Consider the following 288,358-nt stretch of genomic DNA (forward strand, 5'->3'; position numbering starts at 1 on the left):
TAGATGGGCTGATCACATTTCTGATCCTCTTGAAGGGACTTCTGATTCACGGGTGCGAAAAGTGAGTAACGAATATTCTAACCAGGATTAGAGGGGCCCTGCCTCCAGCCAGGTGGAGGAGAGGGACAACCGAGTCTACTGGACAGTGTGGATTCGATGGCCTGGCACATCAGACCCACAGGAATATAAGGCTCTAGTAGACACTGGTGCACAATGCACCCTAATGCCATCAAGTTATAAAGGGGCAGAACCCATCTGTATCTCTGGTGTGACAGGGGGATCCCAAGAGCTAACCGTATTGGAAGCTGAAATGAGTCTAACCGGGAATGACTGGCATAAACACCCCATTGCAACTGGCCCAGAGGCCCCATGCATCCTTGGTATAGATTATCTCAGGAGGGGATATTTCAAGGACCCAAAAGGGTACCGTTGGGCTTTTGGTATAGCTGCATTGGAGACGGAGGAGATTGAACAGCTGTCTACCCTGCCTGGTCTCTCTCAAGACCCTTCGGTTGTGGGGTTGCTGAAGGTTGAAGAACAACAGGTGCCAATTGCTACCACGACAGTGCACCGGCGGCAATATCGCACCAACCGAGATTCCCTGATCCCCATCCATAAGCTGATTTGCCAATTGGAGAGTCAAGGAGTGATCAGCAAGACTCACTCACCCTTTAATAGTCCCATATGGCCCGTACAGAAATCTAATGGGGAATGGAGACTAACAGTAGATTATCGTGGGCTGAATGAAGTCATGCCACCGCTGAGCGCTGCTGTGCCAGATATGTTAGAGCTTCAATATGAACTGGAATCAAAGGCAGCTAAGTGGTATGCCACAATTGACATTGCTAATGCATTTTTTTCCATCCCTTTGGCAGCGGAGTGCAGGCCACAGTTTGCCTTTACTTGGAGAGGTGTCCAGTACACCTGGAATCGACTGCCCCAGGGGTGGAAACACAGCCCCACTATTTGCCATGGACTGATCCAGGCTGCACTGGAAAAAGGTGAAGCTCCAGAGCACCTGCAATACATTGATGACATCATCGTATGGGGCAACACGGCAGAAGAAGTTTTTGAGAAAGGGAAGAAAATAATCCAAATCCTTTTGATGGCTGGTTTTGCCATAAAAGAAAGTAAGGTCAAGGGACCTGCACAGGAGATCCAGTTCTTAGGAGTAAAATGGCAAGACGGGCGTCGTCAGATCCCTATGGATGTGATCAACAAAATAGCAGCTATGTCCCCACCAACTAATAAAAAGGAAACACAAGCTTTCTTAGGTGTTGTGGGCTTTTGGAGAATGCATATTCCAAATTACAGTCAAATTGTAAGTCCTCTCTACCAAGTTACCCGAAGAAGAATGATTTTAAATGGGGGCCTGAGCAACGACAAGCTTTTGAACAAATTAAGAGGGAGATTGTTCATGCAGTAGCTCTTGGGCCAGTCCGGGCAGGACAAGATGTTATAAATGTGCTCTACACTGCAGCTGGGGAGAATGGCCCTACCTGGAGCCTCTGGCAGAAAGCACCTGGGGAGACCCGAGGTCGACCCCTGGGGTTTTGGAGTCGGGGATACAGAGGATCCGAGGCTCGCTATACTCCAACTGAAAAAGAGATATTGGCAGCATATGAAGGAGTTCGAGCCGCCTCAGAAGTGGTTGGTACTGAAACACAGCTCCTCTTAGCACCCCTACTGCCAGTGCTGGGCTGGATGTTCAAAGGGAAGGTCTCCTCTACACATCATGCAACTGATGCCACGTGGAGTAAGTGGGCCGCACTGATCACACAACGGGCTCGCATAGGAAACCCCAGTCGCCCAGGAATTGTGGAAGTGATCATGGACTGGCCAGAAGGCAAAAATTTTGGAATGTCGCCAGAGGAGGAGGTGACACGGGCTGAAGAGGCCCCGCTGTATAATAAACTGCCAGAAAATGAGAGGCAATATGCTCTGTTCACTGATGGGTCCTGTCGCATTGTGGGAAAACATCGGAGGTGGAAGGCTGCTGTATGGAGCCCTACACGACTAGTCGCAGAAACTGCTGAAGGAGAAGGTGAATCGAGTCAGTTTGCAGAGGTGAAAGCCATCCAGCTAGCGTTAGACATTGCTGAAAGAGAAAAGTGGCCAGTGCTCTATCTCTATACCGACTCATGGATGGTGGCAAATGCCCTATGGGGGTGGCTACAGCAATGGAAGAAGAGCAATTGGCAGCGCAGAGGTAAACTCATCTGGGCTGCCGCACTGTGGCAAGATATTGCTGTTCGGATAGAGAAGCTAGTGGTAAAAGTACGCCACGTAGATGCTCATGTACCCAAGAGTCGGGCCACTGAAGAACATCAAAACAACCAGCAGGCAGATCAGGCCGCCAAGATTGAAGTGTCTCAGGTGGACCTGGACTGGCAACGTAGGGGTGAGCTATTTATGGCTCAGTGGGCCCATGATACCTCGGGCCATCAGGGAAGAGATGCAACATATAGATGGGCTCGCGATCGAGGGGTGGACTTAACCATGGACACTATCGCACAGGTTATCCATGAATGTGAAACATGTGCTGCAATTAAGCAAGCCAAGCGACTGAAACCCCTGTCGTATGGAGGGCGATGGCTGAAATATAAACAGTGGGAGGCCTGGCAGATTGACTATATCACACTCCCACGAACCCGCCAAGGCAAGTGCCATGTGCTTACAATGGTGGAAGCAACCACTGGATGGCTGGAAACATATCCTGTGTCCCACGCCACTGCCCAGAACACTATCCTGGGCCTTGAAGAGAAAGTCTTATGGCAACACGGTACCCCCAGAAAGAATCGAGTCAGACAACGGGACTCACTTCCGAAACAACCTCATAGACACCTGGGCCAAAGAACATGGCATTGAGTGGGTATATCACATCCCTTATCACGCACCAGCCTCCGGAAAAATCGAACGATACAATGGACTGCTGAAAACTACATTGAGAGCAATGGGGGGTGGAACTTTCAAACATTGGGATACACATTTAACAAAAGCCACCTGGTTAGTTAATACTAGAGGATCCACCAATCGGGCGGGCCCCGCCCAACCAAGACTTCCACATACTGTAGAAGGGGATAAAGTTCCTGTAGTGCACATGAGGAGTATGTTAGGAAAGACAGTCTGGGTTAGTCCTCCCTCACGCAGAGACAAACCCATCCAAGGGGTGGTTTTTGCTCAGGGACCTGGGTACACCTGGTGGGTGATGCAGAAGGATGGGGAAGTTCGATGTGTACCTCAGGGAGATTTGATTTTGGGAGAGAATAGCCAGTGAACTAGGCTGTATGATATTTAACTGCTAAATAACCTGCCAATGTATGTCATTGTATCTATAGTGTCTATATGCCATATCAAGGGTATTACTGTAAGAATTACCCAAATGACTGAAGAATGGACTTTGAAACTGAGCCAAGAACAACAGTGATAGAACTTGAACTGGCGCCCAGCAATTTCCTCAAGATCAACCTCTTCGACCTGCAGACCAAGGGTGTGGGTTGCATCAAATGTACCAGCCAGAAGTTCCAGAGACAGCATACAACAACCCAACACCTCACACCATCTCTCTTATCCTGAAGAAGTGTTACAACAGATGGAGCCTCAAAGTCATGGACTAAATAAAATTGATGGACACATTGGAGGGATAACCCATTGACTAAGGGAATACTATTTGTATGTGTGTGTGTGTGTGGGGGGGTCCATATACATATATATCTATATATAAGACAAGGAAAGTGGTAGCGGTTGATTGGAAAATGTAAGATCTGGGCATGATGTAAATGGTATAGAATAAGGGGTGGATAATGTCCTGGGTTCAGCTGGGATAGAGTTAATTTTTACAGGAACCTGGGAGGTGGGGGGGCATAGCCGGGGCAGCTGACCTGAACTAGCCAAGGAGCTATTCCATACCATGTGACATCATGCTCAGTATATACATGGGGAGTGGGCCGGGGGGAGGGTTCTCCTGCTCTCGACTTTCGGTGGGGGAAGTGGCGGAGCGTCGGGTCCCGGGTGGTGAGCAGTTGCACTGTGCATCACTCTTTTCTGTATACTCTTTCATTAGTACCGTCGTTGTTGTTGTAACTTTTTTTGCGTTGTCCCAGTAAACTGCCCTTATCCCAACCCTCGAGGTTCCAGGTTTTTTTCTTTTCTCTCCTCCGTCTCCCCCCTATCCCACCGGAGGGGGCGGGAGGAGTGAGCGAGCGGCTGCGTGGTCCTTTGTTACCGGCTGGGCTGAAACCTCGACAGTACCTCACTGAAACATGGGGCTCATTGCAACATCCATTACACTTACAGCATGGACCTAAGGTTCTCCTGACTTGGCTCTGAGCCCCTCCTGCAATAACTCACTGCTGACCATTCAGAGCTTGTTTCCAAGGAAATATTGCAAGAACTACATGAGCCTAATATACAGAGACCACAAGTAAACCCACAGCTTGAGAAGGTTTTGCTCCATCAGTACTCTTTATGCAGTCATCCTAAAGGAAAACAGAGCCATTTTAGCAAGCTATGGTGACACACACCGACTAAGTTTTACAGCTTTACACCAAATTTATGGGGAAGTAACTTCCAGTACAACCCCAAATTGCAGCAATAATATTTCTTCAGATTTTACTTTTGTCCAGCAATTTGTTCCTCTGATGGAGAGTTGGAACTGCCTTTACAGATAGGTCTGTAACATGCCACAAAAGCTCTCCAGGCTGGCTCTCACAAGCCCAACCGCTGCTTTGCAGACAGTCATATGCGTCTCAGAAGCACAGCAGACTATTTCTGTGCTCTAGACAATTAACTGCCTGATAGGGGTGTATTTACACCAGTTTTGGTTTCAGATCCATCCCTTTTAGTACAAAGGCAAGAATCCCTAAACTGCTTTCCACTGCATGAGCAGGCCCTGAAGAGATTTGTCTTCAGGACTTTTTCCAGTTACAGACAGGAATTTAATGACAAAGCCTGAATAATTGGCAAGATGGGAGCTAGAAATGCAGATAGGCCAACACTTTTTCTGAAGAAGTTTAAAGAGGAGATTGAGACTAATGAAGCATCAGGTTGGTTATAACCAAGTAATAGCTGTCTTCACACTGTCAGTCCAGTTGCTTGCCCACATGACAAAAATGAGCTGGCAGTTCATATGACTAGACTACAATAGCATGCCCATTGCTCCAGAGCTGGGCCCCTTTCTGTGCAAGGCCCCGTGAGAGAGACAGCAGCACATACAGAGCCTCATTTGACATGGCAATAACATGCAGCAAAAGACTTGCCTGCCCAAAGCTCCTTGTGGAGGAAGAGCCTAAGAGCACCTGTCAGACCTGATAAGCCTGTTCTTTTGTCTCAGGGGGAGTTTGTATCATTATTTAACTACCAAAAGCACAATCAGATAACAAGGTGCTCTAAGACCTGTGAGGAGGACAAGAAAATCTCAAGACATTTTTCATGTTTTGCGTTAAAAAGGGCCTGGATAATTCTTAAGAAGTGAAAAAACCTGTTTCTTACCAAGATCTGATAAGCTACTTTAGCACTATTAGCCCACAAGAGAAGGAAGGTAATACAGCTCAACTATATACTCTTCCTTTGCAAGTTAGGCAACCATAAATTACCTCATATTTCCTGGTAACCAGGAGTGCATGTACAGAAAGTTGCAGCCCAGTTATAACTCATGCTGTACTCATGGAATGTTTAGTCAGAGCCCAGATGTCATCTGGTATCTTGAGGTGTTATGGACAGTGTGAGGTGCCCATGAGCAGGGCCAGTCCCACGTCACACAGGGCAGCTCCTTCATTCCTTAGAACTTGCTCCATCTCCATGCAGTTAAGTTGAAAAAATAACTTTCTGTCTTCAGGAACAGATTTTGTGGCTTGCTCAGCATTATAAGCCTTACCTAAATCCTTTGCAAACAGAATATAAAATTCTCAAGCCAGTTATGCTGATGCTATCAGTAATATTGGCCAATAAGTACATCATCACAAGCTAGCTTAAACTATAGCTGTTGCATTTGGAAACATAAGAAGGTAGATGCATTACCAAGTACTTTTTACATTTAGATTTTGCATGGAAGAGAATGTTAGTATATTTATAAATCTGGGAGGAAAAAAGAAACAGTGCCATGTTTTTTTCAGTGGTTTTGAGGAGAAAAAAAAAAAAAAAATCCTTTCTTCAACATTTTTCCTTACTTTGAGTCCTCTAAGTTTTTGTCTAGGAATTAGATTTGGTTCTAAACTACCTCTAATTTTATTTATCTAAGAGTGGAATAAGTGAGTATTTCTATCTTGTGAACACTCAAGATAAACATATTATACCAATTCATCATGTTGTAGCATGTGTTCCATAAACTCCAGGAAATACCATCATCTTAAATGCACATTTCATTCAGGATCCCAGCTCATTTCCAACATCACAAAAAAAAATCATAAGAACTAATAATCAAAGACACTTTTATGAGTCTCAGTGCTCCTGACTCTCCAAGTTCTGTAACAACAACAGAAACTCAGTTAGAGAATAATGACGTTTTCAATATTTTTTTCCTGTTACTGCCATTTACACAGTCCTAAGGGTGCTGTCTGGGAAAATAACAAGAGCTACTACAGAACAGCTTGTTGTCAGCATTGAACATCAGCCTAAGTGAAACAGAGATCAACATGAAGTGCACTTTACAAAGCCTATCTTCAGACCTCAGGTATATGCTTGATGGCAGGAATTCTTCAAACAGCTGGAGACATTGCATCCTTCCTGCTCCCAGCTGCTCCTCCCTGCTCCCACACCATCCCCTGCTCTCTGCAAATTGAATTGTGGCAGCAACCTTTTAAGCAGGTGCTGCATGTGAGCAGTTAACACTTTCTCTACCTCTTCCTTTGTGCAATATGGAAGATCCAGAAGTATTTTTAGGGATACCAGGGCTAGAATAAGTGGGTAGCATACCTATTCTCTACCAATGGGCTTCCCAAGCGAATGGCAGATGATCAATGTTATCTTACAATAGATGAGTCAGACAACTTCAAGTTGAATGAAATAACTACTGCATAGAAAGTTGTTTTGTTGAGCATGTCATGAAGCATCCACCATGTGGCACATGCCATTAGTGGCATTGGCTTGCTACTCCTCTTAAGATAAATCAGTTAAGTTTATGCAGATAGTAAAATTGCACCACTGTAAAACTGATATAGCTGGGAAGAGAAAGACTCATATGCTGCCATTGACCTGTTAACCACATATAGTTAACAGCTATTATTTCACATGGTGTGCTTTTTTCCTCCCATGTTCACCGAATGATGCATTTCCCTGTAAAGAGTATCACTCCTCAGGTTTCAGATCTATGGCTCTTTGGAGAATAGGTGAGAGAAGCTGCTTACCACCACCAGGTGTATATTTTGGAGCACAAGCTATTCTGTTATTCAGGAAGTACTGGAAAAACAAAGTCATCATTCCACTGAACCCCACCCCACAGCCATCTCTGCAAGGAGGCAATTAAGTTGTTGCAGGTGCCCTAGTCACTCTGATACTGCTTTCCCTCCTTCATTACTCTGGCACTTTCAGAAACCCTACATTAACCTTCAGGGGTCAGTTCACTTAATGAGTTGGATAAACTGTTTCATCAATTTGCTTTCAATTGATGAAATTACAGAAATAATCTTTGTGAATTCATGAGTCCGTCTGTGCTCCTCCTTATAAGCTATAAAATAGATAATTTATGCTGCACTGCAAGTTACATAATTGTTTAGGTGTTGGATTGCTGAAACCCTAAGGGAGGTAGATAAGCATAGGGGAGTGAAGGTGAGTTTATGGACATAAAAGATGCAGCATCTCCCAGGTCATCTTTCACTATCTGTTAAAGACTGCAATAAGTCAAGTACTAGCATTTTTTTCATTTGCAGCTCCACATAGAAAAGCAATCAATCCAAAGTTATGCACACCAACAATTGGCTACTGACTTCAAAACCCTTTAATTTGAAGACAAGATCACTTCTAGTCAGCATGAACTTCCAGGCTTCACCATACACCACACCCGTCAATGACATGCCTCTTGCAAAAGACTGAGTTGCCCTCCTTGCCTCTTTGCTCCATGAGATGGATTCCTTCCCTGCACAGCTGTGTATTAAACTCTGATGCAGCCATCTTGTGCCACATAGCATTTACATAGTTAGAATACAAGTAGCATGAGACTTAAAAGGTCCAGCTGGGGTTTAGGCAGCACATAATTTCTGGCAAATAGTCTTGTTAAAAGGGTCACAGTTGGACACATGACTTTCAGATAGTGCGTTTTCCTCAAAGATCGAGAGAGACTAAAAAGACATCGTCTCTGAAAGGCAATACAGCTAACTCCTACTGATTTGTCTCCAGGGGAACCAATATCTCTATTGACTGCAATATTTCCTCCTAAAATTTGAGATTTCACTTTTCATCATCCAAGTGTTAGATGTTTCCTCAGAGTTGTAAACAATTTTGTTTGCATCTCATCTCTTCAATTCTGTCTTAAACTGTTGTTCTTTCCAGTTTAATAGCACATCACTTTAAAGTGTTCTGCTGGAGTGCCAAATGTACCCACAGGCATAAGATAAACTAAAAACTTGAATATACCTAATAAAAAAAAAATCAACTTCTCTGTCATTTCCACTTGGCCAGAGCTAGTCCACATAGCCTTTCCTTCAGTACTCAATTATGACAAAATTAAGAAGTTTCCAGACAATTCTTCTCCTTCACCATTAGCAGTACAGTGTAAATTCAGATAAAACTGTTTATCTTTCCTCCAAGTCTGTTGTGCTTAACTGTCTCAAGTAGACTGAATAAATTGCAGTTGAGTACTCCCAGTATGCGCATCTCATGCTTTTCTCAAAAAATTGGAATGAAAAATGCATGTTTAAAAACACTACCCTGGACATCGCTTAAAGTATATGTGAACAGGATCTTAAGAAGAGAGTAGCATTTTAAAAATATACAACAAAGTGAACAGAATATGATCTTGGTTAACACCGGTTTAAAGTTATTGGTTCTAATGGCCCTTCAAATATCCAAGACTCAAGAGTTTTCACTAGTGCTGAGGTTTTTTTGTATGGCCTGGTTTATTTGATATCCAGACAGGTCTGCCTCCAAAATGTCAGAACTGCCATGTCTCTGAAAATCATCCCCCTAGAGGATTTTCCCATGCAGAACTTGTCACCTCCAAGCTGTTGGACCACCATCATATGTGTCCTCTCATTGAGAGGAACACAGAGCATGCAGTGGTATAATTTATTTATCTGTATAAAATAGTGTTTACTGTGATGTTACTGCCCAGCCAGTCATAAGGCTGCATTAATGCTCAGTAAAAGTGTTTTATTTATTGCCTGACCAGAAGATGGCCCTCTACAGCCACGTCCAGAGGAATATAGCATTTTTCTTCTTTCAAAATTAAGCAGGGACAATAAGAACACCTGGGGACAAAAAGTGCAAGAAACAAGAAGTTCCCTCACTTACCTCCTCCTGATGCCTTAATTAAATAGTCTTTATGAATTACAAACTCTGAAAGCTGAAGGCCTCTCCAAGGAGAAAACAGCAGATACTTCTCCCCAAACCTGGTTGATGAAAACAATATCCAAAACAATATCTGAAGTTTTGCAAGAGACATGGATCCCAGCCACAGAGCTTTTTAGACGGGTGAAACTAAAGATAACTTGCAGAATATGTTGCTATAAAGCCTGCTTTTGTCTCGCTTGTTTCTGCCTGTAGACCTAAGTTTTGTCAATTTTGCCTTACAATAAATTACATATATTCTTCTCTAGAACCATGATGTTGATCTGTTAAAATACTGTTTCAAATGGGCTGGTATTAACCACAGGATCCAGAGGTCCTTGTTCCCAGGAAGGGCAGTCCATAGACAGACAGAAGTCACCATTCACAGATGTTTCAGAGGCATCAAGGGCTCCCCATAGCTCGTTCACTCATCAGTTGCTGACAACTAAGCATTAATTTGTGCACTGAGCTGTCTAGAAACTGGTATGGGAGGATGGTATTAGCCAGGCCATTATTGGTAGCAGCAGGTTATGACTAGAGTCCTTTAAGCAACTCCATTGAATTCAGCACCCTTTGAAAATCCCAGCTTCAGAAGTGGACTCTGCAAAGTCAGGAAGCTCCAAGAGAAGCACATCTGCAATAAGATCTGGCTATTTTTTTTTCCCCTGAAAGCATGTCCCTTACCATTACACACACGCAAAGTATTTGAGTGGAGCAAATCTCAAAACTGGGGCACAAGTGCTACACACCACCTAGATGGACAAACTCACTGATTCAGTATAACCTCAAGGCAGTTTCTTCCTTTTGGCTTTCTTATGCCACCATGGCCCAAACACAAACTTTCTTCTCCCCACTGCATTGCCATTTCAGGTTGATGCATTATGTGTATGGCCTCATTTCTGACATGCTTCCTGGGAGAAGTGAATGGTAAGAAGTATTGCACTCTCATGGGTCTCAGACAGAAAGACAACCCACATATTTCACCCTGTGCAGAACATGGGGTGTGTAAATCATTTAATTAACATGTTCACCTTTTGGAAAAACACAAAACAGGTAGAGCATTGCCAGCAGCCTTTGGGCCAAGTGTCTTTAGCATCCCTGTCCAAATTCCTTTATGGACAGCAGTTTCTTAGTTCTTCCCAGCTGTGGAGGAAAGCTAGGAAAGTGGACTGTGATCCAATTTCCAACGCATACAGTTTAATCCATCTCCATTAGGTAAGGCACTGTCATGGTTTAACCCCAGCCAGCAACTAAGCCCCACCCAGCTGCTCACTCACCTCCCTCACAGTGGGATGGGGGAGAGAATCAGAAGGGTAAAAGTGAGAAAACTCATGGGCTGAGATAAAGACAGTTTAAGAGGTAAAGCCACACACGCAAGCAAAGCAAAACAAGGAATTCATTCACTCCTTGCCATGGGCAGGCAGGTGTTCAGCCATCTCCAGGAAAGTGGGGCTCCATCACACATAATGATTACTTGGGAAGACAAAATGCCATCACTCTGAATGTCCCACCTTCCTCTTCCTTCCCCCAGCTTTATATACTGAGCATGACATCATATGGTCTGGAATATCCCTTGGGTCAGTTGAGGTCAGCTGTCCCAGCTGCATACCCTCCCAACTTCTTGTGCTCCCCCAGCCTGCTCACTGGTGGAGTGGGGTGAGAAGCAGAAAAGGCCTTGACTCTGTGCAAGCACTGCTCAGCAGTAGCTAAAACATCCCTGAGTTATCAACACTGTTTCCAGTACAAATCCAAAACATAGCCCAATACTAGCTACTGTAAAGAAAATTAACTCTATCCCAGCCAAAACCAGCACAGGCACACAAGACCAGATGAAGTAACATTGGTTTCCCAGGGTAAGCCCTAGTGCTTTGTTAAATCAAAACCTAAATACCAGTTACTGCAAAGAAAACTAATTCACATTGGGGAGGTTATAAGCAGCACTACCTTTGCTCATGAGCTTTGCTGCCAAGGAGAGTGAGGGTGTAACAGAGCAGAGACTGGCAGACAGTTCTTGAAGCACAGGAGGAGCCCAGCAAGCACCAGAAGGCCCTCAGTCAAAGCACATTAGCACATCTGAATCCTTTCACCAATTCCCTAAGAGTACTAAGTTGAAATTCACTTGACAGAAAATGTGGAAGATTTGGGGAAACACAGGTTTAAACACAAGTCTATTGCCATGCCCAATTATGCTGTATTCCCTTCTGTCAGAGTGGCTTAACATTAAGGTAGCCGCTAGCAGTTTATGGGGGAGGAAAAAAAAAAAAAAAGGAGGACTTATATTGAGGAAAGAGTCGTGCCTGTGTTTTTAATAACAAAATAATACTGATGAAACTACAGTCACCAATGGGTTCCTAAAATTTACATTTGCTAAATCCACATGAACACACCATATCTAGAGGCATTCTATTTCCATCATTTTCCTATCCTTTACAAGCTGCTAGAAACAGTACTTTTCAAACTTAAAGGCAACATTGCTTATAACAGCCAGAAAGAGATAGGAGGCAGGAGAGCTTACATATATTTCTTAAAAGACTGTAACAAGGGGAATAAAAAAAATCCTTCAGCTACATTAAATACATAGCATATAAAAAATTAGCCAAGTTGGAAATGTCTGCCAATTACACAGCCAAATTAAATACATAGATAATTGGTACAAGATAATTGGTACTAAGTTAAACTCCCATCTAAGGGGTTGTGAAATCACAGATGGGAGAAATGAAATGAGGAGGAGGTGTAAAGCTAGCCCTGATTAAGTCTTGTTTGACTTGACCATTTGAACAGCTAATCCTTTGCTAACATATCTGTTTTCAGAGATACCTCATTTTTATAAGGCTGAATCAGTTTTTGCCTATTCTTATATGCAGGATGGTTTTGATCTGATCTCAGGTTTGGGGGTGGTGGCAGGTTGTTTTACTCTGCTTCAGATTAATGAATCTTTAATCACATTGATGGGGAAAGTTAATAGAAAAATTAATGAAAACACAACATCAGTGGCTGTGATGTATATTGAATAATAATGAGAACAACAGATGCAGTCTGTTTGATGGCCCAATTTAAAATACTTCATGCCCAATTACAGACACACTCATTTTCTATAAGGCAGACAGTTGGATAAGAAATAGATTATAATTTTCTGCTTTATGACTACTATATAGAACACCTAAGGTCATAACATGGATGATTTACAGAAAACAATAGTTCTCATAGGACAGATGTATGACAAGGAGCCCCAGTTCTCACCTGGCATGCAAAGGTACAAGCAGGAGGACCCCAGCTAGCCTTGTGAAGGAAAAACACCAAAGGTGAGTCTTGTTTTACAAAAAAAATTACCACAACCAGAAGAGTTTGTCCTTGAATTGCATCACCCAGATGCGGATTTCCTAGTTAAGAAAGGCGGTTGGGGTACCATTGTGTCCTGCATAGCTACATACTCCCCCTTCTCCACTCTTTCTTCCCTCCCACAGGGACTATGTCTGCACCTACTTCACCTTCACTGCTTCTCTTGCACAAGGGAAACTTCCCCCTAGAGAAGAGCCAGCAGAAGGCTCTTCATTTTGGTGACATCCTCTTTTGGATGTCCTAGACAGCTGTCCCTCTTACCTGGGCAGAAATACAGTTCTGCTTTACACAAGGAACTCCAGGATCTCCATATTGTCTCTGCTCCACAAACCCTGCCTGATTTAAATTATAAAAAAAAGAAAAGAGCCCAACACAAGTAGCAAAACCAAAAAGCCATAAAATGAAGAATGACCCCAAACCCAACCACCCCCTCATAAAAGGCCCAGACCAAACGATTCAGTTCAAAATAGCAAAGTACAACATTGCAATTTCAACTTCCTCTATTATAACCAACAATTTGAAAATTCCAGGCCTAATATATCTGAAGGCAAAATTCAAAGTGTGTTCTTTACTCCCCTGCTTTCACAGGGCTCCGTTCAGGTTGGGGGGGGGGGGGGGGGGGGGGCTGTGCACGTGTTTATTTTGGGGGGTTTATTGGTTCTGGTTTCTTCAAACTAGAACTTAGTTCAACCTCTGTGAATTGGCACTTTTGAATGAGACACCAGTGTATTGGGAAATCTCTGACTGGATATACTTCAGGCCCTCGCACAGCAGAAGTTCAATATTAGTTTAAATAACCTGATATAAACCACTTTGAGTGCTTAAAACAAGTCTGCAAAATGACAAAGTTCCCGCATATTAGTTTCATCCAGTACAAATTCGTATAAAGGTGACTCCTCAGATTGCTACTGTTATCTATCAGAAAAGTCTTTGAACCCAATGCTAACTGCATCTGCCTGTTGTCTGCACAGGGGAAAAACACCTCAGCAAAACAATTGTTTGACTTATTAAACCCACCTGAATAGCACTGAAGTGTAAGGTCACTGTTTTAACAGGATCTTGTTTAGAGACTCTCCCTCTTATTGATTTGGGTAGAACATAAGAGCTAGGAGTGACGTTGAGAAAAAGCAATATGATTTAAACTAAATTACTTTTGCTTGCTACCCAGGGCAAAAATACAATGAGGTCTGAAATAGGTCAAGTCCTGTTTTATCAGCTGCCACCTTAATCAGTCTGGATGTGTGAAGCTATTAACCATCCATATGGCTGTTTTGTCTAAACAAGATATTCTGTATTATTGGGAGAATCATTTTCAGATTCATGAACTTGTAAATAATCATTTTTGAAAGGGCCTAGTCAGAAATGGGGATTCACTTTTCACTAGGCATCCTACAGGCACAGAAGATGACATTAATAAAGTCTTGAAACTATACATTAGCAAAAAGGGGTACATATCAAGATTCATATCACGTTATCTCACCTAGAACACAGATCTTACTGCCAGTTAAACAATAACCTGGTACCTGCAGACACCAAAGGAGAAAACAGGCTGTATTGAATCAGAGCAAAGTCAATCCAGCACTTAGTTCTGTCTCTGACTGAGCCCGACAGAAAACACTTTAGGAGAGTGTAAGACTGGGAAAACAAATCCTTCCCCATGATACTCTTCCCGTCTCTCAGGATCCAAGGCTCAAGGGACTTTTCAAACCAGAGACAATGCCTTTGTCTAAATATTATCAAATTTTTCTTCCAGAATTTTGTCTATAAATTGTGGTCATCAACAGCAGCATGCAGCAAAGAATCCCACAGTCTCACTTCATACAATTTTAAAAAATCCTTCTGGACTAAAACAGAAATAAACAAGGAAGGAGCCTCCAAAAATTACTCCTAGACAGGAAACGGCATACTATCAACTTCCCACTGGAGCTACAGAATTTTCTGCTGTGTAAAGACATTACTAGCTGCAACATTAGAAAGAAAAGACAATATTAACTGAAACTTTGTCAGAACACCTCCTATTTATTGTTTCTTGATAGTTCAGGTTGCCTGTAAGTTACAGTGAAACATGCAGGACTTGCATAAAGCATAAATACATGGCAGCAGAACGTACAAACATATGCCACAACAGTACACATGCAAGAAATAAGTGAATGTAGATTTGCAGTCTCAATTCTGTAATCATTCATGCAACCTAATGCACACAGGAAGTGGCCAGTTGTCTCAAGCAACACCGCTTCTGCTGTTTCTGGGCGAGTTGTCATCTTTGAAATTAGCTTTGAGCTGCTTCAGTACAGAAGTTTTTACTCATCAGAAAAAGCTGAGATTCTCCAACAGCAAAGGCACATGAGCTAGCAAGGCATAGGTGACAGGATGGTACTTAGTACACCAAAGAGCATAATTACTGTGAGGTCTTTATCAGTGACAGAAGATGGGGCTGATGAAGATGGTCCTACTTTCCAGTGGAAGCAAAGGGTTTGGTCATGGACAACACTGAAGGTAGAAAACCAACCTACAAGGCTTACTTGACCCTGACAATCTTTCCAATGTTCTCCTATCAGACTGTCACATGCAGGTTGTACTACTTGCATACAGCCACTGTGGCACTCACAAGGCATCACAAGCACCAACACCTTCCCAGCCATCTCTAGCAACAGAGCAAAAGCACCACAGCAATACTTTCCTACACTTCAAGGAAAGTATTGCTTCTTTCCCATGCTGCTCTTAAGGGAAGCAATGCAACTTCTCAGAAATCTTACACCCACTTTTTCCTTTCTAGAAAACAAGCAAGCTGTAATATTGCCACCTTCCACCTTACCCTCCAACACCTGTCAATTAGCTCTAGTCCTCCTAAACTATGGGACTTACTACTCTTTTTTGATGGGATAATTGGCTACCCACTAGTACTTGTATGATATGGGAATAGGGTACTGCACCTTCCTAAATCCAAATAAAGGAAGCAAGTTTGGAAAATACTGCCCGAGTCTGATAACTGGGAAGATGGTTCTGCTACTAGGTGGTGGCATTTTTGAGCCCCTTTTGTTTTAGTACAGTCTGACACATCCTAATGAAGAACTAAAATCCCGCAGCTTTGACAGACCATAGTCATATCTACTGTTACGGGTTTTTAACAAAAAAAGCCATATTTAAAATTCTTTTTATATCCTTTGCTAATCTTCCCTCTGGTAGCAGGAAGTAAAAAAATCACAGGAAGAGTCAAAACTATATGTGCTTAAAAGTAAAAGCTCTGCTTCTACTTTGGCCATTCCTATAGTGAAAAGCTTAGGGTACCAAGCATTCAGAAGGCTAAAAATCAACAACAAAAAGAAGAGACACAAACAAACAAGAATCCCTGGTAGCTATGTGGGGAGCCAGCAAACAGGAAGGAACTTCAGAGCATTACTAGGAAGCAGTAAATATTGGTCATAAAAGAGATCGTACCAGTTTTTTTACTGGTCACTATTGCGAGAACATTTCTAGAAATGGCAACGTGCACGTTCATGTTAAGCATATATATTGCTGATGTAGTCGTGGGTTCTATTTAGCACCCATCCTGCAGAAATACCTGCACAGACACTTCTGTGTGGCCAAGCCACTGGTCCATCACAGCTGCAGCGTATTTACCATCTATGCAGACATCACCAACCCTTCAGCAGCTGGACTAAGGCAAAATAAATGGGATCAAGCAGGTAGGGGGTGTGTGAGGCATATAATAGCTCAAGGACTAAGGAAATGGGGTTGACTTGAGAGTCAGGCTAGGATTAGAGCAATACTCTGTATTGAGGTCTCATAAGAGCTGTAATAGGAGGACCAGGGATCTAGGAGAAAAAAGCAGGAACCCAGCTTTGGGGAAGCGTAGGGAAGAGCTCTGGAACATGCAGGAACTTTGTACCACTGCTTGCAGTCTGAACTCCCCAGCACAGACATTATCCCCTTCAAAGCATTTCACAATATTAACCAATTGATTGATGCAGTATGCCTGTTCACTACAGCAGGAAAAACTTATCTCTATTGTACCAACATGGAAACTGATCCAAACCAACCACAACTTCTCAGATACCAGAATTAGAGGGTACAGTAGCAACTAGAATTAGTACTTACCAGGACTGACTCCCAGCACCTCACTCAGGCCACCATTCCAGTGGAAGGAACATAGGCCCTCAGGAAGATCAGTTATACACAGCTGCCCCATCACCACCACCAATGGCTGTAAGCAATCCACAGCTGCTGCCTAACAAACCCAACACTTAATCAGAGAGTAGCAAGCCCAAGTCCCCTTAAAATAATAGTAAAACTCTTAAGGATGTTTGTGGAATAGAGACTTTGTCTGTGCTCATCTGTGAGGTATATCTGATCAAAGTTTTAGTTCATGAGCAAAAGCATGACAATAGAATAAGATGTTTGCCCATGTCTTTCTGATTTTGGAGCATTCCTGTAAGACTGGAGCGGCAGTGTGTAGGGACACTGGCACATTTGCTGCTCGTTAAGTCTTTGTTCCCTTCCTCAGCCCCTGTAGAAATGCTTGTGGAGCAGGAACTACCCAGGAAACAACAGGGTGCTGCATACAGGTCAATCCTCAGTTTGGGAAAGTGGTTGTGGACAAAAAAGAAAAGCATTAAATGGGTACAGGCTCCTGACATAGCTTTTCAAGCCTCAAACTGCCCAGCTCAGTTACTTAAAATGGTATCCTCAAGGTAGCTGAACACCAGCTATGAAACATAGTCAGGAAAACAGAGATTTGGATCAACCCCTGTTGCTAGAGGCCCTACTACCCATGTTTAATACCAGCTCAAATCTCTCTATGCTACAGTCACTTCAGAAAAATCTTGCCAGATGTTTGGACATCAGGAGGTCTCAAGGTAATGGATGGGCATGGCTCCAAACCATGCACACAGGGGCAGGGGGACAAAATATCTATATGGTTTTATAGTCATCCATGGATGAAAGCAACAGGGTGACACAGGGCTTTGGACAGGTTTCCTTGACACAGAAAGTCCCTTTCAGGCTATATATCCTCTGTTTTCATGCTTAGGTTAGTATTTACACAAAAAACCACTGACCTTCATGATGCTTTTATTTCTGCTTATTCCACATGCTTAAAATGTACCCACGAGGACACTGACTTTGGTCACAAGCCCCACAGAGACCCCTGCTGTACATGTCCATGTGGGAGCATCATGGAAAGGTGAGATGAATGAACTATCAAAGAGTGACATTAGTGTACAGGAAATCCCAATAAGCCCACTCTCATGCTGTTAAACTACAGCAAACTGAGGACACAATTTTCAAATACAGCCTCCCCAGGAGACTTCATGTTCTTCAAACCTTGCCTTGTTGGGGAAATTTAATTTCACAGTAGGCCTGCCAAGACAGGGGTGGGGAGGGAACCTGACGTTATTCAGCCCTTCTTCAGGAATGTACATTCATGTCACATCTTTATTGGTCCTTCCTTTCCAGAGGACCTAGGAGTGCAGTACATTTGGGCTCACAAGACACAGCCTTATTTTGCTCTGTCTTGCAAGAACACAGCCAAAATTGTCCGATTTTATGGTACACTTGTTAAAATCTCAGCATACAGGATGGCATAGGTAAAGCAGGAAGCCATGTCTCATTTTCCACCCTGTAAGTGACTGTCTGCTTTTTCTACACCACAAGTCTAGGAAACCAGGCTGCTGCTGCTGAGATGAACACTGGGGCATACAGAGAAAAAGTTATTGAGTGATGGACTTGGCTCCACCAGCCCTTCTCCTCCCGTTCCCCAGCAGCTGTACAAGGGGCAGCAAGCCCAGCTTTGGAAATCTGTCTTACCCCTTTACCTTCTCTTGTCCACACTCAACCCTCTCCTTTAGCAAGCGAACTCTGGATCTGACCTCGCTTCCATCCTACGTCTTGACTTACACTGTGAGGGAGCTTTCAGCGGAGCCTGAGCAAAGTTTAGCATTTGGGTAGATGGGACAGCTGCACTGGCTTTAAATGGTGCTGCATGCTCGCCTAGACCAGATTAGCTCCCCTGCCAGCATGAGTACCTCTCACCTCATTGCCGAGGATATCTCCTGTGCTCTAACCATACCTGTCCAAAATGCCCAGTCCTGCCGCTCAAGAAATTATCACCAGCTGACATGTAATACAGTTACATTTCCCTACAGGGACATATCTTTCTCTGGCTCTCTTCTGTCCTGTGTGAAGGAAAAGGAGAGGAAAAGAGCCCACAACATGTACCGTGCTGCATTTAAGCAGAAACATAAGCACAAACCCTCAGGAGGAGAGTCCCTTTCCAATTAAAGGCACTTCCATTCTGTTTTCTACGTGCTGTGTCTCAATTTACCTGTAAAGCCATGTGCACCTCAAAGATATTTCAGAATTGGGCATGATTTCATGGGAGTCAGGAGACCTGAAATCTGTTCCCATCCCTGCCACTGAACTGTGGCCTTAGCTGGGTCATTTCCCTTCTCTTTCGTCTCCTCTTTCCACTTTTTTGAGATTAAAATTCTTTCAGGGGATAATTTCACAAACCAGCTCTGCTGCTGAATAGAGCCATCATTCCCGCTGCCTTACCCGTGAAGTCTGCATAGCTGCAAGCAAACCATGGCATTGACCTGGTTAAAACAACGTGGGTTTTTCTTCTGTTTTGGGGACTGCTAAGGGCTTGTGCTGGTGAAAGGACAAGAAGGCAAAGGTGGAAAGCTTGTCCTGCCCCTTGTCTGGCAGCAGCTTGTGAAACGACTGCTCGCACACATGGTCTGCAGCAAGAAGCAGCCTTCTAATCTGCCTGCTCTGAGCTGCTCTCAAACCGGAGCTCACACCCAACAGGCCTGGACTCTGCCTGGTTCTGAGTTTTCTGCTTTATACTATGCGTCCATGATGCACTCTTGGAAAAAATAAGGGGTTCAGGTTCAGATAACCACATTCATGCACCCTGAAAACATAGTCAGATCCAATACTTTCTGGTGCCTTACAGAATACAGTCAGCACCTGGAGAAGGCTCACAAGCTGTTGAGGTGCAGAACCCCCTCCCCATCCTCTCTGTTCACTGAAGCACTGTTGAAGAAGGAAGAAAAGGAACAAGCACAGGGGAAACATGCTTGAAATTGGACAAACCCAAGATGTACTTCAAAAGCTTCACCGTACCAGAGAGAAACAGTACAGTTCAGATGTATTTAACGTCATGTTAATACTCAGCCTCATACCCTAATGAGCAGCAGTGTGACATTATTTATTCATTCTAAAATAATTTACTTCTGTGATGGTAAGACTGAACTATGGCTCCAGCAGAATCTTATTTTTCTTACCAGCTGTAATGAAGTTGGTTTCACAGGAGCGCTCTCCCCGTTGTAATGAGCTGCCTGTCTCCTGCCACTACAATCCAGTGAGAGAAATAAGACCAGCTGAGAAATACTTTATACTTTGATCTGTCTCAACAAATCAGTTCAAGAGCTCTAAAACAGAAACCCCAGGGAGAGGGAAGGGGAAGAGGAGAAGTTCAAGCAGGGGAGTTTTAAAGCTGTATTTGATTTGTTTCACTAGAACTGTAGTAGCTAAGAAAAAAAAAAAAATCAATCACATCTGTCCAACTTTTTTGAGATTTCTCAGCTCTCTCAGGCCCTACTACACTCCAAACTTTGGACAACTGTATTTCAGTGATAACCAAAAGAACAAGTATATATGTTTATCTCTCTCTCTCTCAAAAAACCTGACATCAGAAAAGTCAGGTTCTATAAGCTGGCTGAGTTGGATTTCTCCAATTTTTTGCCAATATATCAACAACCCTGTTATCCACCTCTTAGGAGAAAAAATGAATCAATCAAGAAAGTACAGTAAGAGAAGGCAGGGGTGGAACCAGACAGGTTTTGCTCCTTGCCTTTGAAGTTAAGCTGCTCTGAATGAGCAAGGCATGAATCCTACTTCTGGGATTCATCCTGCACCTTCCTTTGAAACACTGAGGACGAGGAATTCATTACAGCCTTGAGCATTACCATGCTAATGTCTCCTAGTTTTAACATCAGCTACATGGAGGAACTTTGTATTTCTCTTGCACTCTTGCACTCTTCTTGTTTTCTGGGTTTTTTTGTTGCCTGCTGTCCTGGGTTCAGCTGGGATAGAGTTAATTTTTACAGGAACCTGGGAGGTGGGGGGGCATAGCCGGGGCAGCTGACCTGAACTAGCCAAGGAGCTATTCCATACCATGTGACATCATGCCCAGTATATAAATGGGGAGCGGGCCGAGGGGAGGGCTCTCCTGCTCTCTCTCTCGACTTTCGGTGGGGGAAGTGGCGGAGCGTCGGGTCCCGGGTGGTGAGCAGTTGCACTGTGCATCACTCTTTTCTGTATACTCTTTCATTAGTACCGTCGTTGTTGTTGTAACTTTTTTTGCGTTGTCCCAGTAAACTGCCCTTATCCCAACCCTCGAGGTTCCAGGTTTTTTTTCTTTTCTCTCCTCCGTCTTCCCCCTATCCCACCGGAGGGGGCGGGAGGAGTGAGCGAGCGGCTGCGGGGTCCTTTGTTACCGGCTGGGCTGAAACCACGACACCTGCTAACTTGCTGCACGATCTTGGTGAAAACGCGTCACCCAAGTGGCTCCATGTGCTAAGAAATGATGAGGCTAGCCTCCTTACACAGGGAGTACACAATGAAACATCTGGGAAACATTATTATCAAGAGTTTGGTGCTATTGGAGAGGGTTTCCTATATGATCAGCAGTACCCCTGAAAGAGGGTAGAAATTTTAAGCCTTTTGGTAAAAGAGAACAGGAATTAGCAGGAAAAAAGCAGATTTCAGTCATGAAGCTCCACATCATCAACATCCAAAATGATCCTCATTTTCCTGCTGCTATTTCTAGATACCAGCACACGCTAGGAGTTTATTCTGTGCACAAAGATGGCCATAGATGTGCAAACCAGTAATGCCTTAATGCAAGTTCATGGCTCTAGCTGACGCTACTATTACATTGTATAAAACAGGGAATTGTAAGGACTTTGTAAATCTAGTCCCTGAGATGGCAGTTTTCCTGCCCATTTATCTTTTGTAATGGACAGCTCTACTGCACATATTCAACCAGCATGCTCTTTCAGAGACATGCCAATTAAAGTCACATTTAGTATCTCATGTATTTTAGCCAAAAGCATATTAGCTAGCCTGAGTGCCAACAGCATGTAAGATAAATTATGTTGGGGAAAATGTATTTTCCAGTGTATTGGCTGTTTTTATACTTTTAATACCACATTCGGTTTCCAAGAGCATTTTGTGGCTATGAAGATTGTTTTAAAGAAAAGAAAAAAAACCCATTTTAAGTTTAGGAAATTGTGAATTTAAAATCTACAAAATTCAGCAGGAAATTCAGAGATGGTGGCAGTGCTTGAAAAATAACTCTTCCCTTCTAATTGATGTTCAATGGTCAATGGCATTTTAAGAAAAATGCACAGCTGAGAAAGCACACATAAGAAGGAGGAAAAAACCCATGAGTGAATAAATAAAAAGCGTTCAAGTACAACACTAAATTAGCTAATTTTTTACACTTGTCCTTGTTGGTTTTGGTGTTTGCTACTGTCTTATGTGCACTGATAGCAGAGACGTAACAAAACTGGAACACAACACAATTTTAATTAGCTACATTTTCAGAAGGACTTAATGTCAGTGTAAAACAACTTCCAGATGTGTTCTACCTCTTTCTGTAGAATCATGATGGAAATGACAAGGGTCAAAAAAATGCTGCTACCTTATTAGCAGCCAATGCATTAATACAAGTGTGTCCCTGTACTGCTTTCACCTCCCTAGCGTGCAGTCCAACATTTCTGACAGGAGCTAAAGTTAGTGCTCTCCAAACGGTGGAGCGAGCTTATATTTAAAAGCAAAGAGAGGCGTGGCTGGAGCCCAGCAGCATGCCTGTCAAGGAGCCTCTCAAGCCTGCCTTGCCACCAACGGGAGACCACTCTGGTTTGCAGGAGAGCACACATCTTTGGGGAGAACATGTCTACTCTGACTGAGGTTGGAAAAATAACGCTGGCAAAGTTGTTCTGTCCATTCCCTAGAGGGCTCTGCTTCTTCTAAAAGCTGAGCGCGTGCAATTATTTATACTGGTCATATCAGCTTACTTCAGCGCCAGACTTTGCCTAGCAGTTATCAATGCTGGCTGGGGGGAGGCAATGCCGCCTGCCGAAGCGCAGCTCCAGATTCCAGTGCCACAGGCACGATGGGCTCTTAATGCCCGCTTCGGCTGCTGTAAGTAAGCAAGAAACAAATGCAGGATTAAGTGTCGCAGCAGATTACTGAGCGGGACGCCTGCTTTATCGTGACTCTGAGCTTCACAGATGCCAGGATGGCTCAGTCCACAGAAGTGACCAGAAGGTCACATAGCTGCATGTCTAGGGCCATCGGCATTAGGCACTATTTGCAAGCTAAGTGTGGATGTGAACCAAAGCTGAGTGACAGGAATGTGCATCTGTTGAGGCAGTTGGGCCTGCAGATGACATTCGTTGCTATCTGAAAGCCACCAGCAACATGGGTCTCTGCTGTTGGGGTCTTAACTCCTGCGTAGGCTGGCTTGGGACCCAGATTCTCTTACAAGCTGCCAGCCACCATTTCACTCTGAAATGGACCAGCTGAGAAGCCAGACACAGATAAATGACTGTTGAGAAGAAATACAGTGGGTAATAGGCTGAAAACCAGAACGGTTGTGACCCTTGTTTTTCTGGGATTCATAGATACAGTGCACTGAATTGAAAGCCCTTGCTCTCTTATCTGTCAGCGGCAAAGATCACATCCCAGCACTTCCCCTTGGTCTTCCCACAGCTCAGAATAACTGAGGATAATAGCTCCTTCTTCTAATGAAAGCAGCAGCAGCAAAGGGAAATATTCTTTGTTGGTAGCACAGGTTGAGAATCTCTAATGGTGCCTTTTCCACCTGTGTTTCTGCGTGAGCTCAGAAGATTGGTCCTCTCCCACAGCACCCCTCCCACAGTGTGGTTATTAGCATCTGTTTCACCTCCCTCCTGGATCTCAAGGGTGCCAGGGCGTTAGGCATCCTTTTTCTACTGATCATATACATATTGCTGATATTAGAAATGCCCTCCCTGGCAACTTGTGTACGGCCACAGCTGGCTTCTTCATGCTTCTGCTGTACAGAGCACTACAACACCGTCCATAATAGGCACAGAGAACAGGCAGCCAGGGTATGACTTCATTTGCAAGGCACGTTGGCATCAGGTCACACGTCTCTCACGCTGGTGCTGGCACGCCTTCACAAGCAAGCACGAGTGCAGGCTCCTCGCTTTAGCCAGCAGCTTCAGAGACTTTGCCATGCTAATCTCCAGGGGCTCAGCACACATGCCTGAAGCGTACAGCAGCATTTTAGCTGCTCTGAACCTCCTCAAGTGCTCCCCAAAACTAGCTGCCATCACACCTCTCTCACTGAATCTGCAAGCCATTAGTTTTCTGTGTATGACGTTTCAGAGCCCCTTTAACCCCCGCTCCCAGCAGTACAGGCTTTTTACCTGGAACAAAACTGGGCAGCACAAAGAGGAAGGGAGAAGGGGAAAAAAAAGAAATGCAGTAAAATTTCTCTTTTAGCCACTTGTACCTGTCTAGCAGCATCCACAGAGCTCATCCCAGCAGAGCTGAGCAAAAAGCCCTTGCCACTGCAGCTTGCTCTCAGGTATTTCTGCTGCTTTTGAATGCAGAGGAAATTTTCAGTTCTCACAAAAAAAAGGCATATTTCTTTGCATGAAAATGTTTTAAAAGAGCCACTGGTACCTTTGTAGTTAAACCTCACTCCCTGTTTTTTAAAAAAAACATGCTCTACTGATGAGAAGAATGGTCATAAATTACAGTTATACCAGAAGGGTCCTGTGTTGGACAAGTGTTTTGAAAAAAACGCAGCTTCCCTTTACATATTTTTATTTGGACAATGTTAGTTACTCTCACTAGCAGACATTTTTGCTAAACAGATCCATACATCTGTTCAGACAATTAGCCTTTCCATTAAAAAAAAAAAAAAAAAAATTTGATCTCAAACCCATTTATTTCTTAGGCAAAGAGGGGCAATACTTCTAGTTCTGTACCACAGAACATCTGCTGAGGAGCAAAGCAGCTTTCTAAAAAATACAACCCCAGTCCAGGGGACCATAGAAGCACATGAATAAATAATAGAACAACTCTCAGAAAAAAAATTTTCCTATGCTGTACGAATGCTTCCTGTCCAGAGCTTATTCCCCTGCTGTGTGACAGCTCCGATGTCTGCAACATCTTTATTCACACATCAGCAGTAACTCCTTCCACCGCATGCCAACTACATATAATCAAGTCCCAGTGGACTGGGAAGATAAAATCTGTTCAAGAAATACTTAAACCAGACCTTTTTCTCCCCCCCTCTCTATCCCCAGGACAGCAGGAGGGATCCAGATTTATCCAAGCATCCAGATTCACCCAAGTGTCTTCCATATAATTTGGACCCCTTTGTAGTTTCTGAAACACTCCCTGATAATTTCAGCCTAGTGGAAGATGGCAGTGAGCCCCACAACATGTGGTTTTCTGATATCTGTGCCAATAAAAGAAGTATCAAGCTGTGCGCAGCCCATAGTCATGGGAATATGTTGCCCAACAGGCTTATGCACCCAGTAGGAAGCAGGACAGTGGATGCCTGGAGCAGTTCTGAATTACAGCATGCTGTATGTCTCAGCGTTTCATCTGTACGGATGAAACAAAATGAAAGAGTGGCCATTAACGCACACAGGAGCTTGGTTCAAGTGGCATGCGTGAGCTTCACGCACATGCATTCCTGCTTGCTCCGCATCAGAGAAACCTCACCTCAAGTTTAAGTGTAGTCAAGACTTGAACCTCACTGAAAATTTGGGAGATTCTGAATGCTAGTTGGCCTCCATTTTGCTTACTGCTAATGTGATTAACTGAGAGTGTATGCGTGAATTGCTCTAAACTGTTATTTATAGGAAGCCTACAAATATCTAGCACTTTGCTTTAAGGTCTGATCTCCTGGCCTTTACAATGGGTGGCACAGTCTGAGGCATTGGAGGTAATTTCTTTTTTTTTCTGCTGTGGAAATATCCTCTAATGTATTTCAGAACTTGTTATCTCAAAGGCAGAATTTGTCCAGATTTGCCATTTAAGGTTTGATCTCAATGTCAATTTTTTCCCTCCTTGGTTCTTAGATAAGATAATTTGTTGTGCAAATAACTGCCTGGAATTTTGCACATCAAAGGATTGTACTGTGACCGCCCACCTCCTGACACCGTGTCCCATGACTAAGTCGTACCCTCAATGAACCAGCAACAGTTAGCTTAGAAAACAGGAGTATGGGTCACAAGAATTTTTGTAAAACTTTTGTTTTAAATTGAAAGGCTTTAGAAAAAACCCAAACAATTCTTTTTTCTCCATCATGAAAATTTTGACTCGTATACACACACATGCACAGAAGCTCTTTTCCCCAACAAGCTCCACCTGGCATAAGATTTGATCCTAGCGAGATCAAAGTTAATGGGAGGTAAGTAGAAAATGTCCAGTCTTGTCTAGTATCAATTTACTTGGTCTTCCTATCACACTCAGTGGCCCAGTGGCCACTACCTACAAAAAAATAATTACCAAAGGATTTCATGTGCATCTGTTTTCCATGCAGATAAAAGCAGTTTTTCATGCTGGTGGAGATGATCTAGCATAGATTTGCAAGCAAAACCTGGGTATGGCAAGTGCCTTGATTCACACCCATGTGATGCACCCTTAGGGTTAAAAAAAACCATGTAACCTTGGGAACTGTGAATTCTGCTTTTTATCTTAAGGTACACAGCACTCTTTGAGGGGACCCTTTTAAAGCATTCCTCTAGGGATATATTTATTAGAGTTCAATGGAGGTAACTTCTGTACTGGGGAGCATATATCTTTGCTATAACATTATCTTCTACTTACATTTTCTTTCTACAACTGTCTTTTGTAAAACTGCACCTGCAACATAAAAGGTAAAGATTTTTCTGACAGATTTTCCTAAATCTGCAGCCTCCAAAATTATTCCTTAAAAACACAAGGATGAACTGAGATGTAATGCTTCATTAAGCACGTGTAGGTTTGCAGCTGATCTCTCCAAATGAAAACCAGGAAAGAATTCAATACTGCTTTTCAACACGCCGCCCGTAAGTTTACCCAGAACACCTGTTGTTCTTCAGCTTGAAAGCTAATCTCAGGTGCTCTCTTGCAGTTTATTCCTGTAATTCCTACATCAATTAACCTCTGTTAGGTCACTGACAAAACACTGTAAAAACCACTCTTAGTAGCAATTACATCTGATGCTCAGAAAAGCCAGGACTTTGGACATGAATTAATGGATTATATACAAAATGCCACCTGAAAAAAGGCTTTTTCCCCACCAAAACACTCAAGGCATTTCTATTGCCTGCCACACAGCTTTGAGTAGCGCTTGCGGCTCACAGGATTGCTATTGAAGCACTAGTCAGAGCTTGGCTCAATGTTTGCCCTAAGCTGGCCACTGCCCAAGACTAGATGGTGATGTCCTACACCAGAAATGTGGTTTTAGACAACATGAGCTAAGCAGATGTTGAAGCTGTGCACCTTTCTAAAGCATAGTCTCTGGGCTAAGAATGAGTGGCATATTCCAGAAGACTAAGGGAGCTAGTCTACCTCTTCCTTGCCAGTCAAGGGAGAGAGCCAGCAAACCAAAGCTCGCAGCCCTGAGCAGGTATCGCCCTCCACCAGAGCCTCTCCACTGAGCGTTAAGGGAGGAAACCGGTTTCTCTGCGGTTAGCCCAAAGGGGCAACGCATGCTGCAGCTCAACAGCCTTGTGAACAGGAGGGCTGAAAGGATGCCGACCAGCGCACGTTTTGCATGACTTTTGGGAATGCCAGTGAAACAACCGCGTTGAAGTGCTCAGTGGCCGTGCCGGGGCGGGTCGCCACGCTACGGAGCAGCTAACGGGGCAGACAGCGAGGTGCTCTGGGCATGCTACAGCCTCCCTGTGCATTTCCATCCCTTGCTGCTGGGATAATTTATGCAGCCTTCCTTCAGTACAGGAAGCTGTTCACACAGAGTTAAACAGAAACATAAGGGAATACAGTTTTAGAAGGAAATCATTGACTTCTGGGGCAGCACAAAGGGCAAAACAATAGCAAATGGCATCTGGCTTCTGTTAGGATGCACAGCCTCTGCGAATTACAGCCCAGACAAATTAGACCCATCCAAAAGTCTGATCCGTGTCATCTGATGCAGTCAGCTTAATTCAGGATATGCCTCTTTGGTTTCTCAGTGCAATATAAATTAAAAAAAGCAGTGGCAAATTAAATATGTACAGGGCCTTGGGAGAACTTTCCATCAGCTTCAGAATATAAAAAAGGAGAAAGCAATATGCAACCAGCAAGCAAGGTAAAGGGAACGAAGGTTCCCCAGCACCACAGCAGGACTGCCACAGAGTAGCTGCCTGAGCCTGCCAAATTCCAAGAAAAACAAGCCCACTGTGACAGAGCAACCCCGCAGCAGAGGAGCGTGTCCTGTAAGTCATTTCACTACTATGAGATGGACTCTGAATTCAAGGTGACAAATTGCTGAGTTGCCTGAATTTAGTTTGGCCAGGTGAGTCTAATACCACTCCTCTTACAGGGAGTGCTTACAAAATATTTCAAAGACTGAGAAAAACACACTGAGCTTCACCCACCCATTTTTGTTACATGTATTTACAGGTCGCTTCTTTTTTCCTCCTCCTCCTCACCTTCTGACAATACTGAAACATCTCTGGTTTAATAGCAGAAGGCTGCTAAGCAATCCAGCTAAGAATATTTTTATTAGGAACAAAAAGTTTAGGAGAAAGACTCTAAAATATTGTATGCTTAAAAAAATAAAATTAGAGAATAATTTTTGTGCTTCACTTGATATAGAAACAGAATTACTGAATTGTTCTCAAATATAAATTCTTCCAGCATAAAGCAAATATGTGCACCACCACGTGAGATGTCTCCCCCATGTATATGGCACCTTAATAATTAGAGCATTCTCCACAGCTGAGGGAGATCAAATTCAGTTTCCTCATATGCCTAAGGAGATTCAAACTCTTGGGAGAGACAATCAGAGGGTGTAGGCCATTTTGGGGTGGGTGGCTGTGACCTCCTCCTGAAACTGCTCAATTTTACATAAAAAGTTAAAAGTTTCATTTCATTAATGTGCAGGTGGGTGCTGCTGCCACAAGGCTGAGAGAAGTCAGTCAGTGGGATCCCTGCTCCCACAGCTACGGACGTGTTTTACACAAGCTGGTTATTGAACGGGCAGAGACAGGTAAACCTTGGGAACTCCTGGTCATGCTCGCTCATGGGATGTGCTGTTTGCCAAGAGGACATCACCAAGAGTAGCATAAGCACGTGAGGAGAGATTTTCTCTTTACAGAAGCAAGATTCCTAGGCTTTTCTTTTTGACTCCCTTCCCCATCGCAACTGAGAGCATCTCCAGCCCAGCTTGCCATCGATCTCTGATGCTGAGAGCAGATGGGTTTTTTTGTTTTTTACCAGGCAATTCATTCATAGTTCTCTGACAAGAAGGAAGATCAATAAGGTAACAGTAGTGCCTCAGGGAAGAGAAGTGTCGTGGTTTAACCCCAGCCAGCAACTAAGCACCATGCAGCCGCTCCCTCCCTCCCTCCCCTCCCTCCCCCCCAGTGGGATGGGGGAGAAAATTGGGAAAAAGAAGCAAAACCCACGGGTTGAGATAAGAACGGTTTAATAGAACAGAAATGAAGAAACTAATAATGATAACATTAATAAAATGACAAAAGCAATAATGAAAGGATCGGAATGTACAAATGATGCGCAGTGCAATTGCTCACCACCCGCCGACCGGCACCCAGCTAGTCCCCGAGCGGCGATTCCCCGCCCCCACTTCCCAGTTCCTATACTGGATGGGACGTCCCATGGTATGGAACACCCCGTTGGCCAGGGGTCAGGTGCCCTGGCTGTGTCCTGTGCCAACTTCTTGTGCCCCTCCAGCTTTCTCGCTGGCTGGGCATGAGAAGCTGAAAGATCCTTGACATTAGTCTAAACACTACTTAGCAACAACAGAAAACATCAGTGTTATCAACATTCTTCACATACTGAACTCAAAACATAGCACTGTACCAGCTACTAGGAAGACAGTTAACTCTATCCCAGCTGAAACCAGGACAAGAAGAAACAGGACTTAAATATAGTGATTACCAAAGGGTGTCTTCACTCCAGACACAGCATGCACAGAGATTCACCCTCCCTCCCCTCTTGCTCAGCCTGGCTACATGCAATGTGTCCCACTCAAGGTCACCTGCGGGTCCTTCCTGCTGGACTCTGGAGCTCTGACAGATAAGGACAACCATTCATTCAGCCGTCAGTCATTCAGCAGCAGCAAACCCAATTATGTGTAATTATAGTAATGCTAGGAGAAAAACCTCCATAGTATATGAAACATTAAAAGGAAATAAGCCATAGAATGCAGGGCATCTGAAATGAGAGCTCAGGGTCACAGGCAAAATTCAAATGCAGTATCTTGACTTAAAAAAAGAAAAAAAAAAAAATCAATCATTATGGTCTCCCAAGGCATTTCACCTCTAATTGAAGAGTGAATTGTGTTTACTTACCTGATCATGTTCTTGACTGTCTCTCAGCAAATGAATCGTGATTACACTACATAAAATTCAGTGTTTGGTCCCATAGGACTGGATTCAGTAGAAATGCCACACTTTAAGACACATATGTAAAAAAAGACTGAACCCTGAAAGATATCTATATTGTATAGAAAAGAAAAATATTTGTTTTAAATATAGGTTGTAGCCCTTCCAGTTCCTGCTTCCACAGCTGAAGTGTGCAAAGGAAATGGTACCCCTCTTGAAAGGAAAATAAAAGCTGGTTCATGTTCAGATTAACAATGGTCAAGGGCATTGTAGGCTGTTGTCATCCAGAGTGTACCTAAATCATACTATGACACATGCAGATTTTACGCACAGAAGGATCTCAGGCGTTTTCATGATGCATATGCATAACATGGGGGGCTCAACTCCTACCAATTTTAATGGTGTTCAAAACTGATAAAAATGCAGCTTAAGTGAAAAACAAGAGAGGCTTTTGTCTGGTAAACACATTTGCTACTTGGATATTGTCATCACTGAAGCAGAATGAGGAAGTCCATGCAGCATTTATGAATGAAGAATAATTTATCAGAACAAGCTGGGAATTTAAGTGAACATGGATGTAATAACGAGAAACACCACAGGAATTCAAAAAAAGGTTTTAAAAATTTCTGGCAAACCACTGTGCTGCCTGTTTTAAGAACCAAAAACCCAAAGATATTGTTCATCCCCCCTACTTGAACATGATGGACGAGATTCTTGGGTTGTCATCTTTTTGCTGCAAAATAGCTTTATAGCTGAAGTAGCAATAATTGGGCAGAGTATCTCTACAGAGGAGAATAGTTGCTGGGTACTGTGGTTGCTACCTCAGTAGCAATTGATCTTCCAGCCAGTAGATGGGATATCACCGGACATCTATGTCTTCTTACATTCAACTGTCGGTTGGCCTCTTGAAGAGGTATAAGTTGGTAAGTAGATGGAGGCTTGTAGCTGTGGCAAATTGTGTTTGCGACATTACTGGTCCTAGGGATTGGAAAAGCACAAACTTAGTTTAAGATGATCTGGTACATCATTCATTGAACACTGTCTGGGTGTCTATGCTACAATTTCTAAGTGGTCTTAGCTGTTCTGGTACTGCATGCTAAGACACAGGTACGCTGCCTTGTCACCAAACTCCTATAAGCCCATCAAGGATCATTAGCTTCACCTTAGCTTCACCTAAACAAGACAATGCACAAAGGGGAGTTCACTCACTCAGAAACAGAGAGGAGACCAAGCAGGTGGTAAAAACATGACCTTTCTCCATAAGGTCAAATAACTTTATTGTGATTAAGCACTACAATACAGTATATATCCATAAAAAAACTCTATAGTGTATATAAATTATTCCTTCCATTCAGTAACTCTTTTTTTGTTTTTGTTTTTTTTAATTTCCATTACAGCTTTGGTACAATGTGATTTTATTATATTTTTAAATACTTTTAGCTTCACAAACTCAACACAAAGTACAAAACTAATCCGAATCGGGGATATTACAATCTACACAGTGGTGTTCAGTGGTAGGAAAAAATCTTACCTCAATGAATTCATGTCACTAGCTAAGCTATAAAGGCATACCTAGCAGACATGACAAAAATATGCACCATTAACCAGCAAACATTTTTTTTTTCAAAATTTATTTTATTTTTTTACAGATTTTTCCAGCAGCAAATCACTTGAGCATAGTCAGCACTTATGTCCTCAACTGATTATCCTGTTGTGTTCCTCTTCATTTGAAGGCCATGAGTTATTTTGTCAAATAATGCACCGCTATCCTCGTATATCCACACTAAGCCACAGTGTCAGTACTTGACCTGCCACCCTGCATTGTTAATGCTCGCACAGTTTGTCCTGCAGCTGGCAGAAATAACTGGAACGTTATTGGAGGGGCAGTGTGGGGCAATCAACCGTAGGTTGTTCTGTGGGGCAGGAGGTATGACATTACAGTAGACAGGCATTCCAGTGGCTGTAAGTGTTCCTTGACCTGATTGATTAGGTAGCATGATTGGTTGTTGATATGATTGTTGCGGCAATCCTTGAGAACCCTGGGTCATTGGCACCTAGGTAGGAATATGGAGAGACGTAGGAAAAAAATAGTAATTACTAGACAAATTAAAGTAGGTCCCAAGTATCCCTATCTTCCTTCTAGCTGAATTTGAGTATATAACACGTTCTGCCAAAATGTGTCATTTTGTGCTGCTCAGAACTGTTCTCGTCCCTGAGGATTTTCTTTGTTAGAGAAGGCTTAAAGAGAAAGCCCTCTGCTCCTGAGTCTAGTAAGTGGCTCTGTCATGATCGAGCTGTATATGAATTTCTGGGATCAGTGCAAACAGAAGACTCAGCCCTGGTATATCTAGGCCATCTAAAAGGTCTAAACCTTTAACTTGATCATTAACCTTTAAAAAGCATTTTCAATATAGTAATTCTGAAGATGTAAGGGGAAAATTTTACCCACAAGCAATTCCCCCATTTCCACCTGGGTTGCTGTAGTGTTTTCAGAGAAGCCAAAGGAAAAGGTGAATGGCTGCTCAATCAGTGCAATCTATTAAAATGAATTAGATGTCATTTAGTTCCTTAACTTTCCAGAGGGACCAGCAGGAAACTTAAGCACAGGCCACCTCTCACAGGCTCTTGGCATATCTCCCAGAAACCAGGTATAAAGTTGGGGAAATAAGTCTGGGTAACTTACGGACTTGGTAAAAATCAAGCCACTGCCTTCCTTCTCCCCAAAATCCAATAAACAAAACTCTGTCTGGCTACAGCTTGTTATAGAAGACATGGTGAGATCCTAGGCAGGAGTCTCCATAGATGAGTAATTTTTAACTGGATCAGGCAAAGCCCTCAACTTCATTACAGGAAACAATACTGCACTGGTGAAGAAAACCCCAAAACAACCCCAATGTTTTGTCTTTTATCTTTTTAAATTCATTTTCTTCACAGGAAGAAGTATAATTCCTTCATCCTTTGTGACATTATACCCACACTGCAGGCTGTAATAAATAGCTCATCTGAAGCATTCCCAATTCAGAATGAAAATGAGGAGTACTAAGAATACGTAAACAGGAAGCAAAGAAACCAATTTGACTCAGAAGCATATTTATCAGGAGGCCTCCTGCCACACAGTGTCCTAACAAAGTTAATAAAGACCATTCTGCGATACGAAAACTTAATTCAATTACGCAGTCTCTGACAAAAGCAGTCTTTCTTTACGGCTCCCAAGTACCTGATAAGACGACATGGCTGGATACTGCACCATCATGCCTTGCACCTGATTTCCCTGTTGATTATTCATCAGGTTCTGGCTTTGGGGCGGCTGCTGCATTCCCATGAGACCCTGGAACCCCTGCTGCTGGTTCGGCAGGACAGGCTGGTAACCTGAAAGAAGAAAGACGTCTTCAAATACTCTGTCGCTTGTAGGGGCAAAATTAAAACTGTTCTAAGGAACAGCAAATGATCCCATCATTTCCCCCTGCATTTGTGAAAAAGTTGCTCTATTTCTATAGAAGCATTACTGGAAGTGAAAACTGAAGGGGAATAAACAAATGCTGTGAATTGACAGTGCCGGCACGTTCGCATTGAGCGGGCAGCACATTTTCCTCACGCTCTTCAGCCCTGCGGCAGAGCCCACCTTGAGGGATGCCTGACTGCAGCGTGGAACGGTAAAGCCCTGAACAGACACAGGGTGCTACTAGCTTCTGGCTACTTCCTCAGAGGCAAAACTGCCACTGGCTTCAAGGACACCGGTATTTGGCCTTCAAAGTCTAATCTGGTAGTTTTCTTTCAGGTCACGTTTCTTATCTTACCCTCTTACCTTTCTTGTAATGCAGCTCCCTAGCACGATGTAAACAGAGAAGCTTTATTTAATCAAGAAGAACATCTGCATACACACGGGCTCCTACTTGCAGGGCTTTTTATATGATTAGAGCATATTAAGGGTCATATTCTACCCTACTAGTTTCGTGTTTGGCAAAAGAGGAAAATCATAAATTAGGGAGTGTCTGGTCCTCCCGGTTGCTCAGTGGGAACACGGCTGACACACGAGTGACTGCACAGGGATGAGAAGTTGATGCTTCTGTTTCCACCTGCGATTGGCTCTGTGTTCAAAGTCACCATGACGTTGCAGGTTTTCTGCTGGGACCGCTCCTCTAGGACTAATTGAGAAATGGGCAAAGTCTGGATGCTGTGGAGGGCAAAGCTGCTAATGAGGCAGAAGCGCCGATGGGAAGTGAAGCACGAGCTGTGCGCTGCTTGGCAAGGAACACGATCCAGCCTGAGAACGAGCCTACCTGGATGGAACTGGGCTGCTGGGGGATGCTACCATTTAGAGATGAAGGATTTTGCAGAAAAAGTGGGAAAGGAAAGGAAAGGAAGATGCAGAAAGATCCCATCCTTGAAAAATGCTGCCAGCCACAGTCATTATAAATCTATGAATAATTTCTACTTAAGACGTTCTGTGTCCTTTAGCACTCGTATTTTTTAACATGCGGTTATGCAGTGCCCTATTAACTCCGTAGTGATGCTCTCAGAATAAGCATATTTCAGGCAAAGAAGAATTATCAGAAGGAGCAACGCTGTGTTATTTTTATATGAAAAATGCGTGTCACGTCTGCTCAATTTATATTCATGAATACAGTACACGGTTCAATATACTTCACGAATTGGAAATCATCACCTGGGTATTTCTTCATTATGTAAGAAAAATAAAGTGACGAATGTCTCTGTTTCTGCCGGTCTATTGTCAACTGATAGCTTTCCTTCAAAATCTTTTCTGACGCCAGAGAAATGCCAAGTATCTCTGATCAATTTTTTGCCATTAAAGATGCTTTTCCACAGATATAAGATTAATGTCTCCAGTCAACCGAGCAAAATAAAAAAAATTAATTCCATGAATGGTTAACTTGGCTGGGATATAGCATCAAACATCTCCCAAATGCACCAGATTATTATACATTCAAATTTGCTCTTTTCCTATGCACAAACACAGTGTCAGCATATTTTTTAGTCACAAAAATTACCAACATCAGAAGTGCGTAACTGAGTTTACAGAAGGCTTATACAGCAATAATAAAATTGCAAGTCCTCTTCTGCTCCCTTATACCAATTATGGGGGGGAAGGGGAGAAAGGACAGAAATAAAAAAATTTAGCACTACTATTCTGATATTTGCAAGACTGGAAGTTTAAGGAGAGAGGAGTCAACTGACAGCAGAAGCAGCAACAGATAATTCATCTTATGTCACTTGCAGTTGTCAAAGTAAGTCCCAAATGTTGTAATGAATGGTAGATTGATGGTGGACCAGGGATCAAGTGACCCTATGTTGGGGAATGCAATCAAACATTTGATCTGGGCTCACAGAGTTGCACCGTGATGCACTGGCACAGGATGGTGGGCTGGTGCTCTGCAGAGACAGACGGACACCACTGGGGTCAAGTAGAGAGAAGCCCTTTTATTCTCTCTAGTAAGTATAATTGCATTACCATTACTTTAGTCAGACTACTGCTGATACTCTGCTGTATGTTGGAACATACAGCTGTCTCTTTGCCTCAGCTTTGTGTTCCATATTCTCCAAATACAACAAATTTATTACCCTATACAGACGTGACTATCAAACTGAAACAAAGGGTTACGGAAATAACTAAGTAACTACACTTATGCTGAATGTGTAGGCATCATCTCATGGGGCTATTACAATAACATGTACCTCTGCCCTGAAAATCTCCTCTGTTAGCAAACACTGCTTAGTACACGGCACAACCACTCCACGTTTCAGGTGCAGGAATACAAAAAGGGGATAGGTTAAGAGCTGAGGTCCACTAGGCTGTGGACTACTATTTTAACAATCTTATTACTCTTCAGGGACTCCAGCAATTTCTCCTGCCCATAGGGCATGTGCACCCCTCACCTCTGCCCAAACATGCAGAGTCCTGCTTACACCCCTGAGAGTCAGGAGAAGACCTCTTTCCTACTCCCTCTGCAAGCCCTTTACAACGTTCTGACCACACAGAGGGGCCTCAATCCAAGCAGAATACTTCACATGCACTCTAACCCAATTCCAATGTGATTAGATGGGAGCAAAGAGGTATTAATGTAAGAATCTGATCACATTGTCTCCTGAACCTTCTTTGCCATTAAGGGAAATGGCCCAGAAGGAGGTCCTGTAGTCTCTTGACCATTTGCTCCCTTAACTTGTGGGTGGAAATAGGGATGTTTAAGAAGGTTACTGGCCTGCTTGTATCCTTGCAAGATGCTGGCTGTCATCTCTTCCTCACTTAATATTCATGGACTTCTTTTTTATGATCAGTACCCTTTGGAATATGCAACAAAGTTATGGATGTCAGACCTTGCTGCAGAACCCCAGTACAGCATTTGGTCAAAATCCAGCATCCTCTTCAAGGCTCTGCAACTCAAGTGAATCCATTTCATTTTACCTGATAGCAAAGTCTGACCCTTTACTACGTTAAATATATGAAGAAAGATGCAAGTTCATCCATTCCATTGAACATAAAAACCTGACAAGGTACAAAAATGTACTCCAACAGTGCAGAGGGGGTAGAGAGTATTAAAAGGTGAATTAATTCCCTTATCTACAACAAGTTCTATAAGCAAGAGGAAAATGCTGCAAAAAACCAAAGCAGCCCAAGTCCGTTCTGCTAGATGGCTTCTGTTTCAGCACGAATGCAAGGGGAAGGAATTGGCACTCTATGTGGCAATCCATTTGAACAAGAAGTTGTTAATATCAGAAACCAGCTGCTCTGAATTTCCTACCTCCGCAGCCCAAATGCTGCAACTCTAACTCTGCATACTTCGTAACATTTGAAACAGATCCTTCAGTGTTTACTGTGTGTTGATGTCTTCATATGTTTTTGCGCACTGGCCAGGAAAAGAATGGAGATGGGAGAATCAAGGCTCCACATAACTGATAGTCTTAATTTATCAGCCTTTCAGCAATGTTCATGAAACTATATCTTTCTAGCAAATCTTTCTTTTTTCTTTTTTTTGAGGGCACAGCCTATCAGAGATCGCTATTCCCCCAAAACTCTTTATTTTGTACACAGAGAGCAGTTCCAATCCTCAATTTGGCTCTGCCATGCTTCTGACATGCTCTTTATTTTTCAGTGAAATGAAAATAATACAGTGTTCTCAAAAGTCTTGGGAACTGACTGCAGTGTATGAGAAGCCAAGCATTGCTGGGCAGAGAGGGATGTTTTGGAGCTACACAGGTGTCAGGAAACAAGTGAGAACAGGAAGCAGCATCATGCTTTCTGCAGCAATAAGTTTTCTTCATGCTTGCTCTTTTGCTCATTAGCTTTCATACTACATAAAGTGTAATCCTTAAAAGCCTCTTTACTGTCCCCTGAGAACATACACACGTGGGTTATTTTCTAATGGCAGTACACATCAGATGAACCATCCTATTACTGCAAGCTCCAGGGCCTCTTTACTGCAATTATATCATCCTGCTCTATGTTATCTCGGCTACAAAGGAGGATTTTTTAAATCAGGGCAAACATGAGAGACATTGTTAAACAACCAGAGGAACAAATCGTGCACAGAATTTCAATGAATGCCTCAGAGGAAAAAATGAGCCTTGGATTGCAGTCAAAATGGGAGAGGCCATCATACCATCAAGGTAATTCTCTGAACCTTTACAGCCTGCATCACCATGCTGACAGTCAGCTAACTTAAACATCCCAGGGGGAGAAAGACTGCATGAAAGACCCACAGATGTTTTAATTTCTTAATGAGGCTATAGAGCTCAAAAGACAAAACGCAGTGGTCTTACACCTCTGCCAGTAACGTCATCCAGAGCTACAATTAAAGCATGCTTGGTGCTCTGCTGGCCTCAGCATACAATCCTTCATGAACAGCACATCCATGTTTGGAGGGACTGTTTCATTGCTTATTTTAGATTTGAAGCATATATTAGCAAGATACCTTTGTAATGTGTGTATCAGCACTCCGGGTAAAGAGTAATCAGCGCTTCAGCTGACGAGCACGGTGGTCTGGCATGAGTCCCTGAACTGCAAATCTCATTGTACTCTTGCCACTTGAACAGAGTCCTTGCATCTAAGCCCATCCAATGCAAATGCATAAATTCACAGTGGTTTTGATAAGAAGTGATTTGAAAGCTCATCTGCTCCCTTCCCATTTCACTCAGTGTAGCACTGGGAGAAGCTGAGCCGCTGCCACCAGCAAACTGAAAATGCACGTACCTTGGCAACACACTGCAGCAGCCTAGGCAAGCAAAGCCAAAAAGAAATTCAAAAGGGAAACCTCAGCAGGGCTAACTGGGCTAGGTGCAATGCTACACAGATCTGGTCATGCTCCTGCCCGCTCTGCAACTACTGCAGTGCCTTTCTGGTGCCCTATGTCCTCCCTGGTACAGACCAGCTCAGCCTCTGCTGCAACTGCCACCAGAAGCACTGCAAAGAGATTGAATATAAGCTCCCATGGAAAAGTCAAGGGGAGCGAGCACCACCTCTGGATGCAGACACAAGGGAATACTCTGCAATGTACTGAAAACAGCGTAACAGCAGATTCTGCATCCAGTCCCAAGTGCTGTGCTCGCCGCACATTTGCAGAAGACTCCCCGAAACTGGTAAGGGCTGAGAAGAGAGCTACAAAAATGATCCGAGGTCAGAAAATGTACCTCTTCCTGGGAGACCTACTGAGCTCACTCTGCTCAATTTATTCAAAAGATGAAGAGGTATCTGCTGGTAGATAGCTCTCGAACAGAATAGAAAATGGTATAATAAAATTACATGGTTGGAAGACAAACCTAGAACTGTTCAGATTAGAAATAAAATTCAAAGTTTCAATAGACCCTATAATTAACAAGGGGACAATTTACCCAGAGAGGAAGCACATTTGCTATCACCCAAAACCTCTAAAATGAGGATGGACAGCTTGCTAGAAGATATTCATCAGCTTAATAAGAAGCTCTGCAAACAAAAATATGATTAGAGTGTGCTCTGTGTCCAGTATTATTCAGAGCATTAAATTACATGTTCCAGACTTGAAATACTTAGGAAAAATGTTAGCCAGTTAGCTGTTAACACTTCTCCTACCTTCCAAGGAAAAGGACTAATCTTTTGCATGCGAGACAGGATCCTCTTCCCAGTCTCTTCTCCCTGTGATTACATACTGGCAATGCCACCCAATTCACTCCACAAGCAGAGTTCACCTGTGTACGGTGGATATTCTAAGGGCTGTTCCTGGCCTATTTGAGTTTACTTTTCCCTGGCTGGAGTAGTGCTCAGTAGGTTTTGTAGGCTGAAGAGTATGATCGGTATCTATTCGCACAGTTTTGCTAGGCTACCTTTTCCTTTACTTTTTAAAATGAGCTGTGGGTAAAGTATTAAAGTGGCTGGATGCATCTTTTATTCCATAATCATAGAAACTTACAATGCCTATGATAAGTTACTAATCAGAGAAGAAAAAGTGTCATTGTAAAACTACAATTCAGTCACGCACACATCAATAAGTTTGGTAAAGTTTTTGGCAACTCACTTATTTGCCAAAAGCTCTGAAATGATCCATCCCAAAACACTTGCAAAACTGGAAGGAAGAAAAAAAGTGAAGCAAGCAGTTTGGCAAGATCAAACACTGTATCTTGACACAAAGAACCTTTTGGTTCTCAAACAGACCCTAAACATTATCTATAAAATACGAGGAAAGGAAGCCAGGTTGGGGAACCTTGCGTTTAGGACACTCGGCCAAGCTGTGGGAGGTGCATACTGAAATCCCTTCCCAGCATGACTGAGAGCAGGAATTTGAGGCAAGGGGTTTCTACCAGCCAGAACAAAGCCCTCCCTGCTACAGGGGTCTGTCAGTCCCTCCTGCCAACGATCCTCTCCTCGCGTGAGATACTCAAGTACTGGACTGCAACCAGATACGTCACCTCCTACATGAACATCGTAATTACCAGCTACAAAATCTCCCCATATACTGCTCACTCTAGAGGAGCGCTGCTCCAAGGCGTTGTGCTCAGGCTGGCTTCTCACGTCCAGGTGTTAAGATTTCAGCGGCTGCTGGGGAAGTTTTGGGTTTTTTTTTCATTATGCAGTTAGTCATTACCTGGCCAGTTGCGCCACAAATGACGGACTAAAAGTCTCATGGAAAACATAAAATTAAGCTATAAATTTAAGCTGATTTTGATTTTAGCCTCGCCCCAAAGTGCCTGCAGTTTGGAAGACTTCCACAGAAGACACACTAATTAATGTCTCCCTGCTGGTGTGTCATTTTCTGTACGAGTCTGAAGATTTAAACTGCATCTTGTGCAGCTGGAATCCAAAACACTTTGTAAAGAATTTTGTAGTTTAAGCTTGGATCTAAAATCCAAGGCATGCTGCAAACCAAATCTGCTGCAGTTGATCAGTCCAGTCCTACTGTGTCTACTTTCTCTCTGCAACACACATAAAAATGTCTTGACCTAGTAAGATATTGGGCCTTTGTGTTCCACAGATAATCACAGATAATTTATGGGTGTGAACTGGATGCTATGTGAGCTAGAAGCACAAAGACGTAATAGCTTAATGCTAAAAAATCCATCCCTTTCCCCTCAAAACATAAGACCATGCCATTATTTTATTTAGTTTTCACACACATACAAAGGAAAAAACAATAGTACCTGTGCCTGAAATAAAGGAGTCTTAAGAAGCAACAGGTAACTTGGAGGTACGAGGTGGCTTATAACACACACAAGACAGCACATGCCAAAAACCACAGCACATGCCAAAAACCACAGCAGCACATGGACTCCTTTCCCCACGGCACTCCGCAGGCGCAGACCCTCAAAACCAAAAGAACACTTTTCACCTAAGTGACTTACAGTTTGGCATCTTTCATTCCAGGTAAAAGCACTTCCCACTCCAGCAGTACAGCAGTACAGCATGCAGGGGAAAGCATGGGGTATTACGCTAATTTGGTTTTCAAAATTTAATGACGTCAAGTCTTTCAAGTTGTGGGAGATCAAAACCATTTTTAGCTAATGGCATTCCAGTTACATTCACTGAAAACACATAACACAGTAAATATATTCCTAAACTGATTACAATGACAGTGACTCTGCAGAGCTGGGCTTATAAAACTGCAGGATTTTGAACTTAGAGTCTTGACACATAATTGCTGCCAGAATCGTAGCTCCCTGGTCCCTAAATTGGCCATAGCTTTATTAAGAGCACCTTCATGCTTCCCAAACCTGGTAACAGATCAACAGCCACATTTTTTGGCAGACCCACAGAGAAAGAGCCATATTCAGCTGCATTAAGGAACTCAGCAATGTGTATATGTATCAAAGATAGGAGCCAGTAAGATTTATTATCCCAAGAGAAAGAAGAAAAATTCTGGTTAGAAGACAGCTTGTCTGTCTTCCCCACCCCTCTTTCTCTCTCTGGTTTATGAAGCTACAAATCCCACAAAATCAGTACTGCAAAAATATCTTCATCCAGCTGCAGAAGAAGAAGAAATCAAATTTGGAAATTCGCTGCAATTTTGCATTATTTCAGAGCGACCTATCTGCTGGATTTGGTAAGAACTGCTGATTAAAATACTCTGATACACGAGAAATTTTTTTTGTGGATAACAGCTCTGAAATCCCCCACCTGGCTAGTTCTGTCCAACTGCTAGAGCAGGATCTGTCTTATTCAGCTGAACTGCCCCTCCTTGTCTTCTTTTCATTTATCCTTCCTCACAAAGCTACGTGAAAGCCTGGTTTTACTTGTTTTGCAACCCCAGGGGCTGGAAGAAACCCAAAGCACAGAGCATCTGAAGTGTGGATGGTTTCATGTGCTGCTCAAGACAACACGGCCAACTGGGGCCACTTCTCGGCAGCTAACAAACTGGGGAGAAAAAAATTAGGGGAATAACACAACTCCCCTAGCAATGCAAACCCTCCCAGTTCAAAAGATGTGGAGGATCAGGGCCTCACAAATCTACTTTTTAACTCTGCTTGTCCTATATAAACCGGAAGAAGGTACACCTTTACAAAAGCGAAGAGAGTGTGCTTTGCGCACAGGCTTTTCCTCGAGAATAGTCACTGCATAAAACAAATGGCCTCATCCAGGTGGTAGAAAGCCTCCTGTTAGGGTGGTTTAGATTATGCCAATAAGAAATGATGAAAGTAACACTGCATATCCCACGTGAGATTTAGAGCTTCTTACGTGTCAAAGAAATATCTGTTACATTTTCTTCTACGCTTTTCCTATGGTGCCAGGTTCCAACTGCTGGAGACAAGGAATAGCATTATCTTTTAAAAACCATTTATATGCATGCTCGCTGTCTCGTGGGGGAAAAATGTTTTCGCAAAGAGCACTGAACTGTTACTTAGAGCCTTCTACTTCATCATCCAAGCAACTACCTTTAGGGCAAACACGCAAAATCATGGATACAATGAATTTAGGAATCACTTAAAGATGCATACCCATCCCTCAGTTACTTTTCCACACCTTAGAAGAGTTGTTTTAAAACTCAGTGACCTCACTACCAAGTAAAAAGGCCCAGACAAATAAGAGGTATGATTAAATACTTTCATTATATACCTAATGAAATCACATACTGTAACATCTTCTGAGACTAAAATTTTAATTAAGACAGGCTGGCATTTTGGCTTTTTTTTCCCCCTCTATGTTCCAGGGGAACAGCAGGTAAGGTCAAACAAAAAGCTTATGTGATAAAATTGCATGAGAGTGCTCCTGGGAGACCTGGCATTATTAACAAGAACATGAAGAAGGGCACAGTTGAGCAGTTCAAAGATAAATGATTGCATTCAGTTTACTTTTCACTATCAACTGGAGAATCTGAAAGCACTGTTATTTGACAAGAAATGTATATAAATAGGCATCAAAAAGAGCCTGAATGGATACAAATACAGGAGATTCAAGGTTGGGGAAATGTTTTTCTTCATTTTAAAATCTGGATCTATTCTTTTACTTGTCTACACAAAGGATTTCCAAATTACAGGGACAGCTTTAAGAACAACTTGCTTGATGCTGAAAATAAACCTGTTCTTGCTGAGCACCTAAACCCATGTTATTATATGACACTTTAATCACTTATTTTATACCCTTTTCAATATACTTTTATTTTATGTTTTGAGACCGTTTACCACTGTTCCTATTCTTCAAAAACTATTACAAAAATTATTTGCTCTTCTCCTTGAAGATAAATCTGAAGATAAATGGGGGGGCACCTCTTACAGACACAGTATGTAACTCAAAGCTTCTGTAATATTCAGAAAAGAAAATCCTATTTTTAAGACAAAATCCTTTTATCTCACTTCAGTAAAAATATAGAGGGAACAGCCAGCTGCAAGCCAAAATAATTGCAACACAATAATGCAGGGCTCCATTACAGCAGCATAATTCTGGTAAAGCAGCTGATCCAGGATCTTGGCACTTACCCAGACCCTGGAGCCTGACTTAAATGCATTAGCCCAGACAAAGTATGTGCAGCTGTTTTGGTAATCTGACACTTCTGCATTTTATTGGAGACCAAAAAAATAAAAAATAAAAATTAGAAAAAAGAGTCACTCAGCCAGCAAATGACACAGGTGATAGAGAAAGAGAGGAGGAAAGTATTTTATGCTTTTGAACTAAGTTAATCCATGGAGTCACGTGAACAGGTTCGACAGCTTTGGGAAGCGGTTCCCTTTGGCCAGCACGATGAGCAAGGGTTTACACTGGAGCAATGTAGATGCCCAAAGCCTCATCCCCACAGAGCTAAGCCACTGAAGGCACATATTGCAAGCTGGTGGGCGGTTCTTGTGACATCTAGGAGGTCCCTAATAGCACTAGGGCAAAAACAAGTATAATCCTTCTGCTCTCAGCCCCTGCCCGCCCATCCCGCTGGGGTTAACGAGAGTTAATGCAGAGCCATGGGCAGGCCAATAGATTGTTCTGGAGAATTTGTGGGTTGCTCTTAAGATAGCTTCACTGCTTAAAGACCAAACTAGATGCAAGTCTAGTCCTAGCCCTTACTATGGCCATAGATGGTTATATTGCTGTAGTCTGCCGCAATTCCTCTTCATAGGATTTTTGATTAGATAATATACAACTAAAACACCGATGTAAAAACTCACTAGTGTTGACAGGAAGATTCCTTTGGCATATGACATGCTGTAGGTATTGCCTCACATTGAAAACTGGCAGCTGGAGAGATGCCCTTGCCAGCAAAACATTATAGAGAGTTTTCATTTAGAATGACTACATCACATTATGTTCAGAATTCTGCTGAATTCAGAGACAAAGTGTCCATATGTTCTTGCAGAAAAACTGAATTTTCTTTAAAGCTAAGACTTACAGTGAACTGTGAAGAAATTAAGCTTATGATTAACAATTTTATTACTATTACTTTCAGAAAAAACCCCAAACCAATAGCTTTGGCTGAAGACTGCAAGAACAAACTGCTCTTTTCTCATCTCTCTACCCAGAAAACTGTACTTTGCAGAATTGCAAAATGTAACCTTTGTTACAAATGTATTCTTTTTCACATGGGAATATTTTTCATGCAAAATGGTAACTTCTTGTAGTTCAGGGCAGGAATATCAATACTATAGCTGGTACAAACTTACACTTGATATAAATTCAAACCCTTATTAAAAAAAATTGGCACTAACTTAACTCTCGGTATGCATACACATACACACAGACGCACACACACGTGTATCTGTATCAGTGGAAACAAATATCAAATAAAATGGAGAGCTAAAGAAGTTAAATAGCAGCCTGTTCATTGTAACCACTGAGCTCTAACCTAACCACCCGCTTTAATGGTGGGATGCAGGGCACATGACAGCTCCAGATTGCACGATGCAGCGGTCCAGCACAGGGCTTGCCCAGGAGAGTTCGTATAAATAATGAAAGCAGTCAAGTAACATCAACTCAAGGTAGTCCACTGGAGAGACTTTTCTTTGTGATTGCATCGGAATGATTTCTTCACCTGAGTCAGGTGGCAATAGGATCATTTTTCCCACTGAGTATAACGAGCCTGGCCTTTCCAAGGACAGCAGACTTACAGCTGTTATTTCCAGCCAAAAGTACCTGCAGACATGAGTGACAGGGCTCAAGATATAGGAAGACAGTAATAAATGTCCATGTTACTGATCATCAGCTAGGCTACGCGAATTGACTGTGCCCAACTGCTCTGTGCTGAATGTAAAGCAAAGCAGGAGGTGGACTAAGCCTTCATGCATAGAGCAGGCTGGAAGAGCATACGGTCAAGTCGATGCAGCTCACAAGATGAACAGTACCCTGTCTAATACTCCCTATATCTACCTGTGTCTGCGTTTGCATTCTGTTATATAAAATGGTTCCTGGCCATAGTATAACAATTATTTGCAATATCCACTTTGTTAGCAAATCTGTAAGAACTGTGTGCAGTGCGACAGCTAGCCACCCAAGCAAAATTAACTGTGATCCAAAACTAGAACAAATACAAAACCCACAGGATCAGATTTTCCACGCAAGCTGTGAACCCACAGATTCACTGAATTTCAGCAGGTCCATCTCTACATTACCTTAGTTTGATTTTCTGGATTGCCCCCAAATAAATAACAGCAGGTCTGAGCAAACAACTTGTTGATCCCCCATGTATTGATCTCTAACTTAGCTCTTGGTATTGCTGAAATATCTACAAGCACAAGCCCAGGGTGAACCTCCACCATGCCAGCTACCGTGCAAACTTCAAAAAATAGCTGCAGTCTGAATAGACAAGACAACTGGAGATGGAAAAATAAGCACCCAGGAGAAATAACTTGCCCAGACTAAAACAGCAGAACTGCACAAAACTTTTCTGGACAATACACCAGAATCTCTGTGGGCTGCCTCAGAGAGCACTAGTGCTTAGAGCCCCATCCTGAGCAAGGAGTGCTCAACCAGACTGCTGCTCACCAGCACAGTCACAGGGATGATGGTCCACGTGCTCTCGCTGTTTCTGCCACGCCGTTTGCTTCCATGCAGCTTCAGGTACAGGCTCCTGCCCACACCCTATGTATTGGAGGAAGGCTGCAGTGTGCGCTGGTGCTGCCTGGTTCACCGTACTGTGTTGCATTTTACTGAGGGCAGAATGGGGTAAATTACTGCTAGCAGCATAAATTCTCATTAATCATCTATGCTTTTCACCCCTGCAAGCTGGGCTTTGTTTTCTGGCTCAGCCTCAAGGTGAGTTTTCATAAGCGCGACACCAACTGTAAATAACATCTGCAACAAAGGCACGTGCCACTGCCTGATGGCACTCTTCCTCCTCACTGCTTCTGCATATACCTATAGGTTAACGTATCAAATCACTGAGCAAAAGGACTTGCGCTTGTTTATTTACCTATAACATAAGGGCACAGCAAGTTATGGGCTACATCCCCCAGCCAGATGCAAACAGACACAAGGATGATACTGAAGCCAACAGGACTATGATGGAGCATATGTCTGCCCATATGGGTCCAACTGCAAAAATCACATCTTTTCCAAGTGCGCCCATGCAGAATGTAATCCAAAGACTATTGGAGTTAGCAATCAACTTTAACCAGCTTTACACCATACTAGGAGCACTCGACTGCAACATAGTGATTACTCTGGCTCCTATACAGCAGAGCACTTAAGCATTTGCTTAACTTTTAAGCATATGAGCCAATTTCTTGATTTCAGAGCAATGATTTACAGGCTTTACTACACTTCTGGACTGAGGCCAGGAAACTCAGCCCCTTGAAGGAAGGGATCTCCAATGGGTGAGATACTGACACATTTATTCTTACCATCCTTTAAAAGGCTTCTGAGAAACTTGACCAGGCAGGTAGCCATCAACCTAAGGAAAAAGAGGCTCCATTCCAATAAAATTCAGTTCTACAATATATGACATGAAATCATTTCTCAACTTTCCTTTTCCACAGCCACCGCTTAATCCACAAGCTGGAAAGTGGGGCAAGATGGGACTGAGCCTGCATTCACATGTGGCCCAGTGCACACATGTGTACATACATGAAAGTGCCATTAGACTAAGTATTGGCTATGAGCCAAGAGATACTGGCAAATAATAAACCAAATGACAACCAGGGATGAGTCTAACCTACTTCACTTCTGTGGCACAGGCACAAAGCGCTCCCAGGCATGTTGATTTTGCAATTAAACCCTCTAGTTTACTAGTAGATCCTCGTTTACTTCTCTTGTCTTTCTTAATTAAAAAGACCTGTTAAGGAAATCGGGTTAGGCCTTTTCTGCTACTAAAGCAATCGTTATCACTAAGACCGTCCACTCCCATTACCCCTTGAAGTACCAGGCAAAAGACATGTAACATACCTACATGTACTTTGTATCAGTCTCTGTTCTAGGCATCTGCTCTATTCTATATCACTGCAGAAATGCAAACCCTGATTGCAATTCTGCCATAGGTACAAAAGCAATACATCAGATTACTGCACAAAAACTGAGCTGTATCTTCCAGCTAAACCTTTTTCTTGGAAGGAGATGAACAGCAAATTCTACAGAGGTAGTCACTCCAGTGCCTGGTTAGCTTCACCTGTGGCCAAATTCATCTTACAAAGGAGGGAACAAGTAAGTAAAAGCCAAAAATGTCTGAAAAAGTAAAAACATTCCCTTTCGACACTCCAAATAGAACACTACCAATTTCTAAGACTTCAAAGATTTTGTTCCATTTACATTTAAAAAATACTTTAAATGAAATGAAACAGTTTAATTGTCCATAGGCAATTTAAAGCTTTTATTTCATCTTCTGGGTTGCCTTGGGGGGGGAATCATCTCATTTCAAAGGAATTTGAGAATTTTTTTTGTTTTAATTGGCCAAGGAATCTGCAAAATAACTCCTTCATACAGTCTTATAAACTCTTTTGATAAATCAGGCAGCTAAATCTGCAAAGCATGCCTATCTCCATATTACAGGCAAACGTATTTTCAACTCTTGCATTGAGTCGGCAGAATAATATGAACTACATTTTTTTAAAAAAGAAAAAAGGGGAATTCATGGTGGAGGTAAACTTCCACCTTTGCCTTTTCTAAGAAGGGTTTAGTGGCACTTTTGAAAACAAGAATATTAACACCTGGACAAGAGTTCCTTGTGTATTCACAAAATAAATGAACAGATACGACACTGTTGGCAGCAAGCTTTTCTGCACAGCTGTGTCAAGACATCTTGGCCCAAAGATGGCGGGAGAAAGAGAAGAGGGAGAGGGAGGATGGACGTGGCTTCAGAAGACACTGCTTGGTTTCTACATTGATTTCCAAGTCCCTCTGCTGAGTTGGCCAACAGGCTGACAGCGGTGCTTGGGACATGGGCAGACGTCACTCTGCCAGTCCCTGCCTCGCTCACGCTAGCGGCATTTTTCCTGTGGGCTCGAGCAAGCCTGGAATCAGGCCTGTGGTCGACAGATGTCAAAGTGTTCAGCCAGAGCATGGTTTAATTCAGCTGCATGGAAATAAACCTCTTTGCCCTTGCTCATGCCCAGCTTTCACTGCAGAGCATGTTAGTCAGTTGGAAAACTCCCGCTATAGCTGGTCCAGTGTTATCGCTGCATGAGGATATTTTGGTTAACCCAACTAGTGCAACAGCCTGAGAAAGCTGATCTGTCAAGCAAAAGCGTTGTATGCAGACTTGCACTGCGAAACCCATAGGATCAGTCCTGATCCCTTTACCTCCCCTCAAGGCATCTGCAACTGTGCAACTCTAAATGATAAAAAATTTACTTTCATTAGTGAAAAAACCCAAAGCATAGCACAAATTTAAATGGAGAGTCACCTGAATATTTGTGCTTTGTCTGCTGTGGGTCTCTCCAGGGTGATGTCTGCTCTCAGAAATCACTGGGGTAGAGCTGCCACAGAGCATTTGCTGCCACACGGCACACTTTTAATAGTTTGCAACCCCAGCAAAGCTGTGTTTACGGTCTTCATGGCCAAAGGTATTTGCAGAGTCTGAACTCGTGAGCAATGCTAGCTAAGCATTCTGAGCTATGGAAAATGCACAATAAAGACCATAAACATATGGAGTCTTCAACTCAGCATAAATAGTGAAGATCAGCCTGGGTGTGTGGTCAAGGTAGATTTGAGAGCCAGCAGCAGAACTTTTTCCTTGCATACATCATAAATATTGATAGCTTTTTGCTTGCCTGGGACATAGCACACCCTGAGTGCATTACTTCTTTCTGCGTATTAGTTTTCTCATCTGTAAAATAAGGTTTTGAGAGGTGACTTCTTCATGAGACATTTTGAAATCCAGCAGTGCTGAGAAGTGCTATATACTCAATTAATAAAGTCAGTGGAAAAACAACTGATCTCCAACATAATATATAATATGAAGAGACCTTTGAGTGCTGATTTTGCTAAGAGTTACGTACAGAGCTTTGCAAAATTTTCAGTTGGATGAAGAACCCTACTTTGATCCAAAAAAGATGGGTGTTTTTCTCTGTCAGCACCTGCAAGGGTAGGGCCAAATTCCCAGAGCCCAAAGTCTGCCAACACAGGCAGGGAAGTGAGGAAGAGGGCATAGTAAGAGTCATTTGCCAGAGCACAAGTCGTAACTAGAGGTGTCTGCAAATCAGAGATTTGCCAGCAAACCAATATGAATGGACATTTCAAAATTAATATCAAAGGGTTTGCAAAGGCTTTGCAATGCTTGCTAAAAGGCAACTGCCAGCTCCCCAGGCTCAGCTGAGGTGGGAGATGTCTTCTGTGGGAAGAGCAGGTTTCTTAGTGGTTTCTCACAGAATCACAAGTATCCTCCATCCTTACCTCCTCTGAGCCTATGAAATGATCTATGCACATGGGCAGGAGTATATATGAATTCCTATACATGCAATCATTGAATTTAATGCAGCACCAGCAATCATCCAAGTCGACCTTAGGCTAAAATACTTGTTTCTTGCTTACACAGTCTGGATGAGGTAACTGATTACATATACTTCTTCTGGGGCTGCTCAAAGTCAAACCGCAAAGCAGCTGCCAGAAATGTCTCTCCATGTAAGATTTACAACATGCCTTTCTGAAGTGGTAGCTGATGTGCCTAGCCAATCCGCCAAAGATGTCTGTGTAGCTAAAATTTTTGAAAAGAGAAAATCACAGGATCTGCAAACACATCTGCAGAACGTTCTTTAGCAACTACTGCTCATTCCGAGTGCAAACCTTGAGAATAAACACTAAACTTCTGTAATTGAGAAAGGACAAATGTAAGTCATACCCTTAGACTACTCCTCATGACAAAGAACTCGGTCTACACCTATAAATTTTCCTTACAGTAGAGCCATTGTTCAATTTTAAACAATTAGCATAACTTCTTCAAACTTAAAAAACCCAGATGAATATAATCTTCACATTTTAGCAAATATATCTGCTGTGAATAAATAATTTTATAATTATAAAGCCAGACTACTTTATAGACCTTGTTCTCATATTGTGGAATGAGCTATTGCATCAATTAAAAGGAAAACACTTTTTTTTCCATCATAGGAAAAGCCATGGCAAATTGGTTCATAAATATTCACTGGTATTTTAGGCATGGCCATAAAAAGAAGGCATTTTACTGGCTGTCCTGGAAACAGCGCATTTAATGTCAGAGCATCCCCAAGAAAGGAGAGCTGAGGAGAGGCTCATGTTGCAAGGAGTAACAGTGAGGTCCTGAAGCAGCCACGGGTCACACTGATAAACGCATCTACCACTGTGTCAGGAGGAGAAAAATATGATGGATGAGCTTGTGTCTGTCCAGAGCTTACAGTGGTGTTTCCAGGAACCTGCCTGGCAGGGAGACTGAGCTGGCGGATGGGAGCAGTCCCACCCAATGGAACAGGGACAAGGACAGGGCAAGCAGACGGCATGAGCACAGTTGGTCCTTGCCCAGGAGAGTGGGTCTGGCTGCTGAAACACAACTTTCCCTCTCCCCAGCCCATGCCTGAGCCAGGGCACCACATCACAGCTCTGAGTCCTTGTGCCGCTCACGCTCCCGGCAGCTTTCTGTCATTCAGGGGAAGGACTCCCAGATGAAGGAACTAATTATGACTTAGGTACTACTCGTGAGTTCCCTGTTACGCTGTCCTGCAGGTCTCAGGTAGGAAGGCCTGCCCGCAAATGCTTTCCAGATTTGAGAAGGATTTTTTATTTTAAATCCACACAATTGATTAGTTTGGTGGATATTCTGCACAGACAGCAAATAAACTCTATGAGGTGTAGAGGTTCCTGCATCTTGCCACTGTCCTACTCACTGCAGAGACTCCATGGCCCTGGATCGCTGTGTAGCTGCTCTTCCTTCCCCCCGCGACACTGCTACACAGCAGAGGGGGAGAGGAAATGAGCTACAAAACAAAGCTACCCCAGCTGCATGAACTGCTTAAAAGAATGAAAATTAACAAGTTGAAAACAAACTGCAAGTGTTCTTAGAGTTAATTAATAATAAAAAATAATAATTACAACTACAAAATATATCCCATAAAAATGCCATCATCTTTACAGAGCAAGGCAAAGTCTCCATTTAAAAAAAAAAAAAACCAAAAAACCAGGGCTGCTCAAATTTGTTTGATAAAAGAAGTTATGATGCATTACAATTTACACAAATAACAGTCCAGAATACTATCAAGACTGTAAAGCATGAAGATAACATATTGTTCTGGCAAGTGATAAAACTGCTCACAGTGACAGCTGTGATTTATTGAAGCAATTCAAACACACTTTGAAAGTATATTAGCTTCGCCTCTGCCCACAAAGGGCGCATTTTAGCAGGGTAGGCCACGCCAGTGATAAATTACATACCAGCAAGAAGTGAAGGCAATTGGCAACATCAGATGCCCGAAGGCCCTGAATTACTGTGATAATGTGGTTTTCATGATAATACCTCACATGCAACGGCATCTGAGCACCTAAAGAAACACATCAAAGCTGTATTTTCGTTGGCTTTTTGGAAGATAACATTACGATGGTGAGAGTGGCTGGGACTTCCCAGCTAAAGTTGACACACAAAGCATTTACAAATTGGCTCTGCGACAAAGTTTGGCACAGAAAGTCACAGTTTAGACACTACCTTTTAGGCGGAAGCTGGAAAATAACTGCCGCTTGCTTCCAGGTTGTAGGCACTGAAGCAAACCACAGGCTGTCAACCCACAGTAGACCTTGCCTGCGCCTGCCTGCTGCATGGCTTTGACAGGACTCAAAGTGACCCAAGTGCTGCAGTGGTTTAGCTGTGCTAATACCCAGAATGGGATGAGGACTTGGCCGTACTGCAGTCACCATGGCCATGCCGGCACCTGCATCACCGCTTCTGTGAAGGAAGCAAGTTACTGGGCACACTTGTTAACTGGTCACACCAGTTCAAACCTGCTATAAGAGCCAGGCTCTTCCCACGGCTCAGAGTAGCGCTGGAAAAGGAGCACAGAAAAAGCATGATGCCAAAGTCTCCTCCCACGGCAAGGTTTTACTACTGTAAAAGCACTGAAAAATTATTTTAAGACATAAGGGCTAAATTCTACCCTCTGACGTACTAGCATAGGCCACGATTGACTTCACAGTCAACCTGGACTTCAGAGGATGGCCTTTGAAGAGAACGTGTCCCTGGGCAGTGCCACGGGGAGCCACACGGCAGACTCTTCTCCTTGTATTATCAGGGAAAGTTTAACAAATTGTATCTGCCTCCAATTATTACAGTCCTCCCCCCATTTTGACACACTAGGAAGCACATCTTTGAGTCTTTACTGCTCCTAAATTAAGGGCAACAAGAGAAATTAATGACTTGGCCGAAGCAGCTACATTTTGCTGTGGATCGAAAGAGGTTTATCAGCAATTATACTGTAATTGGCTCATCTCCAAAAGATAAAGCACATTTAACAAAGAGTTTGTTTCTGGTAAGGATTTTTAACTTTTATTTAATCCAAAACATTGCCTTGGGAAGTGATAATGAATATATATCTATTTCTATGCTACCCCTTACCGTATAACCTTAGGACCTCAGACATATTGCATACTTACAGAAAGAGTTCGTGTAACTTTTTAGAGGAAGTTGGCCATTTCTTGAGTTTATGCCAGTAAATGCCTGAGAGAATCGTGTTTCTGTATTTACAGTCTCCGTATGAAAAATGTGCCAGTGACACTGTAACTGAAATGGTAAAAAAACACCTTTATACAGATTGATACTTTAAAAGTAAGCTAGCTAAACACCTTCTCTACAGATGGAGACTTGGAGAAGATGCAAAAGTGACAAAAGTTAGTAGTTATTTTCCTAATTTCCCTAAAGCATATGGGAAAGAAGAGCTCAGCACCTTTTTGAACCTGACCCTTTTTTTTTTTTTTTTTTTGGTAGCTCTAATGTAATGATTAGAAGAAAGAACATTTTTTCCTTGAATTGAAATTCTAGGTAGTACAGATATTACAGCACAGTGCAGTGCATTTATTTATGGCTCTGCAGCACTATTCTTCTTTGGAAACGTTTGCAGGAATTAAAGTCATTGTGTGTTAAGTGTTATTCTTAATAGTTATTTCATTGCTACCTAATGGAAATACGGATTCACCATTATTTTAAGATTAATACAGTGTAAAAGAATTAGTTTAATACAGTGTAATTATGATTTTTTTTTAACAGCACTTAATAGAAATACAAGGCAGAAATAGATTTCTTCAAGCAAGGGAGAAGAACAGGAGCATTTTTGTTTCTTCAGTAACAACAACTAGAATATCAAAGCCGTAACAGGGAAGTGACTCCTCCCCTTTCTTTTTCTTGTCTATACCCTTCAGATTTACATTTGCCACTTAAATAAAGGAACATGTTTGCAGCATCCCCCAAATTCTACCTTACCAAAAGACTGGAAATATCCTGCTAAACTTTACCTCTGAGCAGGGGAGGGATTCTCCCCTCCCTACTGCAAATTGGGTAGGAGGCAGTAGAAATCGCCACAGCCCCTGACTTGATTTCAATGACAGAAGAAATAAGAATACCCTTCCCTGCCCCATCACCTGCCCGCACTTGTCGTCCTGAAGCGATGAAATAACCCCTCACAACATTCCAGTAACCAGGGCAGTAAAAGTGACCAGAAAATGCTTATTTCTATTCCTCCCACACTCTCTAACCCAGAAAACATACACTTTATCCCCTGTTCCTTGGAAAATTTCACTCTTAAATGGGTTCCAAATCGTTGTCCTTCCCAAACACCCAGTCTTCAAAATGTCTTTCGGGACATTTCCCCTGGAAGGCTAACTTCTCCATGTGGGCACAAATGTTACTTTGTCTCAAGAAGAGCCCAATTCACTGGAAAACTATTGCTCCGTCTCCATCTCCTCTGACAGCTTCCCAGGTTCTTCGTGCTGCACAGCCTCTCTGGCCACAGCAGCCTGCCGAGCTGCTGCTGCAGCAGCAGTTCATTTTTCTTCCAAAGGGAAAAGAAGGATGGTCTCCTGGGCCTCCGAGACCTCATTACAGAACAAAACCCAGCATCTTGTAACACAGTGAGTGTGATGGACTTAGGATTTCACGACTCTCTTTGCGAGAAGACAACTAAACAGAGAGTACCATGAAAAGGAAAGGAGGGAAGGCGGTGTTTCCTCTTGCCATCTGTTCCTTGCTGTCTCCCTTTTTTCCCCATTTTCTCCATACTGCTCAGAAACTTGCTGAGGCACATACTTCCCCCCCAACACCTTTCCTTTTTACTGGGTGTTCAATAATACCCAGGCATGGCTCTACTCAAGGGCTCTAGCAACTATAGCAACACAAACAACAAGTTAACACGAAAACTGGAAATGCTCCATGCATGTCAGGTTCCTTAGGTCTCCAAGGAAAATAGTAGTAGGATTCCCAGGCCTAAGACAGTGGCTCTGGAAAGCTGCCATAAAAGGTAAATACTGTATAGAAGCTGAGAGTATTTTACCACCTGCTTTTACAGCTTAGTAACTGTAAAGTGTCTTTTTGCAGTGTTGACCTTCAAATGAAAGGAAAATTCCCCCCTATATTATGTTCAATTTTTCAGTTTCTGTTATGTCAATATAACAATCTTTTGTAACAAGAAGACAAAAGCTTCTCCATCTTCTTGGGATCAATATTATTGCTCAAGCAAGGACAACTGGTATCTCTTTGTTAAGGGTCTATTTTAATGTACTGCCAAAATACAACTACAATTCTAACTCAGTAGATCACAAACTGCTTTTCAGACCGAAGACTGAAGTAGCGAGGATGGTAAACCTACATACACTTCAGTCATGCAGCACTGTTCTCTCCCAAGCCCTGCACACAAATAAGAAATCTGATGGCGCAGGATGGTCTGTGCAGATGCATCTCTCCCAAATGTCAGCTCACACCAGCACAAGGCTAAGGTCTGAAGTAAAGAGAAGTCCCGTAATCCCCAAGGCTCCCTTTGCGCCAGCCCTGCTCTTTCACAGTGTGATCACAGCAGTTCCGCTACTAAAGGACCCTTTAGCAGGGAGCTGCAGTTACTCCTAAAGCTAGGGATGCATGAACTGTAAGAAAAAGCTTGAGAAATAAATCTGGAGTAAGCCATACACAGACATCTGTACAGAGACAAGCAGGTCCCTGAAATGAAAGTCAAGCACTGGGAACTGTGAGAAATTTGTCATTGCTTGGCTACAGCTGTATTGCCTTAAGGGGTCACATAAAACGGGAACACAGGTCGATGCACTTGTGTCTGTACAGCCTCAGAGAGCACTGGGGTGGCATGGTTAAATATTCAGAAATCAGGAAAAGGCAATGCAAAAGTAGCCCCTACAACCTTAATTCCAGCAACTTAGGCATATATGATTGAGATGCACTATTTAATTACCTAATAATCATATATACTGCAACAGAATTTGCCCTACACATGGCTGAAGTGCCTCCCAGCAGTATTTCTAATCTTATTTCCTATGTTGCAAACCACAGCACGACTTCAAAATGGTTTTGAGCATGACAGCTTATAAAGACTTTACATCAGCCCTTACACAAGTCTAGACATTCAAGCACACAGATGAACTGGTATACATTGCTAGCAATTTTCTCCAGATGGATCCTTTGTGAGCTGTGGGAAGAAGCCCGTGAGAATTACGCTGAGTAGGCAAAGTGAATTTCAAAATATCAAGCCTCGACAAAATCTGCATCTGCTTTTGCTGGAATACCTCGAAAGGGCAGTCATCTTGTCAAATGTTAACCTCCTGCAGTGGGGAGAGTTGGCACTTGAAGCCACAAGTTTTCTTTCCTCTTTGTTTAGCCATACAAGGAAGAATGTACCTGCCTATGCACGTTCTCCTCATACTTGGAAGTCACACATGTGGGGCTTTTCTTAATTGTATAAAGGATGTTCTTCTTTGGAAAGAAACAGATTGGCACAAAGCATACTGAAAAATAAATGGGCAAAAAATCTCCACACAAACTTATGTGGTCTTGGGGTCATCCCAAAGCATGGGTATAGAAGATGTTAAGAAATCAGTTGGGATCAGAACAGAATCTGCTGTGCCTTAGGAAGCAGTATTGCTCAGTTCTGCTCATGCTCTTGCCTCAGATATGGGGAAAAAAATCCTTATACAGGAAAGCATTTAAAACATGTAAGCAAGTCCTACTGAGCAAGATGGGGCTCATATCCCTGAAATGACTACCTGAACAGGAATGGATGTAAGTATGCACTTCAGTGGCCCACAGCTCCACTGCAGGGAGAAAAAAGGACAAGTCAAAGGAGGCAACTGGTTTTCACATGAAAGCAACCGATTTGGGGGAATGATATCAATAAGCATTGCCTGTTTCACCTTTGCTTCTGTCATACAGTGACTGCTCTTAACCTCACAAAATTGCTTCCAAGAAAAAAAAAAAAATCTTAAGTACTTTTTAAACAAGACTGAGCTGCTGGTACTGGGAAGTCCCCAGCATTCATGCAACAAAGGGCAACTCTCGGGGCCAACACAATTCCTCCCAAGGACACCAGCGGCTCACAGGCTGTGTTTCTAGTATGACAGATACACTCAGTTGTAGAAATTGCAGGTGTTTAAAGAAACAAGGTTTTAAAAAGGATAGATTCAGTATCTTCTTCTTAGTTCTGTCCTTCTTTAGACACTAGGAAGCAATAGAAAATGCTTGGATAGCCACTTTTTGAGCAAAGGTAAAAATTCAGCTGGTATACTGAATCCTGAAAGAATGCTTTTAGTACCTTCACTGTGCAGGAAGACTAAGGCAGTTTCTTAAGCAACTCATGGGCATTCTCAGAAAATTACTATAAAATTATGCCTAGTTTCAAAACCACTGGAAACACACGACACATGACCTTGACCTAAGGAATTGAACAATAATTTGGAACATTACGGCTTTTGCTCATTTACAGCACAACCCAGCTATGAAATTATACACGACTCCACCTAACTGTTGGACTTCTGGGTTTCACTCCAACAAGCTAGTTTTTAGGATTTTTGAAGAGAAGTCAACTCTTGCAAACTAAGCAGGTGGTTTTCTGAGGGCTGACTCCTGTAATGCACACCCAAACATTCTTCTCTTTTCCATATCAAGGAAGTATGCCTTCCCTGCAAGTATCCTTCTCCAACCAGTAAGCTCTATGGACCTTGCACTAAACAATGGATAGCTGGGAGTACTTTGACTTTCAGGTATTAAAACATAAATCTCATTCCCAAATTGCTGAACAAGAAGATAAATGAGATATTCTTGAATCTACTAAAGCGGAGTCTGAAATCAACCACCTGCACAGCAGATCCACCAACATCCACCCCTGTTCCATCACCAGCGTAGCATGCACAGTGAAGTCCTACCTCTCAGCATGACAGGTCTGTCACCAACACAATACATATAAAAGTCAAGCTAGATCACATTTCTGCTTATCAAAACTTACTGAGATTTTCAAATTACTACAATATATTATAAAAAGTGGGTTATCACTTGTTTCATCTCCAGATTAAACATGTCCAGACCTAAAGATTTTGAAAGCACTGTAACAATGCTGCTGTAAAACAGATATTCAACACAAGTTTTTGACATTCACTTTTGTGCCTAGTGAGATCAGCATGATGAGAGTTATTACAGTAACTACCGATGTATTTGCACACCACAACGTAATGAAAAGAAGATGAGAGAAAATGTGAGACACTTCTTAAGAGGGTATCAGAGAAAGGTTTGGGTTTATCAGCCCATTTTTTAGGCCATCGCTCTTGACATGAGTAGCCACCATAAGTGTATTAAAACTTTAACAAACCTATGAGAAATGAGAAATTCAGGATTTCCTTTCAAAGCCAATGTTGCGATCACTCATCAAAGCACCCTGCTAGGACTGCTTCACAGAAATACAACCACTTTGCTCATTGGAGACTCAGGCTTTTTCCCCCTCTCATTTTCTCAGTTTTGACTTGATAGATGTGCTGAGTCTGTTCATTTACAGGAGGAAACTCAGGAAAAGAGTTCTGGCTGACTAATTATGGCCTACTCGGAAACAGCATTTTACTAGTCAATTAGAAACAACTCTCTAAAGCAAATTGTATTTCCACATGCCCACACCTGTTTCTCCAATAAATTGTATCATTCTATATTTACACAATGGGCCATATAATAGCACAAATGAGCTGCCTAATGCATTTCAAACACCACTGTAAACTCATGTAACGTATTCATCAGGACTGAGTAGAATGAGCAGACAGAAATTGAACTAACTGTGCCCTCCTCCAGGCTTCAAATTGGTCAGAAAACTCATTTATTTGAGGACTAAAAAGACTTGGTCCTACCACACACTGCTCACCTGACTACAACTCTTAATAAAAATGAATAGCTCTGCTCTTAATAAAAATGAATAGCTCTGCACTTCCACTTTCTTCCTTATAACATAACAAATACCTCAAAGGGCAGGGGGGGGAGAGGAAAAAAGGTACAAGCAACACTTCCTTAACTTCTGTCAAATTGAAGCATACCATGTCAGCCTTTGTAGCCATTTGGTTAGTCTAAAATTTGCACAGAAGAAATGAAGAGTGTGTGCACAATTACACATTACATTTATTTTTCACATTTAATAAAACTAAGAAATCTCTTCCATTTAGTTTGTAAACCCTCCATAGCTCACTATCAACACATAGGCAAAATGGATAAAAGCAAATGAGTCTTTATCACTGCGGAGTTTCCACCATGGAAATATAAATATGGTTCACTGCAGACATATGGTACCACCATGAAATTAGTGGGACCAGTGTGCAGACTCAACAATACCCTACAACGCACTGCTATTGATAGCGATGTTTCCTAGGAACAAGTTTCTTGCTCCTTATATTGCAAGGCCATATTTCTGGGAGACAGAGATGAGCAATTCAAAGAAAAGCAGAATAATATTTGGTTTATTTTACTTTGGAGTGTTTTCTTCCTTAGCATGACCCTGACATAACAAACTCATGGCTTCCCATTTTTATGGAGCTAGCCAGGGGCTTGAACGGCTCCTGCCTATTGCTCCAGTGGGCCAGTATGCTGAGGCATGGATCTGGAACAGAAAAATAGAGCTCTTTTCACTCCTGCTCCCTGCCCCCCCCATCCTTTGCCTCTCCTTATCAGAGCATCCTGTACGCTGCTCCATGATATGAACTCATGACCCATATCATATTTGCTTCACTGATCCTTTCACTGACTGGCTTCTATGGAGTTGGCTGAAAAGCCCCAAGGTGAAGTGAGGTTAGCAACACCACTTTGGGATCTGCAAGGCATGCACGGCAGCTGTAAGGAACAGCAGTGTGGCACTGAGGGGAAAGGCATCCCCTGAAGCTGCACGGGCAGGGGAGAGAGGCTTAGGCTAAAGCAGCTCTGACTTGTATCTTCAGTCTCCTCAGCAGCTCACCACAATGGAGCAGAAACTTTATATGATGTGGTACCACCAAAAATTTCGTGGAAGGCAGCACTGATGATACGGTGCCGTGAGTGAAGAGCAGGAAATTATTTGAAAGATGTTAGTACACCCACACGCCTTGGACATCACCTTCTCCCTCCATAAAACAAGTCCTATCATCAGAGGCTCTATGTGAGTTTTAGCTGAGAGAGCGCAAGAGCATTTGCCTATACCAGCACTGCAATACAAATCATTTAGTGATAGCTTGGGTATAAAAGGTGCTTGGTAAAACCCGGCTCCACATTTTTACACACAGAACACAGGCAAATTCACACTTTTCTGCAACAAAGAACATCAGGAAACCTAATTCAGATTTCTAGTTCCTGCATTAGATGATAATTCTATTCCACCAAATTGCTTTTGCTTTGCAATGTAGCTGCATTTATAATTATTTATTGCCCAGCTCAAGGTTAAGTGAAGGAACGGCCTCACTGAGATCCTGTTTAAGCCCTTATTTTTCACAATGTGCTACAAAAGATTAATTGCTTTCTATTTCTCTGATAGAGACAGAATTAAAATTGCCATTTGATACAAACTACTAATGCAGCAATCATTTTGAAGGAGCACATTCCTTCTTATAATTTAATGCATTTCCCTTCTTTTGCTTATTCTATAAAGTGGTACTTGGCAACCTTAAAATTTTAATTTCTGGAGGTTCCTTTGTAGGTCCTGTAAAAATCCAGTCTTTTGCACCCCTGCAGACTCAGCACCTGATGAAAGGTAGTTCTCAACAAAGCACAATCTGGAAATGCAGCATTGTTGAGCAGATGCTATTGAAGATGTTCTGTTTTACCAGCATGGTACTCGGAAGCCCTGAGGACAGTGCTGAAGCATATAATAAATTGTTTTGATAACACAAGCTGACAAAAAGAGCAAGGATACTTATATATCTATATAGCCTAAATATTTGCTTGCCCAGAAATGGCTGCACTTTTTTTTTTTTTTCCTTAAGTAATGCCACAAGGCTAAGGTCTTTCAAAAAGAAATGATTCATAACATGCAAAAGACTGCTGTTATTTACAGGCAAAATCCACTAGTCGCTTCTCATGATGGTTGTGGCTTCTCATTGTATAAGCAAATATAAAGAACACCAAGACTGAAGATGAAGAAAAATTCAAACACTTGCAAACACATGAATTATTCCAAACAGTAATATTTAGGAAAGCACACGTACGATCCCAAAAGCTACTTACTGTTTTCAGCACTCAGTAGGAACTTTGGGTGCCCAATGTTTTACGGGTAGTGAATGAATGAACAGCTGCCACAGTAAAAGCTTTTTCTTTCTTTTTCCGATTTACCTAAGCTGTCTAAGGAACTTTTTAGAGATGGACAACAGCCCTGAATTGGGTGGCCACCATGTTGCCTACCTTAATATTCTTTTAGGGCTGGATGCAAGCTCTATGCTGGGTCCCAGGAGTGAAAAAGAAAATCTCTTCACATTTATATATACAGTTCTTAGCACAGAGGGCTCTCAAGGCTAGCTGTAGCTCCTTGGTATGATTATGGTACAAAAATCAGTATTGCACAGATTGGCCTCTTTTCCTTTCCTTGTTCTTAAGTGCTTGTATGACAGTAGTCAAAAGACTGTGTTTATCACTAAGACATTAGGATCCTGGGAACTGCATTGAAAACAAAAATTAAATTAAATACATAAAAATACAGAAGGAAAATCTGTGTTAAAGCACTTCTAATCTCAGCTCCTTCCAGATAAACTGGGGTAAAAGCTTATCTAACTTCCCGTTATTCAGGTATGGTTGGGTTAGGGATTCAAACTTCAAAAAAAAAAAAGCATTGTGTAAAAAGGAATTTCAGTTCAACGTATTGAGTAGTGTGCTTATTTGTCTCTCCATCCTGAAAATAACATTCCTGATGAGGATATAGTCATGTCTTGCCACCAGCACATAAACAGAAGCAGAAACAGTGAGTTAATGTAAGTGAAGTTCTGGAGTGAATTAATGTAAAATGACTCCTATTTACAGCTAGGTCTTTAGACTGGCAGCGAAGGCTGAGTAAAGAATCACCTCTTTCCCTTCTCAATCTACATCCTATTAGCCATGAAGGAACCCTCACCAGAGTCTGCAGCAAGAAAACCTGCGTTTATCCTTATCGTTCATAATGATAAATGCCAGTGATACCCACTGGAAGTGAAACCTCAGCAGGGGCTATGTATCACTAGCAATAACAGAAATAATCAAGCTGTTGTTAGAACCAGACACTCACACAGCAAATTCAATTTTTTTAAATTTTCTGTTCAATACAAATGACAGCTACCAGCCATCACGCATTACAATTAGCTCATGCTGCAGGAATGCTATCTGCTCTGGTGCATAAAGAGCAAGCTGCAACAGACAGCAGGACCTGGGGAGGAGGTGAAGAACTCTTTGGAGAGGTATCAGGTATCCTTGCCTGTTGCTGAAGAAACCAGCTCTTTTCTTTGAAAAGACTCAAGGGCTGCCTCCTTCACAAACCCACACTATCAGCCTTATTTCACTTGCAAACAAACAAAAGAGAAATTAAGACAATTGCTCACTTGCTATATAAATGCATACATTCTATGTATCCAACATTGCTGAGTCAAAATAAAAATGTCCTTGCAATTGCAGAGGGATGCTGTTCTTGCAGACAGTTTAGGCAAACAGCGACTGACTGTAATAAAGTTTGAACAAAATTCAGGTAAAGGCACTGGGACCTTTTTACATATCAGGGCTGGTCAGCAGAACAGTGCTTCAGTTACTGGGACATCGTTCTTGGGTTCCTCTGCCCTAACACTGAACACACGCTGTGGCCCTTCTTCCAGGCAACTCATACTCACATGCATTTCTTCTGCCGCACCCCAATCTAAATAAGTGTCCTGTTCTATTAAGTTTTACAACTGCAAAGTGTGCTTCGATTCTTAAATCCTCAATCAATAGCAACTGTAAGGCAACCCCCTGCCCCGCCGCCCCGCTCTGCAGCGCGGATCTCTGGTGTACATTTTGAGTATTTCTTCAATTACTAGCTTAGACCCAAAAGCCCTTCTGCACTTCTCCATCCCACTGCATGCTTTCATCTGCAGGAAAGTTACAGAAAACCAAGCCCCAAAGCCTAGAGACCTACTGTGAGCAGCATGCCTGAAGCAGAGCTAGAGATGGCCTCTACCCCTCCAGAGAGGCCTTCTAGCATTTCTGTCGATGGTGGGGCTCCACCAGTTCTAGCAATGGCAGGATGGTATCAGAAATGGAAAAAAAAAAACCAAAACCAAAACCACCAAAATAAAAAAAAGAAAAGATGAAATCTGTCTTTGCTCTCAAGGACTACAATATAAACCTCTCAATTATTCACTGCTGGAAAATTCCATTGCAAGAAGTGGGAGTGCTGTGCATTGATCCAACACAGAAGTAGCAGTAGAGATGATGTATGACTCTTTTTGGCAAAGAAAAGACAGAAATACAAAGATTCTTTGTAGACATTGTTGAATACCTTGGAGCACTCCCTCCATCTTAGTGTGGCCTCTGCAATTTTTAGAGAGGCTATTTTGATGTCCTGTCCACTGCACAATGCTGTTAGAAATCTTTTCTCTCTCTGCTTGCTCCTGTACATTAACTGACATGAGATTAAACACATAATAATTCTCTAAAAAAAAAAAAAATTAAATCTGCATTTTAGTGTGAAACCCTAGGAACTCTGTCAGAAATAGCTTAGATTTTAATTAGTGCTAGAGAAGTTGAACAAAAGTTGAGAAGCCTTGAAAGAAAACCACAAATAAACGCCTGTCTTAAGACTCTTATGGCTGTCGAGCTTACCAGTGTTCTCTTCCCTCAATATTTGTTCTCTCTTGGTGTGAATGCTGAATAATTAAACAAGTCATCTGAGGAAGAACAAAGCTTTTTGACAAAAGTGATATTGCCTTTTAATTTTCAGAATCAAGTATGCTGCAGTGAGTGTTAAAGTATTAATTCTGCTATTAATTTAAATTACAGATATTCTGTAAAGCTGAACACTGGTTCAGTACTGGTGCAGCACTATTGCTTAATGTCAGAAGGACAACAGGATTTAGTATTTCTAAGACTAGAAATTTAAAAACTGTTAAGGTCTAGTCCTGGCTCTCCCAGCAAGCTTCTGAAAAGTATCAAATGCAGTATTCAGTCACAGAATCCTCCTCCAGCAGTAGGGGAATGAAATCTAGGGTGCAAAACTCTAGGTAGGAAACTCCCTATGGGTGGCTAATAGGAAACACTGAGGAGGTGGATGGGTCTTGGAGCTAATCTTAATCACACACCATATACAATAGCGAAATACTATAAAAGCAAGACGTTAAACTTGCAAAAAAAGAACATAAAATATATAATCAGAACTAAGCAAGTTTCTTGCTTTATGCCCTTCTTTTTCATGCACTTAATTCTCTGTTCCTTCACACCTTTAAAGAACGCACTGCAAGTAAGATGGAGAATGTTCCTGAACAGCAGAGATCCTGGCAAGCATTTCCCCTGCAGTGCACAACATGGGTTGAAACCCTCTCAGGCCAAGGCATCCGGGTTTCTTGTACCATGGGAATGCCTAAAGTTAGAACCAGATTATGAAATCAAATGAAAAAAAAAAACCCCAAAACCAAGAAGGCCTCCATCTTCTCCAGATGAGATTTGGGGGGGGGGGGGGGGGGGGGGGGGGTGGAGAAGAACAAGCCTGACAAGCAGTCCTCTAGGTTTGCTACAGGCACTTCCATGGCACATCCATCAGAAGTCTCTAAGGCAGCTGGCAGGAGGAGCGCTGAGCCCTGCCTTGCAGATTCTCGTGGTCTGAGACACTCAGTACTGTCCAAATGGAAGCGTTTGTAGGTAAAGCTTAAAGTTTCTGGGCAACTTAAATATAAAATACTTGGAAGGAAACTAATAATATCGATGTGGATCACTTCAAGATCAAGATTTTGAACTTAGTCCTCCTACTGCAATTGCTGCAAACTCCTTCTTGATCTGGCCCTACTATTTCTTAAAATGCTTTTAAAATTCAAAGCCTTACATCAACATTAATGAACATAGCACTACACTTAAGTATATAAAACAGTAGGGCTCTGTCCCTCCCATTCCTGTCAAGCCCCTGTAAAAATGAGACACACAACCCTTGCAGTGTTTTTCAGGAGCAGCAGTATCCGCAGAAAAAAAAATAGCATTAAACACAGATGGACACCTTCCGTACAAATCTGTTTCAATAGTGCAGTAAGCAATTACTGTTGGAGAAATAGTTTCTTCAGATAATTAGATACTTAAAAATTTAAGTTGTTTATGTTTATATAAGCACAGAAATTATAGACGGAATTATGCAAACAAATCTATCATAGACCATGAGCTCCTGTCAGGTTGCTAATGAAGGTAGAAAGTGGCAATCTTTCTTTATAAGGTTCTCTAATGACCATGATAACAAATCAATTTTTTTTTAGTGCTGCACATTTCCCTTCCCCCATTTTTTTCCTCTCAGTATCAGTTTATAGTGACAAATGCTTTCAGGGGACAAAGACAATGAAAGAGACTTGAAGATAACACTCTTCAATTATGCCAACACCCAAATGATTAAATTAAGCAAAAATTCAGTATTTCATTGTCAATTTGACTCTGAATTCTACCTAAACAAATTTATGGAGTCTGTTAAGGTACATGTTATCTTCACTTAAAATTTGTTTCAGAGATGCATTAAAGCGACAATTGCCTCTTTTTCCTTACTGGAAGCTGTAAAGGCTAATAATACAGTACTCCATCACAAATATTACCTTTCCTTCAAGATGAACATTTGCTGTTTACAGAAGATCCATGTATACTTATTAAGAAAGGATTCTAGATCCACGCAGCGTTCAGATATATACTTTCTTCACACGACGACTTCCTTTGCCTACTGTACACAACCAACTATACTGCTTTTAGGAAAGGCAGAGATTTCCTATGCAATCTGCGCCTTCTCATGCTATCTGGGCACTGAAACGGGTTTTAATGGCAACATTTGTTTATTCTCAAATGTACGAGAAATCCTAAAATCATCACAGTAATTGCAGGAATTACAGACCATCCAATTATGCCAAATACCATCTTATTTTCTCTGGAAATAGTATAGTGTAAACCGTTAGCTGGAAGATTTTTTTTAACCAAATACTATAGGTCTTAGCTGTATTCTCCTCAAAAGATGATCTTCATTAGTGATGCAAAACACATGCCACAGATTTTTACCTTACAACTGTGTGAAAAACCATGCTAACCGCCTTTTAGAACTAGGCCCAAACAAGAATCTAAATATTATTTTATCCATAAAATTTCTGTTGCGCTCTGAAATTATCTGGAACACATGAGGCAGACATACAACAATGAACCAGCAGGAAAAAATCATGCTATTTGTTGCAGCTTGTTCATTTGTGAACAGCAATAAGAACGGTTGCATATCCCAAAGTAATACTCATGTACTTATCCAGCTCTTGCTTATAAAGCACCCTAAAGACGAAAAATCCTCAAAGTGCACAGCACTTACTATAATGAAAGAAAATACAGAGACACAGATATAAAATAACACATTGTTGATTTCTTCTGTCATGATAAAATACAAATCGTTACTGATTTATCATCAATATATCTCTATTTTTCTATTCAATCACAATAATTAGGATTGAAAGCCTTCAAAACTATCAATATAGAGAGAATTACTGAAGAATGAAATACTGATGATGCTAGACGTGCAATTTATAGAGTACTGCTAGATGAGAACACAGAAATAATATTTTCTTCTGTGTGGTTACAGAACTGGGCATTTCACAGTATCTTAAGTATCATCTGTTATAGAGTGCAGAAATGAGTAATAGCAACCTACCCAAAGAGTTTGAAAAATGAGCATACTGGTTTTGAGAACAGCTGCCTGAACGCACCCTAAGAATCCACCTATGATGTCACACGCATGTCACGGTGTGACAGACACCGCCTTGACCCTGGCCCCACTCATTGGCAACACTTTGAAAAACTCTGCACTGCGCAGGACTGGACACAAGCATGGTGCAGAAGAAGCATAATGAAGAAGAGCAACGATGGTATGTATCTGAGTGAAATAAAAGTATTTCTGTTTACAGACCATGCTACCATGCCGTCACATACCACATTTTGGCTTGAACAGAAGTACACGTAATTCAAATGGCAGAGGATTTTACAAAATCTTCACGGACAACGCTCTTTGTACCAAGCTTCTGACAGAAATGGGTCACTTATGTTCCCATACAAGCCAGCACTTAAGGAAAAAAATATAAATAAAAATCTAAATAAACGCACAAAAAAGTTCTCATCCTTCTCTCCAAATGATTTATTGCTGCCAGAGCTCTAATCTAATTTTAGGTGAGCTCATCTTTTTTTCTACCCTGGAGCCATTTTAACTTAATATTGCTCTCCTTCCAGAGCCACGAGAGAGTACAGGCTCCCTTAGCCACCACAGATGTTGTGCTGACATTTTACTTTAGCTGTTTGCTGAAAAAGTCATCAATATCGCTCTGCTCCTGACGAGACCTTTTCTAAGAAAAATGAAAACAAATTGCTGGCATTAGATCAAACTTTGACCTCTGCAGCCCAAAATGGGGAATGTAAGATCTGAACTCCTTGGTGCTGCCTCAAAAGCTTCCAAAAGCTCCTCCAAGCAGACAAACTTCTTTATTTTAATAAAAGATTTTCTGAGTTGTCAGGCTGAGGCTGCCTCCCTGTTCACGCTGCCATACGAGCCAGCTGGCAGGTACAGGCAGACAGCCTGGGCTCCCATGGGCCTGCCTGCACTGCAGCCGTCCTCCCTCCGAAGCAGCAGCAAGTGTTGTGAGGTCTTTGGGAAAACCATCTCAGAAATCATCTTTTCATCTGCCTCTTTCCCATCTGCTCCCCCCCTTCCCATCCTCAATATTCCTGACCTGCGTTCTGTTTCGCCAGCGTTATTCTCCTTCACATCTTCATTTTCCTGCCCCTAGTTATTCCCAGCTCCCGCACAACCTGCTCACATGCTGATCTGAAGCTAAGACTGCATGGAAAGGGAAACCATGGTCTGAAACACTCGCTCGTTGATTGCTATTTTCCAGTCATGTACAAGTTTCTAGGAAGATTTAAAAGGTTTTTTGGTGGTTGTGTGGTTTGTTTTTTTAAAACTGGTTTCTGAAGGAAAAATGAGTGTGATTACTCTGCCAGTTTTCCTCAAATAACCCTCAGAGGAACGTTTTGAGTTCATCGTCTAATTTCTATCACGTTCGACAGAGAGATGAAAGCTGCAAAGATACGACATTTCTAAAGTTTCATAAAAATCTGTGGCTTGAAAGAGCAGAGGGACGCCCCAGCTCCCTTGCCCTCCTGTCGAAAGGCTGCAGTATGAGCAAGCAGTTATTCGCTCTGTTTAGGTGCTGCCAGTCAATCTGCTGTGGTGGCAAAACACCATCTCCTGCCCAGTGAGCAGCTATGGGGCATCAAAGAGGAGCCAAAAGCGATGAGGATTTTGCAGGTGGGCTGAAGCCACAGGGCACATGAGGAGCAAAATGTATGCGTGCGGGGAGGCTGATGGTAAGGAAAGCAGATGCAGTGACACTGGGCACAAAGCCACCCAAAACCATCATTGAATCATTTGGGGTTTTGGTGTCTCGGTGCTTAGAGTGAACCTCCTTCAAGAAATCTGTAGCATAAGTAATGTGTTTTCCTATACTTTCATTTCTCTTTTATTTTAGTAAAATTATGCAACATTTTGGAAAGCTAGTTATTTTCCAAATACCAAGGGATGCAGTAGAACGTAAATTCAAACGATCCTTACACCATCTCCAAGAAAAGACCTGTAGGGAACTGCAAGCTGCTTCCTGGCACACCTATCACACACTCAGACGACCGCTATGGGAAAGGATGTATCTGAGCCCAACGGGATGAACCAGCTTGAGGAATCTGTTCTGAGCCAAGTCTCAAGATCTGAGAACAACTAAACGCTTCAAATCATTGCCACAGCAGGGAGTCTAAACTGTAGTCACAATGTTTTCATTTTTAAACAAGAGATAAGAATAATGTTTCCAACTGAGCAGGCAGCTGAAAGAGCGAATTGTGGGAAAAGACTGACACGCTAGAGATTTTACACAAACTCCTTGACTCATGTTTTCCAAACATGTAAGGAAAACGATGCAGTAAACACAGAAACAAAATTAGCATTTGCATCTCTGCGTTGTCTGTACTTAGACATAACAGCTCCTGTGCTACAATATATCTTTAAAACCAGGATTTCCTCAAGATCAAATAGCTGGGTCTTCTCCAGAACATCACTCAAGTGCTTCAGACCATCTCTTGTGCACTTCATTTACCATAATCTCTACTATGCTATGGATGTAGCATTAAACTGGTAAATATGATTTTATAACAACACAGTAGACCCATATAATGTCATCTAAGTTGATTTGCACTTAGGTTCAAAGACCCACTATATAGAGATAATAAATATGGTACCAGACTGTCAGGCAGGAGAAGCTAGAAGAGACAGATGACCTTTGTGCAATGTTTCACTCTCCTCTCTCTCAAGAATGTATAATTATGAAGGTATGAAAGCAGACACAGTTAGCCACCACTGACAATGACCAAAATGCCACCAATTTTATTAGAACACAGAACAGCTTAAAAAAAAAAAAAAAAAGGTAACGAATTGCTTAGTTATAGCTGTGTTTGCTGTGTCTTTGTTTCCCTGAGCGCCTGAGACAGCGTGAACAAAATTGCCAGCAGTCACATTACAGAGACAGGTTGATGGGTTGGATGACCCCATAAATCTTGTTCACATCTCATATCTGGGCTCTTGACTTGCATCTTAAAAAACTTCTGTATCTATGTCTTTGCAGGCAACCTGCTTTGCTATTCAGAAGGGTTTCTGCCAAACCCAGACAGAACAATGAATGCTTTGTCCTACCTGGCATGTCTGTAATTGCAAGCCCTACTGGGAAACAACATATACCTTGGAGTTACTCTTTGAGACACCCTACGAGGGGAGATGTGCATTAAAGAAACAGACAATCAACAACTTAATAAAAAAATCTCCAAACTCAGAAGAACCGTTTATTCCCTTGAAATGCGAGGACCCCTTCACAAGCACCACACCTGCCCTCCCCTGACACGTACCAGCCCAATTCTGCCTACGTCCCTCTTACTCTGGTGTCATCAGGAGTGGCATGACACAGCAGGAAAAGAGACCGGTTCACTGTGAGACCTGCTACTCACTCTCTTACAGTGTAACGGCCCCCCTTCCAGCCGCACATCGCTGCAGGGAGCTGGTGCCGATGGGCACCAACCACACGGACCACCTCACCGCTCCTCGGGCTCAGGGAGAGCAGAAGGTAGTGGAGCACGACCAGCCCTTTCTGCGTTACTGCAAATCTATCCACCTTGTAGAGTCTTAGAAACATTTGGGGAGTTTGCATGATGAAGGACAAACTGCAACAGTTGGCCTGAACGAGCAATGTGACTGCTCACACCAGTTCTCTTCTGGATCTCTCTGTGTCCTGTCACGTGGAGCACGGACACTGAGGACATGGCACTGCATGCAGAACAGCAGTGGCGGAGAACGCAACCTCCGCTCTTCCATTGCTCGGTATCTCCAAGCAAAGTGTTTCTCGATTTGTAATTTTCACCATATTTTCAAACAGAACAGCAACCAGCTTTCTCCTTTGCTGTTCAAATTCAAAATTAAAACACAACCAATAGGTTTCACCTATTGGTGAAAGTCACTGCAAGCAGCTGAAGAAACGAGTAACAGACGTAAATACCTGCTTGCTGTGCAGTCTGTGGGATCTGTTGACTCCGCTGTGCATTGTACTGAACTGAGGCAATGGGTCTGTACTGCTGAGTTGTTGAGGTAGGGTACTGACCAGATGGGTAATAATACACTGGCATCTGCAAAGAAAGAGAACAGCAGCTAACTATGGACTCCAAAGCTCAAAGATTCACGAAATAAAACAAAACTGGAAGGGGAGCAAGAGTTCAAGTCAAGCATGTTAGTGGTAACAGTAATCAAGGGGAGAGGTTTGCATTATGTCTCTTCAAGAACTGCTGCTTGCTTTCAGCTTTGCTAGGAAAAGGGCTATCAGTGCCCACATTTCTTCTCAGATACTTTAGGAAACAGAAGAAGAATAATTTTAAATTAAAGAGACAAAAACACACAGGGTGCATAAAAAGCTACATGCATATACCAAAGAAATCACAGTAAAATATGAAATGCTGCAGAAAAATGGATGCAAACACCACCTTCCATATCAACATAATACATATAGACAGAATGTTGAACCATTAGTGAACTCTGGAGAAAATGGTCAATTCGAAGCAAAGAATGGCCTGGAGTAAAAATATATAGGAGCAAGATAGAGGGAAAGATGGAGTGCGCGTGCCCTTAACACTTTTAAGAAACTATTATTAATTTCACGCTTTTGTTTAACTGCTACAACCTTCCTTACATGAACGTTTTCATGTAAAGCCTCTCTCGCACTTGGTGTGAACACAACTACAGTTCAAAAAACAATCATAGTTGTTTTCTTGCAGGAGCTGAGGGTAGGCACTGAGTCAGCAAGTTCTGCTAGGTGGGCTTCTTTTTTCTATTATTATTGTCATTACAGAGCAACATGTACTACATCACCTTATCACGCAGGTGAACATGGAAGTTTGAGGGTGACTGGAGCTAAAGATTTTTCCCATACATGCTATACCACCATTACTGAGACATTTGAGCTAAACAGTTTTCAACTGACCCGTAGCAAGTTCAAAGCACTCAAAATTTTTCATTTTCAGCTGCAGTGGATGCTGTAGGTACCTGACAGAGTTTGGCAGTGTATGGTATCAACAAACTACAGAAGGACACCAGCTTGTGAGAATGTTGCATCTCTTGTGACTTCTGCCACATCTGTCAGCATTTCTTTATAAATCATACTTTTTTTTTTCCCTTTGTGCGTAGCATTTATCCTACTCAGACATATACACAGAGTTATACCTAATGCTTTTGGTTTTTTTCATACAAAAATAAGAACTATTTTTGCCACTTTTATTTGAATGGAGGAAATGTTCCTGGAACAGCTTATTCAACTTGATCACCCATAAAGTATTAGCAGAGCAAAGGTAACTGCATCCTTTTGTATACTGCTAGGACATCATAAGAGAGATCAGAAATTTACCTAGAGATGATGTCAGATGAGAAAGAACAGGCATAGACACAAAAGACTAGGCAAGAAGAGGGTATGGACAGCTAATTGGGCAAGTAGAAGACTACTGAATAGGTAACTGGTGGGAAAAGTATCAGGATCAACAAAGCTGGACTTGGTGGTATTGGTGAAGTGAAACCCCCAGACTGACTGACAGTCAATATCACCTGTCAATCAAGCAGCTGAATACACATTCATTCTTCAAGTCTATTCATCTTCTCGTCAATCAATGGAAATAGCAGAGAAACAAGAAGGTTTCAATTAGAAAATGTTGTAAGCTATCCTCCCTCCAGACAATACCAAGTGACACCTAATGGCTACGGTCTGCCCTCAAGTCATTTGTTTTTCAGAGACTAAAATCACAAAAGCAGAATGCCTTTGTAAAATGGACAAAACCGTGATGAATTTGTTTCTCTGCAAAGAAAAGCCACAAGGTATAGGAAAGTTGACCCAGGCATTTAAGATGCAAAATCATTCTTTAAATATCGTAGCATTCTAAGCTGTGGATCAGGCAAGTTTAGTGTGATAAACTCATCGTGTGGAAAACTGATTGTTCTCAGCAAGACTCTGCAATAGGAGACTTGAAAGGACGGAGTAGACTCAGTCTAAGTAAAGTCAATGCAAATAGTTAATCCTGCCTTGGAGCAGGGGAACAGAGTAGACATCCTCTCAAATATTCTTTATTTTCTATTACCATATTCTACAAATTAAAGAATATTAAATCCCTGGGGAAATACTCTCGGTTCTCCTGGCAGCAGCTTAATCTCACTTAAAGGATTTAAATTTATTTGATTTACCCTCAACTTCCTCATTTTCCTTGTGCAGACAAGGCCCTAGATATTTGAAAATACACGAGCATATGAGAACAATGTGAATTATCTCTTGTGGAAAGATTCTGTAGGTATTAACTTTAAAACATACCCTAAAGAATATAGGTTTTGAAGTGAGGTTTATAGTTGAACATGCTTAGCACAAAAACATATACGTACACTGAAGCATTCAGAGTAATTTGGAACCATGTATTTATTTTTACTATACAGATAACACCTCAGAGTTAGTCAAAGGGTTTTTTCTCCCTTTCTCTCATTTTCTCAGTTCATTGGAATACATTTGTTATATACCCCATTTAGAAGCTTATAAGAGTGCAATCTATCAGCCTGAAAAATGTTAGTAGTAGGAGTATTGGGGAAAAAAAAAAATCATTTCACTTAGAAAGATTAATGGATGAATTTGCCAGTAATCATGTACACATGACTGCAAAGAAGAGGTTTGGGTTTTGGTGGAGTTTTTTTGTTGGTTTGGTTTTTTTTTTTTTAAGAGATCAGACATTAAAAGAAAGGCTTGGTGTAAAATATAGACATGGATAAAATATGTCTTTCGTGGTTGAGGGGTTTGGAAGGATCTATTTTCATTTATCTTGAGTATATCTCTGCATCAGTAGTTGAAATATGTTATTTGTCCTTTCTGATATTACTTCAGTGAACAGTGGAATTAGAGGGATCAGAGATAACAAGTATCACTTACATCGTCTACCCTGACCCTCTTGAATTTTTTAGTTTCTCATTACATCAGTGTTACTAATACTTTTGCTTATGTGCTCTTCAACAAAAAACATTACATTTCTGTAGCAGCCTACCGATATGCCAAATTATACTTGAATTGCTTTCCCATGTGAATGCACAATCTAACCTTGGACCTTTTGCTTGTATGACATATTTCATTTACAAAACCAGGAAGCTTCCACTGCACTAACAAGCATGCCAACACAGCTATATGGTTATTCTAAAAAAAAAAAAACAAAAACCAAAAAACCCCCAAAACCCCCAAACCCCAAAATTTAAAAAATGCTCCTCTAAGACCATAACCTAAATAAATGCTGCCTTCTTTAGTCTAAAAGCATAGTTTCTTGATCTTAATCCTTGGCACTGCGAAAAATGCCCCCTCTTTAATAATTACCATGGAAATAGTTGACAGATGATCCTTACCCCCGTGGATATTCTTATTTTGAAGGTGAATACCTTCCTTGTTTGTAGGCTGACCATTCCAATGCATTTTTTCTCTCATGTACAGCATTTTCTTTATTTAACTTAAACTGCAAGGGGACTGGGCACGTTGCTTCAGAGACGCTCATGAAACGGCACAAACAGGCATTACTTTTTCCTCCTCCTAATGTGCTTTGTCTCTAGACGATGGGCAGAGACTCAACACAGCATTGCCTTTCAGCTTTGTTCTGTCCACAGACATTGTGAAGCCCATTACCAGGCTGGGTCTCCCTTGGACTGCTCTCTAGCAGCATCCCTTACATTCACAGGTATGGTTTTTCTTCCTCATGGTAGGAATAAGATTCCACACATCTCTCAGGCTGATTTTACTTTCCTAAACTATCTCCCTACTGACTTACAGCTTGATTCTGCCATCAGATAGGTATTCTACCTTCTCTTAACATTGCTGATATCCAGTTAGCTTTGGATTAACACCTTCATCCAGATGATAACCGATGCTGACACTACTGCTAATGGCAGCTACAGTTGCATAAATGGGAGTGAAGACAACAGAAACCAGAGTGATGCATGGACACATGAAAGTACCATTTCTTCCCAATATCTAACTGGCTGGGATCAGTCGTTCTTCAAGGAGTTTTCTCTTCCCTCTCCCAATAGTTATAATAACAGTAACAAAAAATAATGGCTTGTGTACAACAACTGTAGGATGTCCTCAAATATAATCTGAGATCATCAAGGAAAGATCCACTCCCCAACCTTCTTCATAGCAAGTTTCCTAGAGGACACATGCTATGAATAAAAATTTTGTCTTAGGGTAGCTATGGTCTCTCTAAGAGGGGGCTTCTGCAAAGAGACGTCTAAAATTAATGATGACACAAAATTAATTCAGGTGAAAAATCCCTTAACATCTGTATTACTTCTCCAAGCCTCTCCAAGAATTCATGCCATCTCATTTTTGGACATAATTTTGCCAGTATACCCTCCAGAAAGAATGAGTCAGAGGTGAAAACAACTTTTAAGGGAGGATATCCTTTCCCATTGGCATAGGACTTGCAGTTTTCCCATTTCTTCATTTGCAGAGGCAGAACAATGACAAGCACCATTGAGAGAGTGTTGCAAAAACTGAATGTGGACCCTTGTTGAAGTGCCTGGGCCCATAAGTGCTACAGAAGAACCATTGGAAAGAGAAGAAAATTGAAAATAGAAGGAAATAGAGAAAGTCAAGATGTGCGTTCGCTATTTGTGATACAGAAAGCAAACAGGCATTTGCTGCTAAAAAGTCCCTTTCAGGAAACCCAGACCAATGGTTGGGTTTTTGGTTTATTTTTTTTTTTTCCAATTGGCTGAACAAAGACGGATCATTATTTTCAGGTTATTAAATCATAACTCTGTTGTCAAGCTGGGGAATAGCTGTGATAAAAGAAGCCAGCAGAAGAAACGTAAGAGGTCCTCTCACCACTTCTTAGGCATGTCATTTCAAACTCAGTCTGCTTCTGCTTTGATACAGACTAGGAGAGAGACTCTTGGAGAGCAGCTGTAGAGCCACATTTAATTGAACTTTAATACAAAAGCTAATAATTTAAATGCAGTACCATTGGGTTTGTAGGCTTGGTGAGCATTTCTTTCTCCTCCTTGCAGCTCCCAAAGGAAATGATCATACTCACAGGACCTCCACCCATGTTTTCACTGCTATTTTCCAACAGTATACAGGGCACCGCAGCCAACCTAGTAGGAACCTATCAGCAGTGCATTTACAGGAACTAATTAGCCATTAGAGTCAAGCCTCTTTTTTACTGGTAGAAATTCAATAGCAACATTTAAGATATAAAAGTGCTTTTACATTGATTGTGTTGATTAATGCATCACATAATGTTTTGCATGCATTACTGTCTTTATTGCTCTTTTTTTTTTTTTTTAAGCCTGCCTCAGACCACCTGCTTTGGCATCTGAGAGCGGCATTACTATTGCATCTAAGTCCAAAAGAGTAAGAGGTGATTCAATTGATCTGTATTCAATTCAATAAGATTGCCAATAGCCACAGTGAAGTTTTTCCATGGGCAGAACAGGGAGTCAGGGTCTAGCTGCCCTGCACAGAAAGCTGATCTGTTAGGAACTACAGTGGAACTACTATTTCCCAAGGCTTCGCTCACCTTTTTATAAGAGGGATCCCCTATTTGCCATACATGTGCTACAAGTAGTATCCAAACCACCGTACCACGCTCTGGGGCTGAAGAGAATGAATTCAAACTTGAAATGTCAATCAGAAGTTCCCATCTGCATATGTGGATGCAGAGAGCTGCTGCCTCCTCTCCCTCCCTGCAGACCAAGGCCACTGCGCTTTCACGTGAGCAGCAGGGACTGATACCCCCGCACCCTCTTCCACACAGGTATCTGACACAGATTTTTTTGGAATAGCGACAAGCTGGAGACGAATGGTGTGCGCGGTGCAGCGGATGCAGAGGAAGCTGACAGTGCTGAATTTCTCACCTTTCTACACTCCCCAAGGACAAACCATTCCCCAACGAAATAACTGAAGTTGCTGCAAACCCGAAAGATATTGTTCTGCCCTCGGCAACTTTCCACTTTGTTACAACATAGAAAGAAAGCGCCTGTACGTCCCGTATTTGGGCTACGGACAGAGACACAGCAGCCATTAGACACACCAGTATGGTATTGGTCCCATAGCAACCTATATATGAAAAGGCACCTCCACATCACTTGTCCTCTGAAGAAGCTAATCCGCCTCTCCAGTAGCACCAGAGCAAGTATCAATGAGGGAAAACAGCTGCACAAGACAACACTGTATGCCAGACGGAGTGAAAACCCTGCACCCTGCTGCCACACAGAAGGGTGAAATCCAACGCTCCCGCCCCAGGCGATGAAGGCTCAGCCACACGTTCGCCAGAGCTGCGGGCAAACCCACAGAACCAGCCTCTACAAAGTCAACCGAGGCGGGGGTCTAGCAGAGAGCCCAGGGTGGGCTGCAATACTGGGCTCACCCGAAGTGGGGGAGAAGAGGCAGCGTGGGGTCCCCCACCACAGCAGGCAGCATGATGCTGCAGCCCCCTTAGCTTCCTCAGCAAACCCCGGACGGGAGGGCTGGGAAATGCATTGCTTCGGTGACAGCTTGTAAAATGGAGGTGCTCGCATTTATCTGGTTCACTGGAAGTGTCATGAGGTTTGATTAAATGGTGCTTGAAAACATTGAGGGCACCGGGGGGTTGTACATGAGGAGAGAAGCCTGGCCAGCCTCTACTTACTTGCTTAGGAGACAATCTAGATGGGGAGACGGACTCATCAGGGGATTCTGCTCTTCTGGTCCTTTTTTCCTCCCTTTTTTTTTTTTAAAAGCTACATTTGGCAAACAGTGAAATCTTTTTCTAGGAATATTTTCAATTTACAAAAAAAATCACATTATATTGAACTTCAGCTCCTTAAAACCTATTTTTTGCAAGCCTTTTCTCTCAGAAAAAATGGCTGCATAGTTTCTCACTACAGAAACTACGGATGTCACAGTCCTCTATGGGATGTGAGCATCCAGTAGTCTTCGGATTTCTTTTATTGTTAATTAGTGATCTAATTAACTAGATCTCTGGCCCACTTAAAACATCATAACAGTATAAATTCTTCATTACTGTGGCAATAAAGAACCCCATTAACAAACGCAACTGGAAATTTTCAGTAAGAAGTGGCAAACAAAAAAACCAGTAAGGTTTATACTACTTTTAGGTTAAAAGAAACAGTGAAGTTCTTTTATGTTATTTTGTATGTATTTTCTTCCAAAGGATAAAATGAAAACAGGAGAAGTACTATTAATACCATTTTAAAGTAGAGTTTAAATGAAGTTATCTATAATTGGATAACGAAATTCGGCTTTTTAAAGTGTATGCCTTGAAAATGGGCCAGAAAGTCATCTGTGCATTTTACTTCTTGACAGTAATCACTTTCAATATTCTGTAAAGGTACCCAGGAGACAAGTAGAGATGTTTGGTAGTGAACAGTAAAACATAATCAGTCTTCAGGAAGACAGTTAAAATTACTGATCTGTGACTTCTCACATGTTCGAGTCAATTAAATATGATTAATGACTACCTGGGCTGATGTGCATGTTGCTCTTTTGGTATATATACAGGGAAAAAGGACTACGGATATTTAGTCACCCTCCTCCTTCATAGTTATGTGCAGATGTGTCCTGGAGTATGAACATATGTTCAGAAAATGGTTTGAGGATAGGGAAGGAATTGCTGAAACCCAGGAAATGATAGAGGCCTTGCAAGTTTCCTGCTGCCTAAAAATCTGCTTAGCTTTTACTAGGGCGGGGAAAAAAAAATAAAATATCTAGAATCTGGATCATTTGTTTATATTCTCTTTCTGATGGTATAATGAGCACCATGCCAAACCGGTAACAAAGGTTTTGCCTACCTGAGCAGGTGGCGGTGGCTGTTGCACAAAGCCCTGGGGCGGTGGTGGTGGCTGCAGCACTTGCTGGGATACTGGTGGACCTGAACCTGTAAAGCCTCCTGGGGGAAGCTGCTGACTTGGGGAAGCCATAATGTAACCCGTCTGCTGGGCAGGCTGCTGCAAGATAGGCGATGGGTAGACAGGACCAGAAGGTGATTCGGGGTTGTCTCCCGATGATTGACGACTTAAGCTCATCTGGTTAAACTGTGTTGTGATGTCATCTCGCTGCGGGGCAAAAGGCAGTAGAAAATGATATAGACATGATGTCTGCGGTAGAAACACAAATTAGCAAAACAAAAAAGGTTCAAATGGAGCATGAGGGGGAAAGGAATCATTCAGCTCAAATACGTGCCAAACTTTGCACAGATATCTACAAAAATTGAGGCAATTAAAATGAAAATCACTATAAATGCTTTGACAAAGACTTCCAGACTGCAAGGTGAATGGCATCGCTTTGCAGAAAAGCCAATGATTTTGGCTTCTACCCTGCCCACCCCCCCCTTTATTCCAAAATGACAAGTGAACTTTACAGTGTTCAAAATAAGACATTTTAAATATAAAGGGCATGAAAATAATGTTATGAGTACCTCTTCCCCCCCCACCCCAGAATTCCTCGGCCAAACACAAGCTGGTAATTTCACCTGTGTTTCAAAATGATCCCAAGAGAAATTCAGTAGGATTCAGGTGCAGACCTTTTCCTTTTTGGACTGTTTTGAAAATCCAAGGTTGTAGAGAAGGCAAAAAAAGCTAAGCCTTCAGTTGCTATTTCAAGGCTTTTTATCCAGTGTTGGAAAGAAACAAGTACTTTATTTGACTGGAGGGGAAAAAAATAAATCTATGGTAGGAAGAATGTACCAAATAAAGTCAATGGACCTAAGTCTCATTACATGCTGGTAAGGATACAAGGATTCTAGACAGTATCTGTTCAGTCTTGCAAAAAGATCCATACTAATCAATGCTCTCAAGTTTATTCTGTTACGGTCGAAGATTTACAAATGTGGTTCTATGCATCTTCATTTGTGCCTGTATCATAAGACTTTTAAATACTCAACATGAAAACATACTCCATACGGCAATAAATCCAGCATAAAACTCCATCATGTGCTAATATGCAGATTATGGTCCCTTCCTTATACCCCCTCATGGATAGAGAATAAGCACTATAAAAATTCTTTTCACTTAGAACATCCATGCTATTTTTAAAAAAAAGCCTCTTCGATTTTGTTTGCATCCCTGTGGTGTTCATTCTCCAAAACCATCCTGCACAATGTATTTACTGGCAGGAAACTTCAAAATAGAAAAAAAAAAAGAAAGTTTGTTTATAGAAAGCACTGCCAGAGACTGCACAGAGACTCACCCTCCCACTCTGAGAGCAGATACCATGGGCCAACATTTTAAACACTCCTGGAAGATCTTCAGGCGGTGTAAGAAAGTAATGCTATTAACTTTACCATCATCCCACATCCACATTCAGGCACATAAGTTGTCTGTCTGAAGTTGTTTCTTTAAAAAGCTAGGATATTCATTACCTGGATGGCGAATGACTGCAAACAGATTCTACGAGAAACTTCACTGAGCCTGGAATGCCTCTGGATTTGCACAACAGAGACCAAGAGCTTCAAAACCCTATAAGTCACACATTGTGTGTATAATGTAATGTACATTGAAGACATTAATTTAGGTGAAGTTTCACTATTAAATTAGCCACTAAAAACATCAGCCTCCCTATGACTATCAGTAGAACAACCTGAGATGCCTGCAAGACACTTTTCAAGGGAATTAGCACAGAGATATGCAACTTCTGTTCAGCATGGAACATTTTTAATTGTCCTTTGAATGGTACTGCTGATCTACCAGGCATTAATAACATTATTTTAGCTGCAAGGATCCATTCAGCTTTGTTTCCATCTCTTACTATAACTACGCAACATCTCTACCTTGGGAAAAAAAATCAGTCATAAACAAGATTACCAGAGCAATAGAGAAAAATAACAGAAAAAAATCTTGTAGTGCTTCTTAAAATGTCAGCTTCATTTTACAACAATATAATCTTAGCCCTGGAAGCACCAAGCCAGACTCAGACTCTGGAAGAGCACTCTATTTATTTTTATTATAGATGTCCATCGATGCTCTGCAATGATGCATAGCGTACCACACCTTCTGCAGCTGGTTCACTGCTACTCTGTTTTCCAAGTGCTCTGGTATCATCAGGGAATAAATCCAGGCAGTGGATTTATTATACTGATAAAATAATATAAAATAAAAAATAATGATTTCTAGAGGTCTCTTCTTCAGTCTTTGTGGACATAAAAGGGGGATAACCCAAATCACAAATGCCTAAGTTAGCAATTTAAGCTCCCTTGACATAGAGTAGGGAGACAAAAGGTCCTATCACAGGCACAACAAAACATTTTTCTGGAGGCTCTGCTAACCAGGTAGAGAGCCCTGCTCCTAACATCATCCTCCAGGTTAGATAACCAGAATCAGTGGGAATGCTCTTACAAAATGCTTGTCAGTACCAAAAGCGTTAAGGCAAATGGAGATTTAGAAGGGGCTTTCACATGGGACACCCCTCGCAGTGCTCCCCAGAGGCTCTCGGGCATACTCATGCTCACACCCCCAACTTCAACTTCAAGGAAAGAAAAAAAAATAAAAATCTTTAGTACCACAGAAAACTGCTGCGTTGGAGAGACTGGCAGGAGATGCTGGGGAGGGTAAGAAACTGCTGGATATTGGACTGACTGAGAAGATGGCTGCATTGCCTGAACAGGCTGCAAAATAAACACAGTGAAAGACAATAAATACAACCTACTTAGCGAGAGATAACAACAACAACCACCACCACCTCTGTTGCTGAGAACAAAGGTCCCAAACAGAGCTCTGAAAATGCAGGTGACTCATCGCCAGCCCAAGTACAAGAGGTCAGGTACTGATTTTAGTCTTCATTTTAGCCTTAAACCAAACAATTCTTTATTACAGATTTTTCTGCCTATTTTCATATGTTTGATGGCTGTTAGATTAAATAAAGCCACAGCTACACCTTCTTATTACTGATGTGAGGCAAAGCCAAATTATGATTCTACATTTAATTTACATAGATAAAATGGAAGAACAGCACAGTATGAGTATATATTTGAATTTTACTGATAATGACTGATTTAACTCCGAGCGTGTCATAGGCAAAGGAATAATGACTGTAAAGCTGCTTTGGCAGAACACAATAGCTAAAAAAAAAAAATTGACAAAGAACAGGCTGCAAATTATCAACAAACAGGCCTGTCAGCTTGGAGGAGATGTTTATCTAAGTGAAAGAACAATTTTCTACAGCACTATTACCTTAGAATAGCTTTACTATTCCTTTCGTTTTAATCTCTCATTTAACTTGAGACTTACACGGGTTTGGTACTACCTCCATCCTCTAAAACTGCTAAGACCAAATCAAGAAATAAGAGCCACAAACACATAAGTCCAAACCCGGTAAAATCAAACCAACTTCACTGAATTTAAACACTGTATTTCTGGGTGACCTGGGATGAAACTGTGCCAAATTATAAAGCCACACAAGAATCACAGTAGATCTTGGCTGCTCTGCGAGTAAGCAGGATGTAGGATTCTTGCCTGAATACTTCCCTCAGCCTGCTCTGCTCTGGGAAAGCAGGCACACAATCCACAAAATTAAGCCTGAACCAGACCCAAACCCTGCTGCCCATGCTCGGTCATGGCTGGCCACGCGCCACAGCTGGCCCAGGGGCCAGAGAGCCAACATACCATGGCACCGTGCCCAAACTACGCTGCTCTTCCCTTCTGCTATAGCTCCACAGCTTGTAGCTCCAGAGCTTCTAGCTCAGAGCAGGGGCATGGCCAGAACATGGGACATGGGCAGAAGACCCACGGTCTGGGGCAGGGGTGCTCAGAGAACGGGCTACCCACAGCTCGGGTCTGATATAGCCAGACATGGAAGAGTTTGTAGAGCCCTGTGTTGTACTTGATTCTTTGACTCAACCCCACTGCTGTTGAAAAGGACAGGAAAAGGTCCCCGTCTCTTTGGGGAGAATTAGACTGCATTAGTTTGAGAATGAATGCTTCAGCTTTCACTTAGGGGCAATTTTTGCAAAATAAATTTATGTAGACATACATCAACTCACTTAACAGTCCTTTTAAAAATGAAACCATCCTTTAGATGGACGTGAAAAAGGAATCTTCCCTCTCCATCTGTTTCATCCACGTTGAAAATACAGATCATGGGCCCCATTTCTTTCAAAAGAAAACAAAAACATCCTGATATTTTGCCTAGCTGCATCCTTCCCTCCTACCCTTTAGGTCATCCTTCGTATCCCTGAGAGCTTCTTCTCTTTTTCCAATGGCCACCACACCTACCTGCGTAACAAGGTGACTTGCCATTTGCTGCTGTGGCTGTTGAACCTGCTGAGGCTGCTGGGATGAAGGCTGCTGCTGAGACTGTCCCACCATCTGGCTCCTCATTGTCTGCTGGCCACTGGGAGGATTGTATATTGCCGGTGTCCCATCAGGATTTACAAACGGTTGACCTGAAACAAAACACCCTGCCTTTGCTGAACACTTTTAAGAACATACTGTTTTCTTTATGAAATCATACAACCTTGCTTTAACTGATCAGTCTTTAGCTGACCTGCTACAAGTGTAAAGTGCTCATCACTCTCAATGCCTCATTAAGGCATCAGCTATGGGGGTTTTTTTGTTGTTTTTGTTGTTGTTTTTTTTTTTCCCCAGGCAAGGCAGATAGGAGATACTTGTTTTGGCAGTATGACTTTCCAAGGAATGGGTGGAAGGTTACCATGGCTATAAGATGATTCAGATGCTGTGGTTACTTGAAGTCATTCAATGATGAATCAGTTACTACTAAAATTGAACTCTGGAGCAAACACTGGAGGTAGAGAATATTCACATATATTTTATTGCCACGCAATAGCGGTCAAGCATACACAACTACTCCTGATACACTGTAGTTTGTATGGAAAGGAAAAAAACCAAACCCACTCTTGTTACTGATTTATTTACACATTCTAATAACATAGTGCTGTACTTTTGAGAGCTGTGCCCTATGTAATTAGAGGAGGCAGCACTGGAAATTATCAAGGAAGAAACACTTAAGATGTCTTTGAAGATCTCTTAAATACAGGACAAATTCTGTCCAAAGTTCTGCTAAGTTGCTGAACTATTTTTGCTACAGATATTTTAGCTGGGGGAAGTAACCTTGCAAAAGCAATGTTGGGGTTTGGGGTTTTGGGGTTTTTTTTTGTTTGTTTGTTTGTTTTGTTTTTTAAAGTTTACCCAAGTCATTGTCTTACAAACAAAAAAGAAGTTGTATTTCTCTGTAGGGAAAATGTTTTCCATGACCTCAGTTCTCTCCACTTCCATCATAAATTCATAAATCAAAGGAATTACAGATGTTTCCATGAGAAAAAAGGAATTTTAGCAATGAAGTGATAACATTTAAAGTAGGTAACTAAAGTATGAATATCTGAGATACAATGGGAGATCTGGAGGAATTCAGTGACTGAGAGCAACAGTGAAATAATGAACTTCTGATTTGTATACCACAAGCATCTCTACCTGTTCCATCTACTCCTCAGCCTTTCAGTTCCTCCCTCTTATTAATCATGGTCAGAAATGTATGAGGAGCACTGGCTAAAGAAACCTTGCCTTCTCTTTCTAAAGCATCAAGACTTTCTCGATGAAGTTGCCATATTATACTGGGCATGTCTCACACTCACAGTGAGAAAGGTCATGATTAGAGTGAGTGGAAGAGAAGCACGGGGCAGTTCTGTCCACCAGCTGATTTCCTGCTTCTTGCTGTGAACACACTGGGTGACAATGGCATGGATGCCCTAGATTTGGGAGTCTCAGGCTCCAGAAGCACTTCAGGAGACTGGGGAAGTCAGACTGGGTGAACAGGGTAACAGGGTCCCGGAGCCTGCGCCAGACACTCAAGGGAAGCAGTAAAGAGCACTTCCTGTGGCTCAGGGAAGGATGAGAGAACTGAAAGAGAAAAGGTCCAGCAATGCTTTTGAAGATGAAAAAAAACCCAAGACCTTTGATGAAGAAATCTTGAAATAAGAAATGAAAAGGAGAGATCAGATGGTAACAGGGAAGACATTTGTAAGCTACGAACTGTGGCCCTGACAGAAGGGCAAAGACTGCAATGTCATTTAAAGGAGTAAGACTGAAATGTAAATGCTCTTAAATTGTCAAAGGGGGTTAAGCCAGAGAACATGTCAAGAGAAATGCTTTAAAGGGTAAAACAGACTGGTGAAGCGGGTGAAACGGAGATTAAAACAGCATAGCCACATAAATGGTGTTTTCCCAAAGCAAGCAAGAAGCTCCTCTATCTGGGGAAGGAGAAGGGTAAAGCAGAGGAGAGGAAACAATGGAAACTGCAGATATGGAAGAGAAAGTGTGGATTGCCAGCACCTGAGAAGGAGCTGAAAGGTATAATCAGAGCAGGGAGATACTGACAGCATCTGTGGATGCCATTAGAGGCTTGCACAGTCAGTGACTATGTAGTGCAAAAGGAAGCAAAGATCTTAAAGGACATGGCGCTATGATCAAAAGAGACAAAAAGATTGGAAGTAGCCACTCTGCAAGAGGAGAAGAGCTAAAGAATGGTGTTACAAAGGGAAAGAAAATCTATTCATTACAGGAAACAAAGCTCCTTTTTCCTCTTCTTTAAACTGTCTTCTCTTCACCTATGTTTCTGACAGCATCCATCACTTTGATAGTCGATCACAGCATCCAGCAATCTAAGTCTCCTCCCTATGGAGCTTCTTTTGTAATGTTACTCTAATAAGATGCAGATATTCTGAGCCCAAAGAGTGGCAAATTTGCAGCATGTATTTTGCTGCATGTTAAAAAAACGGTAGACACTGCAGTATAGCCTGACTTCCAGCACAGGTAGCAGCGTGAATATATATGTCTGAGACAAGAATTTCAGCCTCTAAAAGAATCTGCTCCCTCCATTTTCCTTATTATGTATGTATTTACAAGTGAGCTACAGAAACAATACACAGGGTTTGAAAGAAACACAAAATTATATATACACAAAACCACTTGGTCCCTGAATGTTAAACATACTAACACACATGGAGCTCTCAGTGATGTCTCCGCAGACAATGAGGCACGGTAGGAGGGAAGACAAGGCACTCTGGTCTAGTGACAGTATTGAAAGGCATTATACCTATAGCAGAAAAAGACTCCTTAGGTACCAGGGAAAAATATGAGCTAGCTGCTGCAAATTGCTAAACTGACAAAACAGATGTAGGAGATGTTCCTCTTAAACAGCTCTTCTAGCTTGCAAGTGTGGTCAGCTCCAGCCTCCATCCTTGCCATGGCCAGTAACGAGCATAACCTCTCAGCTGCTGGTGGGCTCAAAGCAGCAGTGATTCCTTTCATTTGTTTCTCTCAGTCCTATCACGCAAATTATGGATGACTTCTGCCTACACCTGCTGAGTTCTGTATGGAAGCAGACCACATAGCACACAAAATGTCTTCTTCAGTATTGACCAAGAAATTCCAGTGTTACAGATGAACTGTCAACTACCAGAACAAGAGAAATAAGTAAATTAATAAAGATGGGTTTTGTCCTATGCCCACCTCGCATTCTGTCCTCTCCCCTAACTGAGTTTTTAAGAAATGTCCAAAATCCCCATTTACACTGACACTATTAGGCTCTCATGTCAATAATGTAATCACTTGAAAAAAGTACACATAAATAGTAAAGGGTTTAGAAAAGTACAAGTTTTTGCAAGGTACTAAGTCACCTCTCTGGAAAGAATTTAGCACATTGGAATCTAAACAAACAAGAACTCCTCCCTAACTTTATATGTGCTAATATATAATGATCAGCCCCAGGTACTACTATCTCTAAATATCTGTGGAAAGCTTGGTTTAATAGTCTGTCAAGGCTGTGTTTTCTTACATGCTGCAACTTTCAGGTTTTCTTGACTGAATTCTGACCAAAAAAAAGTACTTTTAGCCATGGACTCACAAATAAGCTTTACAGATTTGCACCAAAATATTGGAACACAGGGGTGTAATATACATAAAATACTGATTAGAAACAAAAATCCACAAATAAAAAGCTCCTGAATGCTCTATTAAGGACTCTGAAAAAATATTTTGGAGTTCAACTCTCAGCTCCCAGTATAATGGAAAATACATTTCACTGTAGGTTTTGTTATTTTAAACCCAGCATAACTCAGCAAAGGTTGACAGCACAGCTAGTCACGGTCACTGAAATAGTCCAAATCACTGAAGAAGCATCACAGGCTCAACTTCCCTGAACCTTTTTAATGCTGTCAGTACAATACTGTGGGGAGTAATAGCATAACATGATCTGGACTTTGTCTGGACCAAGGAGGTAACAAATTGCCTTAAACATTCAGCAAACACAGAAGTCCAAGCTGAGTGGTTTCTGAAGTGTCCACAGTGCTTGGGTAACTGCAAGCGCCTAGTTTGTGCACTGCAGTGCTGCTAACTACCAGGAATTGAAGAGATTACAACTTTCTCTTATCACAAAACTTCCAATTTAAATAAAATTGCTAATCACACAGCTCACATAACAAAATTAACTCTGAAGTGCTAATTCAAATGCAGCCTTTAAGCCTTTTGAAATTCTGCTGTTAAGCACAATCTCTAAGACTTTGACATCGTATTTTGGTTGCACTGTTATCTTGACATGCTTGATATGGAAGAGTATCTGTCCTTACTGAAGCTAATGGGATCTCAGAGCCAAGATCATCATAGCCAAGGAGTGCCAGGATTTTACAAGACGAATATCCTGTCTGGGACCGCAGGAGTGTGTTTTGTATCACTTCCCACCGGCTATGCCACGACAGCCTCAGAAAGCCAATCCAGCTTTGCCTGCAGATTTGAAAAAACAACCTGCCACATGTCATTTCTATGTATATTTGCTACTTGCTTCCTCATAAAATGCCTCAAGGAAAATATCTCTAGAAACAAGAAATTTGCTGATTCCCCAGGTGACATGGGAAACACTGAAGGGCAGTACCAGGTGGGAAAGCATCGTACTGACCTGTGTGCGGGTTGAGAAGGATACTGCCAGGTGGTATCCCTGCAGCTTCAAGTGGAAGAATGATATAGCTGGTGTTGCTGGGGGCCACCTGGCCACTCATCCCATTCTCAGGGTAGGAGACGCTGCCTGAAGAGCTGGCCGTCACCCCGGGGACAAGAGATGCACTTTGGAGAGGCTGATGTATTCGTGACAGTGATCCTGAGGAGCCAGCGCTGCTGGAAGACTCTGAGCCTAACAGAGAGACAACCGCAGCGGAGGGGGGTTACAAGGGACCCCAATCCCCATCAGACACAGCGCATACGCGAGGACAGCCTTCCCAGCCTGTAAAGGCAAGCACTAGTCCACGCTCAGCTGGTAGGAGTGGGATTTTCACTCCCTACTGAGCTCAGTATCCAGTGGTATTTTTACAATTCAAAAGACTGCTTTCCTCCCGCAACATCTGCTTCCTCCCAGCCAGTAAATAGCTTTATCAAACAGAACACAAAATGATCAGCATGTATTTATAATGCCAGAGTATTGGTTCATAAAGTATAAAAACTAAACGCGGGGTATGTAAACAAAAAAGAAAAAAAAAAAAAAAACACAACACAAAAACCCACCAAACTTTTTCTGTAAGGAAAAAAAAAAAAACCTAAAACCCAGCAACTGTTGTCAGTCAAGTAACAAGGTAGCTGTGCGATACATGTATTAACTTAAAGCTACCTAAGACACTACCTAAGACTTTTGCCACTTTGTTTTTTCAGCACCTAGCCTATTAAAATTGATCAGTCAAGATAAATCAAATGTGCTAAAACACATTTGTGCCTGGATGGATGGGGAGACATATTATTTTAAAAAACAAATATAATTTCCAAACTTAAGAGATTTTACTTGATTAGATTTCAGTTTGCTTCACGTAAAAATGACAAGAATCTCTGAGAGCATAAGGCTCAGATGAACGGCTTCCTTAAAGCAGGATGTTAAGACAAATACAAGGGAGGAGTGGAAGCAAATGTCTGTATGGATGCTTCCTCCCAAAAGTAAAGTATATTTTAATTGCAACTTCTTTTACTTTACTTCTGTGCACTCTCTATGCATCTTACATTAATTACTAACATCCTTAGTGCCCTCCTGCAGGTAGAGACTAAAAGAAAAGACAGAACTGAGACTTAAGTTTTAGCAAACTTCTTTCTTAGAGGGCAAATTACATCCCTTCATATTTGGGATACTACAGGAGGACCCTGCAGTAGACTGCTTGAAGCCTCAGATTCATTTTCAGCCAAACCCATATTGAAATTCATTTATTTCCTCATAATTAGAGCAAAACAGTTTTCCCCTGAAGAAATAACACCAGCATCCTGTTACTTAACAGAGGGTCTTTCCACAGATTACTGCAGATTGCTGTGTAAAACACATTTTTATCCATCTTCTCCAAACTTCATATTCATATGGCAGCTACTACAGAGACAGTCCTTTTTATGAGCTGTGCACGATTTGCCATCACCAGGACCCTAAATCTGCTTCTCCCGTATCTATTCAAGAAAGTAATAGAGATTTCAGAAGTTGTTTTTGATTTCTATAAATACATTTCAAAGTTGTATTAGTTGCTATATTTTTTCCCCTCCCTGTACACTGAGGTTGGAAATCTAGAAAGATTATTCCTGCAGGGACAGTTTTATTTATTGGATCATTTCAGAGTTTCTACAAATTGCAGGGATATTCCTGGAGGTCATCCTCATCAAGCTGCAAGCAGTATTTGGCATCTTCCTCACAAATGAAAATGCAACCGCTGGAGTTTAATTTTCCTTCTACAGCAGTTACCAGTCCCTTCCCTGCATTTCCCTTCTATATGCGCTTCATGTTGCTTCTTTGAGTTCTTGCTTTACTTTCTCCTCTTTTCCATCACCTATCGAATTCAACAGGTTGGAAAGTTACCTGAAGATGCAGGAGTGGTGATGAGATTTCATAAACCTCCCATCATTTCTAAGCATGTAAGTAGCATCAAGCCTGAGTTCAGACTTCTCTCTCCCCATTTTGTGCTATTCTGAAGAAACACTGTTAGCATAAAAAAAGATTGCAGCTCTGACATTCAATTGTTTTTTCTCTTCCCCCTTTCAGCTGTTTTTATGGCAGAATCACAGATTGATCTTTACCAGCTTCTGAATGTTAAAAGCTAAAGGACTGCAATGAATTCAGATGTACTCATCAAATGGTAGGCAGAAGCAGTGGAAAAACCTCTGCAGCTATCACCCTACATTGGCCAAGATGATAGCTTTGAAATGTCTGCCTTAAAAGATCTGAGATCTGCTCTCTTACGTCAGTAGATCAAGTTGGTGATTTTGAAAGAACATAAATAAGACGCAAAACCATTTCAGCAATTTTCTGAATATTAAAAAAAAAAATCCCAGAAATTATTACTTAACCAATTTTTCCCCCATTTATCCTGTGTAAGAATGATCTATTTTAATTTTTTTCCATCACTACAACTTATTTCCTATCATTTTAAGTCTAGACATATTAAGCCAAGTAAATTCCAACACTAATGTTTGGAAATTAACACCAATTAATCTTGTCTTTGTAGCTCTGATTAGCTGTTTTCATGGTGTCTAAATTTGGAATAAGAAATCACCACATAATGAATTCAGTACTGTAGCAAACGAAAAAAAAAATGAACTATCTGACTTTATTCAGATTCACATTTAGAGATGTCTTGCTGAAGACTTCTGAGAGGAATGTTGACTAAATGAGATTTTTGCCCCCATTACACAATTCAATCTCTTTTTTCTTCCAGTACGTAATGATGGCTACTTCTTCCAGATTCTTCTATAATCTTCTTGCTGCTTCACAGCTGGCACAATAATAACCTTCATATTCTCATCATTTTCCATTAATATATTTTTAAAGTATTCTGAGAGATACAGCAGTTCAAAGAGTGGTAAAAAAAAAAAAAAAAAAAAGAGAAAAATCACCACAAATGCCTAATAGCTTAGAGGGTTTACGGAGGGACAGCATGGAAGTACCATTAATTTTCCAATATTCTGAGCATTAGTGAGTGATGCAACATGTCTTGCTGTATTTTCTTTGGGTCAGCATTCAGTATCTGATGACTTTGAACATCTCTGCTCATCCCACCTTCCAAGCCTGAGGTAAATTTTTCCTTTCTTATCAACTGGACTCTCAGGATCTACCCACTACTTGCTCCAGATGGTCAATTTTTCAGGAACAGTAGAGCGCTGATCAACCCTGGAAGTATTTTTAGTTTGGATATAGTTTCTTGGCTCAGGAATATTTATTTGCTACTTTTGTAATATACAGAAATGCAAGTGACTTACAAAGTATTTAGGTGGTTTTTATGATAATGGTATGCGCTCACATGAACACAATTATTTCTCTGCAAGCTGCACTTTTAAAAATAAGATTGATGTTTCAGCAGTCGGTTGGCAGGAAGAATATGACTGGAAGCAGTTGGCTCATGATTTATTGCCCATACACTGACATTCCTACAGTTTCTCTGGGACTCACAAGATCCATCAGGCTAATGCCCCATTAAAGGAAATCATAAAGAAGCAGAAATCCAGTTCCAAAACTCAGAGACAAATTTACAATTTACTGGACACTTCATAAAAACTTTTAATTAAAAAAAAAAGGAAAAAAGAAAAAAAAAAAGAAAAAAAAAGGAAAAAAAGAAAAAAGGAAAAAAGAAAAAAGGAAAAAAGGAAAAAAAGAAAAAAAAAAAAGAAAAAAAAAAGGAAAAGAAAAAAGGAAAAAGAAAAAGGAAAAAAAAAAAGGAAAAAGAAAAAGGAAAAAGAAAAAAGGAAAAAAAAAAAGGAAAAAGAAAAAGGAAAAAAAAAAGGAAAAAAAAAAAAAAAAAAAAAAAAAGTAAAAAAAAAAAATTAAAAAAAAAAAAAAAAAAAAAAAACAAAAAAAAAAGAAAAAATGAAAAACATAAAAACATTTTAAAAACATTTTAAAACATTTAAAACATTAAAACATTTAAAAACAAAAACAGTAAAAACATTTAAAAACAGTAAAAACAAAAAACATTAAAAAAAAAAAAAAAGGAAAAAAAAAAGGAAAAAAAAAAAAAGGAAAAACAAAAAGGAAAAAAAAAATCATCTTTCCCCAACAGAAGTAGCAATGAACACCTAACAGGAGAGATTAGACTGTGGCTCCAATTGCAGCCCCACCAAGGAAGTTAACGATCCCTACAGATCTGTATCAACACAGCTGATATGCCAATGCAGCCACCTTTTCGTAAATGGTGGGGAAAGAAATACACTCCAACAGATGCACATTCCACTGAATGGAAAGTGCATTAAGAGAAGCTAAAGACGCAATAGTTACATCTTCTAAGTCTTCCAACAATTATTTAAATAGGTATGTAGACACACAGAGGACATTTCTTTGAAACGCATCTTGTCTTCCCTCCTAATAATGGATATTAAAACCTCTTGTAAGGTGTCAGTGAAAATAACGTGGTAGTTGATGAACTAGATTTTCTCTTCATGGGTGCGTTAGAGACTGAACAGGTACATCTTTGATGCCCGCAGGGACATCTATTTCACTTACCGCTCTATATGCTTAGTCAGTCCTGGAAAGTCCACTATATTATTGGAAATCTAAACTAACCAACGCTTTGTATGATGTCCTAAGTTGTAGGAATGCAATCTGATTGCAATTTGTTAAATTATTAACTCCCCACTCAATATTGAACTATAGCTTAATACATCTCTATATATCTACTAAGCTTCAGAAAAACAAAGAAAGGTTTTTTTGCAATATACAATCTGTGCTTTTCAGTGGAACAGGGCTTTCTAAAGAATCAACAGGTGCATGAAAATAACCATCAGAACCATGAAGATAACCATGTAATGGGTTTCTAACAGCCCGTTTTGTGAAGTTTGCAAGAATGAAGTAACAGAATTCCTTTGCTAAGCTCTAATTCCTGTACAGCTGAATGCAATTAAAGTCTAAAACTAATTGACACAACTGGACTCTACTGCGGAGAACAGCACATTCTATGATCTGTCTTTGCCTAAGGGGAGGCTAACATCTTTCTGTGCTTCAGTTTCTGTTTGTCTGCTATGTACCATTAATTACTGATTTATCAGAAGTGAAGGCTGAGGGCAGAACATTTAATTTTGGTGACAATATTAAAAATGATCCAGAAAGGCTACAATGCTAATATTGCATCACTGTATACACTCTCAAAGGCAGCTGTGCGCCATCTCTGAAAATCCTGCAAGTTTTAATATTCTTATGCTGAAGAAGGCTGTTTGACAATGCTTCTGGATGACCATCATATATGTAGAATAACTTTCACATTTAAAATCGTCACAAACATTTTGCCATCGTTTAGCCAATGAAGAACATTTTGAGCAACTAATAACTTCAGACCGATTTGATACATACTAGGTGCAAGACAAAAATGTTTCAAATTTATTACTGTGAATCATAGACCACTTCAGACAACAGACTAGTACTTCCTGCAGAGGAGAACCAGGACAGAATTGGTGCCTACCAGGCTCTGCCACGCTACCAGGGCAGCTTGCCTAACGTTTGTAACTACACCTCTGCAATCCCATTTCAATCACTGTAGTAAAGACAACAGAAAATAAACAAAATCCCCCAAAATAAAAACATGATCAAGCTTTAAATGTGTCCTGAGCTACAGAACACCCAGCGCTGCCTATGACCGGAGTACAGAGTAACAGAGACCTAATGCAAAACATGCACAATGAAGTGTCGCTTGGTACCCAATCCACCTTAGAAAACATGCAAATAGCACGTGGGGGCTCTGACAGCTGTATGAATGCCCTCAGCATTTTTTGGTGAAGGGAGAACACTTTATCAAGACATATTTCCCCATTATTTTTTGAACAGTCATTCTTTTCTGCTTTACTGCCATTCAATAACATTTTAGAGAGAAGGAAAGAAATAGCAATTCAGATATTATTTCCTATGACTTTCCTCAGGCTGACTGACAGCTTCACTCTGTGTCCTGGCTTTGAAGGTGTAAGTTTGTTTTGACATCCAGCCTTGCTCTTTTTCCCCACTTCTTCCTCTTATTTTGTTTCTTTTTTACTCTTTCTGTGCCTCAACTAGCTTTCAAATTTAAACACTTTGCTTAAAAAAAGTCAAAGCACTTACAATGTGTAATTGCTCTACAAAGAACATGGAATTTTAATATTACTAATGTTTTAAAAATGTATTGTAAGAGCTTCCATTTGAAAGCAATTTTGGGTTTGGTGCATACGGAGTGCAGATGCATTTACAACTATTGTCATGCTTCAGAGATCTCTCCTTTAATACATTTTCTAAGTGTACCCTTTAATATGCTTGATCTTAACAAAAATGGCTACTTAAAAGTATTACTCTTTTGCAATTAAGTGTCTCAACCCTCCAAACTGGATTTCCCTGACACCATTTTAAATGCTCTGCACCTCTGCAATACAATGCTGCAGAGAAATACATTTATTTACCTGCACTCTACTGAAGGTGAATGATATGAAAAAAAGTATACCAGGAACCTGTGCCTCCTCCCTATTTCACGCATATCAAATTGAATTCTGATGCAATAGAAAGATTCACAGGAGGCAAAGAAATCTGGAGGTAAAATCACAGTCTCCTGCATACTTCAGGCCCCACTGTATAGCCCCTTCAGCCTTTATACAAATAAAAAAATACAGGGAAGTGTAGTTTCAAAACTACATAGCAAAACCAGCGTGTATGCTGCATATGCTTATGCTCATGCTCAGGAAAAAGCCAGAGGTAAACAACCATACTGTACTAATTTTTCAAGTCAAATTCATGTCTTAATTCCATAGGATTTCACAGACATAAGGATGGAGTAAAACTGAATGAGAAGCTTATCTTAGGAAGGGATCCTTATAGGTCCCTTCCAACTTGAGATATTCTGTTATGCTATCTATGAATCTTAATAATAAACACAATATTTGTCTAGGGCCTCAAAAGAAACATAAAGAAAGAAGCATTAAGAAGAAGAGGCAGGATATTCCAAAAGCTCCCAGCAGCTTTATGACCAGCAGAGTTTGAAAGAGCGGCTTTCCAACCAGCTGGGTTCCTTTACAGGTACCCACCTGGCAGAAGGCCATGGCCTCTGTAAGCTCTGCACCCACCACGAGTGACGCAGCTGCCCAGAGCGAGCTCCAGTGGGAAGATGCCGCCACCCCAGTGCCGGGCTGCAGGCTGTGCCCCACTCTCACGCCGGGATGGGACGACAGCAGTGAGCACACCGTGGGAGGCGTGCCCGGGGAGAGGAACTCCTCCGCTTAGTGACAGGGCTTGGGGAGGAGCCAAGTGGGTTGAGGAGTATCAGGGAGTGCAAGAGAGAGAGAGACACTACCAGAATCGCACCCTACCTTCCCTGGGACAGGCATGACAGGCAGGCAGGACGTGCAATACGGAGGATTCCCTATCCTCTCTCTGCCTGGCTGAACGCGGTGACTCAAGGGATAGGGGACAATGGTGACAAGTTCCTGCCTGGAGCAGCAAGCACGTCTCCTCTGAGACTGCCCACCTTCCCAGCTGCCCTGGCATAATAGGTACGAGGCTCTGCAAGTGGAACCGAACAATGACGAGGATGATGGCTCATCCAGCTTGGAGGTGTCGCTGAGGTTAAGTCGGCCTACGCCCTGTGTCAAAACTGCTTCCATAAAGAAAAAAATGGGTCATTGTCATAGAAGACTCCTTCTGAAGGGACCAGAAGGCCCCATATGCAGACCAGACCCACTTTTCGGGAAGTCTGATGCCTCCCTGGGGCCCAGGTTAAAGATGTGAAGAGAAAGCTTCCTACCCTGATACAGCCCTCAGATTATTATCCATTATTGATTTTTCAGGGAGGCAGCGATGAAGTTGCAACAAGAAGTCCGAGGGCAATCAAGAGAGACTTCGGGGCTTTGGGATGACTGGTTAAGGGATCAGGAGCACAGGTAGTGTTCTCCTCTAGCTTTCCAGTTGCAGGGAATGATGAGGGAAGAAACAGGAAGAGCCAGCAGATCAATACCTGGCTCCAAGCCTGATGTCACCAGCAGAATTTGGGTTTTTTTGATCATGGGTTGGTTTACATGGCACCAGGCCTGCTGGCAACAGGCAGGGTACAAAGGGGGAAAAGGATCTTTGCACGGGAGTTAGCAGGGCTCATTGAAAGAGCTTTAGACTAGATGTGCAGGGGGAAAGGGAGAAAACCAGGCTTGCTAGAGATATGCCTGGGGTTGGCACACTGATGTTTAAGGGACGGTGTGCCAGCAAGGTCCTTTGCTCTGCCATCTCAGTGGAGGTAGGGGATGGAGATCCATGCGGCAGCAAAGACGCACGGGTTATTGATGTGTTGGAAACCACTGAAGCACCTGAGAATGGTCACATAGGAATTAGGGCTTCTCCCCCCAAAAAGGTGGCAATATCAATAGCCCAACTAAAGTGCATCTACACCAATGCACGCAGCATGGACAACAAACAGGAGGAGCTGGAAGCCATTGTGCAGCAGGAAAACTATGATATACTTGCCGTCACAGAAACATGGTGGGATGACTTGCACAACTGGAGTGCTCCAATGGATGGCTATAAACTCTTCAGAAGGGATAGGCAAGGAAGGAGAGGTGGCGGGGTAGCCCTGTATGTTAGGGAGTGCTTTGATTGTCTAGAGCTTGATGATGTTGAGAGTTTATGGGCAAGAATCAGGGGACAGGCCAACAAGGCAGATATTGTGGTGGGAGTCTGTTATAGACCACCCAACCAGGATGAAGAGGCAGACAAAATATTCTATAAGCAGCTGGGAGAAGTCTCACAATCGCTAGCCCTTGATCTTGTGGGGGACTTCAACTTACCAAATGTCTGCTGGAAATACAATACATCAGAGAGGAAACAGTCTAGGAGGTTCCTGGAGTGTGTGGAAGATAACTTCCTCACACAGCTGGTGAGGGAGCCAACTAGGGAAGGCGTCCCACTGGACCTGTTGTTTGCGAACAGGGAAGGACTTGTGGGTGATGTGATGGTTGGAGGCTGTCTTGGGCATAGCAATCACAAAATGATAGAGTTTTTGATTCTTGGAGAAGGTGGGGGGGGAGGTCAGCAGAACTGCTACCTTGGACTTCCAGAGGGCAGAATTTGGCCTGTTGAGGAACCTGGCTGACAGGGTCCCTTGGGAAGCAGTCCTGAAGGGCAAAGGAGTCCAGGAAGGCTGGGCATTCTTCAAGAAGGAAATCTTAAAGGTGCAGGAGCAGGCTGTCCCCATGTGCCGAAAGATGAGCCGGTGGGGAAGAAGTCTGGCCTGGCTGAACAGAGAGCTTTGGCTGGAACTCAGGAAAAAAAGGAGAGTTTATGACCTTTGGAAGAAGGGGCAGGCCACTCAGGAGGACTACAAGGATGTCATGAGGTTATGCAGGGAGAAAATTAGAAGGGCCAAATCCTAGCTAGAACTTAATCTGGCTACTGCTATAAAAGACAATGAAAAATGTTTCTATAAATACATTAGCAACGAAAAGAGGGCTAAGGAGAATCTCCATCCTTGACTGGATGCGGGGGGAAACATAGTGACAAAGGCTGAAGAAAAGGCTGAGGTAGTTAATGCTTTCTTTGCCTCAGTCTTTAATGGTAACACCAGTTGTTCTCAGGGTACCCAGCCCCCTGAGCTGGAAGACAGGGACAGGGAGCAGAATGAAGCCCCCATAATCCAAGGGGAAATGGTTAGCAACCTACTAGACCAATTGTATGGCCAACTGTATGAGGTTCAACAAGGCTAAGTGCCAGGTCCTGCACTTGGATCACAACAACCCCATGCAATGCTACAGGCTTGGGGAAGAGTGGCTGGAAAGCTGCCCGGCAGAAAAGGACCTGGGGTGTTTGTCGATAGCCAGCTGAATATGAGCCAGCAGTGTGACCAAGTGGCCAAGAAGGCCAGTAGCATTCTGGCTTGTATCAGAAACAGTGTGGCCAGCAGGACTAGGGCAGTGATTGTTCCCCTGTACTCGGCACTGGTGAGGCCGCACCTCGAGTACTGTGTTCAGTTTTGGGCCCCTCACTACAGGAAAGATGTTGGGGTGCTGGAGCGTGTCCAGAGAAGGGCAACAAAGCTGGTGAAGGGTCTGGAGCACAAGTCTTATGAGGAGTGGCTGAGGGAACTGGGGTTGTTTAGCCTGGAGAAAAGGAGGCTGAGGGGAGACCTTATTGCTCTCTACAACTACCTGAAGGGGGGTTGTAGCAAGGTGGGGGTCGGTCTCTTCTCCCAAGTAACAAGCAACAGGATGAGAGGAAATGGCCTCAGAAATGGCCTCAAGTTGCGCCAGGGGAGGTTTAGATTGGATATTAGGAAAAAATTCTTCACTGAAAGGCTTGTCAAGCATTGGAATGGGCTGCCCAAGGAAGTGGTTGAGTCACCATCCCTGGAGGTATTTAAAAGATGTGTAGATGTGGCACATAGGGACATGGTTTAGGGGTGGACTTGGCAGTGCTATGTTAACGGTTGGACTCGATGATCTTAAAGGTCTTTTCCAACCTAAACGATTATATAATTCTATAAAATTTTAAACTATGTTCAAGATCCAGAGGTCCAGAATGTAGTTACAAAGTCAAAGGTTTTCTTGATTTATTCTGAAAACTCCATTCCTGAGCATCCTGAATCACAGCAAATGCTACTGTACAATTTTGGGAATAGGAGTGAAATCTGACCAACCCAGATTTGATAAACTGGGTTTAAATTAAGTACTGTCCATAAAACACTCTCGAGCTGAAAGAGCACTAAGTGCTAAGTATTGATTACCACTTGTCCTGTACTATATTTATCAAATGAACCAAACTGATGGAATCATCTGATGGGCTCATTATTTATTATGCACTTTTACACAAAAATATAATAGAGAAGCTTAATGGCATGGCTTGAAATTACTTAGATCCAGACCCTGTGACTCACTCATATGTTAATGTACCCATGAAGTTAATGCAAATAAATGCAGAATTCCCACCAGGTTTGTAGTGTCCTTAAAAGGTGCTTTCACTTAATGGGAACTAAACAAGAAAATGGTGAGATTGTGGGACCTCTGTGAATCCGGTGCTTCTGCCTGCTCAGACCACAGCACGCTGCCTCATCTGCCAGCAGCAATGGAGAGGCTATACTCCCAAGACACAGATGGTCTGCATTTCAGCAACGACAACAAAATGTTCTTGGATTTCTCATCAGATATATGACATTTAATTAATCTTAATATTTTTGAATCATGAAGAATTAAAAGGTAAAAATCTGTGCTTTGTCTGAAAGGAGTACCACCTTTTCATGCTACAAGTTCAGACAGCGTTCAAATAGGACATGCACATACTCTACTCCAGGAAAAGCCCACCATACCTATGATTTGCAAACCTCAGGCACCAGGTTTTCTTCTTGATTCCTAAAAACTCAATAGCAGGTACCCAGATACTAGCATACGTAGATGGAAATATGCATCTGCTATGCACAGGAAATACAACTGTTCATGTAATTCACCATCTAGTGCAACCCATGGGGGTTGGACTAGGTGATCTCTGAAGGTCCCTTCCAGCCCAAACCATTCTGTGATTCTGTGCTATACCATACTCTGGCAAGTACCAGTACAGCCATTTATCATGGCACAACAAGAAGTACTGTGAACCCAATACAGTACTAGCTACCTGTTTTAGACAGTTTGCCGGTACTTCTGTTACTTGACGAGCTATCTCCTCTTGTCAGGACGGTTATCCCACCAAAACTGGCTGTCTTTGTTATGGCTGGCTTCAAATTTCGATTTGAGCTGTCCGAGTCTGTGCTGCTCCATGGCCTCTGGTGGTCTGTCCACTTCAATTCATTCTCCGTACTGCTCTGTCGACTGCCAGATGCTTTCCCCATGCTGTCTCTGTTACCCCTACGGATATCAGGAAACAAAGATTTATACACAAACAAAACCCTGTCAGGGCAGAGCCTATCTTTGGGTACCCTGCAGTGGGTAATAAAGAAAAAGGAAATACTTTGCATTTATGAAGGCATGCCTGAAGTAGAGGATTTGACCCCTGTATGCATTTGCCTTCAGCAAGTAATCACTGCTATACCCTTTTACATGCACGGCACTTAGCACTGCTCCACTTACACATACATCCTAAGAGCACTTCACCAGACAGGGCTGACGTAGCAATATTACACAGCACTGACGTAGCAGTTCTGTTGCCTGTAGACCAGTCTCTCCCCTCAGCAAACCCCTTGCTACCTCTCCCTTTGCTGTCCATCACCTGTAATGTTTTTCTCACTAACTTCACCCGCCCTCTACTTTTGCCTTCATATCCATCCTCCTTACTTCTATTGCACCTTGTCCCCACTCATCATCTGCTCTGTAAAGTCATCCAAAGCTCTCCCCTAAACATGTGTCCTCCCAGTGTGACCCCAAACACTTCAGTGCTAATGCTCCACTTAGATATCCACCAGTTGTTTGGTTTTTTTTTTCCCCTATGCATACAGTAATTGCAAAAATCTCTGGGTAGAGGCTGTCTGTCCTTGAACAGCTGCAGAGCACCCACAGTGTACTGTGAGTAACAACACAGTAAACTGTGAGCAGAATTTGGCTTATTTATGGTGAACTGCTTACAATGTGCTGCTAAAATGACAAAATCAACATGCCTACCACAGCTTAGTGCACCACGATCATCATCCCAAGTGATGCTAATAACACTACCTTTTGGAAGGCTTTTAGAAGATATTTTCCACCCCTCTGCCTTATTTTACAGTATAATACTTTGCAGGCTCAAAGCTCTTTCTACAAATCAAAAGGATGGGACTGTATCTTTTTTTTTTTTTTTTTTTGGTCCCCTTTCTCCTTGTGAACATGGCTCCTGCTTTTTATTTGGAGAACCTGCCGAGCTGTATCACTCGGGATGTGAAGGAGCAGCGTGTCAAAGATGGGATCAGGCTGGTGCGTTCCTTGCCTGGGATCAGAGCCTCTCACAGATGTGATCAGCAGTATTAACCTGTTGACCTTTGCTAGACCCAGACAGTGGGAAAGCATGAAGAGAAACAGCACAAAAGCAACAACATAAAAAAGGAAAAAGGTTTTAAAAAGAAATTGTCCTTAAGATTTAATTGGAAAGAAAAAAACCAAAAAAAGTATGTTATTTACAGACTCTTTTGCATTCTTGTGCTTAGAAATTAACAATTCTCTTATATTTATATTCTAGTGGAAAAGAGGGAGAGAAACAGAATGCTCTTGTATCCCAGTTATCTGTGCTTTAGCGTTACACAAAATTCCTTTTTGTTCCCCAAACCCAAACAGATATTTGTTATTAAAAGTGTCTAAGATGCCTCCTTACTCCTGCATGCCCAATCCAAGACTCTCAGATCATCAAGGCTAGCCCAAAGTGTGAAGAAAAGTTTGGTTGCCTGCTGCCTGTGGCCATGGGACACAGCTCCAGATGCTTCAGCACTGCTCCTTATCTGGTACAGTCTCGCCATCTCCTCCGTAGCTGCTGTGCTGACATGCGTAGTCAGCAACCACACGTCAAATAACCCCGCATCCTTTTCTCCTCGTAATGAAAAATTATGTAATACAGATGATATAGGTTTGAACTGACACAAACTATCACTGCCACATATGCAAACCACAATGCATACAGACATCCAGTGATCACCTTTCTTCTGCCTAACTATCCTCATGCCTTACTAGATGAAGGACATGCTTCTGAAAGCATCCATTACTTCTGCCTGCTCTGTTTAAGACTTGTGGCAGCTGATTGACTTTAAAAGCGGCGTGGCATGCTCAATTCTGGTTGATTTGAACTGAACCTGTGGGAGCTCATAGTGTGGGGAGATCGCCTTTCTGTCACCACCAGGTTGGATCTTCCACTGATCCAGTGTGTCAACTGATAAAAAAGTTCTCCATGAAAATATGGACTGACTCCTCCTGATTCCCTGTGGCTTAGGACACGATTTGGGATACATCTGAATGTTCTCTGGGCAGAAGGAATTGGAGTTTGGAAGACAAAGTTCACAGAGAAAAAGTTTCAAAACATTGTTGCTTTAGATAAGGGAACTTCAATCAGTTTCACTTTTTACTTCAGCTTTTAAGAAACCAACAAAAGGAAAAAAGGTCAGTCTGGGCACTAGTCTGTGAAACGTGTCTGTCATATACACTAGAGCAAAATGAACTTCTACCAGTCACAGTCACCCCCAAATTGTGGCAGTCCGAGCAGCTGGGCAGCTAAAAATCTCTTATGATTCCTGAGCCAATGATCCATAAAACCAAAGGAAAGGGTCCCATTGTGACCTCCCCATTCAGAGGGGGAGGGTGGGATGAGCAGGTTAAGAACTCTGTTCTCCATGCTCCTTTCCAACCAGAAAAATGACATACCCACACCCATCGAGGTCTCCCTCAGCGAGGAGACAGACAGTAACTCTCACTCAAGATTTTAGAAAATGAATATTAAATAAATTCATACAAACCTAAACAGCTGTCTTTTCTTATGAGTATCATTGCATATACTACTGTCTTCCAACAGCCTACTGAAAAATGAAAAGAAAGATTATGTAACAGACATGGTAATTCAAATTTATCTGATCTGTAAAGCTGTATTTAATTTCTAGCAACATCTTCCAACTTGCACTAGATTCATAGTTTAGAAAAAAAAAAACCAAGGCTAAAATTGCCCCCCCTCCCTCTCCCATAACTGTGCACAGTCAAGTGAATATAAGAAATGTCAGCCAGGGAGGCTGAAGGCCATTTGACATTTCCTGTTACTGAGCAAGGTAATTCTCAGAAGCCAAGGAACCACATATCTACATCCAAAAGAAAATTCATAAAAATATCACCCAATAAGAACATAAAAAATGCAAGCCAGCAAAATACTGCATATATAATTTTAAGCACTTGCTAAGTCGCTTGGAAGTCTCTGCAGCTCAGAGAAGTGCTCAGGTTCTCTGATGAAAAAGAAAGGCAAAGCACTTAAACACATACCTATCTTTCAACACAGCAAATCAACAAGATTGCTTATGTGCACAGAGCTAAGTACGAGTTTAAGTGCTTCACCTGATCAAAGGCTGTAAGGCATGCAGCAAGAAAAAGCAGCATTCTGAGGAACACAGCTGAAGTCTCCCTCCTGACAACAACAGTAGAGGCAGTAACAGAAGCCCAGTTTCCAACCTGGCCTTTTACTGGTCTCCACTTGGGTATGCACCCTCACACCAGGAAAGCTGGTCGGCCAGCTCATGGGTTCGAGCAAAGCGAACCATGTGCAAACACCAGAACTGGCCACATTCTCCTGCACGCAGGTGTGGGATTGAATGCATACACCAACAGAAGCCTGGCTATGAAGTTCGTGGTTTATCCCATCCCCACCCTACCCTCAGCAGTGCAGCATCTGAGCACTTTCCATACTGACCTGGGAACATGAATAACTAATGTCATGTTTATTGTCCCAATCTCTCCAGAGAGGAAAAAGTAGGTTTATGGGACCATCTGCTTTTTGCTTTTCGGGTTCCTCTGTTGCAATTTTGATTTATTTTGATAAAACCTATCTCTGTAGTCACGATACAGAAGCAGCAGCTGAGGAAATATCCTTGGCTCTCAGAATACAGGGTGGTTAGATGACAGTGGCCATTACCTCCTGAGAGCCTTCCCTCATTCCACTTACAGGACTGTCCATCGGAAGAGCTGGTTTGTGCCATTACTGTGGCGTCATTTTCTACAGGAACAGCCTTACCCATAAATGCATCTGACAGATGTAAGGATGGACAGAGATAGAAATACTGTGAAAGATAACATCCCTTTCTTCAGTTTTAAAACCGACACAGGACAGACTTGGGCTACCACTGCTCAAATACTCACCAGTGAAATTCCCAGTGTTTTGGTTAAAATCCTTAACTGCCAAAAAGGTGCACAATTTCTAAGATTTTCAACACAGTTAAGCTAATTTATGGCTGCTATGGAGCTAACACTTCATATTCTGTAGATCTTAAACACAGGTTCTTCTTCCCTTTGCTTTAAGTGGATTTATTACAATAAAAAGAACATCCACAAGAACTATGACACAGTAATGCAAAGTAACAGTTGGCTGAGGTATCATCATTTCATTACTACAACGCAGCAGTAAAGCAGGTCTGGTCTGGGGGACTCGGGACTGTTCACAAACACCAAGTGAAGGCAGCGCTGCCACTCAGTCCCGCAAGGGAGCAGGTTAAACAACAGAAACACAAGTGTGGGGTTTCATAAATACCATCATCCAGCCACTGCTAGAGTGCTTTTTAAAGATCAATAAGTTAAATTCTAAAAGCACTCCAGAGACAGATTGGTCATTTGAAATGAAACTTTAGGTGGGCTCCCCCCCTCCCTCCCACAATCTGCTTTTTAAACTGAAATGCAAGGTCTTGGGAAAGCAGCAGCAACATCTTGTCTGCTCAGATACAATACTGCAAGGCAATCTCTTTCCCCCCCCTTAAAGCACAAAACCACTACAGATAATATGGATTACAAATTTGCTCAACCGTCTTCGTGTTAGGATAAACAACTATAGAACTACAGATAGACAAAATAATAAGAGAAACAGCTAAGTTTAACAAAAAAAAAAAAAAAAAAAAAGCTATTTTTTACCTGTTTTCCACAAAAAGGTTTTCCTGGGAGCAAACTGACTGAAAAATAAAAAAGGCATTGTATCAGACGTTCTAGATATGCTCTGCTGTTCCAATTCCTTCCTTGATTTTAGAATTACCTCCCCTGTTCAGGCTTAAGGGGATTTCAATTCATGCATCATTTGCATTTGCAGAAGACAAGAGGGAAAAAAGGTCAAGAATAAGGTCAGGCCAGTAAAATAAATTCCATGCATTACAATACATTGCCAACGAGGGGATCTCAGTTTGGAAACAAACTGAAACTTCCCAGTCCTGAGATCAGAAAAAGGTACTATGTGCAAAATACTGGCAATTCGAAGGGGAAGAACATTTTTCCTACATAATGTAAGGTTCCACTGGTCTGCCCTACCACCTCAAAATAAGATTGCAGAATAGGACAGAGCTGCAGGTAGGAAGGACAAACAGGAGGAAAGCATGCAGAATTGACAAAGTTCTTCAAAGGGAGAGAAGATACTGCAGTACTTAGAAATACTGTGTGATTTCACATTTTACAGTTGGAGAGGAAACAGTCATACCCGCATTAAGATGTAAAATGATGATAATCATCTTAATAATAATATTAACAACAATAATAGTCTATTGCAAAAAGGTTCTCTGCTGGAGGACTTAGATCCCGAGAAAGGTGAAGGGCTTGGAAGAAATAAATCCTATGGGCAAGTGTATAGTTCTTTTAGCATTACTTAATTTTTTATGCAGAGAAATGAAGCTGTGCTCAATTTCCCATGAATAATTCTCCCTCTTTGATTTTTTTCATTTCCCTCTTATTTTATGTTCACTACACATAAGTGCCTCATAGCTGTCACTGGATTATATCTCCATGAGGTACAGAAGAAAGGATAGTCAGTACTTGCACTGAATTTAAACAAAAGGCAGGCAAAGGGAGGAGGGCACCTGAGATCATGCCCATTACTTCTGTAACAATGGGACTCAGCTCAAAGAATAATGCAATGCCATCATTAGCTATGTCAAATTTTAATGGTATGGGATATACACGGATTTGGGATGTTTCTGTTTTGAAAAGGGTCAGCTAATGACCTACTCAAAGGGCGCTGGCCAACACCAGAAGCAACACCCTGCTCATTCCCAGTGCTCCAGCAGATGCATGGGCTAAGTTTTCCCTTGGCACTGCAGCCAGTGCCATCACATCAATTTACACAAGGAAGAAATTTAGCCCTGAGAAGGCAGTGTGGTTTCTCCTTGAAGCTGCAATTCACCTGCCCAGCATCCATATCGGGGAACATCTGACAGCTCCATGGGCTTCCCAGGCAAGCTCCCACCCTGCACTCCTACTAAACACACAAGGCTCCGGGCTGCATCAGTGGCAAGTGCGTCTCTCCTTAGCACAAAGCCTCAGGATATCAGGAGCAAGTTCTCCATTGCCAGGGACCAAATTCCCACCAGCTACAGCAGACCTAGGGTTTCACCCCAGGCGGAGAGGAGACACAAACTGTTCCACCTAAAACCACTGGGATCCTTTGTACAACTATGACACTGCCTCTTCTCTCATTTTATGTACTTTACTCACAAGGTTTCATTAACAAATGTGGCTGTGCAGACTTCAGCATAGTCTAACTACCTACAGGCATAGTGAAATCACCCCGTAGGCTTGTACAACCTCAGCTATGGGGCTGTGTCTTCACTTTGAGGTTCATGATAGGCATTTGTACACTGACTCCACTGCAGTCACATTGCCAAAGCAGCATTACAGCTACTCTTCCAGAATAAGTGAGTAAAAACCTTTGCTTAGACCAGAGTACTGGTCTGTGTCCCCACAAAGTTACAAAGCAAAAGGGCATGTACCTGTCTGGATTTTTTTATTTTATTTTTTCAAGTTTTTAAAGAGACCAGGGCACAAAGCAGAACAAATATCTGGGATTTATATTTATCAAGCAAGTGGAGACTCCTGCTCCTTTTTCAGTGTCTTGATGGGAACCACTATCAACTGTATTACAGACTTGAAGACAGAGTCTGTAATAACTCCATTTGTCTTCCTGACTGATGGTGCTGGCACAGAGCCACACAATCCCTGGAAACTATTTTTCAGTACAGGTGCGAGGCTGAGAAGACAGGCACACTTTATTATGTTATTCTTACTGTTAAAAATCAGATGGCTAAGCAGCTCTGGATAGCAATTTAGCTACTACAAGGTCAGGACTCACTTTGCTGATCTATAGCATCAATAATGGTCAATTTAAAGCACCAGGAAAGCTTAAGTACACAGCACAGCTGTTGTCAAAAATATTTTTAAAACACTTGGCTCTTGTATACTCAAAGACACTGACAACAAACCTACAAAAGGAAAAAAGTTATGTAAGATTACATACAAATCCGCCTCCTTGGAGACCTCTGCATGCAAGATTTCCATTAGCGTGCTCTGTATGATTAATTGTCATTTATGAAATGAGTATTTCATTCTTCAATTTCCCAGAACCTTTTAAAGTCTCAACTGGAAAACGTGCATCAGCTCTGCCAGTGCACTAGGTATACTGGGGGTTGCTGCTCTTGTTTTTAATTACATTAGCCAACCTAGATAACTATTAACATGCAGCAATATCCTGCAGTGGATACCATCAGGTAATCATTTTCATGTCGGTTAACAAGACATGATAGATCTCAGACTTCCAACTAATGGTTACTGCTTGATCTGCAGCCACAAGCAAAGGCTCTGTACAACAGTAGGGGAGTTTTAGTACCTACAGGTTTACGGTAGCCAACACAAGGCATGTCTTTGTTTTGGTTTCATTAATTTTAAACTCTCTTCTTCCTAATCTCTTCCTACTAGAAGAATAGGAGAGGCTGAAGCCACCTTTTCAAATATTTCTTTCACAACTCCCTTTAATCAGAGAGTGATAAAGATCCTCAGTGTTTTCTTAAATAGAGGAACCATGATTTATTTTATCTAAAGGATCTGGCTCTTCAGAATACACTCTTTACTCAAAAATAGCCATTACAATTAACAACAAAAAATAAAAAGCATGGTGTATTTCCTTTAATAAGTTCCATGTGTATCATGGGCAATTCTAGCATTTGTGTAAGTAATAAAACAACTACATTTTTTCAGTGAATACACAATGATTACTAGAGAATACATTTATGAACAATGGATGGTCCTTATGTGATTCTGGCTCATGAGGTTATACATTGCATTAACCTTGAAGAATGAAATTTCTCCCACATAATTTGATTGCTAGTCTTTAGAATCAGTTTTCTGCATGCTTAAAAGCCAAACATAGTGTACCATTTATGCATGTGTTTGAGATTCTCAATTATATCTTCAATTCAAATTAACACACAGGGAAAGAACAACATATACTTTTTTTTATTCTTTTAGATTGTTCTTTGTCTTTCTTGGACAATGACTTTTCAACCTGCTAAAAGCAACTAAAGCAGTTCAGACAAGAAACTTCTTTGCAAGACCCAGATATTCCAGGTCCTCTGCTCTAGTGCACCTGGTTGTAAAATTCATAAATTGTTGTAAAACTAAGTTTCCAATAAAAGCATGTTTTAAAAAAAGAAGGTTGTAGGCTTTGCAATTAAAAAATAACCTTGAAAATAGCTTTGAGCATAACAGAGCTCATACAGCACTGTTTTACTGTTAGCAGCCTGAAAAGTTTGAGGTGCACTTTGTAGTTCTTATTTCAGTGAGGTGGAACAATCACATTTATTAACTATTTATCTCTTCACCAATACTTTTATTAAGATATCACATTAACATGCTTTTCAATCCCTGCCACTTGCTATGACTCTACATGTGACAGGAGTCATTAAAACCTCCTGCTCCCCTTGTCAAAATTTATGATAGCCAACACAGCAGATGGAAAACTTGCCAGAAAGTGTAATTTAAACTGACTAATATCAGACTAATCATCATAAGTACTATCATAATGATGGCATTATTCATGAACATATTTATTTTTTTAAAACCTTCCCACTTGGAAACGAAGATACCTCGCGCACTAGAGTGCTGCAAAATCAAAGGAAGGACAAGCAAGCTTTCTGTTGGCTGGTTGTGGGGTCCTCGTTAAGACATTTTTCACAGCACTTGAAACATGCACTGAATTTTTGCCCCTGTAATCAGACTGCCTTTTTCCTCCTAAATTTTGTTCAAAGTTCTGACTCTTGGGCTGATATGTTATCCAAAGAGTTTTGGGTGCCTCACACACGTTTAGAGAGGGGGTGCTAGATGCAACAAGTTACAGCAGTACTCTTGACCTTCACGGCTGCCCTTTGGAGACCTCTCATGCAAGCTCTCTTCATGCATACTCCAATTAGAAGTGAAGTATCTATAATCCATTTGCTAAGGTTCATAAGCAAGGCACTGATAAAGGCTTGACTACAGCAGTGTAAGCAGTACAGAGATAATAAAAATACCACATGATTAATCCCTCCCTGTGTCTCTTTCTACATCTATAATTTGCAGGATGACAAGGCTTAGGTACCTACCTCAGAGAAACCTGGGGAGAATTGGATTAATTAACGATTGCAGAGGGCTTTAAAACTATAAAGTCTTACATGCAGTAAGTGGCTACCTATAATAGGAAGCCATTGCTCTCTTTCCTAAAACTAAAAAAAATAACATTGTCTACCACCACAACCACTGACATCATCCTAAAACCACTTCATGTCTGTGAGGAGTGCTCCACTCAAAGCAGCTCAGCTAAGACATATATTCCTGTTAATATTATTAGTACAGCTTGCTGAAATTCACTGCACTACGGTGCTCACTAACACCTGCAATAGCAGAGAGAGAGAGCAAATGAGTGGATATGAGAGAGAGAGGGAGAGATATCTAACATTGCTGATCTTTAAAAATGCTCACTCCCAATCCATTTAAAATGCCTGCCACAAACCACACTGTTACTTAGGTCTTGTCACTCGGAGATGCTAACCCAATGGACCACAACAACCTCCTGCTGTGGGCAATTAAAATGCTCACTGCTTGCCTGTCTTTAAAACTCAGGTATCTAAAGATAACAGCAGCAGCACATTGTGGAGCGAGTTTCAGCACACTTTTCCAGCCACCTCCACTTCCCAGCCTGGCATTTCTAGCTGCTGCTTGTGATAGAAACTGCATTATTTTGGCAACAACTTTCCATAGGGTATTTTTAAACAACATTTTGCCTCATTTGAAGTCTGCTTCAAAACCCAAAGATTATTTGGTTTTGCATAAGCTCCTTTGTCGTAAGCCAGAAACAGCAACTTTCATGTAGCAAACAGGTTGCAAAGAGGCTTTTGCAGCCCTTGAACAACTCAGTAACTCTACCATATATACTGTGACAGTATTTACATCAGACCCACAATGCTGAAAGCAAAACATAAACCAAAGGGCCTCTGCTTTTACTGGAATTGTCTCAGTTAAGAAAGAAAAAACGAGGCTAAAAACATTTAGATGTGGCAAGCTACTTATTGAAAAGTAAAATTACTTAATTACAAGTGAGACAACACACACCTTAAAACTACACAATGTATTCTGCTAAAGAAAAATAAGGTGGATGTGTGCAACTCCAAAACCAGAGCAAAATAAAAGGATATCTAAAATAATACTATTAGCCCTGCAACACATGAACAGTTTTAATTTAAAAGGACACTGCCAAATATGATTTTTAGGAATAGTTTTAATTGGGTTTATTCCCATATTCCTCTAAGTGGCAGAGCTCCCACTGAGATGTGAGATAAAACAATAAGATGTTGACTTTTTTCTTTTTTTCCCTTTAGGACCCCATTGTTACAGTATTATAGCAAATGATGATTTTCTTCCTTTTTCAGGAACATGAGGTATTGGTCACAGATGTTTCCTATTTAAATGTTTTCCTCTAGCAATATAGCTTGTTGTGCAAGTTCTGATTTTTTGGCAAAGGCAGGAATTATAATGCTTATTTCCTTTTATTCCTGTCAGAACAAAATCATCAACACTGTGACCAACTCTTTCTGATGGCAGAAATGCAGTTCCTTAATTGGTCATTTCAAAAACCCTGTGCAACGCCATGTTTAACCTCTGGCTTTTCTTTGTTCTTAGTATCTTAGTGCTACAGCACTGGCCCAAAGAAACAAGACTACTATGAGGCTCTGCAGAAGGACGCTTACAAAATTTGATCCAGCTTGAAACAAATATGAAATAACACAACTATTTAAAATTATTGAGAGTGTCCATTTAAATCACTGCTCTTTGGTTGGCAAAAGAGAAGGAAAAAAGAAGGAAACCTAGACCACACGAATATGAACATTCAAAGAAACAGGATAAGCACTCCCCAGACAACATGCTGGGCCCGATCTCTCCTCTACCCTTCTCCCTGCAACTCTCATCACCTTGCTCTCCAGAAGCCAGCCTCCACACCTCTCCAGCTCCTCTTGGACCCTCTGCGCCAATCGCCCTTCCCTGTCGCCTCCAGCTCCACAGAGCAAGTCCAGCTGCAGTGTTCGTGTCAGAGGGGGACAAGACTGTCTGACTACCGGCAAAGGTATGGCACTAAAGAGGCAATTAAAACAACTACTCACATCTTGTGCAAATATTCTCTCCCTCACTCTCTGATACTCCTCTTCTCTCTCTTCAATTGATTTACTTCGTCTGTCATCTCTAAATGGAAGAATTCTGTTTTGCTGAGCAGAAAGAAAACCAGGAGGGTTATATAAGTTGAGCTGTTAAAAACTGCCATTAAGTAACTGTCAGCTGAGAATAATAAATGTTCACTTAAACAAATGAAGCATGAATACGATAGCTGTCGTTCCTGCATGAAGCGCCCTGCGAGGCTGGGCACCTGAGGGTTTCCAGTTAGATACTGCATGTGGGTTTGTAGAGCGGGTGGCCGAAATGAGGTTTTCTGCACGGCTTTTGTGGACGCGCCGTCCTAAAATTGGGTGTTCTCACCCCAAGCCTAAGTGCCATCGCTCTCAACTGCTAAGATTTCTCGACTCTCCTACAGGCTGCGACGAGCAGGAGGGCAGGCAGCGCTGCGCTACCTACAAAATTGAGGAAGAAAAAAGGGAAACTAGGCTGCAAGAGCTAAACTGCAAACCCTAGTAGAAACCCCCCAGCCTACATATACAAGGAGAAGTCCCAAATATTTGGCACGACAGTTTTAACCATTTCCACACCATAATGAACCCTCGGACTTCAGTTTTGCTGGGAAACAAAGGGCCTCTCGGTAAACCACAGTGCAGGAAATGGCTGTGCCGCGGGAGGGAGGAGAGGAGAAGAGGACCTCCAGCAAGAAACACTTCATTGGCAATTGAGTTTCAAGTACTGCTCCTTCTCCCCCTGCACCCCAGCACCTAGTGAGATAGGTTATGCTGCTTTCCTTTGGCTGACCCCCATGTTCACCACACCCTGAAAATGCTTGGGGTTTGTTTTCGAAACCAACTCAGATGCAGCATAACTGGCAAGGCTACTATGTACAACTGAAAGTCAAGGAAAAAAAGGAGGGGAGGCAGGGAAGGGGAAAAAAGAAAGGAAAAAATCAGTCCTTTACTGAAAACATGAGGAGAGTGGCAATGAGAGACTCACTGGCAGGTCCCTCCACAAATATAACCTAAGCAAAGAAAACATACGCTGTCTTCTTACCTGTGAGAATTTTCTCATAAAAGCAATTCACGTCAGAACCCTTTTTAATTTTTTTTGTTAATGTATTCCACATACACAGCTTGTACTGGATTGAAACAGCACAACACCCGCTTTTAAAGGCAGCACAAACACACACATTTCCCTGGCGTTCCCCTACTCATCAGGCTCACCTACAGTAAGGTAGTGTTATGGGCACAGACAACACAGTGGGGGAACGTCTGCCACAGTACATGCACAACAAGCAAGTTACACAGACAGTAAAAGGTGGTAAGGGCACAGGAGGAGGGAGGGAACTAAAAGATGAAACTGTTTTATTTCTGGTCAAAACTTAATTTAGGATGGTTTAAAAAAAAAAAAAAAATCAGCCTGGCCTCACCATCACATGTTTGTTTGGGGCATTTTTTTTTTTTAATTTTTTTTTTTTCTTCTCTCCTTTTTGGGCTACATCAGTTTATCATCAGTCCATACTGATATTCAACTCTGAATGAGTACAACAGAAGGAGGAAGCTGTAGGGAGCGGAACAACTGCCATAGTTAGGCGAGACATTGAGAAATGCGATTGACACAGCCTTCCACGCAGCCCGGAGCCGCCGGCATTCCCCCTCCCATGGACATGCAGCAAGTCCTGCGCCAAGCAAACCACCCATGCAAACCCACACACTGCCACGGCTGAAGCAGCCACGCCGGGGCTCGATGCTACCCACGGTGGTACGTACGCCAAAGGAGGCGGGAAGGGGGGCAGGAGGGCAGGGGAGGAGGAGGAGAGCAACAACAAAAGAACAACAATAACATCAGTCAGCCCACCTTCAAAAACAGAACGAATTTCAGCAACTCTCGAACCGAGAACCAACCTGATTGTCTTCTTTATCAATACTAGAGTTATCTCGCTTCAAGATAAATCGCTTCTGGGATTCTTCACCTTTTTCATCTTTTAAATGTTCAGAAAACCTTTGCTCTGGTCTGCCAGCAAAGTAAAACATAGCAATAAAAAAATCTTTCTTTTGGTTTTGCTTTGATCTTTATTTCTCAGTGCTCTTTGTTTTCACAGAGGCATTCAGTGCAAAAGCAGTTAACATTTGTGGTCATGGCGAGACGCTGCCTATAGCTGTCTGAGGCTGCTGTATCGCTGCTAACTGTTATTGCTATAAATAGCTTTTGTTGTTGTTGTGTAGCAAGGAGCGGGAATCCAAAGTCTCAGTCACTGAAATATTTAGACTCTCCTCACTGTGACTGAAAGACAGGGAAAACAAATCAACATACTGTATGTTAATTTGCTTCCTTCAGTAGCTGTAACCTCCAGCAATGCTGCCACTTAGTGAAGCCTATCCACCTTTAAAAGTAAGGAAAAACTGATAGAAATCTTAAAAAAAACCCAACCAACCAAACAAACAAAAAACCCCCAAGAGTTTCCTCGCTCCTAATAAACAAAACCGGTAACGGGAGGAACTGATGGTGTTTTGCTTAAACAAAATATTATCTCATCACCATTAAGTGGGGAAAATACTCCAGAACAATCATAAAGCGTCAATTAGTTCACCGATGTAAACCCATCCAGCCATTTATTTATTTATTTTTAAAAGCCAAACCCCACTGGTTAAAGGCTCAACATTTTCAGGTCCGTAAGCTGGTAGGATGCTGTTCCACGTTCTCACCTTGTGCAAAAAGCAGCATCTCATGTCACCTCACCTTGTGCAAAAAGCAAATTTTAAGAAACTTCTCACGTCACTGAGCTGGTCACTGCCAATAAATAACACTCCAACCTGCACCACTCCCAGAACCAAACCCGTAATGTTTTAAGCCCCACTGATGTTGATAGGGTGGCCAATGGCCTTGACAACTGAGCTGGGATTCATACGCTGCTATCACCCAGTGGAGGGGCTGCTAACGCACAAGTTGTTTTTTAAAAGCAGTAATAATGCTGTGTCACACCGTGAGGTTTCTATCAGGGAACGCAAACCTTATACTCTATGCTGAAGGAGCTGCCACCTGCAGTACTGGTAGGAGATGCTCATGTCTAGAGACCTACATAAACAAGACGTGAAGTTTCCACTAACATTAATGGACCAACTGTGAAAAAATCAAAAGGTAGAATTTACAGAAGTCAGTGACTTTGTAAATAAATGTCCTCTACAAACTTTAAAACAAAAACCTCAGCTTCACCTTTTTTCAGAATGGAAAATTAAACCAGATGCGTAAATCAGCCACCATTTTGTTGTTATAGCATTCAGATTTGCACTTAAGTAATTAGCAATGGATTTCAAATCAAAATACAGCACATCTTCCTGCCATACTTACAGTCCATTACAATTCATTGTCAGATGTGCAGGAAATACTTGTAATGAACTGTTAGAAATACAATATGAAGAAACAGCAGCTCTCCTACCTCTCTTTTCTGTGTAAATTTGAAGGACTCCTACTTCTGCTTACAATTTGCATTTTTGTGACAAAGTGACAAAACATTCCGGCCCCATTTCCACAGATTTTGAGAATTCGAGAAACCTTTGTCCATCATCCGTAGGTGCTAGCACTAACGGATATAGGGCCCAACACATGAAAGTCAGCAGACTCTCTGGATGCCCTACTAGTCTTCTTTTGGGAAAGCCCAGAGGAACATGGCTCTCCTCACAGTTTTCTTACCTAATGGCTCATTAGTGATGTTTCCTCATAAACAGAAAGGCTACAAAGCCCCATTAATGGATTGCGAGGTAGGTTGTTCTGCCTTTGCTCCCATTAATGAGCACTGTGCCTGCACAGCCGGAAACAAAGATTCGTTCCCTCAAATATTCTGCTTTGACAGGACCAGCTGAGGAATGTTATTTTTCTGGTTTTACATCCTAAAGCACGAACAAAATTTATGCAATTGTGCTATCAGTGTAAAATGTATAGTTGTAAACTATGTGCTGAACATCTAATAAACTATATACTGAGCATAATAAATAACTGGGATTTTAAAATGCAGAGGAAAAAAAGTAATCAAAAATTAGAGAGAAAAAAAGCTTGAAAAAGCAATTTGGGAAAATGTCTTGTCCACCTACTAACTTATTTAAACAACAACATGGTTTTCATACTTCACAGCCTTATTTTAATTTTTTAATCCCTTTTTCACTTCATTTACTATTTACAAAATATTTCCATTTGTCAGAAGACAATAGGAGAAGCGTGAGATCAAGCCACGAGCCTAAACTAATGATCCGGTATGTGCCTGTTAATAAAATTAATCTACAAGCCCAGTAGGTGATTAATCTCCAGTTGTGAGAAGAAGTTTGCTTGGGCAGAGAGACTCTGCAAACATGCAGAGCATTATGGACCGCCGTGGTACTACCAGCACCGTGAGAAGGTCCCTCCCTCCCAGTCATCACTGCAACTCTAGGTCACCGTTAACAGTGAGGTTGCAAACAGCACGACCAGCTCAGTTAATACGGATGCAAAGCCTGAGGGAAGAGTGTCAGGTGAGAAATAGGATACCACAGCAACAATTATCTTCATGGACACCAACTTGCACGTCTCCCTCAAACATTAAAAATCAGAAAAGGATATTTAGTTGAAAGATATGTAAACTACCTATTTTAAAGAAGATATCAGAGTCCAGTGATATTTACACGTTTCTGTTTTTTTCTTCAATACTCTTTACTGCATTTTCTTTTTTTAACATCTGTTGCAAAAATGTATTATTAGTAGGATACAGATGGCAAACAATGTTTAAAACCAGTAAGTGGAACCAAATGCTCTAATCATAATCAATTGGGTAGAGAAGAGGTTGACTCTGCAAAGATTTGGGTCTAGTCCTCTGATGGAAGTCAGTGCAAGTTCCACATACACAGCTTTAAAGTTCCCTGTAACCATATAATGCATTTGCTAAAAGGAAGCAGAGACCTTGTGGTTACTCTGGGGAAATCTGTTGCATTAGTTTATGAATTTGCAGGTAAATCAACTGCTTAAAAATGGAAGAAAATAGTATGTAATTTTGAGTAAGATGCAGGATACTGTCAATATACTAATACAGTATATAGTTACAGTAATACAGCAGATACAGTCGATTCATCTCATGCGAGTCCTAAATTAATAACAATCACATTTACTTCTCTTCTGAGCTTTTTTAGCCCTGATACTGTCAGTAGTAGAGTCTGCACAATATACCAGATGGTGGTTGTGCATGCAAGGGAGGGAATTTATCAAGCTTATTTTCAGTACTGGCATAAATTAAGATCTTACTCGAGTCAAATCATGGTCTACAATCATTATTACAAACCCATTTAAAATCAGGAACTTATGCACTATAACCACTCTGGTTACCCAATTTACACCTTCAAATCCTAACCACACCTCAGTTTAATTTTAAGTGGTAAAAATGGGATTTGCGTAGCCTTTTTGAAGAGACACTGAGTACTTCTGAAGACCTTAACACTAACTCAAGTACTCTAACTGTTTATGGATCTTCTGCAAAAAAAAACCCAAACAAAACAACCTACAATACCTATCCTATATTGGTGGGTTGACCCTGGCCACACAGTACACCCATCTACGTGCTAACAACCATGTGCAAGGAAACAGACATGTAAACGTATGCTTACAAAGCGTGCTGCCCACCTGTATGACATTCAGTATTTCATTTAGCCCCCATGTCTGGAATCAGTGGATCACTCGAGAACATCAAACCCCACTACTCCAAAAAAAGCTTACTGAGGAAATACCAATTCCCTGTTAAATCAATGTGACTTTTGCAATTTGGGGACTGTACTGAGAAAAACAGAAAGTATGACCCAATTCTACCTTAAAGGCTCAGAAACCAACACATGGGGAGGGGGAAATCGCACAGGCTAAAAAACTGTAAAGTTTGAGGGGTGTGTTTGTTTTGTTTTTAATTAATATAACCTTTTGATCATCCATATTTTTCTTGCTTGACAGTATGGGTGGAAGCAAAACATCTGTGCTCTAAAAACATACCTTCACAAAAACACAATCGCATATGAACTCATTTAATATTTCCTAGAAGTTGTCAGGTAGCTCAGTTAGTCATCTTCCTGGCAATGTGTTTCAGAACAAAACACACAACGCATTTGCTCCTGCCCGGTAAAGCTTTTGATCAGGTGCTCTGACTGTTTAAGAGAAACTGGATCTCAGAATAAGTTAGTGCTCTTCGCTGCGCATCCTCAGGCAGCTGCGCAGCCCCCTTCTCAACCTGAGATCTGCCAGAAAGCGTAGGCCCTTTCAGCAGCCAAGACGGCCTCTCTTCTCCATCCTAGCAAGCCTAGCAAGGCAGCACCATGCTACTCAGGTAAGTGCTGGCAGGATACCTACAGGGAACCAGCTTCAGTAGGTGTCCTGCAGCACCCAAACCTTTCGCCATGAAAAGCTTCCCGAAACTCTCTGTGCATCTGCAGACTTCTGCAAAGTCTGCTCCCATCGCTCAAAATCTTTGGAAACCTTTTCCTAATCCATTTTCCTTCACAGTGAAAAGAGGGAGAGGATGGATTACAAAATAACTTTTTGGTGAGTGACTAGTTCACCCAATTGCCAGAACAGTATGTAACAGGCATCATTAAGCCTCCTATCCAGTGTTTTTCCCTGGTTCAGGAGCACTTCTACATACTTCACTGCAATATCAGGTCCAGACTGATGGAGAGCATTCAGGAAATACTGCTTTCGCCTTTCTAGCAGCTGTGCTCCTTCTCATGCAGCCAATGATCATTTCAACTCTTTCAGCCTCATTTTTGTGTTGGGAGATCGTTATAACGGTCACTTCGAGATATGGGTCAAGCTTCTTATTTCTGTGCTTAGAATACTTTCACTGGGAGGGTGACCAAGCACTGGCACAGGTTGCCCAGAGAGGTGGTGGAGTCTCCATCCTCGGGTTGGTCCTGGGCAACTGGCTCTAGGTGGTCCTGCTTAAGCAGGGCGGGTTGGACAAGTTGACCTCCAAAGGTCCCTTCCAACCTCAACCATGCTGTTATTTTATAAAACACCGAGTCAGATATATAGTAACAGATCCATAGCAGAACAAACCTCCACCACTAACTCTTTTAGATATTTTTTGTGTCTGCTTTTTCTTTTGCAAGTTGGCCATTATCATCTACCTCTCTCATTTTATAGTTACTTAAAAGCCATCTGCATCCCTACTTAAGCAAGGCCACAACAAAGACACTTTTCCCGACTCATTCCTTACAATGAAGCCTATATTTTGGAAATGGTAATGCTAGAATAAGCAGCAAAACATTTGTGTCAGAAAGCGGGAAAAAAACAGAAGTTAAGATTTTGATAGCAACATCCATTATAAGATTTTTTCCTATTATCATTACGGTGATTTTAATGTGAGCTACTTCCATTCACTTTAGTAGAGTTCCTCTCAATTTATCTCTGTATGACAGAAAACAGTGTTCACCCCTCAGGCATATTTTTTACATGGACTCTTTAAGGAGAAGTCCCTATTACGTGCTTATTCAATGCTTTTGATTCCAAGTCAACTATTGTAAGTAGTAATGGAAAAAGCCCAAGTACCTTAAACAGGTATTCAATATGTAATCAAATTACAGATTTTAGAAACATATTGCAGAGTGGTAATAGCTATCAGGATACACAGACTAAGGAAGTCATGGGGCATTTCCTTGCGTCTGCCATGTTTAGAGGTAAACTAATGCAGTTACATAGATCTCCATTTGCATGGGAGATAAGAAATGAAATACCAGGCGTGGGGCGGGGGGGGGGGAAATCTGCACTCATTTAAAATAAGTTAATTAGCTCTGAAATAACTGGCTAAGAAACAGGAAACACAGATACCACACCAAAAGGACAAATGGAAAGAGACAAGCATGAGCTTTGAATGTTATGGTTCTGAAAACTTAAGTCACTGTATTAGCAGAGCACACAAACAGTCTGGTATTGTCAGGGCTGACTTATATACAGCACATAAATCTTTATTATGAGGCATATGTTTCTGACAGCACCACAGTGCACAGGCTGTTGCAAGATGCCTTTCAAAAGAAGCAACAACCTCACCATGTGTGGAAAAGATGGGTTTCCCAGTACAGCGCCTGATGTAGTTAAAAAAAACAAACCCTAGCAAAGGCTGTAGCACAGGTCATCTGCAAAAGCCTCACAGGTAATGGAGAAGCAGCTGTCTGAAGGAATGCAGTATAGGAATGCGAGTTCAAAAGTGGAGATCGCTGCAGTGTGCAAGAGTCTAAAAAAGTGAACTTTGTATTTGCAACGCAGTGTTCATTTAATGCACATAATGGGGGACAGCATGTTAATACTCCTCTCCTGAATGAGTGACAACACAAAGTGAAAGATAAGTAGGGTAATGGGGCTAGGAACAGGCAAAACACCACCCCTGGGTACCCGCAGGATCATCATCTGGCAAACAAAACGAATACCTGATAAAGTGTTCTTACACAAGGATGCCATCAGGAGAGCAACAGGATGGTGAAAGAGGGGAAGAAGCACGGCTGCCGACAAGATTCAGAGAAGTTGTGAAGATTTAGGGCACTCTTATGCAGGTGTTCTGATGGTTTAATGGTGTTTTCCTGGTTTAATGGTGTTTTCCTGTTATTTGCACTTGTCTTTAATTAAACCAACTGCTCCGTCCAATATCACGTTGGCCTCTATTTTGAAGGCACGCTGTGACACAGTATGGTGGCCTTTCTTGCTTTGCTAGTTTGTGAATATCTACTACATCTGCCTGCTGTGCTTTTTTTGGTTTTATGCTGGAGGCTCTCCTAGGGCTCTGCATTACCGCTACAGTAAAACTACATAAGCATTACTGTTTCTTTGCTTTACCTTGCGGGCCAAAACTCTATTATCTGCAGTACAAATGACTGTTTTGATCATGGAGACATGGGAATGTATTCTGAGAGTTCGAGAACTTACAGAACTTGGAAGCAAATATCATCATTGTCAAAAGGCCCCAACTTAAAGACGAAAGGCAGAATTCCAGCCCTACAGGTTATATTTGATTAAATTATCTCAGAACAATGTTTTTCAAGAATGAGGGCCTGGAATTACAGCCTTCAAATAGGTTTTCTGTATTTAGGGGCTGATGGATGCTAAAACACAGTTTCAAAAAGTCAGAGTGGGAATTTAAATACAGATAATTGTTAAAGTACAGTGCAGTTATATTATCACAACTTAATACTTAAAACCACTCAAGATGGCACTTCAAGCATTTGAAGGTAAATGCCTCATTAACAGATTGCTGCTTTTATAGTATGAGTCACTAAGAACTTCTGTTATGATGATAAAAGCACATTAAAAGCCATCAAAAAAAAAAAAAATCAACCCCATAATAGACAGTTCCTTCAAGGTGCTGCCTTCTCTGTAGTACAGGGGGAAAAAAACCCTCTCAAATACCAAATGCTACATTTTTCCTGGTATATTCTCTAACATTTTTTTCAGAACAGCATCTGGACTCTAAACACATTCTGTATTTATTACTAAACAAGGATGTGAAAAGTCACAAGTTATTTTCGCAGGCATTCTCCCCCTCTAACTGGGGTTGCAGATAAGTCTGGCAGGACTGAAAGAAAGAGCCAGTAATGCCACATGGAAGCAACGTCTCCCCGCGTTTTTCGTTCAACAAGTGTGAGGTTTATTCCGTCACTCTTGCCCACCCTTCAAGATGCTCAGTTCTAGTACCCCAGCAGCACGATTGCAGTGGGGCTGGCACCAGGAGTGTTTTCCATTATGAAAACCATGATGAAGCTGAAGGCTGCAGGATGGATAGTGTCAATGTACACCAAATCTCTTCCGTGCCAAGTTATTCTGTGTGTGGACCAAGCACAGGGCCAGATCCTGAAGGCTTTCAAAGTAGACAGTATTTAAAGAACCTGATCTAATGTTGCGGTATCCTCGTACAAGTCATGACCCTCACAAGCTTTCCTAAAGCTTAATTCCAGAAAGTCATCCTGTTTTAATGTATGGATGAAAAACCCCAGTACATCTTGACTCCCCGGGAGTCTGTCTGAGTACAGGCTTCAATAGTTGGTCCACTATTTTGGGCCCAGAACATGGGAATCTAGCTCTGAACACAGGGGAGAAGCTGGCAGGCCAAGGCCACATGGAAACACCAGCTCTTCTGCTAGACGGGGCTGAAGTGCAACATGCACTCTCAGACAGGGACCACTTTAGGAGCTTCAAAATGCTCTGCTGTCCTCCTATGATCAAACTAAGATTATTTCTGTACCTGAGGAACCTGCTTCTCCTGCTCCCACTCTCCCGGATTGCATTTAGTTCTTGATATTCAGGATCTCTATTGGGACTGAACATCTTGCAGAGCGCCAATTTATTTCCAGCTAGTAGAGGCTTGTAAGTGGTAGCATAGTTTATTATGGAATTCATTAATATTTGATTTTAAGGATGTGGCATACTCTGTAAGTGGCTGAAAATTACAGTGTTGCATAACTGCTGTGATCTATTTAAAATTACATTTTTCTATTTTAGAAGTTCAAAAATTAACAAGGAAGAGAGAGACAAAAAGGAAGCAAATTCAAGATTTGAAGACTACCAAAGAAGGCAAGATGGTTCCCCAAAAGCCAACGGGCTAATGAAGAAACTATTAATCCTCTTGAAATGCCCCATGCATACTAATTAATACCATAACAAATTCTTGTGCTTACTTCTACTTCAGGCCATGAACATTTTCCCCGTCTCCAGCAGGAAGACTTGCGGATCAGAAGTCATCCCCTGAACAATCACTGGCCTGAAGAAGAGTACCTGTTTTTAATAAACTGTCAGAGACAGCCTCACAAGGCTACCTTGGAAACAGCGAGCAGAAACAACTGAAAAGACAAAGGTTTCTCAAAACTCACAATACTTTTTTCATTTCTAGTGATCATGTCATATTTCCTACATTGAACAAGGAGCAGGCAACAGAAGCGTAAAAGGCAATTACTAAAAACAATTTGGACCAATTCTAAAATTCACTTGCTTATATATCAGCACCTCATTTCTGAAATGCCCAGATTTGTAGATGTTATTTCAGCTACTACTGACGTACAGTTACCTTTGAGGAAAGCATAGGGGCCATTTCAGATTTCCAGATCTCCATCCAGTGATTTGAATGTATAAATGACCAAACAGCATCTTGATTAACGGGCACTTTCCTGCTACAGCTTGGATAAGTACATAAAGACATGGGTTAATTACTCATGCAAGGAAGAGCTTCCCTCAACCTAATTACCTACTTGCTATTCCATAGCACTGCCTTCCTGTGTAACCTCCCATCTCCCTGCACAGAGCAGGTGACGATAACCTTCTAGGTTTATCAAAGCTTATACTATTAAGTGGTGTGATTGTAAGGATTACAAAAAAAAAAAAAAAGAAACAAGAGAAATACCATAGATGTCTTCTGATTAATGCTTAACTAGTATTTCATTACAGTATAGAACAGCTGTAAAGTACATGTCCACCTTAATTATAAACAATTTAGTTTTGATACATTAGATGAAAATTTAATATTGGAGCTATTAGAACTGGTTCATTAACCCTAACATCTCATTTACAGAGTAAGCCATTTCCATGGGTCCAGTATATGGCTTACACTGATCGAAGTAAGAATGAAGCCAGTATTTAAGGGTCAAATTCAGCTCAACTTCAAGTGTAGCAAGTTTTTTTTTTTTTTCTTTTGTATCTTTCTTATAAAACAGGCATGTGACTAAAATGAGAGAATGCTTGCTCAGAAAAAAGGTTGTCCTAATTCAGTATCATTAAAATAGAGAAAATAAACATTAAAAAAAAAAAAAAGACTACTGGGAAAAAAAAGAAGCTCAATCTCTTCCAGATGAGCATCAAGCAGCGAAATGATGAATGCGCACAACCTCAAATAATGCATTTAGCAGAACAGTGGCAACTTTGTCCGAAACAAATGCCTGTAGCATAATAGTAAGATTTTGCTAAAATCCCTAGCGGTTATTAACATATGTACGCCCTGAATTGCTTCTCCAATCACCACATGACTGGATAAAAAAAGGCAATTAGTCCATGTCAGATGGCTCTCTCCCGCAGTAAGAAGCTGAGGCATTGTAGTGCACGAGAAAGCTCAGGCCACTGCCAGAGGCAGACACTTCCTGAACCTCAGTGCAAAACGTCTAATTCCCCTTAATGCTCTTCTGTTTCTCGGGAAGTTCCCCACTCCTTCTCGGATGTGACAGCCTTCCCCTGCTTGGCATGCAGGGATGCACTGCCCAGCTCTGGGCTGCAGCTCCGACCGCAGCAGGAAAGGCCAGAAAGGAGGGAAAGGCCAAAACCGAAGCATCACAGCAATTACTACTGGGACAGTGGGCTCTTGAATCCTAAACACAATTACTATTGCATGGAAAAAAGTTTTTTTCTAGTCATGTTCCAAATTTAACCCCAGACTGAAGTAAACAGATTATTTTTTTATGAAAAAGTCAAGAAATAAAATCCATGAAAACCAACATACTTTGGTACTTAAATGCTACATATGTTACTATATAGCTACATAAGCTCATAGTTATTATTATACATTATTGTTTTATTGATGTTCTTACTAAATTCTTAGTTGCACAATGTATTAGTTCATCTTAAACTGGAACAAAATGTCTCAGCCAATTACAGTGTTATTTCTCAGTTACACGTTTTTTCCATTGTAGTTGCATACATCTACTATGCACCCTTATATTTCTCTACACATTTATAACACATGATGTTGGTATACTGATCAGGCAACAGCAATTGTAAACCAGAGGGAAAGCAGATATCCCCAGTTTCTGCTTACTTCTTAGTAGTCAAGGAGCAACTATTCTGTACTGAAGATGGGAAAGAGGTAACTACAATAGGAAATGTGAATGGAGCTGACTCCATAGTCCTTGGAAGAAAAGGAATACAAGACTCCAAGGAAAAAAAATAAACCCAGAAATAATGGTGTTCACATACGTTTTCCTGCATCATCTCCCTCGTAAAAGCAATTCTGCTCTCGTGAGATCATTACTGTGTGTACATATATGATAATCAAGGATAGCATAATGTGCTTAAATGCAGATGCAATACCATACAGCAAACCTTTGCCAGGTAACTATTCTATATTACAACATGGAGTGGGGCGGGGGGACAAAACTGTGCTTCAAAGGCTCTGGCAAACTTTGAATTGCTTTGGCTGAGATTTTACAAAGAAGATATGCATGTTCAGGTACACAGTTGTAACTACTACCACATACCTAACTAAAAAAGAGTCGTTACGAACTGTGTGTGGAAAACAGCCCATCTTTCCCATCAGCAAACAACTGCTTAAAGAAATTAAAGTCATTTACACTGAATACCTTATGCAGTCAAGGGGAAAGGCATACTTTTCCGCATGCTCCAAAGGTGGTAACGTTTGGCACTTCAAGGAATTATTCTTGGCACTTCAGCCTAGAGTAAAAAAATTTTCTAGAAACTACTCCTCATTGAAATTGCCAATGTTCAGTGAATGCCATTTTTCTGACATGTCTGTAGGATCCTGTACCAAAGTTCAGATTCTTATCTTAAGATGGTGAAACTGGCATAGTGCACCTCTACTAGCATAGATGTTATTGACAGCAAGATCACTCAGTGTACACACAATAGAAACCTAAAGGGAACTTTTCTTCTTTGCCTGCAATTCAAACCAGCCCTACACAGAGGAGACAGAATAACACAGACTGTATGTCATAACTACGAAGGTCTTGTCTGTTACTCAAAGTACATACTGTACATTGTCTCCTTCTGCTAATACAGTTCAACCCTAGATTACAAGGAACCCCTGTAATACACATAACATCTAAGTACTGCCCAAAGTTTTTGACATATCTCAAAGGCATCAAAAAACACTTCCGACTGGGCCAATATTATATTAACATTTACATATTAACAGAGTAGGAAGAAAACCAAATATCACAAGGATCATAACTCATGATGCTCTTGAAAAAAAATTAGTCATAACTGAAGATGTGAGTATTGGTATAAAGTTCATAATAGGTATGTTACACCCTCAGAATGTATGAAAATGTCTAAATACAACCATTACATATCATAAGCACTCCACCTTCTCAATTCTGGTGAGTCCTGCCACTCACACTTATATAAAATTGTACATGAATGCATGTGTGGGCTATGGTATAGACGTACTTGTCACATGGGTGATTATCTCAACCGAATGAAAACCCTTTTCATTTACCAAGCGCACCAGACACACTTCCCCTACATTTCTCCACCTATCTACAGATTATCAAATGAATGAATCTGATTGAACTGATATGTATAATAATACAAACAGTTCTGCAAAAAGCTCTGAAGTACTTCCAGTTGTTAGATAGGAATTATGAGGAATATACAGAATGGAAGGTGGCACACATTTTTTTGGCTCCGATTTGGGATGCCCTGTCTAACATATTGCCTTCATTCCAAACTTCTGTTTATATCATATTTCACTGTCTTAAGTTCCCCATACATTTCTCTATATCTTTATAGATGACAGGTGGACACAGATGACAGACAAATATACATTTGACACAATGGTGACACAAGAGCAGTTTCATACTGAACAAAACAGACTTCCCATGTTAAGTAGTATTTGAGCTCTGACTATAAAACTAAAACAACAAAAAATCCTCCCTCGTTTTCTGATCAACTTTTCTCATGTATACTGCTGAGAATAAGACTTCAAAAGTTGGACAATTTAGTTAGGCAGGACTTTGCAATATATGAGACCACGAAAAATGGTATTTATTTTTCAAAGTTGTTCTCCTTTTTTAACTTAGTCTTAATTTCAAAAATCATATGGAAAGATAATTTGTTTTTAAAATCCACTATTCTGTAATGAGAGCTAGAGTACAGAAACTTAACTTTATGAAGGTTAACAAATATTTGTGTAGTTGAGGTCATGTCTGTGTTTTAAAATTTCATTTCATAAAAAAGCATCAAAACCAGTATGACTTGTGCACAATTCCAATTAAAAAAAAAAAGGCACCTTAGATTAAGCTTCTCACCATAAATACTCTTCAGACTGCAAAATTGTCATTATGGTCTGACTGTATTTTTAAGATACTTCACTGAGAGTTCACAAAAGCTGTGGTATTGCGATCCCAGAGAGATTCAAGTCCTAATGAATGTTTACTGTCATTTTCCCCTCTCTGTAAAGCAGCATGGACGACAAGCCACAGCCCTCCTTCCAGCTACGACCTCTTCAATAAGTACTTTCTTAAACCAAACCCCCAAAAAGTAGGTACTTTATAGGCACGGGGATGTAGAAGTGGATATACGTTGCCCTAAGACGGCCAATCGATGAAAGAAATTAAATGCTCCCATCCACCCCATGGATACCCTAGTCCCCTCTTGGACAGACCCTACTCTGTACCACAGCACCCCTAAGGTAGCATTGTTACCAGATTTTCTCAAACAGCCCCTTCATCTCAAAGCCGTTAACTCTTCTGACACTTGTGCCTCCAAACACCTGTGGGCAGTGAGCACGGGAGGTCTCTGCTGAACAGAATAAATGCACCTCACTACCTGGAGCCAAGGAACAACTCATCGCCTGCAAGTGTGAGCAGAGATGTGACACAAACCCTCACTCAACCACGAGGTGCTTACTCAAGCCCATACAGCGACTCTGCAGAGTCACATGCTTTTCCTAAACAGACACACACACACACAGAAGTCACAGCCAGTGCAGAATTTATGAATTCTTGAGCACACAAGAATATTCTTCCCTATCCACAGTATGCAGCTAAAGTACTTTGGAAACCAAATGCCATAAAGAGATAATTTATTGTCAAAATGTGAGTCTTCAGAATATCTGTCTATGGGGCCCCTCCATAAATTTGCATAAAACTATCAAGGCTCAGGCTTACAGCACAGCATAACCACGTTGAACAGCATTTCAGCTGCTTTCCAGATTCTCCGGTATTCTGGATACTGTCCAAGTAGTAATTAATAGAGTCAACACATTCCCAGGATTTGGTGTTGATTCTGAACCGCACAAAATTGTCTCCTCTGAGAGTACTGAAATGCAGAACACATGAAATCACATCAGATGCTTTCAGATGTGGAACTTACACAGTATTTGCCGCAGATAATAAAAATCTCATCAGCCCTTATTCAAGCTGGATAATAACAATCTATTTTCTGTCAGAGCCAGGGATGTTTTAAAAAAACATGCCATCTCCTCCAGTCATGAAAAGAAAGAGCTACTTCCACAAAGTTTTATTTTACAGCAGTATCAAAATAATGTAAATAACACACTGGAAGCACCACGATGCAATACGAGCTTCGTATAATCCAGTTACCTACCACCAAATCGCTGCAGAAGGGAAAAAATCTGCAGTTTGTGTGGTGCTTACAAAGCAGCTGTACTCACAGTCAACAGAGGGGCAAAGCCCTGTGTTTATTTCTGGAAGATCTACACAGGAATGGTGTTGGAACCAGTTTGTCTGGCTCCGTGCCTCACCTCCAGCTTGCAAGACCATAGCTGAAAGGGTCACTCGATCCGTTACAGCCCTGTGACAGCCTGCCCGCTAAGCTTGCCCACAGGGATGCCAGTTCATGCGTGGTAAACAGCCTTGCTTGCTCATTCCCACCACGTGAGAAGCCACAGCTTCACCACAGCCCTCGGATAAAGTTTTGACTATCGAAGAAGACTTCGGTGTCCTCTCCAGAAGCACTGTGCAAGCATTTCCAACAGCGCTCCCAGTGCTACCCACCTCTGTGACACACAGCCACACAACCTAGCAAGGCATTATCAGATATTAATGTGGTATGATCACATTATCAAGTCAACCTGGAGAAGGCAATGCTGTGAGGAAAGATCTGTAGCAGTTGCACTACAGAGGTGACACAGATGTGAAGGGAAAAGGGAGAACTGTAAAGAGAAAGGAATGCCTAAAAAGCATTCAGATATGACTGATTGTGTTTTGTTTAAGAGGAGACTAATTTTTTTTTTCTCATCTGCAGCTCAAAAATGAACACTGGTTTGCTGCATACCCAGCTTTTTCTTATTTATACCCAAAACATAGCCCTTGGACAGGGGCAGGTATTACCAGACCCTGAGGCTAAGCCTTAGCAGCCTGAGCGTTAGTTTTATTGAGCTACTGTAATTCTCTTGACTTCTGAAAAATCAGAGGTTAGTGCACGCTTTACTCAAACTTTTAAAAACATTCATGTCTAAGTGTCATTTTGCAGATATCCGAGTATCTCAGGGATAGCCCATGAAAAGGATCTGAAATAAACTGCCCATGATCTTAAATCTACTTCACACACATGAAAGATTTTTAGGGTTCAGTGAAATAACAAATACTAATGTGTCTGGCTCAGGTTTCGATCTTGCAAAATCACATAGTCCCTCCAGCCTTCTACAGGAAGAGCTAATAACATTAAAAAAAAAAAAAAAAAAAAAAAAAAAAAAAAAAAAAAAGGCAACAAACTCTCTGCAACTGCATCTATGTAAATTACCTAACTACTGGGTATGTAAATGAAATAAATGTTTTTATTTCTCCTACTAATGAATACAGGAAGTACACAATTTTCAAATGGGGCTTTCCTGTTCCAAAACCAGATACCAAAACTTCATTACCCCGTTGTAATTACTTCCTCTTCATTATGTAGTTTATAGGTAAAGAGGTAGAGGAAGGCTACAGTTCTCGGACGGTTAATACACACATGGCACTTGGCAGAACAAGTGATGCTGATTAGGCAAGGACACATGACTGCATCTTTGTTGAATTAGCCAAGGAACTTCGTATCGAGCTTTTGCCAGCTTTATACAGGTTCATGGAGAAGAGCATAAAGCATGCCAGCACAAGTTTAACCTGCCAGGAATTTTGCAATGCATTTGAACTATCAGAAGGAATTTATATCCCACAAAACTCTGTGATCAAACGATGAGATTTGAAGAGAAAATAAAGTGGAACCAGGAGGGGAGAAGAGGAGGAAAAGGGAATGAATAGTGGCAGGTGGTGGAGGGGAACCAAATCCTAAATAATCAGGTTGGGCAGAAAATGACTCTTGAAGCAGGGAGAGCCAGAATAAGGGAAGAGGCAATCTTCCAAATACATTTGGGTTATGTAGGAATATAGCCGTATGGTATCAGGAGACATGTAAAGCAACGAGCTCATTTCTGTAGCAAAGTGGTGGCACTAAGGAGTCAGGGAAAGTAACATTCCAAGACACTGTGTTAAGTTTCTCGCAAGAGATAAATTGGGTTGATTTCTCCTTATGCATCTTTATATCCTTAAATAACGTCACAGTGTGAGCCCTGTCCTTCCCTCCCACCCTAGAAAGCGATAAACAGCACTTGCTCTTGCTACAAAAATAATTAAAAAAAAAAAAAAAATACACCACGCAGTCATGGTACAAAACCAGCTCTTGTGAAAGGAAACAAGGAAAAAGACAACAGTGTTGCTACTTACATTCTTGTATTGCTGGTCTTGTTGATAATTACAGATTTTCCAGTCTGATCCACATTGTGATCCATTCCAAAGTAAGCTGCCACTCTGTGCACTAACATCCTCTGATACGATGACATCTGAGGGAACTTTTTATAGTGATTACTGGAAGAAAAAGAAAACAAGTCGCATTGATAATTATATTTCCCTCTAAGCTATAATTAAATGAAAATAGCAATACGTTTGATAATTCAGTGGACAGAAATCTAAACTGAAAACTTCTCCTTTGTGCATTTACAATTAAATGCTTGCTACAAGGTAGAAAAAAGAAAATAATTATTTTTAGAGTTTCCAATAAGCACATTTCCACGCACTACATTGGGACAAAGCTCACGCTTACATGATATCTACTGCGTATTCTGTATATTGGGAAGAACCTGTCCCTTGACCCCGCACACACACTCAAGCTCCCTGCACAAACAGTCCTGCAGATTTGCTGAGACACCAGCAACAGCTTTCTGCCTTTCTCCCAAAGGTCAGGTGCAGGATGGTGCTGGAAAGATCTAGTTTGATCCTCCGTTCTTCTCTCTTACTGACAAAATGCTTATTTCCCATCAGCCTAATTTCTTCCTCTGCTGCTATTCTGACTCTCTATTTCTTAAAGCTGAAGAAACATTTTAGTGTAAAGAGCATGTGGTAGCAAGAATCCCTCCACCCAAGTTCAGTTCTATTTTCCAATGCATTACAACAACATAGCACACAGGGAAGCCCATGAGGTAGCATATTTGATCATCCTCTGCACTGAAAGCTTTCATTATATTTTTGGACCTAAATGAGTGGAGCCACTGCAATTATGACGCAATGAAAAGCAAAAGGTTTTCATTTACATCTACTGTATTTCAAGCAGTACCACCATGTGTCAGGAAATAAAAGCCTGATCTTGCAGCGTGCCAGTAACAGTGCTCAGGAGCACTGTGGTCCATATGAGCTTATCCCTAGCACAGCTCTCATTGCTACATGCACACGTGACTTAATAACCAAGGGTGGAACTTGACTTACTTGTTGTCACTAATAAAATCAATAATTTCCTGTTCCATTTTCAAGAGTATCATTCTGTCCCTGTCAAAAAGAAATGCAAGGATTTGTAGCATCAACTACCAATAGACATTTTAGATGAAAAAATGAATGTATCAATGTTTGTAAGGCAATTTTGCAAGCATTGTCAGCCATCTTGATTAAAAATCAAACATGCTTTGCCCTGGCGCATCTGGAGAAGATTGCAGCCCGTTTTGCTGCACCTTCGCTGACATACGTGACAGATTTAGCTCTTCCTTGAGATCAGCTATGGTCTGAGAGTGCTTCCAGCCACACCAGGCTGTGATCAATGCATTGCATAGAAAGCCTTTGACTGCTATGGATAGCTTTGGTCCTTTTTCACCATTTTTTTTTGATGGAAAATGAGATTTCCAGCTAGCCTAGCTCTTTCATGAGAAGAGCTGCTACCCACAGCAACTTTCAACATTTTGTCTGAGACATATCTTCCACAAAGCATTGATCTGCAGGCAAGAAGACTGGGCACGTGTAATCTAGTTAGAGAGCACAATAGAGAACAACGCCTTTGAACTCTGGCTCCCAGCAGGCAATGCCGCAGCATTTCTCAGTGCAAATGCTCTGTTTTCAACTGGATGGTCTCAGATGTTCCTCTTTCCCCGCCTCTCCTGCCAAAAAACGTTCAAAAACTTCCCCAGTGTATTTCCACGCATACATTTTTTCTAAGCTTTCCAGAGTCCATCACTCCTTAGTTCTTTTGAACTTTCTCATTTGGGGCAGATAAAACCATTCAAGGACCTTCCGTCATCTATACAAGAGGTTCTGCAAGCTGTTAGGTACCCAGTTATTCCTCGTTCTCCTATAATTGCAAAATTATGTGGTACCTATATAACAGATTCAATTGAAATGAACGTGGAAAATCACAACGTATAAAAATGTTACAGATCCTTCCTTAAGACATTTAGAGGCAAATTTGACAAATGAGATGAGCTTGTTGCTCCAAATAAAAACCATGGGAATACTGAGAGCAGAATTTGGCACCATGCACAGGGTTTTAATTGTGTATAGCATTGCCAAAAGAAAGCTACTTTATATTCATATACAAATCTCCAACTGCAATGGTTATAATGTATTACTGCTAACATCGTGCAGAGCTATATGCAAGAAGGTAAGGACAAAGACCAGATGTTGCTGAAAGTGAAAATAAGCAATGGGTGACTGGGCAGGGGAGTAGAAGTTGACTTTTTATAGCTTTTTGTTCAGTTAACAGCCTACCTCTTTTACATCTTCCCTCATAACCATCTCCAGAACTAGTAAAACGCAGTGCACAGTTACAGGAACTCAAAGACTGCCCGCCATAATTTCAGGAGTGCCAGCTCTAATGCAGAAAATACCTACCTGGGGTTATTCTTTAATGTGTTAATGAGAAACTCATGCAAATCTATGCCTGTTGAGTCTGTATACTCTTGACTGCAATCTGAAAAATAAAAACAAACACACACATACCCCCCTCATTTATTTCATTTCAACAGTTATGATTAAGCTACAGCGTAAATCAAAATCCATTTTGCAGCAACAACCTGAATGCTCTGAAAGAAAACGTTCATTTGGAGTTCAGGCAAGAATGATCTATGCTCAGAAGCATTGGGTGGACGTTCACAGTTCCTCTGTACCGTTCTACTGAGAACGCAGCACCAAAACAACCAGACACTGACAGAAACTGCTGGTCATTTGAAAATCACGGGAAACCTTCAATGCCACTCAAGACCCTGCCAAGTTCTTCCTTTAAACTACTAAATAAAATCTTAAAAAATTAAAAAAAAAAAAAAAAAAAAGTTTTACTTATCAATGTCTCTTTGCATCACTTAATAAACGCTGTACACACAGCAAATGAGGCATCGTGCCAGTGGGAATTCTATTTGCATTAACAGACTAAAATCCAGTGACACCCAAGAGTGGGCAGGTAATAGGGATGCGTGACAGTAGTCAGAATTAATTTTTCAGCATTGCTATATCGCCTGACTCAAAAGCACACACAGATCCTCAAGCTGGCGTGAACTGTGAGAGCTCCATTGAAGCCAACTGACAATTCACACCAGCTGCGGATCCACACCCAGGTAGGCAATGATTATTTTTTGAGAGATTACAACGCAACTTTATACCATGGATTAATAAAAAAAATTTTTAAAATATACCAGATTTAGATTGAGATCTTTTCTGAAGAAGTCTTAGTAGGTGATAATAGTAGATTGCAATGCAGGTTAAAGGTCATAGATGGATTTACTTACAGCATTTAAGAAAAATTCTCTGTAAGACAGGAGCAACAATGAAGAGAATTACTCTCTACTGCCTACACTGCACAAGTGACATGCCAATATATTATCATTAATGGGGAAAAAAGTGTATTAGAGTCTTACACTTATATAATCACACATATATTTACATATATATGTGTTTATACTAAGATGGTTAAGTATTTCACAGAAGGATGATTTTACATTAAAGGAAATTAATAACCTCTAATACCAAACCTCAGACTGGAAGGTTTCTTCACTTTCAAAGCCCAATGTTTGTATAAAAAAACACTCTCATGGATACACATTTCAGGTTCTGAATTTTCTCAATGTATGAAAACACTTCTACTGTGTATTTATACACAAATAAAGAACTGTATGCTTATAAAAACATACAATCCTTTTTATAACAGTAATTATAACAATTTAAATATTTTTAAGTTCACCTTTTGATAACATTCTGATCTTGTTTTTTTCACTGTTTTTATCTTTATTTTTATCCTTCTCTTTTTCTTTCTCGGAGTCATCTTTACTAGATTTATCTTCTTCTTGCAAGCTAGGAAAACTGGAAAGCTGTAGTTGGATTGATTCCTGTTAGGGAAAAAAAGAAAGATAAATTTAGGGCCAGATTCAGTAAGCTTCCCATGGCTTCCAACCTGTAGAAATTTGCATTAAAATATGTGTAGCTAGAAAACCTGAAGCCAGATACATTTCTTTCCTATTTGAAAAATGATCTTTTTTTCCAGGAGAATGACATCTTAGAGGCCAAATTCTAGTGGTAAGTGTATTTCTTCCCTAGTATTTGAATATTATAACCTTTTAATCTGCCTATATTAAAGGCACTATATTATTCTACACTTTAGTAATTCTCACTCAAGACTTTGTAGAACAGTGAAAGACATTTTATATGGGCTTTCTTAAGTAATTCTATAATTTAATTAATACTACACATTAAATAATGATCAATGGATAGATGTCTGAAAAACATAGCTTTTTTTCTCCCCCTCACTAAAAATCCTGCAGGTTCATATGAACTGGTTTGCACATGTAAGCGTGTACCAGCTAGACTGAGCTTTCAGGCTCTGACAGAAGAGTGCCAGCAAATTATAAACTCAGTTGTATGCAAGAGGGCTTACTAACTTATGAAGTACTTTAAATATAAAGACATAGGCAAACATGCCTTTAGCAAAAGGGGTGAAATGCACACTGCGATTTTCAAACAATTTGTGGTAAGTGAACTTCTCCAAGGCATTGCAAGTCTTATCCTCAAAAATTCAGTATTTCAGAGACTATGAAAGCCCTTTGAAAGCATGCTTCAGCTTTAAAAAGTTAATTAAACACGAGAATTCAAGCTGGTTTGCATTTTCTGATATGCTTTAAAGAACTTTCTATTCCCCACTTACATTACTTCATACTGGCTTTGTTTTAGCAAAACACAAATTGTTTTCTTTTGAAGTTACCATGGCATAATTTATGTATTTCAAGAAATACCAATCTGGTTGGACAAAACTGAAAAAAAGCATACTTCTGTGTTCATATTCTTTTGAAAAAAAAAAAAATTAAAAAAAAAATGGCCCAAATAATACTATATGCTTAAGTAGTGTACAAATGCACATTTGACTTAAGCTGTCACAAAACTCCCTGGCAACACAGTTTTCTTTAATAGAAGAGAGCCCTGCACGCCTGATAATTTTTTGGCATCATGTTAATGAAAACCAAATTCACCAATACCAGAGAAAAATCAGAGTTTCTTGAATGCTAGTAAATTCCCTTCCTTCACTATTTTTCAAAGAATTCTAGCATACCAAAAGGTCAATACAAAACTTTTAAGGGTGGTTTTATTAAGCAACCAGACAATTATGAATTCATAAGATGCCTTCAATAATTCTTACAAATTTTAGATTTCTGAATTTTTTAAAAAACTACAAATCAGCCACCACAACACATGTAAGACAAGATCCTAACAGAACAAGATATCAGCATAAACATGCCACAGTAAGACAGAAATTGGCAATTTCTCAGCTTAATCATTATTACTTTTTGTTAAGTTCAAATATGGCACAAAAGACTTGAGATGAAAAGCACTGTAAAAGAGAAACAAAGCCCTGGAGCCAAAATTTAACCCGACCTACCACCCTCAATCCCTACTTCTGTTAGTTTTGGCTGACAGTATTAGCCAAAAACTGAGCATACAGAAGGAAAGAGTGGGAACTCCTGGTCATTTGAGCTAAGGACACATAGAAAAATGTTTGCTAACCTGCTCAGTTGTACTCAGAGGACTAATGTTATGCCTGCTTTCTTTCACTTCAAATGGCAGTTTGATTTCTCATCCAAACAAGCAAACTTTGGATCAAACACTGCCAAAAGACCCCGAAGGGTAACTCTGATTCCCTGCGCTGCCCTTAGCAGAGTGACTGTGCCGCTAACTTTTCAAAACAGGAGAAAAATGTAACTGGCCATGCTGTTCCCAGGATATTAATCCTAGCCTTCACAGTGGTTGTTAAAATGCACTTATGGAAAGAAAAATGACAGACTTTACACATAAGCACACATATGAACATACAGTAGATACTGTCTTACGGGTAACATAATACCTAGATATCTGCACTAGAAAAAACACACAAAAGGGCTATAGAGTCGTGAAAGGAAGCTACTGTGTATTTTCTTAGATTTTTATTGATTTTTCTCAATAATAAAATACAATGTTAATAAATACATTGATACAAGGTAAGTATAGTGAACAACAAAATAAATGTTCAAATTGCAGTAATACACTTCTTAGTCAATAGTATAACATTAAAGGCAACATTCCTTTTCAGTAAGGACATAGTGAACCATCAGGTAAGCGTTCAAGATCAAGTAATACAGGTAAACAAGTTTTTTTCCTATACAGGAAAATGAAGGCAATTATTAAAATATAAATACAAACATCAAGTCTGCAGTACAATCCATACTCAGTAGTTTTGGCGATGTACCATACATTCTCTGGTAATTAATTCCCTGTGCTTTGTAAACCATTAAGGTAAAATAATAATTAAAAAAAAAAAAAAATCCAAGCTGAAAACAAGCTTTTTCTCCTCTAAAGTGAAAGCAAAGCAGTTCAGTTGGCACAAAACTTCCAGTATCCTTCAGCCAGTCCAAGGAGGAACCCGCAGGTCCAGCTTTCCATGGCAAAGCTGAGCCACATTCATTAGTAAAAGGTCAGCGAGAGCAAAAGTCCAATTCCTATCTAATGTAATTACATCAAGCCAATTGTGACCTTAGGAAATGGATGCTGGGGTCCAGGGAGGCATTTTATCTCCCATAAATGTTTCGATAGGGTCAAAGAAGTCTTTGCCGCAGCTGGTCAGAGTCAGGTAAGACCAGAGGCTGTGTGTAACAGGAAACCCTCCTCTGCCTGGCGTCGGGGTGCAATCCAGACAGGGTTTTTGCCTCAAAACCTGCCAGTCTCTCTGATGTTTAATACAGGTCCTGTGCAGTACATTAGACACTACTACATGCTGCTTAATACAATGTCTGTATTATTCTCCCTTTCATTCGCCATTAAACAATAGAAAATACAAATGAAAGCAGAACAAAGGCCACGCATCTTGAGTAACACAAGTTAAGCAGAAAGCATATACCTACAACAGAACAACTGATAAAATAACCTGCCCATCTACTGCATAAGCATCATTGTAGAGCAGTAGAACATGTAGACGTCCCCCTGCTAAACAACCTGGGTTTTGATCTTTCAAAAAAAATTAAAAAAAAAAAAAAAAAAAAAAAAACAAACCACACACACCTCTCCATACTTATGAGCTAAGAGAGCTGGATTTGTTTTGTTTCAAGTCAATAGAGGAAACAGTGAGGAAGTACACTTAAATGTGATTTTTTGTTTTTGTGCTAAGCTTACAAGAAGTCACTTGCTCAAGCTCTCTCAATGGCTGATCTCATTTGCACATAAACACCTCATAAATGATAGGCAGTGCTCATGATATTTTGGTTTGAGTTCTTTACTTTTGCTTTTCGGGGTACTTTTTGAAGTTAGTCTACAAAGACTACCACCAGTGTTATTGTCCTAGGTGAGGGGTGCAGGGGACAGAACTCTACCAGCTGCTGGGAATACAACACTACCAGTACAGATAAAGTCAAATACACGGTTTTCGATGCCCAAAAATCTACAGCAAGAGTTTAGAAAATGAATGCCACTCAGCAGGAGGCATCCTTGGCTCTACCAAGGTATTTTAGAGAGCAAAGGACCTGTGAATTTTATGTGAAGGGGGACACTGATATGAACTGGAGTCTCAGAGGAACCAGAAACCAGAGCATATTCATAACTGTATCTGGTGCAGCCTCGAAAGAGATAGCCTTAGAGAAAAGAACATATTAATATTCTTTTTGATTGTTACTATTTTTTTTTTATTTTAAAATCTGAATTCTTTTGAATTCTTTTCCATTTGCTGAAATTTTCAGGGGGTCTGGAAAAAAAAGCAAACAACACCCTGTGATACAGTATAAAACTAATATTTCAAAATAAATTTCACGCTAAACCAGATAACTTCGTAAAAATGTGTTCATTGTCGGATGTAATTTTTCCCCCAGGAAAGACATTGTTAAATGCCCAATTAAGTAACATAATCATGCAACTGAACATGGAGGTCAACCATGCAGCAGCTAACAGCAATGATTGCAAGTGTACCTGATTATCATGAAGATTTTCCGCTCCCGGGCGAGGGGATGACTCTTCACACACAGCAAGACTCCGGACAAGTTTTCCTTTAGCTCCTGACTGAATAAGAGAGAAAGAAAACAAAACAGAGAACACTACTCCTGACCCCAAGTCACATAAGCTGCACACATCAGCTGTCCCTATTTATCCCAAATAACTACTAGCCACCAGCCAGCAAAATTCTATCTGTCTTCAATGCAGATAGAAAAGGATTCTAAGCAACGAGCCACTGGCCACACATGGGGAGGTGGTAGGTTTCTTTTTGCTTTTAATCATTTCTGCTACAGTTCACTTACTTCCACCAAAAATTGTAACAGCAAAGACTAGATAATCCAATACTGAAGGTAATTTAACATAAAATTAAACTCAAAGGTTCCTTCTGTCATTTGGTTTTGGGTTTTTTTGGTTGTTTGTCGTCCCCCCACAGGAGTATTATATCCAAGGAACATGGACAATAAAATGTGCAAGTTTTACGGATATGCACATGGAAAATTAAAAGAAGGTTTGGGGTTTTTTTTTTTGTTGTTCCTAGAAGCTCCTTTTTTTTCCCCCCTTAGGGAGCTAGTCAGTCTTTGCTTCTTTATGTCAAGATTAGTCCATTAAAATAGAATTTAAACAAAACCGTTAATTACTAAAGCAAAAGGAATGAGCTTTTTTTCCTTCCCCAGTGGCGCACAGAAGCACACATGCTGTCTAACACAAGCGCAGAGCGAGCCCAGCAGCACAGAAGTACGATGGATAAATAAAGGGGAGCCTGACACATTTTATCTAGAGGAAGTCCTCTGCCTTTGTGCAACAAGATTATGGGGTAAGGGGGAAAAAACCAAACCAAAACAAAACAAAACAGAAACAAAAAAACAACCCCAACGACCATACAGGTGATGAAAGGCCATCATTTCAATTGCTGACAGACATTTGATTGAAATTCTTTATCCTGGCATGGCATGCAATTCCAAACAGAGATGGATCCTTACCTTGGATCTCTTTTTCTGCTGGTTCTGATTTGCACCTCGTTTCTGGGTATAGCAAAAAAGAGAAGCGGTTATCACTTCAGTGGAAAATGTGCATGACAAGAGCATTACCAATAACTAAAGAGGCTAAATCATTCCTAAATGATATTTTATTCAGTTGCTGACTGCAAAAACAACTTCCCCAAACCCAGTCTGGAAAGCAGGGAAAACCAAGAATCATCTCTGCACACTTTATTCATTTTAAGAATAGGTATAAACAACAAAAACACACTGTACAGTGTTCTGTAATTTGGCATACAATTAAAATGTAAGAAAAGGCATACTTAAGTAAATGCTCCCCCTCTCCAAATTCCTCTTAAATTGTAGTCTCCCCCTTTATTTTTATATTCGTTTGAGCAAAAAGGATTAAAACCCCCTCATCCGATAAAATCTTCTTATCAAATTACCTTCTTAGGCTTTGCATAACAACTTTTTGTTGGCAGTAACACCTACAAACCAAACCACACATTAAGTAATTATTCATTAGCATTACCTGTAAATTCATGAGATCAAGGTAGTTTTCTAAATCCCCAAATAGGGAAAACAGTCAAATATTTCACCAAGCTTTAACACAGATGCCTAGAAATTAACTTCTCAGAAAAATTAATAACATGGACAGCAGCCTAAAGAGCTTGAAAGGTCTAACAAATAACAGCATTTATTTTATAGGGAGATAAAAGAAACCCCCTCCCCAAAATATAAATTAAAAAAAAAAAAAAAAAAAAGAAAAGAAAAAGGCAACAGTCTCAAAATTATGAGAGAAAAAATAGGGGAAGCATAGGCAATGAAAGAGATCATAGAAACAGAAAGGCAATGGTAACACACTGTTATTCAACATGCCCATTCACTATTCCTGTCTTACCTGCAGCTCTGTCTTGGCATCGCTCAGCTTCTCCTCCTTCTCCTCTACTTCTGAGCTTTCAGATTTATTAAGGATACAGTTGTCTGGGTTCACTTCGGAGATGGCAGTCTCCTGCTCTTTTGCAGCTTCCTCTGCTGTCTCCTGGTTCAATTTACCTTGCTCAGACATTCTTCCAGACAGAAATTAAAATAACAAGATTTGGTGACCTGAAAGGTCAAGAGATCACAACACAAACACACACACAAAAAAACACTGGGGGTAAATTTCTATTTTTATTTTTTTTAATTCCCAAGTAAGTAATTTCATTTCCTTTGATAAACAAACCAAAATGTGCAGCTCAGGAGCTGAAAGCTACATATGTCCCAGCTGAAGAGATGTACTGAATTGACAATATTGGATAACAGCAGAACGTGTCAGGTTAAACAAGCGGAGATCCAATCTAAATAGTCTTGGTGGAGAGCAGGTTTAAGGTAAGGTGCTGTGACTCCCCAGCCCTGCCTCTCCCAGCCCAGCCCTGGGACTGCCAAGGCGCAGGCAGGAACGGTGATGGACTCTCTGCTACGCAGCTCAGCAGCACCAGGAAGGAAGGACCCATTCAGACTTCCAGGTCTCCGGTATCTCAGTGTTCTCCAACTCTATTTTTTTTCCTCTTTTTTTTTTTTTTCCTTTTCTTTTTAAATAAAAAAGACTAGCCAAACAAACAAAACAAAGAGAAACAAAAACCAAGCGTGAGCAATAACACTGTTTTCAGCACTCAGCCATGGTTTCTGTACCTAGCAGAAGCCCCTGGTGCTCACTACCAGTTTAAAAAAAATAAATATATATATATATATATATATATATTTGAAGAGGTAATCATTCAATATAAATACAAAATCTAAATTTGGCAATAAAGCTCTCAGGGTCAACATTTCCAGGCATCAAACTGACAGTTCCATTATTAAAATCCTAAGCCTCTTCCCAAACCCCATGTTACTCTCCAGCACTATGAAAATCCTACAGGAAGCCCTTGGCAGGTATTTCTAATGAAGATGTCTTAACTGAACCACATTTACTCTCAGCTCACAATGGGTTGTTGTACAGAAGCTTTAAAGGCTTTTCAAAGGTAAAGCCTATTATTATTTTCTCTCTCTTTCTCTCTCTCTCTCCCCCCAGCTCCCTCTTGAAGCCTCCCCCAATGATCAATTGTCAAATGAGACTCATGAATAATTTAACTTTTCTTTCCCCATCCATTCAGCTTAAGAAGTATCTTCAGGAAAAACAACTGCGGTTGAGAGAGTTATTTCAGAAAGGGTCTTTTGCAATACCTTGCCACTTCTCAACAGTGAAACAGTGGCTATTAAGAAAAACCACACTTTGCCATATTTCTTTTTACAGCTTGTAATTAATATTCAACAGATCTGATATCACTTACCTTCATTTTTTTTTAAACTATGTTTTAAGTGAAAAAATAAGACATACTGAGTTTTAAAAACTTCTTCCAATTTTTGCTTTTGTTTTGACACTGTAAGCAAATAAAATAATAAAACCTTTCCTACATGATCTTCCTGTTTGAGAAAGACTGTGCATTTCACAAGAAATGAAGCTACATGGTTCATAAACAAACCGACTGGAATACGAAGCTCACAAATTAGGTCACAGTAAGCCAAGTCAAGCTTCGAGTTGTTCTCCTCCTCCCACCACCTTCCCCAGGAAGTCCCATGGTATTGGCTATTCTGCAGTTACAACTGAAACTTGAACTGCTTTGCTAAGATTTCAAAACACGATAAATGGCAAGATCTGAAACCAGTCTGTTAAATAACCCTTAATTTGTTACAGATTTTCATCCAGAAATGCACACACATGCACAAGTTCTTCATGGGCACATTACCCCACAGCTCATCTACATGCTTACACAGTATTCACAAAAACAATTACCTTCATAATTTACCAGCTGCACCAAAGAAACCATTTACCTGAAAAACTGCTATAATTCCCACTGTCTTTCTAGTGTCTTCTGTTGCTCTTCGCTGGTTAAGTCCACACAAATGATCAATGACAACGTGAGTCCCATGTCCCCATTAACAGTTCAGAGTGCCAATCTCCATGCTGGTCCTTCAGAGAGTTTGACGGATCATAGTCAACCTGGAAAAAGATGAAAAGTAAATAACAACAATGGTAACAATCATGGTACAAGGTAAGGATGCAATAGATAGGACCAGATTTCTAACACTAATGACCAGCTTCAAGCAAATCACTTTCACAGCTTGATCCAGCTCCACCTGTCTGAAAACTGCCTGCTTCTTCTCTAATGAAGGCTCGAGCCGGCTGTTCAAGTCATAACAGCTCCTACGCAAGGAGCTAAAATTAACAATTGCATTATGCACTGAAGATTACTCACTTCAATTTTAACCTTTTTTAGTGAATTCCAGCACTTTTCATTAAAAAAAGCATATATACATATTTATATATAAGCTCATCTGTTTGCTTCAACAGAAATCAATGAGGGTATGAGGAAAAAGGACTTGCTTGCTCTTTAACTACAGCTTCTGCTCCAATTAAAATGTCAATAGTCGAACACTATGGAAAAAGAAGCTAGGTGGGTGCTTTTAGAAAGTGACCTGCTCTGCCAGGGTAGCGAATTGAGATGTTCATTTAGTAAGCCAAATAAAAGTCAAAATAATCGAGAACGGGAGGAGGAGAAGGAAGAAATCCTATTGCCTGAACAACGGCCACCAGAAAAATCTTCCTTTTGAGGCACCGTGTGAGGAGGAGAAAGGAGATCTCCAGGTTACAGTTTGGAAAATAAACCTGAAGAAAGAGTTGCTCAGTAATGCAATTTATGCTGTTTATCAGGATGGTGTTTGCCAGCTGAAGAGCTAATCTGACAGAAAAGGAGCATTTTGGAATGAGTCAGACTGATTTACAAGCCATGGTCTTGTGCCAAACTGTCTTGATACAACAGGCACTTCTTCTCAAGGCTTGCACGTGAATCATGGTTGAAGCAATTAGGGCAAACACAGAAAACCAGCAAATAGGAGGAAACATGTATCATTCTGCTTGGGGAGGAAAAAAAAAAAAAAAAAAAAAAAACCAAAAACAAAACCAACCCAAAACTGAAAATCATCTCACTCTAATGTTGGACTCCTTGTTTCTGAGGCACATTTTAAATTGTGCACAGTTGCAACTGCTGTACAGAATGTGGCAGTGCACTGGAGCTCACCGCATTAAAAGAGCTGAATTTCATGTGCCAGAAATGGAATTTAGCCTTTCACAAAAATCAAGTCCTGCTCTCTGCAGGAGCTCAGGCGCACAGAGGAGACCAGCAGGCGTTCTGTAAACTACCACTTCCACCCTGCAAATTTATATACATAAAAACATTTCTTTTCCTCAAACCACTTAATAATTTGTAGAGAGTAATACAAAGTAAGTCTTCCCACTCACTTTTTGGTACTTCTCACAGGACATTTTCAGAAATTTTCTCTCATTGACAAACATATTTATAGGATCACAATGGGAGTAGAGGAACAATATGGAAAATTAAGCCTAAGCACCCAAGCACATGCAAATGTATTTCATGGAGCCAATAGTCAGAGAGAAAAGAGTGAAAAAAACACTGACTGAAAAAACTGTTCTCATAACTATTTGCCATTAACCCTTCCCCTCACACTTCTGCAAGAGAGAAAAAAAAAAAATCAACTAAAACCAACCACAAACCAAAAAAACCAAGGAAATACAGTGCATTAGTTTCACCTGGAAAACAGCCAGCCAGGGGATAGACCGCTGCAATCAAAACCCTCCAAAACTAACTGAGAAATAGGTCTCTGTACCAAAATCAGAACACAAAAACATTATTTCAGGATTCTTCAGTGTTACCATGTGTTGTGAATTAACTATTCATAAGACAAACAAACAGAGGAAAACAAAAACCAGACCAACAAACCAACCAAACAAAGCGTATCGTATTCAGCAAGTGAAGACATCTGCCAAGACTCCAATAATCAGCATTTCTGGTCTTGAGCCACAGATGCTCAACATAATCTTATCATGCTTTACCAAAGACATACTTCTTCATAAACTGAGCTCCCCATATTGTTAAACTTAAGATCTCTGATGCCAACGTCATTTTTCATTGGCAATGTACAAGACGACCATAGAATCTTAAATTAAAACAACAAAAAACCCCAGAAATTTCCCCAAGAAAACATAAGCAAGTGGAAAATAAGCTTACAGCATGCAGCTACCATTTTTCAAACCCACAATGACAATGTTTCTTAGGATGATTTTTTAAAAAAATCCTTCATAATTATCTTCGGAGGGGGGGCGGGGGAAGGCAGATGAACTGAGACACATAGCAGTCACAATCGAGCTCTTCACCTTCCCTCAATGTAAATTTCCTCCTCCTCCTCCATTAGGCAATTTACAAGTGATGACTAATCATTTACATACTACAATACGCAAAATACACTTCTGGTTGTTTGGGTGAGTTTACAAAGGGACTCAGGTTTCTATAAAATACTTCAGGGAGAGTATAAATAGCAAAAAGGAATCAGTCAGAAAATAGCCATTAGGAGTGAGACATTTTGATTGAAAATACGTCTCTGTTTCTCGCGCATTTCCAGGATATCTGGTTATTCAGCAATGAATGCACTTTTTACTATTGTCAGTCCTGCAGTGACAGCACTGCTATGGAAAAACATACTGGATTATTCTCTTTCTTGCACATCAACAGAAATGTCAGCGATGACTTGACTGTCAAAACCTTCAGTACTGAAGTGACGCAAAAGGCTGAACAAATGCACTCGTGTTTTTGATCCTCAGGTAGAAACCGCAAAGCTTGTTGCTAGGCAAAACCCACCTCCTTTATTTGCAAGTGAGCAAAATTTCATAGGGATGTTGGGATCTTAGAAGTGGCCTACAGGAGCTTGCAGCAAAATTTCAGCCTCTAATTCCTTAAAGCAACTTGAGTATCGCACACTGCAATTCAACAGAAAATACAGGTGCCCACCAAGCCATTTGTGGAACCACTTTAATGGAAATATAATCTGTTTGTACAGAATTTATAAGCACCAGCTGATCAGCATATACTGTCAGATGGAAATGTTGGCTTTTTTTCTTAAATTGCTTGCTTTATTAACAGGATTTTCACTTTGGAAGCTGAGGGTATTACCGAGCTTGAGCAGCTACTGCCATAGCTCGAAGAGAAAGGGATGGAAGAGGGTGCATATGGTCGCATATGTTCATACAACACGTACCACACAGATTCCAAGAAAAGTCTGTGGGAAGGAACACGCTTGATTTAATGCAAGAGTTTAAAAACTATACCCAGAAGAAGAGCTGTCAAAAAAGCACAGAACAGAAAAACAAGCAAAGACATTAGAAAGCCGTCCTCAATGAACATCTGAGAGCTGACCATCAACCAAACAGAGACATCTGACAAAAACACAAAAGCCCACCCCAGGAGAGTAAGTCCTTTCTGTATGACGTATCAGGAAATGTTTTGGTGGTGTCAAAGCTATCGTATACTGAAGCAGGAATTTTGAGATCCTTATGCTCCCAGTAAGTGTCAACATGTCCTCTCTCTGAAGAGAAGATGAGCAGGCTTTAAGGCCAAACAGCATAGTCTCAACCAAGAGCAGGCAGCAGCAGCTGGCAGGATTGAACCCTGCCAGAGTGAAACCCAAGGGTTTTTTCTCCAAATAAAGCTGCTAAGCATAGAGGTAAAATCATTTGAGCCTGAACGGCTCCTGTAACTGAAAACCAGCTGATGTTGGCAGTACCTACGTCAGGATCCTTCTTATCCCATAGCGATTCTCCACTCCCATGAATGGCTTGCAGATACAAGCCCATGAGCTGGAAGAAGACACGTCAGTCATGATTCCACTATGTGATATATACCTCATCCATATGTGTCAAGATAGCTCTGACTCATTATTGCTAACTCACTCATCAGATTCCTGGAAACAGACTATGGCATTATCTTAAGGTTATCAGTACACACAGCCCCCAGTGTTGCCAAACTCTCATGGCTTAAAGAATGAACTTCCTGTTATTTGACATTTACTTAAATAGTCCAGTTCCTACCATCAAGCAAATCTATGTAAGTCTCAGGTTTCACACTTAAAACAAAAGCTTCAACTTTCTGTGGTGGCTTCAAAGAAAGTCTTCAGGATCTAAAACCTATTGTTCAAAAAAAACCCCAAAACACCAAAAAAACCAACCCCACCACCAAACCCCCAAAAGGCAAGTAAAATAAATCCTAGTTTTAGTTTGAACACACTACTACTCAGTTGTCAGTCCTAGTCTTCAGGACCTACATCATTAGACAGGTGGTATTGTGTGCTCCTTCTCACTGTTTTCCCATATTTCCCACAGAAATACAAATATGCACTTGGAAGTCAAGTTTGCTGCTGCGTATTAGCATAGCAGGATAACAATCCATGCCAGCTCTCACACCTAAATGCTTTAGTATGAAAAAAAAAAACAACCTTAAAAATGAAATAAAAATTAAGGCTGTGAAATACATGGAATCCTACAAGTTCACTGTTTGTTAAAAGACTGAAGACTAAACCTTAAAAAACAAAGGAAAAAAAATATTTTTAAAGGAAAATTTTGAAGCCTTATTTCCCACCTCCTCTTGTCTTCACTTTGTCCCCTCTCCATCATCACTACAAAAAAAGATACAGTGATTGCCTACACTTTCTGCTCCGACATGCCACAGACCTTTGCAGGTAAAATGTTATTTAGACTCATTTACTGTTGGCACTTTAACAGAGACTGTCAACAGAGGCAATTTTTTTTCCAGGAGTTACAGAAACATCTGTGTACAAGCAACAGCACAGAGGCCACTGACTCACCCTAAGCAGGCCAGCAAATAACTATCAGTGGCAACGGTGGTCAAATTTGATGAAAACGGGGCGGACCGGAATATATTGCATCAGATTTCAGATCCTATGCAAGAACCAGTTGTCTTTTAAAAGAGGCAACTAGATGATATGAGGAGCAGCATCCCAGCTGAAGCCTCTATCTGAATAGCACTGTCTTTCCTCTCAACCTGCAACTGAAATCCAGTATTTACAAATTACAGCAGGGATGAGATCAGTCCGACAACTCAAAAAAACCCCAAAAACCCAAACAGAAACAAAGCAATTTTTTGTGGTTTACACCTGATTCCTTTTTTCAAACAAATCATCTTGTTCCTAACGGATTGCCACCACTATTTTCCACTTTAATTCCCTGTCAGAAGACCTCATGGCAATGTCATCATCTTCAGCCAAGTAATAATGATGATGTTCCCTCTAGCTTGTTGTATTTCTGCAAAGCTAAAAGCTTTACCCAGGAAAATAAATATAAGTGGCCTATAGGGAAAGCCTGTTTTGGTTTAATACTTAAGAAAAGGCTCAAAAAAATGCTCTTTTATCTGTCACAATGACCATTTGAAGTCTTCCAGGATCCACACGAAAAGATATGAGGCTTTGCATGATCTGGCTAATAAATGTCAATCATGCAAGTTTACCAGGAACCGAGTAACACCCAAACTTTTAACAAGCTAATCAGATGTACAAATCGGCACCCTTGGAATGTGTTGTTTGCTTTGGCCCAGCCTTCAGCATTTCAAACACGTAAGCCAAATTGTATCTCATTCCTAGACATAAACCTGATAATTTTCCCTAAAATCAAAGTCATTAAACTAACTGGTCTCACTGTTAGGTGGTGGAAAACAGCACGGCTCCTGTGACTCCAAACAGAGACACAGTGGTTCCCAGCCATCCTTTCAAGGCACATAAGTCTCCTTGTGATACACAAAAGTCATTTTCCTCAAATCCTGTAATGAAAACAATAGCCAACAATTCAAAGGGAAAGGGGGACCAAAACTTGTCTTCCCAGATAATCAGGTCTATTTCTCAGCTATCAAAGATAATTGTATCACAATTTAGAGACCAATAGCTTTACTTTAAGATTAGAGGTGGTCTAGGGAGGAAGTTCTAATAATCTTGCTGGAAGGATGCTCGAGAACCTCACTGCCTTGCCAGGACACCTTCTCCATTACACCGTTGTATACATCAAATACTTTGTACATTTTTCTTCCTGTGCCAATAAGTGTTCTTTATTTTAAATAGCTTTCCTGATTTCTCAATAGTTCTCTCTTCCCATGGGAAGTAACTGTACATCACCTCATTATTTGCTGTTAGGTTTAAAGAAGCCAATTCCTTTTAATCAGCAGTTAAACAGGTATACACTATTTCCATTACTATCTACATCTAGCCTAACTTTTATCAATTGACAGTCTGCCTCAGCATTTCCTTACATCTGTCTCATGCTTCTCCTCCACCAGGACTCACCCTGTGGAGACAGACATTCCTCCACCCATCGATGCACAGCGGTGAATGCACTAGAGCAGCTCTATTTTCACAAACACTTAAAACCAGTTTAAAGACAGTGAATATCATAAGGCTATCCCAGAAGGAATACTATTGTTTCACTGTGAAACACTAATCAACATCATAGCATAAGTGAGCCTGGGCTCCCCACAGAGGGGTCTTGGCAGTTGCTGAGGGCAATCAGAGCTACTGCAGAGTCTGGGAGCCATCACAGACTGAAGTGGTAGGACTGTAGATATCCAGCACAGCCTAGGCGAGATAATTAATGCTGTTTGTGGTATGCCATGATATGCTGTTATACATAATGAAATCTGGAAGAATATATAGCTTACATTAATTTTAATTTGAACAAAATATACAGGTATATTTTAGTTTAATGCAGAAGTTCTTGAAACAGTTTTTGTTTCTCTAAGTCAAGCTATCCCTACTCTTTCTTCCTTTGCTGTCTTCTCTTTGACATTTCTATTCTCTCAGGTAATCACAGATTAAGTCCATTTTGCTTTACACACAGGAACTATAAGATCAACTTAACCTATTTCTTTACTCAGTTCCTCCTAAAGCTTAAGGACTTTACCAGAAAACCCAAGCACCATGCACCTGCATTTTGAGCATACGTGCCTTTGAAGAATTCAGTCTACGCAGACTGCAGGTAATAAATGAGTGACCAGCTAAGCCATTGTGCCCCATTCATTAATAACCAATTGTGCCAAACACAAACCAGTTGAGTCCAAAGAGGCGGGGGAGGGGGGAGAACAAAAACCAACCCACCTAAACAAAACAAAGAAAATAATTCTGTACACTACTAACATAGTCCTTGCACAAAACTTTCTGGGCAGCTTCCCCCAAAGCAAAATTTAAAAAACCGTAATACTCAGGACATGGATGGCCTGTAACTTATGACCAATCACTTTACACTTCTTCCAACATCACCAGTGGATGGAAGCATAACCAGAATGAAAATGCCGCAGGAACGGACCAAGTATCACTGAATCTTGCATATGATTTCCTGATTTTTTTTCTTTCCCAATTTATATAATGGCCCCTATATTTCATCCTGCCATTTCTTGACAAATTAGGTGCATTTTCACTAGCACTAGCTTAACTGGCAAACCCTGAAAGAAAATAATTGCTAACAGCAAAGCAGCATCATGCTGATGAAACAGACCTGCACTTAACAAGTAGAATTGCCTTAGCAGACAAACACCAACTGCAAAACAGCAAAAAATCTTTCACATAAGAACTGAAAGAAAAAATAAATACATTACTTCCCTCCACAAGTCTCTTTTGATTACTGGAATTAAACATAGTAGCTATTCCTGTTTGTCCTAATACCGTTTTCTGAAATAAAACTAGCCTGCAGTTAAAGAAAAATTCTTCCTTCCAGAAAAAAAAAAAAAAGCAGCTATAAGTCTGTATAAAGTTAACCCCCCCCCAAAAAAAACCCCAACACCTCCCCCATCCCCCCATCACTATGAGATATTTCCCCCCCCATTTAACTTTGCTGCTCGGAAACTGTGCAATTATACTTTCCATATTCAAAGACAATTGGTATCAAACTTGTTTTAATGCAGAGTAAGTTTCCCAAGCTCATATTCCAACCAGTTTGTATAGTTATAGTTCAAGTCTCCTCTACCAAAGACAACAAAGGCTAGACCCTTTGAGAGTTCCCACTACAAGATTATTTTATGGTTTTAAATATCATATTAATTTACCTTTATCAACATAGGAACACTCATAAAATTTCTTCTTGATTGTGTTTATCAGATAACACATTGAAATACAAATGCTTAGTTGATGGCTTCTTTCAGATACTAGTAGACTTAAGAGAAAAACATCCAGCGAGAACAGTTCACAGATAAAATCTCATCAAGTAGGTGTATTTTGCTAGATGCCATTATTCTGTCTAAAGTCTTGCAAGAGGTATAGACAAGATTTTGGCAATTTTCAATCAAATCCAGAGATGCCCCCTGTTTTTAACTTTGAATCTCCTAAGAATGACTAGTTTTTCTTGTCAGATCCATGTCCCATTGTTTGAAGCCCTTCTGAAGAAAAAGAAAATTAAGGCAGAGATGTTACCTTACTGTCCTAATACTATAGGGAAATTAGAAACACACATAATATAAATACATAGATATTTATATCTATTTAAAATGTATATTTTACATATATAATTTATAAGTCTTTACATTTTAAACACATGCATATTTGTATTTTATGTAAATGCATTAATCCCATTTTGTTGGCCCCATTTTGGCTGGTCTTAGGCAATGCATTTAAGTCCTAAATACCACACATTACAAAAAGAAGCCTTAAGCATGCTATGGATTGCATTCAATGCTTTATATTGCCATGGTTTCCAAAGAAAATGAAGAAAAAGTGCCAATTATAAGTATAAACTAGAAGTTTAAATGCCTAATGATTAAATGCACGTTACAAAAGTCAATGAAACCATTACACATTTCTGCACAATGCTCCAAGCACTTAAGTGCCAAATATCCTCAGCTTATGCTCGCTTGTAGAAATAACAAAGAAATCAACGCTTACATCTTTTGTCAATTCCCTTGTCATCTCTAAAAATATTGTTAGAGATTGTTGCCCTATGTTAAAACCCATCTTAAGGTGTGTACTGATATACATCCCATTTCCTCGTTAGCAGCATCAGTACAATACACTACACGCAATCAATTCCTGAAGAAACAAAAAAATCCAACTACAGAATACCAGTCAGGTGTTTTATACTGTCACCCTTATGGCTAGCAAGAGGAAGAAATCCTCTTCAAAAGCAGTTACAATAGGCAAGAGAGAAAAGGCAGGAACCCAGGTTTACAGAATGGGCAGTGCCAGTTCATAGATTTGCAGCTTTGGCCTCTGAAAATATCTTGCCAGAAACCCTGTGGTTTCGGCATTATGTTTGCCTTTTCCAGTGGGTAATTCCAGGCTCCATGTGATACTGTGAACAAAAGAAAAGGCAGAAAAAGTGTTTCAATGTCTGTTTGTGTTTTTCAGGGAAGAAATTATGACATATGTATAAGAGAGAGCTAAGCAGTTTTGTTAAAAATGTAATTGGCCACTCCACATATGCCTAGCCAGAAAGCTTCATGACACACGAACTAATAAAAGAGTGCAATGAATACATACCAGAAACCAAATACTCAAGCCAATGTCTCCAAGGAATATGTCCTATTAAATTTGAACTAGAAGAATATATATATTTAATCAAAAAGGACATTCAAAAAACAGTCAGAAAAACAGTGAGGGGGTTTTGGGGTTGTGGTGGGGTTTTTTGGGTGTGGGGTTTTTGTTTTTTTGGTTGGGTTTTTTGGGGGTTTTTTTTTTGGAGTACTTTAAATCTTGTTTTACAGATTGAAGTCTTCACAAGTTCAAATACGATTTTAAGAAAACTTCTGTAATATCCAAAATTGTGCTTACCTGCTGTGAAACAATCTGTCTTACTTGGCACTAGAAACCACTAACTACATCAATGATCTAAAAATACTGAGATTCAAATTACAGGAGCGAAGTGCGGGACTGAAGTTCTATAGCCTGTAGTACATTTGATTTCCATTGCAGAATCATCATATTTTTTTCATTGCTGCGCTCAGTATCAGAGAGTAAACAAAAATATGATTACAAAGCGCAACACTGAAATGGTAGAGAATATATTTTATGAAATTTGAAGAAGGAAAATGGAGGTGGTGGGACTTTACTGAGTATGACAAATTGATATATATCAGAGACAGCTCTTTAAAGTAAAGATGTATTTCCAGGCTTGGGTCCCAGCCTGGACCTTGAACAAGACTGTTAAATGGGACCGTCATTTAACATTCTTTGCAAAAACAAAGGGCTTTCATAAAAATTCAAGAAGGTACCTCTAAGATTTCAGAATTTAATAACTACTTTGGAACTTCAGTTACCCTAAATTCTTTAACTAAAATTTCATATTGGCTGATTATTATCATCTTAGTTGGTATTCAACCATGTAATCAAGTGATGGTTTTTTTTCCCCTCTAAACATTTTTTAAAGTCCACCTGTGAATGAAGTATTTTTCACCTATTTAATCATATCTTGAGTCTAGGCTGACCTTCCCCTTCCAAGAACTGAAACCATCATTTTGTGTAAAACACAAAGTCTGTTTGGTCAATACTTATTAATATGTAATGCTGTGCTGTTTGAGCCTCAGGATTTATTTTGATACCTTCAAGATTTTCAAAGGCTGATGAAACATGACACAACTACGAGAAAGGGCAAGTCAATAACCACTCCTGTCACTGTAAGTCCAGTTCTGAGGAACTGCAATCCTTCTTGCAAATCAACCTTCCTAATAAAAAAGACCTTATCCTTTGCATGTTTTATTGTAACATGTCAAAGTGCAATGGCAAGAATTTATGCCCTTGTCTTTTCTTCTGACATTAAAAATTATCTGCCTGAGAATTTTCTGCAAAAGACAATAAAAGTAGTAAAAGTAGCTAAGTTCTGCTTAATTTGTGACACACTCTATAGCAAAACACATCTTCTGATCGAATACCGATTAAAAACCTGTATCTACTGTACAATTTGAAACACTGAGAAGAGGGAAAGGGGAGAATTGCAGTTTCATACAGAAGAATAAAGCAAAGGAACTATTCCACAAATGGTATTATAAGTGCTACAATATCTCAAAATATCACAAAACAATTATGAAATTTCATTTATAAGTATTAATTAAAACAAACAACCAAACAAAAAACCCCACCACAAAATCCCTAATAAATATGCTCCATTTCAAAATGTGGTTAAAAACACCTGGGGACTTCTTTATATAGATGCTGAGTATAAGCAAGCTTACAGATATTCCAAGTTTTAGCAGATACCAGCAGGAGCAAGTGTAAATAATCACACACTAGCAACTCTGTTGGAGAATCACTGGACTTTCAATAATGCATAACTTTCAAACAAATCTGTATGATCGAATGAAATTTTTCACCCCATTATAGGAATGAAAAAATCCCAGTCTAAAATACCAAAACTTTTCTTACCATAAGAAATTTCTCTTTGTGACTAAGGGAGTTATCACCCAACAGTATAAAAGTTATGGTAATATCTTAAAACAAACTTAATTGAAAAAATAATTTTATAAGAAAATATATTTGAAATTAGCTTCAGCTGCCTTAGAGAGTTTACTTATTTTCCAAAATGCTTCAGTTAAAATAGTTATATCTCTGAGCAATGTTTTCTAAGTTCTCCTCGAAATTCAGACTTCCAGAATGTCAGCTGGATTTCTTTTTGCTGAACAGGATTAACTGGGCTCAAGTTTTTTCCTTTTGCTGTTGCCTAGCCTTCTATGTTGCATAGGTGATTTTTCACAGCTCTTACAGATGAGCGTTGGCTTTTATATGCATATACAATATACGCAGAATAACCTGACAAGTTTCATTTTCTTCCCCTAAAAGTGCAACAGAAACAAAAGTTAATAAATCTGTTGCATACTTCAAAAAATAAAGTAAGTTCAGTGCTGTAATTTACTTTTCAGTAGGTCCTAGCTGTCATGAATCAGAAAACTTGTGACCATAGTATAGGTTGTCCTCTAAATATCTAAGTAACTTAGCTGTAGGAAATTTCCATAATTTAGGAAGGACCAAGAACAGGCCCACCAGCAACTCATGTAACTGCACTATGCAGTCCAATATATTAAAGGCTCAACTAACCACCATCAGCAAAGCTAGGTTTGTTTCAAGCTGAGAATTGTGCCAGAAAAGCCCTGATCCTCAAGAACTCCTGCATGCATGGAGATCTGAACCCACCTCAAGCCTATGATCTCAGTAAGTGTTACAGCTAAGGGATACTCTTTGCATCACAGAAGAACTAAACAGACAAAACCCCAAAGAATAATAGTTCTCTCTTCTTTCTACCCCTCTTCTGAATCTTGGTTCTCCTGAAGAGCTGTTGAATTAGACAGTCAGCTCATGGAAAAACACATAAAAGTTAGGACCCCCCTGCCAGTATATGACCATAAAAATATTGGTTTTATTAACAGTCAATCTCATCTTAACCTATAAGTCAGGAATCTTGAAGTTGTGGGTGTCAGAGCTACTGTCTCGCAGTACATCTTCCAACACCAATGCAAGATTATCAGCAGCTGCAAAGATAGCACCTGTGAAACCATGAAAAGCTGTAGCTCCTTTTCAAATATTTCAGATAACGCCATGCTTTTAAAGTCTAATTTGTCTTTTTAACTAGAATTACAAAATGTAATGGATTGCATCCTGTTTGATGAGGGAAATACTTTTTAATCTGTGTTTATCCAGCATCCTCCACATTTTGACAGGAGCTACTTGGAGCTACCATAATACAGGAAAGAAGTCCACCAGCCAAAACGAGACAAGAATGTGATATGTATGTTCAGGGACAAAACCAAATCTCTATTAAAACTGTAGAAGTCCTATCAGCATTCTGTTAATCAATGTTGAATTGCAGTTGCTCAAAACGTAGAACAATAAAGACTCTTAAAGATTCATTAACCTCCAAGGGAAGTTGGACACCAAAATATCACAGACCCTTATGAAAATTCTAGCTTCTTACCATAATAAGATACAACTAAACAGGATTTCTGCACTTCAACTCCAATTATAGCAAATTAAACAAAATCATTGTAAATGCAATACCCTGCTGTTGATTACAAACTATCCTGCTGCTCCATACAAACTCCTCTTGATTTCGATGGGAGTCGTAAAAAGAGCATGATGGTAGAAAGCCTGAAGCACAACAGTAACGCTGACACTGAAAACAGAGCTATCTTCTTCAACTGAGCAGAAATAATCAGACCCTTGCATGACCAGTTTCAGGTCAATCTTCCTGGCCCTGTAAGTTACATATGTAAGTCTTCATCTGGCTGTGTCGTGATTTAACCCCAGCCAGCAATTAAGCACCATGCAGCCGCTCGCTCACTCCCTCCACTCCTAGCAGGATGGGGAGGGGAATCGGAAAAAAGAAGTAAAACTTGTGGGTTGAGATAAGAACAGTTTAATAACTAAATAAAATATAATAATAACAACAACAATAATAAATAATAATTGTAATGAAAAGGAATATACCAAAAAGAGAAAGAAATTAGACTAAAGAAAAGTGATGCACAATGCAATTGCTTACCACCTGCTAACTGATGTCCAAGCAGCAATCCGCCACTCCCACCCAACTCCCCCCAGTTTATATACTTAGCATGACGTTCTATGGCATGGAATATCCCTTTGGCTAGTTCAGGTCAGTTGTCCTGGCCATGCTCCCTCCCAGCTTCTTGTACACCTGCTTGCCAGCAAAGCATGGGAAACTGAAAAATCATTAACTTAGTATAAGCACTACTTAGGAACAACCAAAACATTAGTGTGTTATCAACATTATTCTCACACTAAATCCAAAACACAGCACTGTACCAGTTACTAAGAAAAAAATTAACTCTATCCCAGCTGAAACCAGGACAGACTGACAGCTAAAACATTCAGACAATCAGAACCAAATTGAACAGGATAAAGGAAGGATGAGACTGGAAGCAGGCTAAAAGGAGATGACGACAGCCCAGTAGCCTAGTGAACAGAGCAAGGCTTGCTATGCTGCCACAGCAGCTTGGCGATGTCAGCTTCAGCAATCGCTGTGAGTTTACTTCTGCCCAGTTCAGGGCTTTAGTAACCCTGACATATACACGGTGTAACCTTGGCACAGGAACTGTTAATTGTACGGCAATACAAGAACCAAAGGCTGGCTAGACTGCAAAATGGTACAACACTTACCAGTCAGCACAATAGAAACATAATTTAAGTATCCCTTTACATGTGTCTGTAAGCCAAGAAAGTAATATTTCAATCTCTTTTTCTAAAAACATTTATCAGACATCAGTTGGAACTTACTGAGATGTAATGTGGCTGTAATGGGAGCCCACCGTTTCACACTTTTCATTTCACTTATGTGAAATGCTATTTATTTCTTCTTGTATCAGTTTTCATTGCAAAAACATTACATGAAGGAGAAGGACTGGTTGCTATGCAGAGTTCACAGGGATACCAAGATGGCATTCATGACCTGATTTTTATCACCAGTGGGCACAGAAAAAAAATTTACATGCAATACAAAAAATACATTAATGTTACATCTCAAAAGAGATTTTAAAAACACAGAAGTCAAGATTTTCAAAGTGATGGCTCCCACAGCATGCATAATGTGTTAATAAGGAATATTCCATATTGCTATATTCTATTTTTTATGTCTTAATACATATGTGCAATTTAGCCTAGTTATGATTGTTGTGGGAACCATAAGCAGCCATCCTGACAATTTCATTCTCAACTGCAATGCTGTACTAATGGAGTTTTGGTACTTAATCTCCTTGTTTGTTTCAAAAATGAGGAAGGAAAAGAAAGGAAAAGATACAGGAAAATAGGGCAAGAAAAAGGAGGAGGAATATTCTCATTTCTATGTGTCCTAATTATTTAAGTCCATGGTGAATTTGGTATTTAAAAAGAGCTGGGAGTGCCAAGTATCAGGAAAACCAGTACTTACACTAATACACTTTTAAAACACCATGCAGGCAAATGCACTATCCCTGCTATATATTACTTGGCTATGGCAAGTTCAACGTGCATTAACACCAACACAGTTAGATCCCCTTTATCATGTCCCCAGTTATGATGCAGCCAGCCAAAACGAGACCGATGTCTCTCAGTCAACTGAAAGACCTTACAATTTCCACTAACAGGTCATAGTAAGACCTTCTCTGTCGAAGGGAAATTCTTCGGTCTACAGTATGATACCAAAAATAACATTAAGTGACAATGAGTTCTGAAGATGGACAAATTCAATCTAAATGGAAGCAATGTTCTCTCTTTCCTTATCCATAGGAGAGAGATATGAGGTCTACGGCCTAACCTATCTTCATAAGCCATATGAAAAGACATTATCTTGTAACATTTGCTGCTGTATGTTGTTTACTCAGTTTGCATGTTTATTACTTTCCCATCCCCTCTTCACGTTCTCAGTACTGACAAAGCCTGTGAGACTGCACAGTAGTTAAATCAGTGGGACCTGACCAACCATTTAAGCACTACTACAATTCTGAACACTAACTGTTATCATTTGTAGCTTTGGAGGTCATTCTCAAAAAAAAACCCCAAAACCTCAAAGCCAAAACCACAAGTAAACCCCACTCCCCAATCCCCACCATCTCTTGCTCAAAGACCTTTGTGTTTATACGCAAGTTTTGCAGATCCCACCCACCCCCAAGTTTCCCACCCACTTACAGACAGAGCAATTATTAAAAGAGCGGAAAATTCTAGCCCCTGGAAGACTCTTCCCTTGTCTGTTTTCTCCTACAAAAATATCCAAACACACTATTACTTTCTGGAACTTCAAATTTCAAAGACACAAAAGGCTAAGACCGACCTGATTTTCTTTCAGAAGTGTCTCTGAAGAACAAGGAATAGAGAGGGAGTTTACCACTCTTTTTAATTTTTTTTCTTCATCTGACTTTTCCCAATCCTTATCCGCATCATTACCATCTTAAATCCAGACAAGTTTTAGCCTGCCTCTAGTCTAACTGGAGATCCAAGAATAAAAGGTCTGAGGCTCTTTACATTTGTGTATGACTGTGGCCAAAGACAGGTGCAAAGGCTGCCAAACTTAACTGCTGGCATGCTACCTTATGCCTAATGTTGCGTTTTTTGTTACACAACCAAAGGTTAGAATTTGAAAGATTAATGGTCTCCTAAAAGATATTATCTGATAGAACTGCCCAAATTTCAACTGTGAGGTTCAACAAAGGGTCTTTCTCCTTTCTTGGAAACCTTTGTTCTGGGAAACATTTAGACCTCACAAAATCAAAATACCAAGGCACTGACAGAGTAGAAAAATACCGAGACAGACTAACCAGCCTCCAGCATCCATACCAGTTGCTTGACGACTCCAAATGAAACGACGAGGCACGACTCGGAGTGCCAACTGAATGAAACCTGTTCTAGTCATACTAGTCTACCAAAACCAACATCTCTCTCAAACATACTTGCTTTGACAATAAAACTTCTACTTTTAGAAAACCAACATGTCCCAAAATATTTACCTACCTACCCACAAACTTTTACAGAATCAAGCGTCTTTCACTGCAAGTGGCTTGTCATCAGTTTTATGAAATCAAAGAAAGGATAGCCATGGCAGAAGAAAGGCAATGATGGATCTTTTCAACGATGGTTTTAAAATCAACAGTGAAGAAGCCCAACACTTGTAAATATTCTGTCTACCATGGGTGATTCTGATCCGTGCTGCTTGAAGCTGGTGAGATCAGAGTGCCATGATGAGAAGTTTTCATACTCATCAGGATTGGCCCGATTCTTGGCTATCTTGTCTTCTACCCAAAAATCCTGGATGTCTGGAATGTTCTGGCTACAATCAGAGCACGACAAGAATATTATTGTTCCGAAGGCTCTGGACTCTGGAAGGCTCTAAGTCATTTTCATACTTGGGACAGCCCAAGAAATGAAGTATCTGACATTTCAGTACATTGCACATGCATACATGGGACATATTAGTTTGCAATTTACATGGCTGCCTAAAAATACTCTTGTCATCTTATGATATACAGAGTTAAGATTATTGACAAGAATACTGGGCAGTATTTAAAAAAACAAACCAGGAAAGAAAACACAAAGTAAAACATAAGTTTCAAAAGGTCTTCTTACTCCTGTAACTTTCCACAAATCAATTAACTAAGTTTAGGTTCATCAATATCATGATAAAGGTATCAATTTGAAGACATACATTCATTGGGAAATACTTTCTCACTCACCATTAGGAAGAATGTGACTTACCTTCATGAAAAAAACCACTGATGCTACAAATGCATCTGCCTCCCATGCTCTGTTTGGCTGCATGAACGTGGATCTCTGCCTCTGTTTTTCCATCTGCCTCCCACCTATGCCTGTTCAATGTAAAGGACCCTTTTTTCAGTGTGTGAGACTAAAAAGGGAAGAGTTTAATAAGCCTTTGATCTTGGCTTTAAACTCTAGGCACAAATGCAAAATATAACTCTTACAGATATTCAGTTAGGGAGGCTAGAATCAGTCTTCTAAAACAATTTCTAAGACTTTTTCTCAAAGGGCTTCTCAGTACAAAAACTTCTGAAGCATGAAGTCTCAGACAGAGCAGGGGTAATTAAGAGAGGCAGTTCCCATATTTTTGGTCGGTACCACCACTGGCATCGTAACAGCTAATAGGCTGCTCCCTGGAGAAGGGCAAAACACTAGGCTGTCCAAGCATCATTCATACAGCCCTGTAAGATGGCTTGCATACTGCTGTAGTACACACACTACTAGAAGACCTCCTCTAGAGGATATTCTTTCCCTTCCTTTCATTATCAGATGCCTTACTGTTATCCTCTGTACTGTAAGAAAGATCTCTCAAGTGTTTAACTTCTAGATAGCCACTTTTTGGGGGTTGCCAAGGGTTCAAATGCAATAGGAGAAACCTGTTTCAATTTCAGTGGAAATAATTTTCTCAATATGCGAACATTTAGTATCTTGTAACAATTGATTCAAATATCAGACTGCACTGACTCCTTGCCACAGCAGAATTAGCAGTATTTCAGCTGAAGTTATGATTGGCAAAGCTACTGTTCCAACCCTCCCACACCAGAGTCCTGCATGGCTGCTGGCTCCAATTCCACCTATGTATTATACAAATTATTAGGGGCCTCGAGATCAGCTTACTTTCTTCTATACTGAAAATACTCTGCCGCCTTCTACTTAAATCAAAGCACTTCTCATTTAAGTCCAAACACAAAACAGTTTGCGTGAGAGACCTGACAAAACTAACCAAAACCTGACAAAGCATTTAACTTTTTCAAATTATCTGACACTAAAAATGTCCACATAATTTTCTTTTACATCCACTTCTTCAGTTTTTATAATCTCTTATGAAAAAAGCTTGTTGACTTAATATGTTAAATATTTATATCAATCCAAGTACATGAACCAGTACTGTACAGGAATGAATATCACATACCTAGTTGGGATCTCTGGTAATTCAGACAAGGGAAAAAAAAAAGAAAAGAAAAAAAAAAAGAAGAGAGAGAAAACAAAAAAGGAAAGAATTACATAGTAATACAGAGCCTGAGGTCTGAAGGGATAATTTAAGTACATTAAATTTATTTCTGTTTCAAGAGACACAACATAAAACTTCTTTCAATGGTCTTTAGTTCCTCTGCCAAGCACTTCTCTGAGTATGTTCCAAACTCAAAATTACCTCCCAGGAGAGTATCTCAGGTTGGAGCTTTCTTTCATTGTTTCTGGGTTTGCTCCTATATTATATTAGTTCCAGATGTGAACTGGGGATGGTAAAAAGCCTTACAACTACCACATTTTCATTTTCTTGGTCCTTTAGGAGATTCTATAGGAACTGAAGGGAGTCAATTTGCTTTTCATCTATGTACTGTCTCTTGGGGAAGTCTGATCTCAGGGATGTACCATAAAACTCACAGACCTCTTTCTCTACTGAAACGCATGTTTGTGGACACTTCTTACTGCCCCAGTTTGGTGAAATTGCCAAATATTTATGTGATACTTCGGAGCCCTTGACTGAATATCTTCAGAAAATAAAGAAACAAAAGAACCTGACTAGGACCCTTCTTTTTTAAATGGAAAATGATATTACAATACTGATTTTTTGTTTTCTTTTTTTGGCAAACACCATATTACACATGTAAGTAACTGGTGTGTACATGTGATTTTTAAGAACAAGAAATGCCATTAGTTTACCTGGTTAAATTTAACCTAATAATTTTTATTCCTTCCTTCTATCTTCGCTCTATTTTACTGCTCACGACCACAGCAAATGCAAAAATTCAGTTGCAGCGAAGTACAGCTGAGCATCATATATACATACATGTGTATACATACAAGAAATCTGGGCATGAGTAAAATAAGGCAAAACAAGTCAGTGGGCAATGATGGCAGTCATATCTATTTTCACATGGTTCTGTAGAAGCTAATGTCAGCTGAGTATCATCCTACTGGGGACAAATGGGTAGTGAAGTCCCATAACCACTGACACACATGCATAATTTAACACTAAAACATTCACAACTGTTTTAGCAGATCAGACCTAAGTTTTTTTGCAGCATTAAGTCCTAAAGAAACACACATGCAGACTAAATAGTGATACATGTGGAAGACAATTTATGCTTCTCACTCACTCTATGTATAAGTTTACTGAATGCAAGTGTACTTTTAATTGCTCAGACAATGGATGTATGTTCTCATCAGACAATCAGAAAACCAACACAACAGTCCGTAACTCAATCTATACTTCACCATAGTAGGAAAACATTGTCTTTCGGCTCTACTGCCTGATATAAAAGGTTTTATCAGGCAATCATACCTTTCAAAGAGCAAATTAATACTAAATACATTAATGTTTTACTGCTGCCAAAGGCTTATTTTATTACCAAATCTGGCTTTGGACTTTATGCCTCTAGCCATCTGTTTTTTGCAAAATTTAAAAGGCATTATACATTTTCGACAACATAAGAAACTATTAAAGAAGCGAACAAAGAACTCTGTATAATAGGGAAGCTGTTCTTGCACAGACAGGGAAGACAGAACAGGCATAGGGGTGTTCCGTGGTTCACAGAGGCTTAGGAAATGGGTAATCTCATGACATCAGAAATATCAGAAAATTCAAAGGAACTCAAAGGCAGAGAAACAGAGTGTTACTAAAAACAAAAAGAGAAATACTGGCTACAGCTAGCTTCAGCAAGCAGAAAACTGCAAAATTTCCAGTAGTAAGAGAAAACTTGGAGACCAGGAAAGGCACAATGCTCCAGGGCAGCTGGAAAAGAAAAAGGATAACACCTGTTTTAAATTAAACCCTTCTTTTATGTTGAGAACAAAATTGGAAAAGCAATTAACACACTTGTCCCAGCCACTCATCCATGGCTGGTACCTCCTTGGATAACCAGGGATGCAATCTCTGGCACAAAGGAAGGTACCCGCTGCACAGCAGTCAAAACTACTCCTCCAAATGAACCTAGAGCAGCATGAAGAAAGACTGTAAAAAAGCCTAAAACTAATGGCATAGAACAGTTATATGAGGACTAGTAAATGCTTTAATGAGAAAAAAGCAAAATTATATTTTTATCCAAAAGCTACTGATTCAAGTAGCACCCACGTGTACAAGCCAGCGACACGGAGAATGGGTTATGTCAGTACACAAACTTCAGTGATGTCCAGGACACATCCAAGAGTGAAACTGTGATGCCACAGAAGTCAGTGGAAGCTTTAAAGGTAAAAGCCAGGACCTCTCACGCATACAGAGCCCAGCAAACCAGACAGTGTCTGCTTGTAAGCCCCTTCTGTATGCCAGCCTCCAGAAAAACCCTGTCAAGTGAGAAATAACAGATTCTAATGTAAAGAGTCTCAAGACAAAAGTTACTAAGTCCAGAGATGTAAAAGGTGATTAAATTCCTAAGTATACCTACACAATCATTACAATATCATACATTTTCATGAAACACTTCAAAAGCTGTTTAGAAAAATATTTATATTCTAACAATGAAACACATAAATAAAGGATTCATTTTAAATAGTAATTATTTTAGAATCAGAGCTGTATCAGGAAAACTAGTATTTTTGAAACATTGAATGGAACTTAGCATAAGGAATTATAAATAATTATTGTTTATTAAAGGGGGATGACCTTTTATAAACATTCTACACAAAGTGAAGATAAAGGCACAAGAGGGGAATTCACATGCCTATAACAAAACCGGTCATGTCTACTTTGTAACTCTTTCAAAAGCTTCCCCCTCAAACTGTTTTGTCTATTAAACTTAGACCTGCAAAATAAAAATCTACCTAATAAGTGAAAGCTGCATGCAACACTTAAATCTGGCATCTGTGGATACATTCTTTTTACTTGTACACATCAGTGTTTAAAAAAACAACACTGTTTGAACAACTATCCTGGCAAGGCCTAACCCTGAATATGTGGTATACATAAGCACATATTTCTAGATCTAGAATATAAAATAAACCAGCTGAAAGAAACTTATCAATTCTTTCAAGCTTTGCCTCAGGTACTAAAATTCTTAAACTTTAACACGGTTGTGACTTTTTCTTTTTTCTTTCTTTTTTTTTTTTTTTTTAACATATGGTTACTTTATTTTTCAAATTCTGTTTATCTTGTACCTGTTCAAATTCTCCAACATTATCACCCACTAAAACTACCAGAAACATGTTATTGCATGATTTGTCTGGAAAAGAATCACTAAATAAAGGCAGTAATACCCAACACTGACAGCAGAGTAACAGCAGCAACAGGAAAGTGAGTGGCTTCATATTTGCTGTGGATTGAAGGACTACACACAAATAATAACTGAGCTAACTTGTGAAGGTACCAAACTTGATTTTATCTGCCAATATTAGCACAACAGAGGCACAGTGTATACTCCTAGAAAGCCTCTTTATTATAAAACACTCTAGAATGCCATAATCTCTAATTAAGGAGAAAAAACACATTTGGGGAATGTACATACAAAAAGTATTTTCTTCCAGATGAGGACACTGAGGAATACAGAGGTTAAGTGAGTCATGAATTTGGTCAAAACAAGAGCCAGAAGGGTAGCCAGCATCCCCTTCCCCAGGCCATCATTCTCCAGCATCTTCCATTCTCCAGTGCTCCCTTTAACCCCAGACACTTTTGTGGCAGGTAGTGAGAACATGTGTGTATGAAAAGGAGCCACGAACGAAACTGTAAGCATATTTAAAAATATTTTTTGTCTATACATGAAGATATAGGGCATGTAACAAGAAACCTAGAAGTTCAGCATTTTTAACAATAATCAGGAAAAACCCTCCGTGCTTCTTTTGTATGACCTCCTGAAGCACTTTACAATTAAATGTAGCCTCTGGATCAAACTGGTTTAGGAATTACTACTACTACTACAAGATAGTAGGTAGGAAAGCAAAAGAGCAAGATAAATGCTTTTATTTATGCAAAATTCTGCCTACAGGATCCATTTTGTTACAAATCTAATTAGACTGAAATAGCACTTACAAGTAATTTATAATAATGGCTCAGATTATTTCCTAAGAGAAATGAACTGAGAAATAAGCAGCACGCAAGCCTCCATCATAACACTGACAATAAACACAGGGAAAAATAGGTAGTCATATCAGCATCTAAATACTCAAGTGATGGCATTTTAGTTATTTACAACAAACACAATATTGAAAGTGGACTACTATTCTTCCTATTTCTTCCACTAGCCTGATTAGGAGTGCCTACACTTCTCAAACCACCTTTTCATATTTCACTTACACAGGAGTATTTCTCTGGGGTATCTTGAGGCTGAAGTACATCAGCTGTTATACCCATTAAAGTATGCGATAGAGCATCAATGCAAACTGAACAAGGCAATCAGTAAGGACAATCAGCTCCATTTCACTTCAAGTCTGCTTTCATTACCCAAGTTACAATTCACTGCCAGCGCTTTTCAAAGCCTTGCTGGGAATATTCATTTATACCATGGGTTTTATCTTCACTGTCTACCATGTAGTACAACTGCCAACATATTGTACAGACATAGTTCGGATCACCACAGTTAGTGGTTGGACAGCTTACTTTTCATTGGGGAGCGCCAATGATGCCGAAAGTGCATTTTTCGCTTAAAAACAATTCCTTTCATTTTGTTTTCTTCCTCTATTCACTCCCCAAATGAATCTTTGTTAAAAAGTTTTGCACTGATGAGAGATGGCTGGCTGCCTATTCTCCTTCCCAAGGGCCATCCACACTTCGTACAACTGAGCGTGAGGAAGGGAAATTCAGTGCTAGAGAATGTTAAGAAGAAATAAAAATAAAAAATGGAACAATAGGGATTTCTATTGCTCTAATACCTTTCTCCGAGTTACTGTCTCATGGTAGACCATTCCCCTCTTAAAACTGTTTCATGTTACTCACTCACAACATGCCCATTTATCTGTCTTTGCTTTTTGGAAAACGCATTTTTTGGGAAAGCTGGTTTTTTGAGGATATTGGTATGGCATACAGCTCACCAACTGGTACTATCTGTAGCATTTGAATTTGTAGCTATTCCCACTGTCAGAAAGGCCCATTTTTAAGACATAAATATTTTTAAGAGCTTTCACTGAAAAAGAATAACCCCAAATTATCCAAATAACTTCAGACAAGCACTTGGAAGGACTGAAAATCTGTCTGCTTCCTGAAAAAAAACCTGTCACGGTATTCACTGTCTGTACCACAAAATAGTTTAAGAGGCGCTGTTTTTCTGCTAGTGACTCAGCAAATGCATCCTCTCTCACCGCGGATCAGTTAGCCATTTATAAAAGGGTCTCCTTTTGTTTCTTGAAGTAAACAGGCATTTTACAACTACCACAGCCATCACCTATAGCCTGTGCAGGGCAGAGAGGAACAGGTCTCCACTGGCCCATTACCACACCAGACTTTTTCCCCATACATACACTTCACAACTAGGCATCAGTGAAGGAAGCTCTCCTGCACAGCCAGGTACTCTTACTCACAGTATTAGCCCAGGGTCGTCATCCTCCTCATCTTAAGCTTGGGGGTTTTCTTCTTTGTTTGTTTTCCCCACACCTTGTCTTTACTGGAATGCCAGCAAAAAATAAGTTTTCAACAATACAGTTTCTTTTCATTTAGCTGACACTAGTGAGCACAAGAGTGGGGATCAAGACTGCATTTTGCATCTACAGTCATTCTGGTGGGCTGAAGAACACAAAGCAAGGTTACTTTTATAGCAGCTTCCCTTACCACATAACAGGATTTCACCTGTTCCAATGTCTGAATTCAGCAGAAAGCTGAAAACAAGCGTTTTGCCTGTCTATCTTCCAAATGCAATCTAGTTCTCCTATCCAGTGCATTAGAAAGGCAGTTTAGCAGCAGACCGGTAATACAGTCATTTGGGAAACATGCCAACTTAGTCTTACTCAGAAATACAAATGTTGTATCTTAAACTTCAGAGACCACAAAATATGTGGATGCATTTTGGAAGGATCCTCTAGCGATACCAACTTTCTGCTACAGAAAGAGAATCCAGTTGCATATTTATCCGAGTTGCAGCAATAGGGTTATATGGACTAACATTTTCACACCTTTATTTGCAAGGATTAAGACTAGAGAATTAAGTCAATAAAAGCAAGAGCTTTCCTTCAGTTGACTTAAACCTAGGCTACGTGAAAAAAAAAAACCAAACCCACAAACAAACCAAGCCCACCTCACTGCGTTCCAAGTCTGTGCTACTACAGACATTTACACAGATGCTTTTAAAAATCACAAATCACCTCCTTAGCAAACAACTGAACTCAAGAATTCAGTTATCACCGAGTACATTGAAGAGAGTATTGGCACCAGGATTTGTGGAATAAATGACTTGTTAGTATGGCATCCCTCTAAAACATGGAATGACTCCACACAACACAGAATTTTGCTTTAACTGGTGAGAGATTTCTTCAACTCCATGCTGCTTGACAGGTAACTGAGATGACTGTCCACCAGTCTGGATATTAACCCATTTAAAAAAAAAAAAAAAATCAGTTCATAACTACTATACATCATCTGTTCAGACTGCTGCCATCATTTCTTTATTAGGTTTCGAAATACTCAGAATGTTACTTTCATAATAAACTGACAGTACAGTGGGCAATTAGAGAACTAGGCACTAATGGCAATGAGATTACTGAAAACAAATAACTGAATTAAATCTGTAATTAGCAGCTGAATACAAGCACTTCTCCTGCTATCGCTGAGCAACAAAAACCACGCGCACACACACACACGAAACAAAATGTAGAAAAAAAATTAGATTCCAGGAAAAAATAAATTTCAACTTTCAGATGATGGCAGCAAACCATGCTCCTTCAAACACATCAGTCTTCCACTTCAGTGAGAAATTTCAGCCAACAGTTCCTTTACTTCGCAGTCTTTACAAGGAGCTTCTATATATGTATTTCATAAAAATGGATTATGTATTTAGTATAGGTCCTCAAATGTAGACAGCTAGATGTCTTAGTAACTATCTCTACAATCAGTCTCCTCCACTTTTGACCAGGATCTGTGGCTACACAATCATTATAATCAAAGCTATGACAAGAATATGTAACCTTCAGCTTTTGGTGCAGTTTCCAAGCTTATCCAACAAATGTACAGACATGAAATACGAAATAATTCTCTGTATGAGAACTCCACCTATTTTTTTCCTCTTTTCATTGTACAAGCCAGTAATACAGTAAACTGCATCCAGTGTAATGCATTAGGTGCTACGCTAGCTGTTAGGATCTCCTGCTCACACCACAGACAGCAGTCCATCTAAAAGGTCAGAGAGCCAATATGTAAAAAGTCTTTGACAACAACCACACTGTCAAAGGCATTTAATTTTGTGTCATTTCCATTACGCTTTGTTTTCTAAGCGACTGACAAATATGAAATTTATTGAAAATACTACTAATCCAAGAAAAAAAAAAAATCTATGTAAATAGACAGAGAGTTCAGGACACAACATTTTCCAGGAGCAGCAAACATACACATGATTCTATGGAGCTATTGAATTTGATCGAAGGCCCCAAAGGGACCCAGGTACACGGATATGAGCTGCATACACAAAGAAGTTCAAAAGCACAAGGTCTTCTAGATTCCACCACAACACCTTTTGTTTCAGAGATGCCATCTGAGCTGTTTTGGCATTCCCTCCTTAAGAGATACCAAAACAAAGTCCAAGAGATCTGGGAGCCCTCATATTTTGACTAATGATAGTATGCTTTATATAACATGTTTTATTATAAACTGACTGTCCAAATATCTACAGAATTAAGTTATTTTTAAAAGTGCAGTACTATATGATGAATAAATCAAAGTTTTCAGCCATTTCAAACAGGGGCAAGCAACTGATGTAGACAGAGGCAAGAAAAAAAGCTGGGAAATGTGAGCAAATGATGAAAAAACAAGAAAAGTCAAAAGGGTCAGTATAACAAAGGGAAGTTCACACAAGGGGCACAACATACAAAAGCGAAGGCCCAGTATGAAGAATGGTCAGATGGTGTAAGGAGCAGAACAGAGACAACTGATGCATGCATGGACACAGCCAGGAAAGGGGCAGAGACATTCATGCTAGAGACTGCTTGAAATACATACATAGAGAAACAAAGCAAGAAAAGAATTTATATTAGGACTGCAATGAATTCTTCTAATATTTAACTTCCTGTGCTTTCAGCAACCTTTAAGTCAGGGCTACGGACTGGTTTTAAGGAAGATCCCTTGTTTGTATGTATCACCTAAGGATGCAGTAAGTCTCCTAACGTCAGTGTGCTTTACTTCACATACCCTACTGTTGCCAGAAGAATGTTAACACTAGCTCCCCTCCATATTTTTTTATTTTCTCTGCTGAGATTGTAAGGCTACTTGAAATTATCTCCATTTTCCAATTTTACAGTGCTTAATAACAATAGCACTTCAAGTTACTAGCCCTAAAATAAACCATCAGAAGTCAAAAATGGAGCCTCTGAATTCCTTTTATTAAAATCATCTGTCTGGCAGTGAATAGCCATTGAAATTGCTTGTACATGCAGCTCATGTTCTGAGGCACGCTAGTATGTTACACCATCATCTGCCAGCGTCATTCCAACTACCGAGTATAAGTAATAAATGATACATTCCAGGGGAACGTATAACTATGCATCAGAAGTACTTGGGTCACTTATGCTCCTCCTTTGTTATGATCTTGAGTCAATGCAAACTTAGCAAACACATTCCCATGCCATGGAAGTCGCTTGTAATACACAACCGAATTGCTCAGTCTGCTGGCGTTTTTTTAGGCAAGTCAAAGACTCGGGTATCACTGCAGTTGCTCTCAAAGTACTGAAGTAATCAGAACTGATCTCATTTTTCTACATATTGTAATTGTGCTGTTTAATCAATAAAATGTTTTGTTAAGAAGTGCCGATATTTTACTGTCTTGTTTTCTGACATGCTCCTATACTGATGCAGTTTTATTACAGATGGCTTTGAAGTGCCTGACAACATTAATAGAGACATGACACCAGCATGTTATTAAACAAACACAAACAGGAATAGGTGCCAAAAGAATCTACATTTTGACTTTCATTGCCTGGATGTTGAACATTAACTGTAATGTAGAAAAGAGTTAGTTAGCAGCAATTCTTTGAACATACAGCTCTTTAAGAAATTATCTGTAGAGGAAAAACTATAATTAGCCTTTGTGAGTACAAATTGTGTTCTCTGTTCCCCTTCCTGAAAAAAAACCCTGAGGAGTAACAAACACATCAAAGAAATATGTGGGCTTTGAAAGAGGTAGGTGCTTGCCGCATCTTCCTCCTGCATTGCAGAAATGATCACAATGAATGAATGAGTGGACAAGATGTCTGCAGAAACCACAGCCCCACGACTATGGCTATATGGTTACCAGTAGCATAACCACAAGCAGCCAAAATGCTGCATCAAGATTTGTGTCTCAGTCTGCTCTTTTCTACCAGTCCTTCTCCATTAATACAAAGGCCTTTACAGAAAGGTGTGAATTTGTGTAGTCACAGGGCACATTATGCTATTTCAATAAATACCTGACTAATTTCTGAGGTTACTGGCATGCCAAGACAAGAGCTATTAAGGATAGAAACCAGTTTATTCTCATACAAGAACTGGCTACATACTACAGAGCCCACAATCTTGCATGCCTCCCCAGGACTCACCCACCAGCTTCATGCCCTGACTGTAAGCCAGGCTAAGTAGTGGTGCATGCCGCTGTGTAGCTGCCCTCAGACCTTGGCAACAATTTTGTTATTTTCCTTTCTGTTCTGCCAGGTAGGTGGCAGAGAGGAGCAATTCCGCAACAGCAAAATTCAGAAGACGTAGATCATTTACAATTCCTCAAATCTGAGGTTACAGGAGATCAAGTGTGACTGCAGAGGAGTAGTCACTTTGTCCTGATCCTCCATGCAAAGAAAGGGATCACATCGCATGCATAAGGATTTTTTTTTTTTTTTTCTAAATCACAAAACAAATGATACTGAAAAGAGACTACACATCTATATATTTTCTCTGGGCAATCCAAAACTGCAATTACTTAATCTTCGGGGAATATCTCCTGAAAGTCCTCCCTCCCTTTGCTGTCCTCCTACTTCTGATGCCCCATAACCTGATTTCACGTTACAAGCAGTCCTACGGCCGCTAACCCTCCATTACACCCCTTACCCCACCACTCCCTTATCTCAGTCTCTGATTTTGAGATGGTTACTTCACGAAGCAGGTCATTCAAGGACTTCTTTTAAACGCTGTCATTTTCATCAATACACAGATTAAACAGAAGTTACATTATCCATCAGTAATAATTCATTGTCTTCGGCATCTAAAAGGATTCTTATGCTGCTTGCCACAGTTCTTTTCAGTAGCGACCACTCCATTTTGCTGCTCAGATGCAGAACAGATTGCTATACCATAGTGGAAGAGCATATTGAGATACATAAAGCTGGCAAATACAATGCATTTTCCAATTTAGACTTGTTTTCTATGAATTAAAGCTTCCCCAAAAATCATACCCGAATCAAACATGGTCTCATTATCATTTTCCTCACAGTAGTATGCATTACGAAATACAGCACTTTAAGATGCCCTAAGTTATTTATTATGCTTTCCTTTTAGATCTATGTTCACAATTTTCCTTTTTTTTTTTTTTGGTGGTAGGAGAAAGCTCTGAATTTTTCTTAAAGGAATAAAAACCAAAAGCATGAAAGTCAGACCTCCTCACTTCAGATTTCATGGCTTATAAAGTACACAAATTATAAAGCTATCAGACGTTTCCTGGGCTTACATTAAAATCCATAGCGAGCCTTTAGAGTGGACCAATTTATTTGATGTGTTTCTCCTAAAGCTTTTATGACACCATAAACATTTCTGACTCCATGACAAATACTTCATAATACATTAAGCAAGCTCATTCAAACCATTCTAAATGTTATGCCAATGGCAATGTATTTAGAAATGAAATAGTCACTTGAAAATGGAAAAACCTTAAAGTTCAGTTTGAACCACCACAAGTTACTATTTACTTTTGTGCAACCGAAGGCAAAGCATTTCAAATTAAGTTCAATGCCACAAACACCCAAAAAGCACAAAGTAGGCGTATTCTCCAAAAGCGCATCATGCTATACCTATTTCACATGAGAGCATCAACACCAAAGTCTGCTCCCCAGTAAAACTTCCCATTGAACTCAATATTGACTAGCATGGAGCATTTAACTATATAACAGTTTAATTGTATTTATAACATGCTTCTAATCACTGCAGTTTATCTGCATTAGCGTCATTCAACTGAAAAGCCTTGCCATCCCTCTTTACTCAGGAACGAATTGTGATAGCTTTCTTCACAGTAAATAAAGCATCACACCATAAGAAGCTCTGCAAGTCGCCAAAACCAAGACGCATGCACTCCCTGCGAAGAAAAGCACCACAATCTGACTCTCATATTTAATAATGAAAATTTACAAAATGCTTTCTGTATTGAAGGCACAAGGAGACTTGAACTTGTGAGGTGATAAAAATACAAATACTGCAACAGGATTAATTAATGACAAGGTTATTAGCTGTTCAGACATGCTTTTGATGACAGAATTCTAATTCCTAGAACATAAAACTGGCTCTGATGATTTTATGAATCCAGTAAAAATCACTGCTGTGTGGCCATAAAAATTGGGATGAAACAGAAGCCTGAAAGTAGCTCATTCGTATATATTTGATTTTTATGTTTTAGCATAGATTGCAAACAGAAGACAAAAACTTTGAGAAACAAGAAGCAGAGTATTTAACAGTGGGGAAAGGGGCGGGGGCTGTTTGGGTTTTTTTGTTTAATTCCTGATTATTTTTTAACACCATCCTGCTGACCATTTAAGCTTTCCTTTGACTCAAAAGCTTGAAGGCATCCAATTTAGTAAAAAAGACAGTTTTATCAGTTGGAAGATGTTACTAAGCTTCTATAATTTTAACACAGGCACTGTATAAACAGCTCATAAATAAATCACAGTATTGCCTAAGACTAAATGAGAAATATACCAGAAAGCATTAAATTACAAGAATACTTTTCATAGGACTTTGCTTTCTCATGGTACTCTTCTTGTTAACTGTGACTCTTGGCCTGAAAAGATTGAAGAGCAGACATCCGATTTGGAGAAAGATGCATGAAAGTATCCCAGTTTTGCTGTGAACAAATTTTTTTTCACTTATAAAAATGCACTTCTCACCTGACATGCTTCAACATATGCTATATGAACATGTCTGCCCTGAGAACAGTCTTACGTGGTTACTGCCTCCATATATTGCCAGTGACTAGAAAATACTCTAAACCCCCTGCTTCAGAAAGTCATTGGATATCCAAATCATAAATTTCAAATTCCCAGCTGTCACTGCCTAACTACGCCTTCTGCATTTCAGCTAAGTCATGCTGTATGACATTATCACTCTCTCACACTTCATAGCTTCTTCAACATTAACAGAAAAACCTGTGGGCTGTCTAGGATTTTTCACCATGTTTATCACAGTAGCAATTACTTCATCTAAACAGCTCTTATGAACTCACTCCTGTAAAATATGTTGTTTTGTTTACTCCTTGTTTCTCTGTATTTCTCCCCACATTTAGTCCACTTCTTCCTCTCAGTAACAGGGAATTGGGGGGGGGGGGGGGGGAAGCAATGTAACATTTTCATATACCAGCTTATTACTTATTTAGGAATCTGGAATGATCTAACATGGTTTAAAGATCTCACCATATGATTAAAACCTGATACATCTGAATGAAAGGAGACCTTTTCTGCAACTCCTTTTTCCAAGGAACTGTAAAGAAGTGTACTGATGATGCATTACCTGAAAGCGTGGAAACCACAACAGTGAAAAAGGAAGCAGCAGTAAATATTGGCAACATTATTAACAGGTGGAAGAGGACATTGCTGTAGGACATTATGGAAGTGTTTGCTTGGGGTTTTTCCCTAAAGGAGACACAGAGCTCCAATACTCTTCCCCTGGAAATAACATAATTCATAACTTTGGATTGCATATGACACACATTAAGTAATAATATAGATTATTTGTCTATTCTTACAAATGAAGATAAGCTAAAGAAAAACATAAGAGACCTCCATATAGGGAGCACTCTTACATAGGGTCATTGGCAATGCATCATCAAGTTTACCTACTGTAAAAGCACCACATGAGATAAGGTGGAGTCTAAAACTGGAGTTACTTCAAACATCTAAGAAAATGATGAGCAGTTTAGCTCTTAAGTCCTATAACTAAGCGGTTTGGACCTTCACTGACAAATGAGGACTTACTTGGCAAGAACCCATCGTATATGTTATTTATAAAAAAATACATCTTAATTAAAACAGAAAGTATTGTAGTTTTATAGTGTAATGTCCTTTTTATTCTTTTAATAAATTGTGTGCACGCACACTGGCATACTCACACAAACCACAGTGGCTGTTATTGTGATTTAGGTTTAAGTTTCCTTCTTAAACAAGAACCCAAGGAAAACATATCCTGTCCACGAACAGTAACCAGTATGTCTATCTGAATTTATAAGCATGTTTAATATATTTAACAAAAAAACAAACCAAAAGCCAGGACCAGACATGAGTCATTCCTTGCACTTGTTCTGAAGGTATTTCCTTGCTAGAGGCTTATCATTAAATTATTATGTAAAAATATTTGTAATCGTTATAAACAAACATGTAAATTTATTTACACCTACACATTTCTGAAAGCCACCATTTCACACATGAAGTGGAAAAAATTAGAAAACAAAACAAAAACCAGCAATTAAGCAGGGAGTCTTATCATCCAGGGGCGACCCGCATTAAGGCTGGAGACTGGAATAGGTTTCATTTGATGACTGTCAAAAACTAGATGCGTGATCTCACATGGTTTGCATAATTTATACCCAGCCTTAAAGTGGGGAAAATCCTACTTACCTGGATTGCAGTTTGTCATTAAAACAGAATGCGCCCTAGAAATGCATGTTACCATACAGATACAAAAATGTTCACACACAGTACTTTTAAGTCTTCAGAATCAAGTGCTTTCCACTGGAACGTACAGAGACTTTGCCATGTATTACTTGTTTGATGAATGTTTCAATCTTCTAGAAGAAAAAGTGACCCATTTGCTTGACTTACTACTGATGCTGAGAACATTAATACAGAACTTCAAATCTAATAAATGAACGAGCAGGGGACAAACGGATTTTGCAAGTTTATTGCACGGTAGTTACATTAATTCTCAACTGGCCAATCTTTAATGGTATTTTTGAAAATAGATTACTTAACACCAATAGCATTTCCTTTAAATAATCACGTAAGTTACAAATTCTCTTTACAACCGAGCAAATGAATTGAGCTGGGAGCACTCACTGGATCAAGCCACTCATTTGTGAGTAGTCCCTATAAACAAGGATTTGCCAATCTGCCAAAATCATTTTTCTACTCTGAAATTAATGCCATCAAAATTGATAATACCACTCAGTGCAAGTTACAGATCCTGTATGTTACAAGAAGAGGGGCGTATCATCAGCTGGTGTAAATCTATACTGTTCTTAAAACCAATGGAACTACATCAATTTACAGCTGCTGAAGATTTGTCCCTGTGTCTGTCTTTAGCACTGATAAAGGCATTGAACCAAACCCTGGACACACTTCCAAATTTAAAGCTCCCATTGACTGTAGTGAGAGCGATGCCTACAGGAAGACAGACAGACTATAAGTAAGCCATCCTAGAATTAGTGCACTTTTCCCCCCCTTATTCATTCCAAGTTTAAAATTAGTTGTTAAAATCATAACCTGGGAAGAAGCCAAAAGCGCAGTGGATTTTAAAACTTATAAGGTTTCTTTTATGTACTCCCAGGAATTCTATTTAATAACAGTGATTTATCAGGCCAAGTCCAGTTTACTGTAATCATGCAAATAACCCCAGTAAAGCCCACAGGAAAAGCAGCACTATCAGGAAAACATGATTTCACCCACAGTTTTACTCCAGCAGGATAAGGTCTCAAAGTGACCGTTGCACTGTTCTTCTCTCTCTGAGATCTATCATTACACCTGTGTTAAAAATATCATTGTGTTTCCTCTATCATCTTTATGTAGTTTTTCCTTCATGGACACGATGCAGTGCAACACTCATCTGAGCAACCCTCACTTGCACACTTAGCCCTGGGGCAGTCAAAAGGACTAGCATATAGCAGAAAGAAATAATTGCCTGAAAAAGGATTTTGCAGGATGGGGTACTCAGCCATTTCTTAGACCACCGTCCTGTAAAACTGTAGATAGTAGAGAGAAAATACAGTTGTTTTACAGAAGACATCTTTAATCAAGGCAAGTTTCTCTACATGATTCTGAGTGCATGGATGGTTGCAAATAGCTAATAAATGTATTTCTGACTACAGATACATGGAACTAAAGAAGGCAGTTTTTCAAAAGTATCTACATGTATCTTGCGTAATGGCATACACTGTAGTTATCTATAGGTATTTTCCTTTACACACATATCACAAGAGGTTTACAGCTGCTTGCATTCTGTGAGCGTCACATGCAACATTGATTTTTAATATCAGCTGAATTAACTTTTAACTGCAAGGAATAAAAACTCAAAACTCCTGCTTCAGGAGGCTACCAATAAGAACATAAATAGTTAATCATTAAAACTGGTAAGCACAAGAAAAAAAGAAGTATTTTTAAGATGTTCCTTAGTACTACACCATTGTAAGACATTTCAACATTAAAAAAAAGAATTAAAATGGAATATCCTTCTTCAACTTAAGCATACCCGCATACAATCAGATTTATCAACAGCACAAAATCATTTCCTATCTACAGTTTGTTTCATACAACTTTTTAAAAGAATTTTTTTAAATCATCTTAGACACCACAAAACAGTTCAACTTAGAGCCAGCTAATTGATCACCTTTCTGCACAGCTGCATTTTCTTTCATTAATGTAATATAAATATTTGAGGGATTTCCATTTTTACCTTTGCATTTTTCCTTTTCCAGTATCCATAACCAATCATCGCTCTGCTCTTCCATTATGCTTCATATATTGCAGAGTGAGAAGCATCTTCATTAAATAGTATTAAAAATAGAACACACCCGATCTCCCCACCGGAGCATGCTCTGACAGTGCTGATACCACAGCTCTCAAGGTAACCATGCCCAGCTGGGAACTGAGAGGCAAAATCAGTGCGAGATTAGCAATTTGCAAGCCTAATTGTGCACACAAACTTGCCTCGATCCGTGATGAAGACTGCTAAAACAAAAATCAGCGTGCAGTTAAATTATGAGACTGAAAAGTTGCAGGTCAGTTTACAGTAATTTTTTTTTTCCCCCTCCCCATCACCCTCAGCTTCAATTGCTTTGTACTTGCCTAAAATTTACATATGCCATTTAGAAGAATGCATACTGGGCATGCATCTAGCTCAGCGCAATGGTAGAGAAGTCAAACAGGTGATCGACAAACACTCTTTAATGCCTTTTGTTTCCCTTCTCGGCACATTTACAGCAATGTCACACGGCAGCGGGATGAATTGAAGCAAAACCGCACACACCGGGAAGCGCAAAGACAGGAGGGAGAGCCGAACCGCAAAGACACACCTAGCACGGAAAAATGCACCCGAAATTTGAGTGTGTGTGTGGGTCCCGCTGGCTCAAACGGTAAATGAATGCCAAAAAATAACAACAATTAAACAAGACTGCGCAATGGCTGCGCTGGATGAGCACGTCTTGGTTCGATCTACAAGCGCTGCCGTTGAAACGCACATCCAAGTAGGCAGAATTACACTAAGCGGAGTAACCTTAATTATTTTTTAATGCAAACAGATTGCTAGGATACCTAACAATAGGACTGTAACTCCTGGATTCTGATCCTCCTTCACCGCATGCAAAAAAAAAAAAAAAAAAAAAAAAGAGAGATGCCAAGGAAGCATCAAGTAAATCCCTTACCCTCAAATCGCCACCCTTAAGAACAATGCCAGTCAAGCAGCCCCAGGCTTTCCCTCCAGCAAAGCACGGCTTTTTAAAGTGTATCCCTCGATCTTGTTCACAAACCAGCGAGTAAAAGTTGGGTTTGGTTTTTTTTACAGTTTGATACATTTTAGCTAAAACGACGGCTGGGCGGAGGGAGATCTCCCCCCCCGTTTCCCCCCCCCCCCCCCCCCCCAGCTCCCCTCCGCGGCCCTCGCGTCCCTAGCCTCAGCCCCCTTCCCGGACAACCGGCTCCGAGGGGAGAACACCGCCGTCACCCGAGAACCGAGCTCCGCTCACCTCACCTCCGCCTCCGCGCCCGACCCTCCGCTGCCGAGAACCGCGGGCCGCGCCGCCGCCTCTACCGCCAAAACCGCCTCTGGTAATTCCCGGCTGGCGGCGGAGGAAACTTTGCGAAGGGGCCACCGCCGCCCTCCGCGGGGGCAGCCGGCCCCACCGACCGCCGCGCAAGCCCTTCACGCCCTACCTGGCTCTCACCGCCGCTACCCTGCCGCTCCCAGATCCCGGGCGAGGCTCCGGCTTCAGCACCGCTACCATCCTGCCCAGCTAGACTATGAGCGGTATCCTTTCCCCCCCCCCCCACTTTTTTTTTTTTTTTTTTTTCCCTCCCCCTCTGGTAAATACCACATCTTAGAGTCGGAATCCTGCAGTTGCTATAAATAATTGCACATCGCGTGTAATAAAACGCAAGCCCCAGCGCCATGCACAGCTCCTATTTCCCTCTCCCTCCGCTTCACATGCTCAAGCCGCCCTGACCTCAAAAATTAAAAGATCACGGGGGGGGGGGGGGGGGGAGGATGGGGGCGAATGACTCCAACGAAATGACAGAAAACACATGCTGGAAAGAAAAAAGAAAAAAAGGAAAACGAAAGAAATCGCAACAACAAAGAACATCACGCCACACAAATGTCTACAGATTCTGCTTTTGGCTTTTTTGGTTTTTGGTTTGGCTTTTTTTTTTTTCCTTTTTTTTTTTTTACCTTGCCTGAAAACGGGATCTGCCCCCAGCGTCTTGGTGGCTTGGGTTATTTTTTTGTTTGTTTGGTATTTTTGGTTGGCTGGTTTGTTTATTTTGCTGCTGTTACAGTACAGTGCCTGCCTTCCTGAAAGACATGGTCTCTTCCTCCGCCTCCGCCTCCTCCGCGGGAGGAGATCCGCCGCGGCGCGGTGGTGGCCGGGGCGCGGTGGCCGCGCCGGCGCCGCCCGGCCCGCCGGCCGCCTGCCGCCTCGGGCCGGCTCGCCTCGCCTCCTCGCCTCTCCCCGCTCCGCTCGCGTCGCCCTGGTCCACCGCCGGGCTGCCGTCGCCTGCCCTGCCTCTGCCGCTGCCTGGGTCTCTCTCGGTGCCTGACTGGATCCCCGCTCGCTCCTCTCTCTCTCGCTCTCTGCCTGTCCTCTGTCCTTTATCTGCCGCACTCCCCGGCTGTACTGTCTGTCTGCGAGTCTCTCCCTCTCCCTTTCTCTCTCTCTCCCCGCCCACGCAGCGTGGTGCGCCTCGGACCGGAGACAGCGGCGCGTTTCGTGTCGCTCCTCGCCGGCTCCGCGCTCGCTGCGCTCAGCGCCGCCGCTCCGGCTCGTGCTGACTCGGCCGCGCCAACGGCCGCCTCACAGGAGCCGTTGGCTCCGCCGCCATTGCCCGCGCCCAATGTCCCCCCCCCCGCGCCCGTCCTTACCCCACCCCACACAGACACACGCCGCCCGCTGACTGCGCGGCCGGGCCGGGCCGGGCCGGGGCGAGGAGCTGCCCGGCCGGGCTCTGTGTCCTGTCTGTGTGTGGGGTGGGTATGTCTGTCTGTCCGTCCGTGTGTGTGTGTGTGGCTTCCCGCACGCCGGCCACTCCAGTCACACTGCTCACCCCACCCCACCTCCCTCCCAAGCCCTCCCCGTCAGCCCACCCCCGGCCAGGAGCAGAGACAAAGCACCCGAGCAGGGCTGGTAAGGAGAAAGCTCGTTAATCTCCTCCGATTCCTTGTTATTTGCTCCCACCCACTCCCCGTCGCCCCCACCCCCCCCCAAAAAAAGGGAAGAAAATAGGCCCTTGACTCCAGAGAACAGCTTTAGTGAAGGTCTGGGGGAGGGTGGTTTTAATTATTATTTTTGCTGGTGAAACCCGACAGCATCCACGCTGCTCAGCCGAGCTGCTGAAAGGGGTAAAAAAAAAAAAAAAAAAAGACTGCAGCGGATTTTGGGTGGTAGCAGATGAGCCACTTAAAATGGGGCACATGACCCCCTTCCCCCTCCTCTCCCCCTTCCCAGCATGTCTCCATCTAGGATCTGGCTTGATGATATTTCTCCAGGAGCCTCGCTGCACACCATCAAGGCAGAGGGGAACAGACATTTCACCAACACATGCATTTCCCATACATAAAACCCCTGCTATCCATTTAAAAACCGAGCCTCGTTTTACCCAATTGAATACAGCCAGGCATTCATTCTGCACCCAGCCGAGAAAAGGGCATTTAGCTCTTTGCTAGGTGGCTATTAATATGCAGTAAAATTATAGCCGTACAACACCAAATGTAATTGCCATAGATCATTTAGAGCAGATCCAGCAATTCAGCTGCTGGAAATGCATGCTCTGTGAATAACCATGCATCTGGTACAATGCCCTCTACTACAATAACCTGAAGAGAGACAGAAGCGTCTGGTACTAGCTGCAATTAGTAATCCTATAGATGAAAAATAAACAGTCAATAAGTACAAAGCAGCAAGGTCCTATGAAATGTAGTGATCATTTCTGTCTACAGCGATACAAATAACCCAACTCCCGCAGAGAGACAATTCTTATTTAAAATACACAGTTAAAAATGCACTCCTTTCATTACGTACTTTCAGAAAGTCCTTGTTAAAAAAGACAGTTTGCCACAATTAACAAATGTAGAAGAACTGGTGTACCAGTCAAACAGACAAATATACAGAAGGTTGGGGGGGAAACATTTGCTTTAGTAGGTATTATCCTGGCACCCCTGGAATCCCTCTTTCCTCTCAGAAGCAAACACCCACTTTTAGCAGGGACTGCTGACTGGAATCAGACTGGAAGAATACAGCGAAAAATGAACCACAACAGGGTGTGCATTAGCAGGCTCCTGGTGCATGCCTCGAGTGATAAGAGGCATTCAGCCAGGCACACCAAAACCTGTTCTGCTAACGCAGCTCCTGATGTGGCTTACTCTTAGGATGGTCGTGCGTGGCTCCATCTAGTTTTAATTTCATTATTTAACGTATCCCCACACTGTGTGCTACAAGTTGCATCTGAAAGCAAAAAGACTGGCAGAAAGGCACTATGCTGAAGCATGCTACAGCTGGCGACTGGGGAAGGACCAGTTCTTTGCTTTTGAAGTGTGTTTCCTTCAGCCATCTCCACTGTGGACCAAAGTTCATTTTCCAAAATGGCTATCAAAACTCTTTTGAACAGGCACTGAAATGCAGAGGACCTCAGCTGGCTGCTGCACATCATCATCCCTTCCCTCCTACACAGGGTACCCAGCTAAGGGAGAGAACACAGGCTGCATCACAACACTAAAGCAGCACGCACTCACGCCTTTGCTAGCCGACTCGCAACTCACCTGCCTGCGTAGGAAAGGGGGTGAGGGGAGCGAATGTTTCATAAACCTTACTCCAGTCACTAGACACAATGAATGTGTGAAACAGCCACGTGTCCACGGCTTGTCTCCCACCGTTGGGATACTGGAGTGTCTTCAGAGTGGGAAGCACCGAAGCTATACATCAGATCTGTAAATAGATAAAAATTCATCCAAGCTGTAGTCCTGGCAGTTCACTCCACTCTCTCCTGTGTGGCAGGATGTGCCTTGGTGCAAGTTACCAAATGCTAAAAGATGCCAGCTACAGCAACACCAAAGGGAATACTCAGGAAAAAAACCTAGTTATCACCCCAGTATCATGCAAGCTAGAATTTCAACTCAGAATGGTGAGCAGCATCAACACCAGCATGTGCAAAGAGGTGAAATTGCCTCCCTTTGTTGAGAGGTCACCTCAGACCTTCTCGGAGTCGGATACGAATCTAACAGAATATGCATCCTACATGCCCTCTTCAGGACTTTTCTTAGCAGAAAGAAAAATCACAATCATTCCACAATCGTAATATCTAAGAGGCGGGGAACCATGGCAATGGTTTGCTGCTGCCTGTGCCAATTTGTAAACATGCACAGGGATAACTGTCCATGTAAACCTCATGGAAGTCAGCAGAAGCTGTGTGTTTAAGCACAGGTGGAATTTGATAACCTTTTCAGACCTCTGACACCTCTTCCTGTGTGTTTCATAGCCAGACTTTGGGGGTAAGCAGAAAAAAAGAAAAAAGACACAAGACCTACCTCTCCAAATACTTTTTTTAATAAAGCATTTAATTAACCCCCAAGCGCATGCTTTCCAGGTCTCTGGTCTTGGAAAGTGCCCTTGCGCAACAGGACCACCCTACAGCAGTGAAGCATACATCTGCTACACGTACACAAATTCCAACGCTTCAGCTCAAGATATTTTCGAAGCATGACAACAGATTATATTACTTGTTCACTGCGAGCACACTTTCTAACTATGTTCTCTCAATTTCACTTAGAAATCAAGCAAACCTTAGTGGGCTCTCAAAAACCGACATCAGATTCGACGGATGTGATGTCAGACAAACGTACAGAGCTTCATGCAGTTCTGCAATCACGGGGGATTACTGTAAAAGAAGGCATGCAATTTAATACATTAATAAAAGCTTGCATGACTGGTTGCACATTTCTTCTGCCTCTAGTCATTTTTCAGTGAAACAAAGCTAACATGTAAAGTCTATTGTGTTTTGGAGTTGTGGAATGATTCAGATTGAGGCACAACAGCATGATAAGCTACCTGTTGATGTATTTTATCATAATCTTCTGTACAAGAGATCAGTCTTTAGGGGTTTTTTTATTTTTAAACTTTTTTCCATTTTTATGTCTTACATGTTACAAACAATTTAATCATGCATAATTTGCAGATGGACTTAAAAATACTGCACTTCTATTTAAAATGGCACTTAACAATACATAAGTATAGCCAAATTGCTCTAGTTTCAAACACTTCTCCGGAAGACCTGAAATATTTATTCCAGCTACATCACAAGTAAAGGAAAATTAACCAAGTGATTTGTGTACAGCTTGTAGTGGTGGCTCAGATTTGATAAAAAAATGAAGCTTTATGCTATTCCCACTGAAGTCAGGGAGAATTTTGCAATGGACTTCATTAGGATTAAGATCAGGTACCTAAATCTAAGACTCCCTCTTTGGAGGAAGATCAATGAACAACCCTTTAAAAATATAATCTGTTGCTAGAGGGGCTGAGGAAGGTATTTTTTTCCCACTAAAAGCAAAGCATCATTTCTTTGTGTTTGACATTTCAAATCCCCTCTTAGTTTCTTTTAGAAATCCCAAAGTGTTTGATGTGCCATATCTGTGTATCTTGAAAAGGATATTCCAGTGTGGAGTTCCTCACCCCACAGAAAAAAAGTTGTCTGATCCCCCCTAAGACCAGAAACTGTAGCTCCTGCTCAGCTGGGACTCTCAAAAGAAGATGAGCAGGAACTTGAACTCTAGCTTTGATAGCTAGCATTGGTGCAAAAGGTCTCTCCTGTTCTAGCCTTTTCCTTAATTTATGTTTATAGGCAGGAGGACTGGGGGACTTTCAGGTCACAGTGTTGGAGGGACAGTGGACTGTTTCATGGGCTAAAAGGGTGGCTGGCAGCTCAAAAAAGGATGTTCCAAAGTAAGCCAGAAGCCACACAGAGGGCTCAGCCTGGTATCCTTCTGACTCGGTCATATTGCAGACAACATTCAAAGAGCTATGACAGGTTGAGAAATTCAGGCAGCAGTTGCTCTGGACAGAAGCTCATCTCTGATGTAGGTACTTAGCATCGCGGTATTTTTTGTAATAGATATGTGCAGCATGCATGTTAGGGCGAAGAGACAAAACAAGCAGTGGTGAGTAAGAGAAAGAGCAGTAGGAAGAGAGAGTCAGCAAGAATGTTGTGAGCTGTAGTGTTAGGATGGGCCAGGGAGAAAATGGTGAGAAAACGAGGAGGAGGGAGAGTCCCAGGCAGGGAATGCAGTGAGTTAGTTATCTTGGGATCTGTGATTCATTGTGGGTAATGTGCACTACCTACACATATTAGAGTCCTGTAGGGAAGAAATCAAGCTGAGGAAATTCCAAAATCTTTCAATAGGATTTATGAGCTTTAATAATCCAACAGCTCAGGGTCACCTAAGAGCCTAGGAACTGCTTGGCTCACAAGTACGAGTGGCTCTAAGGAGACATATGACAAACATAGCATCTGCAGGAGGGTAGTTACAGTCCTCGGCATAGGAGCCGTAAGAATCACAAACAACTTCACTAGCACAAAGCAGTTTCCCATCAAGATCTTACCAAGAAAAGTCTTTATTGCAGCCCTTTAGCTAAAGCAAAGTATAAAAGCATAGCTTTCCTCCCAGCACACCTAGAGAGCAGACAAGCTTTGGTGACAATTTTCAGCTACCACAATAAGAAGTGCGTAATACAGGCTTTCAAAAGTGCCTCTCTCACTGCTAAACCATCACTAGACCTATATCTGCCCTTAAGGTGTCCTGGCAGAAGAGAAGCCAGGGGACTAGAGAACTTCATGGGTGAGCAAGTGGATCCAGGAAATGAAAGAGAGGGGAAAAAAGAAAAAAGCAATCTCGAGAGGAATCCCCATTTACCTTCCAGAAATCCTGCCAGAGCAATATTAAGAATAGCAGTAAGACATGATTATGGAGTTCTGGCCTTGGTTTAACACTCAAAAGCAACACCAGTATATTTTAGAGAAGACCATCACCCCAGCTGTAAGTAGACAGAGAACAATCATACAGACTGTGAGGTATATTTCAGTTCAGCTATTTATTTCATGTAGTGAGGAGCCTGGGTCTCAGTAATGTTCAGCACACCTCTGTTCTGTGTTTCGGTCAGGGCACACAGATGTAACCCAATGCAGCGTCTGTTCAATAAGCAGTGCCGCTATGTAGATCGGATACCATATGAGAACCCAGAGAATGAAGTTAGCAAATGATTTGGAGGTGAAGAAAAGAAGACTTGCTGTGCCAATCGGCACCTGTAACCCAGAACACTCACCAACTACCAACTTCTCCCTTTGAAATTCCCCTGAACATGTTGCCGTCTTAATTTTCGCTTCTAGAACATCTAGTCTTCTCTGAACTGCACATTTTGAATCTAACAGTTTAAGAGAAGGCTCCCATTGACATCAGGCCCAGACCTACCTTGCAGGTCTTTTTCACAAATAAATTGATACTACACTAGTACGTAGATACTCTTCAACCAGATACCATTTTTCAGTTTTCCTTTAAAACATTTTAAGAATAATGTTTAACTTCTCGCATCGGAATCTCTGGAAAGGTTCCTGACCACAGCATCTGTGTAAGCTGGATGTGTTACTTTCCTGCTGCCCACCCAACCTCACAGCAGTATGCTCTGAGGCTCAACTGGCCAGGAAGCCACACCACTAACCTCCAGTGAGCAGAATACAGACATATATTAACCCTGGGATTTCAAGCTTTCCTGCTGCCCACAATGCCTACATGTTGACTCACATTTGAACTGTAATATAGAGGAAGCCAACTGGGGACCTCCCAGAGAGAGTGGCACTGGCCTTGGCTTCTATACAGCTGCTCCCACCTCAGACCTCCTGTAGATGCAACTGCAAGGCTGGGTTGCTAACTCAGGACCATAAACATGAAGTGATGGAGTTCAGTACATCACTATAAAGATGCTCAGAAATTATTGCTCTTTTCGGATCCCCAATCCAAAGTCTACTTGTAGGAGAAGGTTGGGCTTTATCTTTGCTCAGGTCACTCCCACTCAAGTTAATAGAGATACTGTCTGAGTCTAAAGAGGGTAAAACCAGTATAATGGCTTCAAGATGTGGCCACCAGTACTGTGGATAGTCACACCTTAAACACTGTTGTACCAGGAATAATTAAAAGAGAAGTCTGCAAAAAATATGTGTTACCTGAACAAGGATGAACCTGCCAGATCACAGACTAATTCTCAAAATCTGTAATCTATACACAAATTGATATAAAGGTTGGAATTCCACTAAAGGTAAATAAAAGAAAGGCTAGTTCTTATTCTGTAAAATGGTGACTATCTGTGCTTACCCCCCTTCCCCCAGCTTTATTAACCTGTTCAGTTAGAGAAGCAGCAAACAACAAACATCAGTCATGAACGCTGCTTGAGAGGAGATAAGGAGACCTTCCACTATAGAGGGAGTTAAGAGCATAACATCATTGGCTGGCAGATCAGTTCCCCTCACAATCCACATGAGATGAAGTAGTTGCCCCCTTTACAGCCACATTGTGCTGTATGTGCAAAACAGTGTGCACATGTGCCAAAGAACAGGAGCAACCTGGAAAAAACCAAACCAAACCAAACCAAACCAAAACAAAGACCCCAACCTGTGCTAAATCATGCTTTCCAAAACCAGCCCTTTACAAACTACTGGAGGCAATGTATCCGACAGCTTCTTTTTACAGCTTATGTACTGTCATGTTAGTTTTGTTTGCTCAGTAAAAATGACCAGAAAAGGCACAGATGTAACCATAATTTAGCACAGTTAGCGTGACTCTACTTTGGACCATCCTACCCACAGATCCCAACAGTAGCAGCAGCCCTACAGTAATCAGAGAATAAATAATTCCTGCTATCTGTCATTTGAAAACCCTTTCAAGTTTTGTCAGTGCTGATAAAACTAGCAAAAATGTGTCCTTTGTCATGTGATTGGGGAGTCTTAGAGGTTTTTCAAGGAGCTATGGGTTAAAATCCTACTGAGGTAATAATTTGATAAGGTGTGGGGATTGCTACATTGCACTGGCTCATTGGGCTCTTTATTCCCCCATCTGACTGCCATTACAGCCTTAGCATGTGCCCCTTACCTGTGAGCAGAGCATACTGCACAGCACACCCTCACCTCTCCACTTTCACACCTTTGGGACCACTGTTCATTTCCCAAGACTCTTAGCAGAATATGAGTCTGATAAGCATCAACTTAGCAATTTGCAGTGTTTCTCTTGAACACTTTGGAATCAACTTTTGTGTTGGCTAGTGGGCTGCAGAAAAGAGACAGTAAAGAATAGATGGATGACTGCTCATGTAAAAATTAGGTCCATTCAACACAAAGTGGTGGGGGCTGTATAAAATCCCACAATGCTGTACTTCATGGACAGAACGCAAAGACAGATACTTAAGCTTCCAGCACTTTGAGGTCTTGGAGTCTTAAGCATAGTTATTTCTCAGTCACTGCCCTTAAAATAATACAGTTCCCCCAAATTTTCTCCAGCTGTCTTCTTTTTGTTTCGCCTTGCCTTATCCACTAGACATATTTAAATTTTCCTTTGTTTGGAATCTACATTTTTTCACGCCCTAAAATTATAGCCTTTGCAATGCGCAATACTGTAGAAAGTCCCTTCATTGAAAGAGCAGAACATGGTACAATTTTAGCATCATATAATTTCCCACATAATTGTTAAATCATTTTCTTCCCTTTCTCTCTCCCCCTTTCTTCTTCTTCTTTTTTTTTTTAAAGGAAAGAAAGATTCAAAGTGCATATCCAGAGAGAGAGAGACAAACAGAAAACTTAGCAGCCTCGTAATACCGTGCTACACTGCACCTCACCTTTATTGCAAAAACAATCTCGCATCAGTGACAAGACTTTCCCTATCTACTGCTTTGGTCACTCAGCATTGGACTCTGTGCTCTGCAAGGCACTACTGGTTCACAAATGCAAACCTCCTTGTGTGTTTGTGACATTGTATTCCCAAATATCACATCACAGAAATATTAAAATAAAACTGTTCATAACATTTTCCTGTGCACCATCTGGGCCTTGCAAGAAAGCTGACATTATCTGTCAAACTAAAGATAACCACATTTTCTCTCTTTTGTATCGTTAATGTTTGTCATCGCAAATTTCACTTTAATGCTCCAATTACATTATGACATTCTTACAAACTGAATGGCACTAATGACTTTCATTATTATTTACACACTTCCTTAATTATAAGGCTCTCCCTCTCATTCACAACATGTTCTCCCTCATAACACTCACTCTGATATAAAGCTAATGAATTTTAAACTTTCTATTACATAAAAGCTCATGATTAATTACCCAGCTTCCCAATCTCTTTATGATGCACAATACAGGGTTCTCCTGCAGTGATGCACCAAAGGGGGAGAAGTATGGAACTTTTATTCCCTCCTCAGTGAAACCAAATAGAGAGATAAATAAGAGTCTCTTTCTCTTTAAAGCGACATATGCAAATTTAATTGAAAACAAATATACATCAAACCGTTCCTCAGGAGAAATCTAAATCTCTCTATATTAGCAGCATGTAGTAAACAGGATAATAATGCCTATTATTATCACCTTTAATTTTTCATGACAACAATTTTTTTAATCTAGTTCAAGCAAAAGACAGTAGAAGTAAAAATACAGGGCTTTTACATAAGACTTCTTAGTGTTGTATGCTGTATCACCAAGACTAACTATTTATGTGGTTTTAATTATTCAAAATACTGGACTCCTCCACTGATAAAAAAGACAAGTTAAAAAACCCCAAGGTTGCACCACACCAGATGAAGGGCAGTCGTGACAAATATAAATTACTGCACTTCAGACTGACAAAGGTAACACAATAAAACAGAGCCTAGAAGACTTTGAAAGACATTGTGGGGGCACTGAACAGCCTAGCAATGAAATTCAGAGCTCAGTATTTAAGTACGGATACAGGCTGCAATCTGCACAAGCTGTACATGTCTCAGTGCCTGTGCTGCCAACAGAAATTGGATTCCCACAGCCAAATGCAAATTTACTGACAGCCACGGGGAAAAAAAAATGGGTTAATTAAAAAGTGTGGCTACTTTTACCCCATTTGCTGGCTAGAAAACTTGACCTTAAGATTACGAGGAACTTGTGCATATAAAAAATTTATTTCCTGCCATTCCAAGGGAAGTTCCCTTTTATGCCTCTCCCCTGTTAGTTAAGCAGGAGCCAATATCTATGCAAATATATACATAATCCAAATAGGGATATAGTCCCAAATAGGACAAAAGCACATCCTGCCATGACTGAATCGATGGATAGCCAGCTATGAATGACATATTTGCTTAAATCAAGCACGGGACACCTAGAAAGATGAAGATTCATTTGCCAGAGCCATTTACCTATGTGTTGCCTTTATATTAACTCGTACTGCTGATCTACTGCTGGACCAGATAAGAAAATTGGCTCTGTTGTGAGAAAAGCCTGTGTTCTTTCAAATGCAGTTTGTTTTCTTTTTAATACTATATGCTTTAAGTTTCTAATCAGTTTCCAGTCTCACGGAAAACCCTGGAGGCATATTAAATTAAATAAATTCCCTGGAAGTTCAGTACAACATAACGATACAGTGTAGCTTCAGCCTTGTGAAAATTCTGAGAGATGATAACCATACTTTGGTCTGCTTTTGAACACTTCTTCATGAGTATGGCAACTATGTGGTCCTACAGACCAAACAACTTAAAAAAACAATTTTCTCAGGGCGTGATCCAAGGCCCACAGACTAAATGATATGATCATCCTACTACTTTCAGTTAGGATCTCATTCCAAGGCTGCTACTCATCAGCATTTCAGTTATCTAAATTATGAAACTCCCCAACATCAGAGAATGTTCTGTAGTTTAAAAAAAAAAACCTTGAAGGAATCAAAAAAATCGGTCCTTCCAATCTCTTTAATGTTGTCTTGCATGCTGTGCGTCTTACAAAAAGTTATTAGGAATACATTATGAAGCAAGAAGTATAAACCACTTCTATTATTTCTTCAAATCCGTAGCTAGAAGCCAGGCTTTAGAGGGCAGGCAGGCTCTTGGCAGAAATTTAACAAATAGCAGAGATGGAAGAAAGAGAGACAGATGCAAAAAGAGAGTAGGTCTCAGAATAACATTACTTTTCTGATTCTAATAAAGTTCCTTTGCTCAGCATTCAAAAAACCTGGCAACTTATGTGTTATTCCAGCTTTAATCAACATGTGATTCAGGGATTCATCATTTGCCCTTAGATATTGTATAAATGCTCCGTGTAAATAGACAGAGTGCTCCTGAAATCCATTTTTCTCAAGATTCATCTGCTTTCTGTGGCTATTGCAGTTGTTCATCTTTTCTTGCTGACTCTAGAGTCGAGAGCACCAGACTAACATATCTATATAGGGTATGTAAATTTACATTCAAAACCTTGTTACATTTTGGGCAGAGAGTGTCAGGCTTTCACAAGGGGCCAGATTATGCTCCTCAGTCACATTTACATGCCCATCAAGAAATTTCAGAACAATCCTGTTGAGAGTCAATTGAATGCATGCACACAAAAAGTCCTTTGAGCAGTGTAAGAGGCATCCTATACACTCTTGAAAGATTTGACCATGACTCTAACTATCTAACAATAGTTTATGTTGCAGATAATCTTCCTTAAAATACAGTGAATAATGAACCACAGTAGCCATTAATCTTGATGATTGTTTCCATGTAAAACAGTTTCTATGTTTAGACACATTCATTATTTTCCAATGTTATTCAGGAGTAATTGTACTCTAAAGAAAACGGTGTAGTCCTTGGACTTCTTCATGTACTTGACTATTAGTAATAGCACTTACACAAAAGAAATGAGACATCACAGAGTAAGACACAAACATAATAAAAACAGTCGAGCTAATCTTTATACAAAGATATTAAAACAACTGGAGAAGGTTGATAATAATGTCAGAATAGGTAAAATTAGTCACAGTTTAGTAAATGGCATGTTTGCAGTTACAATTTTATGGCCCATTCCTAAAGCAGACCAAAATCGTGATAAGTTTACAACCCACAGGATCAAGTGATTAATGACAATTAAAAGATAAATGTGTTTTAATGACATATGGTGTTACCCTTATGCTATGTAGCTTTCAACAATATTTTTGTTTATTGTGATATTTATGTCATGAAATTCTAGTTGTTTAAGATAAGTAAATGTGTTACATCACCACATTCCCTGAAAGAGGAGTGAGACACAGGCCCTCCAAGATTACTTATGAAGAAGAAAAGATGTATTAAACAACTTGAAAGTGAGCTAGGCATGGCGAACAGGAGCCTTGTTTCAAATCTGTAACTCCATTACATGGCCCTGTGATCCACTGCTTATATGAGCACATGAAGCATGAAGCCTTCTCCCTACCTTGCCTTTCCTGTCAATGTCAGGAGAGCTTCATGGCTCGCAGAAGTAAATGAGGGCGATGGGAAGTGCTTCATAAGCCTGGGGATAGGGCAGAGAGAAAGGCAAGATGCCACTATGAAAAGTAATTAGTGGCAGTGGGGAGTAATCTGCTGAAGCTTGTTCTACAATTGATTTTGTTGTTACACGCTATATGAGATCTCCACAGCCCAAGAAAGATGAGCCATGCATCACCTGAGAAAGCTGCATGTGAAGCAGTATCATTAAGCGGGAGCCCGGTCTTGACTTCACATATCAGGGCTCTGATCCTGATTCTACCTTTTATTTAATGGATAATTTTAAGCAATTCAACCCATCTCCTGGTGCCTTTGTTTATTCTTCACACCTGTTTCTTCTGATCTTTCTTATGGCTATTGTAATTTTGAAGAAAGGACTATCCATCATTATGAGTTTACATAATGGCAGCCCGCAAAAATGTAACATCCTACATGGCAGTCTGAAAATAATCTCATTGAAGACGATGGGAATTTTACACTGATCTCAGCAGCAATCTTGTTTGCCAATAATATCATCTGCATGTAGTCTTTTGAAATGTTTGGTATTGATTAACACAGTTTTTAAAAGCACAAAAAATAAATTATTCATTTTGATTTATAGTTATAGTAAGTGTTTATCACAGGCAGAGTATTTTCATACAAATCAGAATACTTAGAAAATAAGCCAAAAAACCCCCAACAGATCAGCTTTTCCCTGTATTATAACTGTAATCACTTTCCTATAAACATAAACAAGACTGGGAACCTCTTTCCTGAAATGCCTCAGAAAAGAGATGAGCCTTGCAAACCAAGAAAGCCAGTTAACCCCATAAAAGACAGTGCCTTCATGGAGAACATCCTACTAATAGCTCCCCTGCTCTAAAAGCACAAGCACCCCTGACTATTTATAATACAAGTATATCGGACAAATGGTACTAAATCTCCAGGAGTAAAATGACAAAGCTCACCAATTTTTGATAGAACTGTACATGACTTGAGGACCTAGATGAATTTGATTCAGGACAAATCAAGATAGACCCAGCCATTTGGAAATACTGCAAATAAGGTCCTTAAGTCATCACACCCTGCTATGGAGAAAAACACACGTTAGGGAGACGAATTTTGAAAAAAATAGGTGCTGCAGTAAAATCTTGGCTGTACAAGTGATTTCTTCTTGTGCCTATCATTCTTACTGTTTGTACAATACTTGTACTTTCTGAGTCCTGCCTTCCTCCTACCAGGAGCTGGCAGCTTTTAAGATTGACCGCAGGGATGGGGCAGGCACCCAGCCTTGCATACCTGAGCATCACAGCCAAAAGTGGTGTGCTTATTTCCAAAACAGCAGCAGGGGATTCATAGCACGGCCACCAGTAAAAGCATCACAAACCCCTAAATAGCAGAGCTCTTTCCTTTTAATTGCAGTGCCCAGCATTTTTTCCAAGGGTGAGCATTTCTCCCGTGTCCCCTGTAGGCCTTTTGTCAGCTTTTGTGCACTCTTGGTTGTTTTGCTGATACTCCTCAGCAAACATGGTGATAGCTGGTAAAGCCATACATATCCGCACATCTATTTGAGAAAATGGGCAGAATTAAAAACAGATAGTGTTTCAATGCCAGTCTTCGCCACGACTTTTATTGGACACTGGTAAGGAAGGTGGCCGACAGCTGCCTCACATCTAGAGCAAGATGCCATGCTAAGAGTGCAAGAAAAATTAGATTTTTCCAGTGATGTTGGACTCCACTCACAAAGCGTGAGGGTAGCACACCTTGTAGATCCTCAAGCTTTGTGATTTATGCTGTCTGCCTCTTCTCCATTACCTCGATTACTGTTCATCTCAAAAACAAGCTCTTTCAGACTTTCTTTGCCCTTCTACTCTTCCATGTTCCTGTCCCCTGTCCCATGCACTCTCTCCTTTCTCCTTTTCCTTTTCCCTCTCTCCATATTCATGCCGGAGGGTATATCATGATTAAGTTCTCTAATCAATTGTCTGACTCATTGCCTTATGGCAGAATATTGCCATGGCTAATGACTAATATGACTGCAGGATTTCCAAATGTCATCTTATAAGATCTTACAGACTGCCTATTAACTATTTTTTAGCCTTACCAGGATTAGCTGGGTAGCAAAATAAAACAGTATGGTTTAGCCCAGTAAACTCATTTCTTAGCAGCTGATTTCTATTTATAGGTATCGCCTAAATAAAACCGTATAGGACAACGTATTTCCAAACTGAGAAATGCTCTGTTCGTGAACAGCTTTTCCTATGATACTGAAAGTGTTCATTTGCACAGTGAATGACAAAAAATAGTGTTTGAAACTTTCTAATTCTTGAAAGACGGCAGCTGATACTTACATTCATATTACGATTCATTATAAAAGAAGAAATGTGTGAAACTGCCAAGACAAATAGCTAGATGCATTGGATTTGTTGATTTTTATTTATGCACACCGCTTTTCCCTCCACATTACAATTTTGTGATGAGCAAAGGAGTAGCACAGCACATTTTCACTCTGCAACTCCTGTGTTCCTGCAACTGAAGCTAATATTTGCCCTTTCAGTTGAATGCAGTTATTCTCTGATAGCAACTTAGTTTTATTTTAGATTGACATGAAAGCAACATCCTTACTTTCAGTAATAAGAATTTTTTGCACTGATAAGGAATTATCACAAAAAGCAGTAAGAATAATCACAGGGACAATTGTAGATGATTTAAAATCTGACAATATACAGAGGATGCTTGCTGCAATCCTAACGATGCCTAAACATGTCCAGTATTATTTACAGACACGTGCATTAGTTCTGTTATTCTTTTCTTGCCATGCTCCTGTATATAGCATGGAACTGCAGATGTTCTCACCCTTTTGCCTTTTTCAAATTCCTGTGCTGGCATGAACAAAGAACTTGCTAATCATAGGATTTTGATGCTTCCTCTGGGCAATCAACTGTTACACTCCTGCAGTTTGACCATTCCTGAAAATACAGTAATATTTGACCAGTTCTCTTGCACAAAACTGATTTCAGCATTGACAAATTTCCAAGATATCCATTTATAAATACTTACTGATGCCTTCTTGATCAACTCACCTGGTCACCTTGCCACTGACAGTAAAATGACATCAACGTGAAACGAACACCCTCAGAGATATTGTGAGAAGGGTGAAGTGCCAGGGAGTGCTATTTTTTGCTGCTGATTGTCAATGAATTAACAAAAGCATTATCCTGGGTATAAAAGAACAGAGCCTATAGCTAGATGAGGAGATACAACATCAAATTGGGAAGTGTACTGTAAAGATCAGTGTGTTAGAAAGCTAATGAATAATGTCACAAGACCTTAAACTAGCTAATCTCATTGAGACAGCTTGTTAGATGATCAGACTGCCTAGCTGAGAAACCTGCTTCCATTACTGCTGTGTTTGTGGTGTCAAGCCCAATTAGTGTTTCTCCAGATGAATTTTCATTCATTAGAGTTGGAAAGCCAAGTAGAAAAAAATGCAGTGGAATTGAATTTGTTTCCCTTTCACTAGCAGAGTTTTCTCTGTACTTAGGTATCACAAATACAAGAAACACACACCAAGACTGGCTCTAGTAACTGTCACAGTTCTGCTCCTTCCCCACAGCCCTGCAGGCTTCAGCTTCTCTAGCCCCTAGCCTCTAGCACAGGAGCTCCACCATATTAACTTGAAAAATCCAACACAGCAGGAAAATTTCTACCTCTTTACTCAACCTGCACGAATTTGCTGTCAGCCCTCATCTCAGCCAAAATAGGGTATGCCCTTCTTCCATCTGCCAGTATTTCTAGTTTGTTCTGTGTATGTGTTTTTTTTTTCTTTTCCCCAAAGCTGCATACGCAAAGGTAACCACTGCTGACTCCATCCTGTGGTTCCACTTTAGCATGCTCACATCAGGTTACCCTATCTTACCATACAATAAGACACTTCACTACCAATATCTCCTCTAAAGCCAGCATCTGGTAGGAGAAAGTAGAATTTTGGCAGCTGGGGTGAAATCAAAGCCCTGCTGAATTCATGCCACTGATTTCACCTGAACCTAATTTTTACCACCCATCTTTACAGGAGTGTTATACAATATTGGATAAGTTTTAAAAATTGCTTATTTCCTGTTATGTAATGAAAAACTTCGATCTTAACCTCATGCAGTGCACCTAATAATCTGCCATAGAAAACTGCTGAAATATTAAGGCTATTAGGTTGTTTCAGTTTTTAAGACTAAATACTGCAGGCATTTTTATTTTTTTAATTCAAATGCAAAACTTTCCAGGTGTTGAGTTTGTAGTGACATTTTCAATGCTCCTGAAGAATTAGGAGGGGAACCTGTGAATTTTAAGTAGTGACAATCAATAAGGTTTGAGAAATATTATATTAATACTTAAATCTCAAGCCCATGATCCTGACAGAGCTGACACTTAGTACGTACTCAGTCATCATCATTTTTATCATTTTTCCTACTCTGTGAAAACACTGCTGATCTTGTTTTGGCTGCCAACTATCCAAGCATACTATTAAACTCCGCATTTAATAAGATAAGCAGTTTCTAATGGGATTTAAAACTCTAGGTGCAATGCAGTCAATATCAAATACTGGCATAAATCTCTTGCACTAAAATTCATATCTGTCATCAGAAGCAGGGGGAGGAAGGGGTTTTTGTTTTTTAAAGCATCTGTAGCTCATGATAGCAAAGGTTCTATATTCAGGAACATGCTTTAAATTAACTTGGGGTGCTGGTAAAGAAGCCTACTCCCTCCAGCTGAACTGAAATTAGGCTGATTTCTTCCATTTTTTTTAACAGCCAGATAATCTGAATGTTCGGTTTTGCATCTGTTATACAATTGCTTCTTTATTCTGAGTCGTTTGGTAACCTCTAAAAATAGTTCACTCTTCTTGAATTAGCAGCACAGTGTTATAGATCATGTAGACAGAAAAGCCTATCTCCTTGCTTCTGCATAGCCATATGCTACAGGGCTCCGGTATCAGAAAAGTCACTGCAGTGTATCTTAACTCTAACAGATGTTACTGCTGGCCTCTTCGAGAGCCGGAAGGAAAAATAAAAGAAAGAAAAGCAATGGATTACAGGCCAAAACAATTGCTTGATTCCGACAGTAAAACACTATGTCCATGGAGGTGGACAGCGACGTAAAAATGTTTGTTTTGAGCAGCTTGCTTTAGAGGCACAATAACTAATTTTTTCAGGTCAGTACTCAACTGCTTTTATTGCACCTGGAATAGAAGGTGATACTATTTTTGCAATAGAGGAACTACCTGTTTTGCAAACAAACCCCAGTTTCTGATGGAATCAGAAACTTGAAGTTCCAGCTCTCCCAGTGATGTCCTGCACACAGAAGTCCCAGAAACAGGGGAATACATTCATTTGCTGTTCTGGAGTACTACTAACCTATTATCTGATACTCAGCAGTAGGTGTTCTTCTAGGATTACTCCCTGAGGTAAATTAGATTCTCTTTTGTTTGGCTTTTTAGCTATGTGATATCTCTGGAGAGAATTATTTTCCAGTAAAAACATGTGAAATAGCCTCAGCAAGCTGGTGAGATGAGAAATGGCAGCTGGAAAAATTACTAAAGTCCAAGTGAAAGTATGTTTTAAAATATAATTTAATCAAAGGCAGACAAGATCAGTCATGAAGTTAGAAAGGACTTTCAGATGAATGACAAGGCACTGTTAACAAGCCAAGTTTTGCTCAGAAAACAAACCAATCTGAGAACAAAAAAGAACAATGTGCTGGAATGTCATGCATACAATATAAATACAGTCCATGCAATAAATGCAGGAAAGAAAAAAAAAAAGATATTTTTTGTTGTTGCAGCTTGTGGGAAATCCTAGCATTTTCCATGTAATTCCACAGAAAAAGAAACATTTAGTTACGTATGTGTCACCTTCCCCTTTCTCATATTCTAAGAGGGTCATAATATTCATGGGATAAAATACAGACTATAAATTTTCATTGAGAAGGCAAACGGATTCATTTCCCCTGTGCATCTCAGGCCTTTCTGAAAGTGTTTGTTGTTGTTATTTGATATCAGTTGCCATAAGAAATGTTTCCCCCCCATCCGTTCATTTTTCCAAAGGGCCTGCTAGGAACTTATATCTCCTTTTTTTTCTCTCTATTGTTCTGTCCAAAGGGACTGTGAAATAGAAGGAAACATACTCCATTTCTACCACTAAAACCAGAACAGCCTTCTCTGCTGGGCTGGAAGAATGGATGGCTTTATCCTGAGGTGAATTAACTGCTTCCCTCCAGGACAAAACCCAGCTATGGGTTCCCTTCAGGGGATCCATGTCAGAGCCTGTGCCTGCTCCAGACAGAGAACGTGAACCTATGCTGCACTGAATTTGTGTGGTGAAAAGCTCCAAAACTATCTCAGCTGTTTGCACTTGTGCTCCACAGATTCATCGTACTGTCATGCCACACACCAGGGCACACTGTGCACACACAGCATCAAGCCATAAAATCACCTCTCTGGTTAGCTGTAACTTTGCCTTCTTGTTATTGAAGTCATTTCAGGTGATCCATTCTACCTCAAAAAAAAAAAAAAAAAAAAAAAGAGAGAAAGACAAGGAAAAGGAGAAGAAAGAAAAAGAAGAAGAAAAGAAAAAGAAAAGAAAAAGAAAAATAAGAGAAAAAGAAAAAAAAGAAAAAAGACAAAGAAAAAGAAAAAGAAGAAGAAGAAGAAGAAGAAGAAGAAGAAGAAGAAGAAAAAGAAGAAGAAAAAGAAAAAAGATAAAAAAAAGAAAAAGAAAAAAGGAAAAAGAAAGAAAAAGAAGAATGTGCATCTCTGCCACAGAGGTGCCGTAGGAGGTCTGTGAAGATTCAAACCAAGTTCTGTGTGTTATGAAGATGCAATCAGTCACACTCCCAAGGTCTACCAACTCGGGAGGATTAAAGGATTTCATAAGTGAAGTAAGTTACACTGGTCTTCTTGTCCAGCCTCTTCTACAGCCAACAAACAACTTCAGTCCCTATAGCATGCTATATCCTAGCTTCAGGAACAATTTCAACGCAGGAATTTCTTCTCCCTCTAGGTAAAAGCCTACAAAAATAGGGTGTTTCCTGGGGTCTACTGTGCTAGGGTTAAGGGGGGGGAAATTGTTTTGTTTTTACTGCACTTGTATTTTCTGTAAAGGAAGGGGCATTTGTGAGATGTGCACAAATACACATGCACATAGAAATCACATAGTGGATCTGATCCTACCAGAATCCTACCTCTGATCCTGAAGTGAACTAAAAGAAACACTTAAATAACTCTTCCCAAGCTCTTTCCTAGCACTAAACTTAAGATATTTTTCTTTATCCATACAAATGACCAAGATTCAAGTGTATGAATTTTGCTAACAATACCCCATAGAACTTCAATGTCACGGCAAAGAGTATTTCTTTTCTAATGTTAAACATCCCCACTTATAAATTCCACCAGCATTGCAGTACAGAGGCTCATCTACCTGTTTGCAACCATTCACTGCTTTAGGTACTTTTATGTCACCTCTAAGTCTTCTTATTTCTAAGGGAATCTAGTTTTTCACTTCATATGAGAACTTTCCTATGCCTTTATTCATTGTTGCCATTCTTTTCTGAAATACCCTCTAACCCCACAGAATGCTCTCTAAGATAAAGTGACCTGTTCTATATGGGTTACTCCAGGTGAAAATGTATTTATGAGTCACGTAACAACATGTCAACGTTTATTTTACTGTTCCCAACCACATACCTAATGACTCCTAATTCATCACATTCCTAATTAATATTTTTAGCCACAAATGCACATTGATTCCTAACTAAATATTTTTAGCCACAAATGCACATTGCCAAGAAGCCTGCATTTTGATGTCCATTTTCCCATCTTACTACTGTTATAATGCAAAAATCCAGTAAGGGCTGGCTGGTAAACAAGAGGCATTTTTTGAAAGACTGCCAAGATTTCAACATTCCACTTCAAAACAAGGCTCTCAAATATTTCAAGGAATAAACATGAGAGAAAGCGTGCACAAACCACACACAAAAGCTTGCTCTCCCTAGGCTCTTCATGGTCTCCCAGTGATGGTGAAGCCACCAGTAGCTCCGCTGTAGAGGATCATAGCCTGAATCAAGCAAAGCCATTGAGATGAAATTTTCTTTTTCAAGAACAGTTGTTTAGATCCTTTTGCAGACATCTTACTATTTTATTATGTGGCATATATTGTAATTTCAACCCAAATATTTGGAACAAATGTTTTCTTTGTCTATATACTTATGTATATACATTAATATTGAATACAGGGAAGTTGATAATGCAGTAAGAGTTGAGTTTAACCTTCACACAAAACACAATTTTAAGTGAAATAATCGAAGTAGCCTTTTCTTAAAACATTTTGGGTAATTAGAAATCAGTGATGTTCTTAACATAAAGCCAATACCCCTTCATCTAATCTGACTGTATGATGAGCGTTCTTCACTTCGTAACTTTTTCACATTAGTTTTCTATATTTTTCAATTTTTTGTTTCACTTTGTGAGGCAAAAGATGAAAGGAAAATGAACTCACAGCAAGGACTGAGCTCTAGTGAAGCAGTTGATTGTCTCCGGAGAGAGTTATTGTGAAAACTCTGCTAGCTTTCAATTGTTTCATGAAAACTAATTATTGCTAAATGACACTTTAAAATCTTGCGTGTATAATCATGGTGTATGCATTAGGTAACCTTCATTTAAGGCTGGAGGAATATGTGAAACAGCTTAGGAAAAAAACTGGTGTGAACCTATACTAATTTATTTTATCCTTTTTATGATTTACTGAAAGATATTCTTCACCAAAGGCAGTTAGTAATATGAGCAGCAACTCAGCAGAGTGCTTATGGATATGTCTGAAGGCTGCAGCCTCCTGAAGAGATGTTCAGAGCTCCAAAATGAGAGTATTTCAAACAACCTCATTATGTTTTAGATAAAGGAATGCATCTTTGTTTACTTTCTGATTTTCAAACTTTTTGGCACAGGAGCGCATTTACAGGCTTATATATACATACGTGCATGAATACATACCCACAAACACATGCACAAACACAAGTTAAAAACTCCCCCTCTTTTTCTTGCTTAATCATATAACCCCAGGCATCACACATACATTTGGCACCATAGCACAGCTGCCTCCCTACGTTATCTTTTCCATCCAGAAAGAAGCCCCAGTTCTGTGGATCCCAGAGCACAGTAAGCGCAGAACCGGGATTACTCTTTATGGCTGGTGCTTCCAACACCCGTCTCTGCAATGTCATCTCTGAGACAAGAAACATGCTGTGCTTAGTGGTGCTAACAGGCAGGCAGCAGTCCTAAACTCTCTGTAAATCTTTGCTAACACTATCAGCTGGAGGTCTTGCCATACATGTTGCAAAACTCTGGTCTCCCATCTCCCGCTTTAAAAGTCTTATTTCCTCTTTCAAGAGAAAGCAAGCCACAGGCTTACGTAGGGTAGCAAATGTTGAGGTATCAGGCACAGAATTGAGTTTTAGGAGCATGAGTCATGCTGTTGGGATGTATCTCTGGACCTGCTTTTTAATAGCCGCCGCTTATATTATTTATCTTTTAAAGAAAAAAATTCACCATTTGTAAAAACTTTATAAGAGCTTTAGCTTTCATCAGTCTTAAAAAGTCCAACGCATCAGAAATGTTAAAGATAATTATAATAGGGTTTCATATCTTTTAAATTAACTGCTTTGTCTTTGAACAATCTTTGCTCAAAAACATTTCTTGCACTTTTCAGAATTAAAATGTGTTCAGATTTCTGAATTCAAAACATGCAATCTGACTTGGCACTTCTATTTTTCCATAATCTGTCCAACACAGAGATATATAATAGATAGCTGTATGCATGCATTTTCAGTTAAATTAAAAGTATTTTTTATTTTTTTATTTTTTTTCAGGATTGCAAGAAGCTTGAAAATGCACTTGATACCCAAATCTGCCACAAACATTGGCAGACCCAAGAGCATGAGCTGACGAGATTTTCTATCGTTTAACTTTATAGCACACTTCACTGGGATATTTCCTGAAAAATGCAGAAAAGCTATCTGGAACTGTGCATCTCAGCCAGGTTTTTCTCCTTCCATTTTGCTTCATGAGAGCAAGACAATATAAGGAACCTATATTCAAGGAGGCTACTGAGTTATTGAATTGTCAGTTAACTTCTCTAACACATAACCTTAGAAAATAAATCGTATCAGTATTTTGGCCTGCAGTAGTCAGAATGGCTGAAGTACATCCAGTGTTGTATCATAATGACTGATTGATGATTTCTTGAACAGCAAAACTGTAGACATCCATACACACTTGGCCCCAGAGATTCACAAAGAATAGACTTCTACAAGAAACTGCTGCTGTGTTCTTCAGCTTCTGTTATTGTCTGGTTTAAAAATTATATCAAATAAAGGCTTAATTGTAAACACAATATATAATCAGACACCTGTCCTAATCATCTCCATTATCTTACAAATGACATATTATAATGTGTAATTGCTGCTGATACCAGGATTTCTCTTCAGGCATTTTATTTAGTACTTATTCTGTTCACCATTTAGTTTTATTATTTACCTAAGTCTCCTCAGAAAGTTAGCTCCTTTTTTTTTTCTTTTTCCAGCAAGACATATTTCCTTCCTGGTGTTTACAATCCACTGCTTTCAATTGCTCATTGTTACTGATGTTTTCTTAGTCACAGCTTTTTTTTTCAGTTCACGCCAAATTCCTTTTATTTGCCTAAGTGGGATCATTACAATGGCCAAATGCTAAAATATCAACCCCCTCCATTAGGAACACCTACATATGTTTTATGTTGTAAATCACTATCCTGGCATAGCGAAACACAAGTTTAGGGCTCAAAAGCCTACACACACAAAAGATGCATGCAAACAAATGTGGTGAGATGGTAACTGCACATTAAACGGTAATCAAGTATTTTAAAGATTTCATGGTATTTTTCCATCACAGATATGCTTCTTCATCTAACCACAACCATTCCAGAAAATAGATGTTGCATCTAGAAGAGACCTGTGAAGGAAGACCCCAGGAAGAGGGGAGCAGTTGTGTGAACCCCGCTGTTACGTAGGTGCCACATGTCGGGGGAGGCACTGGAAAGAGGAATCTCAGCACAGAGAGGCTGAGGTTGGCATCCATGGCCATGCGGTTGGGATGGCAACATGTGAAACACACCAGCAATGAACAAGGCGATAAAGATCTGAGCGAGGGAGGCTTCACTGAGAATCCTAAACTTGCTGTGCTGAACGAGCAGCCCCACTGCGGGCTTCAGCGTTTGTATCTGTGGAGTGAGGGGGAAAGGGCCAGCCAACTTTTCTTGGCATCTTCATTGCATATGAAATGGAGGAGGGACAGCTTGATTGCCAGAGACACGGAGAGGCAATTAACAACAGAAGGAGAGAGCAAGATGCACGTATACCTCATGTTCTTCCTCAACTGTTTTAGTGCTGCATTTTTCTAATGCCATTTGCCAAAATACCCAAATTCTTCATTTGATAGTAAAAACATGCTTTTCACCTTTTTATTGTATCACATAAATAAAATCTTATTTTTCAGAAAATGACCACTTTTTTATTTATTTCTATCTTTCTGTGGTGAAATGACACCTCCCACACACACATACACACAGTCTCCTGCTATTTAGATATAGCATGCCCTCAAACGTTAATTAATACTGTAAAACTGGTTTGCCTCCCTGAACAACTGAAAAGCATCTTAAGCTGTGATCCATTTTTTCACTTTCTTGTTTTTACTTTTAAGCATGTGTATCTACATTCGTGGCTAACTTAAGCTTGCAACTCCATTACATGATCCTTCCAGTTCCAGTTAAACTCCTAATTGATGGAGGTGGCCCTCAAAGCATGGTACACAGGAAAAATAAAGCAGAGAGAACACCATGAATGGCAGTAGTAGCATACAACTGCAGCATTTCATTTCCAGCTTACCTACTAAGAATATCCACATATTTTGACTTCCCACCATGGCCTCTTCATTTCCAATGTTTTTTTTTTCATTTACTGACTACTACTAGACACCATATTGTAGCACAATGATGACAAGAAATTGCACCTGCTACATGAATTATGTATGCTGTTTTCAAAACCCCAAAGAAAAAGACAGAAACAGCAAACAATGTGCCTTGAATGGTGATCTAAAGGTTACTTGATGTAGCTCACCAGTCTTGCCAAGAAAAGTAAGCCCCAAGGGAAAGGAGTATTGATACCAGTGGACAGGAAGCCTTAGAGATGCTCTGGGAGAGAACACCCTCTCTGAATGCTGCTCTAGCAGAAAAGAGGGGAAAAAAACTTGCTACACATGAATTTCACTGCCAAGTGTCAGAAGGTGTCCAAGACAGTTACAAATTACCTGAATTGTGACAAAATAAAGGGTGAAAGGTCATTTCATGTAAGTTCTGGGTCAAAAATGTCCCCATGCATTGCAGAACACCATTGACTGCCAAAATACTATCTGCAGTTTCCAAGGAAGCCCTACAGAAACTCAGTGATAGATCGTAATTGCTCGCTCTGTCTCACACTACTAGGGAAGCCAAAGCTGTGTTGCATGTAGGCTAGATTTCTCCAGTGGAGTCTCTACATACTGCCATAAAGAAGTCTAAGCTGGGGCTGACTGAGAAGAGATGGTCAACTCAAAAGGAGCAGGAAGGAGCCAAATTTTGTGGTCTGCTATTGACAGCAACCTCTAGAGCTGTGAAGTCAGAGAAATGAGAGATTCTACAGTATCCTGAGGTGGTGGTGAAGACTCATTGTTAAAGTTCAGTTTTCCAGGATCTTTAACAGAAAATCCAAATACTATTACATTCTTTGCATCACGTGATTCCCATTGTTAAACCACTTCTTCCATCACATGTGGAGTCTCTCCTAAAAGGGGTGAAAGACCACAGTCAAACTAGGCTTGCCTACAAAAGTATACAATCCCCTGATGAGAAAAGATGGATCTTGTTATGATATTGAACAATTCAGGTTAACTGAAACTAGGTCTTGTTGTCTAAACTGTTCAGAGATTTAACTGTAACAGAAAAATAACTGTGGTTTGTTTGGTTGGGTTTTTTTACTTTACTGATCTTAATATCATTAAGATACAAAAATTCCCTAGAAAGAAATCAAGAAGATTCAGTGTATCTTGTAAACTGGTCCCTTCTAGTCTTTTGCATGTGTTCTTCCTTAGTCCCAAGGTAAATATGTACTACAGAGTTCAAGGAGCATCTGGACGACGCTCTTAGTCATATGGTTTAGTTTTAGGTAGTCCTGCGAGGAGCCAGGAGTTGGACTCGATGAACCTTATGGGTCCCTTCCAACTCAAGATATTCTATGATACTATGATCCTATGACTACAATGAACTCTTAAAACATAATTAAAATGCAACTATATTAATGAACAATTGTACTGTGGGCAATACTAGACCATCAGAGATTATGTCAGATACCTAAGCCTTCTACACTATCAGGTCTTATCGAAAGAAATAGTTTCTCAGAAGAGGTGCTAACTGAAAATAAAACAATTTAATTAAAAAAAAAGTACTTTTAAAATATATTCCTTGTCTTTTCTTAAGTGTTTTCTCTTAGGTGTTTTCAGTTGTCAACAAATTTCATGGTAAAACCCTGGCTCTGCTTTTCTTTGACTTGGCTTCTCAAACATTCTTCTTATGACCAGAGATGGCTTTCTGTATCATGAGAAAAGACAGTTATCAGGGCGAAAAAAACCACCTAGAGGAAGCTTTGGCTTACCAATGATACCCATATAGTTGCTGCTGTTTCTTGTGGCCTTGTTTATTTTTCCCTGTTATCACTAGACCCAGTGGCAGAAAATACTCAGGCGATCCTGCCTGGGAATTAAAACAAACTTATATCCCACTTGCAGGACAGTATTACTCAAGGCTCTTTCACTAAAAGGGACAGGCCATTATCACACCTGGCATATCAACCCCTGCTTTGCTTGTCTCCCTAGATTGCAAACAAAATTATAATGCTCCTAGCCTTTTTTAAGTTCTGACACATTCCCACAAAAGAAATTAGAGCTATGTAAAAGGAAGAGAGGATTCAGAACCTCCAGTAAAAATGCAGAATAACTTTGTTTGTTGTTTTGTGTTGTATTTGGATTACTGTTTCCCTGAAAAGCCAAAAACTTTAGATTACTCAATAAATTGAGTAATCTGGACACATCTGGTTATAAGAACCCAACATTATGAGTACCAATATACTTTCTGTTGTTTAATAAAAGTAGAAGGCCCTTCATAGTTCAAAGGAGCTAAACAAGATTTTGAATTTAGGCTGGGAGACACGTTTAAGCACTTCATAAATTTATTAACCTTTTCAGCTGAGCTCTAGCCAGTAACAGACCATTCAAGACTGCCTCCTTAACTTTGACTTGACACAGGAGGTAAAGGAGAACCTCCACTTTTGCACATCTGCTCCTTTTTATGCCTTCATTTGATGTCATGAAATTTTCTTTCCCCTCGTGTACCTCGCATTCCTCTGTGTTACCCCACAAACTGAACTCCAAAATCACATGAACAAACCCACTCGCTGGATAAACTACTTCACTATTTCTAATCATTAGCACCAGCTGCTCAGCACATCCAAGTGACTACATGCAAGTATATGATGTTTGCCAAAAGTGCAGTTTGGGGAAGGAAAAAGTCAGGGAAAAAAAGAGACCGAGCTATCAGTCACAGCTCTCAATGCAGCACGATTATGCAATTTTATCACAGACAGCAAGACTCTCAGCTCCCAGTTACTGCAGCTTACATGGAGGTTACTATGCCTTCAGCTGAGAAGGAGTAGGTGACTACATGAGCACTACGGCTCCTATTCAGTGTAATGTAGAAAAAACCTCATTGGATCCATTACAGAAGCAACCAGCAAAACAGTACTGCAGCTTTCACATGGTCAGTGACTGAATCTCAGTTAAGGGGACAACATTTTCTGTTTTAAGGCAAGTTTGTGGAATTATTCAAACGGGACTTGTAAAAGCTTTTCTGCCTTTGTCTTATTTTAACAAATATTGCATCAGAACAACATGGCAGAAGCAAGAAAAAAAACCTTCAGGAAAGCATTTCACTATGATAATTTTCTTTCTCCATTTTCAGCTCCCTAATTTCAATTCCTAATTTCTGCAACAGGTGACACAGGGGATCTGCAGATAAACAGAATCCTTTGCTGCACAGTATGTGTTTGTCACTGTATCAGAGCTATTCTTTGCAATGAAAGAAGGATGAGACCAGAGGGAGAAATTTGATCATGCAGTTAAAGTCTATTTGGCACAGGGTAAATCATTTACGTGCAAAGCAGGGAGGAGCTAATTAAAGTGACACTGGCAAAACTAATTCTGTCATTTCCTAGTGGAGATCTAGTAGGTTAGTGTTGTTCAGATGCAACAACACTAAAAGGGAATTAAACACATACTTTGCTGGGGTGGGGGGAACTTCACGGAAGTTTCTAGAAGCAAAGCTTGCATCCAAGGTCCTTGAAGAACCACTTCAGGTTCTGGAAATAGCGCATTTGCATGGATTCAAGTGTGATGCTTTGTTGAAAGCTCCTGATTATGACCTTGAGTTGCTACTCGTCCAGCTGGACTCCTCATCCCATGATCATTCTCCCTGCATAGCTAATCACAGCCTCCAAACCTAAGACTTATCACGGATCCATTCCTCTTCCTTAGTATCCTAATCTTCATCAAATCCCAAGTGTAGCGAGCTTATCCTGACACCCCTTAAAGTACACAGACCAATGCCATTTATTCAGTTATTCCTGTTCTTTTCCCTTTCTCTCCAGATCTCTTTTTCAGCTTTTCCTGCAGACTGATTTCTAGTCACCCAGACTGTACCCCCGCTGGCTCCCCTTCTGTCACTGCCAGTGATCCAGAGAGTCCCACTCAGCTCCCGTAACACCTTTTTGAGTGAGATGGGGACTGAGACCCACATTCCTCATCATTTGAAATATGCCTGGAAGACAGAGCTCTAGTTAGGATAGAAGACTGCATACACCAAACTCAATTTTTCTGAGCCAAAACCAGAATCAAAATGGCTTTTTCTTTGTTACAGGGATCAAAGCAAATTGGTCAAACAAAGTACCAACAGAAGTAAACACAGCTGTTCGGTTGTCAGTGACTTGACTGATCAACCATTTCAAGGAAATGAAGACCAACTGAAAATCTGTGCAGATAATTAAGCATGTTATAGGCAGCAACACATGCTAAAGAGCTGATAAAACACACATATCATGTTCTTTAGAAAGCCATGACTTGTAAAAGACCCTCATGAGAAATGTGGCATATATGATCTGTGCGTGTCAGTTTCAGATATTAACAGTGTGAGCCAAAACTCTGTGCAGCATATTATGACCCAAAAAAGACTGAGAGGGGCAGAAAATCAACAGTCCATTGGTATATCCTTAACAGATCCACAGCAGTGCCAAGGCCGCCTGCTTAAACTCACTGTGTAGCTGCAGCTTTGGACAACTAAATTATTTAGAGGATTTCGTTTACAAAATGTTGCGAAAGCATGAGGAAAATTAGCTACTAGAATTAAAAGAAATCTCTATTGCACGTGTCTGAGCAGTAGTTACAAAACTTGTAATTTTAGTGGATGCTCATGGGAAGAGCAAAAATGCACATCTCCAAAACAACTGCTATTTTGAAAGATCTGAATCAGGTCTTTGGGGAAATGGGGCTTTTCAGGAAAATCTGTCAGAGTGGTTCTTCTGTTTGCTTGGGTTTAGTAAGGGAAAAACAGCTGGGTTTTTGCCTAGCTTTGTTCTTAAAAATGGATGGCATTGGATGAAATTTCAGTGAAATTTAGCCCAAAACATACACTTTGGAAGGTTTCTATCCAGAGAATGGCAGAGGGTTAGGCAGATCTATTAAAAACTGAAATAAAAGAGGGTTTTATTTAGGTGGTGGTGTTTTTTAAAGGGTAGTGTCTGGCTATGCTACCTGCTCCACCTACAGCAGTATCTGAGTGGATGACAGTGGCCGTGCATCGATCTTCAGGGCTGTCTTCCTTGTGGTATAAGGAATATAGTTTCTGAAGACATGCTGTGACAGTTTTAGGCTGGTGTTTTGTGGGTTGTACCAGACAAGGTGTTGCAGATATTAAAAGTTTGATTTCTGCTTTCTTTTTCTGTTAGTCATCAGATAAAGATGATGCAAATAAAAGCACGTGCACCCTTTATATTCCACGAGTATGTGTAAAGACAACAATCTAGTTTAGGGATCTAGAGGTTTTTCTACAAGCCTTGCTTCCATCCTGTCATATTCATGATCTGCATCTATACACAGATCCATCTCAAGCACTGTCTAAAGATATATTTGTTTCAAAAAGCCAGTTAGGTCTAAAGTCTCATAATTCTGCAAACTTCCTGAATTTGCTGAATTAGTAAGTAATTGCTCCTTAATACTTTATATTATATTTAATATTTAATAATCCAGCCTTGGTCTTCAGCCTTGAAAGTTGTAACCAGGTGCTTCTAACCTTAGCTGAATGAAGAAACATTGGCAGCCTTTGTGCTACATGATCAGGCATCCCTCCTTCCTCCCCAGGCTGGAAGGTGATGCTGTTGGTCACTGAATCAGGGCGGCATGCTGGCTCCAGTCAAACTAACTGGTTTTCTCCCCAAAATAGTCACCAGAGCAAGACTTTCCCCTGCAGCTTTCCTGTCTGACTGAAGTGCAGAACTGGGATCTAGCTTATTTGAGAATTTAGCCTGAACATCAAATATTTTTGAAAATTTGGCTCAGTGTCTTGGCACTCTAATATGTCAGCACTGGGTATTTATAGTGCTCTTAAATCCCTTATTTTTGTTCCTGTTTGAAATAATGGCAGTAAAGCATACAAGATCTGACCATTACGTATTAATGAACAACTGTAAAATAACTGCAAAGACCTATCAGGAACTCCATTTAACTTCAGAAGCCGTAACAATGCCGGGTTAGCACTTTACCTTGAATGGTGCAGTGATAGCATAAAACCTTCCTAACCAGTTATCTAGGGTCAGCCTTAATGGTACCATAAAATTTCTTCAACATGAGGCAATTTTTGCTTCCTGAGAGCTATGTAAGTTTGCTGTAAGTGCATTTATACATCTGAGTATCTAATGAAAATAAATTAGCAAGAAGTACATATCTGCCCAAATGTAATACAAAGTCTTAAATTACTTACTAGTCTGATAAAACCCTCTTATTTCAAAGAAACATTTTAGAATAGAGGAAGGAATACATATAAAGCACCAGAATATCCATTTGTATATACTCTGCAAATATATATTTATATGTATAGATCATGTGTATGTCCCCTTGATAAGTCTGAACCGACTGTTGCACTTCAAGCTACATTTAACTACATTGCCATGTATGAAGAACACTGCTCAGGCTCCTAATATTGATGCACTTACGCTTTCAGACCATAATCGATATTTCCATGTGTTTACAAGTAAATTTGTTAATTAGTTTCTAAATTAAAATATAATTTGAAATGGCTCCTTCAGTAAATTTAGCATCTCACAATGACCTGTTGCCTTGTTCCAAGCGATTCTGGTAACATAACAATGAATATAGACTTTATATTTCCTATACAATTAACACTCAGATGCCTTCTGCTGTGTCTACCTGGCTAGAATGAAATGGTCATTTTCCTTCCATTACTCTCAATTTCTAAAGGTTTATTTTTCACTCTGAGACTACTAAAAATCAGACTAACAATAATTTCAGTCTCTCTAGATTGACACAGAAAGCAATGGTCATTTTGTAATGGGTATCTTAGGAGAGGAAAATGATTGCATGTTAGCTAAGGATAATCTGATTAAAAACAATGGCAGAAAGATGCTGTTATGAAAACAGGAGCTTCTCTCAAGTTTCCAGAAGGCGGGGGGAGCATCAGCCTCTGCAGAAAGATATTCAGCTACATGTGAAAAAGATTATTATATATTTTATTGTTAAGTCTTCATCTTTGTCATAAAAATAAAACTACTGACAGCAAGATTTAGTGTAGAAATTATGTACAAAGACACCATTGCACTGTACTGCAGTCTAGTGTCCACGAATATAGGAGTCTTTAATTTCTTACCTATCTCCCTTTCAGCACATCCTTAAATGAACATGTCTTTTATCAAATGCACAGATGGTGCAATGAGGCTGTGACTAGAGTTCTGCTATGATACAATTGCTGGCAGTCACAATTTAAAAACTAACTAGTGCATCAAATGATCCTAAAATCTGGAAAAGCTCTTTTTCTCTCCAGAACAGTAGCCTTTGCTAGTTGCACAAAGAAAAGATCTCAGCAGAGTGGTAGGCTTTCACTTTTGAAAAAAATACACTGAAGAACAGATTAAATGATCCCTCTGTCAGTTGTCCCTGTAAACAAATGGACATTAGGAAGTTCATTACACCTTAATGGCTGAACACTGAAGAGATGAGAATGTCATATACTGTAAAAGATAACAAGTGCCTTCCCAACAGCAGGTAGCTTTTATTTCTGTCACCAGGACAGAGGTATTTCAGCCACCATATTTGTTACTGAGGATGTTTTCTCACTTTAATTTCCATAAAGCTGGGACACGGGGATGTAGCAAAAGCAGGATTTATTGTTACTATTTTAGAAATCTATGGTGGAAGATGTCTTTGTATTTACACAGAGGACACTGGAGATGCTAACAAGGTCAAACATGAAGGATTTTCCAGGTGTTTGACTATTAGCTTTGTTTCTTTCTTTTTAAAAAAGTTAGGAGAAATTAAATGTTAAATTCTTCCTTTTCTCCCTCCACTGAAAACAAAATTAAGAAATTAAACACTAATTCCCATCACTCATAATTCAGAAAAGAAGGTTAAGAGGAACAGAAGTAGATTTACGGGCTTACATGAGCAGTTAGGACTCATGGGATTTCCAGCTGACACTTAATCCACCTAAATACCCCCAAATACTAAGTAGATCTGTTCAAGCTTTGGAGGAGTCAGGTTTGAGCTAAAAGCTCACAACATTTAAGCCACAAAGCTGTCTCTGGGACCACAGGTCCACTTGACTCTCTCCAGCACACTGCAAATTCCATCAAATGAAGTTTCCAACTCAAATTTCTGAGGTTGGATTTGGATAATTCAGAGAGGCCAAGTTCACCATTCTGTGGATGCTCTTTGTAGCTCTAATCCCTCCAAACCAATCTGAGCTCATTTTCAATTTCATGGGTCCAACTGGCTCATGCAGCTGAGCTTTAGGAAGGTCTGTGAAGTTGAAAATTGCCATTCTGCTGAATGCCTGCAAGTATAATGATATATGTATATTTCTATCTTTCTGCAGAGAGATGTTATACATATTCTTTGCATATCAGCCAACCTTGTAAACCATAAACAATGAATTTTTTGTGCAAAGAAATTCATGCTAGTATTTTTAAAATAATATATATTTCATATTTAGATATAACTCCAACGTTTATGCCCCACAATAAATAAAGCCAACATTCAGTAAGCATAAAGTCAAATATGAGGATGAAATGAAGACAATACCATTAATTTTTATTGCCTATTCATATTCCTCTATCCCTCAGTTACTACATCTGTAACTTCCTTATCAGCTGATAAGTCTCCAAAGAAAAGTTGAACATCTTTTTTTTAATTCATATAAAAGTCCACTGTCTAGCAAAGATACTTCCCTCTGCTTACCATTTAGAGTCCTATAAATATTCTGTTATATGAGACACTAACATTTTGTTAATCATTAAGTTTTTAAAGTTAAGAGTTTTAAAGTTAAGAGACATTAAGTTTTTAAAGTTTTCTTTTAAAACTGAAGGCCAAATTTATCTTTCAGTGTACTTTTGAGACCAATCTGATCATGCGATTGTGTTGCCTGCACGCTGCCTAGTGTCATTCCCTTTCTTCCCCCAGCTCCCCCCAGAACTGACAAATTCCTTCTGGCCGCTGGGACAGAGCTCTTATACTTTCAGGATCCTACAAGTTTCAGAGACAAAGGCAGGTAGGTAGAGCCCAAGCCACTGCTCGTATTGAAGAAAACACGGGTAAAAGTCAGCTGTTCTCTGTTCCTTTGGGGAGCATGCAATGCTCTCAGCTTGCCCCAAACACATCTTTTCCTTACCTGCTGGGAGCACCAGAGAGGACAGTGAGGGCACTTTGGGGATGAGGGAAACAGACGGAGGATAAAAGACGAAATCCTGAGCAAAGCCCTTCTGCTCTTCAGGGCCTAATGAATTTGCTACAATACCAAACACTTTAGGCTCAATCTTTCTATTTCTGAGTTAGTACAGGTGCTGTTGGAAAGCATAGAGTATTTCTAAATTAAAAAAAAAAATTAGAAATTAGTCCATATTTTGCAAGGGTGGGGCGTGCTATAGTTTAACCCCGATCTCTTCTCGGGAAGGAGATCAGAGTACTGGCCGTACACACTTCTGCCTTTCCCCTGTGCTGTTCCACCATGTCTGCCGTCAGCAATCATGGGTCTCAGCCCTGGAACTAGACCTCTTGGACATCTGTCGTGTACAGCCCACACCTCTCATGTGCTTCCTCTGGGCGGATCCTCTCGGCTGCAGCAGACACGTCCTGGGCATTTTCTGCACCTCATCTTGCTCACATCCAGCGTCCAGAAACCACCTGGCTGTAGGACTTAGGGTTTCTCAGGCTAATCTTCCTATGATGATATGTCAGAAAAGTATGGATGACAGGCTTAACAAAAAGTCCTTCAGACACATCACAGTCTCAAAGCAACCAGACAGTTACAGATATCTGGAAAATATGCAATCTGTCTGCAAGTACACATTGGTCTTACTTCAGTGCCTCCTCCTGCCTTGTGATAGCCCAGGCAAGCCTATACTAGTTGGATCCAGCGATCACAGTTTCAGCCTAGTCTGCAAACTACCAGTTCTTGACAAAATCCCTTCCACAACCCTGCTAGGATTACTTTATTATTCATGAATGTGACATTCTTGGTTTTAATTTTCAAATTAGTTTGCCTGCAGACAGGCATAGACACTTCAGCGCTAACAAACTGGATGCTATCTACACATCTACTGAGGAGCAACTTATCCTGAGACACAGTCTTCCTTAGTTTCTGTTTTTCCTGACAGGTCCCAAATTAAACTAAATATTCTGGGAACTAGGTCAACATACAATTCATGAACTAGGATACAACAACTCCAATCTGGTCAAAAACCAGGAGCTTAAAATTTAGTTGCAAGTGAGTATCTTTAAAAATCAGTCTTATTACAAGCAAGGCAAAAAGTGCACGATAGTTTAAAAAAAGGAAGTAAAAGCTCAACTAACAAAGACAACACATAGAAGTAAATTCATGTTAATATTCTTCTTGAATTTCAAAGTAGGGACTCCTTTCCAAATTAGGTCTGAACAGGAGAGAAGGCTAATGCCATATAATTATATTTCTAACATTCTTAGTGGACCTTTATGACTTAGGCTATTATAATTGTTTTTGAAAAAGAGCCTTTTCACCCTGACAGACAAGTTGTTGATACATGAAGGGAAGCCAATAACTTCAACATCAGCTTCTTATCGTAGGGATATTGTTCATATCATACTGCCAATACTATTATTTCATACAAACTGTCACAGAAGTGGAAGAAGGAGGTATTATGGTAGAAGATTCTGAGTTCAAATATTAACAAATAAATTCTAGCATTTGTAAAAAGTTTGAATAAAGGAATGCTGAGGGGAATCTTCCATGTGCTGACAGGAAAATCAAACTTCCTAAGAGACAAGTACAGCTTCTTTATAGTCATCACCTATAAAGGTCCTACTCCCACTCCCAGGGGAGTGTATTTTCAAGCTTATACCCGGTTTTCAGACATCCTGAGCAGACCAGATAGACACTCAGACTCTTTGGTTGACAAGAAATTCTCAATATCTTCGTTTCAGTCTTCTCAAGAGAGAGAGTTTTATGTTAAAAGAAAATTCTAGAGAATAGGAGCTTGTAAAATTTTCATTTTTGAAATTCTGAATTTGTTACGAGTTCCCATGGTTTTGTTCAGAAATGGATTCTAATTATTACTGTGTTGTAATATTACATTGTGAGATGGTAACTGAAATTTTCCTATTTTTATTTCTTTAAAGCCAGCCACTACTTAGTGCTAATCATAATACTTTACATTATTTTTCTGCTTTAAAGTATTTTCTGTCTGTATAGTAATGAAACATATTAATGTAAGACAAGACAACCAACTTGGAACTGCAAAGTAAATGTCTGAAATCCTTAAAGAGGACTTAACCATGCCATGAGGCTTGGACATATCATTAATAAAAATATTATCAAAATATAATGAAAACTAAAAATATTATCAAATTGTGTTTTAAATAACAGCATTATGATGGATAGAGTTCACTAAACATCAAAATAGTGTGGTATTAATCTACAAATTGCCATAGTAGCTGCTGTCCCTGTATTTTCAAGAGATGTTAGACAGTGATTCATTTATCCTGGATTTACTGTCCACACCTTAATCATTTTCCTGCGAGAGCCCCAACTTTGCTGCTTGTAAGGAGAGACGTTAGGGACAGTATGTTGCAATCGGTATGGGCAAACCTGCCTGTATATATGGCGCAGCTGGAAGGAGCCGAGCGGGCACTCAGCTCCGTGCCGGTGACTGCCATTGACTTGATTGTACCAGGCGGTATTGTACCAGGCGACAGACAAACACATCAGTGACTTTACCACTGGAGCTCCCTGCGTTTCGTTGGGCTCCTGCTTTGCGCTTGTTTCGGCGTGGTTTGACAAATGTTTTTCCTCTGTGAGAATTCTCTCATTGCAAGGTAGAGGCAGGCTCCTCTCTCCTAATTCACTGCCAATGGTGGGAAGTTGAGGCTCTCCCATCATAAACCACCTAGTAACAGTAATTCGTTAACAGCTGACCAGATTTCCTCTTCCCGTGCTCCACCTCTAAAACATAAACTCTCTTGATGGATTTTATTACGGGCTGTAAACTTGCCCAATTTTCATTTCCCCCCCCGTGTTCAGTGTTCTGCAGCATTTCACCTTTCCGGGGGAGGGGAAAAACGGAAGCGCAGTATAATGCGGTTTGATTTAAATTATTACCCTGTCGCACGGTTTTTTTGAGATGCTATTTTCCCTGCCTGTTCTAACTGCTGAGCACAATTGCTACAGCTCAATTATTAAAGAGATTCTAAAAATAGTGCCATGCAAAGCTGTCTACAAAGAAAAATCATTCAAACACAGCAAGAGACATAGCCTGGGCAGTTGGCTTTCACCGTTATTAGCTTCTTAATTCTTTCTTTTTTTTTTTTTTTCATTCTATCTGTTACTCTCTTCCCTCTACCTTTCCATTCTTTCCTTCAGCAACAGTAAGTAAGAGGGACCTCCAGGACCTTCTCTCTGCTACCCTAGAAATCTGCATTAGCTTAGGCACACATAGATGCAATAAAGCATTTCCTTTTTAGTAAATGCCAACATTCACTAACTCTGATTTCGAGAGAATCAGGAACCTGCGTGCACAGGATTCTAGCCAAAATAAATTAAATAAATAAATGCAAGCGCTAGTATTTTTAGCTGTGAGCCTTTTCATGCACTCTTCAGCGAAGCTCAAAACAAGGGCACGGTTAACCATCTGGATGCCTCAGAACTAACATTTCCCTGCCAGGGATTTTCACAAGGCTGTGATTCACTTGATGATTCCTATTTGGGAAAGCATTTGAGGCTACAGTTACATCTCTAATTAAGCACAGGTAAGCACTCCCCTCAAGGAAGCTTTCTCTTATTTTGAATCACTAGGTAGGAGGGGAGGTAGGAGGGAAGGTGACTACGATATCCAAAAGGTTCAGCTTATAGTCAGTGTGGGCATCCTAAAGCCTGGCTACCCTTCCAAAAGATATCTTTAAGGATAAATAAGGAAATTAAGGCAGATACAAACAGTGATATACTAACCACTTTCTTGTTTTAAAAGTTTCCCAAATGATTTCAAAACAAATAATAGCAATTACATACAGATGTAGAGTTGTGGGAGGGAGGAAAGGCAGAAGGGGAGAGACAGGAGAAAAAAGCTAAAGGCTTTTTGGCCCCCACAGCAAAGCCTGGATGGATACACAATGTGTATACGTGTGCCTCTTGCTCCAAGGCAGAGGCCACATCACTGTTTCTGTCAGCCCCAGCCGGAGCCTTTTGAGCAGGAGACTGGTAGGATCACACCAATTTCACCTGGCTAGAGGCATCTCTGGTTGGAAAGAAAATATCTTCCTCCCCCTTCCCATCTCCATCAATTCCACATCCCATTAACATTCAGTCTAAATCTGCAGTTACAACCTCTCCATCAGGCTACACTTTGCAGGAACGGCTCTACCACCAAAAAGCTGTAAGGACTGCAAAAGTGTTGAGGGATTTAGCCTGAAAATGAAAATCTGGGGGCTATCAGCTTAAAGGTTGCACAGTGCATGCAGGACATAACAGCAAGGAACAAATATAAATCTTGTAGTACTGACAGCTCTGAACCATTTTACTCTGCTTTTCACAGTGAACTTAGGTGGCCATACACCTCTTTCACATGCCCTGTCATATACGAGAAGGGTGTTAACTGCAAATGCCAACAGTGTGAGGCTGTTCAGGATTTTTTCTGCCAGCTTTTGCAGCAAAGCAACCTATTTAAGGAGCATATGATCCTCAGGACCATGTCTCTTGCTGTCTATAAAGTACATACAAACAGATGAATGGTCACACACATCTTGCAGGAAATTAATGTCCATGGTCATTCTGAGCTAGACACTTGCAGTTGAATACATATGTCTCTAAAGCAAAATATAGAAAAATACAGGCTCTTTGAAACATGTTCAGGTATCATCACTGCATCCTTACCAGGTTTAGTACCAATTTCAGCTATCCAGACTAAGATAAAACCACATGAAGAACAACCATTTACTAGAACAAAATATATTTCACATCCAAACTGGTCATTTAGGATATACAGTTGCAGTCATGAAGAATATCTGAGTTCACCACAAAACTAAATTTTAGGTCAACTCTTTTTTTTTTTAATCAGAAAAGAAATAAAAAGAACAAGTGAAAAATATTTTGTCTGTGGTCAATTACACATGAGATATCTTGATCAGACTAATTATTCCACAATGATGTCTAAACACTCAGTTAATAGAAATGACCACTTATGTGAAGAAAAGAAATTGGATAGTAAACTAAATTTCTATATAGCCTATATGCTTTAAGTTCAGCAAGTGACATACACCATAGAAGAAGAAAAGCATTGAAGCTTAAAGCACAAGAACTGAAATTTACTTCCCCTCAAGAGCATCCAAAGTAACTTGCACAACGCTGCCACAAGCACCAATATGACATGAACAGAGTCTCCCCGTCAAGCTGACTGCATCTTAAAACACAATAAAAATATTTCACTCAATTACTCCACCCTGATGTGGAAAAAAATACACAAAAGAGCATTACAAGTAACTGAAAATATAACATCTGTGGAGTACTGCTAATTAATAAGAATAATAAAAATCAGATATAAAATACAGCATCCTTTTGTTAATCACAGATTGCTCTCTCTAATTAAAACACCATAACTAATTATTGGCACTTCCTTTAAAAAGGCAGAGTTTGCCAGAGGCACTATAAATAATAATAATTCACTCTACAAATACTAATAATTCCTTTCTATTGAGGTTTCCATCCATCTGATCCACACACAAATGGAAACAAGCCTTGGGAGTGCCATTTGGTACATGGCTGCAAGCAGAGGAGGGAGCTGGTTTGACCAAGGCTGCAAGAAGAGCCGGTGGCAGAGCGGGGAGGGGAAGCAGGCAGCACGGGCAGGGATGGATGGCTGCTAATCAACTGCTAATGCCGACAGCAAAGAGAAGGGACATTGTTGCTGGTTGTCGCACTGATACACAAAGAGCAAAACACATTTTCAGCCTGAATGGCTTCAGTGAGATCAGGGAAAAGGAAAACGCTCAACGTGTCTCCACAAAGAGGGAGCGCAGTGAGCAGCACAATGTGCCGCAGCTACCGTGAGTCTGCTCCAGCACTTGCTGCCAACCTCCTTGGAGAAGCGCTGAAGCTCCCTTACATTTCAAAGGTGCAGGGCACGCAGCAGCAGAATTGGGTTCACGACATCTCCCCTGTATTTACATAGCTAATACATTGCTGAATACCACCAGCTTCCCTCTTCTTGCCTGCCATTCAAGACTGGCCATTAAGCACTGAATGAACTAAAGTAGCTAATCTGCAATACTTTTCACATGCCATAATTTAGTATGATTTGCTGAAAGTGGCCTTCTTTGACAGCCTTATTTACTGTAGAGATGTAATGCCTTTCAAATGTTTATTGTGAGCGATGTATCCACGCAGTAGCATTGGCCTTTGCTGATTTTATTATTGCACTGCTGGAAGAACACAGATGTATCCTTCAGGTTTTATGAAACTCACAACGTTTTTATCAATTTAAGGATGAAAGACCCAAACCAGCAACACTCCGCCTGGGTATTTTATGTGTGATCTATTCTACTTCTCATACTTCCTTTGGAGACTAAGTTTGAAAATAAGAAAACAAAGCCGGGAATCACTCTTGCAGGGAAAAGCTGTCCTACCAAACCCACGCACGTGATACGGAGCCTGATGTTCTGCCCCCCTCCCTGCCCACAGCCATGCCAAACTACACGCCAAATTCCCAGTGGTGCTCGGGATGGGGGTTTGGGGGGCATCTTTGGATTTTTGGGGGTTTTTTTGTTTGTTTGTTTGTTTGTTTGTTTTTCACAACTGTCATTAATTCTAAAAGAAAACGAGCTATGGAAAATGGACAGCTTTTTTTTTTTTTTTAACTGTTGTTATTTTCTGGCAGTGTTGCCACAGCTGCTGCAGGCTGCTCTGGGGAAGGTGGAGCACAAGGAGCCAAACATGGAGTTTGTTGCCTGCACCTGGAAACAGTTTAGCCGCAAAGAGCTGGATTCTTGTTCTGCTCAAGTGCGATACACCTGCATGGGACCCCCGACGGGAGAGCAGATGAACCGCTCCAGTAAAGAAACTTCAGGCTGCTGGCAGCCACGCTTCGCTTGCCAAACTTTCGGGAGAATTGTGCGTGCTCTCCAGGAGGTGGGAGCATCAGCCTCCACGCCTGCCTCTTCTCCTGCACTCCACTGTGGTTCTTCGCTCACAGGCTGCTTTCCGTCCAGGTTGAGTAATGCTGCATTACCCCTTTAATAAGCTATATACAGAAAAAGACCCCAGAAAGATTTCTTTTTTCTATAGCTCAGCTTCCAATTTAGAGACATCTAACCCATTCTCACAACATGGTTACCAGGGGAATTTCACATTGCAGGATCACAGGCTAAGGGAGTACAAAAATGCCCAAAACAAATGGAAAAAAAATACCCCAAAGCTTGTCACCATTAGCTAATGGCTATGATATTTTAGGCTTAATGAACTTCGTTGGCTACTCATGCATACAATACCATAGAAAATACTTGACAACAGTGAGGTCACTGAGGGCACTTTAGGCAAAAAGTAACTACAGCCTACAACGCTTGGCCCATCTAACACAACCTGGCTGTTTGCCAGCCTTTGTCACACCAGGGAATTAAAGCTTTCTGTATAGAACTTGGAATAAATTCATCCCGGCTGCAACATCAGGGATGAATTACAACTGGATTTTGCACATATTTGGTAAGCTGGCACTCCAAAGTCTCTACTTGCATTTAACATAATGTGGATGTTTTCAATTTCCCAGGCTCTTTATTTTAAAAGGAAAAATAAAATTTTAAAAGCATTGAGGCACCTTACAGTGTGAATTTTCCTCTGGTTTCCCCCTCTTCTTTTTTTTTTAATAGATAACATCTATTTTAAAATATCCAGGCCAGAACTATGATCAGCAAACACAATTAAACACTGACTCAGACTGAGGCTTGCGCCAAATGGCAAACTGCCCCATATAAAGGTACTTTTAGTCTCTTTCTATTTATCTCTCTGCCTTGAAGTCTTCAGTATTGAAGAGCAATGAGATTTTGGGACAGCTGGGTAGCATGCTGGGAAAAAGGAGCAAAAGGACTATTTTTTTTCCTTGGCATATCCTAGCTACAAACAGGTTTCCTACAATAGAAGAAGAACAAATGAGCAACTTCAGAAGAAAATGGACAGCAAAAGTCTTATATAAGGGACTATTTATGTCTGAAAAAAATCAAACTGATGTAAAAACAGCATCTGAAATAAAAAGTGTGAGGGAAATTTAAGACAGAAAATGATTTCCCAATGTTAATACTTATCATGTCAGTCAGAGCAACTCACTTTTTGGTGGCATTTTACTGCAATATTCCAAGCTATAGAAAAACCCAAGTTTCATTATAATGATGATTGCCGATTTTTTTCTTTATAGCACTACACCTGCCAGCTGAGTGCTGGGTAAGCTCAGGTGAGGACTCCGAGCTTGTAAAACAAAATGAGTTTTTTACCAGGAGATCTTTCTCCAAGAGGTGGAGACTGCCTTGCACCTCCTGACCGTGGGCATGTGGGCAGTCTTCCCACCACTTATGTCCTTTCCTCCAGACTCCAGGCACTACTTCTGTCTTCAGCGGTTGTTGCTTGGTCTCACATGCAGCCATGGGCTGACTTGCAGGGTCAGAGGTTACCAGAGCATTACTTGCCTTGGGGAAATGGGTTTTATCACCATCGGGTCATCTGATGCTTCTTTTTTACTGTAGCCTGCATGCCTGCACGTGGGACTCCTTCTTGCCGAGCATGTTCTCACTCAAGCCCTCTCGAGTCAGGTCAACTGATGGAGACTGCTGTAAATCCACAGTTGCTTTTGGTACCATATCCTTTGCTGTCCCTGAAACCATGGCTTTTCCAAATGACCAGTATCCCGCTGCAACTGGGACCATTGCCTTTAACCGCTGAGCTTGAGCAAATACGGTGACAGCTCACGACCGCAGCCCTGCCAGTTTCAGTGCCTCTCACGGCGGTCCAAGTGCCACATTCATTACAGTCTCATAAATCCCATATGGCTCTTTTTCTAACCATATTTTCATCAATGCCTACTAGAAATGTCCCTTATTCTGTTAGGCTGAGAAGGATCCCAACAACTGGTCTCTTTCCTCCTCTGCCAGAGATATTTGGGGGTTTATGCTGAGTTTAGTCCCATTGCTATGCAGCAGTGAACAGTACTCTTGCCTTTCAGCTGTGATAATCTCCAAATAATCCAAACTATCCTGTGGTTTTATCATCTGTCTGCATACGCCCATTTCCCTCAAAGTGATTCTCTTGGCCATTACAAGCATCTGGTGGCCGAAGCTCTTCCACGTTACCCAGAGCTGCTCCAGGCAGCGTTTGGTTTGCCCATTAGTCACGCTCCCCTCTTTCCTCAGGGTCTCACCTGCCAGCCCACAATCCTACACCTCGTGTACCCCGTGGTGAAGTACAGCATGACTAGATTCAACATCTCTCAAACTTCAGGGACAAAAAGCTTTTTAAAGTTCCTAAACTGCAGGTGACACTACATCCAGACGGTTTCCCAGAGCCTCTGTCAAACTCCAAGATCCTTTTACCGAGCTCCGCATACACTATCCTCGCCTCCCCAGCTGTAAACGCATTTTTTGGGAATCTGTCATGCTCTTAAGACTTTGCCAGTCTCCAGACTGGCAGATGCCGATGCTCACAGATTAGCACAAAAAGAGCAGAGACCTGGAGGCTGGAAGGTAGTTCTTGGGTTTCATCCTAACGTGCCGTGTACCTCTAATTGGGAAAATACGTCACAAGGATACTGGGAAAATGCACTCTTCCTCGCATAGCATATGCTACTTCAATAAAATAAATAGATAACAGCCCCCGTGTTGCATACCAACGACGCACAGTATACGAACGTGACTCAGGGAGCCAAATGTTTAAAGCAAATATGCCAGTAAAGGAGAACATCAATATGAGCTGAAGGGAAGCTGCTGGCTGGATGATAAAACCAGGCACGGCCCTTTTCTTCAAACTCAGCGTAGCCCTTGAATGTTACAGTGAACTCTCGCCTTCACACGATGAAATCCTGAGCCTGGGTGGGCAAGGAGGGGGGGAAGGGAGCGGGAGGAACCGCAGTGCCTCCGAGTACTGCTAAAGTATAAAGACATTAAAGGGCCATCAGCAGCTCACCAGCAGAACCCTGCATTTATTACAGCATAGCAAATTTTCAGAGATGAGCTCCTTTCATTTAGGTCTGCAGCTGCTTCTGACATCTCCCAGCTGAAAAGGGCTAAGCATTCTCACAATATTAAAAACTCAGCTTCTTTTCCTCTTGAAACTGCAGAGAGGAAGAGCAATAAAAAAATGAAATAAAATAAACAGTCTGCTGTATGCTGCCTGTTTACTCCCAGGCATAGGAGGACTGCATCAAATTTAACACGATGGAAAAACTGGAGTCAAAAGATTTGTTTCCAGAATCCCTGCTCTCGCCAAGAGTATGTAAGCCTTATAAAATTGAATATGTGACTCTGATCTTTACGGTAATGCTGTGAGTCATCTGCTAATGGTCAGTCTCCCCCGGTTGGAACTCATTATGGGGCAAGACTCATTATAAATAAATCCTTTTATCAGAAGAATTTAAATTCCCACGGCTTGTTCCAGGTGCCTAAACAGCCAGGGTCTAATTAACTAATGATGCTGGCCAAACTACAAAAACAATTTGTTTACCAGATGATGATACCATACATATATGCAACATCCTCTGGCAGCAAACTGGGCAGTATATGTACAAAATCATGGCTTTAAAAGCTCATTTTCCATAGGCACGGGTCAGAGATGACACAGGCACCGCATTTGTTATACAGCCAGCTAGTAAATGAGACTGCACTGCACCAGCAACCTATAAGTAGACACAACGTATATATTAATGGGTCAAAAGATGACTCGTGTCTCTATAGCATGTCACTCCGCTTTCACTGATGGGGGTTTGCTGTTTGGCTCTGCAAGCGCCTCATTCATCAACACTTGTTGCGTTTACAATCTTAATGCCACAGAAAGAAGAAACTGAAGAAAACAACAGCATTTTATCACACAGAAACATTAATATCTCTCGACTGGAAACAAATTGCCCAAGGGGTCTGCCTGATGCCTCCAAGCAGAGGAATGCTTTGAATGAAACTAGGCAAGGCATGTGTCTAAAGAAATGTTTGATGCTGGATTACATGGTCTAACAGAATAATGCCACGCAAATTACAATAGAGAGCCTGCTTCTTTTTCTTTTATAAATCCAAATGAATGGTATCTAAATAGATGCCTATAGAAAAGGTTAAGCTAAGTAGAAAACACTTACAGTCATAATGTAAAAAAGAAACTCTGTGATCTACAAGCAATGTTAAGATGTGCTAGTCAACACCAAGTAACAGCTGCTCTTAAGGTTTAAAAAAAGAATCGATTAAAATAAGTATTTCAGCTATTGCAAAAAAGACCAAATGAAAGACGAAAACCAGCACTGTGTGCTATTGACATACCAGAGTAGAATACAGAGAATAAATTCAGAACTGAAAAGCCAGTAAAATAGGACGTTAAGTGAATTTTTAGAATTCTGTGCCTTGAGAAAGTCAAGAGCATTTTTGTTGCCAGTTCAGAATGAAAACAACACTTCAGCTTTTTTCTCTGAAATAAATATGGAGCTTTTTTTCCCCAAATCTGGTACCTGTGTTAACAAAAGCGAAAAGACCAGAATGAACCTGAAGAACCACATCACTGTCTGTCTTCTCTCTCAGACCTAGTGGAGGCAGAGTGGGAAAACGCCAAATGTTATGGTCCCTGCTTCACCTGACATGTGCCTGGGGACAGTGAGGGGACAGGGTGAAGGCTGGGAGAAAGAGATAAGGATGAATAACAGGTTATGGAAACCACGGCAGTCGCACTCCCTTTTACAAACCTGTTGTCCTCTGCTCTGGCAATGCACTCACTGTAAGGAGGTTTGCGGATGAAGAGAAAGAACATCTTAGCCTTTGACATTACCCTCTCCTTCAGCACGAAAACCGCATGGCGTGTAGGTACCAGGTGGGGCAGATCCTGACATCTGCGTCTTAAAAGCCACCTCCTTCTGGAGGCCAACTCAAAATGCATTTTATATATATACACGCACGCAAGGGTTAGGAGGGAGGTATGACAAGAAGAGAAACGTGCCGTAATATTCCTTGCCCAGCTCTCACCAAAAGAAACAGACTCCCGATTCAAAGAGGTGGATGCACAGACACATCCCTCTAAAGCTACATTGCAGATACAAGTGTTTTTGCAGAGAAGCAACAGAAGGCTTGGTTATTCTGGGCCATCTTCATATACTGCTGTTGAGGAGTAGTTTACATTTTTTGAAGAAATGCAAGACCTTTTTAATTTATTTTTTTTAATGAAACTGTCGAACTTTGTAACTGCAGCTTCTCCTTCCCTCTCCTCCTTAGCTGATTAAAAGAGAAAATCAGAGAAAAAAACCTAAACTTCTTTCCAGAATAAAATGAACTTTTTTTCATGGGTTTGTGAAAAACCTACACTGCTTACTTTTGATTTTTATTTCCCAGCCCCTAGAAGAGGAAGCTTACATTCACCCATCTTTGCTGATATCTTAGGCCCCGGAATGACAGAAAAACATTAGTGGTTAATTAATCTGGCTTTCTTGTTTGTTTAAAACTCTTCATTACTGGCATATTATTCAATGTCTGAAATGTTAAAACCAGAATAAAACATAGGTTTTCTTGTTAAAACAACGAATATATGAATTTTTATTGCCAAAGTCTTTGGCCACTTAACTGTAGCACATTCGCAGCTGCCATTTTTCCTCTCCTACCACATACTGATTTTCAGTATCATTTATCATGTCAAACAACTATCCTTAATATTTATGAATTATCTGACTGAAACAACAGTTTTTCATGATATGCACTTTCTGTTTTAACAGCAGAACTCCTACTGCTATAGATAATGTCTATGTGCTGAGAAGAGCTGGCTGAAAGTACTCAATGAAGCATTTTTTGAGACGATTTGGCATTGGTTTTAGGTCACTTACAGTGAACATGCCGCATCATTTAAAATGTCTCACTGAAATTCACTTTTAATTACAAAGGGTCATTTTTCAAATCAAAAGGACTTTTCATTTCAAAATAGATGCTAATGGACAGCAAAAAGAAATCTTCCTGGAGTAGAATGAAAACAAGAAGAATCCCTGACTTGACCTCACGCAGGTTTTTTCCCCTCTAGCTTTTGTAGATTTTTGGTCCACAAAATTTTTCAAGTTATGCAATGTTTGTAAAAAATTATAGCGGAAACATTTGAATTATAAATATCAACATTGCCTTAATTAATTTACAATTCTTATACATGTGAAACCAGTTCCCCTGCCTGCTCCACGGACCAGCACAGCCACCCTCTCCCAAGCAGAAGAGGATCTGCTTGGACATTTGGAAACGTCTTGCTTGTTTGCACCACCAAAAAGAATCAAAGCTCCAGTACTCCTACTTCTTTTTTCATTGCAGGGGCAGATCAAAAACATTCAGATTTCCTAAACAGATGGCATCGTTTTAAATTGTGACCGCATCGTTTGCGTGCGTCCCATATACTGTACAGATTATTCCACACAAGCGCTTGCTGGTGGTGGACCCAGCGGCACATTGTGCCTTTGTTCTGCTCCTTGGCACTTCCATAAACATCTCCCCTTCGGAGCAGCGCGGGCTTTCTGTTGCATCTATGGCAGTGGCATGTGTGAAGCCCTGCCGTGTTTTACTGGTATAAATATGAAGGAAAGGCAAAGCAAATAGAATAATAAATATGGACATGCTCTCCCCCTGTTGCTATTGCTACGGTACTATTTATTTTAAGCTAGGAGCACTTGCTAGAAAGGTGATCTGAGGGGTGGGGGTGTTTAAAATGATGAATTTTTAGGTTTTTTAAAGCATTGCTTACACCCGGATCTGTTCTGCCAGGTTTGCCAAGCAGATGTGTTCGCACCATGGGATCCCTGCCCACCCCCTGGACCACCCGGCTGAAATTCACATCAAGGCACCACCGCAAACCAGGTCCTCCACAATGTCTGAGTGGGCACAGCCTCCAGTAGCTAAACTGAAAGGATGTAGTTGGTCCAAAATAATACTCTTGGTGTGTATTTTTTGAGCTCTAAATGTGACTTAGGCTAATTGCAAATAGCAGCTTTGCTTCAATTGCGATCTGCTTTTCCTTTCCTGAACACTCATGCAAGTTAAGTATATTGTGGGGACCCTGTCCACTTCGCATGTGTCTCTGAATGAGCAAAGGAACTTGCCTGTAGGTAGGAGGTTGTCCTGCTTCCTCAGAAATGGCCTCTCTCTGCTTGTGGGGTGACAGTCATCAGGCAACAAGGACAACATTGCATCTTGAGGAACCAAATTTATCTACCTATTTTATAACCCACTGACACAAAATGAAGAATAAATGCCTTATAAACCCCAAAACTTCTTGGATCAGTATATTTCAAGCAGAAAACACATGGCAGAAATTGTCAGATACATTGTTTGAGTAGTTCAGCCAGCCCCTTTCCCTGGCTACATAGCTCTTTTTGAAGGCAAATGCTTAGATTAAGTTATTGAGGGTAGATTACCATCAACTTTATCAACTGTGTCTGAATCATATGATCACCTCCACAGTACTAAACTCAGGGCACACAAATCAATGGAGGTAGGCTGCTTTACACCAGCAGAGAAGTTTTCCTATGCTTGCACCAATAATAGCGACAAAAAAAGCTTAAGTGGGTTTACTCATGGGTGAGGGAATGGGGGTGGAAACACTTTCTCGGTAAATCCAAAATCCTGGCCAAGGATCCAGAAGGGGATTATTATTACAGTATCCCTCTTACAAGCTGAGCTGAGCTGAGCTTGTTAGAAAGGTGTTAAACTTTCCTCTGCCAAGAGCACTTTGCAATAATCAGTTTATGAAAAATTCAATTTGGCAGCAAACTCTTGGCAGTCTCAAATCAACTGTACCTATTATACCCCAGTCACAAGTGGATGGGCAAAGGTGGCTCAGTGCATCAGACTCTCCTCCCCCTCCTCCACGGCCTTGAAATTTGCTCAGCGATGCTGGAGGAGGGAAAAAACAGTGTTGTATAACTAGTCTCCAAAACCCAGAGAGCCATTAAGGACAAGAAGGAATAAAAAAGAAGTCAGAAACAAAAGACAGCCAGCTGCAAAGCTTCTGGCAGGAGCTTCCAGGTAGAAAGCCCATTTGCACAGGCTTCCCAGGGCAAAGGAAAGAGCCTGTGCCCTGTCACGACAAAATATTCACCCCGACTGGGAAAAATGTAAATGATGCTGAAGTGATAATGAGCACTCAAGTGAATTTCTTCCTGAAATGAGTCACAGCTGCTGTCAAAGCTCCATCAATTTGATTGCTGTAGCAGGGCGAGGAGAAAGCTCTCAGGAATGCTACCTGAAAGCCTTTGCCATGGAAATGGAGTCCCACCAAGCCCAGGCAGGGGCCCAGTGGCACAGGGCAGCGTGAACATCTTTCCCCATCCAGCTGGGAACGGGGCTTCCACCTGCCTCCTCTGGGGAGAAGCAGCGGTCCCTCTGCACACACAAACTATTGCGGTATGGTGCATTGCTCTTTGTCGTGTTAGTAGCTTCACGACTGTTTTTCCACTAGAAGGCATTACTGGGACCAGGGAGAGTAGGCTGGAGAGGAGACAGATGGTATTTTCTCTCTAATTTTGGTGTTTGAGAACAGAATTTGCACAGTTTGTTCCTCAGTCAACCCTTACTTTCAGGATAAAAAACTGTTACCTGCCAGAACACGAATGGTTTTGAAACATGCAATCAAAAAAAAAGAATTTTTTTTTTTAAAAAGCGTGCAGAGGGGGAGCTTTCATCTTAAAGAGCTACCACATTTGCATTCCTGAGGTCTGATGCTATGGTTATTAATCAGATGCTTTGCAGATATTAAAGACTCTCTCTCACTAATATCAAATGCGAACGTCCTTTCTTCCTCAAGATTTCCCAACAGATCTTTAAAGTCTTGGAGTTCCTTTCATTCTTAATACACACCGTGATTATCTTGTATCTGCAGAGGTCTTCTTTACACCTAGAGTTTAATAGCAGATCTCCAGCAGATCTCCTTTTAGCTAGGGCTCCATTTCAGGTAACTGCTATTCTAAAACCTAATTTGCCTATTTATATTAATACGTGCCCTCAGAAGAACAGAATTTGGAAGCTCAGCCTGACATCTGCTGTGCCCATGCTCTGCTAACTTACATGGCATTATTCTGTCACAGGAATCTGCAGCCTAAGTAAAAGTCCCAGCTGCAATTAAGTGAAATCTCCTGCTCCATTTGACGTGGCCAAATGACTTTATGTTGCTTGTTCCCATCTTCCTGGCTGTACTGAGAGATGGGCAAGGAGCAGATGACAGTTGTAAGGTGCACGGGCAACCCTTGTGCAGAATGAGACTCCTCTCCATTCCTTCCTCGGTAGGGCAAGCTGATTGCCACATACAGGAGCCTTTTCAGGGATGAACGCTGCAAAGACAGCAGGAAGTAGAGTGCTGTCAAAGTGACAGGACAACGAATTCCCCTAAGACCTGAGAAAAACCATGGACAAACCTTTGGAAATGGCGGGCGAGAAGGTAAAAGTTATTTTACATATGCAAAACCCAGGCTCCGGGCAAATCATGTTTGCTCAAGGAGCACCCAATGCCGCAGCTGTGCTGATGCAGGAACCCCAGCCTGCTTGGGCCATGTTCCCCTGACTCTCCCTCACAAGCACACACAGACACTCATTCATGTACATCATCTTAATTAAAAGTCTCTAAAATCCAGATTCAAAGCATTCCCCCTTTTCCCACCTCGCTTCCACCAACCGCCACTCGCTCTGCTGAAGGTGTAAATAGGTCAGGTGTTTCCATGGCCACAGTGAACCAAATAAGCAGTTGGGGTTCAGCGAGCAATGTGGGTTTTTTAATTGTTCCAGTGCCAGGTAGCACGAGGTGTGCGGCACCACGCTGACAGTACCTAACTATCTCCTCTTGCTCGTTGGCAATGTGATGGCTGGCACTGGCCCCTTCCCCCCCTCAAAACCGTTATCTCCTGAGAGCTTCAACAGGCAGCTCCCCTCATGGGGTAGCGCTGATGAAAAGTACGTTTCACACAGAAAATGTCTCTTTGCATCACCACTGCAAGTACTAATTGCCGGTTCCAGTGCAGCATTGAACCTATTCACACAAGGTGTAATTAAGTTGTGACTCACTGCCACAGGATGCTGCAGAGGCCAAAAAGTATAAAATAAGCCTACAAGGGGACTAGACAAATTCATGAGGGACGTGTCTAACAAACAGGATGGTTGGGATGCCACACCATTCAGGAAGCCCCTCCTAAACCTTTCAATGCCTGAAGGTGAGGAGCTGTAGAAGGGAGAGGAGTTTTTGGTACTTATGCTCTGTTTCTTTTCCAGAATCCTTGCTCTACCCCAGGATCCCAAGCTAGACGAACATGTATTCTCCCACCTCCTCACTCTGCATAATAAACAGAAAAATTGTGATGAACTGGGGAGCTGATGGCTGCGAATCTGAGCCGTGCAGAGATGCCTCTGACCTTAGTTAATGATCTGGAGGGGACACCGGACACCAATGGGATCAGCCCTGTGCTGTATTTGACCATTTGTCACAAGGCATTTTCTGATTTCTAATTTTTTCTGTGTGGTGAATCATCTGGCTGCTATGGCACAGATCAGTTTTCACTCAGTGAAAAGCACCAGATCTTTCACACATCACAGGCTGAGTTATTTGTCAGTAAAATTGCTCATTTAAGACTGGTTTGTCTCCCTTTCCAGGGGCCAGATACGAGGACGTCTACTCTGGCTAGTGTTGCTCATGAAAGCTCTGGCTGGAAGATTTTGTCCCATAACCTGCCACCCAAAACCATCCCCATCTCAGCTGTGATGTTCACTGAAGCCTCCTCCCAGTGCAGAAGAAGGTTTTACGAGGAGGAGTCAGACCAAGACTTTAAGCAGGCTGCCTCGGTGACCACCCTGCCTGGGGAAGCAGGAGCCCTCCCCGTTTCCCCATCCTGTAAAACAGACTTACCAATATCTTCTGCAAATTGTCAAGCGTACGGACCCCCTGATATAAATACTGCTACAAAAGTAAATATAGTAGTAGAAATATTAATAATCCAAATATGCTATATGTTCCTGAGATTTCAGTTCAGGCTCTAACAGCATATGGTTGAAATATTGCAGTTTCTCGGGTCCCTTGTTTATCCCCCAGGCTAGCAAAGGAGAAGGAGGGTCCACACCAAGAGCTCCTCTCTCCTGTAACCAAACACAGCTCAAACCTCCACAGAGGGAGCCTGAGCAGCTTTCCTGACAGATGTTTTCTAGTATAAGCTTACTTAGATACATCCTTCCCTAAAAAGTATCTTGGCTACGCTTTCCACCTTTTGGCAGTCTGGCTTACCGAAGGACATGGGGACTGTGATTGTATTGCCCAGGCCACACTGAAGTCAATGATGCTCTTCACGTCTGTTCACTCATCTCAGCAAGATGGGGCCCGAAACTCTTGGCGTTGTCTCCTGCCCACACCACCATCACAAATAACTGGTGCCAACCAAAGTGACAGCTCTTACTCTTGCCCCTCCATGCGTCATCTTCTCGCACAACCAATGGTGTTGTTGAGGGCTTGACAAACAGTTGGGAAGGTAATAACCAGCTCAGCTCCCTGCCCTTCTCCAACTTATTGGCTTGACACTGCTCTTACACTCCTGGTGTCTAAAAAAGTGTGAAAAGGGAAAGGATTTTAATTTCAAGGCAAAATTCCTCAAACTTAATTGTTATGTGGGACTTTGTATTTGGCCTCCAGTCTCTCTCAGAAACCTGATAAACATACATTCCCAGTTTGAAAATATTGATTTTTTCCTACTCAGTATTTTTTTTCTTAAGTGAAATGAGAATCAGTGGAGATTTTCTTGTTTAACAGCATAAGATCTGGCATAATATACAAGTATCACCTTATCATGACAAAAAAAGCTTTACTTATTCATTGGCATTAGCAATATCCACGCAGCCCTGGGAATAGCGTGTTGTTGTTTCAGCTCACTACTGCACTGTCAGCAAAAGGAGAGCAGTAGGGCTGAAATTCAACCCCCAGATACATGTGCGCTGCTTGGAGCCTGCAATGGGGAGCAGAGTTATGGGTGGCTGTAAAAATGTTCTCGGAAAGTCAAAGAGGACATAGCATGGGTGGCAGCAGATCTGGTGCTCCCCTCTAACTTTTTCTCTGATCTTCAAGAGCCCTCATCTGTAAAGTGGTTATAACCATATTCACAACCACTCTGTAAAGCATATAAAATTTACAAATAAAAAGTACAGTAGCAAACCAGATAAAACCTCTGCTATTAGTTAGCTGTCTTCTAGGGAAACTTTCTTTATATCTCAAACAGATTCTTACAATTAAGATAAATATGATGTTAGAACCAATATGTGCTGTATATAATTATCTAGTCTCCCCTACGTACTTCCTCCACCCCTATTTTTCTCCTATGTAAAACCAGGTAGTCTAGCTTACCAACTAGCTTTAGCCCTGTTAGGATTATCAGTAACAGAACAATTATTTGATCATTAAAAATACAGGGTTTAGGGAACAATGGATTAATCAGGAGGGAATGTAATGCAATACTATGGAAACTATATTGCAGGATTTAATATTGTACACTCCAGCGGTCGGAAAGTCCTGCATTATAATCTTGCAATGCCAATGCTGTACTGAACAGCAAGTAATCCTAAAATCCAGTTAGCTTTGGCTTAGTGCGCTGCAGAAGCCCAGGAAATAGCAAGAATCTATCCTGTCACATTGAGCTACCATAGTTATGGGACATGTTCAGGAAAAAATGCTTTGTTTCCTTTGCAGACCTCACTTTCCAAATGCTGGTACTCAGTAGGTCTACATAGCAACTGTTGGGCCATTACCTAATATTGTAAGTCAAATCATAGGTCACTACATGCCTATTCCAAAATAGTCCTCCCTCCCTGCCAAGTCTTAAGTCCCAGAAACCCTTATCATGGATGAGAAAAGGGGAGATACACAACCAGGTGCACAAGAAGGCATTGAAATGACAAAGCTTCTATAATTACAAATGTATGAAAACACACATACTATGCCATTTAAGTTCAATGCTGATTTTACAAACAGTAACTCTCTTGGACAGACCTTGTAGTCCCACTGTAGATAAATGCTCTTCTGGCCCCTCCCTTACTCACTAACACCACCCATCCTAACCACCAGCGACCCACAAAAGCTCACCGTTTTAGCAGTGTGATCTTTGGAAACTAAAGCTCTACTGTGTAAGGGGGAACTGAGGTGGAGGGGGGCTTGTTTTCCTGCAGGATAGTTATCCTTTAAACATGGACAGCAGGATAGCTGTCATTACATGCAGCGGGATTCTTGAGGGGGGGAAAAGCCACCAAAAGAAACCCCACAGAAAGTATTCTGAAATGCATTGTACAAGACCTTACACATTGAGACTAGGCAGATAATTTTAGAAAACTCATTCCCTGGCTGCTCACTAACCCTCAGACACATACTGGGGAAAAGAAAAAAAAAAAAATCAGTATGAAATTTCTTCTGCATTTCTTAGGTGTTTATAAGGAAAATAAAAAGGAGAGGACATTGTTTCACTGATTTCAGGGGGTTGTGGGTAAGACTTCTGAAGCTACCTCAAAATGTTAAAAATATAGCCAGTGTATTCTCCCCACTCCTTTTTTTTTAAAAAAAATCCAAGAGATGCTAACCTGTTTCTTGAACAATCTCTTCTAGATTGCTAAATCAATTAATAGATTTCTTAATCAAAGTCTTTATTAGTTTTGTAATGCTGCATCCAGTAACATTATCTACCCAGCAAAAACTAGCATGGAAAGCTTACCTAATTGACCACTGCAGCAGCAGCAATGGAGGTCTGTTTTCTGGTATTCAACTACAAATGAGCAAGAGAGGAAAAGTCATACAAAAATGGGGGGAAAAAACAAAGTAAAATACTATAGAAAATTATAAACAGGAACACTTGAAAACTCTAGGGCAGAAGTTGAGTCTGTGACCTTCTATGTATTACCATGTATCACATATAATGAGTCAATGCCTGGGGCAAACTGTCTGATTGTCCCCATCTTCGCGGCAGCGCTGATAACAAATGCAAGAAAAGACGGTGTTTTAACCATGGATACAGCGGTGGGGCCTCAGCTCCAGACAGTGACATTAGACAAGCCGCAAGGGAAGTTGTTTTGTAACCTTAGCTGTGACAACTGAGAACCTACAGCTGCAGCAGTACTTGACTTGGATCTGGATCAGCCTTAGATTATACGGACTGTATGCAGCAAACAGTTTTATTCATGCCTGGCTATTACAAGTCCCTACCTCCCTACCTTTTTCCCTTAAAGAAAGAAAATCAGGAAGTATTTTTGCTCCAGCACTGCCTGGAGGATCTACAGCAACACAATCTTATTTATTACCCGTCACTTCTACACAAACATTTCCTACTGTGTCAGACCAACCATTTATTACATCATTTCCCTCTGAGGTCTCAACATCATCCATCACCGGTAGTCACCTACCCTGCTCCTGCTCCGGGCCTTTGCACTGCTCAGGGATCCGCCAGTGCAGACGCCAAGGGCCTGGGCTGCTGCTATTTTCCATTTTGTCACTCTTCCATTACCACTTGGCCTGCCTGGAGCTGCCAACGTGTTGCTAAGGGTTCAGTGGGGCACCCTGTTTATGAGCCTTCCCTACCACCATCCCCTTAGTATAGGAGATGTCAACCTGTTTTGTGAATGCCTCACCTCCTTCCTTTAAGAAGAAATGGATGGAGGTTTCCTTCCCTGTGAATAATTGTGCTGCCTTCCTGCTCTCCCCTCCACACATGCATATGAACACCTTTAGCCTGAAGACTGGGATACATAGATTTACCTAACCTTTCTTAACCACTGCAGGGAAGAGGTGGGAGTGTAGGCAAAAGTGCAGTTGCCATCGTAGCAGCAAGGGAGAGATGGCTGAACTTACCAGGAAAATAACAAGGGAAACCCAGCATTAGATAGATCTAAGACAGATCTAGATTCAAGACAAAGACATCTAAATGTAATCTCTTACAGTGAGAACATGTTAACATTACCCTAGTTTGCCAGTGAAGCTTGACACTAACAAGTGAGACGAGAACAGGAGGCACCTAGACAGCAACAGGCTCAGCTCCGTGTGGGTATGTCCTCCTCAGACCTCCCACAAAGGATGGATCACATAGTCCACTTAAGTACCTCTATAGTCTCCAGTAAGATTATTCATGCATTCTTTCTCCGTGTTTCCAGTAATTTCCCCTCCCCCTTTGGTTTTCAGAAGGAGAGAGTTTGTAGACAACACGCAACTGTAGCTGTAAACAAACTTGTCTGGAAATTGCCTTTGCTCTAGGGAGCATCCAGTAGAAAATCTGTCCCAGTCTTCTCTTCCCAGTCACTCTGCCAAACAGCCTCTCTCCCTCACTCTTTGTCTCTAGACCTTGGTGAGGAGGGCACAGGCCATCATCGGATTTTCTGTGCCGGAAAGGGAAAGAAGCGTTCCTTTACAAATTCACAGAAGTGCAGGATTGTCAACATATGACCGAGGGATACCTTGCTTGATGCTTGGTTATCACGAGCTTCACCAGCAGTGGTGTCAGGATCCTAACAGGGCTGATTTTATGAGTAGCTAGCCCATGCTTTTGTATCTTACAGAAATCATATTCTCAAATACATACATGTATATATACTCCTAGGGCATAGGAAAAGGCAGATGTTTGTAACGGTTGAAGAAGCAAAAGGGATCATCTTCCTCACTAGCTAGATGTGTGCATCATTAGAGGATATTCTTCTATTTCCTTAACACCAAATTAAAATAGCTGACCAGGTAATGTGTTTACAGTAACAGCAGGGATTCCCATACTGCTTAGAAATGTAACTGGATTTTCTCATAATATGTTGCAGCAACATTACAAGCTAAATGCCCAAGAAATGACTAGAATGATGGGAGGGTAAGTTCTGAGTATGATGTACTGCATAATGTAATACAGGAGCCCATAAACCCATAATGTCAGTTTCCTATGAAACCAATACATAATTTTAATAAAAAAAAAAAATAATAATTGTGCAGATACAGCAATGACTGCATGACCTGCTTGGTTATGAAAGCTCAATTGTAAAACTTATTTGGATATGCCCTCTAATTTCTATCCAAGATCAGTGATTTGTGTACAAAGCAGGAGAAAAATTTTATTCTTCTCAAACTTTTGTAACTCTGAGCATTTTCTCATAACAATTAAAAAAATACATAAAACTTGTTATTAAAGTGCTGTCTTGTCCCCAGCACCGCTGGAGATCCACATGCTCATTTATGCTTTCCTACCTGGATCTTCCTACAAGATCCTTTGAAAGGTGACAGATCTGGCTCTCCAGGGCCACTGCACCTCTCCTGAGGGACTCCTTGCTGCCGAGTTTAGTGGCAGTGAAATCCACTTTCACCTTATATTTAAAAACCGGCATCAAATTTGCAAATGGCTTCTCTGTGAGCTGCTTAGAGAGGCACTTACAAAGTCACAAATAAATGACTTTCAAAGGGAGATGGCCATATATTTCCCCCGTGCCTTGGCACGTCTCCCTTCAGCAAAACACCAGTCCTTGGTGCTGGCCCAGCCCCACGTGGAGCTCCTGCTCAGGCATGGCTGAAGCGCTTGTTTGAGGTGCAGCAAATTCTGCTTCATGTGTTAAAATAAGATGAATAGAAACCGGGGTGGGTGGGTGGTGGGAAGCAGAGAGGGAGCTGGAGAAAGGTCTGGCTGGAAGCGTGAGTCAGGGCATTACAAGATGGATGGGATTATCATAGTTTACATAGCGTCCTCACTGCCAAACAGCCACGTCAAGTCCCCAGCGCTGTGCTGGCTGCGGAGAGGTCACGAGCAGCAGGACAGTAATAGTGTTACAGTAGGACAGTGTCCTCAGTCAGACATACCGGCCCAGGAAGGATCTCACAACCACCCAAGATGTTACAGTTCCTGCAGCAAAGAGCCTCCAGTGAGCTTTGAGGCACAACCCCACATGCAATGGTCATGCGTAGCACAGAGAAAAGGCGTTTTCTCTCTTTCTTGTTAAGACCATGTTCAAATTTTAATAGCCTCAACCAAAAACCTCGCCTGGAAGAAACAGACCTAGACTGTGCCTAGAGACACCTGACACTTGTGACCTTTCTCATCAGTTCTGTATTGTATTTATTTGGCCCGGAGACTGCTTATTTATTCCACAACTCCCAAAAAATTGTTTCACTGCTACCTGTAGACGGAAATAGTGAGGACAGTGTTGATCCAAAGCCTACCACAGTCCAGGGAGAGATTCCTACTGATTTCAGTGTCTTTTGCATCAATCTAACTCTCCAGGAGCACTGCTGGGGCTGACCTGCCCTATTCAGAGCAGAAATGGCTGAATTTCAGAGAAGAGTGTCTTTTTTTATTTTTGCTTTTTTTTCCCCTCAATTTAGAAGCAGCAGCAGTATCTGGCTTCCAGCACACAGCAGACAGAACCTGCTTGACTCCCTGAGCAAACCTGCCTCACTGCGTCCATGAGCATGCACATAGGCACTGCACGGCGCACATGTGCGTCGTTCAGAAGTCACACTGCAGCACACACATCTCTTCTGATCTGCCTGACGGCCCTGCCTCTCCTCACACAGTCAGTGGAGAGGGGGTCACATAAAGGGAACAGGACACTAGAAATGATCCTGTGAAGTTTTACAAGCCTTTCGGCTCCCCCTTCCTCTCTCCAGCCTTCACGATAAGTAAACACCACCTAGACATTTTGTTGTTCTTAACAAAAGAAGCTATTATGGTTAAGAAAAAAGAAAGAAAAAAGAAAGAAAAAAGATGGGAGACCTTACAATATTACCCCAGAGCAGACAGATTAGATACTTTCAGAGCAGAGCAATAGCACTTCTTCCCCTCCCCACAACTGCAGTCAGCACATTTGATTTCCTTTTCTATATCTCTCCCATGTTTATTATTAAGACACATCATCACCACCTAATCACCACTGGAATTGAAAGTAACTTTGCACAGGAGCATTCTAAAATTAGAGAACGCTGATTAAAATTAATGCAAACCCTAAGTGCTGTGCTGTAAAGAAACTATGGCCAACAGATAAGCAAATGCAACCCTTATCTGCTAATTCCACAGTGCTGATAGCTGATTTTCGGGGGGGGGGAGGCATCTTTCCCTTCTCTAAGAGCAGCGCCACAAACCTGCCAGCCCAGAGCTCTGCTGAGACCTTCTCCTTACCCCGTCCACACAGCGGGAGTAGTCCCATCCAGAAGTCTCCCAGTTTTCTGCTCCAGAGAAGTCACGCTTTGCTTCTCCCCGCAGCAGCCTCCCTGGGCACCCACCGCCCTGCTCCACGTCCCACGGACAGCTGGGGCCAGCCTAGGGGGCCGGGGCATCGCAGTGACAGGACACAGCCCGTCCTGATATAATGGGAAGGCCAATGCCAGCGCCAGCATCGGTCCGGGCGAGATTCCAGCCTGGCGGCCCTCTCACACCTGTCGCAGGGCACCAACCGGGACAATCAGCTGCGCGGCTAATATTAACCACCCGCGCCGCCGGCACCGGGGAAGCGCAGTGGGGACAGGAGTGTGATCCAGGCACAGAGCAGCTTGTAGGGAAATAACTGTCCAGCTCAGCCTTTAGTGAAAAGAAAAACAAACAAACAAATGAGTGAATATCCCACCAGATGGATAACCCGCACAGAAGTCCCAGAGCCTGGCGCGGTCCTTTCCTGTTTGTTGCATTAGCCTGCTGTTCTCTCCAGCAGTGGTTTGGGTCCTTCCAAAATTGCTGGCCGCAAATAGGAAAGGATACATTTGTATTTACTGTCTCTGCTACCTCGGCACTGACAACCTCAGGTTCTTCAACAGCCGGAAGAGAAAAGCCAGGCTGAGTCTCAGCCGTGGCGAGGGTGATGGTCACACAATTGCACTACTTAGTGGCATGCTTTGATTTGTGGCTACCGGGAGAGCACCATGATGGACAGTGCTGTTGCATACAGCAACAAGGTAAAATAAGCTAGTGCTATAAGTGACTTATAAAAACCAAAATCAAGAAAACCTTCCTGCCCAACATAACCTGCAATGGTAACATAGCATGTTAACGTCCTGCTTAAAATAAAACACCCACAGAATTGGGCCACTTTTTTTTTTTTTTTTTTTTTTTTTTCCCCAAGGAATTTTTGCAGCGTTTGATTTCCTCTGCTCCCTTGCTACTGCCAGGGTCTCCAGGCACCTCAGGACGCAATGAAGGCATGCACTGCAGCAGCAATAAGCACCAGAGGGCAGCTTAAATACGAACGTGAGCTCCAACTCCAAATTCTCCGATCGAGCAGTTTACAGCAGATCTCCCACAGTCCTAGTTGTAAGCTTCTTTGATGCATCCATTTTGTTACCATAAAACGACTACATTCAAGATGAAAGGGATGGAATGCAAGAGCTGCAAGACCCTGCTTTCTGCAAGACCTATCTGGAGCGAATGGGACCCTATGGTGGCAGTGTTAGTGGAGAAATATAGGTGGAGAAACTCATACTGTGTTGTGAAAGGTGTAATGTCTCGCTGCTGGCTTCATGCTGGCTGGATTGTTATTTTAAACCATGTCAGGGACCAGATGGTGCCTTTTAAAAAAAAAGGGGGGATTATAAGATAAAATTTAAAAATACACCAGAAGCATTTGTGAAACTGTAGGAGAATTAAAGGGACAAACACCAAAAGTAAATGTAGAGAGACCTTGGCTTCTGAAGAAGAAAGATGCTGCAGTTTGAGAAAGATAAAATGAAATGGAATGTTTCCACTTCTGCAAACCATGGGAGGCTCCCTAGACAGCTAAATTCGAGAGAAAATGTGACACAGCTGAATCCCTACATTCCCCTTGCATCCTCTGAGTAACCTCTTTCATCCCTGGGGAGAAGAAACTTGATTAATTTCCACAGCCAGAGTCTCTTTTTTGATAGTGATATATAGATCAGGCCAAGATCTGGGCAGATTCACTCCTTCCCCACTAGCTGTATTGTTTGTTTACCCGACAAAATCAAGATGGGCTTGCCAGACTGCAATAGCCAAATATTCTCTACTCATTCCCTGACTAACCATTCGAGTCATTCAGTTCAAAAAGAAAGTTTCAGTTTAGCCAGAACATCTGTCTTCAAACTAAACCTTTAAAACAAATATTTAACATCTAAATCTTTCAAATAGCATTATTGGTAGATTTGGAAAATTCTCTTTGCATTTTACAGCCTTTCAGAGAAAAGATGTCAGGTGATGAAAGCTATGTAATCTGGCCCATTAGAGAAAGGAACATTTCTCTTAAGGAATGTGGTTTCAGATCCATTTCTTCCAACCTTTATAATACATACCAAACTGGAATATGGGAAGCCTGCTTTGTCCTGATGTGACACAATCTGTTAAGCGACCACGTGCAGCCACCTATATAAACAAATAACTTTAATTGTTCTTTGCTTTGCTCGGTTTCTGTTAAAGACATTAAGCTTACTGAAGAAAAAAACTGTAGCATTCCTTAAAAGAGGAAAGCACCAGACATCAGATTAGTGAGTGATGCTTCTGCCTGAGGCATGGGTTGCATATCCATTTCAGGAAATGTATGTCCTTAGCTAGACTTCTCATCGGAAATAATTCCAGATCAAGTGAAGACCAAATCTAGCTGCAAAGCTTGAGTGCAGGTAAGAGACTATCTCACCTCTGAGTGTATTGGGATTTAGCTGTCTGCTTTAAGCTTGTATTATATATGGGACAATATGCCAGCATATGCCATTAGAAGGTAAGCATATAAGAACAAAAAGTTGACATGCAAAGCCATATTCTCCAAAAGAGTTCTAATAAACAACAGAGAGATTCAGGAAACTACCTATTTCTTTTTCAGTCTCAGTTTCCAGCCCTCTGCTTTTTGCAGGAAGCCAACCATTCCTGCAGGCACGGTCCCCTTATGGCCACTATCTAGCTGTAATTCAAGAACGTGAGCACAGCTGGTATCATCACTCAATATTGCGCAAGCCCTTACAACACGAAACAAGCTGCTCAGACTCTGGCATGAGGCTAGTGTTGGACCTAGATGTGCCTGCATGCAATTCCCACAAGAGATTTTACCCTACTATTGAGTTTTCTCACATATATGTTGGGGTTTTTTTATGGTATCACAGATTTTCGAGTGAGTGTATGGTCTGCCACGAAGTTGTCGACCTAGCTTGCTATGCACTATCCCAAGAATCAATATTACAATAATGAGAGGAAAAGCATTTTTTTAGTTCAGCCCCTCCAACCCCTGTACTTTGAAACATACACCCAAGGATACGAGCGGACAAAAATAGGTATGATCAGATCCACAAGAGTTGGATGCTCAAAAGCCATACTTGGCTTCTGCCTTCTGTGGAGGTGCCTCCAGTTTTCACTGGAACTGTTCCAAATATCTATAACTGGGTGTGCTCAGTTGTACTTCATTGCAGCAGTACTAAACAGCTGGGACTGTAGCTTATATTGAAGATTAGGCCAATCAAGGTCACAGCTTATGTCTCTCCTCCTTTTTTTTTTTTTTTCCCCCAAAATACCTGGTGGTTAGATCTGTGACCCAGTATATGAAAAAAATAAGTGAGGTTCCCTTCTCTGTCTAAAGGGAACTGAACCGAACCCAACAAAAAGCTCTACCCACTAAGCGACAGCTACAAAGCACTCTGAGGGAGATGTCTGCAATTTCAAACTGTTGCTGTTTCAGTAGAATAGGTGGAATAAATTCTTATGAATACAACAAAAGCAATATGCAAGTTTCCAGCCAGTCTGTACATACAAGGAAATACTCACATATTTCTGCAACAGGACTTTAACTTGGCAGAATGCCTTACTCACTAGACTAGAGGCTTATTTTTGAATGGTCAGCCACCCTTTAATTACCCAAACAAAAATTTGAATGTTTTAATACACGTGGATCTATTCTCATATTTGGTTACTAATAATTATCAAGTCTTTGTTCTGTTTCAGTTTTTTTTAAGTATATCAGTTAATCTGAAAAATAGCAATAGACGCAGCTCTCCAGCTGGTGTGCAGAATGGTGTGTGTGATGTGCAGGGCTGCATTGTGGGAGATAAGGCTGAGCTCCTCTGAACTGCTCGAGTCCTGAAGCGAGATATCCAGAACGCCCTAGCTCCATTCCTACAGAAGTCTGTAATTATGCCATCTCTACCACTCTGGGGAAGGCTGGATTGATCACCAGGTTAGCACAAAATTAATTCCAGGCCAAGCCTTATGTGACAGATTGGCTTAATGGTTTCTAAAATAACTCCGCAGGACTTCGCTGCACCTAGTCTCAGAGAAGCAGCCCCTCGCTGTACCAGAGTGCAGTGCCACACCAGGCGCAGGAGCTGTGAACACACAAAAGCAGGGATCTGTCAGCATCCTCATGCTCCCTTCATTAGGATTCAACATCTCCCACAACAGCAGAGGTCAAGGCAAGAACCTAATCACACAGTTACACAGGCCTGTTACTGAGATATCTTGAAGAAATTTATATAGCATGAATTGAAGCAACTGACAGTCACGGAAGGAAGACAAGTATATTCAAAGCTACACTGTATATTTTACCTGCAGATGAAAGCATATCTCCCAAACAGCACAGAGGTAAAAAGCTCCAATGCTTTTTGCTTGCAAGCCCAAATAGAAAAGGTGTCTCAGAGTCATGCAAAAATACAGTGAAAAAAATACTTTAAGTCAGAAAAGGAGCTTAGGAAAGTATAAGGCATCTCATCAGAGGAAATTCATATCATGCCATGCAGAGTATGTTCAGATCCTAGACCAGGAATGCCAGGCACTTTTAATTTTTATATACTTTTTGACAGGTCATCAACACTGCCTCGATGGCAGCAGCATTACTGGCAACAGCAACTCCTGGTTCAGCCCTGTATTGGATACTGCTTCGCAGCAGCTCCTGTAACTCCCGTGGTACATGTATCACCTTTCGGAAATCCCTGTGCTTGACAAAAACTTTCCCAGGCACAACCTTGTGCTGACCACAATACGGTCTCCAAAATTTCCTAGCAATTAATATCACAGAATCACGATTAACAGACTTGCTGATACGTGAAGGCAGGGAAATGAAGATACACAGGTGGAGAACAGATACTAAAACTGACATAAAATTTGGGGCACAAAAGACAAGAAAGAGAATGGGTGTTGAGGAGGTAACACTGGATTGCAACCCAATTTGTAAACTGTGATGCAGCATGGGGGGAGAAATGATCCTGTAGCCTCACATCTTTGCTTTTGCAGACCAACACAGCTTCACCAATTGCATCTCAGCCACCAGGGACTTGTGCAACTTCTGCTGTTTGACAGGAACCTAGCTGTGCCGATGAGCTGACAAATCCAAAATGCCTCCCGCCCCCAGCCCCTGCTGTGTGCCAAATTACTATGTGTGCACTTGTGCACCACTTAGGATCCATCTTCAGTAGTTGCCAAGAATGCCCCCCTCCTGGTCTCTCTAGCAGAAGGAAGCAAGCAGAGAGCGGGAAGCCAGGGGAGACAGAAAGGCAGAAAGACAGGCAGTGTGCTGTGCGCTTAGAAACCCAACTTTTCTTTTTAAAGACGTGAAGCAGTACTCGAGCACAGCTTGTTTTCACCCCAAACAGAACAGATTGCTCCCCAAAAGAATAAATAAATAAATAAATCACATGGCAGCTCGGCATTAGACAGGAACCGGCATTAGGCAGGTACCTAAAAACGCTCTTGAATGATGCATGAGCCTAGCTGAAGCAAGAGGGAGAATTAAGATGTCCTAATGAGCAGAGATCAGGGCACACACAGCCTGCTTGCAGGTGCCTAAGCGGCCATTCCCATGCCCCCCCCTGCAGCCGGAGGAGCGCTCCCACCCAGCCTGCCTGCTCTCCACTGGCCCGTTCACAAAGCAGCTCACCCAGAAAACAGGCAGGCAGGCTGCTGCGGCAGAGGTTTGGAGAGAGACCACTTGGTTAAACTTGCTACAGGCGCCGTGATGCTAGCCCAAATTGCGGTTTAGATCTGGATCTAGTGAGCACTGCAGTCCTGCCAGGAGCAGGAAGAAGTGTGTCGAATTGCACCAGCTGAAGAGAAGAAGAGGCAGCAGAGATGAGCAGAGGGAGCAGGAAGCACAAGTGTGGCACAGGAGCTCAATGCAAGCTGCTCTCCTCAACACTTGACTGATACAAGCTGCCAGCAAAGCCAAAGGGTCAAAGGATGAGGCACTAATGATTAGAGATTAACAAGAAAAGGTACATCTGAAATATGCCTGGTAAGAAACAGGATTGTACCATTGTTATATGCAAGTATGTTTAGCTGTGTTCTGGTTGCTTTTACATATACGTTGCTCTGCTTGACACAAGGGAACACATGCAAAAAGAAGCTATTCTGACCAAGTTAAAAAATACTTCAAGCCAAACCTAGTTCAATCCTAGTTAACTCTCAGTCTCTCAGAAAAACATGTTTGAATGGTTTCAAGGATGATTTGGGGGAACCCTGAGACTTTTCTTTTTCCTCTTAAAAGAATATGGACTTGAAAACAACACTAAAAAAAGGAATACATCTCTCTCCAATTGCTCTTCAGGCGTCCATATACTGCAATAGTCGCCTTCATTCCTCTTTCGGTAACACAGAATGAGTTTCCAGAAGTCATGAGGGGAGAGGTGACACTGAAGACTAGCAGGGTAGCAAGAAGTCAGTTCCTCTGCAGAGGTGGGCCCCTGCACAGCATGATCGCTTGGCAGAACACACAGGTGAAATGCCAGTCGTCAGAGGTCCAGCTTTGAAGGGCAACTTTGATTTCCAATGCCTGTGTTGGGCTGCCGTCTGGCACAAATGAAGCAGAGTGTCAGGAGCTTATTAAGGATGCTTGACTAGATGCATCATTATGGCTAATACAGCAATTCCTCTATCTATAAGCAAGATGTATTTTCCTGAAATATAACCACTTCCAATTCATTTTTTTTTCTCCTCATTCCTAACCAGCAGGAAAGGAAGATCTGCAATAAAATGAGCAAATCCATCTTTGGATGGCAAGGCAGGCTGGGCTAGACCTCTTCACTGCCAGGAACCTTAAAAACACCCTGGGTTCATGTTTGGAGGAATCCTTTGGAATTTTTAACCTCTCATTTGTGAAATGATACTACCCACAAGTTTATCACTGTCAGAAGCTATTAGCAAGTATAAATATCTTCTAGATGAAGAGCCTTTACATTTTCTCTTTAAAAATGCCAGTGGTTTTATATTCTTAGTGTTCACATTAATGTGTTGGTTAGCAACAGCATTTCCAGCTGCACTGAAAATGAATTCACAATACAGGGAGGACAGCAACTTCAAGGCAGTATTACCAGCCAGGCAAGCTATAATTATATTTCATTCACAGCTCCCCTTCCACCCCCAAATTATGTGTGAGGCTCATCCCATGCTGCTGCCAGATCCACCCTTAGCATCACTTACCAGGGCCAACTCACATTTTACCCCTGAGTTCCCCTCTTGGAAAGCTTCCTACTTGCAAGCAAGAAACAGAGCAAACAAAGATTATTACTAACTCCAATCCCTGCTTCTGATCTAACACAATCATCTCCCACTCATTAGCGTGACTGCCTCCAGTTTTGGATAGAATAAGACATCCTTGTCTCTCTAAAAAAATCGGTTCCCCCAACTCATGGCGCTTACTCTGTCACGTTTATTTATAGATTGATTTGTTATAGTGGATAACAAATCATTGCCCTACCCCCATCTATGTCTGTCACTAGGTAGCTTAACTAGCAAGACTAACACTGAAGTGGACAAACACATATTAATCTCCTGATTAGTCTCCAGCCTGGGATACATCATTGCTGTCATTCTGGTATTCGTATCTCATGGCCAGTGATTCATTACTTGGAATCAGAGCATCTATTTAAATAGTCCTGTATTCTCCTGGAAGTTGGCAGCACAAATATAATCAAGTTTATTGTCATCTTCCTTCTGAAGCTGGTTTTATTAGTGACTATGTCTGTGAAAGTCACTTCTGAAGGCTGTGATTTAACCACTGAAATCATAAGAAAAAGGAGAAACATGAAGAGTGTCATGCTGCCCAACTGATCACTCTCTCTCTCAGATGTTATTAGTTTCCAGAGCAGCAGCACTGTATTACAGCTTTCTTTCTCAACAGCTCTGTGTAATTTTTTGAGATTGGCACTGCACGAAAAGCACGGAATGAAAGATATCCTAAAAGCTTGGCTCAAGTATGTAGAAACAGATTTTTTTTTAATTATTTTTTTTTCATTCTCAAGTTTGCATAACAAAATATTTATGCAAAAATGCTCACTGTCAAAAACACAGTTCCAAAGATTTTCGGAAGAGTGAAAAGGGGAGGGAAGTTGACCGATGCCCGACTACTTTCAATGACAGCACTTTTGGTCTCCACTCCCAGAGTTCCAAAAATCAGACACAACAAGTGTTGCATTGTCTGCTCTCAACAGTAGAAACCCATCTGGCAAGTCAGCCCGATTTGTTAAAACAAGATCATGGACCATATTGTGTCATCGCTTTTTATATGAGCCACCCTCCTCCATCTAAATTTCAGTGGCAATGGGAGGGGAGTTGAGCTCTAAAACTGATAACAGGATATGCTCTGTGGGGTTCTGCAAAATGCCTGAAGGTTATCCAAAATGGGAAACATTCAGACAAATCTACGAGGAAACTGGCAGCACAAATATGAAGTTTTTGTTTCCTAATGCATGACTAGACATATTAGAAACTGCTGGTGATTAAAGAAAAACCAAACAACAACAACAACAAAACCCCAAAACTCCACCCAGCTTTCCCCACAAGCTGGCTCACCTATGCATTTGCTGTGTCAGGGAAAGGGACCATTTAGGGCAAACAGTGGACAGTCAACAGCAGGTTCTGACCCCCTTTTTGTCTTCTTACACTTACTGAGACATGAATGAAAGATGCCAGTCGTAGCCTGAACAGTAAAAGTGTGGAAAGTTTTCTGACAGGAGTAGATGTTGTTCTGTCTCTTTCTTTCAAGAAGTCTGTGAGTTGCACTGAAGCACACACCCTTGCATTTTTTAGCAAAGATGAAAGTTTGGGTTGGTGTGAGGAATTGGGATTGTCCTTTTTATGCGCATGTGGCAGCCTGGCATGGTGTGGGGAGCAGTGCTGCTGGGAGGTCACACTCGCCTCACAGCCCCAGTGTAGGGAACAAGCTCTAGGTATGAGTGTGAACACATTTCTGCAACTCAGACCTAATCCATGTACGTTACATGACAGCGAAGCCATGCTTAAGAAAGTAACTGCAATGCAAAACAGGTTACGCTTGTTCTAGCGCTTCTGGAAATACAGTGAAGTGCTGGCCAAGGGAGAGTGGAATAGAGTGAGGCAGTCTGAAATGCCATGATAAAAGCCAGAGAGGGAGCACAAACCCAAAAGCAAGATGGGGCCAGCCAAGGACGCTGCCCCTGCCAGCCATCTCGACTGCCTGGCAAATACTGTGCCCTGTGTTTCTGGCTGAGCATTTAGGAAAGCAAGAGGGCCCTATCCCATTACAATTCCTGCCTGCAACTGTTTAGTAGAACCACCATGAAGACCCGGGATGGACGGTTCACTGATGTTCTAGAAGTCAATAGCGAGGTCTTCATTAGGGGAAGACCTAGTGTATAAGGGAAACACAGGGTTAATAGATCATGGGCCACTACGGCAAGTGAAACCGGCACTCACCTTTTTAAATGAGAGACTATGAGTGATAATCACTCTTCCCCATATTATACTTCACTCCCTTTGGTCTTTAAATGACAGTAATAAAGCACTACTGTCCAGTTAGTAGTAGGTTTTTCGGTTGCTGAGCATTATCAATGTATTGGTATATATTTGTATTCTTTAATACCTTTTAAACACTGCATTATCAATTTATTTGACATCCTCTCATGGAAGAGCCACAAATGGATGAACTTTTAGTTTAAAATGGATGATAGCAGGGAAAGAGAACAGAATGCAGAACATGAGGCAATTGTGTAGCCTGACAATTTATAACACTACCTGCCTTCTGCTGCCTGGTTATTTATGGCTGGGTGGGGAGATAAAGGAAAGAAGGATAGTTGCAGGGAGGACAGCTTAATTTAAAACATTGTCACTTGCTCCTGCTAAAGTCAGGAGTCAGGTTCTCAATATATGTTACAGGTGCACTGCCTCTGAGCAGATCCACTAATAACAAAATCAATTTAAAATAAAGTGTTCCTAAAAGAAAGATGAATGAAGAGGGAACAAAAAAATCAGAATGCTCTTTAAGTGTAGACCGTGACATTTCAGCTGGGTACTTCTGGCCACCAAGACAGAAATTAAAAGCACTCCCAGTTTCCAGCTCCATGGCCAAGCAGGGGTTATGTATCTGGGCTCTCCTAAGTGCCCCCTCACAGTAAACATGTCTTCTAACTTCCCACGTTAAAAGTCCGTGCCCAGCATTATGGGTTCATATTCCATACTCGGACTCAGATCAAGGCTTCAGCCTGCTGGATCTGCCTCAAACCTGTCCAGCAGCACAAGCGGGGATGGCCAGAGGCAGCAGGATGCTGCTAGGATCACCCAGCAGACAGGCAACATGGCCAGTTACAGACCATCTCTCCATCAGGTTTACAACACACCAAGCCAAAATGCCTCCAATGACAGAAAGCAATTATACCTTAAATCTGGGGGTCAGTGAGAATAAAGGCATATCATTGTTTGCATCCAGTTATGCAAAATACAGATTGCCCAGGTGTGGTTTTTTTATCTTTTTCTGTCCTCTTCCTCTCCACACTCATTCACCAATTCTTACACTAGCTGGGTAGGCGTAGCTATACCCTCAGCTACAATAGTTTGCAAAGTGTTTTAATGCTTTAAGTATGAATGTTTAAGTATTGTCCACCCCCAAATGCACACAAACAGATCAAAACTGACATTCATTATGAATCTAACATGGGCAAATATCACCACTTTCATTTCAGAAAAAAAATGCAGTATATTCCCTGGCTACATGCTCTTTTTATGGATGGTAAGAATTCATAAAATCTGCTTATATTAACACAAAAAAATTAGGATGTAAAAGAAATATGTAAAACAGCCACTGAATGCTGGCAGATTTTGCTCAATTCTTCATTGACATTAATATCAGTCAAGTTCATCTGGGCTGAAGTCAGCTGAGTTATGCTAATGTAAAAAGAAAAGCAGTCCCATCGCTTTTAACTTGGGCCCTGGTCGCACAGCCATCCATCTATTGGAAAGAAAAAGGAATGGGCACTCAGTCATGGTCCAGGCTGTTACAAAGGTAATAAAAGTGCTGCAAGGTCAAAACTAGAATTCATAAATCCACCACACGTGTACATTTGGAGCCTTCAGTTTCACATCAGATCTCAACAAAAATGGAAAATGCCACAGCATCAGTACTATTTGCCATGAGAACAGAAAGCTTCTAAAAAAAAATGTGTTCCTACCAAGCACATTGTCATGACAATAAGCAGTGACAACAAAGCAAGAATCCACTGCCACCAAAGGTGTACTCAAAATAAAGCATACCACAGATTAATTTGCAGGTCAAAGACTATCATGAGATCAGATACTACTGCATGACTCTGTCCTGATGACAAGGATTATAACCAGAACAGAAAATAATGTTGATGATACCCACACGAACAGCATCAATAGCTGAAGAAAGAATTATTTCTGCAACTGGTGAAAGCCAGCAAAGCAGCACTCTGCTGATTTATTAGTGCAGAGCAATAATGGGATTGTATCCTTATCCTATGCTACCCTTATTCTAATAGAAACAGCTCTTATGCTGACCAAATAACATGTGGATAGGACATGACAACTTTCAACATTCTGGGAATGTTGTTTTTTTGTTTTGTTTTGTTTTCCAAATCATCATACTCAAAAAAGAAGAGCAAGCATAAATACAGTTGAAATATTTTCACTTTTACCCTCTGTTTTTGGACTTTGTTTCCATTGCTTATTTAAACACTTGCTTCCTATGTTTTCTCTTGAATTTTATTAGGATTATTTTCCAAAGATCTCACAGAGGAATACTTACTCTTCTACCTGCGACTGGAGTTACTAACACCCAGTCCGCTGGCAGTAACTCAGCCAAAGGAACACAGCCCTTTTCAGAGGGCTCTGGTGCTGATTCATTTTGGTATCAGTTACCATCCCTGCCTTACTACGCACATGCAGCCAAAAGAGCTGTATCTGCTACAGGACCCCGAAACTCTTCTTCCTATACCGATTACGATTTTGAAATATGCAGAACTGCGCCTCTTCTTTAAATCCAAGCCTTCTTTTGCTTCTGCCATCCTCTCCTCCCTGTCTCTCCCCCACTCCTCTCTGGGTTTTTTGAGTAATTTTATTTCTCACTAAATGCCCCCTCCACCTCTCTGTTCAACAGTATTACTCACTGCATTTGTGGGATCTCACTACAATTTTACAACAGCACACTTGACAGGATAGTCCCAAATTACATTGTTAGCTAGTACTCCAAACACCTTGGAAATGTGGCCAATCCATCCATCAGCAGAGCAGGGACCCAGGACCCAAAATGCCCTCAATAACATTTAAGCATGAAAACTGCTACAGATACAGCAGAATAGCATGTCAGGCGGGAGTCCAAGGGGTTAGAAGAAGAAAATCTCAACTATTTAAATACATCTTGTTATAAACTGCATGAACACCTTTTTTTTTTTTTTTTTGACACTTGTGTTTTTAAAAATATATTTCTGTTTTGACGTCCCAGTTCTGAGCATATTTCACTCCTGCCAACCCACTGTTTGTGTTTTGAATAACTGAGAACAGATGAAGCGCTGGTCCAGACACAAGAAATCCTCCAAACATCTGCCAACCACTTCAGCCCCGAGAGCTGAAAGCAAACTCCACCAGTAGCTTTGCCCATCCTGCTGCACTCAGAGGCTGCAGGAATTGTTAATATGCCTTCACCAACAGCCAGGCAGCGGAGGGTGAGGGAAACAGCATGACTCAAAGCCGCTGTGGTATAGCGGTGGTCTGAGGCTCCCCGAGATGTGCGGAGTGGGGCAGGGGGAAAGTTCTGGATAATAAAAAGTCCTGATGGTCCTACAGCGGCACTGAAAAGCAGAAGAGTCAAGCATCCCATATCACAGCAGAGACCGGGTAAGGAGAAAAGGAAAATTCATCCTCACGCAGAAAGCACGCTTGTGATTTAGCTGTGATTTTAACGGCTTTACACTGGCAATCTGCACGGATCCTTTACCATGGCCCTTCAAGGGTCTCAGTCCCTCCTAACCAACCCCTAAGCCCTCATGGGATGAGAAAAGCCTAGGTGAAAACAGAGACTAGAGAACTAATAAGGAAAGGGAAAGTGTCTGGGGTTGAAAAATGGATGGAGAGGGCTCGTGTGGATGATGGTGAGGAAGGCACCCTGGCATGTCCTACGTTGGTTTCCAGGAAGTTGGTAGACCCTGCCCAGTGGTGCTGTGCCTGGGGCATGGGGCAAGGAGGGAGCGAAAGCAGGGCTCACGGTGCTCGGGGTCTCCCTCTCAGGCTGCCTCCTCCCGGTGCCGTGGATGGCCAGTGCGGGCAGGGCCAGGAGGAGCTGGAGGAGGAGGTTCTGTGACTTGGTGGAGCCCTCGGGCAGGCTCTTCCACAGGGAACAAGCTCCTGAGCTGGGGACCTGCATGCAGGGACTCAGGTTTAGGGAACTGAACATGGCACCACAACCTACTGTATAATCCCCATTCAATAGGGTTTTGTACCCATCTCTGCAGCCTGAGATTCACTACAGACTTCGAGGTTGTAGTCCGAAGACAAAACCCTGGTCCAGGGCTGACAAGACAGATGTCCAGCCCTGGTGCGCTCTCCTTCCTAGATGTGCAAAATCACCAGTAATGCCTGGAGCACATCACTTCCAAAAATCATGCTGCTCATAGATGCCAAGAAATTGTGCTCAGGGTCAACCTTCAGCTAGATAGGTCTAAAGGTCTGCCATACTCTTTTTTTAAATCAGCAGTGCCCTATGCAGTGGCAAGTCTGTTTAGCATCTAAAACTCATGAGTATCAGTTTAAGAATCACAGCTAAGCTCAGTTTTTCTGGTTGACCCAATGGGTCCCACCACTGTTCACCTCCTTGCTCCACATGCCAAGACTTCTCAGTGATATCAGCAGGGGTCCATGTCCATGTCATCCCCACAGTCTTACACACACACACACACACTCACTCAGGCTTCAAAAATTCACCCGTAAGTATTAATTTAATGTGTCCTTATATATCAGTAACCTTTTCTCATGTATACTCAATGCTGAGAAATCATGTATAAAGACCAGGAGGTATATAGACATTCAGTGAAGGCATAGGTTTCTGCAGATGAGGTTAAAGACACTGTCCTATGACTCCCATGTCTGTGCCAGAGGGTTAGCACAGCAGGCAGGAATCCTGGCATGAACTCATCACAATGGCATTTCTTACTGAAGAGGGTGGACAGCAGTCCCCTCCTTGCTCTTACGACAAAACGGGCTTTGTTTTCTTTTCCAAGCATTGTATTTTGACACCAATTCTCCATCAGAAGTAAAGCCTCCAGAAGGTTTCCTGGCCTTTCAGGAGATGCTAAGCCCTTTAGTGTTGCCTGTGCATGTGACAGATACCGTCAATACAATCACAAAGCGACGATAAGAGAAAGAGAACCTTCAAAGACCATTTAGAGTTACGGCCTTGAAAAAAACAACACGAGCAGGACAGAGAATGTTTTCCTGAGCGGCAAAGTCATTCCCAAATCCTTTAGCTACATTTGTTTGCTTGTTTGTTCACAGGAACAGCTAAGGTGTCTCACTGAGCAAAACACATCACGTCCCTGAAGATGGCGGCACTATCAGATTCCTGTTGCTGTCTCAAGAAGTGGGACAGCAGAGAGCAGCAGGAGAGACAGATAAAATAACGACACTCAATATTTAAATTCACCGGCAATCTGAAATTAATGAGTAGTGCTGCAACCACATTAGGCTTGGGAAGAAGAGACAGACTTCAACTTTTACCATCTGTTACTGACACCGTTTTATCTAGTTGCTTCTGCATCTTAGTTATGATAGAATTTTTTTAAAAAATCTGCACAGAAATGAAACAATGAAATGGTATTTCTATGTGCAAAACAGTCTGATTATTTAGGGCAATCAAAGCAATATTTTAAAGTAACTTGAAAAGGGAGCAGCACAGCTTCGTCAACCAAAAGCCTGAACTTGACTAAAAGTAAATAGAATATTCTGCAGTGAAATTAGACTAAGAAAAACATACACAATTGAAAACTAAAAGAGATCCTGGGATTTAATGTCTATTTAAAGAGGTAATAATAATTAGAAGACTGTTTTGCTTGGTTTCGTAAATTAAATAAGCATGTCTCAATCTTTGTGAAAGAAAAAGACAAATTAAACCATAGCTGTTTCATAGTTAAAATAATTCAACAATTAACAACAAATGGAAGAAACTGGGCCAGGGTGTCAGGGTGACTCTGAACCAATTGTATTTTGGGAAGAAGTAATAATCCAGAGTGTAAATCATCATGATAAGGAAGGAGCTGAATTCTACTCTTGGCTCTATCACAGACTCCTCGTGTGACCTTGTGTGCCTCAGTTTCCCCAGCTGTACAGTAGGAAAGATAAAACTTTGATTCTGTAAAGTGCTCAGGCTTATGAATGCATATTTTAATGTTAAGCTCAGTGCTTCCTGAACCCAAATAGCTGCTGCTTTCCAAAGTGGAAGCTGTTGGCATATGGGAAGAGTAGCACTGGGCTCTGAAAGACCAGTGTGAGCTCACATGCAGTTTTCAAGCACCCTCTGCTCAGGTAACCAGGGTGCAAGCTACCTCTGACTTGTATTTCATAAACAGAGATTACTCTTATTTTTCATGTAATTCCCCCCCTGCCCCGAAAGAGCCAGTAACTTTCCCTTACAGGAACCAGCTCTTTGGTCCTCTTCTGCTTTGGAGATTTAGCTTGCCATGTGTGGTGCAAATTAGATGCAGTTTGCTCCTCTTAACCACAGCTTTGGAAACGGCGGTGTGACTGCTGCGGCTTGTTGTGGAATCGAAATGAAGATCAGCCACGTGGCTTATCACAACTTGTAATGCTGTCTCTTCAATGTGCTACAACCATCTATAACATGTACTGCTCGCATCTGTCAAAGCTCTTATGTATATATGTATATATAAATCTATGTATGCATACATAGACATAGATGTGTGTATCTATATCTACCACCATTCATATATTGTCTAAACTAGAATTCTTAATAGTGGTATTCAGCAAAGGGTGAATGGGTCATAGAGGTCCTTTAAAACATGGCTAAGGGGGACCTGTGATGAACCTCTTTATTCATGACTACCTTAAAAACCAGGACCCGCTTGGCTGCCAGGTTCTCGCAGACCGATCTGTCCATCCCAGGGCAGCAATAAAAGGCATGATGGGCACGTGGCCCTCGCAGCTGCTCCCTGACACAGGTTACAACAAACATATTCAGTCCTAAATACTGCCAGGCAAATCTCATCCCCTGAAAGAGAAAGCCAAATATCTTTTCTACTAAATACCTCCAGTATTTAAAGAGAAAACAAAAGGGTATGGGGAGCTGTTCAAAGCTGTGGTTGAGGGTATAGCTGAGTAACTCCAGCCATCCTTGCAGATGTCATTAGATGTGACACTAGGCAGACATATAAACAAGAGGAAGCTTAGTCATCTATTTTTTTAAGACATGAGAGATGTCTTAAAATTTTCCTAAATTCAGTGCCTCTCACAGGCACAGATCTCAATTTTGACGATGGGGCAAATAGTGGATGAAAAGCCTATCTGCAAAGTATCTTCTCTCTTTACCCTGAAAAGGAACCTATATTGAACTGGTGGTGAGCTTCTTGGATGGAGGTGATTAGGTCCTCACAACAGAAAGACAGCCTTGGCATGAAATCTTTAAGTCAGCAAAACCCATTGACTTGAGCCGTTTGATTCCTGGACTTCTGTTGCAAAAGAGACTGCCCAGCTATAATCAGCACTCCAGAAACTTGCTCTTGCTTTTTCATCCCTTTGCATCTTGCTGGTCCCCAGTGATGTTGCACGGCAACTCACGTGTGCAGGAATATTTATTATCCAAGTTCTTTTATTGGCACTGTTTTTTTCTTGCTCAGTTACTACTTTGCTTTCACCACCTGAGGTGTTTGAGACCTCACAGAGGCTCACTGCAGCATGCGCATGTCAGCTCTCTAGCCTGTCTTTTTTTTTTTTTTCACATATTCTAAGAGAGACTTTACGTGGGCATATGGATAAATATAATTCTTTCCTCACATCTGGGAAAGTGCGAGCCTTCTTTGGGCCATCTCTGGGAAATGAAGGGCACATGGGATTTCAAGCAGAAGAGAAGCTTACGTGTAAAGAACAGCACTCTGGGAAACGGGAACCCTAGAAACCATTCATCCAGTGGCACTAGAAGCACATATATTTATGCATACAATCAGTTTGCAGGAACATTAAATCATTCACTATATTATTTTTCACATGAAACTTCTCTATTGCACATTATGCTCTATATTACCGCAAGTAGTTTATGATAGGACAAGAATCACTTTAGGCAGACGTTCAGCAGGAAAAGCAGAAAACATACCATTGTTTCAGATCTCGATTATGCAGATTGGCTTCACTTGTAAGGAAATTAACTCTATGCCACAGCTGTGGGGACTAAAATTACAGAACAATCGATATTTTGAAAACTTTGAAAATCTGCCAAAGGAGAAAATTACATGATTGAACAACAGCTTTTATAGAATCAAAGTAAAATATTTCACTAATGAATTTGTTTAGTGTTCTGTTTAAAGATTTAATCGGTGAGTTTATTCTGATATACCCAACAATTTGTCCAACCACATATAGTTTAGAAATTCTTGTTAAATAAAGAACAAATGAAAAAAGTCATTGCTCATTTTCTAGGACTAATACACAAAGCAACCTTTCACCGAAAGTTTTAAAATGTTCTTTTAACTTTTTTCTGATCATTTTGAGTTCTATAATACATCTGATAATACATCTGATCTGGGAAAAAAAAAAAACACAAGACCCATCCCACACAGTGTTTTAACCCAGACACAAGGAGAAAATGGGGGAAGCCTTAGGAAATCAAAAGAATCAAAAGCATAAAAACTACTTTGAATATTTTTGAAGGATTTAGGATCCTTGCAGATTCCATCTATTATAAAAATAACCATTCACTAATAGTCCCAGGACTATGCCTTGGTATGGTAAGAAATTTCTATGCTTCAATACCCTGAAAAGGATGGCAGCAAGATAGGACCACTGATGGTAAGCAGTTAGAGAAGAGCAGCCAGATGAAAAGCAGTCCATAAGCTCATCCCCAGATGCCCTGGGGACTGAGCAATCGCCAACAACCCAGAAGCTACAGAGACACAACTCGATAAGAGTTTCAGTAAACTGGCTTCCAGATATCAAATCTGCTGATACGGGTATGATTCACATTCATTATACTTGAATTATGCCGAGCCCCTCCGAACTGCCGTCTCGAATGTCACTTCCGTCAGCTCAGTCACTCATTTTTAGCATTATTCCTTCACTTCCTCCAAACGGAACGACACAATGAAATAAATGTGCTGCATCCAGCATATTCAGGTTACAAAAGTAACTGATGCCAGCAAGGCTGGTCATATAAATTCACCACGAGGTTGCTTTGGAAGAGACCTGTACTAAAGGATAGCTTTACAATAGCTAGGTAATTGCCTTATGCCAGCAAAGGGAAGAGAGAAGGAAATAATTGTATTATTTCTTTTTCCATCACCTTTTCTTCTCTCTTATTTGTGGAAGGAAGATAGGAAGTTCTAGCTGTTCACGGAAATACAGAAATTAAGCAAAAATAGTGTCATATTTTACAGAACGGAGCAGTTGTCAAGTCATATCATTCAGTTATTCATTATTGCAGCTACCATAACCAGAAGCCAGCACTTTACAATATAGGACAGCCATGCTTTCTTTGCTGCTTAATACTACAGGCAGTGCCTCATACCATAAACCTACCATTCATTATAGGGAACAATTGACAGCTTCTTCCCCTAAGGAGGCCAAGATTACTTAAGTCTGAAATGCCATATTCTATCAACACAGGTGTACAGGAAAGAAGCTCATTTCCTGACAGGCTTGGTAATACATAAAAATAGCCACTGTCCAAAGTTGATAATCAGAAAAAAGCCCCAATTAAGACCAACCAAAAAGGTTTGCTGCTCGCCTGATACAAAGTTAATAATTTTCCATTATGTTTCATTGGGGCTATACCATTTAAGACCTTCAGAAGGCAAATTGCCTCACGCATAGCTTGCAGACCGTTTAGCGTGCGGGCTCTATAGCCACAAAAGAGCATTTGCCCGGTGCTCTTGCTGTGGTGTTGCCATTCTCTCCTCTCACGTAGCCGTGATTGAAATACAGTGCATGGCACAGGGATGTAGGGATGCAAGAGGTCCAACGTATGGCAAGCATCTAAAATGACTGACTTCAGTTATACAAAGGCTTCACCTAGACCACTGAACTCAGTCTAATTATGTGCATTTATTCTTCATGCTAACAGATCCCTTTAGTATAGCCCCTTTCAAGTGCTGGTGTCAAGCACATCATTTATAAGACAGAATTTGCTGAGAGAGAGGCAGTTTTATTATATAATGCCACGCTGTACAAGGAAGAAGTGAGGCTGGAACTGGAAATTCCTGCAGTATTGTACGCTGCATTTTGTCCTGATTCAAGGCCTACTTGCTATTCTTTTGGGGGGTTTTTTACCCCTCTTTTTCCCACTCAGGGAATGCCAAAAGTTTACAGAATACCTGTTTAGTCACCCACACTTTGTCCATTTTAAGTCAGAGCAGGAAAACTTTTGCTGACCCAGACATACAAATTACATCATTACCTAATGAACTGTTGCAGAACTCATTTGAATGTAGCTGACTTTGTGAGGAGCATGAATCTTCCAGTGATTTAGACAGGAGTACTTCAGGATAGACAATATTAATTTAGGGATGAGTCATTATGTTCAGTACCAGTCTGGGGTCTAATGATTTGATTCAAATTAATTTAAACCACTGGGGAGAAAAAAAAATATAGTAAAACTACACATACGGCAGAATATGAAAACAATCTTTTCCATGATCCAAAGCGCTTGGGGGCTTGTCACTGCTAGGCTGAAATCTTCTTTTTCACATTGCATTGTACAGGCACAACCTTGTTCAAGTGCAATGGTGCAGATTGCATCGGTTAGATTCACTGCGGCTCCATAGTTCCTCTGAGGCAGAGAGGTCTGGGGTTCTGAAAGTTTTATGCCAAATGGAGAAAGGTTTCTGCCACTCCCTGATGCAGGTGGTATTTCGGAGTAAACAAAAAGAGAGAAAGGACTGGCAGAGAGAGTCAAATTCTAGCTGATCTCTGATGCTAGAGAAGGGAGGATTGGGGGGAATAAAATAGGGATCAGAGTTATGTTTTTCTCTTTTTTGGCTAACATGATGGACAGCTGCTTTTAACACTTCACTGTGGAAACAGGATAGCCTTGGGTTGTCTTCACATACATCAGGCCAAACAGACTCAAAGCCTCTGGGATCTGCCACTCAGATATATTTGCTCTATTTACGCATTTGTGGAGAACTCATGGAGAAGTCTGCAAGCGAGATAAACCTTTCCATGCTAGCATGCTGAACTAAAGTCAGCAGATTATTTATTTGCAGAGGTGGCCCTGTGTTAGGTAAACAGAAAGAAAGTGCTGTTTAATAGTTCTTTGTAATGTTTTATTCACTGCATCTCCTTCCATGCCTACCCTGGGGCAAAGTCACCCATGTATTGGCATCCAGCAAATCAGGGAGGAGAGCAGGATCAAAGCAGTGCATTGGATGTATACAACATTCTGGGCAAGGGTCGATTTAACCCTTGTGAAACAACTACCATGAGCCATGTCATGCGATGCTCGCCTATAGCACATGTTCAGTAACAAGGCCTTTTTTGGTTGTTTGTTCTGTATAGCATACATGCCTGGCTGTCAGTGTGATACCTCTTACAGCAGGGTTGTTGTAGGAAAGGGGAATATGAAGCAAAGGAAAAAACCCACAAAGCTGTTGAACACAGAGCAGAGACACCTTCACAAATCTGCCTTCACCAGAAGTTGTTTGACTCATGGATGCTTTGATCCTAAGCTGCTGAAGGATACTTTATTCTCCTCTCCTTCAGAATAACTCGAGGGAGATATACTTCTGTTTACCTTCTAAAAGATGATTGATAATAATTTGGGTGGAGGTGCAACAGGGAAATTCTTGATGCTTCTGCTTTTGCAAATTATAAAGAAGCCTTTTAATTAGGAGCTTACTCACTTGCATTTTAAGTACAGGATTAAATGCATACCGACTCAGTGAACCAGTGCCTTTGCACACCGAGCCACGTGGCGTGTCATGCTCCTGAATTCTGCAGTGACTGGTGACCTGAGGGTACAGGAGATACAGCCTTTGTTCCCCATGCCACAGCAACCTGGACTCAAATCCCAATATAACAAGATTAGGGGACTAAAATGAGCTGTAGCTATATAAACTGGACTGTAGAAAGCAATACAGGGTTGTGATCAACAGGTTTGGTTTTGTTGCCAATTCTGCCAACAGGTTGGGGAGAGGGGAAATTACTCTAACTCTGTCACTTCCCTGCATCTTAGTTTCCCCTCTCTGTAAACTGGAGCTCATGATATTAATCTCCTTTGCAAAGCACTGATAAGAAGTGCTGCGTAAAATCTTTTCTGTCCACGTGTAAATAAGAGACAGAATTTAAGATTAGCCCACATTCAGGCTGGCTTGTGACCAAAGGTAGTGTTTTAACAGAAGTCTCCACAAAAGAAATTTATTGCAGCGTATATTCCTCTACAAAAAGCTGACTTTGAAATGCTTGCTTACACTTCACTGACTGCATCGGCTCCTTCACTGGGGAAATTTGATTTTTACCACTAGCTCTGCTGCATGATTTTCAACCCCTCAGGTTCCTCCTTTGCTGCAACCTGGTCAGCGCATCCAGCCTTAGCTTGTGCGACATACGACCTGTTTGCATGCTTCGCTGTATTCACTGAAGCTTCATGGCTCTGATTGCAACTCTCGCACAATTTGCCAGGAAAAGATGAATGACCTAAGCCTCAAACTCAGGGTCTGTCCACCTCCACACAAATAATGCTACTGCACAAACACTGTCGGTGGCTGCATGATCCATGGCGGTTAGTCCAAGAGATTTCATAACCATCTGACTTTTGTTTTCAGCAGCCTATATCCAATTCATTAGGAGAAGCTGGTAAATGTCAGCTCTACAAACAGGACAAAAAATGATTCAGTCCTCTCTCTCTAATCTGTCTAATAAATTCAATAGGTGTCACTTTTGTGGAAGGGTCTATATACTTCAGCAGTAATTTGTCACCAAGAAACAGTTTCAGGGCGTTTCACAGTTGTGTGTCAGTGTTTATTTCAGGCCTTATCTTCAATGAACATTTCTTGCTAAGAGAAATTAATTCCTTGCATCTGTCACTATAGGAACAAAGCAAATACACTTTATGTAGAAGTCCCATTATTCACTACATTAGGCACCGATATGACAGTTCTCCTCATCCCACAGTTGCACACAACAATAAGTAACCTCACTCATCGGTAAGATTTTCAAAATTCAATATTATGGGGGTAGGTATTTTCTTTCTTTTTTTTATTTTTGGTAGTACTTTCAAATATTTTAACCCTGATGAGAAAAACCCAACCCCAAAACAAAAAATCCTACCCCTCCAGTAAACGCTGCATCACCATTTCAACTCAGCATGACAGATTTAGGCAATTTGAAAAGCAATGGTAAGACCAAAAAAAAAAAAATAGCAGAGGCTTTAACTAAGGGGACAAGACTTCCAAACTATACCGAAGTATACTGGAAATTATTTGAAATGAGCACATCTGTCTGCAGCATAATTTTTGCTCAACTCTGACCTTTCAATCCTAGCCTGCCCTCCAAAATAATGGCCTAAATAAATTCCAAATCAAGACAAGTTGTTGGGGACAAATTTCTAAAGGAAATAATTGGACACTAAAAGTACAGTTATAACACCTCAGGATATCATTCAAAACAGGGGAAAGAAAGGAAATGCTAGAAATGCCAGGAGGGAAGCAGACAATGACTTGCTCATCTGATGTTCACTGCAAGGAGGAAGAACCAGGGAGATTCACATACAGGAGCTTCTCAATCAACTGGAGGAAAACAAAAAATGGAGGAGGAAAAAAAAAAAAATTATTCTTTGTGATCTGAGTTACTGGTTTCCTGAAGCATGACCATACTGTACAAACTGCTAGGTGATGAAATTAACCAAGCATGATAGCTATGTTATGCACTCTGAATATCTGGAAAAAATACGTGTGCACGGAACAGTCACTGAAATAAGAGAGGCAGTTCATTCTAGCTGCATGTTGCATTTGTTTTTCTCAGTGATGCCAGCAAATATATTAATTCTGAAAACCTGCTTGCTAATCATTTTAAGCAAACACTGGAGAAAACTCAATTGGGATGCATTTAAGCAGGCACCACAGGAAGCTTATTCTGGGACAAGCTCACAGACAGTCAAAGAGTTATTTTCATCTGATTTGAGACAGAAAAAAACATCACGTGATGCACAAGTCCAGTCAGAGCTAACAACGTAATATAAATTGCAGATCATCACAGTGGGAGAGACCTCCGTAATAAAGATACCAACTGCTAACGCTAGAAATGTGATGCAGAACAAGTTATTCTGCATGCCTTAGAATTAACGATGCCCATTTTCTTAAGGGTTTGTGCCATACATGTGCATGTACTGCTGCCATACTTATCTTAACAGTTTTAACTTGTCTTCAGTGTCTCCTGCTCCTAGGCTACACTGCCATTCCTCCTTTCCCTCCTCCATGTCCTCTAATCCCTCTGTTGTTCCCCAGATCTCTCCTACACCCCTCAGCTACCGATTACGCTTCAATATATCATGTTATGACCAGATTTGGACTTTGCTTGTAGGTGGCAGACATAATGGTTTGGGGTGGGTTTTTCTTCCCTTTATTAGGCACTAATAAGACCATTTCTCCTCCCTTGCCATCAAGTTACACTCAATGGTGCTATTGTAAAATGAGGCTAAAATGAGCTTGAAAACCATCAGTGAGCTACAGCCATTTCTAGCTTAAACTGTTCACCAGTTTTCATTAATTAAACCAGCTAGTTTTCCCTCTCATATAAGCTCTTGGAAGAGCCCCAGAGTTGTTCTGCCTCTTCTGCTCCAGACAACCACTTTATGGCAGCCTGGGATGAATACAGGTACCCTGCGCACCGCACCGCAGCCCCTCTCACCAGCTGTGCCCCAAGGCTGTACAGCCTTCACCTCAAATGTTCACATGCAACGCAGTCTTCAAATACAATTTACCCGCTTTAAACCAAAGAAATAGTGTAAAGCAGTTCTAATCTTCTTTGAGGAAAACAAACTCCTGAGAAATGTTGGGTTTCAATCAGTAATATTCCGCTCATCTAGTTGAAATCTAAGAGTTAAACATAACTATTAACTGCAACTGCTTTTTTTGCCACAACATTTTTAAGTAATATATCTCTGCTCTGAATTAGCAAAGGCCACTGAATGTTTTCTTAATGACTAGCATATAACCCCTGAAGCACTGTGCAGTTGTTTTTCTCCCTCTTATTTAAATTTCAAAAAAATATTTGAACCTCTAAATGAAGGAGGAATTGCTCTGGGGTTTGCTGAGTTTCCACTGTTTTTTAGCAGCCTCTATTTCTTTAGCTAGCTCCTGAGTCATTCCAGAAACATCCTAGCAGGTCCTATGTCAAGGGTCCTTTGGACCACATGATCACAGTTGCAAAATAAGATTTTTTTTTTTTTTTTTTTATTTCCAGATGAGTTTCATCCACTCCAGGTTAAGGAACTGCTGTTATTTCCCGTTTGCCTTTATACTTCCTCACACATTCATATACATTTCTCAGTCCCTTGACTCTCTGGTCCCATTACTCCACTAGCTCTTCAGCACAGGCTGCCTCCCCTCTTGGGCACGAGCCTCTTGCCTGACGCACTGAGGAACCAACTCAGTTGGCATCTTGAGGGGTTACTGCCACATACACCATCCAAATGCCCGTGGATGCAGAAGTGCAACCAGTCTCATCTAGAAGAGAACTTTTGAAGAGCACAGAGAATACGGTGGCATTTTAGCTACTTGGAAACCAACATATTTTTAGCTTAATTTAATTGGATTTTTGTTTTGTTAATGAATATACTGCTTTCCAAGCGTCTGAAAGAAAAAGATTATTTTCCAAGCCAGTCAGAATATTTCTGTTCATCACTTTAATTCGTATTTTCTTTGGCGGGTTAATATTTTGCCATTCTTAAATGCTCTAAATTTTAAAATTCATTTGTCCCCCTCTCCAACTGCTACCAAATGAGATTTCTAGTAGCTTAAAAATCCAGAAACAGGCTGTTGGTTCAACAGTATTTCACTGCCTATTGTTTAAATCCGATTATTTTGTAACCCTGGAATAATGACAATGGATTTATACATATAGTGATCATTTTATATTTATCTCCTTAAACTTTGTTTTTTCATAATCGCCTTAGCGTTCAACAGTCACTGTCAAGCCATTATCTAGTCACAGGTTCATAACACATAATTTGATTAAATGTATTACAAAAATATTGAAAGGGGTTTTTTTCCATCATGCTTTACCAGAACAATGAAGAGATGCCATGCACAACAATTCCCTCCTCACAACAATTCACACAGAAACATTCTTTGTTTGCAAAGCTTCTTTGTTCTTTGTCCTGTGATGCTTAATTAAGGATATAATGGAGAATATTATAGTCATTTTAGAGTAATTTGGAAGTAATGATGCCTAAGGCAAAGCATGGAGTTCTGTTTAACTCAACTCAACATACAAGTGTTGGCAATGGCCTTTACAAGTGGACCCTATTGCTATCACAATTTTCAGAAATAAATTGTGATTCCCTTTCCCCCCCTCCCTAATAACTGTACTTTTTAATTTCTTGGGTGCCATGCCTCTCAGCAGCATAAAGGTGCATTTTGTACAAGCCCATCTTTCCCCCTTATAAACAGCACGCCTTGAAATCATTTTACATTGGCATAGTTTTCTTCCCAGAGGCACGTAATTCCTATTACAAGTTGTATGCTGCATCTATCAAGTTAGTCATGTGGATCGCAGAAGTATGAGAGCTGCTTATGCTAGATAAAGAAGATCTAGAGGTGAATTTCTTCCAGGAATCAATGAGCTCATTTCCATGAAGACTCACTGCAGTTTTATGAGTTTTCAAGAGAAAGAGCTCTCGCCACCTCAGTCTGCTGTTGAGGAAGACGAGAGTGGGTTTGTTACTTCAGCCATAAGGCATAGCCATGTCAGACCATGCTGCGATATGCAGAAGCTGAAATAAGGATACAGCCACTATCAAGTTGCGGTCCCTGGCTGGCATCGGCATGGTTTGCAGGTCCTAGTGACAGGTTTGCACATGGGTGTTTTGTCCAAACTTGTTCTCCTGTGATATAGCCCCTGCCCTCCCCCCACCCCACAGGGTCTACTGAGGCTGAAAGGGGAATTATTTTTTATATGCACAGCCTTACTATAAAGGTTTCCAACATATATCTTTTCCATTTAAAGCATGCTTTCATAAAGGGTATTTGGACTGTAGTAAAATAATGAGTTTTAATGAGTATTCTACAGAGAAACTATACCCCACAGGTTGAAGTGGGGGGAGATTAGGTACTTCTTCTAATGGAGATTATAAATTTGTCTCAAACTCAATTTTACTAATGTTTTTAGCAATGTAAGGAATCAGACTAAAACCCTTAAATTTTCAATTAGAGCACCTTAAACATGTAAGTCTGTTCCCACAGGAGAAGGGGCCATGGACTGAGGTGAGCCAGGCTATGTGCTGGAGCAATGAAAGACTGTCCACACTCCAAAATGTTTGCCTAAATACAAGCGAGATCTCTCCAGCCTAGTTTGTGTTTCACACTCATTTAGCTTCTCTATTGAAACTGGTAAATTTTGATGCATAAATCTGTGCACTGCGAGCTGCATTGTGGCCTTCACACTCCCATTCTCCAAGGCAAGGCTGCCAGGCACAGGGCAGCCAGTTTCACTCTCTTGTGCCTAAGGGAAGGTCACAGTTGCAGGCTTTCTACTGCAAGAGTTAGTACCTCTTGAAATCTTTTGTTGGGGAAATAGTACAGCCAATAGGCCCATTTGAAACCTTACATCTGGGGAGACAGGTCAGACAAATTGGAAAATTTCTCCAAAGTCTTTTCCACAGATAGGACACCACCTTAAAAATATTAGCAACTCAGTGAAACCAGAAGGAAAACCTCCAGAGGAGGTTTTTTCAGGTGAGACCTTAAAAAAACCAGATTTGAATACTGTGCAAAAGCCAAAATGTAAAATTTATCCAGCACTCTCAAGCACAAACGTCTAGATAAACATCTTCCAAACATCTGGAGATGCCAACGTGAGGCGCGCTTGTGCCCAGCACAGCTAAGGCTCAAGGTGCGTAATGCAAAGGGAACAGATTTCATCACAACTCTGGCTGCTATATATTTTTCTACGTGCTCTTACTGATCAGCTTTGAAGTGCTCCCACTCAAAGCAGGGCCATGTACTAATTTTTTTTTTATTTTGATATATTTATTTTCATAAAGATATTTTTTTTCAGACTGGCATATTGCTTCTTAGGCTAAAGAAATAAAATAAAATAAATTTTGGAGCCATGCACTCCAGGGCACTTCACATTAAACAGTAGGCACTACAGGCAACTAGATAGCACTAATAGCACCTGAGGCAATTTCCTTTCCTATGTTTCTTCTCAGTTGCCAGCTGGAGTCTGGGCTAAAAATAGCCTCACCATGACAGAATAATGAATCCCAGTGATAAGTGTATTTTGCAGCAACGCAATGAGGTCATTATCTATGCGTTAATGGATGAATGGGGTGGTAAAGGGAGGGAAACTGTTATTGGGTGGTACAATAAAAATGCAGAATGAATGAAAGAAATGTGAACAAATGTTACTCAAAAGGGTCTGAAAATCATAGCCTGCTTTCCTGTTTATGTTAGTGTAGGAATAATTTACATGACATTAAAAATTGAAAATACTCATAAGAAATTCTTCTTAGCTGGCAATTTGTCTGCATAAACAATTACTGCTTTCTTGGCTCTGTGAAATTATTCTGTTTTATCTATAGGACATTGCAATAATTGTACCATATATCTGATAGTTACAGTACCACTAGTACTGTTACCAATAGTAAGAGAAGCATGTTCCAAAGCTAATCTACAACCAAGCAACCAACCCCCCCCCCCGCCAAAAAAAGAACTCTAGAGGAAATCACCCAAATCCAAGAGTTCTGAACTACTTGTTGCCCAAAGTACTTCCCCCCTTCAAAAGTTCAAGTAAATAAAGAAAGAACAGTAAATCTACATTCTCATTACTATGATCTGAGCTAAAACAGTAAATCTGCAGCTACACACAGTTGATTTAGAGATGGGATGAATTTAAGACTAAGACTACTCATTGGAAAAAAAGAAAAATCTTGTTATTGATGCTGTAATACCTAATATCTCTACACCCAAAAGAAATCAGTCTTTTTATCTCCCAGCCTGTTGATTATCATCATTTGACATCATTTGCCTACTGGCAGTTTCAGCATTTCCCCTCTTCAGAGACCAGCTGATCATATCTTTCTTCATTGCCTTTAAATACAGCACTAAGTCAGAGAAAGTACATTTTAATACTCATATTTAAAGCTGACCCTTATTTCTCTTTATTGAGGAAAGAGCAGAGATGTTTCCACTTGGCAAAAACACCTGCTTTCCACCTTGAAGATACTTTGCTTGACAGTGCCCGAACGAGACAGGATGCCCTGTAGATAAAGAATACATGCCAAAGGCCAAGAAAGCTGACAAGAGTAGTTAATGACTTATATAGTTAGCCTAGAAGGCATAGGAGGGGAACGTGCACTAGAACACTCGCAGGGGGCCCTTGACCCAGGAAAGGACGGAGCCTGCTAGGTTTGAATTGAGCCGCCTGCTCAGGCCCAGCAGCAAAGCTTAAATCCTTATTGTGCAACACCCTCAGAACACAGATATGCTTGGTTAGAGCATTTAATCCAGCACAACCTTATGTCCGGGACTCCCATGCATTAGCAGAGAAAAGCACAGCAATTAGGTCTTGCATAGAGGTATGACATGTAAAAAGCAGGAGAAAAAACTTCTGAGGCAGACCAATTATCAGTAACGCACAATGTAACAACAACACTCCAGACTAAAAAACAGAGACAGACCCGGCTCCTGCAAGCATTTATTGCCCTGCACTTCCCTACCACGAGTAATCTCCTTGGGATTCAATGAGACTTTGCATAATAGTAAAATTAAACCATGTATCATCATTTTGAAGGCACAGTTCTGAAACAAATACCATCTACTGTCTCCACTCTATTTGCTGAGCAGAGGAGAGAAAAGAAGGAAAAAAAAGAATCATCAGAAAACTTCTCTGACAAAGGTCTTGTTTTTCTCCCCAGCTGAGGAGGAAGAGAAGATGTTATCATCAGCTCAATTACACAAATATTAACAGTCTAGTGATCAGGATATTTTCAAGTTGAATAGGTTGGCATAGATTGACCCAATAGATCTGGTAGGCCTGGACTCATCCCATTTTTGTCTCAGTTGCCTTTCTTTGGAGGGAGGCCAGGACAATGAGCCTTCTTAAATGAGTCCTGAAGTTAAATGCTTAAAGTTAACCTGAATCCCAGTATTTGTGTACACACAACAGCCACCTGCAGCTTCTAGAGCCTGGTTTCCAGTGCAACTATTTAAGTCCATGCATTCACATTTCTTCCTGCTTATATCCACTCCAAATCTGGATTTTTTGAGAGAATTCCTTCTGCACAATTTTTCAAGCAAGGAGTTTGCCCCAAGTGAATACAGGGAGCAGGCTGAATATAATCTTTCTCTCCGTGCTTGGGCTCAGCTGGGAAGGCTGGGTCTGGACCTGGGGGGGCTTGGCAAATCTAGCCACAGCAGTCTACGACCCAGCCAGCTTCTCAGAGAGAAGACCCACAGTGAGGACTACAGAAATGGCCACACGTTCTGCCCCTTAGAACAGCGATTCAGGTCAGTACACCAGCTTAAATTCCCATCAAATGTGCTCCCTTCTTGCACTGGCTCCGACAAAGGGGTGCTCCCGCTGATCAGCCAGACAGGAGGGAAATGGCAACATCTTCCATGGCTGCAGCTATTTTCTTCCAGGCACATTACGTAGAGAGACCTGACAGAAGAGGTACATCATCTGATGGTGAAAACAGGATGGTAATGTTAACAGAGTTTCTTAGATGGCTGCGTAGCATGAATCCAGCACAAGGGAAACATGAGAGGCTGTGCAACTAGAGGCATGCAGCTGTGAAGACTGGACTAAGATGAAGATTCATCATGTTACCCATTATCTTGTGTTTCCAACCTACTAATGAAAAGCCTGGCCTTGAATTTTGCTGTAAACTGTGACTTCAACATTTACTAAGTATAGGTTTTGTCTCTGGCGAGTCTGGCAAACTTTGGATGTGCTATTTCGATAGATAGAGTGAATATGAAAAGGAATGCACAGGCAATGCCTACCATAGCCCACCCAACACTAGAAGAGATGCCTAAAAGGAAAGGCCAGAGGGTTAGGTATGAAATGGATTGGCAACAGAGGTTAATGTTCTTAAATTCTGTGTGTAGACCAATTTCATTACGTCCACAGCCAGGCTTTTCTCTTCAGTCTTCCTAGCCTTCCTGGCTAAGCTAAGATTTTAATGCTGCTTTTTCATCTATGATCTTGGGGTTTTCATCTGTGCCTGCTTTATTCTCCTGCAGTCTTGGGTTACTGCAAATACTAATACGGTGAGGACAGAAGGACCAATGTTGAACACGAACAATTACTAAAGCTTGATGGCTAAAGAATCTCTCCTTATATGTCAGGCATGTTTTTACATAGTTGATACAGTTGTAATAGATGATCTACTCATCCATTACAGCCACAATATCAGGAGGGACAGGAGATCATTGGTGCACATAGTAAACAGACATTTGTAAGTCATGCTATAAAAAAGACCTGAGATGCAAACCTTTAACAGCAACAATTAATTAAGTTTTCATGCATCTAAACATGAATTAATAATTCATTAACTCTTTTCAAATATTTGTTTAGCATAAAGTAGCGTCTCCAAACCAGTAATAATTTTTACATTTTTAAATACAGTAGTAGAATACAAATTAAAAGAATTTGCCAGAAAGCCAAATAAAACCCCCAAAGATACCAACACTCAAACGTTCTTGCTTCTTCAAAGAATTTGCAAAAAAACCCCAACCCAACCCAGGTTTAATTTTAATATATTCTAGGGAAATGGTTTAAGTAACAATGAAGCAGTTTTGAATTGAAGAATAGCTCCTGGAAAGAAAGAAAAAGTTTTGAGTTTGTAACAGCTGAGAAATAGTTAAGTAGAAATTTACTGAAACACAGTTGAATTGATGCTGTGCACAATGCAGCATGAAATAAGGGACAGAGAGGAAGGAAGTGTATTAAGGAATTAAGAGTTTCCATTACAGGCTCATATCAGCATATATCAAGTATTTATCTTCCTTCAGAAGTTTTGCTTTCAAGCATATTCATACTGCTTGGTATGAAAAAACAAAACAAACAAACAACAAAACAAACCCTGCTCCAGAAATACTTAGCTTCATATTTTCTCTCTCCTCATACACGTCTGATGCAACACTAGATATGATCAAGTTACATATGTCTAGTACAGCAAACATATTACATACTGAAATATCATTGCTGCTAAGTACCAGAGTCAGAGGATCATGCATTAGTATTACTAAATGGAAACAAGTTTTAATACTTCTTTCCCTAGCACTACTGCAGAATGCATCTGCCACTTCCCAACTTTGTTTTCTACTGACATTATATCCATGTACCTCCACTACCCTCTGTTCTACCCATGTTTAATATAGTTTCAGGGCTGGCTCTTGACAAAGACACATGCCAGGCCAACTGTCCACTGTCTCATACAATAAATGAAGGCTTCTTTATCTTAGTTTCTCCCACAACATGGGAAGAGAAAGAAGCAAGAATACTCCCAGCACTGGGGTAGGCAGCATTAATTATGCGTACAACACCTGCCGAGAGGAAGCAAGCACATCCCAGAGAGGACTCCCATAAGCTTCATAACTGGAATAAACACAGCACATCTAAAAGCTATTTGTAAATGGAGCCAAATCTGAACACAAAAGTACATCCATTCAGCAGCATGCAATATTGCTTTCAATTTAAGGATTGCGTCCCTGCTGATGAAATTTTCTAATTCAAGCTACTTGATTAAAATTCTGTGACTAATATATGCTTAGATTAACAGCTCAACTACATACAAGGTATCCTCCAATACAGATTCAGATAGATTTATCCCATATTGCATTACAGATGTAGCCAGACACTACCAATAGCTTCCATTTTGAGCTTGTGTGTCGGTCAAGGGCTTATTAAAAGGTGAGACTGTTTGGGGAATTTTTCTTCAATGATAACAAAACAGTACACTCTCAATTTCTCTAAATAGGTTTATTTGCCCAGTTAAGCTGCCTGGCTTTATTGCTTCAGAAGATGTAACATTCTCCAGTGTCTCCACCCAAGGTGCTGCATAGCCCACATTCTCCCACACATAATGAAGCTGGCATACAGACCAACTAAAACATGTCAGAAAAGCAAGTCAAACTGAAGAGACCTCACATCACAGCCTTTGATGTTGCCCATATCAAAAAGGTGCACGTGCAGTTATTCATGTGGCATATGCTTCCCTGCAATACCAAATCCTAACGGTTATATAAAGGTACAGGTAAAGGACAATCATACAGACATATCGGAAGAAGCATACTCAGGTTTTACTATAAGCGTAGATGGATGAGATGGAAACCTGCATAAGTAGATTCATTCCCTGTGTATTGCATCTACACAAATTTCTTTCTTCACTCTTAAACTGGCACAAGCCACAGAAATTAGAGCAACCCTGAAGACAGATCAATTTCTAGCACGAAGCCTCACATAGAGGACACAAAGCAATCCTGCATCACTGGCAGGCTCTCATCCAGTTTAGTTTACCATATATTTCTGAAAAGAGGTACATTACCACTTACTGAAAGAATCATGGAATGGTTTGGGTTGGAAGGGACCTTAAAGATCATCTAGTCCAATCCCCCTGCCATGGGCAGGGACACCTTCCACTAGAGCAGGTTGCTCAAAGCCCCATCCAATCTGGTCTTGAACACTTCCAGGGATGGGGCATCCACAAATTCTCTGGGCAACCTGTTCCAGTGCCTCACCACCCTCACAGTGATGAGTTTCCTCCTTACATCTAATATAAATCTACCTTCTTTCAGTTTAAAGCCATTACCCCTTGTCCCATCACTACATGTCCTTGTAAAAAGTCCCTCTCTGGCTTTCCCGTAGGCCCCATTTAGGTACTGGAAGGCTGCTATAAAGTATTCCCGGAGCCTTCTCCTCTCCAGGCTGAACAACCCTGACTCTCTCAAACTGTCTTCGCAACAGAGGTACTCCAGCCCCCTGATCATCTTTGTGGCTCTCCTCTGGACTCGCTCCAACAGGTCCATGTCCTTCTTATGTTGGGGGCCCAACTAAGCTGAATGCAGTACTGCAGGTGGGGTCTCATGAAGGTAGAGTAGAGGGGGAGAATCACCTCCCTCAACCTGCTGGTCACGATCCTTTAGATGCAGCCCAGGATACGAGTCCATTCAGAGGGGCACTCTCCCCCACAGTCACTGCAGATGGTGACATAAATGTCATGATGGTTTATCCAGTTTAAGTTGTGACAACTGCTCCAACATCCCTTTCAACACCACAAAGACAAAATGCTTTGAACCATGAGCCTCAGATCTGATCTGGAGACACTACCACACAGCCCTTGTAAACCATATGAGACAGACTCAAAATAAGCCCAACTAAACTTTTGTCTAACATAGCTAGAGCTCACAGTCAGCTACTGCAACACCCCGCCACAACCCCCCCCCCCCCCCCCCCTCCAAGCCAGCGACATGCTGTTTGTGATCTGCTTCTTGGCTGCTTGGGTAAATATCAACGTGCCATAAAAATACATACCACATGGAAGAAGCTTTTGTTCTATGCTTGTAAGATTTAATTATTTTTAAATAGAGAGAGAGAGGGAGCGTGAGAGAGTGAGTGTGACTTGTAGCATCAGCTGAGCATTATGAATCCACATCCGCTGTCATTTTTGAGAACATCTGATTAAAATCAAGACGTCTATAATAGCAGCCATTACTTCAACATGGAAATTAGGGGTATTGTTAATTCTTTTCAACATGTATCAGCTCCCTTCTAATTGGATCTATATTCATTACTGAAACTGAAATTAAAGAACAGCTATGAAAGGCTTTTGATGTCAGCTGTATATATCATGCCTTGAATTAAGTTACAAAAATGGTTAATGCATTATATGAATCTTTAAGTACCTATTTCATTCCATTTAGTCGCACGTCCCAAGTACCAGAGTGCTCACTGAGGTACTGCACTAATGCAGCAAACTTTTAGGATGGGTAAAGGAGCTCTTTCCCTTTGAATTGCTGAAAAAAGCATATATCATGGCACCAAACCTCCCTGAAACCTGTTGGTTTAGAATTGATTTGTCTGCCAGGTGCAGGATCTACTCAGTAAACGAGGTACAGGACAGGGAAGAAATAGACCCTTTGAGTTACTACCTATCAGAAATGCCACAAGAATACAAAGTAAAAGCTGGCTAAATTGCGTGAGTGTACTATGCCCCAACCCCGCAAACTTTTTTTTTTTTTCCCCAAATAAAGTGGGGAAGAAAAGAAAGAAGAAAGGAAAAGTTTGTGCTCACTTTCAGAAGACGTTTATCAGAACTTCCTCCTCCCTCCCACCCAGCTTAATTTTTCCTTTTTGTTGTAGTGGGTCAAAAGAAGGAAGAAATAAGAGTGTATTCTACAGCCTCTCAAACTGTTAAAATCTCCATTCTCCCACTTTTGAGGGGGAGAGGAGGGGAAGAAAAGGTTGCCCTGATACTTTGGTTTGCTCCCTTTTGAATGCAATCCTGTTTTCGAGATACCAGCCACAAACATTTCGACTAACTGGACAAAAGAGATGAGCTCTTCTTGCCTCACAAAGCTGGATAACATAAGGAAAGACAAGGCAGCAGCTGTTACAGGATGCAAGCTTGCTGCACTCTGAGCTATAACGGAGCAAATTCAGCAAGAGCTGGCAGGAAAACGGGGCACAGTCCATCAACCTGCCTCCGCCCATGATGTTATAAACCAGTATTTCCCAGCAGAGAGAGACCAGAGATCTCTTACTTGAATACTCCTTCTTCTTTAGGTCAGGGGTCTTTACCTAGTGCTTACAGGCCTCTGAGAGGGGCTCTTAAGGGCTTTAATAAGTGTATCAAAGCATGCTGATACATATTACACTTTAATTTCTGCATGTGGAATTACTAGAGAAGGCTATCCCTCTGGTAAGGACTTTTAAGGTCCACAGTCAAAAAACATCTGTTTTATTCAGGTGCTTTCTCAGAGAAGCCTGGAGCAGATGAGTCTTCACTGGACTTTAAAATAGTAACACGCTTCTTATGAAGGGTTTAAAAAAATCCCTATTCCCCCAGCAAACCTGAGCTGATCCACTAGCAAAATACAAGTATAACTTCCAGCTGAAAATGATCAGCAGTGGCAATTGTTCCAGTCTCTGTATTTACCTCCTCTGCCTGTCCTTATCTTGCCTGCTGCAGGATTACTCTTTCTGACTTCTCAAAGCAGCACACCTGACATTTGCTCAGCCTTTCAGAAAGGAGGTGGACAAGCCACCCACATTTTATTTGACCAGAACAAAACCTTGAAGTAATTAATGTAAAGTGGAGTAAAGGATACCTGGCTGAAGAAATGGTATATTCCATTTACGCCAATTATCTTGGTTATAGTTCACCAGTTTGCAGTGATAAAAAGCCATTAATGAGCTTTGTCACTGATAGCATTACTTTCTAATCTTATTTCTTTTAGGATTATTAGCTTTAAAGTCACTTGCATGAAGATAAGTTAATTTATACTAAAATTAAATTGAAGAGTGATGCTTAGATGCAGCAGTATCTACACAAAAAAGCAGCACTACAAACATTCACTTGAAGAAAACCCACTAATTCATTTCTTGTAACTCACAACCCCTGAAAATTTGTTTCCCATAACTTTTTTTTTTTAAATAAATCACAGTGATACATATGGAATAAGTAAAAAAAAAAGTCTTTAATCACATCCCCTAAATTTTCTGTTGACTTCCAAGTTTGCATGAACCCTGTTTGCTTTCTCCAGCATGTTGAGTATTTTTCCTTGCCTAGTCACTGTGCTTCTCACAGTGATTGTTAGAAACTACTCTTCCTAACACAGCAGCCCCTCCTTGGGTCAGGGACCCCCATGGGGAAAAAAAAAACCCAACTTTTATTCTCCAAGAACCTCATGACAGAAATAATTCTAATAGGGAGCCTTGACGAGAGATGTAAATGAGATCACGAAGCAAGTAGTTGCTGGAGGCATCAGGGCAGGACATTTAAATCAGATTTATTTTTTTTTCTTCTGATAGTTGGATATTATTATTAAACGAGAAAGTTCATCACGCTGAGCAATAGGTGCTTTGGAGTATACCAGATGAACTAGAGGGGTATGCTACCCTTATTAGCAGCAGTACCTTAGTAGTAAAGGCTATATCCAAGAATGGCATGCAGACTTGCCTACTGATCCCACAGTAGCTTTAGACCTCTGAAGTGAAATCCAGAACAGAAAGACAAATCTCCACAGTGGGATCCATGTGTCTAGATTTAAGCATCTACCATCATTTTAGACATCCCAAAGCTTGCGGGGCATCCATACACAGTTAGTGGATATAACAGGTAACCTGTGCCAGCAAGATACTTTAAGTAATAACATTATTTTAGGTGCCTCAGGGTAGTCCACAAGTCTACCTATATTTACACTCCTGATTCTCCCTCTCCCTCACCTCCTTCTTCAGTACACAGAGTGAACTAGATACCTAAGAATAAGATTCAAAAAACACATAAATTGCATAGAGAGATATTAAGTAGTACCCCAAGAAGAAAAGTTGAGTACTGGGCAGAACAGAAACATCACAAGTAGCTAAATCAGGCTTTAACCTCTACAGTTGTGTATTAATAAGCTGTAGTATAGCATCTTTGCCTGGGATTTACCTGGCTGCCAGACTCACAGAGTATGTGCTCACATTCCTGTAGGGTTTCCTGGCTGTAAGTCAAGGAGAGATACACAATATCCTCCAACATCCTACAATGTGGTTGCAGCCACGTAGCTGCAGGGCTCATCCCTTCTCCTAAAAGATCAGCTGTGCACACATAGCTCCAGCTGTCCTGTGGGACTAGCTTTCACTTCTTATGCACTCGGGGGCTGCCTCCCACATCAAGCTCCCTGTGATCCTGTAGCCTGGCTGGACATCCCAAATCAGCGCTTGGTCACAGCCACAGCCTGGGAACATTCATTCACATTAAACATGAGGGGCTTGGAGAGTTCAGGCACATCCAGGGTTACGTGGGGCCATTGCTGAGGAGATGGCTGTGAAAATGTTTTGCTAAACTAACGAGTGAAATGATTCAGGCCAGAAAGATCTGCTTGGAAACTTCTCTGCTGCAAGAAAAGTGAGGACTTGTAAAGCAAGTACACAAAACAGTCCTTCTCCCCCCTGCCCCGCAAAAAGAAAAAAACAGAGAGAGATGCAATAACAACAGAGGTAACACTGACCTATGCAGAATGATAGCTGGGCTGGCTGGCACAATTTTTCACTTGCACAGCTGGAAGCACAGGTGGTGTGGATAGTGAGAGGAAAGGGGGAGAAAGGCATGGGCTGAGCACCTAGGTGGTTCCTTTTCTAGCACATCATCCAGAGTTCATGCACTCCAGCAGAAAACACTAACCAGGAAGGGCTGTCTTCAGCTCCTTGTTCCATCACAGTAAATACGCTCCTAACTCACAGATGTGCACTTAATTCATGGCATTGCAGAAGGTTTCACCAGCTACATCAGAAGAGCGTTGCTGGTTCCAGCCACCACTGTGCAAGCACAGCACCCTGCTAGGTACAGCCTAACAGCGTCTAGAGAGTGGAGAGGGATTGTACATTCTGCCCAAAAGCAACGCTGTCAATCTTTTGCTGGAAGTTATGTTTAGTAATTTGCAGAGAAAAGCAGATTTGGGTTTTGGAAGAGTTTTCCTAAGCAAATGTCTTGAGGCTTTTTGCTTATTAATATTCTACACTGAAAGAGAATTGAGTAAGTGGGATAAAGGAGAAATGGGTATTTTTGCTGCTCATAATCTTGATCAACAACTCACTCCCATAGTGAGAGCTACAGGGCCAATTCCCTCCTGCTTTCCACTGACAGAATCCTGTGACCTCAGGGATATACAACTGAAACAAACCCATGACGAGTTAAGGCCTTAGTCAGGATTGGGGAAATATTCTGAACTCTATCCATGTAGGTTTTGCTGTAGTATATTGTTAGAGCTTCCGGTCAGAAAAATTGCATTTCTTCCTTACATATACATATGGGTAGTGCAGGGCTGATGATAGGGGGTGGGGTTTTCAAGACCGTCCAGTTCAGCTACAGCCTGTCATCAGTGACCCTTGTTAGTTGTGGGAGGGAGCAGAGCTGGGACAGCACAGAGCACTTCTCAGCTTTCTCTCTGCCCAGGTGAGACCTGGGGCATGGAGGTAAGAAGAGATGGGATAATTTGCCCCTCTGTCAGGAAATAAAGGATTTCAGTCTCCAGGAATGTCAGATAGAAGGTCTACCAAATTTGGCTCTTAAAGACAATAGAGGGAAGGAGAGAAAAGCTCCTTTAAAACTTTGCAGCTATATGTGGGATGCTGCTAGATACAAGGGAGCTGCCAGCTTTCTTAGTGTACATTACAAGTGTGTAATTAAAAGCCGCTTAAAACCACCACTTATGTAAAAAAATAAAAACAAAACCCCACAATACATAAAATAACAAAACCAAAAACCCAACTATAGAAATAGCAATAGTTGTTATTCTTTATTGTACTTCATAATTATGGGTAATGATTTGGTTTTCATATTTATGAGATTAAAATACTGCATCAAACTGTTCAGATTTGCTTTTATCTTTCTCAGGCTACAGAAGATATGGTTTGATCACAATATTTGCACAAAATCTACAGGAAATACCCAAAATTATTTCTTTTCACTAATTTCTTGTCATAGTTAAATACAGAGTGCAGCTCAAAAATCATTTTGGACAAGAAAATTACCAGTACTTAAGTCTGTATTGTTAGTTTCCCCCTCTCCTCTTTGGTTTAGGGGTTTTTGGGGGGTTTGTTTTTTTTTTTTGAAAGCCTGTTTTCTAAGGAACAAAAACTTCAGCAATCCCTGTCTGCTCATCAGTCCGTTTTCTTCTTCTGAACCTTTGGACCTCTTAGCTAACTTGAAGCAAATTTGACAGAGTAGCAGAAATCTTAAAACATAATTACGTTCCTGAAAGTTTCATACAAATTGATGGCTGGATGGATTGAGAAGAGAGCCAAATGAGTTCTTCCCAGAAGGAAAAGGGCTGCAGCATGAACTTAACCACTATCATCTGCTGTGCTTGACCTGCCAACACCCACCCAGCAGTTTAACTACTCAGTGACTGAGCAGCATACACATCTCTCAGCTCTGTCCCCTGTATCTACAGCTTCTTGCTCACCGGGTGGCTGGGGACACAAGACTGACCCAAGAGAGAGCGGAGCCATGAGAAGCCTGTGAGGAGCCCCTGCGATGGGTAGGAGCACAGGGGTTGGTATACAAAAGCACTGAAAAGTTGGCATCCTCAGTTTTGCTCCTCATGAACTAACCTGACTTTGGTGTTTGGGAGATTTCTCCCCCTGCTGTAAAAACAAATTTCTGTCCTATGTGAGGGCTCTCATTCCTCCCTAAATCAGTAGTGCAGGTTTAGCCCACTGTGGAGTTGGTGTACATCTTTGCCATTCAGTGGCTGTTCAGCACAGTGGGACAAAATAAAATGGTTGCTTTTGTGCGTTGCCCAGTAGACCATGTTGCTTACACCAACCCTACCATCAGGACCAACCAAAAGCATTCAAAACAATAGCAGTGGGGGAGCCACAGGTATGATTTTAGTGGAGAGCACCCAACAACAGCAGTTAGTGCTCATTTCTGTGATTGCCTAAACAGACTATGGGTGCTCAAGCACGCTTTACAACCAGGGAAAGAGATCTGGGAAACATCATGTGCCAGAGCTGCCTTGGTTCCACCTGTCCTACAGGTAAACAGAAAATTTGCCCCTAGGGACATCAACTTGGCAATTTACACTACACTTTAGCTCAAAAGAAATCTTTTGGGGATGTAACTTGGCTAGAAAATGAAAACAAATGCACTTTGATTCAAAGCTGAACAGCCTCTTCAGTCAGCTACATCACAGCTTTTTCTTCTCTCTGGCCACAGAACAAACCAGAAACTCCACAAAGATTATTTCTTTTTCCTTGAGGGAAGAAGTCTAAGATTAAGTAATAATCAATAGCAGACAGTAAATAAACCAATCTCTTAATGGATTGCAAAGGGACTTCAGAGGCCTTTGCACTGCACGGCAGCTGCTTCCAAAAGAACAGGCAATCGTCTTTAAAGAGTGGAGACAAAGTGTCTGCGCCAAAGAAAGGTCACACTCAACATCAAGAGTACATACTAAACCTCAGAAAGCCTAAAAGGGACTAAGGTAGTAGGATGGACCATTCTCTCTAACTGGCCAAGGCACTCTGAAGCATATTTCTGAAGTTACCGCTCTGCTGTACAAACACCATTGCAATTCCTAATGTCAGACCTATAGAAAGTAAAAGCTCTCAAAACCAATACAGAAATCAATATACAACAGCTTAACCTTTTTTAAGAAGACCCTAGAGGATTCAGAAATAAACTTTCTCCAGGTGAAATGCAGTCTGAGACAGTGCTGATTTGACACAATGCAGACTGGTCTGCATTTGCAGAATAGCCACGGTTGCTGTCACAGAAACCAGGGATTAGTGACCAGTTGCATCAAAACCTGACTAATCACAAATACCTAATATTCATATGCACTAAAATTGTTATAATTGTACCCCTGTCAGATCTGATCACATGATTTGCTATCCCTTATACTTTCTTTTTACACCTTTGCTCCCTCCCAAGTTCTTCTCCATTACCACCCTCATCCCCTTCCTAATAAACAGCCAGCCCCTTTTTACTCTTTCCCATGGACCCACTTTTGCTGTTTTTATACTCTTATTTGTGACATGGTAGTGTTACAGTAATTTCAATCTTGTTCAGATGTTAGGTGATGTCTCTGCTGCTGCTTCTCATGTAGCTGGAGGTCATGGCCAGCCTTTTGTCAACATAACTCAACAACTGCTATGCCTTAATTCTTCATCTGTAATATGGATGTGATCATGGTGCCTCTCCTAATGCCATTTTTCTGCTTTGTCCATTTAGACAAATGGACAGTGGACATCCTTTGCTCTGTTCATTCAAAGCACCTGATTTCAGATGAAGGCATTCAAGTGATACTGATGTAAAATTAGGCAAGCAGACAAATAACAGCACAACCACACATCCCCTCAAAACAGTGTGCTTAACTTTCCTCTACCTACCACAACAGAGCTGGAAAGTAGAGCTCCTGTTGTGCCCCAAAGTGAAATAGAGCATAAAACCTCAAGATTATTACCCCTTTCATAGAATCATAGAATCATTTAGGTTGCAAAAGACCTTCAAGATCATCGAGTCCAACCATTAACCAAGCCCACTAAACCATGTCCTGAAGTACCCTGTCCACTCGCTTTTTGAATATCTCCAGGGATGGTGACTCAACCACTTCCCTGGGCAGCCCGTTCCAATGTCTGACAACCCTCTCAGTAAAAAAATTTTTCCTAATACCTAACCTAAATCTCCCTTGCCTCAACTTGAGGCCCTTTCCTCTTGTCCTATCTCCAGCCACCTGACAGAAGACACCAACACCCACCTCACTACAACCCCCTTTCAGGTAGTTGTAGAGAGCGATAAGGTCTCCCCTCAGCCTCCTCTTTTCTAGACTGAATAGCCCCAGTTCCCTCAGCCGCTCCTCGTAAGACTTGTGCTCCAGGCCCCTCACCAACTTGGTTGCCCTCCTCTGAACACGCTCCAGCACCTCAATGTCTTTCCTGTAGTGAGGGGCCCAAAACTGAACACAGTACTCAAGGTGCGGCCTCACCAGTGCTGAGTACAGGGGAACAACCACCTCCCTGTTCCTGCTGGCCACACTATTTCTGATACAGGCTAGGATGCGATTGGTCTTCTTGGCCACCTGGGCACACTGTTGGCTCATATTCAGCTGGCTGTCAAACCAGCACACCCAGGTCTTTCTCTGCCAGGCAGCTTTCCAGCCACTCTTCCCCAAGCCTGTAGCGCTGCATGGGGTTGCCGTGACCAAAGTGCAGGACCCGGCACTTGGCCTTGTTGAACTTCATACGATTGGCCTCAGCCCATCGATCCAGCCTGTCCAGATCTCTTTGTAGAGCCTCCCTACCCTCAAGCAGATCGACCCTGCCTCCCAACTTGGTGTTGTCTGCAAACTTGCTGAGGGTGCACTCAATCCCCTCATCCAAATCATGGATAAAGATATTAAACAGAACAGGGCCCAACACTGAGCCCTGGGGAACACCACTTTTGACCCACCGCCAACTGGATTTCACCCCATTCACCACAACCCTCTGGGCTCGTCCATCCAGCCAGTTTTTCACCCAGCGAAGAGTGCACTTATCCAGGCCACAAGACGCCAGTTTCTCAAGGAGTACGCCATGAGAGACAGTGTCAAAGGCCTTGCTGAAGTCCAGGTAGATAACATCCACAGCCTTTCCCTCATCCACTAGGCGGGTCACCTGGTCATAGAAGGAGATCAGGTTGGTCAAGCAGGACCTGTCTTTCATAAACCCATGCTGACTGGGCCTGATCCCCTTCTTATCCTGGACTTGCCATGTGAGTGCTCTCAAGACAAATCGTTCCATAATCTTCCCCGGTACCGAGGTCAGGCTGACAAGCCTGTAGTTCCCCGGATCCTCCCTCCGACCCTTCTTATAAATGGGAGTCACATTGGCAAGCCTCCAGTCCTCTGGGACCTCCCCTGTTGTCCAGGAACACCGATAGATGATAGAGAGTGGCTTGGCAAGGACCTCTGCCAGTTCCCTCAGTACTCTTGGATGGATCCCATCTGGTCCCATAGATTTCTGAGTGTCCAGATGGCGCAGTAGGTCCCTAACTAATTCCTCCTGGATTAAGGGGGGTATGTTGTGCTCTTCATCCTCACCTTCCAGCTCAAGGGGTGGAGTACCCTGAGGATGACTGGACTCACTATTAAAGACTGAGGCAAAGAAGGCATTAAGTACCTCGGCCTTTTCCTCATCTCTGGTTGCTACGTTCCCTTCTGTATCCATTAAAGGATAGATATTCTCCTTGGGATTCTTTTTACTGTTAACATATTTGTAAAAACATTTTTTGTTGTCCCTTACAGTAGTGGCCAGATTGAGTTCTAGCTGAGCTTTTGCCTTTCTAATTTTCTCTCTGCATGACCTAACAAGATCCCTGTACTTCTCCCAAGTTGCCCGCCCTTTCTTCCAGAGATGATAAACTCTCCTTTTTTTCTTGACTCCTAGCAAAAGCTCCCCATTCAGCCAGGCCAGTCGTTTTCCTTGGCAGTTTGACTTGTGGCACATGGGAATAGCCTGGTCCTGAGCCATTAAGATTTCCTTCTTAAAGAATGTCCATCCCTCCTGGACCCCTTTGCCCTCCAGGACCATCTCCCAAGGGACTCTCTCAACCAGTGCCTTGAAGAGGCCAAAGTTTGCCCTCCAGAAGTCCATAGTGGTGGTTTTGCTGACCACCTTCCTTGCCTCACCAAGAATTGAGAATTCTATCATTTCATGGTCACTAGGCCCAAGACGGCCTCCGACCATCACACCTCCCACCAGTCCTTCCCTGTTCGTAAATAGTAGATCTAGCAAGGCTCCTCCCCTGGTTGGCTCACCCACCAGCTGTGTCAGGAAGTTATCTTCCACACACTCCAGGAACCTCCTAGATTGTTTACTCTCTGCTGTGTTGTATTTCCAGCAGACGTCTGGAAAGTTGAAGTCCCCCACGAGAACAAGGGCACACGATTCTGAGACTACTGCCAGCTGCTTGTAGAATGATTCATCCATCTCTTCAACCTGGTGAGGTGGTCTATAACAGACTCCCAGCACAATATCTGTCTTATTGGCTTTCCCTCTCATCCTCACCCATAAGCACTCCACCTTGTCATCACAATCATGTAGCTCTGTACAGTCAAAACATTCTCTAACATAGAGAGCCACCCCACCACCTCTTCTACCTTGCCTATCCCTTCTGAAGAGCTTGTAGCCATTGCAGCACTCCAGCCATGGGAGTTGTCCCACCGTGTTTCCGTGATGGCGACTAAGTCATATCTATCCTGCTGCACAATGGCTTCCAGCTCCTCCTGTTTATTGCCCATGCTGCGTGCATTGGCATAGATGCATTTGAGCTGGGTTATCGAAGCCACCCCTAACATAGGCCTGCTGCCCCCAGGCTCATCTCTGGTGCACCTAGTTTTATCCCTTACCCCCTTCAAACCTAGTTTAAAGCCCTCTCTATGAGCCCTGCCATCTCATGAGCAAGGATTCTCTTACCCCGTTGAGATAGCTGGACACCATCTGTCGCTAGCAAGCCTGGTGCCGTGTAAACCTCCCCATGATCGAAAAACCCAAAATTCCACCTATGGCACCAGCCTCTGAGCCACGTATTAACCAGGTGTGTTTTCCTGTTCCTTTCACTGTATTTCCCTGCCACTGAAGGGATTGAGGAAAACATTACCTGTGCTCCCAATCTCTCTACTAATCGTCCCAGTGCCCTGAAATCCCTTTTGATTGCCTTTGGATTCCTCTCTGCAATCTCATCACTGCCAACCTGCACAACCAGCAATAGGTAATAATCAGAGGTACAAACCAGACCAGGGAGTTTCCTGGTGTCCTGGGTTCAGCTGGGATAGAGTTAATTTTTACAGGAACCTGGGAGGTAGGGGGGGCATAGCCGGGGCAGCTGACCTGAACTAGCCAAGGAGCTATTCCATACCATGTGACATCATGCCCAGTATATAAATGGGGAGCAGGCCGGGGGGAGGGCTCTCCTGCTCTCGACTTTCGGTGGGGGAAGTGGCGGAGCGTCGGGTCCCGGGTGGTGAGCAGTTGCACTGTGCATCACTCTTTTCTGTATACTCTTTCATTAGTACCGTCGTTGTTGTTGTAACTTTTTTTGCGTTGTCCCAGTAAACTGCCCTTATCCCAACCCTCGAGGTTCCAGGTTTTTTTTTCTTTTCTCTCCTCCGTCTCCCCCCTATCCCACCGGAGGGGGCGGGAGGAGTGAGCGAGCGGCTGCGGGGTCCTTTGTTACCGGCTGGGCTGAAACCACAACACCTGGTAATGTCTTTTACCCGGGCCCCAGGGAGGCAGCAGACTTCCCTGTGAGATGGGTCAGATCTGCATATTGGGCCCTCTGTCCCCCTCAAGAGGGAGTCGCCTACGACAATTACCCTCCTTTTTTCAGAGGCTGTGAGAATGCGTGGGGCTGCCCGACTGGGCCTAGGCACCTCCCTAGATAGGGCTTCATCTACACCCTGATCTTCGCTGGCCTGGTCCTCAAGTTCCAGAGCCCAATACCTGTTGTGTAGGGGCAACTGGGACGGTGAGGGAGACCGGGAGGGGATTCGCCTGCCTCCCCGAGCAGGGACCTGTATCCATTCCCCTCCCATCTCTTAGGTCCCCTCCTGCCTGGTGGCAGGAGGGAAGGGGAACCTCAGCTTCCTGCAGAGGCTCCATCTGCTGCTTCTGCCTCAGGGATAGTAAGGTGTGGGCCCACCAATCTATCTCCCTCTCACACTCCCTGATACTCCTCAACCTTTCCACTTCCTCCTTCAGCTCTACCACCAGGCTGAGCAGATCACTCACCTGGTCACACCTCACACAAGAGGTGTCCCTGCTGACCTCTGTCATTTCTGATAGACTCAGGCACTCCCTGCAGCCAGAGACCTGGACAGCTGCATGTTTACATGGGACCTCTGTCTGCATCGCCATATTTTTCCTAACAATGGCTTTCACCCGAGTAGCAACCATACCTGGGTCTCCCTCTGGGCCGACACCCACCACTTGAGTAGCCTTCTCGAGCTGGGAAGAGGGGGGCTGCGCCCGGCCTGCGCAAACTGCTGCGCCACGCCCTGGTCGCCGCGCTCCTGGGGGCCGGCGCTCCTCGGGGCCGTTCAAATCTCCCGCGGTTGCCCCCGGCAACGCCCACGCCGCGCCAGCCTCTCTCGCGAGAGCCGCCGGCTCCGGCCGGGTCCCTCCGCTCTGCCCCGGGGCTCCCGGGCCTCGGGAACCTCCCGGTCCGCCTCAATCCAGCGCTTAGCCGCCCGCTTACCGTTGCCTCCGCTGGCCTCGCCGCTGACTGAATCACTTCATTTCACCGATACTCTTCCTCTACTTGCTCCACCATTGTCATCTGCTTGGAAAGTCCCTACTTCTCACATTCCCAGGCTATTTAGGAAAAATAAACTGGGAAGAAGATAGATGAACTCCACTGGACATGAAAAGTGTATTCCTATCCCCTAGATGCTTACAACAGCTCTGATGTTGTGGTTACAGGGAAAACAATCACGGGGCTCCTATGGTTGCCTGTATTCAGATGACAACATTCAACAGCTGCTGTCCACCTATGCCAAATACCTAACCTAACCATACCTTCCAGCTTCTTGGAAATAAAAGAAATGCATACAAGAAGAGAAGCAGCAGCCGATTCTGGACTGCAGAGTTGCAAGAATATGCAACAGTTTGGATGCCAATAAGCTAGAAAGATATTTTCCTCTTTGGTTTTGGCCAAGTTTAATTTTCTTCTTGCTGTTGTCTCACTGGAGCAAACAACTGTTTTTCTTGATTAAACTAGATTAGGTTGAGTTTTCATTGGTAAATACCTATCTCACCCTAAAGAGCCTATCATTCAAGCCTGAAGATTTTATTCTGATGAACCTAACTACAGATGTGGAAAATGGGAAGTAACAGTCGGGAACTGCTTTCCTATTATATCTTGTTGAATTGCATTGATTGGTTGCTCAAAAGCACAACCTATTTAAGAAATAAAAACAAAATAGTGCAAATAAAAGAATCTGAGGAGAGACGAGCTTAAAATTCACAGTCTACCCATTCTGCATACTTTGGATTCAAATGTAGCCAGAAGTGTTTTTTATTTCTTTTAACAAGTGAAATATGACTGAGCTGTGCTCTAAATTAAAAGCTAGCAATACCTTTGGATTTGATAAACTGTATAACGATGTCATGAATATTTAGAAGTACTACCACTTTTCATGGGGGAACGAAGTCTACATGATATCATGCCCTTCAGCTCTCATGGTGTTAAACTGAAAAACTCACTAATTATAAAACTATTCATTGAGCTTAGGATAAAGCTGAAATCTCTAGCTCAGATATTTGATTTTTGCTGATGTTCTGCTCCGTTACATGGCTGAGAAGGTAGCAGATGGTCGTAAAAGATTCAGACAAGTATCTAGCTAGGGAGAGAGCAAATACAGCTGGGTGATTTTATCACCTGTACAGCTTCCAAGAATATGGAGAAATGCACCAAAGTGGTTAAAAGGAGGAGCTGAAAGGTTGGAATAAGAGCAGGCACAGTGTGGAGCAGGCTCCATCTCAAAGCAACCTGGAGATGTGTTGAAATTCTTCACGTTACTCTGAATTTCTGACAAATTCTTCACATTATTCTGACTCCATTTATTTTCTAGATTTAGTAGTAGGACAGTCCTTTCTTGATGATACTGGTGCCCTAAGGCTTTGGTTCTGCATGCTGTTCAACAGAGCCTTAACACCAGTATGGCTTCTTTGAATTTTCATACAGACACCAAACTTTCTCACAGCAACTTACAACTTTAGGACTTAATTTAAAATGTGAGAAGCATATGGGAGGCTAAAAGTCAAAGACTGTAGTCTAGCGCAGCAATGTATTTTACTATGTACATTACTGTATAATGCATTAGCTTAAAAACCAAAAGCATTTAATTTCTTTCAGTGTGAATATTAAATGTGAGAAGGTTAAATCAAGCAAGTGACCAGTGGTGAAGGATTGCCATTAAAAGCTAACCAATAGATTTGGTAGGGACTTGGAGGCTGCGTTTGTCTGATCTCCAGAAGCAGCAGGAGACACTGAAGAATCTGGTGGGGGCTCTGCCAAAGCCAGCTGATCCACTCACAAGCACTAGGGTATCAGGGCATATTAAACCAGCAAAACAAAAAGCACAGCTGATGGATATATTAGGAAAGGGATAGTAAAGTGCTGGTTCCTAAAAGGTAAAGACAGCAGGGGTATTGCAGTTTAAAAAATAGGCATCAGAAATAGGATGAGAGAGGTCAGGAGACATGGACAACTATACCGAGCTAGTGGAGAGAAGACAGAGCAAAGCTGTGAATCTGATGTTCTGCAGCAGGGAGAGAGACTTAGTGAGGACAAAGTGGGTATGACCTCAGGTAACTGGAATCTTTCCTGGAGCTGCCATTCCCCTGGTGACTCATTTATGTTTATTTGTTTTACTGGTGCTCCTCTTCTAGCTCTCCTGTTGATTTCTACCATACTGTTCTCATTTGTGCTTTGCTGATTTGAAACACTTGTGAGTTTGGGGGGGACAAAAGAAGATGTACTGATGAGATCCTCTGCTGCCGAGAGAGAAGAAATGTCCGTGATAATGACAGCTCACTTGCAGTGACCTAAAGCTTTACAATCCGAACAGCCTTGGACATGCCTGCCTATCTGTGGGAGGTGGGCAAAGCCTCTGCTGTCTTTCTGCTATCAGAGGCATAGTACATGAACATTAAGAGAGGGATCACCTAGAAGTCATATCCTTTGAGATGACCAAGCAACAGCTGGGAGAACAAAGAATATGACAGAAAAGTCTAAAACTACACAATAAATCAATAGGAAGTAGCAGTCAGGCAAGCAATAAGCCATGACAAATGCAGGTATAAGAAATAAAGTCATACAGGACTGAGATAGACATCTGGTATGCATCTCAGCAGGTTTTTCTTTCAGAACAAACAGCAAAGAAACATACATAAATAGCTCATTTGTGATCTAGTTTAACCTATAAAAAGCATAATAACAACGAAATTTCCAGATGCCAATAACATTATGTTTCTAGCAATTTAAGCCATGAAACTCACCTGCTTTATATCTATGAGCAGCTTGTTTTATATGACTGTATTACTTTTAAAATATTATTCAACTGACTTTCATGGGGACTAATTTTAAGATACACTTTTCCCCAAAACCAGTCATAAGTATTTGGTATTTAGATGGCACACGTTTTGCTCTCTGAATGCGAATGAAGACGGGCAAGAGAAGGAACAGTTAGATCCCTGGGCCTTGATTTGCCTACAGAGAAAGCAAAAGTGGTCTGTGCAGTTCAAGTTGAAAATGAGAAATCTGTACAACATCTTATGCCTTTTTCTTTCTGCGTTGCTAAACCTGAATATTACATCAGAAGGCTATTGTTAAAATAATACATAAAACATATGAAAAGGTGGTTTCTGCATCTGTATTTTTTTCTCGGAAAGAGGAGTTCATGATTTTGGGGGCCTACCCTGCAGAGATTTAGGTACAGAAACAACAGTAACCATACAAGCCAGGGAGAGTGCTGACACCTCTGAACTAAGCCCCTTACTGTGAGCATGCAAAGGGGCAGACCCAGTTCATTCAACTAACACTGTGCCCATATTCCAAACCCTGTAGGATAAGCTCCATAAAAAGCTTGCATTATGTTGTATTTCCATCCATAATCCTTAAAAAAAAAAAACCCACACCACCACAACAGCTGCCAGAAGAACCCCAGAAGCAACGAAGAAGACCTGAAGATCCAAAAGCATTAAGTGCATTGGATTGCTCTAGGAGTGAGCAAGCTGCTTACTGAGCAAGGTTCTCCCTTCCCATCTCCCCCCAGTTAGGATTCCCTGTGGAACTAGCAGCTCTCCAGATTTTGTCAGCTGTTGGGCTAAGTGTCTTCAAATGGACTGCTGTACAAGATGTTGGTTGTTGAAGAGAACAACTGTTTAACGTGCTGACATGTCTTAAGTTAAAAGGTCTCTCTGGAAGACTCTGAACAGCCCATTGAACATGCCCATCCTGCAAGAAGAGAATCATCTGCAAGTTGTATCAGCGTGTGGTCTAAGCAATGAAGAGTGTCAAATATTGACATTTTGGAAGAGCCCAGGCTGAAGAACTGTACAGAGACACAGACCCCCAGCCTGTCTGGTAGAGCCATGTCTGATAGGGATTGACTTATCTGAAGTACATCCAGCTCTCTCCTTACTTACAGGAGTTAGCAAAGCAATAAATATGTATCTTCTAATTTGGGTAATTATTTTGGCATGCATGAAATCTCTGTTGACGTCATAGTGCCAAAGTACGAAGAACAGGTGGAAGCACTTTCATACAAAATAGAGTTCAACAATCAGTAACTAGGCAGAGACTGGTTTGTTTAACTTAAATATTGACAGAGACAGGCATTATTTGGTCTTCTATCCTATATGGAATTGTTCTTACGTAAGGATTACAGAATTTCCTAATGAAATTAATTGCATCCACATTTGAATGATGCACAGGTTCTTTATTTTTTCTTTTCTGACAAAAGGATTCCCGAGAAATGGGAAGCCTGAGCAGTGGCAGGAGCAGCAAAGTGAAAAGCACCTCCTGAGAAGCTATTCATTGATTTTAGGTTTTGCCTTCAAGTGTGACAGCTGGAAGAGTTTACTTTCTTGAAATTGATTATAGACTCCTGGCAGAGGATTGTCAGCACCTTCTACAACAAGGAGGAGAAAAATAAGAGAAATTGAATAGACAAAATCTAAGTACACATCTTTCTGAGTTTCTTTCAAAACTGTCCTGTTTTGAATGTATCTAAAGAGACCCTCATGTAACTGATTTTGCCAGGCATGTAGTGTACCATAAACAGAAAATGATTAGTGCAGGCATCTCTGGAAACCAGTATTTCTTGATAATGTTTACATCTGATTCTCCACCTGCAAAAAGATCAATTAAACCCATATTTTTAACAATTTGCTTTTTTTCCTACTTTGTTGCAAACTGGGGTTCCCAGATTATTTTTTTTTCCCCTTGAAAACAACAGGAAGAAATAGAGTGATGCAGAGGAACTACATGGAAAGAAACCTTGTCAGGGCTGGGCAAGAAGAGGCTCATCTCCTGGTTAATTTTCACTCCAGTCTGCCTCCTCTTTTTCCTTCTAGAAAGACAGAGCCATGTACATTTTTTTCAGCAAGCCATCTATTCAACTGTTTTAGCCCTCCTTCCTGTTGGCAAATGATCCATGGATTCCTTTTGATTTTCATTAATTTGGTGGTTATTCAAACATACTGAATGAATGGTTTATGCAAATGTGACTGTTGCTTTGAGTGTTTGCTCATTATTCATGCTGTGTGATCAATTGTCTAAGTCACAGGCTATTTATTGTTTCTGCTCCAGGAGTGGAGAAGCCCTACAACCAAAAGGAGCTTTCAAGATGGCCAAACATCATCAGGGCTACTCTTCACACAAACATCAGTTATTACCACTGCCTAAAACATCTCCCCTTTGCACAAAAGAAAAAGTGATATAAACAAAGCCAAGCCTTCTGATATACAAAGTAAGGGGAAAAGGATAATTAAATGAGTCTGCTAGTTCTCCCCTACACAAATTTTCTTGATTGTGTAGCACTCACCCAGGAACAATCTTTGAAATTATTCCAACAGTCATTTGCAAATACATAAAAATAATTTGTCATGTTAGGGGATCTTCAAAGGAAATGCCTTTGAGACTTGGTCAGTGATTTTGCTGGGCTGAGAAGTTAAGCTACCTTAAATTCATGTTCTTTCATAGATGATTTCCATCGTAAACAACTTGATAATACCACCTATTTTGTGTGTTCACAAATCATCTCTTAATAGACTGCAAATCACTT

At 41.2% G+C, this 288,358-nt stretch overlaps 1 protein-coding gene across 28 annotated transcripts; it reads right to left on the reverse strand.

Moving 5' to 3' along the window:
* Window positions 1-31,688: 31,688 nt before the first annotated feature.
* ARPP21 (cAMP regulated phosphoprotein 21) lies at window positions 31,689-236,509 on the reverse strand. Of its 28 annotated transcripts, XM_030009074.2 has the most exons (23): window positions 236,379-236,509; window positions 180,383-180,548; window positions 141,346-141,514; window positions 139,391-139,596; window positions 138,936-138,977; window positions 138,493-138,534; window positions 137,489-137,578; window positions 133,254-133,398; window positions 131,912-131,990; window positions 130,523-130,582; window positions 129,488-129,628; window positions 112,970-113,078; window positions 111,056-111,157; window positions 104,523-104,560; window positions 102,380-102,439; window positions 99,586-99,818; window positions 87,952-88,182; window positions 83,259-83,428; window positions 81,548-81,652; window positions 78,843-79,106; window positions 70,996-71,122; window positions 33,667-33,818; window positions 31,689-32,503 (listed from the first exon to the last, which is right to left on the reverse strand). In XM_030009074.2, the coding sequence occupies exons 4-23, from the start codon at window positions 139,556-139,558 to the stop codon at window positions 32,246-32,248; spliced, it is 2,616 nt and encodes an 871-aa protein (XP_029864934.1). In that variant the 5' UTR covers window positions 139,559-139,596; window positions 141,346-141,514; window positions 180,383-180,548; window positions 236,379-236,509; the 3' UTR covers window positions 31,689-32,245. The 28 variants fall into 28 exon arrangements, with proteins under 28 accessions (XP_029864934.1, XP_029864940.1, XP_029864946.1 ...); XM_030009080.2 differs by lacking the exon at window positions 180,383-180,548; XM_030009086.2 differs by lacking the exons at window positions 180,383-180,548; window positions 236,379-236,509 and adding an exon at window positions 177,800-178,454 and having other exon boundaries at window positions 139,391-139,559.
* Between the last annotated feature and the right edge of the window lie 51,849 nt (window positions 236,510-288,358).

The sequence above is a fragment of the Aquila chrysaetos genome, chromosome 3 (genome assembly GCF_900496995.4).
Source record: "Aquila chrysaetos chrysaetos chromosome 3, bAquChr1.4, whole genome shotgun sequence".
NCBI lineage: Eukaryota > Metazoa > Chordata > Aves > Accipitriformes > Accipitridae > Aquila > Aquila chrysaetos.

Coding starts and splice junctions, on each gene's coding strand:
- ARPP21 (XM_030009080.2), bottom strand. CDS start 139,558: ATGTCTGAGCAAGGTAAATTGAACCAGGAGACAGCAGAGGAAGCTGCA. Junction 130,583..131,911: donor ACATTAAAGAATAACCCCAG/GTAGGTATTTTC, acceptor TCTTTTTGACAG/GGACAGAATGATACTCTTGA. Junction 83,429..87,951: donor CCTTCTCAACCCGCACACAG/GTCAGTACGATG, acceptor GTTTTGTTTCAG/GTCAACCGTTTGTAAATCCT.